This window comes from Pleurodeles waltl, chromosome 1_1, assembly GCF_031143425.1.
Source record: "Pleurodeles waltl isolate 20211129_DDA chromosome 1_1, aPleWal1.hap1.20221129, whole genome shotgun sequence".
Classification (NCBI taxonomy): domain Eukaryota; kingdom Metazoa; phylum Chordata; class Amphibia; order Caudata; family Salamandridae; genus Pleurodeles; species Pleurodeles waltl.
In genome coordinates this window covers 841,685,549-841,973,906 of record NC_090436.1, presented here as the reverse complement: position 1 = coordinate 841,973,906, position 288,358 = coordinate 841,685,549, and the positions used below count along the sequence as shown (strand labels likewise).

General features: G+C 44.8%; 1 protein-coding gene across 2 annotated transcripts; it reads right to left on the bottom strand.

Annotated features, from left to right (window-relative positions):
• Positions 1-66,796: 66,796 nt before the first annotated feature.
• On the bottom strand, positions 66,797-263,333 carry LOC138288004 (annexin A1-like). Of its 2 annotated transcripts, XM_069229103.1 has the most exons (14): positions 263,200-263,317; positions 258,496-258,557; positions 222,101-222,183; positions 220,272-220,362; positions 199,431-199,525; positions 149,333-149,446; positions 146,187-146,277; positions 131,634-131,713; positions 118,306-118,362; positions 105,239-105,332; positions 103,854-103,949; positions 75,172-75,230; positions 67,340-67,462; positions 66,797-67,017 (listed from the first exon to the last, which is right to left on the bottom strand). In XM_069229103.1, exons 3-14 carry the CDS (start codon positions 222,158-222,160, stop codon positions 66,961-66,963), a joined length of 1,017 nt encoding a protein of 338 aa, XP_069085204.1. In that variant the 5' UTR covers positions 222,161-222,183; positions 258,496-258,557; positions 263,200-263,317; the 3' UTR covers positions 66,797-66,960. The 2 variants fall into 2 exon arrangements, with proteins under 2 accessions (XP_069085204.1, XP_069085196.1); XM_069229095.1 differs by lacking the exon at positions 258,496-258,557 and having other exon boundaries at positions 263,200-263,333.
• Positions 263,334-288,358: the final 25,025 nt, after the last annotated feature.

The window sequence follows — 288,358 nt, the reverse complement described above, 5'->3', positions numbered from 1 at the left end:
GATACATTTTTCAAAATTCTTATTGTCCTTTTCCTTTTTACCTTTTTGTACACATGTGGTCAACCTAGCACATGTTAACTTGACTTGCTAATCTGTATGGTTCCTCTTGCCCCTGATAGCAAGGTTTAGATGACTTTTGAATTGCCTTAATGCTTAAAAGAATTGATTAGCACTTGTTTTCTGTACATCAGATTATCCTTCTGATGTGTTGTATTACTTTTGTTGAATGTTTACTCCTTTTTATGTTAGTTTGTTTGAATCTTTTCTGTCACCTTGGTCAACCAATGGTGATTCTGTATCTTTCTAACTTTTGAGAATTGTCTATATAACTGAGTCTGAGCTTGTAATAAAATCCTTAACCTTATTTCAGACTGGAGCTTTTCTTGTATGGCCCATTTGATCATATTGTCATTCTAAATTGATTTGTTGTGAAGTTTTGATGCTTTGTGTCTCCACGCCCTTCATGCTGGGAGAAAAGATTTATTAACCTCATTGTAAAACATAATCCTTAGTAGGTAAATGCTTCAGCAAATCTTGTAGCAGAGAAGTGGTTTATTACATAGTTAGACATGGTGTTAGAAAGCCCTAAAATTGTTGTCATGCGAACTGCCCACCCTGAAAACGTTTGTCCCATAATTTGTTACAAAGATTGTTGAAGTTCCAGAGTTGTTCCTGTGCAGTGGATGTGTAAGTATTAATAGTGTTTGCACTTGCTTTTCTTTGGCTAAGATTGCTGTTAAGTGTGATATTGTGAAATCTTTTGTGGTGTTTTTGCACTTGTGTCATTTTGGCGCTTAATGCTAAGAAGCAGTTGTTGTTCAACGGGTCTGCCATGACCTAAGATCCTGGGATAATGGCAAGTGTACAAGACACTTTGTTAATGTATTGTCTGTAGTAAGGTGTGTGTCATGAGGCACAGTCAACAGTGCCAATAGTATCCAAAGAGTGAATGTGGGTTGGTTGGTGCTAAGTGAGTCCTGGGTGCTCATGAAGGATCTGCATCAACCAGAGTGAGATTTGCTGATTGAGTCTCATTCATTATGTAACTGTGAAAACATCGTCGGAAAGTGTATCTATGTACTGATTTGAATTGTTTGATTATCCTATCCTCTAGTGAGCAGAGAAGTTGTTGATTTTTTGTCTCACAATATTTTGCATTGGCTTGTGTGAGAAGTGATTGTGTGAGAGACAATGGAGGGTGAGCTGCTGCAAGGAGTGAGAATTACATCATCTTGTGTTGCACTGGTATTGGTCAGTTGGTGTGAAGCCAGACTGGCATTGGTGGACAACATCACAAAGTGCTGCACTGCTACTGGTTGTTAATGTCAAGAAAAGAGAGTTGTGGGAACAGAATTGCTTCCTTAACGCACTAAAAGGAAATTTATTTATCCTGGTTAAAGAGGGAAAAGAGACCCCACCAGAAGGTACTCTTGGTCATTATGGGGGTGATTCTCACCCTGGCGGGCGGTGGAGGCCGCCCGCCAGAGTTCCCCCCTCCAAAATACCGCTCCGCGGTCGAAAGACCGCTGAGGGTATTTTGGGTTTTGCACTTGGCTGGCGGGCGACCGCCAAAAGGCCGCCCGCCAGCCCAGTGCAAAACACCCTTCCCACGAGGACGCCGGCTCAGAATTGAGCCGGCGGAGTGGGAAGGTGCGACGGGTGCAGTGGCACCCGTCGCGTATTTCAGTGTTTGCACAGCAGACACTGAAATACAAAGTGGGGCCCTCTTACGGGGGCCCCTGCAGTGCCCATGCCATTGGCATGGGCACTGCAGGGGCCCCCAGGGGCCCCACGACACCCCATACCGCCATCCTGTTCCTGGTGGGCGAACCGCCAGGAACAGGATGGCGGTATGGGGTGTCAGAATCCTCCATGGCGGCGCAGCGAGCTTCAACTTATTAGAGTAATTTGGATTATGAATTTATAAATCAGCTATTGTTAAATCATCTGCCTCCAAACAATTCTGAGCAGATAGATGTGTCAAATATCACACCAAGAGTTGTGACTTTTGATGTGCCTTCTGCACCAGTTTAACAGACCCCAAATCAGACAGTGCCAGTGTCTAATGTGAGTTCAGTCGGACAGACTTCTAAAGTAAATCAACCAGTTTCAAACTTTACCACAAATCATTCAGTTCAGAATTCTAATATGAATCAGCCAGTAAATAGTTTGAATTCGAATCCGCCTGTGCAAAGTTTCAGTTCAAATCAGCATGTACAAAGTTGGACCCCAAATCAACCAGGACAAGCTCCAGATGTTGGTTTGATAGGGCAAGATTGTAAGAATTGCAGTTTCAAAAAACCAGTGAATTATATGAACCCAGGTTCATTGACAGTTCCAGTGACAATAGGTTCATTTATTTCTATGTATGCTCCAGGCATCGCTAGGAATAATCCCCACACGTTATATGTCCTGAATGTTTAGAACTTTCAGAAAACCCTGTTGTTCCAAATGAGTTTGCAACAAACAGTATACAGGAATTTATGAGCCCAAGTCATTTAGAAATGGAGAAAATTAATTTTCTTCCGAGACCATTGACCCCTACACACATTTTAGATCCAATTTCACTAATAAGTCAGAGAGGATTTACCCCTAAAAGGAGGATTTCTCAGAGATACTCACCATATTTTGGTGGTCATTATGACATTGGTGAAAAACAATGCCCACCGCCGCGATAACTGCCTCCAAAATACTACCATCCATCCGTCCGTCATATTATGAGCACTGCCTGACTTCCGCCACAAGAAAGGTGGAAATCCGGCAGTGATCATGATGGTGGATGGTGGTAAGATGGCGCTGCTACCACCAGCAGCGCCATGTCAGTTGAATGCCGCAAGCCGTATTATGACAATTCATGCGGCCTGGTGGTGTGAGTGGAGAAGTGGGGGGTTGGCTGCAGCCAAGCTGACAATCTCATGATGTGGCGTTATGTACCACCAGCCTGTTGGCGGTCTAACACTCACCGTTGGGGTCATAATGATCCCCTTTGTGTCCAGATCACAACTTCCTAAGCAAATCAATAGTAGTGCCCTTAATAGAAGGTTACCATTTAACACTCCTTATGACATGGCTATTGCATGCACCCCAAATCAATTGATTGCAGATCATCCAAGAACAGAAATGTTACAGAATAATCCAATAGGTTTGCAAGACTTTACTGTCCAGCAATTAAATGAGTGACTGAATTATTTGAACCATGAAGGTGCAACAGGAGGAACAAATTGCAGTGTGTTAGAAATGGGGTTTCTGGTTTGCAGTCGGCTTACAATCTGTCCAAGCAGGGGCTCTCACTCTAGTCAGGGCACGGAAGTTACACTGATAAAAGACAACCCCTGCTCAACCCCTTAGTAGCTTGGCACAAGCAGTAAGAATCATCTCAAAGGCAATGTGTAAAGTATTTGTACCAACACACACAGTAACACAGTGAAAACTTGACAAATTGGACACAACCCACGTTTACAAAAATAGCCAACCTGCATCTAAATCAAACAAGACCAAAATGACAAAATCCAACATACACTCGCAAAGTTTTCAAATTAAAAAGAGTCTTACTCAATAGACAAGCATAGATGCGTTGAAGTTACACAAAGTACCTGGTTTGCGTAAAAAATAAAGCTGCATGGGTCAGTGTGTGTCAGAAAAATCATTGATGCGTCAATCCCTTACTCATAAGTGAGACCATGTGTTGTTTCTTCTCCAGTCGGGTAGGCGATGTGTCATTTTCCTCCCCCGCAGAGGAGCAATGCGTCGATTTCCACAACGGGCAACCTCGGGCCGCGTAGATTCACAATGACTTTAAGGCCCAGCGACAATACATGTGAAATTCGGCCACATGGTGGTGAGGAGCCAAGATGCGTGGGAGATGCATCGATTTTAGCAGTAACAAGCGGGTGTTATTTTGATTTTGCATCCACAATGCAGGTGGGGCATCATTTTTACAGCCGCTTTGCAGGTGGTGAGTTGATTTTTCTCCTGCTCAGCTCTGGTGCATGGATTTCAGCTTTGGTTCCTCCAGCTTCACCTTTCAAGGGCTCAGGGCCTGTAGTGTGCACCACTTGGCAGGATACGAGTCTCAGCAAGAGAGTCCAGGTGTTGGCAGAGGAAGCCTTTGATGGCCCTGAGACTTCCAAACAGGGGCAAGCTCAGTCCAAGCCCTTGGAGATACTTCACAAGTCGGAAAATACCACAAAGTCCAGTCTTTGTCCTCTTTCAGGCAGAAGGAGCAACTGCAGGCCAACCCAGCAAAACACACTCATAGGAAAAGGGTCAGTACTCCTCCTCCTGCTCTTCAGCTCTTTTCCTTGGCAGGGGTTCCTCTTGACTCCAGAAGTAATCTAAAAATCTGGGGGTTTGGGTCCACTATGTATACCTCTTTCTACCTTTGAAGTAGGCAAGCTTCAAAGGAAAGTCTCTGTTGTTTTCAAGATCCTGCCTTGCTCAGGCCTGGCCCTAGACACACCAGGGGTTGGAGAGTGAATTGTGTGAGGACAGGCATAGCCCTTTCAGGTGTAAGTGTCAGCTCCTCCCTCCCCACTCTAGCCCAGGAGACTCATCAGGACATGCAGGCTATATCCCAGCTCCCTTTCTGTCACTGTCTAGTGGGAATTCACAAAAGCCCAACTGCCAGTCTGACCCAGACGTGTAATACACAAGCAGGCAGAGGCACAGAATGGTTAAGCAAGAAAATGCCCACTTTCTAAAAATGGCATTTTCAAACTGACAATCTTAAAACCACCTTTACCAAAATATGCATGTTTTTAATTGTGAGTTCAGAGACCCCAAACTCCACATCTCTATCTGCTTCCAATGAAAAATGGCATTTAAAGGCAGTCCTTGTGTTAACCTATGAGACAGATAGGCCTTGCAATAGTGAAAAAAGGAATTTAGCAATATTTCAGAACATGTGAAATACATCAGTACATGTCCCACCTTTAGAATACACTTTGTCCTGCCCATGGGGCTATCTAGGGCCTACCATAGGAGTGTCTTACATGTACAAAAAGGGAACATTCGGGTCTGGCTTGTGCGTACACTTGCCAGGTTGAATTTGCAGTTTAAAACTGCACACACAGACACTGCAGTGGCAGGTCTGAGCCATGTTTACAGGGCTACTCATGTGAATAACACAATCAGTGCTGAAGGCCCACTAGTAGCATTTGATTTACAGGCCCTAGGCACCCCTACTTCACTTTACTAAGGACTTACTAGTAAGTCAAATATGCCATCATGGAAAAGCAAATTACACATACAATTTACACAGAGAGCACTTGCACTTTAGCACTAACATGGTACAAGAGCAGAAAACACCCCAGAGAAAGACTGACCATTACATATACCTAGATTAAAGTTAGAATTCATTGAGATGATATTGGGAAATGTAGGCACTGTTCTCTTAGAGATTTACACTGAACATGAATTTGTGTGCAGTGACATTACAAATCAGTAAAGCGTGTGACACACTAGCTGAATTAGCCCAGAGATATGATGTAGACAGGGAGGAATCAAAACCCTTGAAGAGAACTTACAGAGTAGACTTTACTGACAGGGATACATTGTGCATAAGACCTCCCCTAATGAGATTGCAGATTATTGAATTGATCAATTACAAACAGAAATTGGGAGCCTTAAACAAGTGGGAAGGAATATGGATGAAGAAATAGGATCAGCAGAAAATGAAAATAGATTTGCTTTGGCAGGATCAAGTCATGCTAAAGGAAATGTGAAGATGCTTCCCATAAGAGAAATTCCTGGTGGTGGATATGTTCATTTACCTTGTAAGAGAAGTGATATATTGTCTTTTCACCAATGACTATCCGAAATGGAGAGGAACCTGTTGAATGGAATAAGCAGACAGAATGATTTGTGAAGCTTTCAAAATGGCTGTGGAAGATTTGAAAACATTGTTTGTCTTTGCGGTTCTGAGGGATTTATGAACTGAGTGTAAGGTTGCTGTTGATTGGTCTGACACTGAGCCTCCAAGAGATCCAATGACAAATGCACCATCTGAAGAGGTTAGGAAAAGGATCAGAAAGTGATTGGCTTTTTAAAAAATAAGGTGTTCCCTAAAGACGTTGATTGGCTGAGGATTGACAGGATGACACAGGAATTTAAGAAGTCAAAACATTCGTTTTATGGGCAATTGTTGTAGGCGTTCAATCATTTCAGTGTACTGAAGCCATAGAACCTAAAGATATCAGTCATTTTGCTTTCAGATTTGTGCAGGGACTGAAGCCAGACATAAGGATCATGATTCAGCAGCATTTGATTTGTTTGTTGGCAGAACAAACCGATTGATGAGATCCTGAGGTCTGCAAAATACTGCAGTGATTGTTAGAAATGGGGTCTCTAGTTGGCAGTCGGTTTCACCCTTTCCAGGTAGGGATCCCCCACTCTAGTCAGGGTAAGGGAGATACCCGCTCAGATAACCCCTGCTCACCCCCTTGGTAGCTTGGCAACATCAGCCAGGTTTATCTCAGAAGCAATGTGAAAAGCATTTGCACATAACACACAGTAATACAGTGACAACACTACAAAAGGACACCACAACAGTTTTAGTAAATAGCCAATATTTATCTGTATAAAACAAGACCAAAATGAGAAAAAAACAACATACATTAATAAAGAAATGCATTTTGCAAGAAGTACTTAAAAATACAGTTCCTTCAAGTCGATAGCTCCACCTGGGGCTATCACAGTATCATGATCAACAAAACCAATAGTTCAGGCTGGCCCAGCATCACAGGTGTTGGACCTCGTGATCTTCACAATGATATCAGGAGAGCGGCATTGTTGGCATTGCAGTGTCGGTTCCGGAGTCAGTGCGGGAGCCCTTGAAGTCACATGCGTTGTGGATCAAACCCCAGGCTGATGAAGTTAGGAGCACTGGCATGGATGGTGTCAGGGCTACAGTTTGAAGCGGGACGGTGCGACGTGCGGGGCTCACAGGTCACATTGCAGGAAGCGGCTCGGTGACGGTCGTCCAGTGGCATTGGTGAGACCAGGGCTGCAGTGTGAAGTGGGGCGGTGCGACGTGGGGTGTCACCAGGTCACGTGCAGTCAGAGGTGGTGTCGTTGCGGGAGTGCTTTCCCCATTAGGCCCAAGTCGGTGGTGCGCCATGGGACAGGCTCTATGCGGCATTCACGGGTCACGGTGCAGACAGGGATGTCTGTTGATGACACCGGAGTCGATGGTGCTGGCATCGGTGGACCGGTGTTGCGGTGAGGGATGGGAGGGTGCTTTGTGTTCCACAGAAGCGGTGTCTACAAGCCAAGGTGAAGGCAGCGGCACCGATGTGAGCAGGAGTTGCGGCGGCGGGATGCCCAGGCTGTGGTGTGAGCAAGGCAATGCCGAGGTGCAGGGCCCACAGGTCATGATGCAAGCAGCGGCTAGGTAGTGGCGTAAAATGATGGCATCAGTGAGACCAGGGTCACAGTGCAGAGTGGGGCAGTGCGGCTCTGTGCGGTGTCGGCAGGTCACGGTGCAGGCCAGCTGCATAATTGACGGCATTGCAGTGGTTTTTCTTCTTAAACAGCACAAACCACACAGTTCCTAGTGATGTAGGCAGATGAAACTGAAGTCTTTGCTATCCCTGAGAAAACAGGAGGTCAGCTCTACTTCAAGCCCCTGGAGAACTCTCTCAAGCAGTATACACAGCAAAGTTCACCCCTTCCTGTATTTTAAGGCAGATGCAGCAACTGCAGGCCAGTCCAGCAAGCAAACACAGCAAAGGGGCAATACTCCTCCTCCAGCTCTTCTCCTTGGCAGCGTTTTTTTCTTGATTACAGAAAGATTCTAAAAATCCTGGGTTTTGAGACCACTACCTATACCCCATCCTGCCTTTGAAGTGGCCCAATTTCAAACAAAAGTCTCTGTTGTTGACATGATCCTGCCTTGCGGCCCAGGCCAGGCCCCGGACATACATCAGGGGGTTGGAGACTGCATTGTGTGAAGGCCGGCGCCCAGTCCTCTCAGGTGTAAGTGTCCACTCCTCCCTCCACTCTAGCCCAGATGTCTCATCAGGATATGCAGGCTGCACCCCAGCTCCATTTGTGTCACTGTCTAGAGAACAGATGTAAACAGTCCAACTGTCAAACTGACCCAGACAGGGAATCCACAATTAGGCAGAGACACAAAATGTCCGTAAAAGACGTATTTTTAAATTGTGAGTTCAGAGTTCCCCACCTCCACATTTCTATCTGCTTTCAAAGGGGATCTACAGTTAAAAGTTATTTAAAGGCAGCCCACATGTTAACCTATGAGAGAGATAGGCATTGCAACAGTGAAGACTGAATTTAGCAGTATTTCACTGTTAGGACATGTAACACACAGCAGTACATGTCCCACCTTTAACATACACTGCACCTGGCCCATGGGGATACCTAGGGCCTACCTTAGGGGTGCCTTACAGGTGTTAAAAGGGACGGTTTAGGCCTGAAAAGTGGAAGCACTTGCCAGGTTGAATTGGCAGTTTAAAACTGCACACACAGACACTGTAGTGGCAGGTCTGAGACCTATTTACAGGGCTACATATGTGGGTAGCACAATCAGTGCTGCAAGCCCACTAGTAGCATTTGATTTACATGCCCTTGGCACCTCCAGTGCACTTTACTAGGGACTTTCCAGCAAATCAAGTGTACCAATCATGGATGAACCTATCCACTGTACACTTTATAGAGGGAGCATTTGCACTTTGGCTCTGATTTGCACCGGTAAAGTGCACAGAGACAATAAGCCAGATAAAAAATAGTCCAGTATACCATAAAAAGAGGAAGGCAGAAGGCAAAAAGACAGGGGAAACACGACAAAAGCTACCAGCTCTAACAGTGATGAATTGGAATTAAAACAGAAAACGTTGAAGGAGAAGGTGATGATGATACAATTGAAAGTTGCACAGAAAGCTAGTCAGATTCATCAGTCTGCAGAGAATACATGTGAAATGCAGGGTACTCAGGTGATGCAAGACAATAATTTCCAGCAACAAGGTGGATAACATGGTGTTCTTGTAGATCAAAGTAGAGTTGTTGATATGAATGCATTAGAAAGAACTTATCCATGTCACAGTTGTGGCCCAGTGGGCCAATGGAGGAGGTAGCGTCCATTCAATGGTGCAAATAATAAGGTACAGAATAATGAAGTTGTACCAGTGCAAGGCAATAATCAGGTTCAAATGCAACGGTAAGAGACCCAAATAAAAAATTCAAATGTGTCCCAAAGACAGCAGATGCAAGTTCCTCAAGCCCCAGTGTCGCAGCAACAGACAAATATATCCAGACAGAATTTAACTAAGATTACAAAAGTGGATGTAAATCAGTTGGAACACAATTTCCTTTAAAGGGTCTGAGTTATTATGATTTTTCTGACATTTTTCAATTAAGTTGCCCCACAGAAGAAGAGGAATGCATACTAGGTGTCGCCTTAGAAGTGGATCAAAGTGTTCCATAAGTGGATGGTGATGTAATCAGTTACCATGTATCATTTCTAGTTGACACAGGAGCTACATGCTCTGCTGTAAGAACAGAAGAAGTACCAAACGTGCCCCTTTCAGAAAAGATAATTCAAATTGTAGGAGTTGTATACAAGCAATTGCCTAACCCAGTAGCAGAATCCATCCCTATAAAAATAGGTTCCTTTGAAGATGAGCATCAATTTGTTGTATGTGACTCAAGTACTGTAAATCTGCTTGGACGTGACTTGCTATGCAAACTGAATTGTTCCATCCGCTGCACACCACGTGGTATTGAGATTCACACAAATGATGAAGATGCAGCATTTAAAATCATGAATTAAACCCCAAGGATCACATTCTATCCAATGTTGACATGTAATGACTTACCAAGGACTTAAAAGACAATGGCCCTCAGTACAACCCTGGCTGTAAATGCCGCCTACCACCGTGCTGACGGCTACCAACATACCGTGACCGTGGCGGTATTCCGCCACGGGTATTATAACCCACACTGAGAAATCCGCCACTATACAGGCACCCACACAAGTCCACTAGACCAAAGGTCAGTGATAAACTGGTAGTACCAAAACCCACACCGTTACACCAACAGAAATACACACACAGCATCATGACACACAAATCACTGCTGCGGTCTTTTAACCGCAGTAAACCATTGGTGGTACACACCGCCGTGCTCAAAATACACACACACTCACAAAACTACATCACATTGGACAGTTCAAACTACACACACCTGACACAAATACACACACCACACCCACACCACTATAAAACACACACCCACATTAACCACAACCCCCTACAGCAAAAAAAAAGATAGCACGCAGAGAGAGACAAGCCTGGAGCATCCACTCAATAAGAGCCACAAAATACCATCACCCATACACCATCCACGCACCTCACACCACACACCCCAACACATCACCCCACACATCCTCACACATATCACTCACACCTCAGATTTTCAGAGGAGGAGCTAAGGGTCATGGTGGAGGAAATCATCCGGATAGAGCCACAGCTATTCGGATCACAGGTGCAGCAGACGTCCATTGCTAGGAAGATGGAGCTATGGCGGAGAATCGTGGACAGGGTCAACGCCATGGGACATCACCCCAGAACAAGGGATGACATCAGGAAGAGGTGGAACGACCTACATGGTTGCAAGACACCAGGTAGCAGTACAGAGGACTGGCGGTGGACCCCCCCTCCTCCCCCACAACTAACAACATGGGAGGAGCAAGTCTTGGCGATCATGCATCCCGAGGGCCTCGCCGGAGTAGCAGGAGGACTGGACTCTGGTAAGTCAAATCTTTACTACTATATACCCCACCCTACCTGCTTGCCATCACAAACTCCCACCCCTACCCTCACCCCATTACTCCACCACCGCACATATACCCCACTATCGCAACCCACACATCCCAATACCAAGCCCTGCATGCAACACCAATGCATGGACACCCATCACAGACCTGTATGGACACCCATCACCACAGCATGCACACTAGTGACAATCACTTAGGCAAAGCAAGCACAACTCACACAAGCCAAAGCTGCCTTGCTAATAACAACCATAGAGGGAAACATACCCATGCACAAGATGGCACACACAGACAAAATAACACAGCATTTGCATTCCCACATGACCCTACTCATTGTCACCGGAGAGGAGTTGCCATCAACATCCAGTTCACCCCCCAGAAGAGACCCACAGTGATGACAGCAGTTCTGCATGCCTGGATCAGGATGACCAACCTGGCCCATCAGGGACCTCCGGACAGTCAGTTACCCTGCCACAGTCCCATACCACCACAGATCCTCCCCCCTCAGGAAACACCAGCACAGTACCCACCCAGCGGGCCCATGCCACTGTCCCCAGGACAATCAGCAGTGTGTCCACCACTACAGGGACCCCAGGCAACCCCACAAACACAGGGCGATCAGGGACCTGGGGTCAGTGGCAGTGGGCACACAGTTCAGGGGACAGAGGCACAGGACAACAGGGAAGCTGGGAGGACTGCTGTGCGACAGAGGGAGGACAGACCCAGAGAACCCACTCTCCAGGAGGCACTCACAAACATCCTCGGAGTCTACCACCGTTCCCAGGAGACCATTGGCTAGATACTGGCCAAGTTGCAGGACACTCAGCGACTGCAGGAGGGACAGTACCTGGGGATCAGGGAGGACCTCAAACTCATCTACACCATCCTGGTCACCATTGCAGGGGTGCTGGGTGACATGGCCAACACCATGATGGAGGCAGTGGCACACCAACGGGCCCCTGACACTAGCCACACCGAAGAACAGCCCTCCACCTCCGCCGGTGCTAGTGGACAGGAGGCCCCTCCACAGGAACAACAGGCCACCCGCATCCCACCCCCTACAGAAGGAGAACCACCCCACAAACGATCCCTGTGATCCCGGCAGAAGCCAACGAACATTGCAAAGACCCCCGCCAGGAAATAAGACTCTCCTGATTGTCACCCTTGTGTCCTACTCTGTAACCCTGTCCACCTTGAACTGCCATTGCTCCACTACCTATACCCCCTTGGACAATGCACCTGTGATACCAAGAGACTGGACTCTAACTGGACATTCCTCCACCATCGCCCCAGCCCATTGTACATCCCCATCTACTTATGAGCACTTAAATAAACACCCTTGGAACAAACACAAATCTGGAGTCTGTCAATGTTTCAAATATATATTAGTACAACATTATCAAAGCATTGCAAGTCATATGTACAGTTAAATTTAATTGGAATGACCTTTAGTGGGCAGCAGTAAACACACCAGGAGCCAGAGTGGGCCACAGAGTTCTGAAAATAGAGATGCCAATGGGTACAGTAAGTGGCCATAGACATGGGAAATCAGGCTGCCATGTACAATGTCCAGCAGAAAACTGAAAAGTAAACTGAAGTTACAGTGTCTTACCTGTGTGTCACTGAAAGTACTGCTGTATTATATTACTTCTGTCGTCCACATCTTCTTCCTCTGCCTCCTCTTCCTCACTGTCCACAGGCTCCACCACTGCCACAAAACCAACTCCAGGCTCATCCCTCTGCAGAAAGGCACCTGGCGTTTCAAGGCCAGGTTGTGCAACATGCAACGATAATCTGGCACACCTTCTTGGGTGAGCAGTACAGGGATCCACTGGTCAGATGGAGACACCTGAACCTGGCCTTCAGAAGGCCAAAGGTTCTTTCAATTATCCTCCTTGTTCGCCCATGTACCTCATTGTAACGTCCCTCAGCCCTTGTCCTGGCATTCCTCACTGGGGTCAGTAGCCATGAGAGGTTGGGGTAACCAGAGTCACCTTCAAATATTCAAGGGATAACTGTTAGCCACACACTAATCCTTAGGGACAACCCCATACCCATACACCAATTTAGACTGGGTGGGGTCCTTGGGCTCACCTATTAGGCACACCCGGTGCCTCTGGAGTTGAGCCATCACATATCGGATGCTGCTATTCCTCAAGATAAAGGCATCATGCACAGAGCCAGGATACTTGGCATTCACATGGGAGATGCACTGGTCAGCCAAACACACCATCTGCACATTCTAGAGTGATAGCTTGTTCTATTCCTGAACACTTGTTTATTTCTCCTGGGGGGTACAAATGCCACATGTGTACCATCAATGGCACCAATGATGTTGGGGATATGTCCCAGGCAATAGAAGTCATCCTTCACTGTGGCCAAATCCGCCACCTGGGGGAATACGACGTAGCTACGCATGTGTTTCAGCAGGGCAGACAACACTCTGGCCAACACGTTTGAGAACATTGGCTGTGACATCCCTGATGCCATGGCCACTGTAGTTTGGAAGGAACAACTTGCCAGGAAATGGAACACTGACAGGACCTGCACCAGAAGGGGGATACCTGTGGGCTAGCGGAAAGCTGACCTCCGGTCTGGCTCCAATTGGGCACACAGTTCTTGGATTGTGACCGATCAAGTCTGTATGTAATGATAATGTGTCTGTCCTCCATTGTCGCAAGGTCCACCAGGGGTCTGTACACTGGAGGATGTCTCCATCTCATATTCATCCTCAGCGGTCGAAGCCTATGGAGGAAAACGGTGGGCAGAGGGTCATAATCACACATCTATTGCAGTAATGATGCATTTCTACATTTACAGAACCAGTATGTGAATCCAAGAGTCAGTTGCTGTGCCAATGTCTGTTGTGATGCAGTTAGGTGCCATGCCCTGTGCCCCTCTGAAATGACGGCTGCCTGACCTGTGAGGAAGGACAAGTGGAAATGAGGTAATTCCACTGGCGTTGTGCTCCGTTGCGGTAGGTGCACAACTTCGCATTGGTTATCATTAGTTCCTATGGGTTCCAGGAGCTAATGGCGATGTACGCCGGCAGTGACGGTACGCACCGCTATGCATGTGCCTGCCATTTTCTATCTATTCACTCACTTGCTACCTGACCTTCAACAGGAGAGGACCTACACTGCAAGTGCTGCTGTGACCTGTGTCTGGAACCGACCATGGCTCATGTGTCTGGGGAAGGGGCCCCTGCCTTCACTGCGGAGGAATTGGAGAAACTGGTGGATGGGGTCCTACCCCAGTACACGTTACTCTATGGTCCTCCAGACAAACAGGTGAGTACACTGCGAGCATGATGCGTGGGCCATGAATGTATGGAGTGCTATGTGTGGAAGCCACTTGTAGGGGGGCTGAGGCGTCCTGGCCAGTGTGCTGCATGTACGGTGGTCAATGTATGTGCGTCATGGGATGGGAAGGATCTGGTGGGACATGAGTGTGACGATCCAGACGGTTGACTAATTCCCTTTTCTGCTGTCTCTTCCATGCAGGTCAGCACCCACCAGAAAAAGGGTATTTGGCGTGCCATCGCCAAGGAGGTGCGGACCCTAGGGGACTTTGACAGGCAGAGCACCCAGTGCCGCAAACGGTGGGAGGAACTGCGCCACTGGGCAAGGAAGACGGCGGAGGCTGAGCTGGGGCTGGCCTCCCAACGAGGAAGGGGTGCCCGTCGTACCCTGACCCCCCTGATGTTCCACATCCTGGCGGTGGCCTATCCGGAGTTGGATGGGCACATGAAGGCATCACAGCAGCCACAAGGGGGTGAGTACAGATTCAGAATCATGACGTTGCGTGTGTTAAGGTTGTACCTGGGTGGGGAATGTAGGCTGTGGCCTAGGCCAGGGTGAACTGGCAGGGTAGGTCCCTTGTTGGGCAGGCTATGAAGCACTCCTACCCAATAGTGTTAGTGGGCATCTACTACTTTGCAGGGTCCTGTGGGTTTCAGGTGTGCAGCCAATGGCATTAGGCATTGTACCCCATGGGCTGATGACTATCTTAGTAACTGGTAGTGCATGGCCTAGCGCATAGAGCTGCTCCCTGTGTGTCGTGTACGCCAACGGTAGTGGTGTTTCTGGCATTGACCAAGTGTATCCTCTGTCTCTCCCCCCCTTTTTGTTTTGTCACACTGTCCTTGTGTGCATTAGCATCATCTGGAGGAGGAACAGAGGCACCAGCAATGAAGGGAGCTGCATCCCACATGGGCCTGGAGGCCGAATCCACCGACGGCGAGGGCACCAGTGGGACGGAGGGCGAGTGGAGCACCATGATGGGAACATGAGGGGAGACCTCAGACAGTGACTCCTCCTCCGATGGAAGCTCCCTGGCGGACACCTCTGTGCCCACCCCAACAACAGGAACAGCCGCTACCCCCTACCAGCACCATCCTCCCAGCAGCCCCTCAGCATGTTTCCCGTGCCAGCTCACCCAGGTGGGTGGGCATCTCCTTCGCCCCAGGCACCTCAGGCCCTGCCCCAGTCAGCCCTGCTGTCTTCAGTGAGGAGGCTAGTGACCTCCTGAGATCCCTCACTGTTGGGCAGTCAACCATTCTGAATGCCATCCAGGGTGTCGAGAGACATTTGCAACAAACAAATGCATACCTGGTGGGCATTCACTCTGGCCTGGAGGCCCAACAGAGAGCATTTCAGGCTCTGGCCTCTGCACTGATGGCAGCCCTTGTCCCTATCTCCAGCCTCTCCCCTCCAACTTCCTCTACCAAGTCCCAATCCCCTCAACCCCAGCCTATCCCAAGCACACCTTCATACCAGCATTCACCTAAATCAACACACAAAACTGGCTCAGGCAAACACAAGCACCACACTTCATCTCACATGCACTCACACAAACACCATCCACATGCAGACACACCAACATCCACTGTCTCCACTTTGTCCCCCTCCTCCTCGTCTTCCACCTCCCTCCAAGTAGCGTCTCCACTCACACCTGCATGCACTACATCCTCATCCACTACCCCCATCACCAGCACGCCCACCACAACACACCCCTTACTGGCAGTCACCACCCTCACATCCATGCACACGTCCTCCCCTGTGTTCTCTCCCAGTGTGTCCATGACCCCTACTCCCAAAGTCCACAAACGCAAGCACCCACCCACCTAACAGCCATCCACCTCACAACAGCATCCAGCCCATGCACCTGCACCCAAACTCAGCAGACCGACACCTCCTACAACCACTCCGTTTTCCTCCACTCCCAAACCCTCTTCCTGTTCCCGCCCCAGTGTCCCTAAGAAGCTTTTCCTGGCAAACTTTGACCTCTTCCCTCCCCCCGTCCTTCTTCTCGGGCCTGGGCGGCCAGAACCCAGCCCAGCACCACAGCCACCAAATCGTTGTCCGCTGTGATTCCTGCATTTATCAAAGGCAATAGGGGGCACCCGTCAGCCCAGCCAGTGTGCCACCAACCCCTGCCAAGGCCAAAACCATTCCCCCACCTGGCAAGGTGAAGAGGGGGACAGGATCCAACCAGGGGAAGGAATCACAACTACCCAGCAAGGCCACCTCAAAGACTCAAGCTGCCAGACCTAAGGTGACACCACCATCTGCCAAGGTGAGGAAGGGGCAGAAAACACCAGGCAAGGCACTTCAGACATCTGAAGCTGCAGGTGAAGGCCTTGTTGGCTACCAGCACAACCGCCAGCACCGCCACCTGCACCGTGGCCAGCACCGGCAGCAGCCCCCCGCAAGCACCACCACCTGCACCGCTGACAGTAGCACCACTGCCAGCAGCAGCAGCCCAAGTGGGCAGCCGTCCGAGGCTGCAGGAGATGGGCTGGAGCCTCCCTCCACCACTGGCAGCACCGGCATATGCACCACAGCCAGCATCGCCACCTTCACCGCCGCAAGCACCGTGACCTGCACCGCTGACAGTAGCACCACCACCAGCAGCAGCAGCCCAAGTGGGCAGCCGTCGTAGGCTGCAGGAGATGGGCTGGAGCCTCCCTCCACCACTGGCAGCACCCCTACCAGCACCAGCACTACCACCAGTTTGCAGCCGCTACCGGATGGAGTCTAGCCCTGCCTCCATGGACTATCATGCAACCTGGTCCCTGCAAATCTCGTGCCTCACACACCCAGGTGAGGGACTATGAACTGCCACACCCCAAGTGTTGCATCACAGGGCACATAGCCCCCTCCAGAACCAGCGGAGAAAGGCATCCACTCCCTCTATCCTTGGCAGGATGAAGCAGACTGGGCACAAAGCCCCCTCCAGAATCAGTGGAGAAAGGCATCCACTTACCCTATCCTTGGCAGGATGAAGCAGACTGGGTACAAAGCCCCCTCCAGAACCAGTGGAGAAGTCATCCACTTGAGAGACTGTGGCCGTGCACTCCCCAGAATCAAGCAGTGGGCAACCCACCCACTTGGGAGACTGTGGCTTTGCACTCCCCAGGATCAAGCAGTGGGCAACCCACCCACTTGAGAGACTGTGGCCTTGCACTCCCCAGGATATCGCTGTGGGAATGGAGCCCCCTCCAGGAGCAGTGGCGTTATTCCATCTCCCGGCTGAGATGCCCTTCTTCCCCTTCCCCCTGAGGTGCCTGTGTGTTTTCGACCTGATGCCTCCCGCAGTGTGCTCTCCGTTTTGAGGCAGGAGTCAAGTGTGGGCTTAGCCTTTGCATTTTGGGCCAGTGGCCCATGGACATTTTGAGTGGACAATGTACCGCCTTATGTACATATTTTATTTTTTTGTAAATACTGTTTTTCTAATTATTACATTTATCTGACTATTTCTGAAATATCACTGATTTGACTCAATTCCTTTTGTCCTTGCATTCTTACAGAGGGTTACGGGGTGCAAATGTAATGTTGATGCATGTGTTTGTGTGTATGGTGTTGTGGATGAGGGTGGGGGTGTTGTGTGTTGCATGTGTGTCACTCTCTTTTGCCTCCCCCTCTCCCCTGTGTTCTAGGTGCAGTACTCACCGTGGTCGTCACTGCCGGCGTTCGTACTCCTGGTAGATGAGGAGATAGACCAGCATGGGCAGCACCTGCAGCTCGGGCTCCATGGTGTCCTGGTTCTTCGTTGAGTGTAGAGAGGTGAGTGGTTTCCCTTCCAAATACTGTTTCCACCGTGCTTCTGATGGCGTTGGTACCATCCCGGAAAAGCTAGCGGATGGGCGGGATGTGATGGGGTGAGTCATTGTCTTCCGCCTGCCTGTTGGCGGTTACCGCCGCGGTATTTGTTGTTACCGACGTGGCGGTCAGAGTGTTAAAGTGTCTGTCTATGTTGGAGGTTCCCCTGTGGTCATGATCCTATTTTTTTACCGCCAGCCTGTTAGCGGTATTACCGCTGCTTTAACACCGACCGCCAGGGTTGTAATGAGGGCCGATGTATCCCCTGAAGTTTAGGATTTTTCAGGAAAGGAGATAGGACTCAATAAAGGAGTTGAGACTATCAAGATTACAGTGAAACTCAATGCAGTGTATCCAAGAACTCCCCCACATAGCATGACACCAGAAACAATTGTAGAAATCAACCCTATGATCAATTCACTGATAAAACAGGTACTTCTAAGAGAGATAATTGCAAGTCAATGTAACTCTCCCATTATGGAACTGCAGAAGCCAAATGGAAAATACTGCATAGTCTAGAACCTTAGAAAATTGAATGAGATAGTCATCCTATGTTGTCCGGTGGTACCTAAGTCAGCAGTAATTCTATTTCAAACTTCATGTGAAGCAGAGTGGTTCACAGTGGTTGATTTTTGCCAAGCACTGTTTTCCTACCATTGCATGAGAAGAGACAGTTTCTATTTGTTTCCCAGATTTGAAGACAATTTTTAGCATTCTACTTAGTTCCACAAGGGCATACTGAGAGTCCCTCAATTATTTACCAGATATTCAAAAAGAATCTGGAGTCCCTTAACATTCCTTACCAGTCTTAGTCCAGTACATTGATAACTTACTAGTGGCATCATGTACCCAAAAAGCCAGTGGGAGAGATACAATTGCCCTGTTGAACTACTTGATGAGAATGGGCATACAGTTTCCCTTTCTAAATTGCAGTACTGTAGGAAAGAAGTCTAGTTTTAGGTCATCACATTGAGAAAAGTGCAAGGAAGGTGTCACAAGAAAGATTCTCAACAACTCTGAAAGAAAATCCTCCAAAGATGCAAAAAGAAGCCGGACATTTTCTGGGAACTGTTGGCTACTGTCTCAAGTGGATTCCAAATGTATCCCTTTTTGCCAAGCCTTTACAGAGGCTGACACACAAAGATGTGTCTTATTCGGCACCATCGGATGACAACTGCAAATGTGCATTTACAGAGCTGAGTGAAAATCTCTCGTATGCCTCTGCTCTGGGAATGACTGATTACAATAAATGTTTTACTTTGTACTGCTGTGAGAGAGAGGGATGCACTCTCAGATTTGACTCAAATGCATGGAAATGCAAACAGACATGTGGCATATTTTTCTGCCACTCTTGATTCTGTGGCTTTGACTTTACCTGGCTGCCTTAAAGTCGTTGCTGCAGTCTGAGTCAGCATAGAACAGTGCAAAAGCATTGTTAGGGTCATGAAGTGAATGTTTTTGTGCCCCGTTCAGTGGAACTTTTATTAACCTGCACCAAACTCAGGATTTTACAAGTGCACGTCTTACCCGCTGTGAGCAGGTTATCCTCGCCACCCAGAATGTCAGTCTTGGACATTGTAACACCTTAAACTCTGCTACTCTTTTGGCGGCTCCTGTGAATGATAAATATGTAATAAATGATTGCACTGATGAAATTAAGCAGTATTGTCTAGATCATATTGAACTATGCACCAAGCCAAGACCTGACATCCAAGACATTCCCTTACCCGAAAATGATTATGGCGGTCATTCTGACCGCGGCGGGCGGCAGTAGCCGGCCGCCATGCGGTCACCGCCATTTGGCCGCTCCGCTGTCAAAAGACCGCGGAGGCCATTCTGGCTTTCCCGCTGGGCCGGCGGGCGCCCGCCAAAGGAGCGCCCGCCGGCCCAGCGGGAAAGGCCCTGCAACACAGAGGCCGGCTCCGAATGGAGCCGGCGGTGTTGCAGGGGTGCGACGGGTGCAGTTGCACCCGTCGCGATTTTCACTGTCTGCTATGCAGACAGTGAAAATCATGCTGGGGCCCTGTTAGGGGGCCCCACGACACCCGTTCCCGCCATCCTGTTCCTGGCGGTCAAAACCGCCAGAAACAGGCTTGCGGGAAGGGGGTCGGAATCCCCATGGCGGCGCTGCTTGCAGCGCCGCCATGGAGGTTCAGCCCTGCCAGGGGTATTCCGGCGGGAAACCGCCGGATCCCCTTTTCTGACCGCGGCTTTACCGCCGCGGTCAGAATGGGCAATGAAGCACCGCCAGCCTGTTGGCGGTGCTTCCGTTGCCCGCCAGGGTCAGAATGAGGGCCTATGTCTTGTTTGTTGATGGCTTCTGTTTAAGAGCTGGTTATGCAGTTTCCACTGGCTTCAAAGAGTCTTTTCTGCCCAAGTAGCTGAACTAGTTGCTTTTACAGAGCATGCTGTGTTTCTGAACAACTGAAAGTGACATTTTTCACTGATATTCAGATTGACTTTCATTTCGTTTTACGACTTTGGACAGTTGTGGTCCCAGTGAGGCTTTTCAACATCCACTGGCTCACCATTTCTTAATGGAGATAAGGTGTATAACCTGCTGAATGTTTTACAGTGAACTGCTCAAATTGTGGTTATGAAGTGCTCTGCAAAGTCACTGATTATGTACCTCTTGGCAACAACTATGCTGATGAGGTGGCTAGATACTGTGCCTTGAATTGTAATGCCTTTAATGGAGAATACCCCAATGAGTCAAATGATGAGATGAGTCACAATCTTCTGTTAACTGCTACAGATACCTGTGAGGAACTAAAGAGGTTGCAGGAACAAGTGTTAGAGAAAGAAGGGCAAGGTTGCGTTAGAGCAGGTTGTGTCATAAGAAATTAAAATGATGTTTGAGTTTTAAGTGATGAAAGAGTAGAGATGCCTAAAAGTTTACCACCACCTATGGGTAGGCATTACCATGGACTGGCTCATGTTGGTCATGATTCCATGATTAGGACAGACTTGGTTCAACCCCAGATTCAGATCGATGCAGAGCCCCTATGTAACCGATGTGTCATAGGTCAGCAGATGAATTTAGGTAAAAGTACCAGAGTTACACTAAGGGGGTCATTATGACCCCGGCGGTCGGTGTTAATGTGGCGGTAGTAGCACCAACAGGCTGGCGGTACATACCGCCACATTATTACATTGGCGGGTTAGCTGACTCCAACCCGCCAATATACCACACCGACTTCCGTGGAGGTAGCAGCCGCTGGGCCGGAGATAACAATCTCCAGCCTGACGGCCGCTAATGTACCGCCGGCAGCATTTTGACCCTGCCTACTGCCATGGTTTTCGTGGCGGTCGAAACGCCATGAAAACCATGGCGGTAGGCCCTACCAGTGACAGTGTCACTGGTAGGAGGCCCACCCACAACCCCTAACACTCCCCAGACACCCCCACCCCCCTCCATCCACGTTCCCCCCTTCCAATCCCCCACCCCCACACATGCACACTCGCCGACACGCAGCACACATTCACACACTCACTCACACAGACATACACGCATTCATACATGCATGCATCCATTCATTCTTGCACACATCCGTACACACATTCATACTGACACGCAAACATGCATTCACATTTCCATTCATACAAGCATTCTCACTCATGCAAACAACACTACACACACATTCACGCACACACTCACACATTCATGAACCCCCCCCACACACACAACACCCCTCAAGCCCCTCCCCTGTCGGAAACCAAACTTACCTGCCTCCAGGGGGTCTTCCGGCAGGGGACTGTGCGCTGCCACTGCCAGCAGCAGCCAATAGCAGGACACCACAAGGCTGTATTATTTTTCATAATACGGCTGTCGGCGGTCTACTGGCGTGGGGCTGGTGGTGGTAGCAGCACCATCTTAACACCACCTGCCAGTATGGCCGCAGCCGAATTTCTGCCTTTCTTGTGGTGGAAATCTGGCTGTGGTCATAATTTGGCAGACGGATGTTAGCCACAGCAACAGCCTTTTGGCAGCCATCACCATGGCGGTAGGCGGCCTTACTGCCAATATCAAAATGTGGGCCTAAGTTACATAGGCAGATCATGAGGACCTTTTAACAGGATGCAACTTTCCAGGTGCAACGGACTGAGATATATATCAGTTACTGTATGCCTTTTCTCTTCTTGGGTTGAGGCTTACCCAACCAAGAGAAATGACAGTCTTACAGTAGCAAAACTGTTACTTAAAAAACTGGTACCAAGGTTCAGCTTCCCACTTCTCTAGAGTCAGACCGAGGGACACACTTCAATAATGAGGTCCTAAAATTAATATGTGTGGCATTACAAAACTTGGAGGTCCAGATTGGCACAAGTATGTGCCTCCACCTGATTGAAATGGCCTGTGACATTGCCTCTTGTATTGATAAGTTTGCCCAGTACTCCAGAAAAAAAAGACTGGCATGTCCCCACATGAAATCATCATGGGGCGCTATGAGGTTGCCAGCTGTACTTCCAAATGTGCATGTGAACATCACATATGATTTGGTACTGGATTATTGCAAAGGACTAAAGGGCGTGCTTCATTCTGTGTCCCATCACGTTGCAGTAGCTACTGTTCAGCTGCAGCAGAAGTTTTGACATCACCTGTGCCCAGGAGGCATGTTAATGAGCAAGAAGCATATGAGGAAGTCCTGCTTAGAACCACATTGAAAGGGGCCCCACTAGGTCATCTTATTAACCACAGAGGCTGTGAAGTGTGCTGGTCTCTCCAACTGGGTACATACTAGACACACTCACAAAGTTCCAAGTCCCCTTGAAGATACAGTATTTGCCCCTGAAGGGTCAGTTACAGTGTATCTGAGAGATCAGGTTTATCAAGCTGTTGGGGCTGTGCAAGTGGCTGATACAGAACAATTGTCGTCTGAGTGAGATATGAGTGAGTCAACAGCTGTGGTTGATACAGAAGGGTCTAGAGGGAAAAAGTTGATTCCGCAAAGCTCAGATGTCGATGAAGCACCTAGTGCTGTAGCAAGCCAAGTTATACCCAGAGATGAATGGTCAAATGAGAAAGCTGTGCCAGTTGTTTAAGTGCCCTCAACAATACCAGAAGTAACAGAAGAATCTAATCAGAATGGCAGTGATACTAACAAACCAGTAGTTCAGAGATCAAAGAGAAAGAGAGTTCTTAGTCAGAAGTGCGCAGCACCTGAATGGATATACTTTGCAGCAAATTATTGGGAAGAGGAATTTACATAATTTTGGGGGTCATTATGACTTTGGCAGTCTCATGACCTCCATGTTGGCGGTGGGAGTTGGACCGCCAACAGGCTAGTGGAAAAGACAGTCAAATTATGACCATAGTGGTCTTTCCAACAAAATACAGCCTATCTACCACTGGCACCACCAGCACGGTCAGGCCGCACAGATGACTACAGCCACCTTCAGGCCAAGGGAGAGCATGTTCCCACCAGACACATTACGAGGCTGCACACCACCAAAGTTTCGGCCGTGGTCGCACCACCACCGAAACCCTGGCAAAAACCAACTCTATGAAAGGAGACACTCACCTTCAGGAATGCGTACCCATCTTGAGCCACCAGGGAACCTGAGCTACATGTCTTCCTGCTGCTCCTGGTCACCCAACAACTCCTAAACCAGTGACTATGATGACGGCGGCAACCATGAGTACACACACTTACCTGACACCTTTGCACAATGTCAATGTATATACAAAGCATACACATCCCGAATGGGTGGCGATGGCAACACACACACATAACCTCACACTGACACGCACATCCTACACACAACCACATACACACATGCACATGCATAGTACACACCCCACGACCAATACACACACACTTTCAAAACAAACACCAACACCCAGATACACAGCATCCGCACAGTCCAACACTAGAACACGCAACACAACCAAATGACACAAAACACCAGAATTGCAACACCTCAAAATCACTGTCATACATCCACAATACACACCTCCACTTGACAAATCATACATACAGAACAACCAAAAAACACCACAGGACCAACACACACAATCAAATATCCATACAACAAGCCATATGTCATATCCTGCCATCACACATCACAACGGATCAGACATAACAATCAACACACACACTCACATACACAGTACAACCACACAAGGGCACACAACACTCAAAATAACATGTCAACAAACTCGCTATGCACAATATCAACATTAAACCATGTCCCAAACTAATACATGCCCATCATACATTACACAGCCATCAGAGCAGGACAAATGCAATGCACACACCCACACATGCTGGCCACACACAACTGGTAGCACTATCATCACACACACAAAATGTACTCACACACAAACTGAAGCAGGAAAGGCCTAAACAGCCATAAAGAATGAATAGCAGGACAAAAATGTAACCTTGGAACCAACAACTGGTTGACCTAGATGTATAAGCAATAAACATAAAAACAAATACATAACTATGCACAAGATTAGTAGGCCATCGTCCGGTCCAATAAAATATGTGCATCATGCTCAAATGGCACATTTCAGTGCCCCTACTTGACTGCTGACTGCCATACAACCTCCACAGGTAGGGGCATCAAGGGGGCAAGTAGGCACCTCAGGGAATGGGGGTGTGTGGGGGTGGGTGGGTTTGGGAGGTGGATCCTTGGGCTTGGAGGGAGGAGGCTTAGGTTGAGGCTTAGGGGAGGGCTGGGAACTCATGAGAGGGATCAACTTATTGGCAGAGGGAGGGGCATGGGTACCTGAGGAGGGCCAGGGGAGGACTTGGAGGTGGAAGGGCTGGACATGAGGAGGGACACAGATCTCCGGAGGGTCACAGGGGTTGGGAAAGAAGTAGGGAAAAGGTTCAATTCTGAGAGGAAAAACTTCTTAGACATACTGGGACATCTGGGCAAAAGGGTTTGGGAGTGGAGGGAAAGGGAGTGGTTGTGAGAGGTGTCTTGGAGGATGTCATGGGTGAATGTGTGTGTGAGGTATGCATGTGTGTGCTGGGTGTCTGTTGGGTGGGTGAGTGTGGGCGTTTTTGTGTTTTGGAAGGAGGAGGGGTGGAGGTGCTGGCAGATCCCGTGGTGGATGGGTGGCTGTCTGTTGGGGTGGTGACTGCATTTATGGTGGAAGTGCTGCATGTAGTCATGTCTGTGGTTGTGGGGGCTGTAGATGTGGTGACTGGGGTGGATGTCTGAGGGTCTGCAATTGTGGTAACTGTGAGTAGGATAGGAGTTGTGGCTGTATCAGTGTATGTGGGTGTGGTGTCTACAGGTGTGTCCAGTGTCTGTGGTGGTGGGGGTGGTGAGGGAGTCAGTGCAGGTAGTGAGTGTTATTGTATCTGCAGGTGGGTGTTGTCTGTGTGCATGCCAGTGGTGGGTCTTGTGGTGATTGGGTTTGTCAGCATTACCCTTGGATGTTGAGGTGGATGCATGCTTGTCTGTCTGTGTGCTTTGGCTGGGATGGGGAAGAGGGTTTTGGGATTAGGAAGAAGAAGGTGAAGGGGGACAGAAGACAAAGGGTGACAGGCTGCTGTCAGTGTGGAGGCCAGAGCCTGAAAGGATCTCTGCAGGCCAGCCAGTGCACCGCGAATGCCCTCCAGGAACGCATTACTCTGCTGGGCTTCAGTTGCCAGGCCTTGGATGGCATTCATAATGGTCGACTGATCCACAGAGATCGACCTCAGGAAGTCAACAGATTCCTCACGGAGGGCAGAAGAGCAGGCATGGATAGAGGGGTCTGGAGCGAAGGAGATGCCCACCCTCCTGAGTGAGCGGGCATTGGCTACTGGGGAGGGCTACAGGGAGGGTGATGATTGTAAGGGGGGTGGTGGACAAAGATGGTGCTGGGGTGGTCCCAGAAGAGTCTGTCACTGCCAGGGAGTGTCCACTGGAGGAGTATTCTGAGGATGGTGAAATGGAAGATCCGTACTCCCCCGTGGCATGCCCCTCGTCCTCGGGCCACTGGGTCCCTCGCTATCAGTGGTATCAGTACTCTGGGTCCTGTGGTCAGCAGCATCCCCACTCACCTGTGCCCCGTCTCCTTCACCTGCTGATGCTGATGCATGCAAATAGAGCTAGAGGGAGAGACAGGTAGAGAGGGATAGAGAAGGTCATCACATTCTTCACATACATACATTAGAACAAGGACAACTGTAATTATACACCTCCTTGTTAGTCTACATCATCTAGTAGCCCACATACCCTCCATCATGTCCCAACATGTTATTCTTATCTACCCAATCATGGCTACCCTCTCAACCACATCATAATCCTAATGTGGTAGCATAGCTGGAGCATTCTAATAAATCACCTGAAAAGGTATGTTAGCATGCTTATCATGCTCTGGCAGAAGCAGACATTCCGCCGCCCGCCAATGTTCCCCCATGTGCCGCCAAAAGGCCGCCCGCCAGCCCAGGGCAAATCTACCTTCCCACGAGGACGCCGGCTCCGAAAGGAGCCGGCGTAGTGGGAAGGTGCGACGGGTGCAGTTGCACCCGTCGCGTATTTCAGTGTCTGCTTTGCAGACACTGAAATACTTTGTGGGGCCCTCTTACGGGGGCCCCTGCAGTGCCCATGCCATTGGCATGGGCACTGCAGGGGCCACCAGGGGCCCCGCGGCACCCCCTACCGCCATCCTGTTCCTGGCGGGAGACCCGCCAGGAACAGGATGGCGGTAGGGGGTGTCAGAATCCCCATGGCGGTGGAGCGCGCTCCGCCGCCATGGAGGATTCTGTAGGGCAGTGGTAAACCGGCGGGAGACCGCCGGTTTACCCTTTCTGGCCGCGGCTGAACCGCCGCGGTCAGAATGCCCGTGGGAACACCGCCAGCCTGTTGGCGGTGCTCCTGTGGTCGGTGACCCTGGCGGTCACCGGCCGCCAGGGTCAGAATGACCCCCTCAGTCCTAATCTGGATCATAAATCTCCATACTCCTATAATCTGTAGTTAATACAGTCTACTAATCACAACATAATATGCATTTATTGAATCTACATCTGACCAGTCCACGTCCATTAAGTATTGTCCCATGTGGGAAATAAACTCAATTCACAGACCACACAGCACATGCCATTCAAATTACATGCCTGACTGAACCCTCTGTACATATATGCCATTATGTGAACTATCACTGATATAGCCCCACCATGAGGCACTACCACACACAGGTGACATCTATTTTGTATAATATGTCTGGAGACCAGTCATGTGACCACATGCACCAAATTTCAGATGAACCTCTGCAGACACTGTACACAGATACATCATATCACTTCATACATGCACGTGCAGCTACAGTGGGCTACATAGCACACATGATACATCCACTGACAATCACTGAATGCAATGTAAGGACACCTAAACATTATCCAGGCACAAAAAATTAATACAGAACCTGACATGCCACCTGACATGCTATTACAGTTCCACCCCTTGACTATCTGATTGAAACATCACCATTCACACCTTTCCTGACATGTGATTAGCTGTACCTAAGTGCACACAACACACATATCCCACTGAGGACATATGAACACATGATGTACACATGGAATTACAGGACTGCTGTTGCACTGACAACATATCTCACGGCAAAACATGTATGAGGAATTGTAGTACAGCTAACCCATCATACAAATACACTTTAAGTCAATCTATGACAAATCCAGTCCAAACTGTCCACATAATCTAGGGAGAGGGTAGTAATGATTGACCCACTCTATTACATGTGACTCCAAGTAACCATTGAGACATGATATAGGCAGATAATACCATATGTGTCACTGTAATTGGTAGGACATTGGCACACATTGCATGGGCATTGCATATCGTGATAGGGTAGCACCGCTTAGCCACTTGTCACACAGGAAACAAAGCCTTTGGGCTAAATGTGATTTGCCCATATAGCAATGCATGGACATGCATGTAAAGGACAAATTGACAAAATCAGACTCCCACAGTTGAATAGCCTTCCCTTACTACCTTCTTATACCCCGTAGTTTGAAGACGATGGGACTACTGGTATACATTTACACACCCAGGTATATTGTTTTATCCTGGCCATATCTGTGCAGTGATGGAGAGGCCTGCCTCACATGGAGTCAATTCGTGTACCATGAGAAATGTTACATGGCCCCTGTACAAATTATGCCAGGCACCCAGTGGCTAAAACAGGCGATCAGGACAGATGGGAGTGATCAGACACCTTAGAGCTGCTAGAGCACGAATGCTCAAGGATGGACCAGGACATACTCTACGGGTAGGATGAAACTGCAGCTGACAACCATTAAATAGCTGGGTGAACTCACACATGTGGAATCGTCATCTGAGCATCTCACAAGCAGTCATAGATATCTCTTGACACAGGTGAAAGAAAGGTACACATTGCAAACCATGAATGCCAGATCTACATTTAATAGTCAGGCAATGTGGGTACTATGTATTCCCACTAATTTTACATACCGGTAGCACCTACTACATTGCCACAGCTGCAACAGTGTGACTGCAAACACCATAGAATCAGAGCCAAGTACAAGGATACAGTCAGTACTTACCCCCTTGTGTCTGCTGTGCTGCACTCAAATGTCCATCCACCTCAGGGTAGGCCACCATCAAGATGCAGGCCATTAGGGGGGTCAGGATCCGACGGGCACCCCTCCCTCGTTGGAGGACATCCCCAGCTGGGCTTCCATGATCTTCCGGGCCTAACGTCTCCGGTCCTCCCACCGCTTGGGACAATGGGTGCTCCGCCAGCTGTGGATCCCCAAGGTCCACACTTGCTTGGCAATGGCACACCATATCCCCTTAACACCTGTGTTTTCCAGCATGGATGACATGGACAAAAGGAGAAAGTCATGTATACATGCAACATGCCAATAAGATTGGTCACTACACATCTGTCACTGCAAGTAGGCACACAGACACATCCTCTCTGCTAAGACACCTTCACAACATGGCATTTGCATGCATCTACACACTCATTAGTTCACATGCCCGAATAAACATCACCCACAACACTTAGCACACATGGCTGGGCAATTATACTCACCTGTTCCTCTGGTGCCCCATATAGCTGGCCATAGAGGGAAAGGATCTCCTCCAATAGCTTTTCGTGCTCTTCGGGGGTGAAGGCAAGAGCCCTATCACGATGGCTCCCATAGGTAGTACACAGCAGCTCACATCATGGAGGTCTTGCTAGCAGCAGTGTCAGGAATCAGGTGAGCATAATTGCAGAAAATGGCAGTCACATCCGCCACGTACAGGACCATCACCTCTGGCGGTCATGCCCATTGGCCCCAGTCTGCCAAAGGCAATAATGTTAACCAATGACAAGTAGCACTGCGGTTGCAGCCAACTACCGCCATGACGACTTCTGCCAGTGGACTTAGGTTCATTCCAACTGTCCACTACAGTAGGTCAGACGCCTGCCATTTTGGCCACATGTAATCGTGGAAGCACAAAATAATCTGCATCACTCACTTACTCCCCCTATTTGTAGTGTAACCATATGTTGGTCCTTCATGATTTTGCAGCAAATTGTGACTAACTTTACACAAGGACATGTTCAGGCTGTCTATATGTGGAGAACAATGTAATGCGACTCTGTGGTACATAGACCACGGCTAGATGTGGGTAGATACTGAAATATATGTGTAATGGGTGCATGTTGTCAAAGTCACCGACACATGTTCAATGATATATGTTTCATAAGTACATTCCAATTTACATGTAAGGCAATTTGCAGCAATGAGGGTTACTGTGGTACATATCTGTGTTCTGCATTATATGTGTCAGCAGTCCTACGCCACCTCTACAGATGTTAGGTGTCAGGTAATATATAATGTGGTGGTAATGTGTGCATATTGCATAACTCATTGTACATTATCTCCTCTCAACATAGTTATCCTGCCACAAGGAGATTGAGACAACTACCAGTGTACTACCCGCTAGTTGACCTGGCAACCATGGAGGACAGGCATTTCATCCAGACATATCGGCTGAATCACCATACCATCCCTATTGCATACCTCCCATCGTTCAAGTCTTGTCAGAGCTCCACTTCCTGGCCACGGGGTCCTTTCAGAATACTGTGGCCTTAACATCAGGGATGTCTCAGCCCATGTTCAGTCTGGTGTTGAAGAATGTACTGTGTAAATTGTTGAAGCACCTGGGCAGCTATATCAGGTTCCCCCAAAGAGTGGATTTGGTGTTTGTGAATGCAGACTTTTTTGAGATGGGACACATTCCTCATGTGGTAGGAGCCATTGATGGCACCCATGTAGCCCTGGTTCCTCGCAGTACCAATGAACAGGTGTACAGGGACAGAAAGAACTACCACTCAATCAACATACAGGTGGTTTATCTTGCAGACCAGTACATCTCACAAGTCACAGCCAAGTTTCCTTGATCAGTGAATGATTCCTACATAATGCGGAACAGCAATGTCCCACATCTGATGGCACTACTACAAACAGAGATGGGCTGGTTTCTTGGTAGGTATGACTTGTATTGTGTGTTTCAGTGTTATGTCGCCTGTCGTCACATGATAAGCAGTCGTTGAAGCTATTTATGTTCTGTTCTACCATTGTGTTCATAGGTGACTCTGGCTATTCTAACCTTCCTTGGCTATTGACACCAGTGAGGTACCCAGCCACGCCAGGGGAACTCCGTTTCAATTATGCCTACAGGAGGACAAGGTGTGTAATTGAGCGAACTTTCCGGCTCCTGAAGGCAAGATTCAGGTGCCTGAGCCTATCTGGAGGAGCCCACACAAGGTATAACAAATAACTGTTGCCTACTGCATGCTCCACAATCTAGCCCTGAGATGTCAGATACCATTGATAGCAGATGAGGGGAAGGCAGCAGGACAAGAGGCTGGTAATGCTGATATGGCAAGTGCTGAAGAGCCAGAGGAAGAAGGAGCAGCTGACTCTAGGACAGTGCTCATCAATCAGTACTTCCACTGACATCCAGGTATGTAAAGTGGACTTTTACATGTGTTGTATGTGCACTTTGTGATGTGGATGGCTGCCATAACACCTCCTGACTAGATTCATCAGTTTTGGTGCAATGAGCTCCAATGCATATATGTGATTTGGTGAAGCTGACTGATAGATTGCAAGGTGGACAGTTATAAAACGTCAGCTCTGACATGTTTTGTTACATCTGATTCTAACATTCACTTCTTGAATAGACTATCCAGTATTGAGCTATGCTTCTTGCTTTCCCCTATCCTCCTCCCTTCCAGTCACTGAAACTGCATTTTCCTGTTTGCCTCTGCAACCTATGGTCATTGTCAATAGTCAATGTTAGTAGATGACAGACATGAGAGTTGTTGATGACAGATAACAGGTAATTTGGGTATAGTTACAGGGGGATGTGAACTTGTTTGTACTCCTTTCATACATGTGGACATGGGACTGCTTCTTCCTTTCCTAATACCAGTGGGGTTGAAGGGATGTGAAATGACATTGATCATGTCAGTTGAAGTATGTGGCACTTGTGTGAAGAATAGAACATGGCCTCTGGCTACACAGTGGGCGGAATAGTTTGTGATGGCTAAGGGGCCTAGCTGTGTTTGTATTCTGACCTTGTTGTACAAGGTGCAGATTACGGTAAGGTGAGAAAGCAATCAGAAGATTACTCCAGGTATATGCCCTATGTTTGTGAATGATCAATGCACTGGGTCCTCAGTGATGTCATATGTGTGTTGCATGGGATATGTGATCATGTAGCTATGTTATGTGTAAGTGATGAGTCTGTACCTGGTGATATATAGGCTGTTAGACCTGACAGCCTTAGGGTGGTCACCCCTAACTTTTTGCCTGCCCCCCTCCACTTTTTTAATTCTGTTTTTGCTGGTTTTAAGACTGCGCACTTTACCACTGCTAACTAGTGCTAAAGTGCATATGCTCTCTCCCTTTGAACATGGTAACATTGGATAATACCCAATTGGATTATTTAATTTACTTATACGTCCCTAGTAAAGTGCACTATGTTTGCCCAGGGCCTGTAGATTAAATGCTACTTGTGGGCCTGCAGCACTGATTGTGCCACCCACTTAAGTAGCCCCTTAACCTTGTCTCAGGCCTGCCATTGCAAGGCGGCATGTGTGTGCAGTTTCACTGCCAATTCAACTTGGCATTTAAAAGTACTTGCCAAGCCTAAAACTCCCCATTTTCTACACATGTCACCCCTAAGGTATGCCCTAGGTAACCCATAGGGCAGGGTGCTATGTAGGCAAGTGGCAGGACATGTACCTGTGTAGTTTACATGTCCTAGTAGTGTAAAACTCCTACATTTGTTTTTACACTGCTGTGAGGCCTGCTCCCTTCATAGGCTAACATTGGGGCTGCCCTCATATATTGTTTGAGTGGTGGCTGCTGATCTGAAAGGTGTAGTAAGGTCATGTTTAGTGTGGCCAGAATGGTAATACAAAATCCTGCTGACTGGTGAAGTTGGATCTAATATTACTATTTTTGAAATGCCACTTTTAGAAAGTGAGCATTTCTCTGCACTTAAAACCTTCTGTGCCTTACAATCCATGTCTTGCTAGGTTTAGTTGACAGCTCCCTTGTGCATTCAATCAGACACACCCACGACACAGGATACGCAGCCTCACCTCAATACATCTGCATTTTGAATGGGTCTTCCTGAACTGGGAGGGTGGAGGACCTGACACTTGCATATCAAAGGACAGTAGCCTTCCCTCACACAAAGGACTGCCACACCCCCTACTGGGACCTTGGCAGACAGGATTGAACTTAAAGGGGACCTTGTGCACTTCAACCACTATTTGAAGTCTCCCCCACTTCAAAGGCACATTTGGGTATTTAAAAAGGGCCTCTGCCCCTACCAACTCAGACACTTCCTGGAGAAAGAAACCTGAACCATAACCTGCATCCTGCCAAGAAGAACTGCCTGGCTGCCCAAAGGACTCACCTGTCTGCTTTCTGTGAAGGACTGCTGCCTTGCTGTTGCCCTGCTGCCTTGCTGCTCTCTACTGTGGTGAAGAAGTTCTCTCCAAGGGCTTTGATATAGCTTATATCCTGTTCCCTAAAGTCTCAGGACCAAAGAGACTTCATCTCAACAAGAAGGACTCCTTGTGCAGTAAAATTTGACACACAGCCTGCCAGAAATGGTGCACAGTCTGCACCGCAGTGAAAAATTCACTGCACCCGAACCGGAACTACACAGCCAGAATTTGCATCGAGAAGATCGACGAAGCACCAGCGTAGCGACTGGAAATTCGATGCACGGCCTGCAGGATCGACGCACAGCCCAGCTGGAATGACGCAGCCCGACTTCCAGAGAGGAATTGATGCAGCGCCTGCCGTACTGTAGAAATTTCGATGCAACACCCACTGAATCGACGCAGCTCCTTTGACTTCATCCTGCCAGCGCAGGAAATCCACGCATCATCCACAGGGTGTCCGACAACGCTGCAACCCGAAGAGGACCAACGACCGAGCATCGGAAATCGACACACAGCCGTCCCTGCGTGAAAACGAAATGACACAACGCTATGTGCGCCCATAGAAATCGACGCACACCCCTTTGTTTCCACGCATCTCCTCCTCTGCAGTTCTTTGCTGAGATTTTTCACATGAACCAGGTACCTTGTGCTTGAAAGAGACATGTATTGCTTTTAAAAGACTTAAGACACTTTGGCCCTTATTACAACCCTGGCGGTAAATCCCGCTTACCGTGTGCCCACGGCCGCCAACATACCATGTCCGCGGCAGAAATCCGCAACAGGTATTATGACCCACACTGAGAATTCTGCCACTATACAGACACCCACACAAGTCCGCCACACCAAAGGTCAGTGATAAACTGGCAATAGCAAAACCCATACCGTTACGCCAACAAGAATACGCCCACAGTATCATGACTCACGAATCAACACGGCAGTCTTACAACCGCGGTAAACCATTGGCGGTACACACCGCCGCGCTCAAAATACACACACACAAACAAAACTACACCACATTGGACATTTAAAAATACACACACCTGACACACATACACACACCACATCCACACACTCACACCACTATAAAACACACACCCACATTACCCACAAACCCCTACAGTAAAAACTTTTGAAGAAGCAGAGAGAGAGAAAAGCAAAGACAACACAATCATCCAGAGGCACAGAACACCATTACTCATACACCATCCATGCACCTCACTCCACACACCCCAACACATCATCCCACACATCACATCAACCATCACCTCACACATCACTCACACCACATCATAGCACCTCAAAGACACCTCAGGTTTTCTGAGGAGGAGCTCAGGGTCATGGTGGAGGAAATCATCCGGGTAGAGCCATAGCTATTCGGACCACAGGTGCATTAGTCATCCATTGCAAGGAAGATGGAGCTATGGCGGAGAATTGTGGACAGGGTCATTGCAGTGGGACAGCATCCAAGAACAAGGGATGACATTCAGGAAAAGGTGGAACGACCTACAGGGAAGGTACGTTCCGTGGTATCAAGACATCAGGTAGCCATACAGAGGACTGGCGGTGGACTCCCACCTCCTCCCCCACAACTAACAACATGGGATGAGCAAGTCTTGGCAATCATGCATCCTGAGGGCCTTGCAGGAGTAGCAGGAGGACTGGACTCTGGTAAGTCAAATCTTTACTACTCCCCCCCACCTGCATGCCATCACAAACTCCTATCCCTACCCTCACCCCCATCACTCCACCATCTCACATATTCCCCACCATCACAACCCATCCATCCCAATACCAAGCCCTGCATGCAACACCAATGCATGGACACCCATCACAGATCTGCATGGACACCCATCACCACAGCATACACACTAGTGAAAATCACTTAGCCAAACCAAGCGCAACTCATACAATCCAACGCTGCCTTGCTAATAACAACCATAGAGGGAAACATACCCATGCACAAGATGCACAAGCAGATAGGTGGACCCCGACCTCCTCCCTCACAACTAACAACATGGGAGGAGCAAGTCTTGGCGATCATGCATCTTGAGGGCCTCGTAGGAGTAGCAGGAGGGCTGGACTCTGGTAAGTTAAATCTTTACTACTATTCCCCCCCACCCTACCTGCATGCCATTACATAACCCCACCCATACCCTCACTCCCATGACTCTACCACCTCCCACACACCCCACCATCACAACCCACCATTCCCACAAACAAGCCCTGCATGCAACAACAATGCATGGGCACTCATCACAGACATGCATGGACACCCATCATCAAAGCATGTCCAATAGAGAGACTCACCCAGGGCACACAATCACCGCTCACACAAGGGCCAAGGCGATAGTGCAAGCACAGTAATAGAAGGAAACACACCCATTGCACAAGATGGCACACACAGATAAAATAACAATGCATTTACATCCCAACAGGACCCCTACCCAATGTCATCGGACAGGAGGTGCCAGCCATATCCAGTCCCCCCACAGAAGAGGCCCACAGTGATGACAGCATCTCTGCACGCCTGGATCAAGATGACCAGCCTGGCCCATCAGGGACCTCTAGACAGTCGGTTCTCCTGCCACAGTTCCAAGCCACCACAGTATCTCCCCCCTCAGGAAACACCATCACAGCACCCACCCAGCGGGCCCATGCTACTGTCCCCAGGACATGTCAATCAGCAGTGTGTCAACCACTACAGGGACACACTAACCCAGGATGATCAGGGACCTGGGGTCAGTTGCAGTGGGCACACGGTTCAGGGGACAGAGGCACAGGACAACAGGGAAGCTGGGAGGACTGCTGTGTGACGGGGGAGGACAGGCCCAGGGAACTGACCCTCCACGAGGCAATCTCAAACATCATGGAAGCATACCACCATTCTCAGGAGACCATGGACATGGTACTGGCCAAGATTCAGGAGTCCCAATGGCTGCAGGAGGGACAATACATGGGGATCAGGGAGGACCTCACCAACATATACACCATCCTGGTCACCATAGGAGGGGTGCTGGCTGACATAGGCAAGCCCATGAGGGAGGCAGTGGCACAACAAAGGGCCCCTGACACTAGCCAAATCGAGGAACAGCCCTCCACCTCTGCCGGCGCTAGTGGACAGGAGTCCCCAGCCCCTTGCGCCTACCCCTATATTCATTGACCCCTAAATAAACACCCTTTAATCACAAACCAATCTGGAGTCAGTCTGATCTTTCACAAATGTATTATTAAAACATTAGCAACAAATAGCAATGTAAATGTTCATTTGCTCATACCAATGTATGACAGTTGTTGGGCAGCCGTACATATAGCAGAAGGCATAATGAGGTACCCAGATCTGAAAAATGGAAATCCAAAGTGAACTGTCAGTGTCCATAGACAGAGGTTAAGAGGCTGACTTACACAATGTCCTACAGTATTCACAAATGTGAGGAGGAGTTACAGTCTCTTACATGGGTGTCACTGGAAGTACTGCATGATGATGTTGGTTCGGTTGTCAATATCTTCTTCCTCTGCCTCCTCTTCCTCACTGTCCCAATGCCAGGTTGTGCAACATTCAGCATGCCACGATTATCTGGCATACCTTCTTCGGTGAGTAGTATAGGGAGCCACCTGTTAGATGGAGGCACCGGAATCTGGCCTTCAGGAGGCCAAACGTCCTCTCAATAATACACCTAGTTCGCCCATGTGCCTCATTGTAGCGGTCCTCTGCCCTTGTCCTGGCATTCCTCACTGGGGTCAGTAGCCATGAGAGGTTGGGGTAACCAGAGTCACCTGCAAATGTCGAGGGATAACTGTTGGACACACACTAACCCTTAGGGACTACCCCATACCCAGACACCTAATCATACTGTGTGGGAACCTTGGGCTCACCTATTGGCCACACCTGGTGCCTCTGGAGTTGGCCCATCACATAAGGGATACTGCTATTCCTCAAAATGCAGGCGTCATGCACAGAGCCAGGATATTTGGCATTCACATGAGAGATGTACTGGTCCGCCAAACACACCATCTGCACATTCATCGAATGGTAGCTTTTTCTATTTCTGTACACTTGTTCATTTCTGCGGGGGGGACAAATTCCACATGTGTACCATCAATGGCACCAATGATTTTGGGGATATGTCCCAGGGCATAAAAGTCAGCCTTCACTCTGGGCAAATCCTCCACCTGCGGAAACACGATGTCACTGCGCATGTGTTTCAGCAGGGCAGGCAACACTCTGGTCAACACGTTAGAAAACATTGGCTGAAACATCCCTGATGCCATGGCCACTGTTGTTTGAAAGGAGCCATTTGCCAGGAAATGGAGCACTGACAGGACCTGCACTAGAGGAGGGATTCCTGTGGGATGGCGGATAGATGACATCAGGTCTGGCTCCAATTGGGCACACAGGTCTTGGATTGTGGCACGATCAAGTCTGTAGGTGATTATGATGTGTCTGTCTTCCATTGTCAACAGGTCCACTAGGGGGGTCTGTACACCGGAGGATGCCGCCATCTCATCATCTGCCCCAGCGGTTGTGGCCTATGGAGGAGAACGGTGAGCAGAGGGTCATGTACCACATAGGTTGCACAAGTGTGTCTACAGTAATGTGAGTAAATCTGTGTGTGGCGTAGTTAGTCCATATATGTGCCAAAATGTGCTGTGACTGAGTTAGGTGCCATGCCATATGCCCCCCTGAAATGGCGGCTGCCTGACTTGTGAGGAGGGACAAGGGGAAATGAGGTAACTGCGCTGTGGCGGTCGAAGACCACTGCGTAATTCAGCATTGGTTATCATTGGGCCCTATGGGTCCCAGGAGCCAATGGCGATGTACGCCGGCAGTGACGGTACGCACCGCCGTGGACGTGACCGCCATTTTCTATCTGTTCACTCACTTGATACCTGACCTTCAACAGGAGAGGACCTACACTGCAAGTGCTGCTGTGACCATAGTCAGGAAGCGACAATGGCTCGAGTGTCTGGGGAAAGGGCCTCTGCCTTCACCGCGGAGGAGTTGGACAAACTGGTGGATGGGGTCCTCCCCCAGTACACACTACTGTATGGTCCTCCAGACAAACAGTTGAGTACACTGTGAGCATGATGCGTTGGCAATGCCTGTTTGGAGTGGTGTGGATGGAATATACATGTGGAGGAGGGCTGAGGGCTGCATGTGAGGATGGTGAGTATATGTGCGTCAGGGCATGGTTGGGAACTGGTGGGCAATGAGTCTGACGGTCCAGACGGGTGAGTAATGTCCTTTCCTCCTGTACCTTTCCTCTAGGTCAGCACCCACCGGAATAAGGGTATTTGGCGTGCCATTGCCAAAGGAAGTGCGGATCCTGGGGGTCTATCATAGACGGAGCACCCAATGCCGCAAGAAATGGGAGGACCTGCGCCGCTGGAGCAAGAAGACTGTGGAGGCCCAGATGAGGCTGGCCTCCCAACGTGGAGGGGTGCCCGTCGCACCATGACCCCATGATGTTCTGCATCCTGGCGATGGCCTATCCGGAGTTGGATGGGCGCTTGAAGCCATCACAGCCGCCACAAGGGGGTGATTACAGTGTCATAAAGCTGACTTTGCGCAGTTTAGGAAATATCTGGGTGGAGGATGTGGGCTATGGGTGCCCCTAGGCCAGGGTGAACATGGCAGTGTAGGTCCCTTTTTCGGCAGGCTCTGAGGTACTCCAACCCTAATAGTGTTAGTGGGCATCTACTACTGGGCAGGCTCCTGTGGGTTTCAGGTGTGCAGCTAATGGTGTTAGGCATTGTACTCCATGGCCTGGTGACTTTCCTACTAACTGGTAGTGCATGGCCTAGTGCATAGGGCTGCTCCCTGTGTGTTGTGTCTGCCAACGGTAGTGTTGTTGATGGCATTGACCATGTGTGTTCTCTGTCTCCCCCCCCTTCTTGTTTTGTCACCCTGGCCTTGTGTGCATTAGCATCATCTGGCGGAGGATCAGAGGCACTGGCGACGGAGGGAGCTGCATCCCACATGGCCTAGGAGGGTGAATCCACGGAGGGTGAAGGTGCCAGTGGGACGGAGGGTGTGAGGAGCTCCACGATGGGGCAGGAGGGGATACCAGTGACAGCGACTCCTCCTCTGATGGAAGCTCCCTGGTGGTGACGGACACTTCTGTGCCCACCCAAACAACAGGTACAGCCGCCACCCCCGTACCAGCACCGCCCTCCCAGCAGCCCCTCAGCTTGTTTACCATGCCCGCTCACCCAGGAGGGTGGGCATCTCCTTCGTCCGGCACCTCAGGCCCTGCTCCAGTCAGCCCTACTGCCCTCAGTGAGGAGGATATTGACCTCCTGACATCCCTCACTGTTGGGCAGTCAACCATTCTGAATGCCATCAAGGGTGTCGAGAGGCATGTGACACAAACAAATGCATACCTGGAGGGCATTCATTCTGGCGTATCGGCCCTACAGAGAGCATTCCAGGCTCTGTCCTCTGCACTGATGGCAGCCATTGTCCCTGTCTCCAGCCTCCCCCTCTAACTTCCTCTACCCAGTCCCAATCCCCTCAACCCCAGTATATCCCAAGCACACCTTCAGACCAGCAATCACCCAAATCAACACACAGAAGTGGTTCAGGCAAACACAAGCACCACACTTCATCTCACAGGCATTCACACAAGCACCATCCACATGCAGACACTTCAACATCCACTGCCTCCACTGTGTCCCCCTCCTACTCGTCATCCACCTCCCTCCTAGTAGCATCTCCACTCATACCTGCATGCTCTACAACCTCATCCACTACCTTCATCACCAGCACGCCTATCACTACACGCCCCTCACTGGCAGTCACCACCCCCACATCCATGCACACGTCCCCTGTGTCCTCTCCCACTGTGTCTGTGACTCCTCCTCCCAAAGTACACAAACGCAAGCACACACCCACCCACCCAAAAGGCATCCACTTCACAACAGCATCCAGCCTGTGCACCTGCACCCAAACACAGCAGACCTCCAGGCCCATGTGGTATGCAGCCTCCTCCGTCGCCGGTGCCTCTGCTCCTCCGCCAGATTATGCTAATGCACACAAGGACAGGGTGACAAAACAAAAAGGAGGGGGAGATAGAGGATACACTTGGTCAATGCCAGCAACAACACTTCCGTTGGCGTACACAACACACAGGGAACAGCCCTGCGCACTAGACCATGCACTACCAGTTACAATGCTAGTCACCAGCCCTTGGGGTACAATGCCTCACACCATTAGCGGCACACCTGAAACTCACAGGACCCTGCCCAATAGTAGAAGCCCACTAACACTATTGGTGTTGGAGTGCTTCAGAGCCTGCCCAACATGGGACCTACCCTGCTATATTTGCCCTGGCCTAGGGGCACCCACATCCCCCACCCAGGTAAATCCTTAACGCACGCAAAGTCATGATTCAGAGTCTGTACCCACCTCCTTGTGGCTGCTGTGATGCCTTCAGGTGCCCATCCAACTCCGGATAGGCCACCGCCGGGATGCAGAACATCAGGGGGGTCAGGCTACGACGGGCACCCCTTCCTCGTTGGGAGGCTAGCCTCAGCTGGGCTTCTGCCATCTTCCTTGCCCATTGGCACAGGTCCTCCAAACGTTTGCAGTAGTGGGTGCTCCGCCTGTCAAAGACCCCCAGGGTTCGCATCTCCTTGGCGATGGCACACCAAATACCCTTTTTCTGATCGGCGTTGATCTGCAGGAAAATATGCATAGAAAAAGGTATGAGTCATACCGTCCGGCCTGTTACACTCATGGCCCACCATATACCTCCCATCCCCTTACTCACAGACATTGACCACCAGACATGCAACACTCTGCCCAGGACCCCTCAGCCACCACCCCCACACGAGGCTTACACACACAGCAATCCCTACATTCATGGCCCACGCATCATGCTCACAGTGTACTCACCTGTTTGGAGGACCATAAAGTAAAGTTACTGGGGTAGGACCCCATCCACCAGTCTCTCCAACTCCTCCAAAGTGAAGGCGGGGGCCCTTTCCCGAGACACTCGAGCCATTGTCACTTCCAGACATAGGTCACAGCAGCACTTGCAGTGTAGGTCCTCTCCTGTTGAAGGTCAGGTAGCAAGTGAGTGAACAGATACAAAATAGCGGTCACGTCAGAAGTGTGCGTACTGTCACCGCTGGCGTACATTGCCATTTGCTCCTTGAACCCATAGGGCCCAATGATAACCAATGAGAAGTTGCACGGCGGTCATCGACCTCCGACCGCAACGGCGCATAACGCCAGCGGAATTACCTCATTTCCACTTGTCTCTCCTCACAGGTCAGGCAGCCGCCATTTCAGGGGGGCACAGGCCATGGCATCTAACTGCGTCACAACAGACATTGGCACATCAACTGACTCTCGAGTTCACATACTGTTTCTGTAAAGGAAGAAATTCAAATATATTTTAAAATATGTGTGAATATGACCCCCTACTCACCGTTTTTCACTCTAGAGTTCAACCGCTGAAGATGAATAGGAGATGGAGACACCCCCCGTGTACAGACCCCTGGTGGACCTGGCGACAATGGAGGACAGGTACATTATCCTGACCTACAGACTTGATAGGGCCACAATCCAAGTGCTGTGTGCCCAATTGGAGCAAGAACTGATTTCAGCTATCCGCCACCCCACAGGTATCCCCTCTCTAGTACAGGTCCTGTCAATGCTCCATTTCCCGCAAGTGGTTCCTTCCAAGCGACAGTGGCCATGGCACCAGGGATGTCTAAGCCAATGTTCTCAAACATGCTGACCAGAGTGTTGTCTGCCCTGCTGAAACACATGAGCAGCTACATCGTATTCCCCCAGGTGGAGTATTTGGCCACAATGAAGGCTGACTTTTATGCCCTGGGACATATCCCCAACATCATTGGTGCCATTGATGGTACACATATTGCATTTGTCTCCCCCCCGGAGAAATGAACAAGTGTTCAGAAATAGAAAAAGCTTTCACTTTCTGAATCTGCAGATGGTGTGTTTGGTGGACCAGTACCTCGCCCATGTCAATGCCAAGTATCCTGGCTCTGTGCATGATATCTTACTCTTGAGGAATAGCAGCATTGCATATGTGATGTCTCAACTCCAGAGGCACCGGGTGTGGCTAATAGGTGAGCCCATGGTCCCCACCCAGTTGATGTAGGTATATGGATGTGGGTTTCGCCCTAAGGGTGAGTGTGTGGCTAACAGGTATCCCTCGATATTTACAGGTGACTCTGGTTACCCCAACCTCTCATGGCTACTGATCCCAGTGAGGAATGCCAGGACCAGGGCAGAGGAACTTTACAATGAGGCACATGGGCGAATAAGGAGGATCATTGAGAGAATGTTTGGCCTCCTGAAGGCCAGATTCCAGTGCCTTCAATTGACAGGTGGATCCCTGTACTACTCACCAAAGAAGGTGTGCCAGATCATCGTTGCATGTTGCACAACCTGGCCTTGAGACTGCAGGTGCCTTTTCTGCAGGAGGATGAGCCTGGAGATGGTCGTGTGGCAGCGGTAGAGCCTGTGGACAGTGACGAAGAGGAGGCAGAGAAAGAAGATGTGCACAACAGAAGTACACTCATTCAACAGTACTTCCAGTGACACACAGGTAAGACACTGTAACTTCACCTTCCATTGCAGTATTGTGTTTGACATTGAACATGGCATCCTGATTTCCCTATTTGTATGGCCTCTTACTATACCCTTTGGCATCTCCATTTTCAGATCTCTGTGCCCCACTCTGGCCATTGGTGTGTTTACTGCTGCCCACTAAAGGTCATACCTATGTAAATATTATGGTACATTTGAATTGAACTGATTACAGTTTGTTGGAATAATGCATATTTCAAATAATTGACAGACTCCATACTTGTAATAGTTTCAAGGGTGTTTATTTCAGTGCTGAAAGGTAAATGGGGATGTGCAATGGGCTGGGTTGATGATGGAGGAAAGTCCAGGATAGAATTCAGTCTATTTGTATCACAGGTGCATTGTCCAAGGGGCCATAGGAAGTGGAGCAATGGCAGTTCAAGGTGGACAGGGTGACAGAGTGGGACACAATGGTGACAATCAGGAGAGTCTTATTTCCTGGCAGGGGTCTTGGCAATGTTCTCTGGCTTCTGCCTGGATCGCAGGGACCGTTTGTAGGGTGGTTCTCCTTCTGCAGGAGGTGGGGTGCTGGTGGCCTGTTGGTCCTGTGGCGGGGCCTCCTATCCACTAGCGCCGGCAGAGGTGGAGGGCTGTTCACCAGTGTGGCTAGTGTCAGGGGCCCGTTGTTGTGCAACTGCCTCCTTCATGGTGTTGGCCATGTCTGCCAGCACCCCTGCAATGGTGAACAGGGTGGTGTGGATGTCTTTCAGGTCCTCCCTGATCCCCAGGTACTGTCGCTCCTGCAGCCGCTGGGTCTCCTGCAACTTGTACAGTATCTGGCCCATGCTCTCCTGGGAATGGTGGTATGCTCCCAGGATCCCTGCAAGTGCCTTGTGAAGAGTGGGTTCCCTGGGCCTGTCCTCCCCCTGTCGCACAGCAGTCGTCCCAGTTTCCCTGTAGTCCTGTGCCTCTGTCCCCTGAACCGTGTGCCCACTGCCACTGACCCCAGGTCCCTGATCCTGCTGTGTTTGTGGGGTTGCCTGGGGTCCCTGAATTGGTAGACACACTGCTGATTGACTAGTCCTGGGGACGGAGGTATGGGCCCGCTGGGTGGGTGCTGTGGTGGTGTTTTCTGAGGGGGGAGACTCTGTGCTGGGTTGGGACTGTGGCTGGGTAACATGATACAAGCGTGCAGAGCTGCTGTCATCACTGTGGGCCTCTTCTGGGGGGGGCTGGATGTTTCTGGCACCTCCTCACCGGTGACGTGGAGTGGGGGTCCTGTGGGGAGTCAATGCAGTGTTATAGTATCTGCTTGTGCCATCTTGTGCATGGGTATGTTACCCTCTATGGTTGTTATAAGCAAGGCAGCGTTGGCTTGTGTGAGCTGTGCTTGGTTTGGCTAAGTGATTTTCACTAGTGTGCATGCTTTGGTGATGGGTGTCCATGCATTGGTGTTGCATGCAGGGCTTGGTATTGGGATGGGTGGGTTGTGATGGTGGGGTATATGTGAGATGGTGGAGTGATGGGGTGAGGGTAGGGGTAGGAGTTTGTGATGACATGCAGGTGGGGGGGAGCAGTAAAGATTTGACTTACCAGAGTCCAGTCCTCCTGCTACTCCTGCGAGGCCCTCAGGATGCATGATTGCCAAGACTTGCTCGTCCCATGTTCTTAGTTGTGGGGAAGGAGGTGGGAGTCCACCCCCAGTTCTCTGTACAGCTACCTGGTGTCTTGCAACCACGGAACGCACCTTCCCCCGTAGGTCATTCCACCTCTTCCTGATGTCATCCCTTGTTCTTGGGTGCTGTCCCATGGTGTTGACCCTGTCCACGACTCTCCGCCATAGCTCCAGCTTCCTAGCAATGGACGTCTGCTGCACCTGTGATCCGAATAGCTGTGGCTCTACCCAGATGATTTCCTCCACCATGACCCTTAGCTCCTCCTCTGAGAACATGGGGTATCTTTGTGGTACCATGGGTGTAGTGTGAGTAGTATGTGTGAGGGTGTGGGGTGATGTGTTAGGGTGTGTGCTGTGAGGTGCGTCAAAGGTGTGTGGGTGATGGTGTTATGTGGCTCAGATTCAGTGGGTGCTCCTGGCTTGTCTCTCTCTCAGTTGGCTTTTTTTGTTGTTGTAAGGGGTTGTGGGTATTGTGGGTGTGTGTTTCATATTGAATTTGGTGTGTGGGTGTGGTGTGTGTATGTGTGTCAGGTGTGTGTAGTTTGAATTGTCCAATGTGGTGTAGTTTTGTTAGTGTGTGTGTATTTTGAGCGCTGCAGTATGTACCACCAATGGTTTACCATGGTTGAATGACCGCCACAGTGATTCGTGGGTCATGATGCTGTGGGCGTATTTCTGTTGGCGTAATGGTATGGGTTTTGGTACTGCTAGTTTATCACTGACCTTTGGGCTGGCGGACTTCTGTGGGTGTCTGTATAGTGGCGGATTTCTCTGTGTGGGTCATAATACCCGTAGCGGTATACCGCTGCAGTCAGGGTATGTTTGCGGCAATCAGCACAGCAGTAAGCAGCATTTACCGCCAATGTTGTAATGGGGGCCATAGTAATGTGTTTTATATGTCCTGACAGTAAAATATTGCTAAATTCGTTTTTAACTGTTGCAAAGCCTGTCCCTCTCATAGGTTAACAGGGGGGCTACCTTTAAATCTGATTAAAGTGTAGATTCCCTTTGGGAGAGGATGGACATGTGGAGTTTTGGATCTCTGAGCTCACAATTTAAAAATATATCTTTTAGTAAAGTTAATTTTAAGATTGTGTTTCTGAAAATGCCACTTTTAGAAAGTGAGCATTTTTTTGCTTATACCATTTCTGTGAATCTGCCTGTTTGTGGATTCCCTGTCTGGGTCAGTTTGACAGTTGGGATGGTTGCACCTCACACTAGGCAGTGTCACAAAGGGAGCTGGGGTGTAGTCTGCATTTCCTGATGAGCCATCTGTGCTAGGAGGGAGGGGAGAAGTGGTCACTTACATCTGAAAGGGCTGTGCCTGTTCTCACACAATGCAGTCTCCAACCCTATGGTGAGTGTTTGTGGCCTGGCCTGGGCAAGGCAGGATTTCACATTCAAAAGAGACTTTACTTTGAAGTAGGCCTACTTCAAAGGAGAAATTGGGTATAAGAAGGACACCTAAAACAATAGACTTCAGAACACTTCTGGAAACAAGAGGAACCTCTGCCTGAAGAAAAGCTGGAGAGCTGAGGAAAAAGAGCTGCCCTGCCTGTGACTGTTCTTTGTGGAGCTATCCTGCAGTTGCTGCTTCTGCCAGAGTAAGAGGGCAAAGACTGGACTTTGTGTGCCTTCTATCTTGAGAAGAAATCTCCAAGGGCTTGATTTAGATCTTGCCTCCTGTTGTTTGAAGTCTCAGGGACAGCAAAGACTTCTCTCTGCCAGCACCTGGAGTCTCTAGAGAGACTCCTACTCTGCTCTGTGGTGCCCATCCAGTTCCTGGGACCCTGAAAGGAGAAGCTGGCAGCCTAAGAGGAGGAAATCCACGCACAGAGTGCCGTGCGGAGATAAGATAGAAGCTACTCAGATCTGCGGCTGAAGAAACGACACGCGCATGCTCCGCGGCTGAAAATCAACGCTCGCTGGAAATGCGACTAAAGAATCGATGCACGGAGCTGGAGAAACGACATGCAGCATCCCTGACGGAGGCTGGGAGATCACAACCCACGCTGCGTGGTTTTTGGATCATCGTGTGGCTGGATTTCCAACGCAAACACCGCTGGGCATGTAAAAACAACGCAAGGCCTGCCCGGATACAAGAGTGCTGACTGGATCGATGCATTGCTCTCCTGCGGAGAGAAGAACCGACGAGCCCTGACCCAACGAAAGGAGAAAAGATGCAAGGTCCCGCTCGTGAGTGGAATCGACGCATCGCAAGCCCCTTTTTGATGCACACTTGCCCATGCGGGGTTAGTTTTGATGCACCCAAGGTACCTTTTCATGCTAACAGTTTTGGTGTGTGTTTTAAACTACATAAAGACTCTTTTTGCTTTTTAATTGATAACTTGACATGTATTGTGGATTTTTGTTGTTTTGGTCTTATTTGTTTAGAAAAATATTTCCTATTTTTCTAAACCTGTGTTGTGTCATTTTGTAGTGTTTTCATTAAGTTACTGTGTGTGTTGGTATAAATACTTTACACCTAGCGCTCTAAAGTTAAGCCTACTGCTCTGCCAAGCTACCAAGGGGGTAAGCAGGAGCTAGCTGCGGGTGATTCTCCTTTACCCTGACCCTTGCTTGAACAGGGTGTAACCTGACTGTCAACCAAATACCCCATTTCTAACACTATCCTATGAAAGGAGCAGGCCTCACAACAGTGTAAAACAAATTTAGGTGTTTTACACTACCAGGACATACAGAACACACATGTTCATGTCTTGCCTTTTACCTACATAACACCCTGCCTTATGGGCTACCTAGGGCCTACCTTAGAGGTGACTTATATGTAGAAATAGGGGAGTTTAAGGCTTGGCAAGTACTTTTAAATGCCAAGTCGAAGTTGCAGTGAAACTGCACACACAGGCACTGCAGTGGCAGGCCTGAGACACGGTTAGGGGGCTACTTATGTGGGTGGCACAACCAATCCTGAAGCCCACTAGTAGTATTTAATTTACAGGCCCTGGGCACATGTAGTGCACTTGACTAGGGACTTACAAGTAAATTAAATAAGTAAATTGGGTATGAGGCAATGTCACCATGTTTTAAGGAGAAAGCATATGCACTTTAGCACTGATTAGCAGTGGTAAAGGGTGCAGAGTCCTAAAGCCAGCAACAATGAGGTCAGAAAAAGAGAAGGAGGAAGGCAAAAGGTTTGGGGGTGACCCTGCGGAAAGGCCATTTTCAACAGTACACAACTACTACACTACCCCAGACAAATATCGAACAATACAGTGACAATAACAGTACACTGACTATACATAATGCAAGTTTTGAGACAATAATTATACAAAAGACACAGCACAATGTACACAACAAACACAGCAAACACTCCACCTAAACCACACAACTTCACACAGTCACAGAGAAACAGACTGAAAAGTGAAAGTGAACCTACACTCACTGTAACATGTCCTGGTACATCACTTCCTAGGCGTGTGCATCACTTTTTTAGTCATGCATCGTTTTTTTTACACATGAAGGTTATGCCTCGTATTTTCACCCCTTTAGCATGAAAAGGCTTGTGAACGTGTGATAGACGCACAGGGGCAATGCATCTATTAGCTTAGGGATATTGGGGGTCATTCCGACCCTGGCGGTAAAAACCGCCAGGGCCGGGGACCGGGGATGCATCGCCAACAGGCTGGCGGTGCATCCTTGGGCATTCTGACCGCGGCGGTACAGCCGCGGTCAGAAACGGGAAACCGGCGGTGTCCCGCCGGTTTCCCGCCGCCCTGGGGAATCCTCCATGGCATGGGGATTCCGACCCCCTTACCGCCAGCCGGGTTCTGGTGGTTTTGACCGCCAGAACCTGGCTGGCGGTAACGGGTGTCGTGGGGCCCCTGGGGGCCCCTGCAGTGCCCATGCCAATGGCATGGGCACTGCAGGGGCCCCCTAACAGGGCCCCACCAAGATTTTCAGTGTCAGCCAAGCAGACACTGAAAATCGCGACGGGTGCAACTGCACCCGTCGCACCCCTTCCACTCCGCCGGCTCCATTCGTAGCCGGCATCCTCATGGAAGAGGGTTTCCCGCTGGGCTGGCGGGCGGCCTTCTGGCGGTCGCCCGCCAGCCCAGCGGGAAAATCAGAATTACCGTGGCAGTCTTTTGACCGCGCAGCGGTATTCTGACGGCGGGACTTTGGCGGGCGGCCTCCGCCGCCCGCCAAAGTCAGAATGAGGCCCATTGTATGGTAAATGTGTATGAGTAAAAACATTTTCACGCATGATGACATTGCGTGGATTTTTGCACTGTGTACCTTGAGTGAACCCTGAGTGACTTCACATGTTACATGTGGTGTGCAACTATGGTGTATCTGTGGTATGGCAACATGTAGGTGTAAGTTCAGTACAGTGACAATGGTATGTTGGACCTATGGGTTCCTTTGTGAGTCTGCTGCATGCGATTACTCAATACCTTATTCACATGTGCATGTGTAGCTATACTGTGTCCACAGACATGTTGGCACATGTGTGTATACATGTGTACTTAAACTAATTTTGGCGTGGACTACATTGTTATGTCTGAGATACAGATGTACACATACCTACAACTCCAAACATGTTTGGTGGCCTATGTCCAACACATGGTAATGCATATGACAACCATGAAAATTTCTACACACAGTACTCAGTTGACTTGGATTGCACTAACATCACATCAACCCAGCCAATTTGCATGTGTATGTGTGTTCACTCTGTGGTGTGTTGTTGGAGTTCCCTTCATGTTGCTCTGCTACAAGTGTGCCATTTGTGCCCCTGTGCACCGTAGTTGCAGGAGATGTACACATGTGTTGTGGAAGTTTGGTATCTGCTGTGTGTGTGTGTGTATGGACATGTTTTTTGTGATTTCTGTCAAATATGACGACAGTGGTGTGTTCATGGGATGTGAAACCTCACATTACTATCTTCCTGCATGGACACATTTTGCAAATTGACAAATGCATGTGTTGTCACATCAGTGCCACCCATGTTTCCGTATGTCGGAAGACATGTGTAGCTCATTTCTGACAGTCACTGATCTAGTGATACCTATGCCCTACTTTTGTGCTAGGTTCCCTTTTGCTCTCAATCTTTACACATCTCCATGCCTCAGCCAATACAGTGGTACATGTATGCAGACATATGTGGCATATGTGTGCATGCCATCAACTAGACACCCATATTTGTCCACATCAGGTTAGTATTGACTGTCACAAACAATGGTATACCATTGTGTCACAGTGTTGCAATCTGGCATTGCTGCTAGCCTACTCATCATTAAAACAGTGTGAGCTCCAATAGCACCACAAACGTGTGGGTGCATTTGAAGAGGTAAGACAGTGGAGGCCCAGTTTAATCACACCTCTGTGCACATGCATCAGGCCCCTGACAATGTGATATGTTCATGTAGCTAGAGCAGTGATGTGTGGGTTCATTGAGCAACAACCTAGCCTCTTCATGTTTGCCCCTCAGCAGTACTATCCACACTCCCCAGCAGACAGACACATGCACAGTTGTGGTCATACAGTCCAGGATCTCCCATTTACCACTGCCATATTTGTTGTCAGCTTTCTCCTTTCACGTACAAAACTAAGGTCTTGCACATTTTGTACATGTGACATGTTTTTATGTCCTTAGCATTTCCGTTTGGCATGTTTTTCAGCTTGTATCTCTGTTGTGACTTCAACATTGGAAACGTGTCTGGAAGCAGTCCATCCAGTATGTCCATTGTACATCTGTTTGCATTTCTTCCAGCATGACACAGCCTAGGTAACTCATACCATGATTGACTGATATTGAGGTGTCACATCATCTGGAGAGTTAATTAGCCAATTGGAACATATATGGCTAGATCTACTCCCACTCTGTTTGGCTTTGTGTCTCAGACATATTTCAACAATTCTGGACAGAGTAGCACATCCCACACCTGATTGTGATGTTGGAGGCCACAACATGTATAGGACTATTTGTTAATGTCACTTGTTCTGTCATGTGTGTGACAATGGGTGAAGTGTATTGCTTTGTGCTGTGTGATGTAATTCTACACAGCTTACTAGATATACATGCTGACACATCAAGCATTGGTGATCCTGGTATAACCGTTGCTACCTAGAACATACATCAGTCTGCACATGTTTGCCTAGATTTGGGCTAGTCATGTGTCAGGACAGCAGATTTGTGTGACACGTGTGCACATTATGTTCATCATGAATATTTGCTACTCTGCCTACATTCAGTCCTGTTTAATATGTGGTGGTGCATTGTCCAAAAATGTCCATGGATGGTGACAATGGGTCATGTGTTTAAATAGTGATCCTGCACCCATAGCTGCTTATGTAGTCAAGGAAACCCATTGCACACTCCACAGCCACGATATGTGTGCCATATGTGAGGTACAGCCCACCATGTGCCCGGGTTGTGCACACTGGCAGTGCTGGGGCACAATCCCACGTATACACTGTGCAGGCTCAGCATTGAAGATTGGTTACAATCCCTGGGCTTTTACCAAGGGACCACAGTTCACAATGATGTACCACCCTTGTCACACATGTACCATGCATGCAATGCTTTGTCACCATGAGTTGTGACAGTGTTCTGCTCCTAGATAACTTGATATTCCTTTGTTGACAGCCCCTACCTCATGTGTGTCCCCCTTGAATTCACCCTGTTTTGCATGGTGTTGTTGTGGTGGATGGGCTGGGTACTGGCACCTTTCCCACTTGACCGGATGACATATGTGGTGGTGCATGGATCTAGACCTTCAGGATTCACATGCCTGAAAATTGCGTGTCACTGATATTTGAGATGGTGGCAGTAGACCCACTCATGTCACAAACGTAGGTGATACCATACTGGTCACCTTTGTGTTACCTACCTGCTTACTGAGGTTAGAGTCACATTCCAATGGTGTATGTAGTGGAGAATGAGTAGACCAAGGAGATTAGTGCTACTTATAAAGTGATTTTAAAGTATTGCAGTTATGTGTAGAAGTTCTCCACAATGTTTAGTCTCCTACAAACTCCTGCAGCAGTGTTCATTTGATCCCCCACCACATTATCTGCTCCATCGTCAGCCTCACCCTCGTTGGGAACATCATCCTGTTCATCCCAGGGGATATTTATCTGGACACAAATGTTATGCAGGATTGCACAGTCCAAGATGATCTTGCAAACAAGTGGTAGAGCATACATGAGGCTTCCTGCTGTCAGGGCCAGACACCTGAACCTGGAATTCAAGAAGCCAAATGTTCTCTCCACAACATTGCAGGTTTTCCTGTGTCCCTCATTGTAAGCCCGCTGTTCCTCCATTGTGGGATTGGCAAAAGAGGTCATCACCCACGGCTGAATGTCGTACCCTTGCTCAGCTGCAAAAGATAGAGAGGAGATATGTTGGTAAGTGTTGAAAGTGGTTTGGAACATCCCATGGGAGTTGTACTGTTTAGTTGGAGTTGTGACACAGACTTAATTGTGGAGTAGTGTATGTTCCCGTTCTTGTGAAATAGTTTATTTGGACTGTGTTGTTGGACATGACAAACCTTGGTAGTGGTTCAAGGGCCTAGGACGTTTTTATGTTGTTCCAAAAAGTGATGGTCAGGATTTGAGCAGGTGTTGTGTAGTCCATATTTGAAGCAGTGTTCTATTCTTACACTGCACATACCTATCTAGCAGCACAATGGAGTCAGATGTTGATACAGTATAGTTGCCCTACAAAGCCAGATTGTGCCGTCCATATCACCGCGTTGCACTATGCATGCAGTGTGACACTTAGGGGCATTTATAAGAGCCCCTAGCACCACCAGAGCATCACTTTTATTGAAGCTCCGGTGGAGCTATGCCCTGCCCTTTATTTTAAAGGTGGCGTTATGCCACTTTTTGTAGCTTGACGCCACCTCGTGAATACAGCACCTTCACACACAGCCCTCTGCGTGGAAGGGGCACGCAATGGGTGTTGCTTTGGACGTGCCACAGCGACACACATAGCATTTTCTCCTTGCATCAGAATTACGAGGTTTCATAAACCTGAGGCAGCACCAAAATCTAACCCCACCTCAGGAGTGAGGTTAGCAATGCACACCGTTGAGGAATATTTTTATTCCTCCTCATTTTTTGCTATTTTGATATGTGCTGCATACTGTTGCACACATAGAAAGAGCAAAATGTTTGGGGGTGACCCTGTGGAAAGTCGATTTCCAACATATCCCCCTTCCAGCCTAAAGCCAGGGTAGGCTAATCAACACTCTGATGGACTTCCTTGCTTAAGGCGATAGAACATGGAGAATGGCCCACTACTGCAGGGGCTATTGCCAGTTCTACTCCGTTCTGAACTCAGTGAGGCTCCTCTGTCTATACTCTCTGGGGCCACTGAACTGACCCATGGGGAACTCTTTTCCTCATTTGATGTCCCCATCTGTGAAGCTTCTAACTTTAATTTTCTCACAGATGCAGACAGTACCACTATGGCTAAAAAAGTGGTGTGGCCCGTTCACCCCTTGGGTCTGACTTCTGTCCCCAACACAGGGAAAACATTGTCCACAAGGACACTAACCAAAAGATGCCACTGATAGTGAGTGTCAAGAGCCAGGCCACAAACCATCCACTGCTAAGAGAAGGTCCTGAGTGGGGTCTTTGTATGAGCTTCTCCTCTAGCCGGGGGCTGGCAGGGAGCTCCCAAGGGGCTCTTGAGGCATTTCTGAATGGGGGGCAATAGCTCCAGGGGTCTTGCCCCCCTTTTCCATTCTCACCAGTTCAGGGGTGGGTCCCTCAGCCCAGGGTCTGTACCCTCAGGCTGAACAGGGGACAAGGGTGAGTCCTCCCTCACCTTGCCTCCACATCTGGGCTCAAGTACCCTCCTCTGGGAAGTGATACTGCCCGACAGCTGAACTGCCAGGGTGCCCTTAGGGGTCAACCCTCTCAGTTCTCCTGACACTAGGGGTAACTCATTCCCCAGAATGTAGTTAACGGCCAGCTGGAGACTAGCTATGACCCACCTCTGTTTCACCTCCCCACCCCACTACAAGTAGTGTATGTTCCCGTTCTTGTGAAATAGTTTATTTGGACTGTGTTGTTGGACATGACAAACCTTGGTAGTGGTTCAAGGGCCTAGGACGTTTTTATGTTGTTCCAAAAAGTGATGGTCATTATTTGAGCAGGTGTTGTGTAGTCCATATTTGAAGCAGTGTTCTATTCTTACACTGCATTTACCTATCTAGCAGCACAATTGAGTCAGATGTTGATACAGTATAGTTGCCCTACAAAGCCAGATTGTGCCGTCCATATCACCGCGTTGCACTATGCATGCAGTGTGACACTTAGGGGCATTTATAAGAGCCCCTAGCACCACCAGAGCATCACTTTTATTGAAGCTCCGGTGGAGCTATGCCCTGCCCTTTATTTTAAAGGTGGCGTTATGCCACTTTTTGTAGCTTGATGCCACCTCGTGAATACAGCACCTTCACACACAGCCCTCTGCGTGGAAGGGGCACGCAATGGGTGTTGCTTTGGACGTGCCACAGCGACACACATAGCATTTTCTCCCTGCATCAGAATTACGAGGTTTCATAAACCTGAGGCAGCACCAAAATCTAACCCCACCTCAGGGGTGAGGTTAGCAATGCACACCGTTGAGGAATATTTTTATTCCTCCTCATTTTTTGATATTTTGATATGTGCTGCATACTGTTGCACACATAGAAAGAGCAAAATGTTTGGGGGTGACCCTGTGGAAAGTCGATTTCCAACATATCCCCCTTCCAGCGTAAAGCCGGGGTAGGCTAATCAACACTCTGATGGACTTCCTTGCTTAAGGCGATAGAACATGGAGAATGGCCCACTACTACAGGGGCTATTGCCAGTTCCACTCCGTTCTGAACTCAGTGAGGCTCCTCTGTCTATACTCTCTGGGGCCACTGAACTGACCCATGGGGAACTCTTTTCCTCATTTGATGTCCCCATCTGTGAAGCTTCTAACTTTAATTTTCTCACAGATGCAGACAGTACCACTATGGCTAAAAAAGTGGTGTGGCACGTTCACCCCTTGGGTCGGACTTCTGTCCCCAACACAGGGAAAACATTGTCCACAAGGACACTAACCAAAATATGCCACTGATAGTGAGTGTCAAGAGCCAGGCCCCAAACCATCCACTGCTAAGAGAAGGGCCTGAGTGGGGTCTTTGTATGAGCTTCTCCTCTAGCCGGGGGCTGGCAGGGAGCTCCCATGGGGCTCTTGAGGCATCTCTGAATGGGGGGCAATAGCCCCAGGGGTCTTGCCCCCCTTTTCCATTCTCACCAGTTCAGGGGTGGGTCCCTCAGCCCAGGGTCTGTACCCTCAGGCTGAACAGGGGACAAGGGTGAGTCCTCCCTCACCTTGCCTCCACATCTGGGCTCAAGTACCCTCCTCTGGGAAGTGATACTGTCAGACAGCTGAACTGCCAGGGTGCCCTTAGAGGTCAACCCTCTCAGTTCTCCTGACACTAGGGGTAACTCATTCCCCAGAATGTAGTTAACGGCCAGCTGGAGACTAGCTATGACCCACCTCTGTTTCACCTCCCCACCCCACTCCAGGGACACCAGGGCCATGGGGCAGAAGAAGTCCTCCCCAATGGCTGGAGTCACCCTACACACCTGGCCGGTGTACTGCTGTGGTGAAACTAGTCTCTCCACCATCATGGTAAGACTAGCCCCTGAGTCCCGCAGAGCGGTGACTGTGACCCCATTCACTCCCACCTGGTGGAAGTGACGATTCCCACCCTCAGAGATCACCAGCTTGCCCTCTGAGTCCACCTCCCAACTAAAGGAGATGAAGGCATGGTCTATGACCTGCCCCTGGGGACTACATTCCCCTAAGGCCACATCAGCCACCCCTGTAGAGGTCCCACCAGTGGGTGATTTCCTTGGACTAAAATAGCCCCCTTTCCTGTGTCCTAGCTGGGAACACTCAAAGCAACGGGGTTGGAAATGGGATGCTTTGGGCCACCGCCCACCAGAACCACCACCCTGTTTCTCAGATGGGGCATGGGAACCCTTTCCTCCCCCCTTTACTCTGGGACTTGTCTGGGTCATCTCTAATCTGCGGCTCACTCTGTTGGGCGAAACCGGAACCACCCTTTTTAGGGTCACTCCCAGGTACCTTTTTGGACACTGTAGTGCTAGTCCAGAGGTCTGCCTCCTCAGCAAGCTTTCTAGGATCAGTCAACTTACAGTCAACCAGGTGCTGGTGCAACTCTGTAGAACAAATACTGAGCATATGACCTCTCAGAATTAAATTAAATAACCCTGTGTAATCATTTACTTTGCTGCCCCGCATCCATCCGTTCAGTGCCTTATTGGAGAAATCAAAACACTCTTTCCAAGTTTGTGTGGAGAGTTTTGTGCTGTCCCTGAACCTGACGGTATTTCACAGGAGTCAGCCCAAACTTGGCAAGTAAAGCGGCTTTCAAAGGTGCCCATACATTTTGATCTAATGTGAGAAGTGTGTCCCTCCCCACTACTGGTACATAAAACCACAAGGCCACCCCCCATTGCTCTTCAGAGACCCCATGATCCCTTAGCGCAACTTCATAAGCAGCCAGCCACCTATCAATGTCATCTCCCACCACATAACGTGGCACTATACATTTGAGTATGTGAACCTTCTTTTCTCCAACAGGACCTGCATGTATGCTGCCAACATCATTGCTGGACTCAGACTGTCTTGCTTTGATATCCAGCTCCTTGAGACTCAGTTCATGAGCCAACAAAAGTTTCTTTTCAGCCAAGGCTCTCTCATCTGCTTTGGCTTCTCTCTCTGCCCTCCTCTCCTCCTGTTGATCTTCAATTTTTAACCTTGCCATTTGTAATTAGAATTCTCTCTCCTCCCTCGTTTCCTCTGCGGTCAGGCCATGGTCAAAGACACTTCTCCCTGGTTTTGCAGAGGGCACAATCACAGAGGTAACATACTCCACTAACGGCAAAAAATCCTCTGAGGGGCCACCCTCTGGACCCTCCTCTTCAACATTCTCATCAGAATGGACTTCTGCCCAGGCCCTCAGCGCCATTTGGAATTCCTCTTTTCTGGAGGCCTTTTGGGTAAGTACTCCCATATCCCTGCAGATCCCCTTCAGCTGTTTATCAGAATATGTCTCCAGCATGGCTAGGTCAAAATCTTCATCTCCTGCTTGAGACCCAGCCAGAGACATGTTGAGTGATGATTTTAGCTAAAACTGTCAGGTAGAAAATGAATTTTTTAGAAAAAGAAAAAAATCAAGTTGGCCTTCAACTGTGGGTAGGCAGTGAACACTTTGCTATTCTATGTCATTGATCAAACACAAGCCCTATCCTCACCACTGATCACCAATGTTAGAAATGGGGTCTTTGGTTGGCAGTCAGGTTGCCCCCTGTCCAACCAAGGACCCTCACTCTAGTCAGGGTAAGTCACACACAATCCAAATTATCCTGTGCCCATCCTCTGGTAGCTGGGCACTGATCAGTCAGGCTTAACGTAGAAGGCAATGTGTAAAGAATTTGTGAAATAAATCATGCAATAACACTGTAGAACACCACAAAAATACACCACACATTGTTTATAAAAAGATATAATATTTATCTAATAAGATGCAGGTCAAAACGATTAAGATGCAATAAGTATATGTTGAGGTATCACTGTAAAAATCATATAAAGTGTCTTTAGTCTCTTAAAAGCAACAAATGTCTCTTGCAAGCACAAAGTACCTGGTTTGCATATAAAATCACTGCAAAGAACCACCAAGGAGGAGATGTGTTAAAAACAGGGAGGTGTGCGTCGATTTCTCTGACCTCACACGGCGATGCCTGGTTTATTTTTCACACAGGGAAGGCTTTGCATCGATTTCTGTCGCTCGGTTTTGGATCCTCTTTGGGTTGCGGGGTTTTTGGATGCCCCGGGGATGATGCATTTAAATCCGGCACTTGCAGGATGAAGTCACAGGGGCTGCGTCGATTTGGTGTGTGCTGCGTGGAAATTTCTACCGCACAGCAGGCGTTGCATTGATTCCTCTCAGGAAGTCAGGCTGCGTTGTGCTGGCTTGGCTTTGTGGCGATCCAGTGACCCATGCATTGTATTTCTGGTTGCTATGCTGGCGCTGCGTTGATCTTCTCTTTGCGAAATCGGGCTGCCTCGTTCTGATTTGGAGTGCAGTGAATTTTTCACCGCGATGCAGGCTGTACATCGTTTTCCGCAGGCTGTGCATCTATTTCCGCCGCACAAGGAGTTCTTCTTGCAGGAATGAAGTATTTTTGGTCCTGAGACTTCAGGGAACAGGAGGCAAGCTCTATCCAAGCCCTTGGAGAGCTCTTCTTCAGCACAGCCTGACAGCAGCAAGGCAGCAGGGCAACAGCAAGGCAGCAGTCCTTCTTAGAAAAGCAGTCAGGTGAGTCCTTTGCGAAGCCAGGCAGTCCTTCTTGGCAGGTTGCAGGTTCTGGTTCAGGTTCTTCTCCAGGAAGTGTCTGTGAAGTAGAAGTGTCTACCTCAGAAGTGTCTGAGTTGGTATGGTCAGAGACCCTTCTTAAATAGCCAAATGTGCCTTTGAAGTGGGGAAGACTTCAAAAAGTGGCTTAGAAGTGCACAGACTTCTTTCCCCTTTCAGTTCCATCCTGTCTGTCAGGGTCCCAGTAGGGGTTGTGGCAGTCCTTTGTGTGAGGGCAGGCTGCTGTCATTAGACATGTAAGTGGCAGGCCCGACACCCTCCCAGCCCAGGAAAACCCATTCAATATGCAGATGTATGCAAGTGTGACTGAGCATCCTGTGTTTGGGGTTGTCTGAGTGAATGCACAAGGGAGCTGTCAACTAAACCTGCATAGAAAAAACACCAAGGCACATCCCAAGAAGCTGTAATGTTCAGTTTTATTCCTCGTATTGTCTTTGAATAATAACAATGGCCTGTGGCCTAAACTGACATCTTGGAACCAGAATCAAAGATGGAAAAATGAATCCTTGTTCAAGTATACAAGTCCAAATAATATATAACAGCCGTGGACAGCAGTCCAAATGGTATACAAACAGCCAAGTCCAAATAATATATAACAGCCGTGGACAGCAGTCCAAATGGTGTACAAACAGCCAATTTTTGGAAAACATCAATTGAATTATCTGGTGGTAATAGTGGAGTGAATTTGGAGGAAGGTCTAAGACCACTGTCACAGGTTGCTGAGTGAGTCATGCCTAGGTCAGCCAAAATATCTTCACAGGTGGGTGTTGTGTTGATATGGCTGTTGCCCTCTAGGGAAAGAATGGTTTGTATGTCCTTAAGATTGCCAATGGATAAATCATAAGTCATGATGTTTGCCTCATCCTTACCCGTGTGTGTATGTTTAAGGTCGAAATGTTTCAAAAGTTTACACTTCCGCACAAATTTGAAAAGATCGATATGAATTTGCGTAAAGTCAGGAAAGGACATGGGTACAAAACCAAGACCCTTATTGAGAACACTCAATTGGTCGCTGTCAAGTGTGGTGTTGGACAAATTCATGACACAAAGATCTTCATTGTGAGTCCGGTCTACATCTAAGTCTTCTGATTGCGGGCTGATGATCTTGTGGTGACCCTGGTTATGTTGGTTGCCGGTTCGGGCACTCTTTCTTTGGCCCCTTCTGGTTCTCTTGTGTGTGTTGTAGAAGGTATTTTGTTGATTTTCTGTCCTCTGCGAAATCTTTCCATTTCCAACAAAAAAGTAGATTTATTGCTGGAAGTGGTTGCCTGTTGTGGTGGGACACTATTGCTGTCATCACTTGCGAGACTAGAGCAACTAGATAAATCAGTGTCGCTGGTGGTAACATTGGAAAAACCAGCTGAGGAGGTTGTAGTAGTCCTGTTATCTGATCTTTCACTATTGAGGTTGTCAAATTTGCGGGCATATGTGAAGACCCTGCCCTTGGAATAGTCATTTGCATCTCGTCTCAATTTATGTAATTTTTTCTCTTTTATGTATTCTTGATGTTTTTGAAGTACACTGCTTAAAATGTTGTAATTTTTGTCTATGGCCTCTATGAGATTGGTGTCCTGAATCTCCTTTTCTAAATTTTTTTGTCAACTAAACCTAACCAGACGAGGATTGGAAGGCACAGAAGGATTTAAGTGTAGAGAAATGCTCACTTTCTAAAAGTAGCATTTCTAAAGTAGTAATATAAAATCCAAGTTCACCATTAAGCAGGATTTTGTATCACCATTCAGGCATATTTTGCCCTTCCAGCACATAAACAATCACAGCCCTCAACGCAGAAGTCCTTGCATGATGGCGCAAGAATGCCTGCGTTGGTGCTGGTAGCTAATTTTTGCGCAAGGACAAGGGCATTACAGGGGTGTGCTGTAATCAATTAAATAAGGCGCAACCTTGTATTGTGTAAATGAAGGAGCGCGGCGCTGCCAATTTTGGTGCAATGTTGCACTCCGTCATTTTCCTTTAATTATGGGCCCTAGTGACCCTTTGTGGCATATTATGGTTGTGCAAACCATGAAGTGTACGGGAATGTGTGTCCCACATTGGTAGAATGTTGTAATTTGTTGCAGAATTATTTCTTAGCTTCTACTACATGATTTCTGACAGAAACTTTCTACACATGCACAGTGCAGGCTTTGGAAGGGGCCACAGCTATTTTTCACATGGGTCCCTTAGTATGGTGCATATAATGTCAGGTATCTCCACCATACACCCACCGCGTCTGACTATGTCATCCATGAATGTTAGTGTTTTTTCACAGACACAACACCATAGTGGACCATTTCTGGTAGTTCGTACAGACATGGTGTTCTTAGTGGGCACTAGGGGCGCATGTCAGGTGGCACTGGGGTAGGTACTGCCCCATTTCTCATGATTCAACCCCATGGTCTTCAACGGCAAAAAATGTTTTATACGCATGTGTGGGACACAATGCAGCAGGCAGGTGTATGTGAACACCACAGGTATGTCAGGTATGTGTAGCTGCTGTATACTTGGTTATGGCACCACTCGGGTGGCATGGGATTTAGGTTCTGCCCGAGGCTTGCACACCATGGTTTAATGGGACTGTGCCTATGTGTGACTTCCTCAACATGGCCATAGCCTATGCCATTGACATGCCTGTGTGTTTCTTTGTTTGGTGTAATGTGTGTGTGTGTGTTCCGTATTTAGTTGTGAACCTGTGGACACTTGTAGTCGTTTGTGAGCAGCTTCTGCATGCAAAGGAGACTTTGCGCCACCTGTTCACACGTGGTTTTACAGTCAAGGTATTGCTGTGTTATGTAGATTTTGGTGTATGTGTTTGTGACATGCAATGTGTGCAGTGTAGTGTGGCACCTGGCTTATGTTTTGTTGCCTATACATCTCTGTGGACCTGCCCATGTGTATTTATTGTTGTGTTTCTCTTCTTTGACCTTGATGGCTGGCGTGTTGTGTGTTATGATTGGTATGGTGAGTCGCCATTCTGGAACCGCTGGTTGATGGTGCAAAGGTGAAAGATCTATGCATCATGGATGCTGCCGGGATATTTCACCAGGATTTTGCTGAAGAGCCCATGGTGGTCCATGATGGCCTGCTCATTGATGGAATGGATGTGCTTGCAGATCCTGTAGAGGTGTTCTGTTGCTGCAGATGCACCAGATGGATATGGGTACAGTCCATTGCACCCAGCACATGTGGAAACCCAGCAATCTGAAAGAAACCTTGCTTGGTCTCCTGCGGCAGCTGCTGGGTGCTTGAGAAGCAGATGTGTTGTGGTGTGAGGCGTAGGATTGCATCCAGGACCTTTGTTAGGCAGACAGAGAAGGACGACTGGGAGATACCAGCCGCTAGATCACCCATTGTCTGGAATTATCCACTGCCATCATGTAGAGGACAGTGAGGAGTTTTGTTATGGGTGGAATGTTATGGGAAGGTTTCAGCCTTGCCATGGTGTGTGATGCTATCATGTGCAGCAGGCGTACAACAGACTCCCGGTTGAGTCTGTACATCCGGGCCACATTTTGTTCCCTCATTCCTAAGATGGTGATTTGTTGTCTAAAGATTCACTCTCTCATTCTGTGCTGCCTCTGTGGCTGTTGTAGTGGGGTTTGAGGTTGTTGTGGTGGTGGTGGTTGGATCTGCTGTCTTCTCACACATTTGCTGCATGTGCCAAGCTGGAGCAGTAGCACTTCCATGTTGTCCTGGCAGTTTCCAAGGCTCCTTCTGTGATTTTTTTCTTGAGTGGTGGTGTGTAAGCCTCTTTTTAACGCCTGGTCTGCCCAGGCATTAATTTTTGGCACTAATCAGAGTTTGCACCATTTTTTAAGTCTGCTTCCTTCGTTACCATTTTTTTTGCGTCAGGGGATATATATGGCGCTAGGGGGTTAGCATCGTGTTAAGGACGGGAACGCCTACCTTGCATCTTATTGACGCAAGGTGGTTTCGGGCATCCTAAATATGGCGCTAACTCCAATATTTTGATGCTAAACGGGTCTACCATCAAAATATAAATATGGAGATGGATATGTGCTGTTTTAGAGTCAAAAATTTTGATGCTAAAATGGTGCAAGACAAGTACAAAATTGTAGGGATCAGTGAATGAAGATATTTGTTTTTGTTTAAGAGTGTTTGAATGTTAATGTTAGCTGGAGAAGGTCCCCCATACCAGTTTTTTATTTCATGTGTGGGAAGAAAACATATTATAAGCTGCCTAAAGGATGGTATGGAACAGGGTGTCTAGGAGCAGTCTTTCCAAAGGTGGAGCATTTCAGTGATCCTGTTTGGGAGGAAATGTCAAATTCCTGAGACAAGAGAGGTGCCAGTGCTTCAGAGTTTGTAGGAGATACTTATGTTGCCATAACTCTATCCATGGGAGTGATCCCGAATGATCACAACGTAAGGACATTGACAACGATTGTAGATCAACAATTGTAGATCTACAGATGCTGCAGCCACCTTCTTGTTCGTAGATACAGAAATGGTTGCTGTAGGATCAATGGCTTTAAAAAATTGTCTTGTGCTAGACATTTTTCTAGCAAAAGAGGGTGGAGTTTGTAAAATGCTGCATGTTAAACAGTGCTACACTAACATACCAGACAATAGTAAGGAGCTGTGAAAGTATATGGCAAGTATGACAAGCCTGAAAAATGACCTGGAGGGGTTAGAAGCAACAGGGAAGTAATAGGTAGCAGTTTTTCAACAGCTGGAAAGTGGTGTGCCTTAGCTGCAGTTTGCCTTTACAAGTTATGCAAGAAGCTGAAAGCAATGAAAGCAAAGAGAGGGAACAGAAAGGAAGAAATTCAGATGGAGACTGGAAGGAGCACTTCTTATAGTGACATTAAGCAGTTAGAGGAGTCCAGAAGATCTTTCCTGGAACAACCTCAAAGATTTTAACCTGTCTTATTGAAAATGAGAGCTTGTAATTTGATATGATGCCTTGATTCGCCATCAGAGGGGGGAGTGATGTAGCAGAAATGTTATTGCTACCCCTGACATTACATAGGTCATTTATAAGTGACAATCTATGCATTTTGTTAATTGGTGTACCAATGGATTTGTTACGAAGTGGTTCCCTGAAGGCCTATATTAATGTGCATTCACTGAAGAATAGAGGACTAAAGTATGGTGTTGTAAGCCTGAAACCTCATGCATAGACAGTAGATTAAATTATATGTATTTCTCTGTGATGTCATTTCATAGTTTACACTAAAATGATAATTATGTTTAGGGCGGTAATGTTTAATATTTTACATGCAAAAGCTGAAGATTACATTTCTGTGGCATACTTAAAGGGGTCTATTAACAGAGTTATTTCATTTTAAATCTACTGTAACATGAACACTGACAAAGCTTATTAATGTTGGAATTGTAATTTTGGGAGTTATATGCACATTATTTTGCATAATTGAATGTGCCATTTTAATTTACTTTGCTTAGCCTAAGTGAGGCTTTCAAGGCCCTTGTTTCTTGACTGTCAGAAAATGTTTAGTCATTCTTGCTACTGTGAACGTTCTTTCAAATTTTGTTCCTGTGAAATACTAGCTCGGTAATTGAAGTTCTATTATTTTACCAATAGTGAGCCTGAGATAGTAACTTTGAGCCCAGTACATTTTAAAATAGGACAATGTTTACATTTGTTTCATCCCGCATGGTTGAGCTAAGAGGGATGCCTTTACATGTTGGTAATGAGAATATTCACTGATGCATTTATATGTCACAAGACTGACTATGATTAGACAGTTACACCTCCTGCGTCATATGGAGTTATGGATGAGTGAATCTTCTTGCACCAAGAACTTTAATATACTGTTCCCCAGCTGGATTTGCAGCAGTCTTTTTGCCCTTCCTTATAAAAGCAGACCACTTGGACTCTGAGAGGTACAGACCTTTCTACCCTAACCTTCATTCTAATACTTTGCTGAGACTTAAATCTTTTCCCCTAACCCCAAGAAGAGGACTATTGACTGAGTTTCTGACATTCTGACTCTTTCCCTTTTCACCTACTTTTTGCCAACTTTGGTTGGTTACCTTTTGCCCCAGATGCAGTTTTTCCAAATTATTGTTGTCCTTTTCCTTTTTACCTTTTTGTCCACATGAGTTCAGCTCAGCACATGTTAACTTGGCTTGCTAATCTGTAGGGATTTTCTTTGCCCTAGCTAGCTAAGCTTAGATTGCGTTTGATACGCTCTAATGCATAAAAGAACTGAACAGTGCTTGTTTTCTGTATAACAGATTATCCTTCTGATGTTTCACATTGCTTTTGTGTAGTCCTTTTAATGTTTGTTTGTTTGCATCCTTCCCATGACCTTGGTCAACAAATGGTGATTCTGGATTTGTTCTGAAGTTTTGAAGCCTTGTGTTACCACGCCCTTCATGCTGGGTGAAAAGATTTATTGACATTGTTGTAAAGGATAATCCTGAGTAGGAAAATCCTTCCACAAAATCATGGCTAATACAATCTTGTATTTTCTCTTTGGGATCCTTCAGGACTAGCACATGGAGGTAGGAACACCCAGAAATAATTCTTGGGTAGTTTTTGTTTAAGCACTTGCAGTGGACGTAGTGTTCTTTAGCAGGAGGTGCTTAGGTAGTTTTCCTTGTTCTTTTTTTCATTGAACATGTAGGAGCTAATCCATTCCCAATTTATTCCATTAATGCACTCAACCACGCATCCCCTTCCACAAACATCCACTACTCACACATCCACCAACTGTGAAAATCTACATATTCATTCAATCACTGATCTACAATCCTACTCACCCAGCCATCCCCTGTCCCTTCAAGTCACCTAATGATCTATCAGTCATCTGAAAACTGATCACAACTGGCACCTCCACATTTGTGGCTGACAATTCCACGATCTCCAGTGGCCCCTGGCACTACCACAGCCAGTTCAGGGTCAAAATAGAGATAAAGAAGTACTACAAATTTAAACAAGGATACAGATGTTCTCAGTTTATGTACCCTGAATTTGGACCTACCTCTCTGTATCCATAAAGACTATCTCAACCGTTTTCCAAATTAGAAAATAGCAGAAAGCACAGCTCATTAAATAAGCCTACACAACTAATTAACAGTGCACCGCCACTTTCAGAACCCCTGATGCTCCACGTTACTCATCAGTTGCATCTTTGCCTGTGACCCTGTGCAAGGTTCTTCTGCCTCTTGGCTAGGTTTCTTCTGTAAAATTACCACAGAAATACATCTTATATACATTACCTAACCTATGAAGTTTCTCACTCATCCATTTGTTTAAACTGATTGTGAAGACCCTTATCTTAAGGTCCGCTGAAATAGCCTGCTCAGTATGATTAAGGTTCTGCAGTGTCCTGTTGCACCCTTTTACTTTGAATAATTTTAGACATGGATTAACTTCATATCCTTTGTTTTGCTATACGTACCACTCACATGCACTTACGTCATACCCCTTTGTTACAAGTACAACTTGTAATGAGCAAAATGAAGTTTTATATGATCGAAATCTCTAAAGAAAAAATATATACCCATTTGCACATTTATGACAGTCGTTGCTGTTGTTCTGGAATGGTTGAAATACAAATCAAGTCAGCACCTCCCATGGTTTCTTCTCCCTCATCCATTCCTTCACACACACATTTATCCATCCACCTACTGATCCATACCCATGTATTTGTGCATTAATCGATCCACTATCCGCTCACTTTTTAGTTACTCATACCACTTACATGCCCCCAGCTGTTTTTCGACATCTCGGTCCACTCTCTCAACCAATCATTGACCTATTAACCACTCTTACATCTAGACTGTGAACTCTTGGGCCCATATTTATACTTTTTGACACAAATCTGCGCCAGCGCAGATTTGCATCTAAAAGTATAACGCCGGCTACCGCCATTCCAATGCGCCAACCGGGCGTCATATTTATGGAATGATGGTAGCCGGCGCTGCGGTGTGGTTAGAGTCAAAATAAAGGACTCTAACCGGGCAGCGGAGGCGTAGGGAAGACTGGGGGGATGTGCTCCAAAGAATGGTGCAAGTCAGGTTAGAATCCAAAATATTGACTCTAACCTGACTAGCGTCATTGTTGGACGCACAACCCCCATGGAAATGACTCCTGTCTCAGGAAAGACAGGAGTCATGCCCCCCATGCCCAGGGAACTTCTGTTCCCTGGGCATGGCCATTGGGCACAGTGGCATGTGGGGGGCCCAAGTTAGACCCCCTATGCCACTTCTACGTAAAAAAAAATACTTACCTCCATTTACCTCTACTTACTGTAGATAGGTCCCCCCATCCATGGGTGTCCTCCAGAGGGGGGCGAGGGTGGCAGGGGTGTCCCTGGGGGCAGGGAATGGCACCTGTGGACTGCTTCCATGGTCAGAGACCATGGAAATTAGCCCACAGGACCGTTAACGCCTGCCCTGACCCAGACGTTAAAAAATTACTCTAAACTGTTTTAGAGTCATTTTTTAAGGTCCTCCCCCTCCCGTTTGTGTATAAATAAGGTGCAAATGCCTTTGAGTCATTTTTTGCCCAGGAACGCCTACCTTGCATGCCATTGACGCAAGGTAGGTTTCCACGGTGAAAAAATTACTCTCACTCCAGAAATTTGGCAACAGACGGGTCTAGCACCAAAGTATAAATATGGAGTTAAGTTTGCGACAAATTTGCGTTAAAAACAAATTACGTAAATCCGGCGCAAACAGAGTATAAATGTGCCCCTTAGTCTTTTCATTCATTCTATTTTTTGCCCATCAGCCCACTTCACCATCCAACTGATTCGACCCTCACGAGCAATATTCGGGAAACATTTGCCCACCGGCCCATTCATTGGTTGACTAACTTTTCCATAAGTCAATTCACTCATCTATCAACCCATTCACGCAGCAGCATAACAATAAAAAAGGAGGCTCAAAAATAAACACATGCACTTAGAAAGAAAAACGATTTAGCTTTGTCAGTGCTGTTGTTTCTGGCTTGACTATGGTCGGTTGGGTCTCGATGCTTGTACCTTGCCATCACCTGCCTACATCAGCTATCTTCCCTTCTCAAAATCACCTTGTCCTATTAAGAAAATCAGTACGTACAGCATTTTATTACATCGTCTGTCCCTGCAACAAAGTGCCTCATTCTATCATTTAAGATATTCTTTTCGCATTTAGTTCAAGAAAGTGATAGAATAAAAGAGTAATCTGGTCCATGCAATCTACATAACATTCTGTATTATACAAACTGAGCACGAAATGTGTGGTATAACTATACATAGTTCCCCTTCATATTCAGACCATCTTCTAAGACTGGAAACTTGAACAATAGGATAGCAACAACAACTTGGTGACCTTGTAAAATATGCATCTTTATTGCAAATGAAGGTGTTTTTGGTAAGGAAAAAGAAATCACGCTAATCAAACAAATAAAAAAAACGGAAATACAGGTGGCTGACTAAATAGAATGTTTGAAAAAATGAGATGGGAAATTGGAGGAGAACTGGTGTAACTTCTAGTCATGTCCAACCAGACCAAGCAGGATTGTTCCGTAGTCACCTTTGAGCTCATCCTACAAACAAAAAAAATAAATTTCACATTAATTTCAGACATTGATATTAGTGCTATGAACTGAATGTGGTTACACACACATCCCATTATATTGCAGAAACATAAACTGCACGGTAAGGTAAGCGATAGTTGAAAAAATGGTCATTGTAATATTTGCGATCTTATGTCTACACTTACAGTTTCATTAATTTAAGAACGCAAACAATCATATGCTCGTACTCCAACACAGCCCTAGTTTTGTGGAATATTTTCTATGCAACTGCTTCTCCTTCTAATTTATTCATTTACACTAGAAGACATCTAGACGAGGAAGAATGTCATACCATAATTGCCTGGCGTAGACTTTTGCCGTAAAACCGCTTGAAGAGGGCTTGGATTTCCTTCATGTCAATTTCGCAGCGAGAGACCAGAATTCGAATCAGTACTTTGTCATTAGTTCCAGAGCCCTATGTAAGAAATTAGAAGAAAACAACGCCCATTTGTATGTAATTTATACACTCGATGTGTTTGTCAAGCCATGCTCAATGCTTAGCGTAACCTTGGACAAATCCTTGATCTGCCTTGTGTATCTGTCAACTATCAATATCTCTTCAAGAATCACCACTTCCCTAACATCACTAGTTACGAAGTAAACCGGCACTTCATCATAGGTACTAGTAAAGATGTATAATAAAACTGTGACTTTTCGTTAGGCCCAAGTTTTGGTTTTCTAGAGCACAGTTGTTAAACAGGCCTAATACATTTAGCAAGATTTTGAGTGCGGCCCTTCAATTTTTAGATTATTTCGACCAACCTCTTTCAGACTTTGTCCAACACATCTTGGCTCTGTTCAACAGGGTATTCATCTCCCACCTAATGCTATTGCCTGTTTGGCTATATACTTCCACTCATTCAACTGTTTCTACTGAACTGCAGGGAGGATACCTTTCCAACTGTATCCCTCTGTATTCCTCTGCTGGTTTCCTCCTTTGTGCTTCCCTCTATTTCCTGACCATATCCCTCCATCTCCTGTGAACATCTCATCAACTAATTTCCACTTGCCACCCGCTCATGTTCCTACCTCCCTTATTCCTCTTTTTTGTATATTTTGTGTTACTTCCATCTTCCCATCATCCTATGGGAATCATCTCTCTTCGGCCATGTGCTCTTCATCACCACCAAACCTTCCCACCGCCCTCTTAGCTTCCTCCTTCGACCTTGCCCTAAACTGGACCAGCTCATTTCGTCCTAGTAAAAGTATGGCTTGAAATCCCTTCTTTAGTCTTCAAAATTAGCAAATATATAGTAAAGGTAAAAGGTTGGTGTACATATATATATTATATATATATTTAATTCAGAACATGTTAGGCCCACTTCTCCAAATTAATATAAATAATTATATGGAACCATGATTGTTGACACAAATGTTCAAATAAAGTAACAAAAATATTTAGAAAAGATTGCAATATCGTAGATTGATGTAGAGAATATTTTTGTCTTGCCTTTAATTTTTTCATTAAAGTTTTCACAGAGGTCTGATTGTTATCAGTATGTTTATAAACTACTATTTTAATGACTGTATAGGCCGATGTGTTTCACCCCTTATCGCATGTGTTTAGGCCTTTCTCAAGGACTTTGCATTTGTCTATCAAGAAATAGTTTGTGTTGTGGCAAAATTGTTGCAGTCTGAGTTTCTGTCATCTCTTGTAGTTGCAGCGGCACAGAGGATTTTGTTCAAATGTGGTCTCAACTACCAAGTTAAAAAAGACAGTTAATTTAGAATAAAGGAACTATATAAACAGGCATGAAACAATAATTAGGGTGGCAAATGAAATACAGGACGACAACATAAAAGAATAACATTTAAAATGAAAATTATAAAACATTGCTACAAATCGTACATCTTAAAATGAGAAAATGTCTACAGCCACGTGTATCCAAAGTCAAGGCCCAATTATAAAGAATATATCGGTAGACAAATGCTTCAGATATTTATTCCATACCTAAAAAAAACATGATACAACAATAAAATATATTTGTTCGTCCAGTTGTCTTAGTGCCTAATTACAGTTAAAGATGGGGCAACATTTACAGCACGTTATAGAACTTCGTTAATGATCAAAATTCTTAAGAATAAAGCCAACTCGTTAGGCCACTTTGTTTGTTGCAAAAATATAATCAAAGGTTGATGGCACTGTTCTAACATTGCCTTCTTCGAAAAAAGGTGTTAAGCATTTCTTCAAGCGTCAGAGCATTAGGATCGAACAATAGAGTAGAAAATGTCAGATGTTAATGAAGACATCCTTATTTTACTCAACTTATATGACATCCCCATCCGAACTAACAAACGATGCCTAGGCATATAAATCGGGTGTTCGTGTTACTTTCCCCGACATACAAAAATACCATTCTGCTTTCATCTTGAAACAATCTGTTTAGTGGATTTCACTGCTTGCTAAACAATTTCCCGTATGACCACAGCTGGATAAGTCTCTCCTTTTCTATTTTTCTTTCTGTGAATATTTGGCTTTTTCTAGAATACTCCACGCTCTCTCTTCACCCATTTTCAAACATCTATGCATGTAACTGAAACTTCTATTGCCTCCTTCTCCTATTGATATTGCCTCTTTCCTCAATTTTACCATTTGGCACAATACCTCCATTTTACATGACAACAAACCCTTTTATTGGAAAGCCTGGAGAAAATTAGGATTAATCTCGATTCATCAACTCTTTGTTAATGATTCTTTACTCACCTTCTCTGAAGTCCAATCTCTTTTTAATCTTCAAGCTCTTTTAAAAAAAAAAAATCTGTCTCTTGAAATCTATTATGTTGGCCGCCCTTAACAAATTTAAATCCTGTCAGTTACAACTACCTGTGCCCCGCTCTACCCTAGCCACTCTTTTACACACTAATCCTAAAGCTTCTACCATCTACCATTTTCTGCATCAACCCTCCACTGACAGACTTAAATCAAACACAGAATTAGCATGGGAAAATGATTTGGGAATTACTTGGCCCATTTCCTTTTTAGAGACGAATTTGGAGAAAGTTATGATCGATCCCACGCTGCAAATACTACACAAGCATTATATTACATCTGTTACAGACTTCTCCTCTCTCCGCCCACTATTCACCACATATACCTGAATCTTCCCGAAAATTGTTCGTTGCGTCACTCGCAACAGGCAGATTTACATCACTTGCTCTTTACTTGTCCCCTCATACATACTTTCTGGACACAGATTGGGAATCAAATCAACGCTATCTTTCATACTGCAATGCCCTTCTATAATATTAAAATCCTCTTAGAAAGTTTATCCACCAGCTGGGAACATCTTTCATCCAACATGAAAATTGTAGGTCTATGTATAGCAATCACATATTAACACATAACAAAAAAATTGAAGGATTTTTCTCAACTGTCTTTCAAGCTTGGCGCTATGCAGTTTGTTATAGGCAAAGACATGATAAGGCTTACATTCACCATGTCTCTCTTGCAGTCAAATGTTCTACTCTATGAAGTTCTATCATAAACTTTATAGATATCCATGCCAAATACTCCTCTCACCGACAACCCACAATAGTTGAAGTTTATAAACCTTCTTGATGTTCATTTTTTCCTTCATAACTGACATAGTAATTTTATGACCTAATATTGCATATTTGTAATATTGATTTGCCAATATACGTTTGATAGCTATTACATTATTCTTGCTCTGAAACATGTATATTTCTATCATTAAAATGCTCTTTCCCCTCTTTACCTCGTTACCTACTCTACAACTCTGTAATACAGTTTTTAATTTTTAGTAATCTACTCTGTTTAACTCTAATAAAACTCTTTTAAACTAAAAAAATAACCTCCTGTTCAATTGATTTGTACTACAGGATATGCATTGTATTCTTTTGTGAAAGTTAGCAACAAGGAAGTGTCATTCCTCCAGAAAACTACAGGGTGATGGGTACACACCTAACTGGATTGTTTCTTACTAGGTCCTTCTGACCCGAAGGGAACTAAGGGCCAGATGTAGTAAGCTGTTCGCATGGTGCAAACTCCGAAAATCGCAGTTTGCGCCATGCAAACAGCCTTCTGTGATGCACATTCACAATTTGCGAGTTGGTACCGACTCGCAAATTGTGAATGTGACTCACAAATAGGAAGGGGTGTTCCCTTCCCATTTGCGACTCACATCGCAATGCAGAATTGGTTTGTGACCGCGAATGTGGTCGCAAAGCAATTCGCAGTTACCACCAGTGTCACACTGGTGGTAACTCATTCGCAAAAGGGAAGGGGTCCTCATGGGACCCCTTCCCCTTTGTGAATGTTTCCCAAAAGGTTTTTTCAGAGCAGGCAGTGGTCCAATGGACCACTGCCTACTCTGAAAAAACGAAACCAAATGGTTTAGTTATTTTTTTTATTTTGCAACTCGTTTTCCTTCAAGGAAAACGGGCTGCAAAATAAAATTAAAAAACTGCTTTATTTCAAAAGCAGTCACAGACATGGAGGTCTGCTGACTTCAGCAGGCCACCATCCCTGTGAGTGCAGGGACTCGCTATGGGGTCGCAAAATGCAACCCACCTCATTAATATTTATGAGGTGGGTCTTTGCGACACCATAGCGAGTCGCAGACGGTGTCTGAGACACCGTTCTGCATCTGCATTTGCGATTGGAAATTGCGAGTCGCACAGACTCGCAATTTCCGAATCGCAAATGCGGAAGTTGCTACATCTGGCCCTAAACCCTTTCAACCAATAAAGTAGGCAAAAAGGTGATAATTCCTAAACACGTCAGTTACCATCACATACAGCAATACAAAAAGCCTTTGTGAAAAATGTGTTTGCCAAATTCAGCGAGCTCAGGGCAAATCTCCATTAAACCTAATGGAATCGATTCCCAAAGAGTAGTATGGAGTGAATGCAAATGGCATCCTTGAACTGCAAAGGCTACTCATAAATGTATGTGTGCCTTTGTATGCGAAGACGTCTTTAGTATTGCCTCTATAGTATGGTATGTTTGTGTATATGTCGCCACTGCGCTCTTTCTCTGTCTACTAAAATCTGTCAGTTTTGTTGTTAATCTCTCCATGTGCTATAGGGAAGCCAGACCTGTTGTCAGCTTTGCTAATGTTTTTTCTTTCATTACTACTAGTAAAAGTTTAATATGAACACAACAACTGCATTTTAAGAGCAAGGTTTTGCTGAAAAAGTCCTACAAACCAGAACCACAATTCTGTGGAATAATCTGTGCCTATTATAAACAAACCACTGATTACTGGTATAAGTGAATATTGTATGTAGAATTGTATGTAAAGGCAGTATTTAATATGCGGAACATGGAAGTATGATCATGGATCACATTGTACGAAACTACCCTTGCTTCAGGAACATTTTAAAGGAATAAACGTGGAGAAAAACAGACAGGCAGTCAAAAAGTATGTTTTCATTTGGAAAAACATTCTGGTAGTTGTTCCCAGTATCCCTTCTTCCTTTGTGAAGTTAATAATTCTTCCAATGGAAAACGGACAGCAAAACACTTCTCCACTTCACAAACATGGTTCACAGGGTAACAGACCGAGGCAACTGTTATCAAAGGCGTTACGCTAAGAAAAATGATGGGGGCACACCAGCGTTGAACAGAATTAACAGAGTCCTCCATTTAAAAAGGGAAATATAAGCACTGTTATGCTAAAACAAACCACATGAATTTTTCATATGTGAATGGATTTGGAGTGGGCAACTTCCACTGTCATGTTTTTGCTTGACAAATATTTTGAAGACACAAGAGTTAACCGCTGTAATTCAAACATTACAATAGGCAAAATCAGATAAATGCAAAATGCACTCAAGATGACACACATTTTTGAGAAAAGCAGTTCGTCTGACCTTTGCCAGTAATGAAAGAAGTCAGTTGAAGGATTAAATAATCAAAAAAGAGGAAAAAGTGAGACAAGGTCTAAGGAGTGTCTTTCATTATGATTCCCACACATGTGCCAATGATAGTGATTTTAAATTCACACACTATTTGCGCTACACCTTCCTACAGGCTGCGATCCATTTCTTTTTAATCCATATTTGAGTCACTCAGTAGCTGACTAGTGCTCGGAAGACAGTATCAACCCTCAACCACTCATACACTACTCACGAATAATTGTTTGAATTTCAGTGACTAAACAATTAGGATACAACTAGGTGGATCACAGCCTTGATGCAGGTCAAGTGGGTTTACCTCTTTGGTGTTTGTGGAGTAAGGACTAGTTAGGCCTTTACATTGTCCTCTAGTGCACCAGTTGTGGTTGTAGGGAGCATTACATTTGCATTGTGATGGGTAGCAGGGATTAGGTGGCATTCAAATTAATTTTAAAACAAATAATACTGGAGCAAATTCAAGAATAAAGCAAAAATAGTAGGAAAGATCATTTGAATAGTTATGAGATGAACTTCAACTTTTCCAATTCCCAAGGAAAATAACTAACATAGAGAATGTCACAGGCACTCCTTTTTCTGATAAGTATGAAGATTTCTGGAGACCTTGATCAATCACCCATATCCCAGTTTGTGGAGCCACGATCAGCCTAACTTGCTGCTCCTGAAAACCAGGAGCCTTCCACTGCCTAAAATGTCTTTATCTTTCCTCATTTTCTTGAGTCTGGTGAACAAAACAGCATGACCTCATTGAGCACTCGTTAAACAGAGCTAGGGTATCCATATAGGAGAAAAGGCTTAAATGCACCCCATCATGTAGGCCCTAATTACAAGCAGGCAAGTGTTTTATAATCCCCGCTTAACCTCCTGTTTGTACAGGGGTTGAACTTACGAGTTTGTTGGTATTTACCACATTTCTAATTAGAGGATGCTTTAAATTTCTCACCCTTCCTTAGAGATCGGCAGGTCAAACCTGCCAGATATGAACAGGGTAAGAGTTACAGCATTCACTGTACCATGCAGATTTTGGTGAATTCAGCAGCAACATGTCAGTGCTATTCCATGAAAACTCGTAATATGTGCTGCTTATCGCAGAACTAACATACACTAGAGAATTATTTATCGGTTTGATGAAAAGCAGCTGGATTCTACAAACCAGGAATAATGGCACAGACCCTATGTATGTCTGTGTCTCTACAGGGCATATTTATAAGCCCCCAGTGCCACCTTGCACCACATTTGCGGCATTTATTTTAACTCAAATGTGGCATTAAGGTGGCATTTCCCATGCACCATATTTACAAAGTGGCACAATGCGTGTATTGCACCGCTTTGTAAACCCTTGTGCCACATTATGTCTGCACCAGGCATAATGTATGCAAGAGGGCGTTACCCCAATAGGGGGGCTGAAAAAATTACACAAGGAAACTTATGAGATTTCCTTGCGCCATTGTTTTGGCACTTTCAACACCTGGCCATAGCAGGCGTTAAAAGTAGGCATACCATTATTTAGAATGCGCCCTCAAGTACTCTGCTGGACTAGCGCCAACATTATGACACTACTCCTGCAGAGTACATCAATAGCGTCACATAAAATGATACTATTGCCCCCTACCCTGCACCATAGTGCACCGTATTTTAAGTACGCGCACACATGGTGGCAGTAGGGGGGTGCTAAGGGGCACAAGGAAAGTGGTGCTGCACTGGGTGCACCGCCACTTTCCTTCAATCTGCCCCTAAGTATATACTTTTTCGTTTACTTTTCATTTCTATTTAGATACATTCCTTAATTCTGGTATCCTGTAAATAGGGGTTATTTTATTCATGAATCCACTACCCTCATGCTAGAACCAATTTTTCCTCTGAAGAGTACCCTTTCAACTGAATAGTTGCAATTCACGCTGTATGTGGCAAAATAAAGCTGACATGACAAAACCACCGTTGACTGCTCCAAATGTGAGGATGCTACAAAGACATTGCACAGAGATATCTCTCTCGTAAACAGGATGTCTATTATTTTACCTTAGTGCAGAAATGTAACCTCTTCAATCCTAGTTTTGGGTAAATTATTTTTTAATATTTTTTAAAACAAACAGACGTGATCAAATGTTATCATGTAAACAATATACGCAGATGCGAAGATTAAAATAATCTATTTAGTGCCATTTTTGCGGAAGCAGAGGGATTGTCTAACATTGTTATTTCAATGTTTTTTCTAACATTATATTCAGTACGTTTGCTGTACTGTACCTTCATTGCGTTGAAAAGCTTTTCTGCAAAATAAGCAGGTTTGCTGGCAGCACACTTGACTGTAGAAAGAAAAGCATACAATTAGTAAATATCACCCACCAACTCATTAGATGATATATGTGGAATTATTATTGGCATTTGTTAAACACAATATGTCTAGATGGAATGAAAAAAGAGATCACCTGGACCCTTTTTTCCTACCCCTGAATGCCGCTAGGTGTTGACAAACGCGTTTATACTCACAATTGCCACGTTACCATTTACACATTCAGGAAAAGTGACATTTTTCTAAACGCAAATTGCATTTATGACATAGGATAGCCCACCATTATGTTTTAAGGTTGGAGTTGCAGCAAGCAATGGAAGTGGGTTACCACTGAAAAGTGGTTAATCTTAGGAAAGCTATTTTCCTGTATTTGTTCAGAAACATTTCCAAAGGAAAAACAGTTTTGACACTTCTTCAAAAATGCTTAGCGAAAGTGTGAATAAAGAGTTTGAAAAATCTCTAAGCAATCCCATATTTGGTGGAAGTGAAGATATGATATAGGTGTGCATTCGCTTTATGGATAAAGAAAAAACATTTATGGAAATTAATTCGGGTTGGCAATGGGTCTATGTGGGGTGGTGAAGCGCTTACCCTCAGGGATAGCAAGCTACACTGTGTAGGGTATGTGGTGGGGATGGTGTTTTTTAGTTTTGACCCTATATGGGAAGTGTTATCATGTCACGAATGAGGACCAATAAGGAGAGGTTATTGTGTTATGGGTTGGTGGTGTGTAAGGTAAGGGTATATGAAAGGTATACACATATATTATAGCAAGCATTGGTAAAGCCAATAGGTATTGCCTTTGAGAGCTGTTCGTATTGGCAATGTTTTGCAGCAATGATGTAGAGGAGCACAGCTGCTTTGCAGCATGACTAAAACTAATTTAATTAATATATATATATATATATATATATATATATATATATATATATATATATATATATGACTTGGCCAGGGCTAAGGCACCTTTTTTGTAAAAGGTGCATTAGCATCAGTCACATCATAGCGCTTTTTAAACATTATTTATAGCCATGCTGCTATGCAGCATGACTACAAATCTACGCCATAGTTGGCAATGCCCGTGCTGGACATCAGGAAAAAGCATTCTCAGAGCCAGGAGCTCCCAACGGCGAGAGCTATTGTCTTTGCCAATGCTTGTTTATGCTGGGAAACCAGCAGCCAGTGTGTCCATTCAACAGCAGGGCTTTGTTAGCATTTACAGTACCCAGCAGAATCTGTATCTCTCCTAGACACACTGAGGACAATCGTAGTAACTTGGGGATAGTCACATGTCACTGAGCATTGCATAGGAATCTTGGAAGCATAGATGTTAAAGTCGGGCACAGTGGAAGCTCCTCCCCTAGGGCAGGGGAGCATCACCCCACCACCCCCCACCAGTAGCAGCAGCTGTAAAACCTTTATAAGAAAACAATAATAAACTGTGTTTATTATCATTTTCCTGCAAAGGGGTGGGGCCACGGGCTATGAGGAGCACTGAGGGGAGGGCACAGCACTCCCCCTCAGTGCGCATGTGTGTTTTGCCGGCTGTCTAGGGACAGCCAAACACACATGCACAGAGGCTTCCAGCCCGGCACTGTGTTTCAAGCACCTGTGTCTGAATCAGGTGAGCAGCGTGGGGTGTTGGCAGCGGCAGCAGCGACGATCCAGGTAAGTATTTTTTTTTAAAAACTGTATTTAATGTTTATTCCCCCTACCCCCAGCGTGCTGCCCTGCCTCTTCTGGGCACTGCGAGCCACGACTGGTTGGGCCGTGAGCTCCGAATTCTGATACAGTGAAAGGCAGGTGCCATACCAAAGAGGTTGAAAAGTTACAGAAAACACTATAGGCAGTTGTGTGTATACTAACGTACTTTTGCTAGCTTGCCTACTGATCCTTTTAATGTGAAAGTTTGAAAATATTTTACAGCATCTGATAAAGTTCAACTTGATACAAAATGTAATCACATTCTCTGTTCAAAGGATATTGAACAGTTGGTAGCAGGATAGGCTCCTTTGATAGGTTTGGCGCCTACTCTAGGAATTTGTATGTGATCTAAATGTGCAGCTCGAAAAAACACAACTGTGCTCTGATTTGTGCCCCTCCACTACCCATTAACCTCCACTGAAGGAAGTGTACTAAAGGCTTCTGTGCCAAGTGTACTCAGGATGGATGTCGGATGCAGAAACTCTCAGATTCTCTGAGGACATGCACTTTATCTGTCCACTCCATAGTCCCTATAGCTGCAGTCACGTTATATCTCAGCCAAGGAGCTCTTACGTTCCTCAGATCCATGGATGAGTAGTTGATCCCATTCTAAAATTAGGAGTGCAAGTTCCAGAATACCAATAAATACATATACCGGATGAGCTACCCATGCATGAACCTGGGTAACTTCAGCCACTCTCACATCCCACTCGGTCTAACCTGCACCCTTTATAAACAAGCATTTACAACACCTACAATTTTATTAAATATACCCTTTGCAAACATCTTGAAACACTGTTTTACGGTCTACCCGAGCCCCGAGCACAGGTTTGTTGAACGCTGTCTCCTGCTGTTGCACAATCTAGTTCCACTTCCAGTCATTTCATAAAAAGAGTTCAGGATTCAAGCATTGTAGGAAGTTGGCTCTGTATGTGCTATTTCAAAGTAAGGAATAGCATGCACACAGTCCAAGGGTTCCCCTTAGAGGTGAAATAGTGGTAAAAATAGATAATACTAATGCTCTATTTTGTGGTAGTGTGGTCGAGCAGTAGGCTTATCCAAGGAGTAGTGTTAAGCATTTGTTGTACATACACATAGACAATAAATGAGGTACACACACTCAGAGACAAATCCAGCCAATAGGTTTTTGTATAGAAAAATATCTTTTCTTAGTTTATTTTAAGAACCACAGGTTCAAATTTTACATGTAATATCTCATTCGAAAGGTATTGCAGGTAAGTACTTTAGGAACTTCAAATCATCAAAATTGCATGTATACTTTTCAAGTTATTCACAAATAGCTGTTTTAAAAGTGGACACAGTGCAATTTTCACAGTTCCTAGGGGAGGTAAGTATTTGTTAGGTTAACCAGGTAAGTAAGACACTTACAGGGCTTAGTTCTTGGTCCAAGGTAGCCCACCGTTGGGGGTTCAGAGCAACCCCAAAGTCACCACACCAGCAGCTCAGGGCCGGTCAGGTGCAGAGTTCAAAGTGGTGCCCAAAACGCATAGGCTAGAATGGAGAGAAGGGGGTGCCCCGGTTCCGGTCTGCTTGCAGGTAAGTACCCGCGTCTTCGGAGGGCAGACCAGGGGGGTTTTGTAGGGCACCGGGGGGGGACACAAGTCCACACAGAAATTTCACCCTCAGCGGCGCGGGGGCGGCCGGGTGCAGTGTAGAAACAAGCGTCGGGTTCGCAATGTTAGTCTATGAGAGATCTCGGGATCTCTTCAGCGCTGCAGGCAGGCAAGGGGGGGATTCCTCGGGGAAACCTCCACTTGGGCAAGGGAGAGGGACTCCTGGGGGTCACTTCTCCAGTGAAAGTCCGGTCCTTCAGGTCCTGGGGGCTGCGGGTGCAGGGTCTCTCCCAGGCGTCGGGACTTTAGGTTCAAAGAGTCGCGGTCAGGGGAAGCCTCGGGATTCCCTCTGCAGGCGGCGCTGTGGGGGCTCAGGGGGGACAGGTTTTGGTACTCACAGTATCAGAGTAGTCCTGGGGTCCCTCCTGAGGTGTTGGATCGCCACCAGCCGAGTCGGGGTCGCCGGGTGCAGTGTTGCAAGTCTCACGCTTCTTGCGGGGAGCTTGCAGGGTTCTTTAAAGCTGCTGGAAACAAAGTTGCAGCTTTTCTTGGAGCAGGTCCGCTGTCCTCGGGAGTTTCTTATCTTTTCGAAGCAGGGGCAGTCCTCAGAGGATGTCGAGGTCGCTGGTCCCTTTGGAAGGCGTCGCTGGAGCAGGATCTTTGGAAGGCAGGAGACAGGCCGGTGAGTTTCTGGAGCCAAGGCAGTTGTCGTCTTCTGGTCTTCCGCTGCAGGGGTTTTCAGCTGGGCAGTCCTTCTTCTTGTAGTTGCAGGAATCTGATTTTCTAGGGTTCAGGGTAGCCCTTAAATACTAAATTTAAGGGCGTGTTTAGGTCTGGGGGGTTAGTAGCCAATGGCTACTAGCCCTGAGGGTGGGTACACCCTCTTTGTGCCTCCTCCCAAGGGGAGGGGGTCACAATCCTAACCCTATTGGGGGAATCCTCCATCTGCAAGATGGAGGATTTCTAAAAGTCAGAGTCACCTCAGCTCAGGACACCTTAGGGGCTGTCCTGACTGGCCAGTGACTCCTCCTTGTTTTTCTCATTATTTTCTCCGGCCTTGCCGCCAAAAGTGGGGCCTGGCCGGAGGGGGCGGGCAACTCCACTAGCTGGAGTGTCCTGCTGGGTTGGCACAAAGGAGGTGAGCCTTTGAGGCTCACCGCCAGGTGTGACAATTCCTGCCTGGGGGAGGTGTTAGCATCTCCACCCAGTGCAGGCTTTGTTACTGGCCTCAGAGTGACAAAGGCACTCTCCCCATGGGGCCAGCAACATGTCTCGGTTTGTGGCAGGCTGCTAAAACTAGTCAGCCTACACAGGTAGTCGGTTAACTTTCAGGGGGCACCTCTAAGGTGCCCTCTGGGGTGTATTTTACAATAAAATGTACACTGGCATCAGTGTGCATTTATTGTGCTGAGAAGTTTGATACCAAACTTCCCAGTTTTCAGTGTAGCCATTATGGTGCTGTGGAGTTCGTGTTTGACAGACTCCCAGACCATATACTCTTATGGCTACCCTGCACTTACAATGTCTAAGGTTTTGTTTAGACACTGTAGGGGTACCATGCTCATGCACTGGTACCCTCACCTATGGTATAGTGCACCCTGCCTTAGGGCTGTTAGGCCTGCTAGAGGGGTGTCTTACCTATACTGCATAGGCAGTGAGAGGCTGGCATGGCACCCTGAGGGGAGTGCCATGTCGACTTACTCATTTTGTTCTCACTAGCACACACAGGCTTGTAAGCAGTGTGTCTGTGCTGAGTGAGGGGTCTCTAGGGTGACATAAGACATGCTGCAGCCCTTAGAGACCTTCCTTGGCATCAGGGCCCTTGGTACTAGAAGTACCAGTTACAAGGGACTTATCTGAATGCCAGGGTGTGCCAATTGTGGATACAATGGTACATTTTAGGTGAAGGAACACTGGTGCTGGGGCCTGGTTAGCAGGGTCCCAGCACTCTTCTCAGTCAAGTCAGCATCAGTATCAGGCAAAAAGTGGGGGGTAACTGCAACAGGGAGCCATTTCTTTACACAAGCCCCCCCCAGCCCACAGGCCAGGAGACTCAGCCCAAGCTGGGAGAGTCTTCCTAGTCTGTCAGGCGAGGAAGAGTAGGAGAAATAGGCTGGTTAGTTGCAGGGCCTACTCTGCCTTACATCCTTCTGTTCAGGTCATTCCCTTTGGGGAACTGACCTACTTCCACAGTGATAGGACCTAGTCTGAATTGCCTCTTGTCTGCCTCTTCAATGTCTCCACCCATTCTTTCTATCTTGGTCTTAGAGGTATCCACCTCTGCTAACCTTATCTTGGCCAGGGTTACCCCTAGCTTACCCAGAGAGGTTACCCTGAGCTGGAGTAACCCCACCATGACCAATAGGGTCAGGGGGCCTAACTTGCTATTTGGCATGGGGTCAGACCACCATGCTAAGGATAGTGCAGCCATAAAGGCTAACACCCAGCAGAGGCCACTGACAGCTGTCAGTGCCCAGAACCACACCTTTAGCTCTTCACCTAAAAGGGAAGGGGCTAAGTTACAGGCTTCTTTGGGTTCAGGTTGCCTGTCTGCTGTATTGGAGTGGGGGGTTACCACATCTTGTAGTAAACACCCTTCTTCCACTCTTTCTTCTGTTAGCTGAGGAGCCACCCACTCAGGTTTAACAGTTGCCTGACTAGCCAGGACTTCTTGTGGGTCAGGTTGGACTTTATCAGGGCCATTTTTGGAGTTCTCCCCTACTGGAGCAGAATCTCCTTGGCTTGCTGTAACCTTGGCTAAAGGTTGTCCACCCTTCCTACTCTGTTTTCTTTTCTTCTTCTTCTGGGGCCTGCTTGCATTTACTGCAGAGGCAGGACTTCCAGAATCCTTGGGAGAGGACTGGCACTGGACCAGTTCCTCTCTTGAGCTCTGACTAACCTCTGGGTAGTCATTTCCAAGGAGACAATCAAGGGGGAGGTCTGTACTGACTACTACCCTTCTCCAGCTAAGAGTGCCACCCACTTCTATGGGCACTAAAGCCACAGGCCTCTTAGTGACCCTGTCTAGGCTAACTCTTACCCTGGCAGTCTCACCTGGGATGTACTGGTTTGAGAGCACCAGCCTGTCATGCACAATAGTGTGACTGGCACAAGTGTCTCTCAGGGCAGTGGTTGGGATTCCATTCACCAGTAGGTGGTGGAAGTGTCTACTTCCCTCTGGAATCTCCAACTCACCTGTTGGGCCCTGTTTCCAGTTGAAGGCTAGGAAGACCTCCTCATCTGAGGAGTCATCCCCCATGGCTACACTGGTTACCCCAGGAATTTTATTCTGGGGTTTGTTTTTGGGACAAGAAGTGTCCTTGGTGTGGTGCCCAGACTGTTTACAGTTGTGGCACCAGGCCTTAGTGGCATCCCAGTTCTTACCCTGGTACCCACCTTTGTTTTGGGTTGTGTCTTGGGGCCCACCCACCTGTTCTGGTTTTTGGGGGCCTACAGAGGACTCTTTTTCTTTGTTTCTAGTGTCACCCACTTTCTCCTGGGGAGTTTTTGTAACCCCTTTCTTTTGGTCACCCCCAGTGGAAGTTTTGGTTACCCTAGTCTTGACCCAGTGGTCTGCCTTCTTTCCCAATTCTTGGGGAGAAATTGGACCTAGGTCTACCAGATACTGATGCAACTTTTCATTGAAGCAGTTACTTAAAATGTGTTCTTTCATAAACAAATTATAAAGCCCAACATAGTCACACACTTCATTTCCAGTTAACCAACCATCTAGTGTTTTTACTGAGTAGTCTACAAAATCAACCCAGGTCTGGCTCGAGGATTTTTGAGCCCCCCTGAATCTAATTCTATACTCCTCAGTGGAGAATCCAAAGCCCTCAATCAGGGTACCCTTCATGAGGTCATAAGATTCTGCATCTTTTCCAGAGAGTGTGAGGAGTCTATCCCTACACTTTCCAGTGAACATTTCCCAAAGGAGAGCACCCCAGTGAGATCTGTTCACTTTTCTGGTTACACAAGCCCTCTCAAAAGCTGTGAACCATTTGGTGATGTCATCACCATCTTCATATTTTGTTACAATCCCTTTGGGGATTTTTAGGATGTCAGGAGAATCTCTGACCCTATTTAAGTTGCTGCCACCATTGATGGGACCTAGGCCCATCTCTTTTCTTTCCCTTTCTATGGCTAGGAGCTGCTTTTCCAAAGCCAATCTTTTGACCATCCTGGCTAACAGGGGGTCATCTTCACTGAGAGCATCCTCAGTGATTTCAGAAATGCTGGACCCTCCTGTGAGGGAAGCAACATTTCTGACTATCATTTTTGGAGACAGGGCTTGAGAGGCCCTGGTCTCCCTATTTAGGACTGGAAGGGGGGAATTGCCCTCCAAGTCACTAATTTCTTCCTCTGTGAAGTCATCCTCAGAGGGGTTAGCTTTTTCAAACTCTGCCAACAGCTCCTGGAGCTGAATTTTGGTAGGTCTGGAGCCAATGGTTATTTTCTTTATATTACAGAGAGACCTTAGCTCCCTCATCTTAAGATGGAGGTAAGGTGTGGTGTCGAGTTCCACCACCTGCATCTCTGTATCAGACATTATTCTGCTAAGAGTTGGAATACTTTTTTAAGAATCTAAAACTGTTTCTAGAATCTAATTCAAACTTTTAACAAACTTTTTAAACTCTAAAAGACAATGCTAAACAGGGACTTAACACACAAGGCCCTAGCAGGACTTTTAAGAATTTAGAAAAATTTCAAATTGCAAAAATGAATTTCTAATGACAATTTTGGAATTTGTCGTGTGATCAGGTATTGGCTGAGTAGTCCAGCAAATGCAAAGTCTTGTACCCCACCGCTGATCCACCAATGTAGGAAGTTGGCTCTGTATGTGCTATTTCAAAGTAAGGAATAGCATGCACAGAGTCCAAGGGTTCCCCTTAGAGGTAAAATAGTGGTAAAAATAGATAATACTAATGCTCTATTTTGTGGTAGTGTGGTCGAGCAGTAGGCTTATCCAAGGAGTAGTGTTAAGCATTTGTTGTACATACACATAGACAATAAATGAGGTACACACACTCAGAGACAAATCCAGCCAATAGGTTTTTGTATAGAAAAATATCTTTTCTTAGTTTATTTTAAGAACCACAGGTTCAAATTTTACATGTAATATCTAATTCGAAAGGTATTGCAGGTAAGTACTTTAGGAACTTCAAATCATCAAAATTGCATGTATACTTTTCAAGTTATTCACAAATAGCTGTTTTAAAAGTGGACACAGTGCAATTTTCACAGTTCCTAGGGGAGGTAAGTATTTGTTAGGTTAACCAGGTAAGTAAGACACTTACAGGGCTTAGTTCTTGGTCCAAGGTAGCCCACCGTTTGGGGTTCAGAGCAACCCCAAAGTCACCACACCAGCAGCTCAGGGCCGGTCAGGTGCAGAGTTCAAAGTGGTGCCCAAAACGCATAGGCTAGAATGGAGAGAAGGGGGTGCCCCGGTTCCGGTCTGCTTGCAGGTAAGTACCCGCGTCTTCGGAGGGCAGACCAGGGGGGTTTTGTAGGGCACCGGGGGGGACACAAGTCCACACAGAAATTTCACCCTCAGCGGCGCGGGGGCGGCCGGGTGCAGTGTAGAAACAAGCGTCGGGTTCGCAATGTTAGTCTATGAGAGATCTCGGGATCTCTTCAGCGCTGCAGGCAGGCAAGGGGGGGATTCCTCGGGGAAACCTCCACTTGGGCAAGGGAGAGGGACTCCTGGGGGTCACTTCTCCAGTGAAAGTCCGGTCCTTCAGGTCCTGGGGGCTGCGGGTGCAGGGTCTCTCCCAGGCGTCGGGACTTTAGGTTCAAAGAGTCGCGGTCAGGGGAAGCCTCGGGATTCCCTCTGCAGGCGGCGCTGTGGGGGCTCAGGGGGGACAGGTTTTGGTACTCACAGTATCAGAGTAGTCCTGGGGTCCCTCCTGAGGTGTTGGATCGCCACCAGCCGAGTCGGGGTCGCCGGGTGCAGTGTTGCAAGTCTCACGCTTCTTGCGGGGAGCTTGCAGGGTTCTTTAAAGCTGCTGGAAACAAAGTTGCAGCTTTTCTTGGAGCAGGTCCGCTGTCCTCGGGAGTTTCTTGTCTTTTCGAAGCAGGGGCAGTCCTCAGAGGATGTCGAGGTCGCTGGTCCCTTTGGAAGGCGTCGCTGGAGCAGGATCTTTGGAAGGCAGGAGACAGGCCGGTGAGTTTCTGGAGCCAAGGCAGTTGTCGTCTTCTGGTCTTCCGCTGCAGGGGTTTTCAGCTGGGCAGTCCTTCTTCTTGTAGTTGCAGGAATCTGATTTTCTAGGGTTCAGGGTAGCCCTTAAATACTAAATTTAAGGGCGTGTTTAGGTCTGGGGGGTTAGTAGCCAATGGCTACTAGCCCTGAGGGTGGGTACACCCTCTTTGTGCCTCCTCCCAAGGGGAGGGGGTCACAATCCTAACCCTATTGGGAGAATCCTCCATCTGCAAGATGGAGGATTTCTAAAAGTCAGAGTCACCTCAGCTCAGGACACCTTAGGGGCTGTCCTGACTGGCCAGTGACTCCTCCTTGTTTTTCTCATTATTTTCTCCGGCCTTGCCGCCAAAAGTGGGGCCTGGCCGGAGGGGGCGGGCAACTCCACTAGCTGGAGTGTCCTGCTGGGTTGGCACAAAGGAGGTGAGCCTTTGAGGCTCACCGCCAGGTGTGACAATTCCTGCCTGGGGGAGGTGTTAGCATCTCCACCCAGTGCAGGCTTTGTTACTGGCCTCAGAGTGACAAAGGCACTCTCCCCATGGGGCCAGCAACATGTCTCGGTTTGTGGCAGGCTGCTAAAACTAGTCAGCCTACACAGGTAGTCGGTTAACTTTCAGGGGGCACCTCTAAGGTGCCCTCTGGGGTGTATTTTACAATAAAATGTACACTGGCATCAGTGTGCATTTATTGTGCTGAGAAGTTTGATACCAAACTTCCCAGTTTTCAGTGTAGCCATTATGGTGCTGTGGAGTTCGTGTTTGACAGACTCCCAGACCATATACTCTTATGGCTACCCTGCACTTACAATGTCTAAGGTTTTGTTTAGACACTGTAGGGGTACCATGCTCATGCACTGGTACCCTCACCTATGGTATAGTGCACCCTGCCTTAGGGCTGTTAGGCCTGCTAGAGGGGTGTCTTACCTATACTGCATAGGCAGTGAGAGGCTGGCATGGCACCCTGAGGGGAGTGCCATGTCGACTTACTCATTTTGTTCTCACTAGCACACACAGGCTTGTAAGCAGTGTGTCTGTGCTGAGTGAGGGGTCTCTAGGGTGGCATAAGACATGCTGCAGCCCTTAGAGACCTTCCTTGGCATCAGGGCCCTTGGTACTAGAAGTACCAGTTACAAGGGACTTATCTGAATGCCAGGGTGTGCCAATTGTGGATACAATGGTACATTTTAGGTGAAGGAACACTGGTGCTGGGGCCTGGTTAGCAGGGTCCCAGCACTCTTCTCAGTCAAGTCAGCATCAGTATCAGGCAAAAAGTGGGGGGTAACTGCAACAGGGAGCCATTTCTTTACAAGCATGTTTATAATCTCATTCCTTTATAAACAAACTCAAAGTATATGTCACCCTTCAAGCTGCCCATGCCAACAGTCCAAAGTGCTGTGCTTAATGTTGTCAGGCATCGTCAGCTAAACTAGCTTGATCTTTAAGCTATAAAGTGGCTTCATGTCAAGTGTGTTACCTTGAGCCAGTTCTGGATTTTAGGCTGCAGCACATTGCATTCTGGGACTTCGGGTTTCAGTTTTAACATTTATAGCATGGGCTTAAAATGTTAGCATGTTAAGTGCTGGTAAAAGAACCAAGACTGTCTGACTTTAGACAGTGCAGGGCTGTAAGATATATGTGTGTGTTTTTTTTTTTAAATAGCATGGGTAGTGTTATGTAAAATCTTGTTTCTGGCACTGTATGATGATTTCTGACGTTAAAGAGCAAGGGGAACGAATGGGTGTGCTAATTGTCCTGCTAATTGCTCCCAGGTCTGGCTACTGAGAAGGCTTTGACTAACAAATTCTGTATGATGAGTGCATTTTCAAATTATGACTTCACATGATGCAGATGGCAAGGTTCTGAAGCAAGCTCAGTACTAGGCAACATCTCTTTTGTGGGCTTGATAAGATCATATCTTACATTGCAGGCTTTGAGGTGAAGTAAACTAACAGTAAAGGGGGTGCTCTGTCTACAAGACATGAATCCAGCCTGGGGAAGGATTCGGACAAAGCATCAATGGGCCTCAAAAGAATGTTAATTGCTCAAGACAGTAGTGTGCTCCCTTATGTTTCCGTTTTTCCCAATACAGGTTGAACCTAATCTGCATCAAATGCTGCCATTTTTATTATGAATTACAGTCCTATTTCACAGCCCTGTGTCGCTGCTATATAGATCAACATTAAGGTAAAGTGTGGGGCTTACAGAGGCACACAGTGCTGAGAACCATACTGAACATGGGAGCATGGAGGTGACAGAGTGCTTCACGAAAGAAAACAAAGTTCCTGAAAAGGAACTAAAACAAATAAAGCCACGAAATAGAAAGCAAGCAAAATTGAGTACCAAAACACAAAGCCAATGACAAGCAATGGGTGGAATGCATTCCTATGTCAACTTTCAGCATGTCCCCAATATGCCTTTGTAATTAGACAGCAAAGCATTCTGGTAGGCTTCAACCTAAAAAGGACTAGCCAGTTTAGCCATCGAAGTAGGTGGCTACCATGTGCTCATACACCAAAAAGGGGGAAATTAGGTAAAGTCTAGTAATCCATGCAGTGACATGCGCCAGATAGAGATGCTGTTGAATGAGTAAAACAATGCTAAAAGGGCAAGAATGGAAACTGGAGACAAAAGCAGCCACTATGCACCACGTTTTGAAATGTATTTATTTCATACTGTCTTCTGCTGACCGGACAAACCCCATGGAGGAGGAAGGGTGTGGAGGAACAATCAAGCCTGGCAACCTAAGAAAAACTATTCAAACTTTAAAAGGTCCACATTCCACTGACTTCTGCTAGGCTGAAGAAAGCCACATTTTGAGCAGGAGAATCACACTGTCTCCTGATGTTGCACACTCTATTTCCACTTCCAGTCAATTCATAAAAAGAGTTCAGGGTTTAAGCATGGTTATAATCTAATTCCTTTATAAACAAACTCAAAGTATATGTCACCCTTCAACCTCCCCACTACTTGGTAGATATTTTGGCTGTTTTCTGACCCCCTGGGGGTAGATCGGCCATTTTGTAGGCAAATCTGCCTCCAAGGGGGGCGGAAAACCACTAGGCATCAGGGATTTTATTGTTTTGGTGCAATCCGGCCAAAGGATGAGCTAACATCATGGAAAATTAAGTTAGCCAGGTGGGGGTTGGGGTGGCGGTATTGGAGAAGGGTGCTATGCACCAAAAAATGACGTTAAGCTGCTTAGAGTAAAAAATAAATGACTCTAGCCAGCCTAGCCTCATTTCTTGACACAAAACCATCCATACCACATGACTCCTGTCTTAGAAAAGACAGGAGTCATGCCCACCACCCCAATGGCCAGCACAAGGGTCCCCTGGGCATGGCCATTGCACCCGGTGCCATGGAGGGGGGCCCATTTCAGGCCCCCCAATGGCACTTTGAAATATAAAATTAAGATACTTACCTCTACTTACCTGGGATGGGGTCCCCCATCTTCCGGTGTCCCTCTGGTGGGGGTGGGGATGTTCCTGGGCTTTGGGAGGGTACCTGTGGGCTCTTTCCATGGTGTAGGACCACGGAAATAGGTCCACAGGTCCCCTAACGCCTGCCCTGACCCAGGCGTTAACTAATGGCGTTAAGCAGGCTTAGTGCCATTATTTAGGCCCGCCTCCCTCCCGTGCACCATTTTTGCACGGGAGGATAAATAAGGCGCTAGGGCCTTAGAGTAATTTTTGGGATGGGAATGCCCACCCTGCATCTCCTTGACGCAAAGTGGGGTCACGCATCCAAAAAATGACTTTAACTTAACTGGACGTTAGACTAGTCTAGCATCAAAATATAAATATGGAGTTAAGTTTGTGCTGAATTACTGTAAAAAACAAATGATGCTAATTTAGTGCAAACAGAGTATAAATCTGGGCTCAGGAATTTTATTTTATATGTTTATGCATGTTGGGGAATGGACCCTTGGGCAAGCATTGCTCCCCAATTTTGGAGACTTGATTTGGCTGCTTTCCGCACCTATCTTCTAGGGCAGATAAGACAATTTTTAGGCTGATCTGTCCCCTACGGGGGGACAACCACTAGACACCAGAGATTTTATTGTATATCTATGCTGAGGGAGTGCCCTCCCTAAGGAAGTTTCAGACTTTTCTTAGGCCTGCATGCCCATGGGTGGGGGTGGGAAATTAGGAAACCACTAGACACCAGGGAATACGTTTCTGTGTGAGTGTGTGAACTGGCATTTGGCTGGCTGTGTGCATGTACTGGTATTTGGCTGGTGGTGTGTGTGAACTGGCATGTGGCTGGTATTTGACTTATGGCATGTGTGGACTGGCTTCTGGCTGGCAATGTGTATGACAGGCATTCGGATAGTGTTGTGTGTGTGAAGTCGTATTTGACTTGTGTTCAGCTGGTGGCTTTGGTAAGGGTCACTCTCCTCTGGGTACTGATTTCTTGCCTTTGCTTTGTGCCCCCCTTGGGGGCAAATCAGATGTTTGTGATGCCGATCTGCCCCTAGGGGCAGAAATTATAATGTTTTATAATGTTAACTGTTGTATTTCTTGTTGTCATTTGCATTTGAGGTCTTGGTGTTTTATTTCTCCTTTTATTGTAGTGCAAAGCTTTTGATTTCCTTTGTGGTGACCCCAGTTTGCAGATTCATCACTTGTAGACCTGCAGTTTCAGGAGTTGCATGTGTTTGGTAAGGAATGTTATTTTAATGTTTACTTCAAATGCGTATGATTGCCCTGCTTAATTTTTTTTCTTTTTAATGGTTCTAATAATTGTAGCATATGTAGCTTATGATTTATTTTCAAATTCACATTTGGATCTGTATTTTGTTAACTTGTACATGTTTTTTTGTTCGTCCTTTCTAGTGGGATATCTTTGGTGCTTGCTTCGTCTGTTCAGAGTAGGTGCAGATGATCCTCAGTGTAGGTTTCTGAGGCAAGTGAGAGGTATCTTTTTAGAGTACCAAAATCATTGTGTGGATTGAATTGATAGTTTTTTCTAGATCATTATATTTCAAAAGTTATATTTACTGTTCAATACTGTTTGATACATCTGAGTTTGTTGAGTTCTAATTTGACACAGTGTTGTTTATTGTTGTCTTGTTTGTTGTGTTAATTTCATAAGTAATCATTATGGCAGCCTGTGAAGTGACCGCCAAGCAGGTTGTAGATTTGCTTTTTTAATCTGCCTCTGAATCTGTCTCTGAAACTGACTCTCCATCTGAGAATCGGAAGTTGAAGATTCTGCCAGTGGATTTTCTGTTTGAGAGGAATCATCTGATGAAGAATCCAGTGCTGATGAACTGTCTCTTTTAGAGGAGGCAAGTGATATGCCAGTAGTGGCCAGTAATGTAGCAAGATCAAGCTTGACTGCAGCCAGAGGCTGGAAGGCATCCCATTGAAAGTGTTGACCCCTGGATTAGTCCTAACACTGGTGTAGCCTGTTTTTCCTGCCTTTAGTGGTGTTTCAGGGTGCAGAATCAACACAGAGAACTTTTTGTCTATCATTTTTCTCTTGTTATTGATGATGTGCTTTTAGATGATATTATTATCTCCATGATGGATGCATTAAAGAAGCCATCACTGTCTTTAAATTGATCTTCTAGTCCTATGATGGCTACTGCTATATTTGCAGCAATAATGAGTTCAGATTTGCATTTGCTTCTTCAGTGGATGCTGCATTTTGTAGGTAATGCTACAGCTTTGCCACAAGACCAACCTGATACTGCCATTGGCCTTTTAGTAGATAGTTTCACAGTGATCTATGTTCCATGGAAAGAGATATCTGTGGATGCCTCTCTGTTCTTGTTCCAGGACTGTTTGATTTTCAAACAATAAATTCCCAGCAAGAGAGTATGATATGGTGTTAAGCTGTATATGCTCTGTGAAAGTACCACTGGATATGCGTATAATTTCAGGGCATAGACTGCTAGGGATATTTCAGTTGAACCCCCCCCCCCACAGTTACCCTTTCACTTTTGGATTCAGTAAACATAATGTGTGGGAACTTGCCAGGGGTCTTTTAATAAAGGTCATCATTTATATGTGGACAATTTCGACACAGGTGTACAATTGTTTTAAGGAATTATTTAAGGCGAACACTATGGTATGTGGCACAATCCATAAAGTTTACCCAAAAGAGTCTGTGGGTAAAAAAAACTTCAAAGGGGACAGAGCAATGCATGGCATAGTAATTAACTTTTTGCTTTGAAATTTTCAAAAAGAAGACATGCATTGATGAAAGCACTTCACCTGTGACTGTTTGGGGTCAGACAGCAGAAGTGCACCAACCTGTGTGCATTTTAGACTATAACAAGCACATGGGAGGTGGAGATAGAGTAAATCAAAGGTTGGAGCCTTTCAATGCTGCTCGAAAGTCATACATGTCATATTAAAAGTTGGCAGTCCATTGTTCTATTTGGCATCCTTCAATGCTTACATTGTTCTCAAAGATTGTTCTCCATGTTCCAAGATGAGTTTTGTACAGTTTCAGCAGTCTGTGGTAGGCAGTCTTGCTGCATTTAAGCAGGCAAGTGTTCCTAGAGTTGGAGTGGTGGAGAATGTGGCTAGATTGAAAGATGGTCACTTTTCTGAATACATTCCTCCAACATCTAAAAAAGACTATCCTTGTCGAAGATGTAGAGTTTGTGTTCAAAGAGGAGTACAAAAGGAGAGTTGTATGTGGTGTCACAAGTGTTCTTCTAATCCTGCCCTTTGTGAGTACCCACATTTTTTAAAGTGTACCATACACAACTCAATTATTAGGAGCAACCATGACAGTAAAAGGAAACTGACTGTGGTCTGTATTGCTATATATTTTCTGTTTAGATACCTTGTTTGCAGTAGTTTGATGTGCTTAGTTACAACTGTTGTATATGCAGTCAGTTAGTATTCCATCTCTTCCAAAAGGTTGGTTCTTTCTATTTGAAAATAAATGCTGTTTTTATCTGAATGTTTTATATTTTCATGTCTGTGCTTTCTGTGTGTGTAATCTGTTCATTGTGGCAGAGTTTTAGAAATAGAAGTGATGTGGAGCTTCATCAGGATATCTGTGTGGCTTTTTGCTGGCAGTATGTGTGGCTGGCGCTATGTGTGGGCTATCGTTTGCCTGCCAGTTCGTGTGTAGTGACTAGTAGCAAGGCACTACACACAAACCACCACCGAAATGCCAGTCCTCACATTTCTCCAGTTTACAGGGGGTGTGATTGGTGTGTCCGAACTGCCATCCGGCATGTGATGTGTATGGTTGGCACCCAGCTGATGGTGTGTGTGAGGTGGCTTTTGGCTGGCAGTGTATGTGTGTAGTGACTTGCTGCTGGTCACTGTGCATACATTGACAGCCAAAACGCAAGTCCACAAACTCCGTCAGCTGCCAGGCATTGAAATTGATGTATCACTCCTGTGGGACTATGAAAGTGATGGGCCCTTGGATGGAACTGCTTGTTGATGTGAGTACTGTAATGTGCTGGACCAGTGGCAGGCGGTGTGAATGGTTTTGTGCGTACAACACATGAAGTATGTGTGAATGGCCTGTAAAGCGGTTGGTGTCTTGTCGTGCCTTTACAGTTCACGAACTTTGAGTCAGTGGTTCAGTATTATATAATTATCTAATTAACAGTGATTTCTATGCTTTCATATTTTCATGAAAGCTTTTGTTAATAAAATTTACATTTTGAACTTTTCACTAACCCTTGTGCCGAATCCAACTAGTATGTGTGAGTACTTAAGTAGTATATGCTTCTTTGCCAGGGCGTACATTGTCTCTAGGCAAAATCTGTAGATCTGTTTGCAAGCTAGACACCAGGGGGACTCTAGGGTGGCTTGCGTGGATCCCAGAAGGTTTTCATACCCAAAAGCCCTCGTAATCCTCAAACATAGGCTGAAAACAGACCTTTCTCCATATTTCTGTGACTGAAAGTAATTGAATCTGTGTGTAACCACAAATTTCCCACCACCCAGAGCTCCCACACGTCTCCTGATAAAAATGATACCTCACCTGTATGGATGGGCCTAGAGCCCACAAAAGGGAGGGGTCCAAGACACAATGTGGCAACACTGACAAAAGGGGTAGGTGAAGTTTTTGGGTCTGGGTTCGGTGGCCACCCAGGAAAACCTACCACCCCAAGGCATTTCTGAAAACTAGACACCCATGGGAGTAAAGATTGGTGTGCCACTTGTGGGTCCCCCAAGGATTTCTTACCAACAATGCCCTCCAAACCTATAAAATGTCCTAAAATTGCACATTTCCTTGCATTTATGTGATGTATTCTTCCAGATTCAGAAGGAATCCACACAATTCCTGCCACCCAACATCCCCCTCTTATCCCAACAAAAATGCTACCACACTTATGTAGCAGGGCCTAGTGCCCGCAACAGGATCGGATCAAACTAACATCAATAGGAGTCCTCACAAAGGGGCACTCATTGACAGTCACTGCCAAACAATCATCCTTCTCTCCGTGAATGTTGAGAAGGCATTTGATAAAGTAGACTGGGCATACTTGTCAAAGGTCTTAGACTAGGCACATCTGGGCCCAAAAATCAATGCCTTTATACATGCCAACTACAAAAAGCCATTTGCCAAGCCAACATTCCTTTAATGAGGGGTAAAAGACAGAGCTGCCCCCTGTCCATTTTCGTCTTTGCCTTGGCCCTGGAACAATTGGTAGCTAATATTCAGAACAATCCTGCAATCCACGGTATGGTGGTGGCGGGAAGGGAGCACAAACTGTCACTTTTTTGCTCATAATTCAGCCTGCCACACCTATTCTGGCATTACTGGAGAAGTTGAACCGCTTTTCCTGAGTGTCGGGCTTTAAAATCAATTGCTCCAAGTCCCAGGGACACAAGTGGTCACCCTCTGAGTACCCTTCACAATCCAATCCAACAAGGAGGTTTTGCATGGGCATAGTCTTCTATTGCATACCTGGGGATTAATTTCCTGATTCGAAAGAGTGCCCTTTACTACTACAAAATCCCTCCATTGCTCACAACCTTATTCAAGGACCTCTACCACTAGGGCAAGCTGGAAATATCTTGCCTGAATCGACTAAGTAGCCTCAAAATGATTTTCATGCCTCAACTCATATACCTCTTAAAAACTCTCCCTCTTCTAATCCCTAAACCAACACTGTCTCTGATCCATAGTCAAATGCTTCATTTTTTGTGGGATGGCAAATCCCAGAGGGTGGCAAAGTCTTCCTTACCCCGCCCCATGGCTGAGGGGGCCTGGGTTTCCCAGACATTGCAACATATGCTCTGGTGGCCCAGATATATCCTTCCCTTGACTGGTACCATGATCCAGAGGGCAAATCTTGGTGACAGGTGGAACAAGCTTTCTTGCCGTCCCCCTGGAAGAAATTCTGCAGCTTCCAAAATCAGCCAGGGCAGGCTTCCCACCTCCCCTACCACTAATGGCCAAATTGCTGACTCACTGGTGAATTGTTTGATAAAGGTATGAATTCCCAGCGATCCCATTCTGCTTGACCCCCCCCTGGTGAAAAACCCCAACTTCCCTCCAGACAAATCAGACCCTGGTCCCTCTTTTTGGGACCGGGCCAGTCACCTGCTTTAAAGGACTTCTACAATGATGGGGACCTGGAGACAAGGGAGGAACTCACTGAGAAATATGCATTGACCTGATGAGACACCTATAGTGTTACACAGGTACTGCAATGGGTGGGGACGGATATCGCTCGTAGAGCATCACAGAGGGATGAAACATGAATAGAAACCATATACACAATAATATTCGATGTAAGGGGATACCCTGGCTCTGCTGATATATTTTAGATTTTGCTCCCACCGGGGAACATACCTATGTGGCATAGTGGGAAAGGGACTTGGCTATAGACATCACTGAGGAAACCTGAGAGGCTCTCTGCCACATGTCTTTCAAATCCTCTATTTGCCACGACAACCCTAAGGGTAAGCTATTCTATCAATTTCTACTGGCCACACACCTAAGTGTGGCCCAGCAGGGGAAACAGCTGCAGGTACCTTCTCTTAACATGTGATGGGAAAAACTGTGGTTGATTAATCCAGTGGAAAAACACACAGTAATTGTTAGTAATAGAGTTACAAAGTTTGACACTACCTGCACCCCTTAACTAAATGTATGAAGAGACAACAAGACACCAGAGGACTACTGGTGAGAATGTCTAAGAGTCTGTGAGTTTCCGGGGAGTGCAGATGCCTTCTTTCTCAGCGGCAGGGTGCCAATTGCCTCCAGGATATTCGGACAAGAGGTCAACATGTTGTACTGTGGGGTGGTTCTTTTTGTGTGCCAATGAAGGGGAAGAGGATGCCTTGGATGGCAACTTCCATATGCTTGAGAGTAAAGCTGTCTACATGTATGAAACACTGAACCCTTGAAATATCTGCCAATGTAAGTAGACATTCAATGTATACCTTAATGCCAAAATATGTCTTTAATTTCTCAAAACTTAAAAGAAACTTGTTAAAAAGCATACATGTATATATATATAAATTAGATTGTGTTGTTTTTAATTACTTAAATTTACTGCCCAAAAAGCATTTTTTATTTTTATATGTAATATTAGCAATGAAATTTCAAAACAGTTAATAAATTACTAAACAAATAAAATTTAAAATAAAAACAATAAAAAACATTTACGAGATATCATAAAAGTTTAGAGACACAAATATATGAAAATACTATCAAATTAAAATTATAAACAAATATTAATAAACAATATTAGTAAATTTATTTAAGTCTGGGAATAATATAAACACTATTCGTACTCCAGTTTATGCAACAGTGGAGAAAGCGTTGGACATCAGAGGTGTAAAATTTGCTATTCTCACTTCAGTCTAAGCAACAGTAGGAAAAACATTGAACTACGCAGGAGAAAGATTTATTATTCCTTCGATCTAAACTACTTCACTTCAAACACATTAAATATTTGCATACCCACATTAATTTAGAGAAAAAAATAAAAAGTGTTGCTTTACGTAATATATATATATATATATATATATATATATACACACACACATATCTGAGAAAAAATAAAAACAATTAAATAATTTACAAAATCACTAAACAATGTAATAATTACATTTTTACTTTAAAAATAATGGTTATTTAATTATTTCTTAATTAACGTGCCTTTTTATATCCCTACATGCCTAGCAACCCAAAACTTAAATAAATAAGTATAACACAATTTACATAATTGATAAACAATAAATAACAAATATTAATTAATTATTAATTATTTGTAAATTAATACTTGCTTAATTAACTTCCTACCTATCAACCCTACAAGCCCACATCTAAAACTATCATATATATATATATATATATATATATATATATATATATATATATATATATTAATACATTATTATTAATTATTAATAAATGAAATATTTGAATATAGAATGACAATTATTATACATTGAATTTACATAACTACATAACTAATAACGAATTAAATAATTAATAATAACTTACAAATGAATTGCTAATTATGTATCACCAAATTAACTTCCCAGCCTATACCCCTACAAAGCCAGCCACCTGCTCCTTAAATGTAATTAAAATAAATGATTATTACATATTTTACATAATAATAATAATAATTAATAATCACTTAAATAATTAATAATAAATTGAAAATGAATTGCTAGTTAATTGTTTCCTAATTAACTTCCCACCCTATACCTCAGCAAACATAGCACCCCATGGCTAAAATAGAATTAAGTAAATCAGTATTACATAATATGCATCATTAATACCAATCACATAGTTACTCAAAAAGTATTAATTCATTATTACTTAATTAGTTTCCCATGCTATCCCCCTACAAATCCAACAACCCACTACAACACTATAAATTACTATTAGCAATTACATTAAAAATTCTAAATAACCTAAAATTACAAACTATATTTAAAAAACAAATAACTATTTTACAAACATCAATAGCACCTAAAATTAATATATGAACTAAAACACAATAACGTAATTAAAAAAGATATTCTTTACAACTATATTATTGAAAACAATATTAACAAGAACAAATTTCTTGTTAATGATATTTCTATCTTGAAAAAATGATATTCCTGATAACAATATTTCTGCTTCACAATATTTCTGAATCATTACATTTTTTCCAAGATTTCTGTGTTCTGATATTAGCAATTAAATATTTTGTTCAAAAACCAAAATAAAGGGTGAATGTTCATGACAGTCTGTCAGATCAACATTAACGCAATATTTGTGATTCTGCTGCCTCGGTTGTGCTACACTGAGCCTGCAAGATCAACCAGAATACAAAATGTGGAGGCAGCTCCAATAATATGATGCTTGACATTGTTCTTGCTTCTAATGATAGTCAATTTTAGGCATTCCAATTCAATATGAGCATTGCCATGCAGTGGAGGGCAGCAAATAAGTCTATCTTGCCGCAACTTGAGGGAGTTAGGCTTAGTTCTTGAATATGTATGTTTTCCTGTCAGCCATCTTGCTCTCATAGAAGTAAGAAGACCCCACGAGTCCTGCTGGAGCTCACAATCTAATTGGCTAGCTGCAACATGAGGAGAAATGTTGCACCTGCCCTTTCAGGATGCTGTCCTTGTGCCCCTGTGTCCTGAAAATTAAAAAGAAAAATTAAGGGGGCATGGTAGGGGTATTCTGACCCTGTGGACCAGAGCCTGAGGGCCAAATTCATTTTTTATGTGATTGCTGTGATGCCACTAGACTCTCACAGGAGTCAGAGAGGTCACCCTTCTCTCACAGGAGTTCCATGGGAGCACTGGGGCTACATTGACTCAGGAGAGCATCCTGTGAGATCAGAGAACATTTCAAAAAGGGTGTGAGTGTGTATGGTGAGGGGTTTGGCTGTCTGCAGGAGGTTAACTGCCCACCTGTGATTGGACGCAGGGCCTGGTCATGCATGGCAGGGGGGAGGGATTATGATTGTTCTGTATGGAAATATGTTAGCTAGGTATGGCAAAAATTTCTTACTTTGCATTAAAAAAAACTCAGAAATTTACTGTAAATAACAAAGTTTAAACTGACGTTACATTTAGGTGGAAATGTCATTTTAAACATAACATTTTAAACTAGAATTACACTGAAATTCTCCAGTTATATTTAGTTGAAGTACACATGTCCTCAACATGCAATGCTTATGACTTCAAATATTGCAATGTTCTCTGACATTATTGATAACATCACTGATGAAAATAGAACTGACATCATTGATGACAATACTGTGCATGACTAGGGAGTGAGTTTAAACTACTTGGAATCATCCAGTCTTTGCTATGATGTTTCAAATACTGTTTGGCTACAGCATATGATTAATTCCTGTTGATGACAGCTCTTGTGTGTCCCATAATTATTTTGTGTAGTGGACCTGTAATGCTTCTCACATATTTCAAGTAACATTTGAGTTCCAAGTGGTTCATTCATTAATTGTGACCTTATCAAATTTTTCCTTGGTATTCTTAGCAATCATACATGCTTTGCAAGCATGGCATTTTACGAAACCACTCTTATAGGCATAAAGCCAATTTTACCTTTTCTTAATGTTCTGAAAATGGCTTTTGACCAGACAGGCTTTCAGAACAGGTGCTTTTTAAAAAGTGATTGAACACAGTGAAGAGGACATGGCCGAGCCAAAGCAAAGGGATGAGGAAATAAGGACAAGTCACAGAAGCAAGAACATATCCCCTGGAAGGTTCGAAAAAGCAAGCCGCAACCAAGACTCGAATGTCTGCTACATATTGTTTCACTAATGCCGTCACATTATATCTCTGTTGACGTTAGGCACATCTATTGAACAACACGTAGTGCAGAAAATAATTGAAAGATGCTGATGACAACGATTTGCCTGGCTAAATAGAGAAATACTGTTAGACTTGGCATCCTTGGCGTGACCTCCCCTAACTTTCTGCCTCTGTTTCCCAGGTTCTTCATGTGTGATGGACTCTGTTTTTGCTGTTTTAGTTACTGTGGGCACTTTACCACTGCTAATCAATGCTAAAGTGCAAGTGCTCCCATACAAAATGTGTATGTAATTGGTTCATCCATGATTTGCATATTTGATGTACTGGTAAGTCCCTAGTACAGTGACTAGAGGTGCCCAGGGCCTGTACATCCAATGCTACTAGTGGGCCAGCAGCACTGGTTGTGCCACCCACAATAGTAGCTCTGTAAACATGGCTCAGACCTGCCACTGCAGTGTCTGTGTGTGAAGTTTCTAACTGCAAATTCGATTTGCCAAGTGTACCCACTTGCCAGTCCTAAACCTTCCCTTTTATTACATGTAAGACACCCCTAAGGTAGGCCCTAGTTAGCCCCCTGGGCAGGGTGCAATGTATGTTTAAGGTAGGACATACACTAATGTGTTTTTTATGTCCTAACAGTGAAATACTGCTAAATTTGGTTTTCACTGTTGCAAGGCCTATCCCTCTCATAGGTTAACATGGGGGCTACCTTTAAATATGACTAAAGTGTAGATTCCCTTTGGGAGCGCATAGACATGTGGAGTTTGGGGTCTATGAGTTCACAACTTAAAAATACATCTTTTAGTGAAGTTGATTTTAAGATTGTGTGTTTGAAAATGCCACTTTTAGAAAGTGAGCATTTTCTTGCTTAAACCATTCTGTGAGTCTACCTGTTTGTGGATTCCCTGTCTGGGTCAGTTTGACAGTTGGGCTGTTTGTACCTCTCTAGACAGTGACACAAAGGGAGCTGGTGTGTAGCCTGCACATCCTGATGAGCCATCTGTGCTAGGAGAGAGGGGAGGAGTGATCACTCACACCTGAAAGGGCTGTGCTTGCCCTCAAGCAATGCAGTCTCCAACCCTCCTGGTGTGCGTCTGGGGCCTGTCCTGGGCAATGTAGGATTTCTCAAACAACATAGACTTTTCTTTGAAGTAAGCATACTTCAAAGGGCAAAATGGGTATAAGAAGGGCACCCAAAACCACAGACTTCAGATCACTTCTGGACATCAAGAGGAACCTCTGCCTGGAGAAGAGCTAAAGAGCTGAGGAGAAGTGTTAACCTGCCTGTGACTGTGCTTTGTGGAGCTATCCTTCAGTTGCTGCTTCTGCCTGCTGAAAGGGGACAAAGACTGGACTTTGTTGTGCATTCCTGCTTGTGAAGAAATCTCCAAGGGCTTGTCCTAAGCTTGCCTCCTGTTGTTAAAGTCTCAGGGCCATCAAAGACTTCCCCTGCCAGCACCTGGACTCTCTGCTGAGACTCCTGCTCTGCCAAGTGGTTCCCTATCCAGTTCCTGGGGCCTTGACAGGTGAAGCTAACAGACCAAGATCGAAAATCCATGCACCGACCGCTGTGCGGGGAAATTTCCGTTGCAACCTCCGAGATGCAGCTGAAGAAACAATGCTCCACCGGCTCCGCGGCTGAAACGACGTGCTGCATAGCTAACGGAGGCTGGTAACATCGCAACCCACACAACACGGTTTTGCTAATGCCGTGAGGCAGAATTTTCGACGCCAAAATTACTGGGCACGGAAAAATGACGCAACGCCTGCCCAGACCCGAGTGCTGCCCAGATCAACGCATCGCTCTCCTGCGGAGAGGAAAACCAACGCACACCGACCCGACCGGAGAAGGGGAAACGACTCACGATCTCTCTTGCGGATGAGAAATCGACCCACTGCTTACCTTTTTCGACACACACTCGTCTGTGCATGTTATTTCGACACTACCCAGGTACTTTTCAATGCTACCAGTGTTTTACCTGTTTACCAAAGGATTTAAGACTCTTTTACTTTTAAATGTAATATCTTGACTTGTGTAAGTTGGATGTTTGTCGCTTTTGTCTTGTTTTGTTTAAATAAATATTTCCTATTTTTCTAAATCTGTGTTGTGTCATTTTGTAGTGTTTTCACTGAGTTACTGTGTGTGTTGGTACAAATACTTTACACATAGAACGCTGAAGTTAAGCCTGCCTGCTCGTGCCAAGCTACCAAGGGGGTGAGTGGGGGTTAGTGGAGGGTGATTCTTCTTTACCCTGACTACAGTAGAGTGAGGGTCCTTGCTCGGACAGGGGGTAACCTAACTGCCAACCAAAGACCCCATTTCTAACAAACACTCACAGCTAATGTCATCACACACAGTTTGACGGCATTTGTGGAACAGCATATCACAGACAGATGTGTAAAGATAAACAAGGTCAAACAAATTTGATGTCAGGGACTTTGACTAACCTATATACCAATAAAGTCATGAAGACGTTACTGATTCATTGAACAAAATGTTTTGGCTTTGTTTTGAGAATTAAATAAAGAACTATTTTAAGAAATTCAGAAGGTGTGGATGGACTAAATTATCTGATTTTTATATCATGATAACCAGAACTTTACTTCTGCCACTGAATTTGGTACACCAATATGCGTGCATGACACTTCATACCGTGCCTCTCTCAATTACCTCATCAGGAGTAGTAAGAGCTATACAAATAAAACTTATTGCATTATTATTATAACAACATAGTGTTCACATTCGAGAATGGTATGACAGTTGACCCAGAGCACCAATGCTATGTAAATAACTAAGTATGACTAGTTTATGCGGTTCACATTACCACAACCGTCTTTCTTGTACTAAGTGACAGGTTCTAAAATGAGCAGTGAGTTTTCCTTTTTGTGAGATGTGAAGTGAAAACGCGAAAAGCACAGTTTTCACTATGCTATTGACTGACATGGTAATTGAGGAGAAATGCATAAGGTATCTGCCAATATGTTTACATATATATATATATATATATATATATATATATATATATATTCAATGAAGCAGCTGCACTGCAATCCAGGTTCATGAGTTCTTAACACTAAGGGCCTTATTACAAGCCTGGCGATCACCCGACCGCCAGACTCACGGTGGCGGTCAGGACCGCTGCTGCAATGGTTGTCCGACTGCCACATTATGACCCTGGCAGTTAGACCACCAGGGTTCCACCATTTTCGCCAGGATCGGTGATCCTAATAGGTTGACGGTGGGTGCAGGTCAGGATCAGCCAAAGTGGCGATACATGCAGCACCGCCCTGCTGATTACTACCAGTTTCTCCCCCAGCATTTTCATGGCTGCCGTGAAAAGGCTGGCACAGAACAGGTGCAGCGGGCCACAATGGGGCCCCTGCATTACCCAAGCATTTGACATGGGCAGTGCAGGGGCCCCCCTACCTAGCACCCTTGTAATGCTCACTGTCTGCTGTGCAGACTGTTGGCATTGCGAGGGTGCTGGTGCACCCTGCAGCGGCAGCATTGCAGCAGGATGGATTATGAGCCCACGACAATGCTGCTGCCGCTTTGCAGCTGGGCTGACGGGTGGGAACCTTGGTTTCGGCCCATCAGCACAGCGTGAAAGTTGTAATGGGCCCGGCAGGGAAGTAGCCAAAATGGCGGCAATCTCCCCTTTGGGAGTCTGATGGATGGGTTTTCCCATCTGCCTAACTCATAATCAGGCCCTAATGCACAAAGAAAAACTACTAACACATACCTTGCCGCGACTCAGGCAATCCCGAGATGCAGGAGTCAGGGGTTATATGGAAGGCAGCTGAAAACAACAGCTCTTTTCCCATCGGAACAACACCACCGACCTACCTGAGCCACTCAAAGTCTCCCTCTCCACAATAATAGCAGTGTTTAACGCATCGCAGCTCGCCTCTGCAAATGATGATGACTGCCAAGCTACTCTCTGGATAAGGTCCCAGGTATATCACGTGCAAGTAGGACCATTTGTTATAGGAGCCAAAGGCCTGCAGAGGAAGTGTCCACTGCCAACCAGCACCCTCCTCACGTACACGTGCAGCAGAGTTTTAAGTGGAGCTGCTTTACGATTTAATTTATTCTGTTACAACCATCTACTTTAAGAAAAAAAACAGTTCAGCTCTCCGCATTACAGGCGCAGCCCACCTAGGCCTCTTACTTTTGGCTGCTGCCCCTGTCTTGGCCGCCTGTCGCTTAAGGTACCACAAAAAAAAAAAGCACAAAAAAAAGAAAATCTGATTTGACATCTTTGTAAAATAATTGCATACGATAAAGAACAGGTTGTTGCCCGAGCGTCCGCTCAGGGCCCTGGTGCCGTTGCACCAGCTGCATTCTGAAAGCTACGCCCTTAAGCCCAGGAATCAAAGCCCCAGGCTCCGGCGTGTTAATTTAATTACAGAAGAGTTCGAGTCCGAGATGATTGCTCCTAAGCAAAGGCACAGGTTTGAAGACCTTGCTATGAAATCTAATAGTATATTAAAATACTCAAAACGTATTCTGCGGCGGGCTTCCACGGTGTCTATTCATTCTTCCAAAAAACAAAATGCCAATCCCGGCATCTCTTTTCATTAATGCGGAAAAATTGAAGCACCATCCTGACTAGGGTTCTTTGTCATGCTTCTTTCTTTTCCATTTTAATTTAAAGTGTTGCACAATAAGGCCCATAGTCATTCTTTTTTAGCCTGGCATTTGCCTCATTTTGTGACGCAAAAGCAGCCCAAACTTACAAAATGCAATTATATTTTGGGTTTGCGCCGCTTTTGCGTCAAAAAATGACGCAAATGCGGCCCTAAAAAAGTATAAATATGGGCCTAACATTTTTGTGACGTCTCCAGTGACTTTTAAGCAAGCAATAGAAAAAGCCGAAACGTCTGGCTAATACGTGAAAGTACTAGTCAGACATACTTGCTTAGCCGGTGCTTATTATTTTCATCTGGCCTTCACTAGGGCCAGACGTGTCACACTGTAATCTGATGGAACAGACTGCTCATTAATGGCAGGCACCCCTTAGTGACTTATGGAATAACTTCTATCGTTTAATACAACAGCGAAGTTACCGCTGAAATATAGGGAGTAAAAAAACAATGAATAAGGGAAGCAAACATCTGAATATCACAATACATTTTAGGAAAACCCAGAACATGGGGCGCTGAGAAATAGCAGAGAAGTACCATTTATAGTCTGCTAGGAAACTCTAAAATAAGTAAATAACATAGTACACCAGCCGACATTTCTTTATACTCCAGAGGCAGAGTAAGTAACAGAGTTTAATAGAATACAAAAAAAAATCAAACGTCTCAGCCAGTCAACAACGCTGCTTCACAGTCCAAAAATAGAAACGTAATCATATTTTCTAAAACAAAAAACATCATAGCAATTAATTCTTTAACAATTTAGGAACAGAAATTGCAGATACATACGGATTTCGACCAGGCAGGTTTCAATGTCTCCTTTCATCTCCAGAGTCAACGCCTTGTGAACATCAGCCTTACTGTATTTTGGATACATCTGAAATACTAAATAAATAAGCAGTTTTATTAAAGCAGAAACTACCGGTTCTGCTTACTTTCTTTACAATCATGAAATATGTAAGACACACAACAATTAAACAATAAGCCTGTTTTAACACAAATTAGTGCTTCATATACAACTTTAACTTCATATGTAATGAAACAGCCTGTTGTTATTGAGCAATATAAGGGGCATGTTTATAATTGTTTTGTGCTGATTTTGTGTAATTTTTTTTAACGCAAATTCGGTATAAAACTAACTCCATATTTATACTTTAGTTATGGAGTTAAAGTCATTTTTTGGATGTGGAAACCCACCTTGCTTCAATGAGATGCAAGGTAGGAGTTCCCACGCAAAAAATGACTCTGGTCTTAGCGCCATATTTATCCCGGTGCTAAAATCACACACGGGGGGAGAAGGGGTCAAATAATGGTGCAAAGCTTGCTATACACCATTATTTAATGCCTGGGTCAGGGCAGGCATTAGGGTACATGTGGGCCTGTTTCCATGGGGGAACACCATGGAATAAGCTCACAGATGCCCTCCTCAGGCTCCAGGGACACCCCACCCACACCAGAGGGACAGCGGAGGACGGGGCACCCCATCCCAGGTAAGTATAGGTAAGTACAGGTAAATATTTTATTTTATCTTTTAAAATGCCATTGGGGCCCTGAAATGGGCCTCCCTACATGGTAATGGGTGAAATGGCCATGGCATACTCTAACCTGCCTAATGTCATTTTTTGGTGCAAAGTCCCCCTCTCCCATACCACAAACCCCACCCGGCTAATGTCATTTTTTTAACGCTAGCCCACCCTTTGCACCGGCTTGCACCATTCCATAAATATGGTGGCCGGCTGGCGCTCAGGAATGGTGCAAGCCAGTGCAAAACTTTTTGATGCAAAACTGAGTTAGTGCAGTTTTGCACCAAAAAGTATCAATATGCCCCTAAGTATCCTACGGAAGGGGAATGTGATCGGGTGCAGATGATGCTGACAAATGAACCGTAAATTAAAAAATAAAATAAAAAGAAAGACCTTTATTAGAATATCAGAATGGTTGGTCTCATGCTAAAGAGTGTGATGTGAGGGAATGAGATTCTATTAGAAATCTTTTTATTTGATTTGATTTGTTTTCTTGCTGCACGTGCTAATCGGTTCACGACTTCGCACATCTCTCTTTACAGTACATGCTAGTTATTACTCAGTTCTTTGTGTCACCTCAAAGACAAATTCATAAATTTGTTTTTACTTATATTAGTGTTTAAGTTTAAATTTGCTACAAAAGTACCCTACCTCTGTTAAGTTGTCCCAAACTCCTTGAAGTAAAAATGTTTATGAACACATCCACGTTTGCTGATTTAATCTTCTCTCCAGCTTCATATAATGCCTAATTAACAGAACACAAATTATATACATATGCTGATGTTGATTTCATAAAGGAAGCGAATAACTGTCATATTTCTTGAGTCTATTCTGAAAGAAATCACTTGTCTAATAAGTTTACAGCTGGTGGTTATAAAATAGCACACAATGTCAGTTTCAAACAAATTATATTCTGTCAAACTATTAGGTTAAAAACACATTTTTGTACAAAATATCATTGATGAATATTACACCACCTAAAAGACAGTATACGTACATTAGCTTTTCCAGTTAAATATTCTTACGGACATCTCAATGAAGTGTAAGCCCATATAAAGACAGTAGGCTTCAGTGATGTGAACCTCAAAGGTAGAATGATCAGAATTTAGATGCTGCACAAAGTGATTTGGTTGTGAGCAGGAGGCCACACCAAGAAGAATTACATGTAATATCAAAGGCACATATGCCACAAATGGTTCATTAAAAGAAGTTGTCAGTAAAACAGCATCCAACAAAAACTTGCAAATGTCCTCTTCAGCCAAACTCTCAAATTCCCTGCCTCTTTGAGATGTTGAAGGATAGCGGATTTTCAGATGGTTGTGTTAATGAGTACTCCGCTGTTAGGATCACCTCTTTTACTGGCAGCTTACAATGGCTGTGGCATCAGAAAGTGCACCCTATTTATTTGGTATGTCTTTGTGCAATAGCAGCCTGTCCCTAAGGGTGGATGTGCTCCATCTTCTAAATTTTTGCAGACATGAAGAGTGTCTGTCCTGACAAACAGTATTCACGTTCAGGTCAGGCAGCCAGGTGCTGTACATGTGCTAAATGCTCAGACACCAGACTGTCTGAGCTGAACTTTGCAGGCTGAAGATTTCACAGCCCTCCGGGCGGGACCACCTCAAACTGACAAAGTGCTTTGAGGTCTACCCCTCATGATGATGGGCATGTCACAAATAGACTCTGATATGAGAACTTCAGTTTTAAGCCCTGATATGCCCAGGACTGACTGTCCATCAGTGATGCCTCATCACAGAGTGGGGCAGGGTGGGGCCTGCAATGTCACTAACCCCAAACCACTCTGTGACAATTAAGGAACTGCTGTCTCCTCCCATTGGCTGAGCTTGTTGTGGTTAGGCATAACACAGGAGGCAGCAGTCCCCATATTCCAGAAACCACTGAGGCTTCCCTCACCCTTCTGAGAGCACCACTCCAGCCTGGTAAGTTTTTAAAAAAATATTTAATGTTTGGTGCATGCATGTGTGTATGTATGAATAAATCTGTATTTGTTCGTACATGCAGTGAATGGGTGTGTGCATGTGTATGTGCTTGTGTAGCTGCGTATGATGAGTGTATGTGTGTGTGCTTGGGATGGATGAATATAAATGAGTGTGCATGCAGATGGATGAACATGAGTATATGTGGTTGTATGGCCTGCCTATCCCCTGTCTGAAGTATCAGCTATCACTGTCTTTGACCAAAAAAAAGTGAAAGCAGAAAATGCCTGTGTTGAGATGAACCATGAGTGTGCTTTCTATTATATCATTGTTTTTTGTCTTTGCCATTACGGAACATGACAAACCCTTTACATAGCCCATTCTCTAGTAGCTGTCAATGTTGTGTACAAGTTTAGTTATGAATGGCCAACCTTGTCAGGACTTCTTTTAGGTTAGGTCTAAAGTCCCACAACTTTATGTCATGTCAAAATCCAAGAAAGATAAATACACATTTTCTGTAGACATCCCATCCTTAATCATAGATCATGCTTTGCCTTGGAAAGGGTCAGAGAAAATATTCAGACACCCCCCCCACTCCTTCATTCATTGAGGAAAAGCATTCCCCCTCACTATGGATGTACTAAGAATGAAGTTCTGCTGTTGTTCAATGATTATCTAAATTAGCTACCATTCACAAACGGCACCTTGGATTGTGCACTAGCCCAGATTAAAAAAAGCATCAGAAACCACAGACATGTTCTCAGCTTCAACCAGACTGTCATTCCTTCCACAGTGAACACTGAAAAAGTGTGCATGTCTACGACTGACAAATTCAGAAAAAGACATGTCTTGAATCACAAAACTGGCCTGTCTGATTCTTGGTGTTGCTATGCCTGCGCCCCTGCAATGGCATGCATACATCCTCCAAACAGTGCTTCTGACATAACCTTCCTAGCACAGGACTGTGCAGAGGTGTTAATCTCATCTGAGGTTTGTGGATCTCAGAGTACAAAATGTCCACATTGCAGACCATATATGGGCTAATAGTGAAATAAATAGTGATTATAACACAGCATTGCAGGTGCCCCAAAGGATACTGGCCTTGCAGCCACAACATATATAAAACTGTTCTGGCACTGCATCTCATCTCATCTAACAGCCTGATATCCAAAGATAATAACAGGATACGTTCAGCATCCATAAATAAGTAAAAATAGAGATGTTGTACAAACACTTGGACCCCAGCGCGTTGGAATACACGTTGCTGGGAATACATTGGCTGATGAAGCCGCAAAGTCAGCAGTGGCTGCTGTTGCTGCAGTAACTCGTTTGAGTTCAAAACCGGACGCAGACATATGGGCTGCTGTGACAGCTACGGAGGATGGTACGCCCTATCCAAAAGGATTTCCTGACAAATATTCCTACCGAATGGGAGGTATGCTGAATGCTAAGGTTAAGATACCAGGCATAGGGGTACAAGATATTCCCAACAGAGATATAAGATCACAATTGATTAAAGCAGCGCATGAAGGGGTGGCATCTGCCCATGCTGGCATGGCGGCTACAATCTCAGTCTTACAAATCTGCTATTGGTGGCCAGGCCTCTACAAAGAGACCAAGCAGTATGTCCTTTCCTGTGACATCTGCCTACAAATTAAAGTTTCCACTGCCAATCGCCCTCCGCAGACACCCCTCTTGATTTCAAATAAACCATTGCAATGTGTGTTCTTGGAGCATTGGGTCCCATAATACCGGATAGTGCATACAAATATATATTAGTCGCTGTTGATTCTTGCTCCAGATTTTTATCGGTGTGGGCACAACGCTCAGCTGACGCTCAGACTGTTATTAAAGATTTGCGAGTCTTTATCGGTGCATATGCGGTTGCAGCTTTCCATTCGGACAAGGGCCCTGCTTTCGCCTCAAGGGCCTTCAGGGAGACCATGGCTTAGTTAGGGGTCCAACTCCAGTACTATTCTCCATTTCCTCCAGAGGGAAATAGTGTCATGAAGCGATTTAACTGTCATTTAAAGCAATCCTTAAAAGCCAGAGTCTTAGGTACGGGTCGTAGTTGGCTTAATCACCTGTATGGAGTTCAGAGAGCACTTATCAATCTGCCTAGAATGTCCCTGGGGGTTCATACTGTATATGAGTGCCTGTTCGGAACTCAAATGTATGTTCCTGATCTTGATGGCCCTAGCTTGGAAGAGGCAGAAACACCTTTTGACATAAATGAACGTGTCATTGTCTTACAGGAATTGCAACAGTTCCGTGATGACAATTCTTCTATCAGTGCTGCCTCCACAGGAATCAAGGATGTACCTGTAAAGCCTACCGGCTGGATTCCTAGAGTAGGGGACCTAGTACATGAAAGGGTTGCTGTGAAAAAGGAATTTGGTCCTTCCTATCTAGCACCAGTCCCAGTCTTGGGAATACACGGTACCAGAAGTGTAATTCTACCGCCGCTGACAGGTGCCAAAGAAAATCGTTTTGCCTCCATCGACAATGTCAAATTACACCATGTGGCCGATCCTACACAGCAGACCAAGAGGAACACCCGGTAGTTCCCGAATCCCTCTCACTACTGGTCAAGAAGTTCCTCCACAAGTTCTAAGCTGCAACATTGACACTTCTGCGACCATGGGGAGGGTGGAAAATGATCTTGCATTGCTTCCACTAAAATCAAATGATACAGAAATAGTTGACCGCTTTGATACAGCTTCAACACAAACAGATGGTGAGATTTATTCTGTGCCACCGCGAGAAACACCAACTCCACCAATGAACACAACTCCAGCTTTTACACAAACTGCTTCTGGATATTTTGCAGACATCAATGATGACGTCTCAGACTCATTCGCCTCTTTGGCACCTGAACTGTCAAACACACGGATGAGGTTGTAATTGGATGACCGCAACATGACTAGAAAGTTGCCAAGTTGTGAGTGCCATTTCATTTCACTGATAAGGTCCCAGGGGTTGAAAATTCCAATTGAAAGTGGCATAAGGGGTTAGGATGAAGGTATCCTGATCCAAGGGGTGTGATATAGGAGTGTTATAGTGGCGAATAAGTTTAATATAATTTTGCATCATGGCACGCAATATTGATGAAAATTTGTAAATTTTGTTTCCATGAATTGTTTGCGATTATGGAAAAATTTGAAAAAAAACACAGACTCATTCATACACTAATTCATTTACTCATACGTGCACTCAGGGGCTCAGGTGCCCACTCACACTCAGACATCGATGCACCCACTCAGATCCACTCATAGACTCACACACCCACTTTCAGACCCACTCAGACATTCACACACTCACTCACACATCCACTGACCGAGACAAGCATTGTGGCCAACCAGAGCTGCGCACAGCCGAATGCTATGTGCGACGTGGGGTTGGGTGGTTATAAGGGCTTGGCTGCATGGCAGGGTTTGGAATAACATGTAGTGATTACAATTACTTTGCATTAAAAAATTCACAAAAAAAGACAAAGCTTACAGGGACGTTATAGTTAGACGCTGAATTTACTCATACAAACCCATAGAAATTCAGCAGTTACACTTAGAGGTCTTTCAGGTAACTATAACTCACTCCCTAAGGTAACTCTAACTCGCACCTTCGCCATGCACAGCTAATTACTCCACATATTATTTGATTGATGAGATCTTGTATGGCATCTTTGACATCACTGCAATGTTTGCAAAAACATTATTGATAGGAAAACTGCAAGGGCGCAAGTTATAGTTACCTTAGGGCGCGAGTTATATTTACTTGAAAGACTTCTAACTATAACTGCTGAATTTCTATGGTTTTGTACGAGTAAATTCAGAACTTAACTATAATGTCCCTGTAACCTTTGTTTTTTACAGTATATGCATACATGCATGTTTATATAAATATATATACTTATACATATATATATTAATTACCTAGTGGTAGTTATAGTTAGGACCTAGTTTCTATAGAAAAGGCGTTTGTTGTTTTGCTAACAAGTTTAGTGCCTTTTGATGAATCTTCAAGAAATTTTTCAAAAAACAATGGATGTTACTTCACTTCCTGTTTGGAAAGGTTTGGGGTGGTCCGTCAAGCAGGGGCTGAGAAAAAAGTGGGCCCCAAAACATGTTATCCCCATTCATTTTTCCATAGGGATTTTGAATGGCGATAGCGCCAAAACCACTCAACGGAATTACGCCAAATATGGCAAAAAGGTAGCGCTTGGTCCAGAAAAAGGCCTTTTTGTTATTTGGTGTAAATCTGTTCAATAGTTTTAAAGAAATTAAGGGAAATTTTAATTTGTATATATAGGGTCATAAAGGATTCGCAACCCCTCTCGATTCTGTGTTGAGATGTGATTGGCTGACAACATTTCAACAAGGATGTGTTGTCAGCCATGTTGGGACTCGGCTTCAGCTGAGTCTCACAAAAAAGGTTAAAAATAAAGAAAAGGGGCCAGGGTAGAGTCCCCCTAACTCCTTAGCTCTGGTGGTGGGATCCCAGAGGGAATGCCTCAGGGCTAAAAAGCATTTTTTTTTTTTTTTGCTGCAAAATCGCGATGAGGTCACAAAACCGTGGCAAACATTATAAAAAAAACAAAGCAATGGTTCCTGTGCTTTGTAATGTTAAAGCCCCTGGTGTGGCCTAGTCCTGGAGGCATTATTTGAGTGAGGGGGGCATCTGGCCACCTCTGGCTGCTCCACGGACTGCCACAACCCTGGGGCATTAATCAAAGTTAATGTGGGGGGGTTGATTGGCCCTCCCACAGCCCCGGGGACCACCACCTCCCCAGGGCATTTTTTTAAATGTGTGCGGGGAGGTCATGTGGCCCTCCACAGCCCCAAGGACCATCATCTCCCTGGGGTGTTGATCTAATTTTGTTCAGGAGGCTGTGTGCCCCCCTCCACCTCAGCCCCAGGGACCAACACCTCCCAGGGCATATGTTAAAAGAATAGAAAGAGGGTCCGTTTTGGACCTCCTGCAGTCCCGGGACCCACCACCTCTCTGGGGCTATTCTCATTGGAGGTGGGCTGAGCAGCCCCCCTTGCAGAGCCATGGATGGCCCTGGGGACCGCCACCCCCCCCCAGGGCCAACTCCTGCAATTTTCCTAGGTGTCCACATAGCTGTTTGTCGTGGCTTGGCTGCCGCTGTCAAAGCCACAGCAAACACTCTGCTTTCTGACAAAGGGCCTGTCAAACAGGTCCCGCTGTCAAAAAGCAGGGTTATAATATCTTTTCTCTGCACACAGCTATGGATGAAAGGTTTGCTCCAGCAACCACAGAGCTGCTACTTAAAGCGCCTCCTTGGTTACTGGAGCAATGGGACCATGCGGGAGCCTCAAGGCCCAGATAGCCCATAAAGGGCATATGGTCAAACACATTTTTTTTAAATCAGCGGGGAAGCAAAGGCAAAACAAAATTATTAAAAAAGAAAAATCAATAGCACATGTGTGAAGGTCACAAACCTTCACACTGAGAGTTGAGGGTTCAAGTCCGAGTGTATCCCTGGTCATTTCCCTCCTTTTTTTTTTTTAAATGGAAATGTTTAAGGCTCGTGCTGAAAGGTGATCTTACTCTCTTTAAATGACAAGTACATTTTTATTTTCAAATTGTCCAGACATATCTCATTCTAAGTTTATCAGACATTAAAGCCTAACAAACTCACTCTCTCTCTCTCTCTCTCTCTCTCTCTCTCTCTCAGTCTCTTCCTCTCTCTCTCACTTTCAATCTCTTTCTCCCACTAATGTACCCACTCAGACTCTTGTGCACCCACTCACAGCCCCAGTCAGACCCTCATGCACCCACTCACAGACCCACTCAGACAGTTATGCACCAACTCATAAACCCACTCAGATTCTCACACACTCACTCACATACCCAATGACACTCTCATGCACCCACTCACAGACACACACACTGACGCACCCACTAAAGCACTGATGTACGCACTCTCACACCCAGACGGACACTCTCACAGCCACTCTCACCCCCAGATACACCCTGTCACAACTATTCTCACACCCAGAGAGGTCGTGCCCAACTCCCACTATGCACAGCTTAAGGGCTGTGTGCAGCATGGGGTTGGGTGGCTAGGGGGAGTTGGTCACAGAGTTTGGCTGCAGGCCAGGTCTTGCGTGCAACCTCTGCTGTGTACAAGCGAAGGCTGTGCATGGTGCACAGTTAGGTGCTTAGGGGGTTTGGCCTCAGAGTCTGACTGCAGACCAGGCCCTGTGGCCAACAGCCACTGCCCACGACCAAAGGCTGTGTACAGCAGTCTTTGGATTAATGTATTGTAAAAAAAATTACTATATGTTAAAAAAAAAACATGGAAATTCACTGAAAATAACAAAGGTTACAGGGACATTATAGTTAGGAAATAGAATTTTTTTTAAAATAGAAATTCACTGAAAAAACCGAAGGTTGCAGAGACGTTATAGTTAGGAAATAGAATTTAAAAAAACATAGAAATTCACTTAAAAAATCATAGGTTACATGGACGTTATAGTTAGACTCACATTTTAAACATACAAAACCATTGAAATTCACCAGTTATAGCTAGAGTTACCTCAAGTAACTATAACTCGTGCCCTAAGGTTAACTATAACTCTCGCCCTCACCATGCACTGCTAAGTACTCCACAAATAACGGCACTCTTGGATCTTTGATAACATCGATGATAATATCAATGTAATATTTGCAGAAACATTTTTGACACAAAAACTGTCCATGGCGGGAGCGCAAGTAATAGTTACAATAGGGCATGAGTTATAATTACTTGAGTTTTACTGATGAATTTCTATGGTTTTGTAGGTTAAAATATGAGCCTAACTATAACATATATATATAGTCAGTAATAGCATTTTCCTCTGGTGCCCAAAGACCTCAGATAAGACTACAGTACACTGGGCACGTTTGTACCTTTGTATTCTTGACTCTCCATTGAAAGTAGTAGTGATGCAAAGTTGCAAAGCCTCATTGCTCACAAGCTCACAACTATACACAATTCTTTTAAAACTGTGATTAGCTATGCAAAAACACAGCTTTACCATATTTAAAACAAACTGATGGCTATCTCAGAAAAACTGGGCAACTGGCACCAGTAATAATCTTTTCTCCTTGTCCTGTGATGACCACCTCATAACCATACACTTCAAGTCCTTACTACCTGCCCAAATGTACACCGATCCATCCAATTTACTTCACACTCTTCATGAAACTCAGCACCTAATTCAACAGTATTAATTTACAGCTTGCCACCCACCAGTCATGGAATAATAGATGTTTTCCTCCTAATCCCAGACTGACACCCGAGGGGCCCCTCAGACTATTTTAGCTATCCTCTTTATCATCTACTGATGATGTCACATCAGTAGTTGTATCCAGAGTCCTCATCTCTTGTTTCCATCACCTGATTCATTTGGTTACATCCTGTAACAAAAAGTGGCCAAGAAATGTTGAGTGAAGAGGTATGACTTAATTTTACCCATCGACTATTTTCTGCTCAATGACCAAATAAAGCAGGAGTTGATGACTTCAGGCAACACCAGCATATCTTGAGAAGTGAATCTGGGAGATTTTTAATAATGTGTTTTGCAACTGCACTAAAACTATGAAACTCCATTTACTTTTGGCAACAAATTGATGATTTTCTGTAAAGAGTCCTGCACAGTTAAACATTGTGCATTCCACAAGTGGAGCCGGGACAGCTTGCTACAGGAGGCAGTGGGGATTTAAAACTCACATATCTAGATGGTTTGAGTCTTACTTACCTGGTGATGAAAGTAATTGTATTTTGTACAATATGGGGTACGTTTACAGAACATTCCAGGGAGAAGGTGTCACAGAAACATCTACTAAGATGTGGCAAAGCTGCTCTCTTGTCCCGCTGAGTCGGACAAAAATACTGCCTAGTGGCATGCCGTGCCTTTGCATCATAGTGCAAAGATGTGTTTGTGACATCCACATAGGATTTATATGGTAAGTGTGCACTTCCAGTAGAAAAACTTTGCTTAGACTAACTTTAAAACTTTTCACACATTGGATGTGTGTTGTACAGTGCAGCACACAAGCAATATATGAAAAGGCGGAAGAAATCAAAACATTTCCCTGTTTTAAGAGCCTGCCACTAGAAGTGGTTATTTTGTTGCAAAGTCCTGTCTATTAATCTTAGTAGTTAGGGTGATGCATCAGAAACTATAGAAGGTAGCATGCAAATGCCGATCATCAAGGTACATGCAGAGTTAGGTATAGAAAATATGTACCTATTTACCTTTTAATATTTTGCCCTTTGATATTGTGTGCACAGTATGTGGTGCCATCATGATTTCTACCTTGATATTCCAGAGCTAAGCCAACTAGAGGACGGGGTAAAGTAAAATGTTCCATAAGGTAGCAGATTCCCAATTGCCTTATTTAATGTGCCTAAGGTGGCAGAAATGCTGCCAGTGGAGGTTTCTCTCACTCATTGGCTCAAGGAGAGTTCAGAGTTAACTCACATGAGAAAGTGTGAAAGACTTACACTAAGGGTAAGTCTTGTGGCAGTGACATTATAGAGGATATATTCCTAAGTTATAGGGCTATATGGACTCTCACAATACATGCACACCTTCAATGTATTTTAAGGGTCATCTCCTCTTTGCTGGTTACCTAGATTGGTTCCAGTCAGGGACCTAATATGTGAAAAATGTAATGCATGCTGGTTGGTTTAGTGTTCATTTGTTTCTATTTAACTAACTAGACAAACACATCTGAAAAAGAAAATCAAAGGTTTTGGTCTAAATAGTCCATATTTTCCTGGGGTGAGGTGGTTACCATAAATACATTTTCACTAACTATTATTGGTGACAAAAATTATTCTAGCATGGATGGGATTCGGTTGATCACCCACTAGAGAGGGTTCCCCAAAGTGGACAAAGTGGATAGTCTCACTTTGATGGAGAAACCTCCGCCAACATTGCACAATACTTTAAATATTGAAATATTTACAGTTGCCATGACATGGGGAAGCATATGCTACTGTTACAGCTATAAATGCCCCTGTCCTAACTCTCAATTTAGTCCTAGGTCTTTTAGGTATAGATATGAATGATGGACACTTTGAAATATGAATATTGCAAAGAAAAGGTTATTCTAACATCTTCTATTGCAAACTTTTGGACATTTATGGTGTTTACACAACAGCGGTGCTATACTTAAATCAAAATGGGCCACATAGCCAATCATCTGCTGTACAGGGAAAGGTTCAAGTGTATCTTGCAGTCTCTGTTAAGTCTCAGGCTTATTATGGCATGTGTTTATTGTGGCTACTCATTGCAGCAGAGGTGCAATGGAGAATACCGAAATGTATCAAGTGGGCTATGACAAATCTGGCCTATCCTGCCGTTTTCCCAGCAACCCTGTATGCAAGCCTGGATGTTGAGAGTCAATTACATGGTGCATAAATGCAAGTAAATTAAAATCCTGCATTTAAAAAATAACAGTGATCACACCAAGGGGGTTATTCTAACTTTGGAGGAGTGTTAATCCGTCCCAAAAGTGACGGTAAAGTGACGGATATACCACCAGCCGTATTACGAGTTCCATAGGATATAATGGACTCGTAATACGGCTGGTGGTAAATCTGTCACTTTTCCGTCACTTTTGGGACGGATTAACACCTCCTCCAAAGTTAGAATAACCCCCCAAGTGTCCTAAGTGAACGTTTAGAGTTCAAATATGCCATATCCTATAATCTACTTGTCCAGCTAACAAGGCTAGCCTGGGCCTAACATTTGAGCTACACACTGAAGCAATGTACTGGGATAGAGCAGATTTCTTTATTCTGGTCTCACTGTCACAGATTAACACGGGAGGAATTGCTCATGCTACAGTAGTGCGAGGCTGATTACCCCCTACTGATAGTCTGGAGCCTGGGCTGGGATGAAAGGGGGGCCTGTGGACTTCAAGGAGCTGCTTCGAAGTCATCCACACTTCAGAGGCAGTTTTGGAATCAGTACTGGGACTCTAACCCTAGCAAATCAAATCAGTTGTGGACTGGGGAAGAACACTGCTGAAGTAAACTGGTGTGCTAAAGAAATTGTCACTTTGCCTGGACTGACTGCTTCAAGGAACTGCTTCTCTGTTTTGCTGAGCTGCCCAGCTGCCTGCTGATCTCTGCCCTGCTGAGGACAAGGAATGGACCCATCTTGCTGACTAGAGTGACACCAAGGGAGTGCAGGCTTGCCCCTGTTCATCTGCAGTCTCAGCAACATCTAAGACTTCGTGGAGCTGTCCAGGTGCTGCTGTACCCTGCCATCTGTGAGTCCTGGGCCTCACAATTGGGTTCTGCAGCTGAGTTCTGTAAAAAACAATGCATCATCCTGAGTGCATGAGAATGTCCGCTGCACCGATACAAAGGCTGTTCAATGTCGGCAGATTCACAGCCTGCGCAACCCGATACAATTCTCTATGCATTTCACTGACATTGCATCCCATTCACTTCAACAGAGTTTGATGCTGACGTGGGACCCGACTGCTACGATCAGAACTGATTAATCGTGCACTAAATGTTGACACTTGGCTCCATCAAAAGTACTGTTTCAGCAGAACCTGAATGGGCACTGTAGTCAGCTTACCCTCCATCTTAGTTAGCCTGAACTTTTAACTTGTGACCTCGTGACCTCAAGTAGACCTTTGACCAATAGTGACTTCTAAGCATCATTTTTCATTTAGACTTTAAAAAATTAAATATCGACTTCTACTGGTTAGATTTGTGTTGTATTGGTCTTGTTTTACTCAGATAAATAGTCTCTATTGTTCTAAACTGTGTGGAGTAATTTTGTGGTGTTTTCATTGTGTTACATTGCTTCTTAAGTTAAGCCTGACTGCTTTGTGCCAAGCTACTAGAGGGTGAGCACAGGTTAATAGAGGGTGTATAACTGGCTTACCCTGACTAGGATTGTGGTCCCTACTTGGACAGGGTCCATACCTCTGTCAACTAGAGATCTAATGTCTAACACATATCTTGAACCTACCTGACAAATTCAAAGTTATCAGTTTGTGGACAACTCTCTGGGACTACATACAACCACTAGATCTATACCCATTGGCAGCATGTACATTGCTATTTTAACTGGAATGGATAAAGACAACCTGAAGAAGAACCATCACATGGTGCTGGCACTCAGTAAATCTTCAATGTAACCCCCACTATACAGCCTACACATAATGCCCCATTCACACTACACATTACTCAGTGCACTGAGTTTAGTAAAGCGTAAATCTCATCAATGGGCAATGGCATGGATTCTCAAGAGTGGCTGCTAGGCCTCCTTCTTTACATGGGCACCAGCAATAGATCTGGGCCCCCTGATTTACAACAAATTGTCACCAGCATTAGTCTGTTCTTAGCCAAGCATAAGCTTGTAGTAGTCAACTTCTTCTAAGGTAGAGGTTACACCTTGAGAGCACCACGTTCCCATCAGAGCTTAGGACTGTGATGTCAAACATTAAAAAACCTGATGGAGCTCCTCCAGTGGGCTTACAGCTGGTATAGAGGGGAGAGAGACAGAACAGCGCCAGGGTGGAAGAGCTTTCACTTCTCAGCCAAGCGGACTTTCACCCTTCTTTCCTTTTTGCAGCGTTCTCCTCTCACACTTCCCGCGCTGTGAGCTAGGGATGCTTGTTGAAATTGCAAATTGAAAGCTAGATAACAAAACAGTTGAACTCACTCCATAACATAATTTCAATCTGAGAACAGCGGTCATTTTCTTAAAGAATTCGACAGATTAGGTAGCACATTCTTACTTTTGCATCTCTGTCTGCAAGCGCTTCATCTACACGGTTGTCCTCATTTCGATCGCCCTATAAAGAATATATAGCGTATCACATTAACCAATATTATTACATGTTTTCACGATTTGTTTTTTTAAAAGAACAAGGAAAAAATAATAACACATGCTTGCATTTAGTTTCCACGAAATAGAGATCTAATATACACGTGTAACAATTTATTCAAAATAAAAAAATATATATTGTGTTTCACATGTGCAAAGTATCCCATATTTGGGTTTTGATTTAGCTGTGTTGAGTCTGGCAATCCTTCAATAACTGTGTGATATTATCGATTCAAGAAACATCAGCTCATCTTGAACGAGCAGTAAACCATAAGGTAAAATGTTAAAAATGCAATTTTTCGGTGCTAGAAAGGTTGAGCTCAAAGAATCCATAGCGAAGTAAAGCTACCCTGCTAAATTTCACACAGAGTTAGATCTTATGGAAAAGGCGGTCGGGAGGAAGTGGTTAAATGAAAATATTTTATTGAATCATCTTCAAATGTCTCATTGAAAATCACTTTAATGTAGCAAACATTAAAGCAACAACACATAATTTAAGAGCATCTCAATCTATGAAATAACCGTTATGCATTGTGCACTATTCGAATATATACAATATTCAACGGCGAATGTTCCTTGTTAAAAGTCACGGGCGATGGTCCCAAACGTACTGTGAATTTCCATGTGTCTACAACTACAGAAGTTGCGAGCCAAGTACTTGCAATTCTCTTTCTAGTGCCATAAATTGTGTTTCTGTTAAACTTTGAATATGTCTTTATGAGGAGGTTAATTTGGCCCGCTCAGTGCAACTTTTCATCTCTCTGTATAGTTGGACATTCCAGTTCAGGAAGAATGGGTTTCATGTTTCTACCTTATTTGGTCAGTGACAGAACTGTCGAAAATGCAATACATATAAGTAACAAAGTAAGTTAAAGTCTTTATTGGCATTTTTAATCAATATTTAAAAACATTTGAATAAAGCACACATTACAATACAATTTAGCAACCTGTCAGCTTCAACTAAGTCCCATTTTTTTGCTTGATTTTACATTAAAGTTGAAAACAGAAGAGGAAGGATAAAAGTTATAGCATTTGGGAAATATTCATTATTATACATTTTGTCTTAAATACTACTTATGGCAAAATGCTACTTAAAAAACAAACAACTGACATATATGGATGCTTTAAAAAAATATATAAATAATGCATAGAAAACATTCAAATTAGAACTTTTGGAAAGTTAATTATTGGTAAGGGCAGGGAAGTACCTCCACTTAGCAATAGGCCACTAACCCCCACTAGATTAAGTTAGGTCTCAAAAAATTTATCTCAGCTCAACCCTTCTTAGTTTAGCAACAAACAGTTAGGCTTAATTTAGGAGAGAGGTGTGTAAAGAAATTAAAGATCACAAAACAGTGAATAAGTAAAACGTAAAACACAATATAAATAAAGCTCCAATTTATAAAAATAGATTATATTTTTATCTTTAATATCGTACTAAAATTACAAAAATCCAAAAAAGGAAACCAGAGATATGAATTTTAAAAGATTAAAAGTAATTTTAGCACTTCGAAGTAAATAGCACTCAAAGGGTTAAAAAATGTCACACTTGATAGGGACAAAGTTCAGAGTTCAGGCCACCCACGATGTAATACTGTTACACTTACTTTCAGAAGTGTTTCTTGATACAGGAAAGTGGTCCACAGCACCAGCCAAGGGTTCAGAGGCTCTGGTTTGCCTCTTGGGGTCTGGGACTACAACTCCCACAATGCACCACTTCCACTCATGGAGCTGTTTCCAACAGTTGCTCTAAATGTCTCCAAACTTCTGGATCTTCTTCCAGAGGTCCTTTTTGGGTCCTTGAAGTCTCCACAACTTTATTCAAGGTTCCAAAAGATCGGAGTTGCTTCTTGCGAGTTGGGACTACAATTCCCAGAATGCACCTGGTCAGAATGCTTAAATGGCCACTGGACGCTGGTCAGCTGGGCTGTTCTTGCGGGACTTGATGCGGGGGACTCTGGGCAGCTCCTTTGTACTTATAGCTTACAAGGAGTCCCTTCTTGAAGCAGTTGAAGACAGACAAAGCCCTTTTAGTGTCGAAGCCTGTGTGCAGCTGGAGCAGTCCTTCAGATTGCAGATTCCAAGTGCAGTTCAGGGGTCCAGCAGGGCAGTCCTCCCTCTTCTTTTTCTTGTTCCTTTTAGAGATCTGAGGTGTGGGTGCAGCTTTGCCATATTTATCCTTGCTTCTGGGAATGAAAGCGGTGGGGGGCCACTGCCAATCACAGGCAGGCCATCACTCTCTTGGATGACCACTTCCTGTGAAGTATGACAAAAATCAATCCCAGGAGCAACATTCTTTAAAAATCCAAAATGGCAGAATCTGAATTTTGGGGGTTAGGTCTGGCTGTGTCCACACACTGGTGAGACTACAATTCCTTAACACACCCCTTTCCTGCCCTCTCCTAATCTAATGAAGGGGGCACCTGGTTTCCTGCGTTTGCAGGGAATGGGGGAGGTCCTGAGCTGCTCCAAATGTCCTTCCCTCCTTTGAAGACCAGTTTGGCTGCTCCCCCCCCATCCTGTTTCACCATCTGCTGAGGCAGATCTCCTCCTCTAGGCACTTCCTTTGTCTTCAGCCCAGGCCACTTCACACCTCATCAAGGCAGTCTGGCCAGGGCACTACAGGGCTGAAGTTGGCAACTTTCAGGTAGGGGTTCTAAACCTCTTTTCCTGAACTATTTATATTACATTTAATGGCAAGTTGTTGGATTTGTTATAACAATCAGTTTGGTAGGAAACTTGAAATATTTAGCTCCTTTTGAGACTATATTAACTTACAATAAGATCTCCCCATTTTAGCCTATGGAGCCCATTCACTACAATGAAAGAAAAAACAAATTTGGCTATTTTTCCTCACTGGGGCTTATAAAACATCTTTTATATGTTCCCTGCTTATAGTTACATTGAACCCACCCAATAGGGCCTTATATGTCAAAATAAGGTAGTTTGAGACTTTGGAAGTACTTTTAATTCCTGAGTCAAATTTGCAGGCCTGCCCTTAAATTGACACTGGGCACCTCAGCAGTACCCCTATGGAGGTACTATCTATGCTGGGGTCCCTAATCTTACATGCCCAACCATATACTAGGGACACATATGTAGGTTGGCATAGTCAATTATAATTGCCCTAGTTTGCATACTCATTTTAATCAGAGCACAGGCCCTGGGACTGGTAAGCAGTGCGCAGGGCACCATCAGTCAGAAAAACACCAGAATAAGTGAAAAATGGGGGGGGGGGGGGCATTAGGGGGCTTCTGCAGTCAACCCAGTTTTCAAGGAGGTGTAGGAACCTCCTCATTACAACTATGTGTAAGTAACAGTGACAGGCCTATCTGTTTAGGAAATATGTTAATGGTATCCACAGTAATTCTCTTTTAATAGCCAAACTAGGAAGGATTACATATGCTTTGTCTATTCTTTCTAGTATGAAGTATTTAAGCATAAAGTTCAAAATACTCTGTACTCTCGGAGAAGACGCCTAGACAACTAGCTGGCCTATAGATGAGTGCTGGAAACATTTTAGTTTTGTTAAATTCATGTCATTCTTGACTGCAATCTGCAGTTGTTGCTCATAAAGCACCAGACTCTAATGCGCTTTGCAAGTAATAAATAGTAATAATAACTTTCATCACTTTCACCAAGTCCTAAAAAAAGGCAAAAAATTGACATAAAGGGCAAGGTAGGGATGCCGTAACCAAACGTAAATAATGTATCACTCTCCTAAATTTTTAGAACGTCAGCTCAATCCAAAAGGACAGAGACTGAAATCAGACTGATTTCTTCTTTATTCACAATCACAGTTTGTTCCAAATCTGTAAATATCTTCAAAATTATATATATTGTATTTTCAACATACATCAATAACCCCCCCTTGGCCAATGAACTAGTAGCAAAACAAACAAACATGACAAGGACAATTCACAATGACACATATCACAAACAACAATATCATTGCATCAAATGACAATGAAAATCACAAATATTAATCCATATATATCTACAACTCATGACTGAATGTAATCAAAATGGTCTCCCTTTAGTGCTGGTAATCCACCTTCGGGTGTTCACTAACACTGCTCAATCTAGTCCATCATAGGGGTATCATCCACTTGGATATCCGTCATTCAATTCAATCACGTGCCAAACAAAACGGCTTTTGAGATATAGGTCGTTTCAATATCTATTGTTCAAATTATATGGTGTCAGGCTTGCCAATCACGTGCCATCGAACTGGCCCTCGAAATATGGTTCGTATCAATGTAATTTGCTAAATTCCATCTTGTGCCATCACATTTGCCCACTGTCGATCCATGCAATCATGTACCAACAAACTTGCCGATGCACTTTTCGGTGGACTTACAAGTAGAGTCAATACCCCTTACTCACAGCCACCTTCTTCAGGGCAATCAATCCTTAATGGTACACAAAATCTTCTCTTTTGTTCTATATCTAAACCAAAATCAAATACAATAATCAATTTCAAATACCTAAAATAAGCAATGGAACATATTCTGCGAACATATTCAGACATGCACCCAACCGGAATCCGTGAAAGTGACAAACCTCACTACCACTAGTGCAAGTGACCATACTCCAAAAATAAAAACGTTTTGAAACACCATGTAAAGAAAATAAATAAAAAAGCCCAAATACCAACACAGACGTGCCAAACGAAGCTGCTTACCAAATTGCGCATATCACAAAACATTTATCGCCTATTTGATCAAATAGGGCTGCCGCTTCTGCCTAGGGGAAATGCAGACACACTATGAGCCCCCCGGACATGTATATGCTGTGGCTCATTAAACATCACCCGCGCCGTACACAATTAAAGCCAAAATCCCTCTTACCTGGATCTCATAGAAACGGGGACTGGCCAGATAACCCAAATCGTCTCAGCTATGATAGTCTAAAGCATGCGGCGCTCTGCGTTCTTCAGTGATTTCAAACGGTCGAGATTGCGTGGCAGACTAAAATGTAATAAACATAGAAAAGGGGATGTTCGAATGACATCCGACTTTTCCACTTCAGTGGTGGCCATCTTAGGACAGCAAAAATACATAGTTACCACAAAAAGGTATGTGGTTCACCAGTGATGTGGAGCTATGTTTACGAGAGATTATCCGTGGGCTCCTAGACCTTGCTGGGTGTAGAAAGTGCGCAGTGTGGGTGCTGTGTAGGGTGAGTGAGGGAAGGGGGGATTTCCTTTTACGGACTAGGTGGTCTCACTCACTATATAGTGTCATGCTTCATCATCTGACCACATAGCCCCACCCAGGTAGGATAGTACCACCTGGGCGTACTCAACCTCACCGTTAAAAGAACGGGAGGGAGTGCGTAAATATATTTTATCTGGAGATAATGGGATCCAGCTAAACTAAGGGAATATGAAAACACCTAGGCAGATACCTGTGTGTGGTCTACACTTTTAATAGTGATATCTGCTGGTGTAACTGAAAACAAGGGCGGGACACCTCGGTGAGAATGAGGACTCACTGGGTCACCTCTCTAAGAACTGGCCGACATGTTTCTGCCCTCTATTATGAGCCATGGAAGGTCTGGGGGCATTCTTTAGGGCCTAGGATCCCTAACCATCATGCAAGGTGCAGATAGATGAGCCACCCCTCATAAAAGGGGGGGGAAATTTGATATAATGGGCCTACCTTAGCAAGGGACTACCTCGCGGAGGCCTGTGGGAGAAGAAAATGAGGGTGACGTTAACCTAATAATACGACACAGCAAACCACACTATGGGCCTGATTCTAACTTTGGAGGACGGTCTTAAACCGTCCCAAAAGTGGCGGATATACCACCTACCGTATTACGAGTTCCATAGGATATAATGGACTCGTAATACGGTAGGTGGTATATCCGCCACTTTTGGGACGGTTTAACACCGTCCTCCAAAGTTAGAATCAGGCCCTATATGATATAATATTAGATAAAAAGGGGTGCCACAGCAAGCCAAAGTCATGCAGAGCCCGCAGTGAACACAGTTCTGTTGAATAATAGAAATAAAAGTAACCTTACCCTAATATCTAAGGCAACTGGCCTCAGATTCCAGGAGGGGGGAGTGTTCCCTTATAGTCACACTCTAGGGGGGGGGGGGGAAATAGACATAGACAGCATGTATCAGGAGATAAAAATTAAAAATTAAAAATTAACAGTCCGTGGGAGAGGCTTGATTCCCCTCACAAAGGGGTTAATGGAGATCATGCGGCGGATGTGCCCTAGATGCTAACGAATAGAGTGGGGGGGATCCAGCCCTAATGGGAAGCTGGGGGCTGAGGAGATACCTCTGGTAAAGTATCGAAAACAAAACAACTAGTTTGCAGTAGTAGTAGCCAGAACACATTAAATACAACAAAGTTGTTGAGTTCAACTGCCCAAACTATTAAAAACTATTAAGAAGCCACACACACTACACCACACATCATCACTCTGATGCAAACAACCAGGCATTTAGTCTTATCTGTGGTGTAGCTGGAGGTCCAGAAAGGAGGAAGAGTCGCCGCAGAGTAAGTGCTGCTGCACTTACTACATCAAAGGAGGCGCTCGCTGTGCGCCTAGACCGACCCCTCGCTGGACCGCTTGAGGTATGTGGTCCAGCGCGGGGGCGGCATATGTACCAGCAACTTAAATGAGCGCACCTGGGTGTTGTTAATAGAACCGGCTGAAGCCGGTATCGATGTCCTGGGCGCCGGTGGAGTGACACAGATGGCGTTCCAGGATACTGGGAAACAGTGTTCTCAGCGTCCGGAGATAGCGCGCATGCGCGTCCGCACTATGGAGTCTGGGGAACGTGATCCCCGGGCTCAGGAAGTTGTGGAGGAGCGTTGTGAGATAGCGCGCATGCGCGTCCACGCTATGGAGTCTGGGGAATGTGGTCCTCAGGCTCAGGAAGTAGTGGAGGAGCGTCGCATGGTGCGATGCCTAGCCTCCGCTAGGAGGCTGAGTCCCTAGTTACAGGCGGTTAAATGGAGCGAACTGGCCCTAACTGAGCTCCAGCCCCGGAATAAGGGAAGGGGGGGGGCGGGTAACAGACAAACAACCGGAGAGGGGACAGAGGAATGGAAGAATAAAAACAATAATAATAGAGTGAAAATAATAATAAATACATAAATAAAATAAGAAGAATTAAAGAGATAAAAAACAGAGTGAAAGGAAAGATAAGAAAACTATAGGGAGGAGAGAAAACAAAGCACTGAGGGAGGAAAGACGATAATAAGAAGTTAATTAAATAAAAAGACCTACAATGAGAAAGAACAATAAGAAAAGTGAGAGAAACACAAGTGAGAAAGACACCACTGGGAAATGAAGAAACACAATAAGCAAGGACATCACCCAAATCAAAAAAGAAAAAGAACAAGAAGAAAGGGGGACAGCCTGCAAGAGAGACCAAGAAATAAGGGTAGTGGTGGGAGCGGGGGAGGGGGAGCGAGGACCTAATCAGTAGAGAAGGTAAGGGAGGAGTAGAAGGAGTAGTGGGGAACAGGGGAAGGTCGATATGAGAGAAACAAGAGGCAAGGGAGCGAAGACAAACACAAAAGGGAGAGGGAGTGGGGCAAGGTGGAGGAAGTGGGGCTGGATAGGGAGAGGTCACTTGTTGAGTGTGGCCCATGGGATGTCATCATTCAAACCACTGGTGTCTGTGTGTAATCTCCAGACCCAGCGTTGCTCATAATAGAGTAGCTTCTGTGGCATATTCTTGGTTGTGGGTGGCAGTTGTTCTAACACAGTCCATCTCATGTCATCTGGGGAATGGTTTTTGGCGACATAGTGGCTTGTTAGTTTAGTAGCGTCCCGTTTGCATCTTATCGTACTCCTGTGTTCACATATGCGGGTGCTGATCTTTCTTGTTGTCATCCCGATGTACTTGAGTTCACATGGGCATTCGATCATGTACACCACATTTTTGCTGTTGCAGTTTGTGAGTGCCTTTAATCGCCATGGTGTCTGTAGACATAGTTCTACAGTGGTGGACTTCCGTGTGAATCTACACACACTGCAGTTACCACACAGGTGGTAGCCGGCTGGTGGTGGTAACTGCCAGAGGGTGGTTTGTCTAGTAGGGAGTTTATGCAAGGGCCTGGTATGGACTACCATGTCCCGTATGTTGGTGGCTCTTTTGAATGCGTGTAGTGGTTGTTGGAAAGGGAGACCACCTGATGTCAGGATCTCCCAACCTTCTCTGCTGATCTTTTGGATTTTATTGGATAGTGGATTGAATGTAGTCACGCACACTATCTGCTCCGTCTTGGGTTTGTTGATCCTGGGTAGCAGTAGCTGGTCTATATTGTTATTACGTGCTCTTTTATAAGCTCTTCTAATCAGGTGGTTAGGGTACTCTCTTTCTAGTAGTTTTGTAGACAAGACACTTGCATGTTTATGATAGTCTGAAATATTTGAGCAGTTGCGTCCTAGTCGTAGAAATTGCCCTACGGGTAGATTCTCCCTCAGAGATCTCGGGTGAAAACTCCTAAATTGTAGTAGATTATTTCGGTCTGTGGGTTTGTGGTAGACCTCAGTGGCCAGCAGACCGTTGCTTTCATGGATTAAGAGATCCAAGAATGGCAGTTGGTCATTGCCTATGGTCATTGTAAATTTCAAAAAAGGATTTGCCAAAATGAGGGAGTTTATAAAAGTGTGTGCTTCTTCTCTGGATCCTGCCCAGATGAGCAGGATATTGTCAATGTACCGTTTCCACAATTTGATCTGCTCCAGGTATGGATTATCTTCGTGGAGTACTACCTGTCTTTCGAAATTGTCTACGTATACACAGGCCAAACTCGGGGCAAAGGTGCTCCCTATGGAAGTCCCCTGTATCTGGAGGAAGACGTGTTTTTCAAATTCAAAGTAGTTCCTTGCAATGCCAAGTGAGCTAAGTCCAGGTGGTGTTCTTGAGCCACTCAATTTTTTTTCTAAAAGCTCTCATATAATCCCCAGGGTTGTTTCCTGGGGGATATTGGTGTAGAGAGCCTCCACATCCAATGTGATTAGAAGTTCAGTATTTTTGTCGAAAGAAATAGAGTCCAGGAGGACCAAGGCATCCGTGGTCTTTCAGGTAGGTAGGGATCTGCTTCACTAGTGGTTGAAGGTACACATCGCAAAATTGGGAAAGAGGTTTGAGGATCGAGCCTATCCCGGATCCGATAGGTCTCCTGGGAGGGGGGATCTTCCCTTTGTGTCTCTTGGGAAGTATGTAAAAGTATGGTATCTTCTGGTTGGGTTGTATCAGGAATGCTGCCTCATGTTTAATGATCCAATCGTTTTCGATTCCTCTATTGACCAAGAAGGAAATTTCTTCCTGAATTTCAGGGGTCGGGTCTCGGGATAGGCATTTATAATGATGTGCATTACTCAGCAGGCGCCTGCATTCGTCTTTGTACATAGTTGCTGGTAGAATTACCATGGCCCCACCTTTATCAGCTGGTTTAATGACGATTGAGGGGTCTGCAGTAAGACGTTTTAATGCTGTGAGTTTGTCTGAGCTTATGTTTTGGAAGGTGTCGTTCACTGAACCTAAAAGTCCGTTGATTTTGCGAGACACTGATTTCTCGAAGGCTATGATAGTCTGAAGCACACGGAGCTCCACGTTCTTCAGTGATTTCAAACTGCCGAGATCGCGCGGCAGACTAAAATGTAATAAACATAGAAAAGGGGATGTTCGAATGACATCCGACTTTTCCACTCCAGTGGCGGCCATCTTAAGACGGCAAAAATACATAAACATGAGTACACAGGTCTGCTGTCAAAAGTCCAAAAGAATATACAAAAATATATGCAAAAATCTTCATCTACAAAAATAAACAAACAAAAACACTCTGCCTGTAAATAAAGAAAAAAAAAACACATCACTTACAACAAGAGAACATGAAAGTCCTTGTCTACTCCATTTTTAACACAGAATCCTCAATCAGTGCTTCCAATTATATAACCACAGATAATTTCACAGCCTAACAAAAGAGAAAGAAAATATACCGACAGTTAAGTAAAACATTTTTTGAGAGAATGTTATCACAGATCAGCACCTCTAAAACAGGTAATGACCAACTATTTAAAGAAAACAGCCTGAATATCTACACAAACATAGTAGACTCAATCAGAGATAGCCAACTGAACTGTGTCTGAAGAGTGATCACACAAATGAGCCAGGAAATTAACGCCACAGAGATCTCATATGGCATTATACCAAGGAATATCCTCATTCAGTCCACTCTTATGTGTCCCTAATAAAAAGATCCAAAACACTTCTTTATTTTTTCTTAATTGCTCAGGACCTGTATCATTTCTGGTATCTACCTTCTCCAAAATCGCCCATTTCAACTCATCCTCATAGTGGTTGAGAGCCACCCAATGGGCCACTAAAGGAGCATTTGGTTTCCGAGTTCTAATCGAGGATTTACGTTCCGACAAACAAATCCTGAATTCTCTGGAAGTCTCTCCGACATATCCAAGATTACATGGGCAAACAATAAGATAAATCACTTTCTTGGATCTGCAATTCGTCAACCCAGTAAGAACAATCTTCTTCACATTGTATGTAATATCACAGGTTCCCATGCTGATTCCCAGGCATGGCAGTTACCACATTTGAAATTACCCTTTAACTGATCCACTCCAGTGATAGATCTTTGAACCAGGTCAACAGGGTGCCTTACCGCAGACTTGACCAAGATGTTTCGCAAATGTTTGTTTCTTTTAAATGCAAATTATGGTTTCTCTAGACGTACGGAATCTACATTAGTATTTAAAATATGGCAATCAGAATTAATGATCCTTCTAATCCTGTCATTTAAAATAGAACGATGTACTACACACGCTAACCTGTCGCTGTTACTCTGTTTTTTACCATGAAACAGGGAATCACGGTTGTAGTACTTAGCTCTTTTGAACGAGTCACTGATCACTTTCTTCAGATAACCTCTCTGTTTTATTTATCCAAAAGATCTTCAGCATGTTTCAAAAAATCTTTTATTTCTGTACAATTCCTTCTCAATCGTAGGAACTGTGAAAACGGGATTGCCTGTCCCTGACTCCTAGGATGGAAACTGTCAAAGTGCAGTAGAGTGTTCCTAGCAGTAGGTTTAGTGAACAAAGTCATTGCAAGGTGTCCATCAAGATGTTTAATATAGACATCCAAAAACTCCTCCTGCTCATGATGGTGTTTAATAGTAAACTTCAAATTGCTATCAGAGAGATTCAGCCATAGAAAGAACTCATGTAGCTCCTGCTCCTCTCCTCTCCAAATAAAAAAAACGTCATCTATGTATCTACACCATAAATGCACATTCTCAAAAAAAGGAGCAACCTCATTATAGATGTGTTTCTCCTCGAAGGCTCCAACGTATAAATTAGCTACACTAGGAGCACATGCCGCTCCCATGCTTACGCCCTTGATTTGTTGGTAGGTTGTCCCATTGAAATCAAAATTATTATTAAACAGAATGATTTCAAGACAATTCAAAATAAATACATGTAGGGGATCCTCACCCAAACCATCAAGATAAGATGCAACACAGTCTAGGGCCTGTTGCTGTGGTATATTCGTGTAAAGTGCCTCCAAATCCATAGTAACTAATATTTCTTGTTCTGGATTATATTGTAAACCTTCAAGTTTAGATATAAAGTGGCTAGTATCACGGACATATGAGGAGAGCTGTGAGACCAAAGGTTTAAAAAATGTATTCACATATTTAGACAGTGGTTCAAGAGCCAATCATAGATACTATAAGGCATAGAGGAGGATCCCTCACATCTTTATGGACTTTGGGCAGTCCATATATGATGAGAAATTTCGTGTGGATAGGTGTCAAAAATTAATATTCCTTCTGACAAATCAGTCTAGATTCTAAGGCAGTAATATTGAGCTCTTTAATGCGTCTCTTAATCTTGACCTCCGGGTTGCCTGGTGTGATCCTGTAGAATTCAGGATATTGAAGCATATTTGACATTTTCTCCTTATATACTGCAGTGTCCAAAATCACAGGGGTTTACTGTAATTTTACTGTTGTCTCTCAAATTGCCTAGAGCCATATTCTCCTCTTTATCAAGATTGTAATTAGATTTAGGTTTAGGAATATGTCTAAGCATGTCGTCAAACTTCTGTACTACCGTTTTTTCAAAAATGGCCACTTCTGGCCCTACGGCTTCTAGACTAGGAGTGAAGGACGACGGAGGTTTCAAGCATGATCTATTTGCGACAGGCATCGGGGGGGAGGAAGAAGAAGAGTAATATTTATTAAGCCTGATTCATCTAAAAAAGGCTTGTAGATTTCTCATAAGTTCAAATGTATTAATGTCTGTGTCTGTTAACTCCCAAGGCCTAGTAATGGGATATATATATATATATATTTTTCATTGCTGCAAGTTCACAACGGACCTGCAAATCAATGGCAAAACTTTTTTTTTTTTTAAGTGCAGGCTTCAGCTCTTTTGAAAAATCCCTACGTGGCCTAGCACGTAGGGGCGGTGCTAACTATATTTTTATAGGAGAGTGGTGAGTAGGCACCCTCCGAGAGCCTCTGGGAGACCCCCGGGAATCCCATTGGGCTGATGAGTAAACAAGGAGAGGGGGGACATGCAGCCCACCTCCCTGAGCTGTAATAGGCCTCAGAGACCCTTTCCTTCTAGGCCAAATTCTTTATTAAAAGGGAAAGGGGCCATGCCCCGTCTCCCTGAGCCTTATTAGGCCCCTAGGACTCCATCCTCTGGAGTCAAATTCTATGGAAGCGTGGAAGTGGACTCTCCATCCTAGCCTGCAGGAATGCATACAGGGAAGGCCTATCTGCTCTCACTTGGCAGGAGCTTTTGAACACTTCTGTTTCTCTGTCCGTGTTAAATGACACAAAAAAACGAATACCCTTTATACACACTGTACTAGATGTTCTAATACTAGGTAAACTAAGGCAGATGAATGGAAATCTGAGCACGTATCTTCTGATTTATATTAAATTATGCAAAGATGCTGGTAGCAGCATTTATCTCTATGAATCACGTTAGGGATGCACAAAGGGCCACATTTATATAGTACACGTGAGTAACTGAGATGGAGATGTCATTAATTACATAAAAGAGCAAAACAAAATTGACAGTAAGGCAGCATTTATACCTCACTCATATGGACAGTAAAGTAATCTATAGGCTAGCATTAGGATATTGGGATTTCTGTATTAGTTTATCACAATATGCAATAGCACTGCAGAGTGCAGCTTAAAAGAACAGAGCAGAACATCATACCTTGCAAATTGCAACTAAAATCTTTTGAAAATCTCCAGATGTTTCAGAAGCAATATCATTTGCTAGTTCAGTTTTATATTCTGCAAGAAAAGGAAAAAGAACAAAGGATACATTATAAACATGTTTCTATGTCTATATTTTAATTAATACTACTACGTTTTCAGTGTGCATGAGGGAATCTCACAAGTACTGTTAAGCTAAAATAATGTGTTCAATAATGCAAGATCAGGCAGAGTGGTCTGAAAGTCTGTTATTAGCAAGCTTTCACCATGCCATACCATAAACGTTTCAAGATATAGGCGAATGTACAAACCATACACTCAGACAAAACATAACAAAACAAGTTTTTAACACAAGGTGAGCACTGAAAGTAAAACCACCTCTTTGTTTAAGCCTATACTTAACTTTTTCAAATTAACTCCTTGAGTGCCCAGGACGAGGTGGTCTCGTCCTCGGCCGTGGTGCTCAGGCACCAGGGACGTAGCCAACTCGTCCTGGTACTGGCCCTCGGGGAAAGCGCAAGCACACCCCCGACGGCCTCGCAACCCCCTCCCATGGGCAGGGATGGAAGGATATCACTTTCCCTTCCACCCACAATCCACCAACCCCACCACTGAAGTCTGATGACGTCAGCACGCAATTGCGCACTGACCTCATCAGAGGCACCCCTAGCCGCACTGGAAGCTTAGCTTTCAGCGCAGATCAGAAGAGAAATGCTTTGGATTTCTCTTCCGATCAGGGGCTGGGGGCAGGCAGAGGCATCAAAGGAGAGGAAAGGCCTTTCCTTTCCTTTGATGTCTCTTTGAGCATTTCAGCAGCCCGATCATGAAGCGATTGGGATGCAGAAATGCCCACTAGACACCAGGGATGTGTTTTTTTTTATGTTTATGATGAAGGGGAGCGACCCCTTGAGCAAAGGTCGCTCCCCAGGGGGGCATTATTTTTTTAAGGCCTTTTCTGCCCAAGGGGGCCAGAAACCACTAGACACCAGGGATTTTTTTTTATGTCAGTTACACGCAAGGGGAGTGACCCCTTTGGCAAGGGACTCTCTCCTGGGGGGCACATTTAATTTTAGGCCATTTCTGCCTCCCATGGGGGCAGATCCGCCTATTTTAATTAGGCCAATCTGCCCTCAAGGGGGGCAGAAACCAATAGGCACAAGGAATTTTTAATTTTATTATTTTTTTACTAATGGGTAGTGTAGGAAAGTACCATCTTGCCTGGCATGTTACCCCCATTCTTCACTGTATATATGTTGTTTTAGTTGTATCTGTCACTGGGACCCTGCCAGCCAGGGCCCCAGTGCTCATAAGTGTGCCTGAAAGTGTTACCTGTGTTATGACTAACTGTCTCACTGAGGCTCTGCTATCCAGAACCTCAGTGGTTATGCTCTCTCATTTCTTTCCAAATTGTCACTAACAGGCTAGTGACCAATTTCACCAATTCACATTGGCATACTGGAACACCCTTATAATTCCCTAGTATATGGTACTGAGGTACCCAGGGTATTGGGGTTCCAGGAGATCCCTATGGGCTGCAGCATTTCTTTTGCCACCCATAGGGAGCTCTGACAAATACTACACAGGCCTGCCACTGCAGCCTGAGTGAAATAACGTCCACGTTATTTCACAGCCATTTACCACTGCACTTAAGTAACTTATAAGTCACCTATATGTCTAACCTTTACCTGGTAAAGGTTAGGTGCAAAGTTACTTAGTGTGAGGGCACCCTGGCACTAGCCAAGGTGCCCCCACATTGTTCATGGCAAATTCCCCGGACTTTGTGAGTGCGGGACACCATTACACACGTGCACTACACATAGGTCACTACCTATGTGTAGCTTCACAATGGTAACTCCGAATATGGCCATGTAACATGTCTATGATCGCGGAATTGCCCCCTCTATGCCATCCTGGCATAGTTGGCACAATCCCATGATCCCAGTGGTCTGTAGCACAGACCCTGGTACTGCCAAACTGCCTTTTCAGGGGTTTCACTGCAGCTGCTGCTGCTGCCAACCCCTCAGACAGGTTTCTGCCCTCCTGGGGTCCAGCCAGGCCTGGCCCAGGATGGCAGAACTAAGGACTTCCTCAGAGAGAGGGTGTTACACCCTCTCCCTTTGGAAAATGGTGTGAAGGCAGGGGAGGAGTAGCCTCCCCCAGCCTCTGGAAATCCTTTCATGGGCACAGATGGTGCCCATTTCTGCATAAGCCAGTCTACACCGGTTCAGGGACCCCTCAGCCCTGCTCTGGCGCGAAACTGGACAAAGGAAAGGGGAGTGACCACTCCCCTGACCTGCACCTCCCCTGGGAGGTGCCCAGAGCTCCTCCAGTGTGCTCCAGACCTCTGCCATCTTGGAAACAGAGGTGCTGCTGGCACACTGACTGCTCTGAGTGGCCAGGGCCAGCAGGTGACGTCAGAGACTCCTTCTGATAGGCTCCTTCAGGTGTTGCTAGCCTATCCTCTCTCCTAAGTAGCCAAACCCTCTTTTCTGGCTATTTAGGGTCTCTGCTTTGGGGATTTCCTTAGATAACGAATGCAAGAGCTCATCAGAGTTCCTCTGCATCTCTCTCTTCACCTTCTGCCAAGGAATCGACTGCTGACCGGGCTGGAAGCCTGCAAAACTGCAACAAAGTAGCAAAGACGACTACTGCAACTCTGTAATGCTGATCCTGCCGCCTTCTCGACTGTTTTCCTGGTGGTGCATGCTGTGGGGGTAGTCTGCCTCTCTGCACTAGAAGCTCCGAAGAAATCTCCCGTGGGTCGACTGAATCTTCCCCCTGCAACCGCAGGCACCAAAGAACTGCATTACCGGTCCCTTGGTTCTCCTCTCAGCACGACGAGCGAGGTCCCTTGAATCCAGCGACTCTGTCCAAGTGACTCCCACAGTCCAGTGACTCTTCAGTCCAAGTTTGGTGGAGGTAAGTCCTTGCCTCCCCACGCCAGACTGCATTGCTGGGAACCGTGACTTTTGCAGCTACTCCGGCCTCTGTGCACTTCCGGCGGAAATCCTTTGTGCACAGCCAAGCCTAGGTCCACGGCACTCTAACCTGCATTGCACGACTTTCTAAGTTGTCCTCCGGCGGCGTGGGACTCCTTTGTGCAACTTCGGGTGAGCACCGTTTCACTCTTCTTCGTAGTGCCTGTTATGGCACTTCTGCGGGTGCTGCCTGCTTCTGAGAGGGCTCCTTGTCTTGCTCGACGCCCCCTCTGTCCCCAGACACAATTGGCGACATCCTGGTCCTTCCTGGGACACAGCAGCATCCAAAAGCCCTAACCGCACGATTTTCAGCTAGCAAGGCTTGTTGGCGGTCTTTCGGCGGGAAAACACTTCTGCACGACTCTTCACGACGTGAGACGTCCATCCTCCAAAGGGGAAGTTCCTAGCCCTTGTTGCTCCTGCAGAATCCTCAGCTTCTACTGTCCAGTAGCAGCTTCTTTGCACCCACAGCTGGCATTTCCTGGGCATCTGCCCATCTCCGACTTGCTTGTGACTTTTAGACTTGGTCCCCTTGTTCCACAGGTACCCTTGACTGGAAATCCATCGTTGTTGCATTGCTGGTTTGTGTCTTTCCTGCAGAATTCCCCTATCAAGACTTCTATGTCCTTTGGGGAACTTTAGTGCACTTTACACTCACTTTTCAGGGTCTTGGGGTGGGCTATTTTTCTAACCCTTACTATTATCTAATAGTCCCAGCGACCCTCTACAAGGTCACATAGGTTTGGGGTCCATTCGTGGTTCGCATTCCACTTTTGGAGTATATGGTTTGGGTTACCCCTATCCCTATGTGTCCCCATTGCATCCTATTGTAACTATACATTGTTTGCACTGTTTTCTAAGACTATACTGCATATTTTTGGTATTGTGTACATATATCTTGTGTATATTTGCTATCCTTATACTGAGGGTACACTCTGAGATACTTTGGCATATTGTCATAAAAATAAAGTACCTTTATTTTTAGTATATCTGTGTATTGTGTTTTCTTATGATATTGTGCAAGTGACACTAGTGGTACTGTAGGAGCTTCACTCGTCTCCTAGTTCAGCCTAAGCTGCTCTGCTAGGCTACCATTATCTATCAGCCTAAGCTGCTAGACACCCTATACACTAATAAGGGATACCTGGGCCTGGTGCAAGGTGTAAGTACCCCTTGGTACTCACTACAAGCCAGTCCAGCCTCCTACAGGGAGCAACCCCTTAGGTAAGGGTCGCTCCCCTGGGGGGGTAATTTTTTTTAGGCAATTTATGCCCCCATTGGGGGAAAGATCAGCCTAATTTTGTTAGGCAAATCTGCCCCAAAAGGGCAGGAAACCACTAGACACCAGGGATTTTTGTTTTGCGCCAATTTCACACAAGGGTCTCAACCCCTTAGGCAAAGGGTCACTCCACTGGGGAGCAAATTTATTTTAGGCCATTTCTGGACCCTTTGGGGTCAGATTGGTGTATTACTATGAGGCCAACCACTTAGGCACCAAGGATTGGTGTGTGTGTGTTTTGTTTGGGGGGCAGCCCCTTGGGCAAGGGTTGCTCCCCATGAAGGCACGTTACTGTTGGCCATTTCTGCCCCCTTAGGGGCAGATCAGCCTATTTTGGAAGGCCCATGTGCCCCATGGGGGGGGCAGAAAGCCCACCAGAGACCAGGGAAGATTTGTTTAAAAATAAAAGAGGGTCATACCCCCACCCCAAATAAATGGGGACATATTTGTTCTGCCCACCGGTGGGCAGATGGAGCAATTACCCCCGGTCCATTCCCAGGGGGTCAGAAAGCCTACTAGATGCCAGGGAATAAAAACAAAATAGTGGGGTTGTAGCTACCAAACAGTATGGGCATGGCTATGCCCCCTCCCCAACTGAAGGGGGTAACAGTCTTTCAGCTCTCCCCTGCACACTAAAATATCTTATCCTACGGCAAGCAAGAGGACATTTGATTATTTTGGGTTTTGGTTTTACATTTGGGCCATGAGAGCTTGTCTAACTCTCAAAATCACCCCATTTGGAATAGTAAGGGCTGAACTTTTTGGACTTTGGGATGCTGCCATGTAGAAAAATCTGCGAGACCTAGACACATCGGAGAACTAAACATCTGGGTGAGTCCAGGGTGGTGTGCTTTCACATGTGCTCAGCACCATTTTCTTACTCACAATGCCCTGCAAACCTCCAACTTTGCTTCAAATCACACATTGTTCCCACATTTTTGTGATGGAACCTTCTGGAATCTGCAGGAATCCACAAAATTCCTACCACCCAGCATTGTTGCGTCTATAGCTATAAAAATTCTGCCCCACTTCCCAGCCTAAACTTTCAAACTGCCCTTAAGAACCCGCTTTGGTTCCCCCTCATTTTCGACATATTTTTGGCTCCTCCCTGTCACAGGCACTTGGCCCACATACACAAGTGAAGTATCATTTTTACAGGGAGGCTGAGGGGAATGTTGGGTGGTAGGAAATTTGAGCCGGTGGCCTGATCCCACACATAAATGTGGCAAAAATATATTTTTTTAGCTAAATTTGAGGTTTGCTGAGGATTCTGAGTAAGAAAACACTGGCGGATCCATGCACATCCACCTCCCTGGACTCCCTAAGGTGTCTAGTTTTCAGAAAGGTTTGGATTTGGTAGGTTTCTCTAGATGGCTGCTGAGCCCAGGACCAAAAAAAGCAGGTGTCCACCCCATAAAAACAGGTAGTTTTGTATTTGATAATTTTGATGTGTCTACATAGTGTTTTGGGGCATTTCCTGTTGTGGACAGTAGGCCTACCCACACAAGTGAGGAACAATTTTTATCGGAAGACCTGGGGAAACGCTGGATAGAAGGAAGTTTGTGACTCCCCTCAGATTCCAGAACTTTGCAGCACCAAAATGTGAGGAAAAAGTGTTTTTGTTTTTTTTGTGCCAAATTTTAAGGTTTGCTAAGGATTCTGGATAACAGAACCTGGTGAGAGCACCACAAGTTACCTCATTCTGGGTTCCCCTAGGTGTCTAGTTTTCGGAAATGTCCAGGTTTGCTAGGCTTTCCTAGGTGCTGCATGAGCTAAAGGCCAAAATCCACAGCTACGCACTTTGCAAAAAACAGGTCAGTTTTCTTTGGGACAATGTGATGCATCCATGTTGTGCTTTGGGGCATTTCCTGTGGCAAGCACTAGGCCTACCCACACAAGTGAGGTACCATTTGTATCAGGAGGCTTAGGGGAATGCTGGGTGGGAGGAAATGTATGGCTCCTCTCAGATTCCAGAACTTTCTATCACCGAAATGTGACAAATAAGTGTTTTTTGCCACATTTTGAGGTTTGCTAAGGATCCTGGGTACTAGAACCTGGAGAGAGCCCCACAGGTTACCCCATCTTGGGTTTCCCGAGGTGTCTAGTTTTAAAAAATGTATAGGTTTGTTAGGCTTCCCTAGGTGCCGGCTGAGCTAGAGGCCAAAATCCACAGCTAGGCACTTGTGATGTGTCTCTGTTGTGTTTTGGGGCATTTCCTGCTGCGGGCACTAGGCGTACCCACACAAGTGAGGTACCATTCTTATTGGAAGACTTGGGGGAATGCTGTGTGGAAGGAAATTCGTGGCTCCTCTCAGATTCCAGAACTTTCTATCACCGAAATGTGAGAAAAAGTGATTTTGTCCACATTTTGAGGTTTCCTAATGATTCTGGGTAACAGACCCTGTTGAGAGCACCACAAGGTACCCCATACTGGCTTCCCCTATGTGTCTAGTTTAAAAAAATGTATATATTTGCTACTTTTCCCTAGGTGCCGGCTGAGCTAGAGACCAAAATCCACAGCTAGGCACTGTGCAAAAAACAGGTCTGTTTTCTTTGGGAAAATGTGTTGTGTCTATGTTGTGTTTTGGGGCATTTCCTGTTGCGGGCACTAGGCCTACCCACACAAGTGAGGTACCATTTTTATCGGGAGACTGGGGGGAATGCTGTGTGGAAGGAAATTTGTTGCTCCTCTTAGATTTCAGAACTTTCTAACTCTAAAATTTGAGGAAAAAGTGTTTTTTTTTGCCAAATGTGGAGGTTTGCAAAGGATTCTGGGAAACAGAACCTGGTGAGAGCCCCACAAGTCACCTCATCTTGGATTCTCCTAGGTGTCTAGTTTTAAAAAATGCACAGATTTACTAGGTTTCCCTAGGTGCCAGCTGAGCTAAAGGCCAAAATCCACAGCTAGGCACTTTCCAAAAAACATGTCAGATTTCAATGTAAAAATGTGATGTGTCCATGTTGCGCTTCCTGTCGCGGGCATTAGGCCTACCCATGCAAGTGAGGTACCATTTGTATCAGGAGACTTGGAGGAACACAGAATAGAAGAACAAGTGTTATTGCTCCTTGTCTTTCTCTACATTTTTTCCTTACAAATGTAAGACAGTGTGTAAAAAAGGCGTCTATTTGAGAAATGCCCTGTAATTCACATGCTAGTATGGGTACACCGGAATTCAGAGATGTGCAAATAACCACTGCTTCTCAACACTTTATCCTGTGCCCATTTTGGAAATACAAAGGTGTCCTTGATACCTATTTTTCACTCTTTATATTTCAGTAAATGAATTGCTGTATACCCGGTATACAATGAAAACTCATTGAAAGGTGCAGCTCTTTATTGGCTCTGGGTACCTAGGGGTCTTGATGAACCTACAGGCCCTATATATCCCCACAACCAGAAGGGTCCAGCAGACGTAACAGTATATTGCTTTTGAAAATCTGACATTGCAGGAAAAAGAGAGTAAAATGTGTAGATAAACTGCTGTTTTTTTCACCTCAATATCAATATTTTTTTTATTTCAGCTGTTATTTTCTGTAGGAAAACCTTGTAGGATCTACACAAATTATCCCTTGCTGAATTCAGAATTTTGTCTACTTTTCAGAAATGTTTAGCTGTCCGGGATCCAGCATAGGTTTCACACCCATTTCTGTCACTAACTGGAAGGAGGCTAAAAGCACAAAAAATAGTAAAAATGGGGTATGTCCCAGTAAAATGCCGACATTGTGTTCAAAAATGTGTTTTTTTGATTCAAGTCTGCCTGCTCTTGAAATCTGGGAAGGTGGTGAATTTGATGCCATTTCAGGGAACAAAAACACAAGCTTTCTTCTGCAGACCTTTTTTCCCATTTGTTTTGTAAAAAAAACAAAATGTTTGCTGTATTTTGACTAATTTCTTGGTCTCCTCCAGGGGAACCCTCAAACTCTGGGTACCTCTAGACTCCCTAGAATGTTGGAAAACAAATTCGCAAATTTGGCATGGGTAGCTTATGTGTACAAAAAGTTATGAGGGCCTAAGCACGAACTGCCCCAAATAGTCTCAAAAAGGCCTGGCACCTGAGGGGGTTAAAACATCATTCGGTCAATATATTGCAGCCAAGTTGTAAAATGACCTTGAGATGCCCACTTATCCAGATATATGAGTAGTGCATCACAAAGAGTCCAATGACAGTAATGTTACCAAAAGTGTGGTGACCATGGTTAGCTAATTAATATTCAATTTACTAATCATTCTAATAGAGTCAAAATGCTGCCACCCTAAGATAAACATTCACTCCTCGATTTCTTATCTTCCAGCATCTTTTACATATGAAGCCGACTTTAAGGAGAACTGATTGCACCTCAGCTATGATATGTTTACATAGCCACCTCACCAGGTTACTTCAGTATCAGACTGAGCCTCTCTATCCAAATATTACTGTAGCGAAGTCCAAATGTCTCTAGGCTTGATGCGGCTTGATTGCAGCATCACAAAACAGTCAGCTGATTTGAATCCATGCTACGGTCTTGGGCAGAGGAGCCTTCAGCCACGCCATAGCCACCCTTTGCTACATATTCTAATAAAACAATCATAAGGGATAGTCCAGAGCTGAGGGATTATCACAGGGTGACAGTGCCTGCATGTGTAGCAGGGAACATGGTTGCATCCAGTTATGTAGCACTATGAAGCCAGGCAGGTGGAGCACAAGGGTACTCACACAGTGGCAACAACCACCCAAAATAGTGAGCATAAATGTCAAGCTTCAATGTCCAGTAGCCATTGCATTCGGGCAGACCCAACAAACTCAGTTCAGGAGAAGTGATGAAACACCCAAGGCCAGAAAAGTAGGACATGCCACAAGACCTGTACTTCTGTGCTGCCAACAGAAGCGTATCATTGCAAAGCAAGGCTGCCAACATAATTTCCAAAGTGGTGGTAGCTCTCCTGGTTAATATGTGTCCTTCAAGCCTGGGAGGCACAATGGCAGCAGTACAGCTGCTCTGCAAATCCAGCACCCTCAGGCAGATCTGAGCTCGAAGTGCAGCCCAAACCAGTCAAGGCTGCTAAAGCCAAATGAGGTTCCACCATCGGCAACTCACCTTTGAATTCTGGTCTTCAGTGCAGTGTATCACTGTGATTTCAGGCACCAGAAGCATGGTTGGGGGATTATAGGTGCAGATGGATCGAGGAACCCTCTCTAGTTCTGAACTTTTGAAGTATACATCCAAACAAAGTTCGACGTTTTTGAACCATTGTGAGTGGTAACATGCATCCTGAGGGTATGGACCCATACAAAGGCTCCAAAAGCATGCATTGGTAGAGATTCTCTGTAAACTTTAGCAGCTCATATGGCCTGCTGGTTACCATTTGCTTTGGCATTTTCTTTTATAGTTCAGTATATAGGGGCAATGTTGCACATCTTGTGCTAGTGAGTGGGACAAAACACTTGTAGCCTCAGTGAGCCAAGAAAAAACCTTTGGTGTTATTAAAATGAGCAATGGGAGAAAAGCGGACCCTCACTAATGGGATTAGTTTATTATTTGAATTCAGCATCAGAAGACAGTCTACACACTAGGCATACTTGGGTGCAAAAAAAATAAAGACAACATTGCCAACATAGAAAGATTCACATAAGTGTATCCTGGCATCAGATTACATTTTTACAGTTGATTCATAGTGAACTCAGCTTTTTTCCTTGCACCAGGTCCATGGACTCAAACTCGGGTCCACAGATTCAACATGTCTAGCAATCAGGGCTGGACTTCCTCTAATTCCTCAGACCTGTGGCAGAATATGCTGATGTTTGACTTTTTAAAGGGCAATTGGCGCTGGTAGCATCTGCTGGTAATAAACTCCAAACAATGCAGACAATACTCAGAAGGACCTGCAGGTCCATATTTTACACCTGGGTCTGCATTTGACAAACAAGTGATCTGTACTGGGGAGATAGAGAAGCCTGAGAAAAGCATAAGGGATTGCATTGTTTTTCAATTGTTTCTGCATCCATCAAGTAAGAAGAACTTGAATGTCAGGGCAGTTACCTGCAACCTTTGTGACCAGGAAAGATACCAATCACTCAATAAAACCGGACGTCGAAGCATGAGAGGGAGAACATGAGATGCAGGTGGCAGCGATCAACTACTGAAGCAGAGGAGGATGAAACTCTGCCAAGTGTTCCTGCAGCGGTCCTGAAGCATGGAAAAACAGAGAACAATATGCACCTCAAAAAGACCTAACTGTACTGCTTAGAATGCAAGAACAACAGATGGTGCAGAGAACAAAACTAAAATATTGGGAACAAAAAATGAAAAAACATTATAAAGAGTTGCATCAGGGAAAAACTTCGAAGCGATGGTTGCCACAAAAGGTCCAAACTTAAGTTAAAAAACAACCTAAAAACACAACAACACAATATCACCCCAAAAACACCAAAGAGTTTCCTTTGAGAACTACTAACAACAATCAAATAAACAACTTTTCTCTATTATATCTTAGGCCCTGCACAGTTGACCAAGGCTGCCCTTTGCAGCCCTGTGGAGCAAGAGTTGTCCTGTCCTATCTTTTAATGTGTAGCGCTCTCTGCCCCAACCGCGGCGCCACCACAGTCATACATGAAATTACTATTTGAAAATTAAACTTAGTTTGTGAATTCCATCAAGATAGTAAATGTACACAACGGTGTAAGTTTACATTTGTTACTCAGGCCCTGGGTATGTTTAATCTTATCTGATATAATTGCTGGGTGACAAAAAATCAAGAAAACAGATAAACACCGTCAGTTTTGTGATGGAACATTGGAGCACATCATTTTGGACTTACTCAAGTTAGTAAATATTAGAGACCAAATTATTACTCTTTTGATTGCTTGACTAAAATTTAAAGATGAGTGGGAGCAGCCTGGAGTTCAGGCTAATTTACTGAAGTTAAATTTTAGGAATGACTCAGCAGTAGACATTCGTTCTTTTAATTTGGCTTTGTCAAGGTATTAGAAGACAGCAATAGGACTACGAAGAAGTGAACTATTTAAAAGAAAGGTTAACTATGTTTTGACATAAAGTATGACTGTATAATTGTACTATTGGATGTGTTTAACACTGCAGATGTGGATAACCTTTAATGTAAAACATTCATGTTACTACCATGTGATTGTTTCCATATTTTGTTTAAAAAAAACTGAGTATAAAAAATTAAAATGATCATAAAACAAAATACTGTAACTAGTTTCTAGCTTGCCACGGGTGTTTTTCCTACTCTCACAATGTGCATTCTGACAGCTTAATGCTGTTGTAAATCTTGGAACTATATGTAAACAGTCAATTAATGTGTATTTTTCATATGGGGCAAAGTAGACACTGGCGTCATGACATTACTTGAAACCTAACGGATTCCTCCACAGTGTGAGCAACAGCCCTGACAACCTAGACAACACCTTCACAAAGTGAACTGTTTCCTCAGAGTAAGAAGAAGACTTTTATTCGGTATGAAAAAATTCATCCATTACAACAAATAAACACCAATACAATTGTTAATATAACAGTAAAACCATATATAGTAAAAACATCCATCAAAAATATAAACATCTAAAACCTAATTCATAGAAAACAGTAAGATCATTGAAAAAACTCTACATTGTTACGCCAAGTAATAGCTCCCTTCAGGAATGATCCCAGGCCCTTCCACACCAATACATCAGAGGCCATTTGCAACCACATAAAAGCAGGACGATATTGCACGAAACCCTTGGGCCTTAGGAGAGGTAATAGAAATTGAGTTCTAAACAGTGCATAAAAACACAAAACAATGTAAAATGGGACAGGGTCTGTTGGGACAACCCATCACAGGGGCAAGGTCTAATAGATTTTTCCCCTTACTGACCTAGCGGGAAGCACAGATTACTTCTAATGATCCCCAAACGGAATCGAGTTATAAGAGACCTTTCCCTCACATCCTTTATCTCTAAGAGATAGCGCTCAGGACCCACACACATCTTCAACATGATAAAATCCCTGATCAATTTTTTCCCTAAGGCCTCCCCCTCCCTCTTGGTCTCCTGGATTCTCAAAATATTGTCCTTAGCCCATTTCTTATCACAACTAGTCAGGCCCTCAGGGTAGTCAAACAAATCAGGCCGCCCCAGATCATGAGCCATCTTCCTTATGTGCGTCAACCAGGGAATATTATTTGCATTGTCGCAAGCCAAACAATCCCTTAAGATATCCCTATTAAGAGTGGCATGTTCGTTACTCCAGATTGAGATCCATAGCAGAAGGGGAGCCAACTGGATAGTGTCCTGCACACACTCAAGATCCAGTTCCAGATGAAGGCAAAAACCAGGGATACTTTTTCCAACTCCCAAAAGCCTTCTACAGAACCGATTTTCTTCCACCGTAAGGGCTCGGGTATCCCTATACCCCACAGTGCCGCACCATACAGCAGGTCAGGGAGGCATTTCCACCTATAGATTTCAAGCAAAGGCTTGATAGGTTTACTACCTACCCTTACAGCAAAGTCAAAAGTCGCACCAACTGTTGCATGAAAAAGCACACCCCTTCTGGCAATACAGGGTTTCCAAGATCCTTTCTCATCAAAAATGACTCCTAAGTATGGAAACTCATGGACCCTGCTGATAATTTGATCTTCCACCCTTAGCTCCCCCACCCTGCTTAGGGGTCTTCCACAAACCATAAAATGTGATTTCTTAAAATTGACCTCTAAACCCAAAGCTGACATAAAGGAGGCATAAGCTCTAACTATTTCACGGAGACCATTCATTGTGCGGGCCATAAGGACCGCATCATCAGCGTACGTCAGCACAGGGATATCAATACCATTCACCTTTGGGACATCCCTACAATGTTCCATCAAAAATCCAGACAGTCCATTTGTATGTAGGAGGAACAAAGTAGGAGCCAGAACACACCCCTGGCGAACACCCCTTGAAAGCTTAAAAGCCTCTGAGCATTCCCCATTAGGCCCCACCCTCACATTTGGAATCGTCCCAGAATGGAGATATCGGAGCAGCTCTACAATATTAGGATCCAACCCTAACTGATTTAACCTCTCCCTCAGAGTAAGAGCATCATTGGCTTTTTTGAGCATCAGTAACCATTACTCAGTGTTTGGGATTTTGTGAAGTATTCTATTATACTTGGGCCGCACCCGCAGCAGACTGACATGCACATAACGGGCACATATATTTTCTGGACTCTTTCACTCTATAGCATGACCAATTCTAAAATAAAATATTTCAATCCTTCCTTTTAAGAACAGCCTATAAATACTACATCTTTCTTTCCCACTCTGCACTCTCGGCTGATGTGAAACTTTTTGCCAACGCTTTATGAACCCCCATTATGAAATGACTATTTAATCTGTGTAAAACGCTCCCAACATAATAGAATCTTATCTGAAAAAATAAATACTTGCCAGTTTTTTAAAATATTTGTAAATATGATTTACGGTAACATTGCTCGTTTCACAATTTTTTTGGCTGAAGGTTTTCATAACATTTCTAAAGGCTGTATGATCTTGAACAAATATATACGCATGAAGGGCTATTAACACGTGTTCACCTTATAAGGCACTCAAAAGGTATCCCATACAGATATACCATAGCATTACTGTCAGCCATTTCACCAAGCGACTGGAGGGGTTGGATCACAAAACTTTTATGAATGGTGCTCTTTCATGTCTTTTGTGGTAACTTGAGGCAGTCATTTGTGCAAATACCTTTTATTAACGTAGTGCGACAGGGACCTTTGTGCACATTTGTGAGGTGGGAGTTTGTTATGGATGTGTTTTGTTGTGCTGCATCACTTGAGTTCGATGTTATGTTTTTACTGTTTTATTGTGCGCTGTTGTGTTTTGTGTTATGTTGGTTTGTGTGTTATTGTTTTATGACCTGTCATTTACTGTAACTATGTCAACAAATGCAGCTACATTTCCAGCCCTAAACAGCAACTACCTTTAAAGCTCCTGTCACAAGCAATCATGTAACACTGCCTTATGTGGTAAAATAGCACTGCTCCAGCTCTTAAACTATTAAAGACACATCTCAGTCCAAATATGTGGCATTGAATGGGTGTTAAATTAGTTCTTGTAGTGTTCACTGTAGGTGGCATGGCCCTAGTGTTTTTTTATATACATCTATTTATGGTTATTTTCAATTTCACTCCCAGATATTTACTGGTATGATTACAAATAAGTACAGCCATTAACTTGGAAACATATTTTTCAAGTAATGTTATTTTGATCTCCAACATACTTGTTTAGGTAGTCCACTTGGGTAATTTTTTCAAAGATTGAACATTACTTTACCTTCTTTGTAGGCAGCATTAATTTGTTTAATCTCTCTGTTGGTCTTTGGCACCAGGACTTCAATCAGAGTATTTTCGTCTGTTCCTAAACCCTAAAGAAAATGAAATGGCGACAGTTAATTTATCAGACACTTCATACAACAGTCTCAAAAAAGAGTTAGGGCCTCATTTATTTAGATTTAAGTGCATGGCGTTATTCCTCCAAAAATGTGATGGATAGTCTATCTGCCATAATACAATCCCATTATAGCCTACGGAGATTGTAACCCGGTAGACAGGATATCAGTCATATTTGTGACGGAGTTACCCATCTTCCAAACTCTAAATCCGGCCCTAAGTTAGAACACCTGAACATAACTGCAAAAGGAAATATAACTGCAGAAGGAAAAGCTAAAACAACCTTGGACCTCTGTAGGTCCTCATCCTAAGTAAATCAGAGGATGACCACTGGTCTCAATACCGCTCCTCTCAACTGCAAAATGTACCATGTTCAGGAACATGCCAACAAGATTCTAGGGACCAAATGACCTTAAACATGCCAACCAGATTCTAGGGACTAAATGGCCTTTATGACATTGAGGTATAGACAAAAACAAAACGCGGTAGAATGAAATGTGATTCCATGGACTTATACTCCTGTTTATGGCAGGAGAAAAATGAGTGTGGAATTACAAACTACATGTGGTGTTGTTTCTGTTAAATGTCGGATCCCCTCTTGTTATTGCAGAGACACAGTTCATGATACAGGCAGTGTCTCTCCCAGAGATTAAATCTAATGCTCTTTGCAGACAGAACTCCTGTTTCTTTTCTCTCAAACTAGCCAATGTGATATGTAGGTCTAACGTTACCAAAGACCTTTTCATTTTACTAAAATTAGATGTATAATATACTGACTTAAAGGGGCTTTCATTCAGCTCTCTGCACACATTGGTCCGTTGCGCCAGTCCCATTTTACTTCAACCCACGACAGTATACTGAGTGGGGCAATGGGTCAGCCTACTTAAGCAACTGATTAACTTTACTTGCTCTTTCACAACGTGCACATTCACATAGTAGGTAGTTCCTTTAGTGCCAGTGTTTTTGATTTTACTTTATAATTATTTTAGTGTTGCCTTTGTGTTTCCAGCCTGATGTGATAGCAGGATGCTTTTGATGTACCCAAGGCACGTTCCAGCCTTATAAGTTCCTGTCTCTTTCCAATGGTCTCGTAAATTGCTTTTGGAATACTTTTTGTTTATTGTACTACTGCTGTTTCACAGCATTACAGATCATGCCCGTTTGAAATTGTTCTGCCTTCTTTCTTGCTGTCTTTCTTTCATGCCCTTTTTCTCAACCAAAGGCAAGAGGCTATCAGCCAATGCCAAACCAATTAGCTTTTATTAGGTTAGTGCTAGCCAAGACCTTTTGTTTTTTACTAACATTATGTATATAAATAATTACTTATAGAGGTTTTCAGCCAGACTTCATCCATTGGCCTGTGGTTGTTAAATCATATTTGCCAAGGGGAAATGCATCAGCCATCTTCAGCCATTGACTGACTTTACTACAAGTGTAGCATATTGCCCTTTCACAGGAAGCAAATCCACACACAAGACGATCCCTTCAGTGCCATGGAGTTCTACGCTAATGTGTGCCTTTTTGGTATCTAAAACAATGTTTTCCTTCAATCAGTGTTTTATCTTACATCAATAAGAGCCTAGTAGCTTTCTGAACAATAATGTTGTGCTAAAACCATGACAAAACAAAACAAAATAAAACCTGCCAAAGGGCTAGTTTATAAATGGAGGTGAAGAATGGGTGAGCTTTCATGGCCTGTTTTGTTGTTTTTTTGTGCTGCACCACTCAAGTGAAATGTTACGTTTTGACTGTTTTATTGTATCCTGTTCTGTTTTTTGTTATGTTGTTTTGCGTGTTATAGTTTAGACATGTTATTACTGTAAATATGTCAACAAATTCAGCTACATTTCCAGCCATAAACTGCAACTACCTTTCTTGTTTCTGTGACAAGCAATAATGCAACACTGCCTTAGGTGATAAAATAGCCCTGCTCCAGATCTTCAACTATTAAAGAAACACCTCAGGCCAAATATATGGTATTGCATGCGTGTTAAATTAGTGCTTTCACTCTAGCGGGCATGGCCCCCAGTGTTGCTATATTCATCTATTTATGGTTATTTTCCATTTCTGCTCCAGATATTTACTGGTATGGTTCGAATAAGTTCAAAAATTAGTTTAGAAACATTATAATTTTCAATGAATGTTATTTTAATCTGTTATCTGTTTGGGTAATCCACTTGGGTAATTTTCCAAAGATTGAGCATTACTTTACCTTCCTTGCAGGCAGTGTTAATTTGTTTAATCTCTCTGTTGATTTTTGGCACCGAGACTTCGATTAGATTATTATCCTCACATTGCCCCCTCACTACCCATATTTTCTCTAAAACGTTAACACACTTCTAGTTTCACTTTCCTGGGGCACTTCTGCATTCAACCTTTGGCTGATATTGCTTTTGTTTGTTTCAGTACAGGAGGGGCAGTTACTTGCCCTGGTCTGCTCAGGCCTCCAGACAAGCTGCAGGTCCAGAGGCCTGAATGGTCACAATGTGTTTGCCTACCACGTAAACTGCTACTGTTCTTAAGAATGCCCTAGTAACGTGAAGTTATTAAATAGGAATGGACCATGGACGTTCATTATGAAATTAATAGCGTATTTAATTTCAGAGCACTGGGCATGGACATGATCTGCAATAATGCATTCAAGGTACCTTCCAATTGGTGGCCTTTGCATCTCCTTCTTTCTCTTGCACTGTGTGTGTTTTCCCTTGTGTCTTTTCCTCAGACATATGTATCCTGATCAATAAAGTTCCAGTGCAAACAGTGATACATTATTCGTTTGCATAATTCACAATTTAAGGCTAAAGACTGCTGCACTTAATTATTCTGCTAGACATCATGCCACTCATACACTGAACAAAAGGTATCACAACACTTTAACTTTTGTTTTTAGGAATCAACATTTTCACTGCAGCTCACAGACTGTTCATTCCTAAAGTGTTTATTGAAGGGATTAGCATTATCACGTAGCGCCATTGATAACCATATCAAGATATTTTGTGGGTCTGAAATCGTTGGACTGTCTTTCCTTACCTTCATGGCATTCCTAAGCTCTTGAGCATCAAACTGCGCTGGTGTTTTCAACAATGCCAGGACAACCGTTTCAAAATTGCCAGAAAGGGCACTCTTCAAAGAATCTTCCAGTACCTGTGGGGAAAGACCATGACAGTTTCAACAGGAACCTAAAGCTTTAACACACAGCGAGCGCAGCTCTAATCAGTGGGTTTATCAGAATCCTGCAACCCCTCGGATGTAGTGGGAAAATCTGGTAATGGGGGCCCACTTTGTATTCATTCCGCAGGATCATAACTCAGGCGTCATTGAAATTGAGGGCCCTGGATAGTGGCAACAAAAACAGACAGCCACTATCATTAAAATTGATGGTTATTCTGGTGTCAGATACTAGGGTTACCACTCTTTCTTTGCCATCAGAAACCACATGCTACTTTCTAGGTTTTACAAACTTTAGTTTTGATGTGTGTTAGTCTAGTAGGTTCAACTGGATGAACAAAGAATATAACTCTAGTTTGAATTATCCTAAGTGGGCCTTTACTATGTAAGCTATTTGCGACTCCTGTCACCACCCAAAGAGCGTCGACTTTCCCTATCAATTGAGAGGCAAACACGTTTTACAGGAAAGGAAAGTCTATTTAATTTAAATTTGGCAACAAAACTTTCAGACAAATAATAGTCATTATTGTCAGCATTTTAAGCAAATGTAATATTCTAGTTTTTATGAAAACATATTTGAGATTATTTCACCTAATCATACATTCAGCCAAAGCGTTGCCTGTCACATCTCTTGTAAAAAGTTAAAATTCCCAAAATATAGACAAGCATCAGAAAAGCAAATAGATCTGTCGGTTACTGATGCAATAGCATGTATGTAAATGCAAGCATCTGCATCAAAAAGCATTCACAGAGATATTCGCTTTACTAGTGATGTTTATTAAACTAACAAGTCTTTCCTTTTGACGTATATTTCATTATTATTATTGGTGAATGTGAATAAATGTCACCAAACATAACTGTCAAATTGCAGACAGCTACAAGGTTGCATTGTCATTCAAACACTTTATTCAAAGAAAAGAGAAACATAATCACCATCTAATTGGGAACCAAAAGTGTGTGCAAAATATATGGTAGATACATAAAGGTAATTTGAAATAAAGCATAGCTTCAAACAGCTTTGTAGCTGAAAAAAGTGACTCTTTTTAGTCAGATTTGCAGTTGCTCAAAGTGAAGCGATCTAGAGGATAAATTGTTGTGACCCCCTGCCCCATTGTGTATGATGCAAAGAGTCAGAAGCAAAATGTGAATGTGAACCACAATTTCTTTCAAGGTTATGTCACAGGCAAACCACAAATTAACCTGTGCTTAGCTCACTGGTAGCTTGGCACAAAAGCAGTCAGGTTTACTTTAGAGCCAATGTGCAAAGTATTTATGCAGCACTTCAAACAGTAATAAAGTGATAACAATTTGAAAACTAAAGTTACATTTAATAAAGTATTTGAGACCAATACAACCAAAATCCAATAAGTAGACCCGGAGATATGTAATGTAAATGAAAATAGTGCCTAGAAGCACAAAGCGCCAACTGTGGTTATTTTGTCGCACCGGCCAAGGACAAAGTCACAACTCTGGGGGTCCTGGGATCAAGATGCAGGTCCAGTTTTTTCACTCAGGCAGCAGGGCAGCAGGGCAACAGAGAAACGGTCCTTCTTGCAGAGAAGAACATACGCCCTTCTGAGTCTTAAACAGTTTCGGGACTGTAGTGAAGAGCTAGGTCTGAGGGTCCACTAATTATACTTATTATCCTCTTTGGAGTACAGGAAGGTTCTAGAGGTTTCCAGCCTGAGGTGTCTGAGATTTTCTGCCTCCCTGCCCTGACCCCAGCTTGTCTGAGGGCACAAAAGACCAGTGTCAAAACCCCTTGTGAGTGTGATAGGCAGAGCCTTTGTGATGTGCAAGTGTGTTAAATGATGGCTCCTCATCAAGTCAAGTGAGAAATGGCCCATCCTGCCAACACCTATTCCCGATTTGTCTCGCTGTCTTTGAGCAAAACAAAAAGACCAACAGCCACACCTAGACCCGGGATACAGGCTGCAGGCACCAAGTGGTTGAGACAATAAAATGGCAACTTTCAAAAAGTGGTATTTGCAGAATTATTACTTAAAATCCAACTTTACCATTAAAGAGGTTTTTAAAGCACACACCTTTAGACGCCGAACTTGAGATTTTCATGTTCTCCCAACAGAAAGTTATCACTTATTAAAAGTAATTAGTTAACTCAATATCATCCTATGGGAAAGGCAGGCCTTGTAGTAGGAAAAATGAATTAAAGAGTGTTTCACTACTAGAACAGGCAAACATTAAAAGTACATGTCCAACTTTTTAAATACACTGCACCCTGCCCTATGGGCTGGTGAAGGCCTACCTTAGGGGTCACTGATGTATTAAATTGGAAGGGTTAGGACTGGCAAAAGGTTTATTTTATCAAGTGAAATGGCAGTGAAATGTGGTCACCCAGGCTGCAATGGCAGGTCTGAGGCATGTTTAAGAGGTTACTTGAGTGGATGGTACCATCAGTGCTGCAGGCCCACTAGTAGCATTTAATTTGCAAGCCATATGCATAGGTAGTACCACATTGCAAGGGTCTTACTAGTGAATTATATATGCTAAATGGGTGTAAGCCAATTTCACCATGTTTAAAGGAGAGAAAACAAGTACTTTAGCACAGACTAACAGTGAAAAAGTGTGCAGAGTCCTAAGGCCAACAAATATAAGATCAGCAAAAATGGAGGAATAAGGCAAACATTTTGGGGAAGACTGCCCTAAAGCTGACAGGTTTAACAGTAAATAACAATTTAACAGACCAATGGATTGAGCCCTTCACAGTGTTTATCTTATATATATTTTTTTTTTAGAAAAACAATAGTCTTGTTTGACCAGTAAAGCTTTCTGAACAGCCAGACCTAATGCTAGCCCCCAACATGTGTGTGAGCACTGTTGGGATGGGATGCATTTTCTAGGCATGCTGCTGGTCTGGACAATCATTTAGATGGAAATGTTGGTTGCTTTCATTGACTGACTGTTTGTGGTTAATACTTCCATTCTACCAGCTTGTCAAAGCTGAACTATATGTGTGAAGACAACAGACCCCAGGGGAGTCATTTTGAGTTTGGCGGTACCAGGACTGCCATGTTGGTGGCGGCGGGAGTACCCCAAATGGGCCGTCGGAGAAGACCACCAAATTATGACCATGGCAGTTTTTCCAACAGAAGGCAGCCAAACCACCACCAATACCGCCAGTGTGGTCATGCCACCACGGACGGCGGTGGCCACCTTCAGGCCAGCAGACATATTACAAGGCTGCTCACCGCCAAGGATTCAGCTGCGGTCGCACCACCACGGAAACCCTGGCGGAAACCAACTCTATAAAAGGAGACATACCTTCTGGAAAACATGCCTGTCTGGAGCTGCCATGGAACCAGAACTGGATGTCCTCCCACTGCTCCTGCTCGCACATCGACTCCGGAACCAGTGACAACAACAACAACCATAAGTACACACACCTACCTGACACTGTAGTGAAAGACCAGAGTACACACACACACACAACATCCACATCCGGGGTGGCTGACGACGGTGACACACACACATAACCATACACCCATATGCACATACACCCACATACATAGACTCACATCCATACTACACACACCACGGCCAACACACATGTACAATACACACACCAACCCGCAGACACACAGCACCAGCAAAGTTCAACACAACAATACACAACACCACCGATTCACACAACTACACCACAACCGCAGCAACACAAACGCTTAGGCAAGCGAACACATTCCATACCTCCACACGACACCACATACATACAACATGTAACAACACCTCACAACCAATATACACAATCACACAGCCACACAGCAAAGCATACGTCATACCATGCTAACACTACACACATTGCTTCTGACATACCCATTACCACACACATGCACCCACGCACAACAACCACAGAAGGGCACACAACATCACCATTACACATGTCAACACAAATAACACACAAATTATCAATATACATGCATGTACCAAACACAAACAAATCCCACACACAATACACGGCCATCACAGAGGGACAAATGACAGGGCCACACCCACACAGGCTGCCCAGACACAATAGCTAGCACAACCAACACACACACACATGGCACACACACAAACCAAAGCAGCCAAAAAGAAAACTGCCATGTGGAAAGAAAGGCAGGACAAGTATGTTACCATCGAACCAACGACTGGTTGGCCCATATATATTAAAAATATAGATATGGCAATAAATAAATAAATATGTACAAAGAGAAGGCCATTGGCCAATTGAAAGTTCAAAGTGCTAAAGTCACAAATGGCACTTCTGTGTTCCCGTACATGACTCCTGACTGCTTTATGTCCTCCACAGGGTAGGGACATCAAGGGGGCAGGAAGGCATCTAAGAGATTGGGAGGAGGGTTGGCTTGGGTTTGGGAGGGGGGTCTTTGAGCTTAGGCTTGGGAGGGGGGCTTAGGGCAAGCTTTAGGGGAGGGCTGGCAACACTTGGGAGGGGTAGACCTCTTGATGGGGAGGGGCAAGGGTACTAGCAGGGGGGCAGAGGAGGACTTGGAGGTAGAAGGGATGGACTTGGGGAGGGACACATGGGGTGGGAGAGGAGTAGGAAACAGGGAAAACACAGAGAGGAACACCTTCTTAGACACATGGGGAGGTCATGGCAAAAAGGTTTGGGAGTGAAGGCAGAGGAAGTGGTTGTAGGAGGTGTCTTGGTGGATGTCTTGGGTGGATGTCTTGGGTGCTGAGTGTCTGTTGGATGGATGAGTGTGGATGTTTATGTGCCTTGGGAGGAGGGGGGAGGAGGTGCTGTGAGATGCCATGTTGGAAGGTGACTGTCTGTTGGGGTGGTGTCTGCAGGTATGGAATATGTTCTGTATGTGGGTATGCCGGTGGTTGTGGTGTTTGCGGATGTGGTGACTGGGGTGCATGTCTGCGGGTCTGATATTGTGCTGACTCTGGGTAAGATAGGAGTTGTGGCTGGATCAGTGAACATTGGTGTGGTAGCTCCAGGTGTGTCTGGTGTAGTGTCTGTGAAGGTGAGGGTGGTGGGGGAGTCTGTGCAGGTAGTGGATGTTGGTGTGTCTGCAGGTGGGTGTTTGTGTGCACGCCAGTGGTGGGTCTTGTGGTGCTTGTGTCTGTGTGTGCTACCCTTGGATGTTGAGGTAGATGCATGCTTGTCTGTCTGTGTGCTTTGGCTAGGTTTGGGAAGAGGGGTTTGGAAAGAGGTGGGTGGAGGGGAGACGGTAGACAATGGGTGACTGGCTGCCATCAGTGTGGAAGCCAGAGCCTGAAAAGGTCTCTGTAGGCCAGCCAGTGCACCGTAAATGCCCTCCAGGAACACATTGCTCTGCTGGACTTGAGCTGTCAGTCCCTGTATGGCATTCAGGATAGTCAACTGACTCACAGAGATCAACCTCAGGAGGTCAATATTCTCCTCACTGAGGGCAGCAGGGCTAACTGGGACAGGGGCAGAGGTGCCTTTGGAGAAGGAGACGTCCACCCTCTTGGGTGAGTGGGCATGGGCAACTTGTTGGGGAGCTGCATGGAGGGCAGTGGTAGTATGGGGGTGGTGGACTGAGGTGGTGCTGGAGAGGTCCCAAAAGGGTCTGCCACCACCAGGGTGTATCCACGGGAGGAGGATTCCAAAGATAATGTTGCAGATCTGGTTTCCCCTGTGGCACTCCCCTTGCCATCGTTGCCACTGGGTCTCTCGCTGTCACTGGTAGCAGCACTCCAGGTCCCATGGCCAACAGCATCCCCACTCACCTATGCCCTTTCGCCTTCACCTGCCAATGCTAATGACCACAAATAGAGAGAGAGAGGGAGGGAGAGAGAGATAGGGAGAAAGAGGGTTGACATATACCTCACATGCACACATGTAAGTATGCACATCTGTGACAATACACATCCTGACTAGGCTATCTCAGGTGTCAATACAAATTTCCTACCTCATGTCACAACTACCCACCCGTGTTTGCCAACCCTCACACTTACATCTAAATCCAAGTAAGTTAGCACGACTGGAGTCATCCACAGGATCACCACCAAAGCCATGTCTGCATGTGCATCATGCCCTGGATGAAGAATAAATGAGACCCTGATTTCACATCAGATCTCTCCATACTCCTATCACCTATTGGAAGCCCAGTTGACTGAAAAAAACACCTCAGGCCTGTACAGTTACAACAGCTGATTAGTCCATGTTCTTAGTTCAATATCCATGACAGTGAAGACTACTCCACTCACACACCACACGGCATCTGCCTATCACATTACATGGCTGACCTAACACTCTGTATAGTAATGCCAATATAGATCTAATAACTGATTTGGCCACTACAAGTTAGACACCCATACTGGTGACAACTGATGTGTACAATACAAGATTGGGGTACAGGCATGTGATTAGTCTGACCCAATCACGGAGGAAGATCTGCAGACACCAAACGCATATATATCACAACTACTTACACATCTAAGTGCATCTACAATGGCCCATATTGCACAGATTCAATCACTCAGTGCAGTGTCACAACTGATTAACTTCAGGAACCCACATTTGATATCATGGTCCACATACAATACCGACACACATGCAGATTCACCAGTATTACTTCACAACATGCTAACACCACCATCACTCACACAATACCTGACATGTGAATACATGTGCCAAGGTCTTGACAACACACATGTCAGACGGAAAACATATGTAAGCTTTATGCACACATAGCCCAACATGACTGCCATAGCACTGACTACAGATCCGACTACTACATAGAGCTGCTGCATGAAAGAAAAAACAACTAATATTTCACATCAACATCTCATAAGTCAAACAATACGGAATTCTGTCCAATTCATCACCTTCAGCTAGGCCCAGGGTACCAGCCATTGTTCTACTCCATCAGATGTGCCCGAAGTATTCATTGAGAAATGATGTAGGGTGCAACTAAGCTATGTTGCACTGTAAGTGCTAGGGAATTGGAATACAATGCATTTACATTTCATCCTGTCAATGTCAAGGTCTGCCTAGGCACTTACCACCTCTAGTACTATCCCATTGGTTTCGAAGTTACATCCCCACAAGTCTAGCACAATGAAATGTAGGATGATTGCAATCATACCAAATCAAACACCCAATTCAACTTAGCCATAGGTCAAGTCCCATGCAGCCCATATCAGTGCTGGAAATGTAATGGCTGCCACACATGGAGTCAATACCAGTATTAGTACTTGATGTCCACAGTCCCTGTGAATAAACGTGTGTCATCTAGTTGCAAGTACAGCAGCGCAATACAGATGGTGGTGGACTGATACCTTAGAGCAACTAATGTCCAAATCTAGATGGATGGACCAGGTCATATGCAAGGGGTAGGGTAAAACACAGGCTCACATCCATAGAAAGTTCAGGATGGAGTCACACATGGGCCATTATCATGTGACTATCTCCACATGCTGACATGGAAATGTCTTGATATAGGAGATGTACATCCACTGACAGCAAACCATGGAAACACATCTATAACCAATACTCAGGCCGGGTGGATACTACCGATGGTCACTAGGCTACATACATGTTTCACTGAGTACATTGTCACATTAGTTACAATGAGGCAGCTAACACAACACAACAAGAGCCAAGTCCTAGGATTCAGTCAGTACTCACCACCTTGTGGCGCTGTGCTACCGTCAAACGCCCATCCACCTCAGAGTAGGCCACTGCCAAAATGCAGGCCATTAGGGGGCTCAGGGGCTGATGGGCACCCCTCCCTCGCTGGGAGGACATCCCCAGCTGGGCCTCCACGGTCTTCCTGGCCCAGTGTCTCAGGTCCTCCCACTGCTTGTGACAATGGGTTCTCCGCTGGCTGGGTCCCCCCAGGGGCCGCACTTGCTTGCTGATGGCACGCCAGATGCCTTGTGGGATGTGTGTCAGGTGTGGGGTATTCAAACTGTCCAATGTGGGATTGTATTCTGACCACCAGTGGTTTTCCGCCATGGAAGAACCGCTGAGCTGATTTCTGGTGGGTGGAATGTTGTCGGCATGGCGATGCTGGTGGTGGAACTGCGTCTTTCCCACCCTCCTGTGTCCTGGCAGTGTCAGGTTTTAGGCTGCTTTCACAGGGTGGTTAGCAATAAGGCTGTCAAAATACCCCTAATATGACGGTCTTTTTGTGGCTGCCACCTCGGCGGTCTTGCCAAAAGACCGCCAAACTTGTAATGATGCCCTATGTATTGTGAAATCTGTTTTTTCAGAAGCTACAAAATGATGTGATTGTGAATGATTCATGCTTTCAATAAAACATTAGAAAAGATACACACTTTGAGCACACTGCAGTTGAATTATGCAGTGTCCAAAACGCCCTAATCCATGTAAAGGATATGAGAAATTTTAAAAAAAAACTTGGAACGTAGCTGTGACATTGATAATGGGCATAAATCTAGCCATGGTATCATCTGCTGGTTGACAAAGGACACCAGCTAATTTTATGAATATTAGAACATATGCAGGTTGGATGTTTTCCATGAGCAAACATTCAAGTTTCTAGTTTTTCTGTAAAGAAACTAAATGCAGGCTTCGGTTTTTGCTACAGTAAGCCAGAAGAGATTAAAATAGCGCTACCCCCATGGATTTTCCAGCACTGTGCAAATGATGAAAGACGAAAACAATCTTACAGGACAGCATATCTATTAAGCCCGCTGGTGTGATACAGGTGGATATAAAATGGTAGAAATGTATTGTGTAGCACCTATTAAGAGTTTGCATAATGTATAGTGAATTTTTTGATTTGCAAAGACACCATTCCATGCAACATTTGCAAAACATAATGACTAACGACTAAAGAATACGCTTTTTTGACTTGATAAGGTATAGAAGAGTTGTGTGAGTTACCAAGAAATTTGCATCCTTTGCAACAGTTGATGATATTTGAGACATAATACTCCTTACCTCTTGCTACGGGTAGGCGATTCGGTGTAATCTAAGTAGACCAATATCCTTTTGCTCTTGAAGTGAGTGCCCGCAAGAATAAAAAGCCCTAAACCCATTAAGAGATGGAATTTTCAGTTTCAGGCCTGGTGTGGCATGATACATCAGGTTATTTTGACACACACAAACATGTATCATGTGAAAGATTATGTTGCATTGTTGGTAACATGGTAATGTTAGAAATAGGGTCTCTAGTTGGCAGTCAGTTTACACCCTGTCTACGTAGGGACCCTCACTCTAGTCAGGATAAGGGAGTCACACTTCTTAGATAACCCCTGCTCCCCCCTTGGTAGCTTGGTACAATTGTAATTGTAATTGTAATAATATTTATATAGCACTTACTACCCCTGATGAGGTGTCGAAGCGCTTATAGCCGAGTAGCACGCTACTCCGGAACCCAAGAGGAATTAGTGGTGGATTAGTATAGGGAAATATGAGAACAGTTTTAGTATTATTATGAGTTAATTTGAGCAGAGGATATGTGAGTTTGTTAGTTGGATTGACTAGATTAATGGGGGGTAGAGGAGGGACGTTTATAGAAATAGGATGAAGCTTGGGATGAGTGAAGGAGAGATGGAGGGGGGAAGAGTCTGTGGAAAGGGGTGGGAAGATCATAGTAGCAGGAGGGGTTTTGGATGAGATAAAGGTGAGATAAATGGAGGAGAATGTAGTAGGGTTATTTGGGAGATCATAGTAGTAAACTCAGGTTTGGGTGAGCTAGATGTGGAAGAGGAGGGAAGAGCTTAAGCAAGGTTATTTTGGAGATGAAGGTAGTAGAATGGGCTTAGGATGAGTCAGAGTGGGGATGGAGGATAGATTGATAGAGGCATGCCATATCATGGTGATAGGTAGACAAAGTAAGGCTTACAAGAGAGTACATTTATATTATTTCTATTATATATATTGTTTATCATTATTTTTATTATTTTTCTTGAATTTATTTATTCATTATTTTTTTTTTTAATTTAGTTATTTGCAATTTTAATTTTATTTTATTTATTTTTATTTATTTGTTCTCTAGTACAGTAGAACTAGGGTAATAAATGAATAGATATGTACATACAAAGTAAGGGAATATATGTTCAAGGAATATAATAATGGGTATAATAATATGAGAAGAGAAGTAGTATTGTATAAACACAGACTTTCAAGGTTTGTAATATTTGAAGTTAATTAATAAGTGTACACATACATACACACATCCATACACACACATATACACATATCTACATATATATGCACATATACACACATTTACATATAATATATATATTTATATATATCTATACATATATATATTTATATATAGACATCCACATACACATACATATTAAATAGGTTTAAAGAATATGTGTGTAATTTATTGTTATGACGTAGTAGCAATACATATTTCCTAAAGAACTATACATATCTAGAATATACACATAATCAGATTACAAATATTCATCAACACAGGCATATGAAGACCTTTGCTGTTTGAATATTGTGGTTGTGAAGTAAAGAGCCAACTCTTAGGTAGTCTTCTGAAGACAAGATAGTTAACTGTGGATCTCATATATGGGGATAATGAACTCCGTAGTTTGGCTGCTTGAACGGAGAAGGATGTACCACCTACAGTCTTTTTCTTGTATGGTGCTGTTCTAAGGCAGGGTGCCAATCTTGAGCGGAGGTTTCTTTGTTGAATGTATTTGGTTATTTTGTTTCTTATAAAAAGCGGTCCTTGTTCTGTGTATAGCTTTGTGGGTGATACAAAGCAGCTTGAAGGTGGGTCTTCTGGCAATGGGTAACCAGTGTAGTGCTCTCAAGGCAGGGGAGATGTGGGCTTGTGGCTTTACATGTAATAGTAGCCTGGCAGCGAAGTTCTGAATACGTTGTAGTTTTTTCATACTAGATAGAGCTGATCCATGGTAGAGGCCATTGGCATATCAGGTTTGGATAGCACAAGAGAGACAGTAGCCTGCAACTTGTGTGGAAATCCGAGGTGAGGGAAGATGTGTCACAGAGCCTTAAAAGTGATGAAGCTTATTTGTGCTAATTTGTCCACTAGGGCATTCATTGTTAACTTCGAGTCCATGGCAATTCCAAGGTTTTTAACTTCCTCGGATAATTGAGGAGGTGGTCCGAGATCGTCAGGCACAGAGTGTGTCATAATTTTTCCAGTCACCACATATGAGTATTTCTGTTTTGGAGGAATTTAGGGCCTGATTTATACTTTTTTAGAGCCGCATTTACATCATTTTTTGACTCAAAAATGGTGCAAACTTACAAAATATAATTGAATTTTGTAAGTTTGCACCGCTTTTGCATCAAACAATGATGCAAATGTGGCGCAAAAAAAGTATAAATCAGGCCCTTAGTTTGAAATGGCTCCAAGTCATCCACTGATCAACTGCTCTGAGGCAACTAAAGATTTGTGAGTTTCAATGTCATTGGGGTATTCCAATTTAAGTACTATTTGTGTGACATCTGCATAGTTGTAGCATGTGATTTGAAAATTATTGATCAGTTCTGGTAATGATATCATGTAGATGTTGAAAAGCAGAGGTGAGAGGATTGATCCTTGGGGGACCCCTGCTTTTGTGAGGTACGGTTTGGATGAGAATGGGGGAGAATAGATAATATTAGTTCTGTTTTGAAGGTAGGATGCAATCCAGTCGAGCGCAGTCCTTCTATGCTAATTAAGGTGTCATGGTCAACCGTGTCAAAGGCAGCCTAGAGGCCCAAGAGAAGTAGTGCAGCAACTCCATTGCGGTCAACTGTGTTTTTAAGATCATCCCAGATTGCTATGAATGCTGATTCAGCGCCTCTTCCTGGGCGGAATCCAGTTTGGTAGTCTGAAAGTATGGAATTGTCTTCAATGAATTGTGAGATCTCGGTGAATGCTGCTCTTTCTATCAGTTTGCCCAGGAAAGGTCCATTTGTGATTGGTCTATAGTTGTTGGGGTCCTGTGGGTCTAGGTTTGTTTTCTTTGATAATGGACGTATGTATGCCTTTTTCAGTTCTTCAGGAAAGGTTCCTGTAGTTAAAAAGTTGTTGTTGATTCTTCTTACAGGTGTAGCAGCAGAAGTAGATAAAAGAATGTTCTTGAAGATGTGTGGTGGACAAGGGTCAGAAGGGCAACCGGAAGGCCTGCTTGCTTTGACCAAATCCATAAATTCACCTTGTGATATTTGTTTGAAGGACTGTAAAGGCTGGGTTGGTTTATTCTTAGAGGGGATTTTAGGAAAGGGGTTGGTGCTGATGGTTTTCTTCTGTTTTAAATAAGAGTCCAATGTGTCTGCCTTAGTTGTGTAATGAGTTGCCAGTTTGTTTGTGAAATCTTGAGTAGTTTGATGACTTCCTTCCAAGCATTTAGGTTTTCAAAATTTATTGAGAATTTTATAAAATTCTTTAGTTGCAGATTTAGCGTTTTGAATTCTGTCTGAGTAGTACCGTTTTTTAGCTTTTTAGATTAATGATTTGTATCTTCTGTTATGTCTGTGTAGCTGCAATTTGTTTTCATGTTGTTTGTTTTGAGCCATTTGTTGCTTTATCTTTTTAAGTTCTGTGTTTCTCCAAGGTGTTTGTTTTCTTGTGTCCTGTTTAGTTTTTCTGAGTGGTATTGGGATATCAAAAGCTTCCTGTAGCCACTCATAAAGTTTTGGAACAGAATTAATTTTATCTAGTGTTTAGCCTGTGTTGGCTGTTAGGTGTGTTCCTATGTCATCAAAATTGAGTTTGCTCCATGGTCGATAGGTGCATGTATGTGGGGTGTGTTGATTTGTGGTGTTTTATGTTGGAACGTTATCAAATGGTGGTCTGACCATGTGATTGGCGTGATGCTATTAACTGTAACTTGTTCAGGCTTAGGATGTGTCCAGCGATGTGTGTGGGATTGTGTACAATCTGATATAGGTTCAATGCGACTAGGCCATTGGCAAGCAGTCAGGATTTTCTAAGAGGCAATGTGTTAAGTACTTGTACCTACATACACAGTAACACAGTGAAAACATTACAAATGGACTTCACACCAGTTTAGAAAAATACCCAATATTTATCTAAGTATAACAAGAGCAAAAACCCAACACACACAAGCAAAGATATGATTTTTTGAAGATTAAATATAAAAAAACTGCTTAGAAACACAATAGCTCCAACTGGTGCTATCACAGCATCGTGACAAAGTCATTCCCAAAAGTCTGACGTCACTCAAGAGGGAGTGTGGTGCCGGTCACAGAGTCGTACAGACACCAGGTACATTACCTTAGAAATGAGGCAAAGTAAAAGACATGACACACAGTCTGGGAGGTGGGGTGTCCCTGGAGCTGGTGCGGCATCTGCTCCGTACTACTATGCAGGAGGTGAGGCGTTGGTTCCTTACTGCTGCACAGGAAAGGTGAGGCATCAGTTCCATACATAGGTAGCAGAGGTGAGGTGGCGTAGGCGGTGAGGTGTCAGTTCCTTACAATCCAGCGGGGTCAATGAGTCCAGCGGGTCAAGACACGATGGGGCAACTTTGCAGTGTTGCAGTCACACCATGAGGCCACAGGTGCCGGGGCAGAGCCAGGTGTCACGAACATCGGTGACGTGGCACTTGGGACTCACAATGTTGTGGGACTTCAGAGGTGCTGCGCCGGCGTCAGGCCTGTGGTGTCGGTCGTGGTCGTCACACTTCAGTGGGGACCATGGCTTCAGGTGCAGGCAGCGATGCAAAGTCAGGCATCATTGCCTGTTCTAGAGTTGTGCGGAGTCGATGTGCCTGTTTCAAATTGTTTTTTGCAAGACTTCTCTCCCAAAGGCCCAGAAACTGGAGGGGGTACCTCTTGGCAAGTCAGGGTCCTCAAAAAGAGAACCCAGGGGCAGGCAGGTGAAGACTTTGATGTCCCTGAGACTTCTTAACAAGAGGCAAGCTCAGTCCAAGCCTTTGGAGAAACTTCACAAGCAGGATACATAGAAAACTCTGTAGTTTTGGGTCCAATAATTATGCTCATTTCTGACTTTGAAGTAGGGTCACTCTAGGGGGTTGAAGACTGTATTGTGAAAGGGCAGGCACAGCCCTATTCAGGTGCAAGTTTCAACTCCTCCCACCACTCTAGCCCAGGAAGACAGTCAGGATATGCAGGGCACACCTCAGCTCTCACTGTTTGACTCTCTAGAGTGAATTCACAATAAGCCCAACTATCATCCTGACCCAGTCGTGTATTCCACAGCCAGGCAGAGGCACAGTATGGTTAAACAAGAAAATCCCCATTTCCTGGCATGGTAGGCATAATAAATGATGGATTAAACCCATGTGACTGGGGGTGAATATTTGCATTGTTCAGCATTCTGTCCATCATATGTCCTTTTTTCTTCTGTTGCCATAAGTGGGAAGGGAAAGCCCAGACATGGGTCCCATGCTCACTACACCAGAGGATTCAAGCTAGTCTGCTGATGAGGGGTGATACCCCAAAACCTGTCCTAGGATGCTTATTTCCTGTCCAGGGAGGACCTGGTTTGGCAGTTTGGCTGGACTGTTCCTGTGGGGAACAGCATCAAGACGGATTTGGGTCCAAACTGGGGTGGTGTGGTGGGCAATCAAACAATGGATTGAACCCAGATCCTTGTGACTGAGGGTGAATGTTTGCATTGTTCCGCATTTTGTCCAACTTATGTTCTTTTTGCTTTTGTCACCCTAAGTGGTGAGGGTATGCCCAGAAGTGGGTCCCGGGTTCATAATGCCACAGGATTCAAGCCAGTCAGGCTGATGAGGGGTGATACCCCAGAACTAGTTTTATGATGCTTGTTTACTGTCCAGGGAGGACCTGGCTTGGCAGTTTGGGCTGGACTATGCCCATGGGGAACAGGATCAAGACTGATTTGCATATGATTGGGTCCAAACTTGGGTGGCAGGCTGGGTAGCAAAATGATGGATTAAACCCTGATCTTTGTGACTAGGGAAGAATGTTTGCATTGTTCAGTGATGAGGGGAGATATCCTGAAACCGGTCCTAGGATGCTTGTTTCCTATCCAGGAAGGACCTGGCTTGACAATTTAGGCTGGACTGTTCACCTGGGGAACAGGATCAAGACATATTTGCATATGGCTGGGTGCAAACTGAGGTGGCATGGTGGGCAAAAAAATGGTGGATTAAACCTGGATGTTTGTGACTGGGGGTGAATGTTTACATTGTTCAGCCTTCAGTCCATCATATGTTCTTTTTGCTTTTGTCGCCCTAAGTGTGATGGGTATGCCCAGACATGGGTCCCGTGCTCACTGCGCCACAGTATTCAAGCTAGTATGGCTGATGTGAAGTGATACCCCGAAATTGGTCCTAGGATGTTTGTTTCCTGTCCATGGAGGACCTGGTTTGGCAGTTCAGGCTGGACTGTCCACATGGGGAACAGGTTCAAGACTGATTTGCATATGGCTGTGTCCAAACTGGGGTGGTGTGGTGGTCAAAAAAATGATGGATTAAACCCAGAGCTTTGTGAGCTGGGGTGAATGTTTGCATTGTTCAGTATTCTGTCCATCATGTTTTTTTTTTCTTTTATACTTTTTATAAGTTACATTTTCAAACATGCAATTTAAAAAACACGTTCACTTAAATAATGTATTTAAAATTGTGAGCTCAAAGGCCCCAAGCTCCACATCTCTATCTGCTCCGAATCTGAAATTACTCTTAAGAGATATTTCAAGGAAATCCCCATGTTGGACTATGAGAGAGATAGGCCTTTCAATAGTGAAAAACTAATTTGGCAGTATTTCACTATCATGTAAAACACACTAGTACATGTCCAAACATTTAAATACACAGCACTATTCCCATGGGGCTACATTAGGGGTGCCTTACATGAAGTGAAAGGAAAGGTTTGGGCCTAGCAAGTGAGGTGACATGGCAGTTTAAAACTGCACACACAGGCAATGCAATGGCAGGTCTGAGACATGTTTACAGGGCAACTCATGTGGATGGCACAATCAGTGCTGCAGGCCCACTAGTTGCATTTATTTTACAGACACAGGGCACATGTGGTGTGCCATACTAGAGACTTACTAGTAAATCAAATATGGCAATCATGGATAACCAGTCATAATCACAATATACATAGGGAGCACTTGCACTTCACCACTGATTAGCGCTGGTAAAGTGCCCAGAGTACCAAAACCAGCAAAAACTAAATCCAGCACACAGTCAAAAATACTGTAGGCAGAGGCAAAAAGACAGAGGAAACCATGCCAAGGATGCCAGGTCTAACAGTGTATAAAAATCTGACATTAACCTCACCATTCACCTCAGAATGATACACCTTGACCGTATGAATGACAGTTAGAGCCCAACATAGTGGTAATGCTTTACTGATTGCCAAGATACATGTGATAGCAAAATGTGTAAGTTTATTTTGCTCACTAGGTTCATCCTGGCTGGTGTGGCTAACGTGCCTTGCAAAGTTAGCCTGGCTAGTCTAATGCAGCCTGAGAATGACGGTGCTGAGTATTGCATGCCAGCTTCATAATAGGAGAAAAAATAAAGTAAAAGTGGAGAAAATGCATTTCCCCTGGTCAGATTAAACCGCGGGAAGAGATTGAACAAGCAATATACCTCTCAAATGGGCTGGGCAGTTTGAGTCTGAGGTTGTGAGGAGCTGAACTCAGAAGGACTATAGTATGTGATGTGATGTGCTGCTCAATAAAGCCAGTCATTGAAAGTGAACAGTAGTTGCTGGAGTAAGCTTGGTTTCAGGATATCTTCCTGTAAGTTTGCTCTCAACCAGCGTGCATTCTAACCCACTGTTATTATATGTATTAAGGACTTGAAATTATGTACTTGTCAGACAAGCATGCATAATACCCTGAACCCACACGTTACATGCATTCTAGGAAGCAAAGGTTGGCGTTGCACTCAAAAAACTTATGTGGCTTGGCGAACGGCTTCCTGTCTCTGGATCAATCACTATGCATAGGCGCTTGAGCTCAGAAATAGATGGAAAGTAAGTTTCTTTAAATGTATCTTGTTTTCCATCAAGGAAACTAGTGCAGGTTTGCGTCAAAAAGTTTAACGCCAGATACCGCCATTACCAACACACCAGCCGGGCATCATATTTAATGAATGATGGTAGCCGGCGCTGCGGCCTGGTTAGCGTCAAAATAATTGACGCTAACCGGGCAGCGGAGGGGTGGGGAAGACTGGGGATTGTGCATCAAAGAATGGTGCAAGTCAGGTTAGAGTAAAAAATATTGACTCTAACCTGACTAGCCTCATTTTTTGATGCACAACCCCCATGGAAATAACTCCTGTCTTAGCAAAGACAGGAGTCATGCCCCCCTGCCCTATGGCCCTGCCCTATGGCCATGCCCATTGGGCACAGTGGCATGTAGGGGGGCCCAAGTTAGTCTCCCCATGCCACTTAAAAAAATAAAATATTTACCTCTACTTACCTGTACTTACCGTAAATGGGTCCCCCCATCCATGGTTGTACTCCAGGGGTGGGCGAGGGTGGCAGGGGGTGTCCCTGGGTGCAAGGAAGGGCACCTGTGGACAGCTTCCATGGTCAGAGACCATGGAGATGAGCCCACAGGTCCTCTAACGCCTGCCCTGACCCAGGCGTTAAAAAAATGACTCTAAACAGGCTTGGAGACATTTTTTGAGGCCCTCCTCCTCTTGTGCGTCATTTTTGCATGGGTGAATAAATAAGGCGCAAATGCCTTTGAGTCATTTTTTGCCCGGGAACGCCTACCTTGCATCTCATTGATGCAAGATAGGTTTCCACAGTGAAAAAATTACTCTAAATCCACAAATTTGGCCAACGTATAAATATGGAGTTAGGTTTGCACCGGATTTGCGTCAAAAGAAATTATGCAAATCCAGCACAAACAGAGTGGAAACATGGGCCTATGTGTGAAGGGTCGTATTTACACGGTGGCGGTAAGCCACAAAAAGTGGCTTAACATCACCTTGTAAATATGGTGCAGTGCATAGCACCACCGAAGCGTCACTAAAAGTGATAATCCGGTGGCACTAGGGGCTCTTAAATATGCCCCTCAGTGTCTCTGTTTTTTATCTTATTCCATACATAACTATTCATTGCTCCCATTGGATACAAAATTCTGATTATTTTATCCTTACCTCCACGTATTGTTTCACATATGAGCTGTTATTGTGCAATTTAAATATTGCTCTTTATTTACATTTCTACCCACTGTTGTAAATTTGCGTCAAAGGATTGATCTACTTTATAAATCATGGTAGTAGTTTCAATTAGAAGCATAAAAATGTATTGTATTTTCCATATTAGACATTTCTTTAAAAAAAATTGAACAGCTGAGATACTATCCAGGCCAGACTTTTTACTACAAAAATCTACTTGCTCTAGTGGGATAGTATTATTTTCCTTCACCCATGTTTATAGATGCTGCATTCAATAAGCATAACAGCTGCCCAAGAGGGTGTGACAGCACTGTATACAAGAGGCAAAACCCAAACTGCTGGATTAGATGGAACAAAATAGCCACATTTTCAGTTGATTTAATAACATGATATGAGATGATTGTGAAGGGGACAGTGAGTATTTCTGTCCGTTGAATACTTAGGGCCTTTCTTATGGAAGGCTATGAACATCAACATCAGACATTTAGACAAAATCCATTTGCATACTGGGAGTCTCTGAAGTGTTCCCAGGTACAAGGTGGTTGTTTGCTGCCAGGAAGGATTAAGAAGCAATCCAGCAACCTCATTCTGAACGATCTGGACCCTATGGCTCAAGTAGTAATGTAAACCAAATTATATGTAATTTGCATACTGTAACAGCAAGGTGATCATGCAATGGACAATCATCTTACAAGTGTTTTCAGGCACAATTTTAGGATTTTCTCCAAAGACCAGAGCAGAGAAAAACATTCACTGGTCACCATCATCACATGAAGTCAAAATGAAAGACCTTTATCAAATTGAATTCTCAGGTTCCTCACCGAGTCCACCAGGGATTGAGACACTAGACAATATAGATGTAGAACAGCCGAAAAACTAATGTTCACTTTTGTCCGAATTCAGTTTCACACACTTAGCCTTCATACACACTAGTTATACTGGTGAGGCAGGTCTTGAAGGCATCCTGGAGCTCACCCGTGGGCTTCTGAAAGGAAAGCATGAGCTATGTATCATCAGTAAAGGACACTACTCTAAAGCCAATTGGTTGGATTTCAGCAAGAATAGATATATAAATGTTAGGTACCATTGTGGGGACACTCATTGGCTTAATAGATGAAGCGAAATGTGGAAGATGGACTCTGGCAGAGGACTGATAGAAACAACTTGAGCCTGAGCTATGCTGAGCCACATATTCCACCATTGGCCAGGTGCTCTTATAAAATTTGGGTAGAAACTGTGTCAAAACAGCTGAGAAATCTAATCAAACTAAAACTGCAGAGTGTTCTTGATCCAAACTTAGCTGTATAAATTCAGATACCTCTGAAAGAGCTGATCCTATTCTTTAGTATAGCTTGATCTAAAGCCTGATCCGGTGTTGAGCAGTAAATCATGTGTGTCCAGGTATTAGACAAGATAAGCATCAATCCTTTTCTCTAGCATTTTGTAAATGGCTGGCAGTAAGGAGATAGTTCTAAAGCTTGCAATAATTGTACGATCTGCAGTTGGCATTTTTAGTAAAGGATCTTCCTTGAGCTTGTTTCCTGTACTATAGGACCATAGTTAATCTAAAAGATTGATTGACAAATGTTTTCAGAATTGGATTCACTATCAGCAAGCCTTTAGCCACAAAATGAGGAGAACAGCAGTTTTGCAGTAAGCCCAACCAGCAATTAATGATTTCTAGGGCATATTCTTCCAAAGTGATGTTATTAAAGTGATTCAAAGATGGCTTGCTGAGGGGATAGCTTTTAGGGTAGAATTATTTATTCTATATTAGCCTCCTGAGACTTAAATTCAACATATTTTTCGAAATTCAATTTTGTTTTGGAAAAATAAAGACAATATATTTATATGGATCGGCTCATGGAATGATCAGAAAATTACAGGCGCTAGGAGTAATTAAATTTGCATAATTTAAAAAAATCTCCATCGGCATTAGTAGCAGATAAAATCGAAGAGGACTAATTTGGTTAATAGCAGTGAGGAAAGTGGAAACACTATTTTGTTTCATATCTCCTACTTGAATTGGCCTAGAGGAGGCAAGATGTGATGAAAGGTTTTGCTCATTGACGTTGTGCCAAGAGCTGAAGAGACTATGGTGGTCATTATGACCCTGGCGGTATTTTGACCGCTGCTGTTAATGTGGCGGTATTACTGCCAACAGGCTGGCAGTGATTACCACCAAATAATGACCATGGCGGTGCACCCTCTCATAGACAGCCAATGTACAACTCCAGCCGCCAGTGCGTTCACACCACCGAACATGGCGGTAGCCACCTGCAGCCAGGTGCAAGACAAGGTTCCGCCCACCATATTATGAAATTGGATTCCGCTGGGATTTCCGGGGCATTAGCAACGCCACCAAAAGCCTGGGGGAAACACATCATATAAAAGGAGACACTCACCTCCAGGGACAGAGAGGACTCCACAGCTGCCATGGAACCTGAACTCCAAGTCTTCCTGATGCTGTACCACGCCATGGCCATCCTGGAGCACTAACGCCGATGAAGATGTCGACTGTGAGTACAGCCACCTAGCACACTTTGGATGGAGAGAGGGAGGGGAGAGTGACACACACATACACACACAACACACACCATACAGACACACCCAGAAACAGCTGCAGAGTTAATCGACAGTAACAGAACCCAGGAGCAAAGAAAGCCAGGACACATACCTCTTTTCCAACCACTGTAATAAGGTGATAACAGCGACCTCATAATAAAAATGCAAAGCTATATACATTAAATGTACAGAAAGGGCCTTTGGCCAGTACAAAGTTCAAAATGGGCACATGGCCACAGGGCAACGTCCAAGGCCCAACTTGACTCTGACATCATGTGGACTCCACTGTCCAGGGGCATCATGTTGGAAATGGGCAGGCACCTCAGGGGGGAGAGGTGTGGGGTGGGTTGGTGGGGCTTCACATCTGGAGGGGGCTTCTTGCCCACTGTCCCTGGAGTGGGCTTCTTGCCCACTGGTTCTGGAGGAGTCTTCTTGCCCACTGTCCCTGGAGGGAGCTTCTTGCCCACTGGTTCTGGAAGGGGCTTCCTGCCCACATTCTCTGGAGGTGGCTCCTTGCCCACTGTCCCTGGAGAGGATGCTTCTTGCACACTGGTTCTGGAGGAGGTTCCTTGCCCACTGTCCCTGGAGGGGTCTTCTGGCCCACTGGTTCTGGAGGGGGCTTCCTGCCCACAGTCTCTGGAGGGGGCTCCTTGCCCCCATGTCCTTGGAGGGGGCTTCTTGCCCACTTTTTCTGGTGGGGGCTCCTTGCCCACTGTCCTTGGAGGGGGCTCCTTGCCCACTGTCACTGGAGGTGGCTTCTTGCCCACAGAGGCTCCTTGCCCTCTGGTTGTTGAGGGTGTCCCTTGCCCTGTTGTGTTGGAGGGGGCTCCTTGCCCTCTGGTGGTGGAGAGGCCTCCTTGCCCTCAGATTGGGGATGGGCCTCCTTGACCTCACGTTTGTGAGGGGCCTCCTTGGCCTTACTTTTGTGAGGGGCACTCTAGGCTTTTGTCCTGGGAGTGGTCTCCTTGACCCTAGGTTTTTCGAGGTGCCTCCACGGACTTGCTTATCTGTTTGGGAGGGGCGGCCCTTTAGGCCTCTGTTTTGGGGGCGGAGGAGTGTCCTTGGTGGGGGAAGCCAGCGTCCCACTCATGTGCCCCTTAGTGGCAGCAAAAGTGGTGATGGTGGTGACTGAGCATGTGGTGTGTGGGGTGCATGCCTGCGGTCTGCTGTTGTGGTGACTGTGGGCAAGGCTGTGCAGGTGGCTGGTTCTGGGACTGTTGATGCAGTGCATGCAGGTGTGAGTGCGGATGTCACTGTGAGGGAGGAGGGGGATACAGTGGAGGCAGTGGATGATGTTGTGTGTGCATCTGTGTGTTGTCTGTGTGAGGGCTTGTGGACTGAAGTGTGCCGCCTGTGTTTGTCTGTGCAAGTCTTGTGTTATGTTTTGTGTGCATGCTTGTCTGAATGTGTGCGTGGGATGTGTTCGGGGTGAGGAGACTGGGACTGGGAAGTGATAGTTGGAGGGAGGAAGGAAGAAACAAGAACATTGGCTGCTGTCAGTGGAGAGGCCAGAACCTGAAATAATCTCTGTAGGGCCGCCAAGCCACTGTTAATGCACTCCAGGAAGGCATTGCATTCACTATGATTGACTGCCCTACAGAGATGGATCTCAGGAGGTCAATAGCCTCCTCACAGAGGGCAGCAGGGCTCACTGGGGCAGGGCCTGAGGTGCCTGGGGCAAGGAGATGCCCATCCTCCTAGGTGAACACGCACTGGCAACTGGGTGAGGGGCTCCTGGGAGGGTGGTGCTGGTACAGGGGTGGAGGTAGAACCTGTAGCTGGGGGGGCCCCAGAGGGCTCTGCCACCACCAGGAAGCTCCCATCGGAGGAGGTATCAGAGTCAGTGGCATGAGCTCCTGCCCCCACCATGGTGCTCCCCTCGCCCTCAATCCCACTTGTCCCCTCAGCGTTGGTGGACTCTGTTTCGGGGGTCCCATGGGCTGCAGCTCCCTCACTCGCCTGTGCCCCAGCTCCTTCACCAGATGATGCTAATGCACACATGGACAGGATGCCAAAAGAAGAGGGGGGTGGAAAGGAAGGGAGCACAGAGTAAATCACAGCACCAACACCACAGATAGCATACACATCACTGTCACACACTGAGACAGAACGGCCAGTATTGCCCACACTGGCATACCATTGGCTAAGTACCACAACAGATAGGAGCCAAGCACTGCCATCTGCACACCTTCTGGGACCAACTAAGCCCTGTCTGACATGGAAAGCCAGCTACCTAGCTATCAGAAACAAGCAATTCACCCAATTAACCTAAACTGAACCATGCAGCAATGTCTAAGCTGGCATAATGGAGCATCCACTGTCTGGTATCCTCCACCCATATCCCATGCCAGCCAACAGAGATGGGTGTCAAACACACTGTACTCACCTCCTTGTGGCTGCTGTGATGCCCTCAAGCGCCCATCCAGCTCTGGATAGGCCACCACCAGTACGTGGACCAACAGGGGGTTCAGGTTCCAACGGGCACCCCTCCCTCATTGGAAGGCTGTCCCCAGCTGGGCCTTCACGGTCTTCTGGGCCTGCGTCTATAGTTCTCCCACCGTTTCCTGCAGTGGGTGCTCCGCCGGCTATAAACCCCCATGGTCCGATCGTCCTTGGCGATGGCATGCCACAATCTCTTTTTCTGATGGGCGCTGACCTTCAGAGAAAACACAAACAGAGGGACACCATGAACCAGACAATCCAGCCTTTCACACAAATGGCCTACAAACTGCATTTGCCCCTCATCAGACACACACATGACCCATACCTCTGCATTAACACTGCCACCAGCCATACCCCCCACATGACACACTGCCAGCACACACACACATCTCCATGCAGCCATGTTGCATGCAATACACCCATGGTGTACTCACCTGTTGGTCTGGAGGCCCATATAGCTGCTCATACAGGGGTAAGACCCCATCCACTAGGAGCTCCAACTCCTCCGAAGTGAAGGCTGGGGCCCTGTCGCACGGGCTATGGCAGGTCCCAGACAAAGGTCACAGCAGCACACGCAGTGGAGGTGTTGTCCTGTGGAAAGTCAGGGATCAAGTGAAGTGATAATCAGAAAATGTTTGTCACGTCCACGGCGGTGTACACCGTCACCGCCAGCGGTGATCCTCATTGGTTACTGTACTCCATAGAGCCCCATGTTAGCCAATGAGGAATTGCACAGCAGTGTAGACCGCCTTCCGCCATCACACCTAACGCCCCAGAGTGAGGCCACTTTCACCTGTCCCTGCAAACAGTACAGGCGATTGCCATTTTATATTGCTAGTACACAAGTACTGGATAAAAACTGTGTCATTGGTGTAAAATGTACACACCTAGGCATTTCCAGTGTCCAACATACAAACATGCTCTTTATACACATAATTGGTGGGTACATATTTCCAGTTGTCACTCCCTTCTTACTTTTCGGTCTCTTAGGTACCAACCACTGCAGAGTAATAGGAGGAGGAGGCAAGCCCCTGTGTACAGACCCCTTGTGGACTTGGCTTCACTGAAGGATAGGCACATCATACTCACCTATCAACTAGACAGGGCCACAATCACAGACCTGGGTGCACAATTGGAGCCTGATATGATACCTGCTATCTGTTACATCACAGTAATCCCCCTCTTGTGTAGGTCCTATCAGTGCTCCATTTCCTGCCAACAGGATCTTTACAAGTGACAGTGGGCTTGGCTGCAGCAATGCCACAGCCAATGTTCTCTATTGTGCTGGCAAGGGTTTTGGCAGCCTTGCTCAAACACATGTGCAGCTACATCGCATTCTGCCAAGTAGATGATTTGCCCACTGTGAAGGGTGGATTTTATGCTAAGGGACATATTCCACATGTTATTGGGGCCATTGACGGGACCCATATTGCCTTAGTCCCCCCGGACCAATGAATAGGTGTACAGGAATAGGAAGAGTTTCCACTCACTCAGGCCCATATTTATACTTTTATAGCATCGCATTTGCGCCGCTTTTTGATGCAAAAGCGGCACAAACTTACAAAATACAATTGTATTTTGTAAGTTTGCCCCTCTTTTGCGTCAAAACATTACGCAGATGCAGCACTAAAAAAGTATAAATATGGGCCTCAATATCCAGGTGGTGTGCCTTGCTGACCATTACATCTCCCACATCACTGCCAAGTATCCTGGGTGGGTGCATGATGCCTTTGTCCTGAGGAATAGCAGCGTCCCACAGCTGATGGCACAACTACAGGGGCACAGAGTGTGGCTTATAGGTGAGCCTGAGACCCCACCCAATGTATGTCAATGTATGCCTTCAAGAGTCATACCTCATGCCAATCTGCAGTGTTAATGTGTGTACCCCACTTCTTGCAGGTGACTCCGGCTAGCCAAACATGTCCTGGCTTTTGACCCCTGTAAGGAATCAGAGTACAGGGACTGAGAATAGGTACAATGATGCTCATGGGCATACCAGGAGGATTGTTGAAAGGACCTTCGGTCTCCTGAAGGCAAGGTTCAGGTGCCTCCATCTGACATTTGGATACCTATGCTACCCCCCTGAGAAGGTCTGCCAGATTGTTGTTGCGCGCTGCATGTTGCTCAACTTGGCCCTCAGATGGCATGTGCCCTATCTGCAGGAGGAGGGGGATGACAATGCACCTGTGTCAGCAGTGGACACTGAGACAGTAAGGAGGAGGAGGAGGAGGAGGAACAGGTCACTAGTGATACAGCAGTACTTCCAATGGCATTCAGGTAAGACTGTTGAAGTAACCTTTTCTCCATTTCAATGTTGTGCTGTGTGGCTGTAGCATGATGCCAGTCACTACCTAAGCATCCTAACTGACTGTCACCTATTCCTTCCCATTTTGCAGATGTTGGTGTGGTCACAACTGTGTACTGATGTAATGACTACAGACTGCTTAAAGCCATTTGTTGGATGGATTCACACATTACAGGACATTTGCACAGGACGTTACAGTTCAATACATTGCACATTTCTGTCTGATAAAGCACTATTATTCCAGTTGTGTTCAAGGGTGTTTTTTCAAGTGAAAACATGAAGGGATAGTGCAATGGAGTGGGGTGATGTTTGAGAAAAGTCCAGTTTAGTGGGCCAGTCTGTTTGTTGCACAGGTCCAGTGTCCAAGGTGCCATAGGAAGGGGAGCAATGGCAGTTCAAAGTGGACAAGGTGATGCAGTGGAAGACTAGGGGGAACATCCCAGTGGGGCTCATTTCTTGTCAGAGGTCTTGGTCTTGGCAAGTGTCACTGGTGTCTGTCTGGGTCGCAGGGAACGTTTGTGGGGTGGTTCACCTTCTGCAGGGGGAGGGGTGCTGGTGGCCTGTGGGTTCTCTGGCAGGTCCTCCTGTCCATTAGCTGCAGCTGATGTTGATGGCTGCTGGGTGGGGTGGCTAGTGGAAGTGGCCTTCTGATTTGCTCTGTCCTCCCGCAAGGTGTTGGCCATGTCACCCAGCATCCCTACAATGGAGGCCATGTTGGCATTTAGGCCCTGCAACTGCTGCATGACTTCCTGGTGGTGTGCCTCAGGCAGCCGCTGTTTTTCCTGCATGATGTTGATCACCTGGGCCATCATGTCCTGGGATTGTTGGTAAGCCCCCAGGACATTAGCGAATGTCTCCTGGGCAATCGGTTGCCTGGGCCTGTCCTCCCCCTGGCGCACAGCTGACCTCCGGCTTTCCCTGGCCTCCCAGGCCTGTGTCCCCTGGACAGTGTCCATTCCCACTGACACCAGGACCCCCTGAGAGGGGGGCTCTGTGGTGGCCTGGCTGTGGGATGGTGTAGCCGACTGACCAGTGGTCCCAGATGGCCCAGGGAGTTGATCCAGATCCAGAGCTCTAGAGTTGCTGTCATCACTGGGAGCATCTTCAGGGGGGCAGGGCAGCTGTGGCACCTCCTCACCTCTGACATTGGCTGGGGCACCTGTGGGGATGTAAGTGTTGAAATATGCTACATGCCTGTGAAATATTCCGCATTACTATCTTTCCCAATGTTATTGGTGTTGTCCTGCCCCCTTTGGTTGTGTATGGAGATGGATTGTGGGATTGTTAGTTCTCCATGCTGTGCATGCATTGGTGGTGGATGTGCATGCAGGGCTGTAAGGGATGTGCATGTAGTGGGTATGGTATGCAGGGGTTGTCATTTGGGTGTGGTAATTGGGGTGGTGCACTGTGTGGGATGGTATGGGGTGATGGGGGTGAGGAGTAGGAGTGGCATTCAGGTATGGGGGTTGATAGGTAGTAAATGTTGACTCACCAGTGTCCAGTCCTCCGGCTACTCCGGTGAGAAGCTCAGGATGCAGTGTTGCCAAGACTTGCTCCTCCTATGCTGTCAGCTGTGGGGGAGGAGGTGGGGGTCCACTGTCAGTCCTGCTGATGGCGATCTGGTGCCTTGCAGCAATGGAACTCACCTTTCCCATAGGTCGTTCCACCTCTTTCGGATGTCGTCCCTTGTGTGTGGATATGGTCCCATGGTGTTCACCCTGTCCACGATCCTCCGTCATAGCTCCATCTTCCTGGCAATGGATATCTGTTGTAGCTGTGCACCAAACAGCTGTAGCTCTACCCTGAGAATTTGCTCCACCATGACCCGCAACTCCTCATCGGTGAACCGGGGGTGCCTTTGTGGGTACATGGCTGTTGTGTGGAGTGTGTTGTGCAGTGGGTGATGTGTGCAGTGTTGGGGGGTGTTGCGTGAGGGATGTGTAGGTAGATGTGGTGTGTATGGGTAGTTCTGTGTATGAGTGGCACAGCAAAGTGTATCGGTCTTCAGGTGTTTGCAAAGGATTGTGGGCGTTGTGGGTGTGTGTTTTGTAGTGCTGTTGGTGGGTGTGGGGGCTGTGTGTATTAGTGTCAGGTGTTTGTTTTTGGTTCTGGCCAATGTTGTGTTGTTTTGTATTTGGGTGGCCATTTCTGCCGCAGTATGTTGGTGGGAGTCACCGCAGCGTAAGCGGTATTTACCACCAATGTCATAATGAGGGCCTATGTTCCTCAAAGCTAGACATAGGATTTGAGTGACACTTGAAAGAAAAAAACAACCAACATTAAGAACCAAGGAAGCAAACAGTTTACCCTCTGTGTCTAAGGGTGCTACTTGATGACGGTTTGTAGAGTGATGACAGTTGCTCTTTTTATTGATTAGGGAGCAGAACCCATCCTTTCCATGAATTGGGGACATTTCCTCTCTTATAGCAAGCAGCAAAAGTGGTTGTACAAAACCTCCCCTAAACTTCTGTACTCTGTTGTATCACAGAAATCGGAAACAGATCAGGACCCTGAGCCTTTGACACTTTCCTAGACAGAATATCCATTTGAGTGGGGAAGAACAAGAATACCCATATGGAAGATTTACCAGTTCTGACTTAATTTTGGTTGAAACCCTATTCTTGGTGTAAATAGAAATGAGATAGTTTATCCAAGTCCCTTAGAAGATAGATCTTTTGGATTCTTGAGTTTGAGAAGAATTCCATTAATCTATAGATATGGGCATTACATTGGAGGTATCCTCAGATAATAAGAACCAAGACTTTGCATGTTTACTGGTTCCTTGTTATTACAGTGGACAGACCAAATTTTAGTTCACAATCTATTGAATAACAATCAAATGATTGTTTTTAGAATTCAAATATTGGCCATGAATCACCTTATTATGATCTATCCTCAACAGTTTTATTCTGAAACAAATGAGTAGCACAAACCATTTAATCTAGATCTTGCTTTGACTGATGAATTATGAACATGTGAAGGGTTAACTAATTTTTCCCAGAGAAGCTCAAAGAGCAAAATAGTATTACGTTTCTCTATAAAACCATAGGCATTCATTAGTATGTCATATAAACCACATGAATTATTTATTGATTCAAAATCTGAATTGGGAGAAAGAATGAGCCAAAGAAGGTGAGCCACTCAACAGGAGAGAATCCTAGGAATGAGTCCTGACGACCCAGGCCAGAACAGTGTACAATAGGCCCACCATGCCTCAGCAACGACGTAGATTCAAAGTGATAAAGTACAGCAAGGATCGAACAAGAGAAGGGTAAAGCAAATTACAATTGCATTTTCAAAGATCTTTGATAAGAATAGCACCTGTAATCTGCAAGCTATCCCAGGCAGTATTGAGGTATGACTTACTTTCTTTTGGAAACATCTCTGAGAGACAGCACTGGAGATAGCAATAATGAAGGACTAGGGAGCAAGAAAAGGGTGGTTTGGCAGAGCAAGACCTTTATCTGTCGTTCACTCTGGCGCTGCAGCTTGTCTGTGACTCAGCTGGTCTGGAATTTGACTGCAGGGTGGTGCACTGGTGTCAGACTAAGTGGCCATCAACAGGACTATATCCACTTATAAACAATGTTATCACTCTGAATATTTTTGAACAAGAGGAAGTTAAAGAAAATGTTGAGAAAGGTTTTAACGCTAACACATCACTGCAGACAACTTTGTCCCGCAAAGAGTACTGTGAAATTCAGGGTCATGCATTTAAAAAGACAACTTAAAGAAACTGAACTGTTTACTTATTGGACATCTGAAAAGTATTAAATGAAAAATGAAGCTAGTCATTTTATTAAATCAAAGCTAGAAGCCCTCAGGAATCAACAATAATGTAACACATTGAGGGTGTTTAGCATCAGGGAAGAGCAGAGGGACCAGACCCAGTCAGGTGTATTTTGAGTTTGCTATTCAAAGTTCTATCCGATTAAAAATCTTGGATCTTTCGAAAGGAAAGTCAGATCGATCATGGATTCCATTTCAACCCTATATAGGATAACATAGGGTAACATCAGGGCTCATCACTGCTGTAAGAAATTGCGTTATTAGTTGAGGGTGGTGACTACCCACCCCAAGTAATAAGCACAATCCGTGTCAGGTTGAACCATCAAAGTCACTAAATTAACCTGAACTCAAACCCCTAGTAACTATGGCACAGAGGAGAGTGACTTAACTTAGGGGAATGTGTAAGGTATTTGTGCAGTACCAGCACAGTAATAAAGTCAAAATACAACATAGTGAAAATGATTAAAGTGTAATAAATAAAATTACACCAAAACGAAAAAAGTCTAATAATGAGAACCATACATATGATTTTTTTTAAATGTAAATAAAAATAGTCCCAAAAAGCGTTGAGCACCAATCATGGTCAACTGGTGGCAGTAAAATGGGATGCAAACTGCAATGGAGCAAGGGTAGACTACAGTGGCTCGATTTGGCCGTCGGGGGTTTCACCTTGGTACTCAGTCTCAAAATGAGTATTTTAAACTTTAAAAAGGCATTGAAATACTGAAGTTATAGTTAATTGAAGTAACTATAACACACTTCTATGACATGCACTGCTTACGACCTCACATTACACAAATCATAGGTTCTATGACGTCATTGATAACATCACTGATGACATCTGAAACAACATCATTGAGAAAACACAGTGAATGGTGTGGGAGTGAGTTTAGTTACTTCAGTTAAATATAATTGTTCAATTTCTGATTTTCTAGCTTAACAAGTTTAAACTGACATTTTCACCTAATTGTAACATCACATTAACTGTTGTTTTTTTGCAGTGAATGTCGAAGATTTTTAAATGTAAAGTAAGTAAGATATTATTGCTGTACCTACCATATGTATGTGTGTCTATATGCACTGAAATAAACAAAGGTTACATGGACTTTATAGTTAGGTTCTGAATTTACTCGTACAAAACCATTGAAATTCAGCAGTTAGAGTTATTTCAAATAACTAGAACTCGTGCCCTAAGGTAACTATAACTCGCGCCCTTGCTATGCAAAGTTTCTTATCAATAATTGTATTACAAATGTTGCAGTGATACTATCAAAGATGCCATAGGAGATGTCATCAATGATATAATATATGTAGTAATTAGCTGTGCATGGCAAAGGAACGAGTTATATATATATTCACTATCAAATCAAGGGTTACAGGGACGTTATAATTAGATTCAGATTTTACACACACAAAAACATAGAAATTCAGATGTTCGGTATTTAAAAACATATCTCAAGAAACTATAGGAAAATATACCTCTTGCCCCCCAACATGCACAGTTTTCTCATCAATATTTTTAATTAAAATGTTACATTGATATTGTCAATGATGTCATAGAAGGTGTCATGACTGATGTGAGATAATTAGCGGTGCCTGGTGAAGGCACAAGTTATAGTTTACCTTAGGGCACGAGTTATAGCTTCTTGGACAAGTATAACCATAATTGCTGAATTTCTATAGCTGTGTGTGTGTGTGTGTGTGTAAAATCAGAACCTAAATTTAATGCCCGTGTAACCTTTGTTTTATTTTCAGTGAATTCCTAAGGTTTTTATTAAATTCTATTTCCTAATTATAATGTCCTTGTAACCTTTGTTTTTTTAGTGAATTTCTAGATTATTATTTTTAAAATGTAAAGTAATATTTAATAATCATGTGTTAATCCAACCACCAATGCACATGGCTGAAGGTTTGCAGCCAACCACCCTCATGCAGCCAACCCCAAACCATGGAGGGCTTCGGCCGTGCATGGCCAGAAGTTGGAAAGCTTGGCCCTGTGGTCAACTCCCCAAAGGCAGCCAACCCAATAGGGTGCAAGCTGATATCAGCCCCAGGGACCCCCATCTCCCAGGGCTTGCCACATTTTTTTAAAGGTGGGTGGGACTAGGCTCACCTCCCCTGGCCATTTTTGTTAATAGGCACCCCATCCCCCAAGCCCACTGCTGGATGTATGGGGTAGGGGAGCATGCAGTCCTCCTCCCTCAGCCAATGTTAGCCTGAGGACTGCATCTCCCAGGGCCAGACCATATTATAAAGGGAGGGGGCATGCAGACCCCCTCCCTAGGCCAATTTGGCCACTGGGGACCCAATCACTTGGGGCCCTCCACCTTTTTAAATAGGGAGGTGGGCACACAGGCCCCTCCCTGGCTAAATGGAGCCTTGGGGACCCCATCACCCTGGGCCGCACTAATTACTCAAGGGGGAGGGATTTGCACAACCCCCTCCCTGGGCCAATTCCACCCCAGGACCCCATTTACCAAGGCCTGGCCAATAAAAGGTGGGTGTACAGGAGCCCACCCAGGGCACCCACCATAGTGTTGTTGGGGGCTGTGAGGGGAGCACCAAGGCCCCTGAGGCCCCAGCCAGCTGCCCGCCTCCAGCAGGGACTGGCATTGCTCCCACCCACAGGGAGCAGCTAAGAATGTTCCTCCCTGAAGGCTGGAGCAATATTTTAATCTGTTTCCCTGTTCATTGTGTGGAATCAGGATGCAGTGATGGTGCTAATTTGCCTGGTCAGATGAAACAGATGAAAAGTCACCTCCCAGTGGGTGGGAGTATATTTCATGCTCCCATCTGCCGGGATCCACCTTAGGGCCTTAATATGACCTTGACAGGGGCTTCTCCATCACAAATGTGACGGATATCCCATCTGCTGTATTGCGATGTCCATTTATTATATCGGGATCACAACACAACGGTCGGGTGATCCGCCACATTTGTGATGGAGAAAACCCCTCCGTCAAGGTTGTAATTGGCAGAAGCTTTGAAAATGGTCCCGCCTTAGGACATAGCAGGAGCCAGCCTGGGGGATGAAGTTCCCAGGGCCATTATTAGTTACAGGAGGAAGGCCACACAGCAACCTCACCATTTAATACAAGGCCGGGCCCTGGAGTCTGGAGTTCCCAGGGTCAAACAGGGCCTGGGTGGGGGAGGGGAAGTGGCCCCTACTTCCCATTTTTACTAAAGCCATGCCCCAGGAGATGGGGTCACCGGGCTGCAATCAGCCAATGAGGGGTACCATGTGGCCCCCTCCCCATTTTCTTCATCAGCAGGGCCCAAGGGGATGGGGTCCTCGGGCCAAAATCAGCCTGGGAGTTGGGACATACAGCCCCCCGTAGTAACATTATTATCTCCCCCAATGCCTGGCCCACCTGGGGAGGGCAAAAAAACAAGTGTGGTTAACAGGATATGTGACAAAAAAATTATAAAAAACATTTTTAACCCCTGTCAGGGTCCTTGTTGGTCCCCCAACACCAGTCCTGAGGGTCAGGATGTTCCTACTCTACCCCTTGTATTGTTTTTTCAATTCACCTGATTCTGAGTCTCAAGATGGCTGCCACCTCTTCCTGGTTAAAGTGGTGGCAGCTTTTTGAGATCTGTCAGATTTGTGGACCCTCTGCATCTCTAGGTATACATAATTATTTTTTCTTTAATTTAATAACTCCAAAACTACTTAAATGATTTACACCAAATTATATAAATCACTGTTTGTGGACCAAGATCTAACTTTCTGCCAAATTTGGTTTAATTATGTTCAGCCATTTTGGGCTGTAGTCATATCTAAAATTAGAATTGGAAATTGCATAAGGAAAAATGTGTTTTGGGACCCCCCCTAATTTCTGAGCCCCCGCTTGACAAATCACCCCAAAACTTTCAATGCAGTTGCTGAAGTTTGCTTCAAAGTAGTTTTGAAAATTTCATGAAGGTTCATTAAACGGTGCCAAAGTTATTAGCAAAAGAAAAAATGCTTTTCCTATAGAAATATGTCCTAACTTTCATTATCTAATGGCTAACGCCACTAGTTAATATATATATCTATCTATATAATAGATCAACCACTATAGAACAGCACCAAAATATTGTAACTCGATTGGCCATACATCTGGGAATGAATAAAAGGTGTTGTTGCAATCAATTTTAAATCAATGTCTAAAACAAGTGCCAGCAGGTAGTATGTATATATTTATATATATATATGTATGTGTGTGTATATATATATATATATATATATACATATATATATATATATATATAGATATAGATAGATATAGATATAGATATATATCACACACACCAACATTACTGCTGCTCCAAGGCTCTTCATAGCTGTACAAGCACGGGTCCGTCTAGCCGTTCATAAACTAAAGTATAAACCACACAGTATCTGAAACAATGTAGATACACCCCGAACCAGCATAGGTTGGAAAAGTGTTTATTGACGACTTACTCCCAATGGGTTTCGGCCCAGCCGGGCCTTGATCGGGGTAAAATAGCAATCAGCCTTCCTGTCCATAAAAGTGCAAGATAAATAAACATAGATGAAGGAGAATCAAAAATTCTCCCTAGGCATAACCGAGAGTCACTGGGCGACATCCTAGTGTGTAACAAAGATTACTGTAACATCACTATTTGCTTATTGATTAGTAGTGATACATCTGAGAATGCCCCAAAGCACAACAAGAGCTAAGTCACAAAAGTGGGTTCTAACACCTTTTCAAATCATCTTTTCTTTAGAAAGAGATCCCCACACTTTTGTCTTTGGTGGTGGGTTTCCTGAAGCATGAGAATGTGGGCTTCACTCTCTTTTAAGTATTGTAAAATAAGACACTGCCTTTTTCTCACATGCAAGCCGTTAACATTCCAGCAGAGGATAGGAAGGATCTGGGACCTAGCTGGAAGTACAGTCCCCTTATCTAACAACATACCTATGGCAAGCTGAGTATGGTTGTCTAGAGTTTTGCTGTATCCCCTGTGATACACTGAGGACTTATTTATTTTTTCTTTTTTTCCCTATGCTCCCCACCACTTGTGCTCTCTCCTGTGGGAACCCTGCCATCTCCCAAAATAGGCATAACATGCCTGATTTAAGCTCATCCCCCAGGGAGGTATCAGCTAATACAGCAAATCTTCTCCATTACCTCCCCCACGATTTGCTACTCTACTCATTTATCTGGACTCTCCTCTCTTTTGTTTGTGTCAGAATAAAGTTATCAACCTCTTCTGGGTCTAAAAAGTTATGAAATGTATTATGCCACATGACTTTCAGAACTGAAATCTAAGTTGGACAGTGGTGCCTAGCTTCCTCAGCCCTTCCATTCTGCTACCTACTTCCCACTGCCTATCCGCTGTCTCTCTGGAGATTTCAGACCTAATCTTGAAGGTAACCCCCATTGCTTGCAGTGACTTCTCCTGGAGGGATAGACTCAAAATCTTCTCCTTAACAGAGTAAGTCAAAAAGTTGACCAGTAATTTCCGTGTTTTTTTCCTCTCTGGGTTCAATTTAAAGGGATTCCTGTGAACCCACTGAATCTCTGAGTTAAGATTGACTGGGGTGACCTCAGGCGTGGAGATACTTTCTAACAAACTTAGCATAAAAGCTATAATGGTTCCCCCTCCACACCCTCTGTCACTCCTAGGATTTTGATGTTGTTCCTCCTAGCATTATTCTCTAACCTTTCAAGCTTCTCAGACAGAGCCTTTTTTTTTCTTCAGATGTCACACCTCCTGAGAGTTCTCTTAGACAGATAAGTGAAGGTCCTGCATTTTATTCACTAATTCCTGCATCCACTGGGCTAGGCTCTCAATCTTCCCTTCTAGACTAAAACAAGTCCCCTGGATCTCCCACTGATTGGCCTCAGAGATGGAAAAGCGTTCCTTGGTTTCTTGTGCTAATTGGAACAACATTTTTTGGACTGGTTCTCATCTCCTTGGGTTACTTCCCACAGACTTAACATTCTTGTGGTTGGCGGCCTGATTTTGCATTTTTGCTCTTGTATCCCCCACCTTGTTGCCCCTGGGGTGACCAGCCCCTCCATTGCCAAGCAGGAAAATGTGTTTTGCAGTGTGATTGCTGAATACACAACCAGGGCTATCGAAGAAACTAATGGGATTTCACCACCCAGGTCCTGGCCCCTTGCCCTCCTCATTCATCTGGTCCACTTGGTCAGCGATAGATTCATCACCCCCTCCACCGAACCCCTCCAGGTCAACCTTTGCCTTTAAATAAGATCTTATAACCGGGTAATTTTGGAGGTAACAAACACAAAACTTGACTGATTTCTGTTTGAATAATCTTTAATTGGTGGCAACGTGACTGTTTCAAAGGTACTCTAGTAGGTGACAGAGGTGTAATTCTCTTGTTTTAAAGTCTACCGTCACCCAGAACACAAGGTGGTTTCTTGGATCTTAGTGTGTACCAGTTGCCAGGCTCAAGAGAATATACCCTGCTGCCCTCTTCTTTGTCTTAGGGTAGGGTTGTCTCCCAAATCTCTGACCCCTGTGTCCAGACTGAGAGGAAGAGGTAGAAGAGATAGAAGTAGACTAGTTACCTGGGACAACGGCGTTCTTATCCCCAACAAGACCCTCGCAGAAGCTTCTATCCATTGAGGCAGAGTCCCATGCAGGATTGTGAAGATACCTTCTGCAACTGCCTCCGTTCCCTGGAGACACAGAATTCCCCCATAATTCTGGCAACCTAGCAGCAAGCCTTTGCTGTCTCTGCTTCTGATGCCAAGACCGCCCCCACTGCAGCCTCACAGAACGCGATGAGCGCCACGGAGCTACCAGAGTACTTCTGCCTCTGCATACCAGAGCAGTGTTCTCCACTCAACCATGGTATTCGCCCCAGCCCAACCACCTGAAATCACTGCTTCACTGCTGCCTGTAAGGACTTCGTGCCCCCCAATAAGAACCCCCATCCTGAACTGTACTAAGTGGAGGTAAACGCCTGCATTAATAGAGCGACTGACACTTCATCAACGGATGTGATCACTATCGACTGCCTAAGCTGACCGCCATGTTCCCGCCAACCTTAGCAACAGACCAGTCACACTGTACAAAAAGGTATAGCCATTATACTCGAGGTAAAATCGGGTGCAGAGTTTTTTTTAAATTTGTTTTTGTTGTTTGCAGTGTAACTAAACCATACGATACTGAACACATAATGTTGGAGAGCGTTAATACAGTAAGTAGGAAGAAATACAAAAAAAGAGTGGGACAGGGAAGGGAGTCCAGTAATACAAGGATCGCCAAAACAGCATACTGTAAACAAATAATATCATTAACATGAGCAGCTGCAACAGATCTGAGATTTCACACAGATTTTCTCTATTACAACAAAAGACATATGTATTGCTGCAGAGGCCCTAGAGCAGTGTTGGATGGAGGAGTAGTGATATGATATCCACAGGAATGGGCCTTTGTTACAGAAGGTAATGAGCCAGTTAACTGGTAAGCTTAATCCAAGGAATGCCATTCGTGTAAAGGACTATGCCTTTTTGCGCTTTAGTGAGGAAGGGGCTCCTGAGGGGAAAGCTGTGGATGCGGCTCACTAGGGGACAATGTTAGTGAGAAACTGGGAGCTGCGCTAGTACACGCTGTCACTGCTCGGGGGTCATTTCTGGCTATGATTTTAATTATAAGGGCATCCCAAGTCTTTCAGCCTCCCAGAGCCAGTCCCTTATCCCTCAAGGTGCGGAGTCAGCTCTGGCCTACCTTAACACTGCATTGAGCCACACTTCTACATCTGGGGTGGAAGGCACCTTCCACTGCATAGCTATAAGTTGTTTGAGTAAGATACAAGCCAGGTAAATGAACCTGTGTAAGTGTTTGTCCCCTTTAGGTCTAGTGCAGATGTCTAATAAACAGGATGGGGGAGAGCTCCCCATTTATTGTGATGATTTCATGCCAAGTGTGCTGTGTAGAAGGGAAGTCCCATACCATGTGATAAAAGGTGGCATCCCGTTCTCTGCAGCATGGGCAGATAAGTACACCTGGTGTAAATAATCAAACTGGGTGAAATTAAATCGTGGACTGCGGAAACATTTTTTACGAGTTGGAGCACCATAGACTGTGATGTTTGGGGTATTGGGGTGGTTAGGACTGCATCCCATTTGGCCCATGCTTCTGTCTGGCCAGTGTCAGCACATGTGATAAAGGTTTGGTACAGTAAGGTTATAGCTTTTGTAGGACCCAATCCCGACAATAATATGTGAAGAATAGGCAATGTTGGGGATTCTACTCCACCCATCTGCAAAGTGTTGTGTATTAGCTGTCTTGTTGTGCAATATGTTAAGAACCGTCCTTGACCAATATGGTAAGTGTCAGTAATGTCATTGTACAACAGTAGAGAATAATCCCTAAAGAAGTCCCCCACATTTGTTAATCCTGCTGCTGTCCATGGTGTCAGATCATGGTGTGTATAGAGGTCCCTCGCTCTCTGAATGCTAAATATTGGGATTCTGGGACAGTAGGATGGTGTATGGTTCCTGCAGTGTATGAGCCTGTGCCAACAGGCCCGCGCAGGGTCCATTAGGTTGGTACCATGTTGTGGAGGACATTTGTTATCTGCTAGCCAGGTCAACACATCATGCGGACCCAATCTATCAAGTACCATTGTTCTCTCTGCTGTGGGGGAGTTTGTAACTAGTGAAGCGGCCATTGCAGCTGTGCAGCTGCAACATTCAGTTCAAAGTTGGGCATACCTAGGCCTCCTGTATTGAGCGAGTGGTGCGTGGTAATTACGGCAACTTGCCGTCAGTCATTCCTCCATAGTAGTTCCAGCATCAGGCCATGTAGTGAGTGGAAGAATGATCTGAGCAAGACTAACAGTAGTGCAATAAAAAAAAATTTGCAGCCTGGGGAGTATGAACATCTTGGTGATCGCCACACGCCCCAAGTGCGATAGGGGTAAGGAACACCAGAAAGCGAGAGATCCTCAAACCTCGTGGACTGCTCAGTCCAGGTTGCCCTCTCTGAGGTCCGTAGCGGTGTAATACATTTGTATGCCAAGGTATTTGAAATGGACATGGCTTCAAGGCAATCGATGTACCAGAAGAGTGGCCCATAGTTGCTCTGGGATGAGAGTTAAGGAGAGCAGGCAGGACTTTGTCCAGATAACCCACAGATCAGATAGATCCCAGAAAGACTCTAATAATTGCATGACTCTTGGTAGGGAGGATGTGCTTCTGCGCAATTATATTAGTGCATTGTCAGCATAGAGGGATACAATATGAAATGTATCCAAATCTGGGATTCCCCATTGCTTCAGCCGAAGGTGCAGTTGGGAAGCTACGGGCTCGATCGTTGCCGGGAATAACAGCTGCGAGAGAGGGCAGCCTCGCCTAGTGCCGCTGCAAATGGGGAAGCTATTGGAGACAATAGAACCTGTTTTGTCCCTGGCTATGGGATTAGAGCAGAATATACCTATCCAGGACAGAAACCCTGACCCAAAGCCCATGCTGTGCAGTGTCTCCTTAAGGGAGGACCATTCTAGAGTATTGAAGACCTTTTCTGTGTCCAAAGATACTGCTACTCTATCATGGTCCCCACTGAGGGCTCCGCTCATCAGACGCAGGAGGCGTCTGATGTAAAAAAAGGTATTGCATCCTGGGATAAAGCCTGATTGATCCTTGTGGAATAGCTGACTAATACATGGGAGTAACCTGTTGGAGAGAACTTTGCCCAAGAGTTTGCAGTCTAAGTTAAGTAGTGACAGAGGCCTATAAGACTGCACATCTTGGGGATCGCTCACAGATTTAGGCAAAACCACTATAAGCGCCTTGTGCTGGTAGTCAGAGAGATGGCCCTGGAATTTTGCTTCATGTAGCACTTCCAAGAATGGTTGAGTGAGTTGCGCAGAGAATATGAGAATATAGAATAGTACTGTGCTAGTAGCCCATCTATGCATGTTTTTTTGTTTCTGGCTAACTGGCACAATGCAGTCCGGACCTCATCGAGGCTGATGGGTTAATTGAGGTCCCATCTCTGGAGTCGAGTGATCTGGGTCATGGGGAGGTTGTCCATGAAAGAAGCTAGTTGTGCAGGAGAGGGTTTGGGGCCTGCTGCACAGATCTTGCGATAATAGTCCTGAAAAAGGCATGGCTAATGGAGGTTTGAGTGTATTGTATTGTATTATATAGGCTCGACATGTGTGTCCGGTAGGTGGTGTGCTGTATCTATGGTGAACAGTGGAGTCTGTGCCCTCCCATCCTTTATACCCCAGTTCTCTCAGTCAACAGTGTGTCTGTAATAATAGCCACCCATACAGTCCCCCCGGCTGACGGACAATGGGCTCGTAGCCAATAATTGCCATGTAACCATTCTAACAGCTAAAACAGTTATGGGGTAAACTTTGTCCATTCGGAAAGCTGAAGTGGGGGCGTGAATGTTCAGGCAGGATATACTCAGTTGTCCCAGCCCAGTACTGGAACAGTCTTACCCACACCGGACCTCCAGTAATCAAGGGTCTTTGTACATTCGTTGTTTGGCTACTGGAGTCCCGGGATGCTGGTACATCACAGATTCGCAATAAAATCTGGCACAGTCACAGTTCAAATCATGATTTTGAGGGTGTGATATAAATTCAGAGGTTGTCTGCCATGTGTGGGGTAAACTCAGGTCCTTCCATGGATTTTAAATTTGGAAGCATTGCACCACTTTGTAACACCTTGCGCCACATTATGCCTGCACCAGGCATAATGTATGCAAGGGGGTCATTCCCCCATTAGAGGGGCCGGAAAAAGGGTGCAAAGAAATCTAAAAGAACATCAATTAAATATGATCAGCATGCTATATTTTTTTATACTGATTTACAGTCTTGTAAATTATTACATAAAATATTAAAAGGTTGATTTACAAAGTGAACTGGGTTACGTTCTCTATGATACCCTAGCAATAAAACTGGTTATATTATATCAAGAGTAGATCAACGGAAGGCAGGAATAATGTTAATATATGTAAAATGGCTCAATAAATTATACATATAAATTCTTTAAAGCTGCAGCTAGAGACTTATTTTGGCCATACATATACCAATTAAATTCCAATGGGAAAGCATAAAGTGGACAGAGATGACGAATGGTAGCAACATATATATAACAAATAACAAAAAACACCCTTAAGGCAGAATGCTAAAAAACTAGAAAAAACCTTCTGGAATTCAGAGTAGTTTTGTGGCTTATTCATGATCAGAATCACAAGTCTTTCAAATGAATTAACACATTCTACTCTATACTACACCAACAATAATAGAGTATTGCTTGTGTTTTTCTCACTGCTACAGATTACTATTTTATGCAGTTTTGACTTTGCTCTACAGTATTGTTTTGATCATTCTATAGTAATTATATTTTAGACAAATTCAGGGTTCCCTATGACTCACCAATCTTAAATCTTTCACTGTATTCGTTACTCCCCACAGATTTTGTTTGCTTCCTTCAAATGGAAGTTGTTAAACGCACTCCTATCAATACTAGATCTGTTTTATCCACTAAGATATGGGATACATTTAGGTTCGTTTTGCACAGGTATTACACAGTCTTTTTGTAGCAGGGCTTTTAAAATTAACCATTTAGAAAAGAACAATTTTTGACCAATGATGCAGGAGTTGGAACACGTTTATGCTGCTGTAGATTGGAACCAGTGCGGTGGTGAACTTAACATTAAACCTAATTTAAATGCCATTCAAGGGTGACTAACAATGCTCCTGGCAGCCAAGGGTGTCAAACATGTCCTATGCAAAAGGTAAAGGTGTCTGAGAGGTCAGAATACTTTCTTGCTCTTATGACAAATCATGACGAGACCAGTGATTTGATTCAAGCACGGTTATTGTAAGACCTTTCAGCCTTATGGTGGTCTACCCTAAAATGTTGTACCTCATCCTTTCCTTTTTCGCTTGTTTCTTGAGTTGTGTCTGCACTTTATTACTGTTAAGAGTAGCATTAATACTTTACACATTGCCTCTAAGTTAAGCCTGACTAATTTTGAGCAAAGCTACCAGAAGGTTAATCACAGATTGATTTACGGGCAGATTTTTGAAAAGTGGCGCTTCACCTAGTGCAGCGCCACTTTTCTTGCGCCCCTTAGTGCCCCCTCTAACAGCACCATGTGAGTGCCGTATTTAAAATGGCGCACCATGGCGGTAGTCAGGGGTACTAGTGTCATAATTTATGGTGCTAGTTCGCCACTTTGCAGGATTAGCGTCAGAAATTATAACACTAATACTGCAAAGCACCCAGAGGCCCATTGAACACAATGGCGTGGAGTTTTTGGCCTTCCAACGCCACATTAGCGTAAACAAATGGCGCTAATGTGGTGTTGGAATGGCGCTAGGCCCACATAAGTCTGGGCCTAAGTGTCTTTCAGTGGTTTGCCCTGACAAGGATTGTGGCTGTTGCTTGAGAAGGGCTCAAACCCCTCAACCAACATCCCGATTTCTCACAGTTATCTTTAGGTAAACTGTTTCTGGCACATTTAGAAAATCCAGACATTTCATTGAATTCATGCAGATCTGTACTGAAAGAGCGAAATGCATCTACCCTTAAATAACGTTAGCCAATAAAGTCTTCAATCTATTAATATAATAATGACAATGAAAAACAGAGCTAACAACTAGCTCACTCTAACAGTGTTTTTTTAAAGTATTAAGCACCTGGAATCTGGGATGGATGTAGCGCCGGATCTTTGCCTGGAGAAGTCGATACATCATTAGCTGCTTGAAATCACCCCTGTTTTTAACAGTGATTAATCAATTAATTTCAAAGTGCATGCCCTCATGTGTTTTGCTCAAAGTGTATAAACATCCGCGTGATTGCAAATCAGTTAGTCCAATCTTGTTGCTCAAGGCTGAATCAAACATTTTTGGCAGCAATAGGTCTAAATGTCTAGTTGGTATAATTGAGAAACCTCCCACTATTTATTCAGAATGGATTAAATCCATGCAAGGGCACTATACCCCAAACTAATTTAGCCATGAGTGTGACTATCTGTGCTTAAACACTTCACAACCTGATGTCTATATATCACTATATTATATACTGAGAAGGGATTCAATTGGGTTTTGTGGCAGCACTTGTGGGACTTAATAAGAGCGGTTCAACTATCGTTTTCCAACCCTTGAGCTGCAGTTTTTATTAATGGTTGTACCTCAACTATTACCGCAAATAAACAGGCCTCGACAATCCCCTTTCCTCCTTACTGGTTGCAACTTACATCGAAACATTTAGGGGGTCATTACAACCTCGGCGGTCTGCGAGGTTGCGGGAGCCAGAATACCGCCAGTGCTGGCGGTATGGCTGGCTCTGTATTTTGACTTTTCCGCTGGGCCAGTGAACGGTAACAGAGTTACCGTCCGCTGGCCCAGCGGAAAAGTCACATCAACATTGCCGCCGGCTCGTAATTGAGCCGGCGGCAATGCTGATGTGCAGCGGGTGCAGTAGCAGCCGTTGCGCATTTCAGTGCCCGAAATTCGGGCAGTGAAATGCGCGACGGGGCTCTGCCTGGGGGCCCCTGCACTGCCCATGCCAAGTGCAGGGGCCCCCAGGTGCCCCCTGAGTCACCTTACTGCCAGCCTCTTCCTGGCGGTGCAAACCGCCAGAAACAGGCTGGCGGTAGGGGAGTCATAATCCCCAGGGCAGCGCCGCTTGCAGCGCTGCCCTAGCGGACTATCACCGCCGGGGCTAAAATGGTGGAATACCGCCGCCCTGGCGGTGCGACCATGGGTTTTCGTACTGCCAGCCTGTTGGCGGTACGAACGCCACTTTAAGCCTGGCGGTCACCGACCACCAGGGTTGTAATGACCCCCTTAATGTAAAATTTCCTTAATTCAATTCTTCCTTTAACCCGTTATAAAATTCAGTTTGGCTACTGATTAAACTGACGACATGGCAGATTACACTCCTCATCTTGATGACTTTCCTGTAGTTATTGTTCAGTTGGCAACTGAAATGGACTCTTCTTAAGGGTATAAGACTAGGCCCACATTTACAAAAGTTTTGTTTTGGGTTTTTGTTACTTTTTTAATGCATAACCAGTGCAAAATCCTTTATGGTATTTACAAAGCAACACAAATTAATATTTACATTGCCTTGGTGCTCCCTTGCATTACTTTGTGTCTGGGCGGCATTCCATGGATGTTGCAGGGGTTCCTGATCACCAACCCATGATTTCTTTTAATGAAAATCCATATCTACAAAGACTTGTGAACATGGATTTGCACCAAAATCCTGTCCTTCATGAGGCTGGTGCAAGGAGGAGAAATATCTTTATTTCTCCTCTTCATGTCCTCTTTCATGTTTGCTACATTCTGCATCACATATACTGAAAGGAAATAGCATTAAAGTTTATTTTCAGTTCAGGAAGGGACCACTTCCTATACAAAAACTATACTGACCCTAATGCTGACACCCTTGCCTTGTGGTGCAAGAGTGCCTTAACTGGCCCTAGGCAGCAAAACGTGCATCAGCACTTGGAGAGAGTAGAACTGCACCATTTCTTTGATGATATGACGCAGTTCTGCTATCTTGAAGTCGCACAGCACAGAGCATCACAGCAACTTTTCTTGCTGCATTTAGCCATTTCTTTGTGAATCTGGCCCCCTGTCACATGAAAACCCAAATCATATTAGCATTAGCTATACTGGTTGCTTGATACAAGATAAGGTAACTTTTGAATTATTGCATAAAGCAACTGGAGAGATCTCTGAATTTCATTAATTGAAGGTAATAAAATCACGACGATCATAGGAAGATTTTAATAACACTTTGATCACTTTCTCTTTGCAGTCTAATTAATTTCTCCAGAAAATTAAATTCAATCATTGTTACATGCTACTTAAGGAAGTTAACCCCATTTCATCGCTACCCTTTGTCACTGGTGTAAGGAAACTTGAGGGAGCCCCATGCAAATTACATGGAGGGCACCCCCCTACGGAATCACTAAGAGCTCTTGGGCGAGAGTACTGTGCTGAGAGGGCCCTTGAAGCTCAGACCTCCACCCCCCACACTGCGGGGTCTGTGGAGTCTTTGTTACACAACTGCCTTTTTTTCACATTTAACGAAATACTGGTATTTTATGCTATGGTTCCAGTCCAATTCTTAATAGCAAAGAATTACAAAGTGGTGGAGTTAAATTATGACACACATTTGCTTGAATGCAAGTTTGCTAAATCTCTATGAATTTTTACAACATTGCGGCAAATGTGGGTGTAATTTAAGAATTATGTATAAGTAATTAAACATATGTACTTCAGAGCTAATTTTTTTTTTTTTTATAAGACATTTTGTTTCATCTTATTTACTTTTGAATGTTTCTGACATGTATGCTTATAACTAAATCTAAAATGCTTTATAAATTCTGTTTTCAAGATGAAGGTACCCATGTAACTTATGTGACATATGAATACATATCCCAATAACTCACTGTAAATTGCTAGTGGCAACATAACCTAATTGCATACTGTTAGAAATTGGGTCTCTAGTTGGCAGAGGCTTGCACCCTGTCCAAGTAGGCACAACCATCCTTATCAGAGTAAGTCAGTTGCACTCAACCTGTGCTTACCACCTGGTAGCTTGGCACAGAGCAGTCAGGCTTAACTTAAGAGGTAATGTGTAAAGTATTTTTGCAACACTAAGTTACAGTAGCACAGTGAAAGACACCACAAAAAGACTCCACATAACCTGTTGGAAAAATCGATGATATTTATCTGATTAAAACAAGACCAAAACAACAAACATTCAAAGAGTAGAAGTTGAGATATTAATTTTTAAAGATTACATGTGAAAACAGTGCTTAGAAATGTATAGCGGTAAAATGTTTAGTTGAGGTCGCGAGGGACCAATGCAAATCCAAAATCCAGACTGACCGCTATGGAGGGGAAGCCGGTTACAGAACACACACTGGGTCCATTAAACAGTACCTTTGTTGGAGCAAGGCGTCAACAGCAAGGACACGATGCATCAATTTTTCTGCTGCACTTGGAGTGATGAGATGCTTTTTGAAGTTTGTAGCTGCAGAACCCACTTCTGAGGCCCAGGGCTTGAGAGAGACACCTCAGGCAAAGATAGGACTCACAAGTGACAGAGTCCAGCAGCACCAGGAGAGTTAGAAGCAGTCTTTGATGTCCTTGAGACTGAAGAAGAATAGGGGGCAAACCCAACACCCTTGCAGAATCTTGGATTTAAGGATGTATAGAGAAAGTCCAGTTTCTCTCACTGAAGGGCAGAAGCAGCAGGCAGCAGGCCAACTTGGAGAGAAAACAGCATAGTGGTAGTCCCTCCAACAGCACAGAACACAGCAGCAATAGGCCAACACCGCAATGCAGTTGCAGAGTGGCAGGCCTTCCTGGCAGCACAACAGTCCTTCTTCCTGGCAGAGTGTCATTGGTTCCAGTCAAAGATCTGAGTTGGTGAAGTTTGGGCTCCAGTATTTATACTTTGGTGCCCTGGTTTTGGAAGGTGGGAGGAACCTCCAGGCCTTCCTTTGAAGCCCACAAGGTCTCTGTGCTGCTCTTCCTGGCTCCAAACATGCTACAGGGGTTTATGCAGCACTTTGTGTGAGGAGAGGCACAGCCCTATTCTTGTGTAAGTGAGGCAGTGCTAACGTCCATTCCCATCAAGCCAGTTAATGGGTCATTAAGGCCCATTAAGTCACACCTATGCTCTCATTGTGTGACTGTCTATAGCAAATGAAAAAAGCCCAGCTGTCATCTGCCCCAGACATGTATTCAGAGACAAGGAGAGGCACAGAATGGCTAAAGTAAGAAAATACCAACTTTCTAAAAGTGGCATTTTCAGACTTACAATTTAAGCCTGATTTTACAATAAGTTGTGATTTTAAATTGAGAGTCCAGGGACACCAAACTCCATATTTCTATCTTTTCCCATTTGGAAGGTACACTTTAAAGATATTTTAAGGTAATCCCAATGCTATAGTATGTGAAAGATAGAACATGCATTAGTGAAAAAATGATTTTAAGAGTTTTTCACTATCTGGACATGTTAAACTTAAAAGTACATATCCAACATTTAAAATACACTGTACCCTGCCTTTGGGGCTATGTAGGGCCTACCTTAGGGTTGACATACATGTAATAAAGAGGAAGGTTTGGGCCTGGCAAGTTGGTACACTTGCTAGGTCGAAATAGCAGTTTACAACTGCACACAAAGGCTCTGCATTGGCATGCCTGAGACATGTTTGAAAGGCTACTGTAGTGGGTGGCACAATCAGTGCTGCAGACCTACTAGTATCATTTAATTTACAGGTCCTGGGCACATACAGTGCACTTTCCTTGGGACTTACAAGTAAACTAAATATGCCTATGGTGGAATAGCCAATGTTACAATGTTTAGTGTACAATGCACGTGCACTTTTGCACTGGTTAGCAGTGGTAAAGTACCCAAAATCCAAAAGACAGCAAAAATGAGGCAGAAAAACAGGCAGAAAATGCAAAAGGTTTGGGGGTGACCCTGCAGTAAGGGCCATTTCCAACACATACTGTGAACTAGCAGAAAATGGCCTAATGCATCATGTTTACAAATTTCATTTGCACTAGTATTGATCTTTATTTCTGCTGCATCTGTCAATGTAGTTTGTCTCCCTGTTCAATAGTTTTTTAATTAAAATGTATTTCTCTTTTTATATAGAGTGGAGATAAAGTGTGAGCTACACAAGCAGACTGCCATTTGAAAGTTGGAACCATCAATAAAGGTTCAAAGATTTTGTAATAATCAGGGTCTTGTTAAAGGTTACATTTGTTTATATTTCTTCTTTAATACAAGTTTCAGAACAGCATGAGCAAGCAGAATAAGCAATTATAATTAAGCATTTTAGAATTTTAGTGTACAACAATACTAACTCCATAATGTTTCATTACAGTCTCTTTCTCACTCTCAACAGAAAGAAGAATAAATTAAGCTTGGACCTGAGAAACATGTATTGTTTGGCAATGGGCCAAATTAGTCACTGGAACTAATCACTGAAAAAATATAAATATGAGCTCAGTTAAGAAAACAGAGAGTCTTAAACAGATAAATACAACAAAGTGTGAGTGACTCATACAAATAACAAAAGCAGCAAATGAGAAATAGCATCATGCATGAAAAATTGGGAGTTGAGCAGCCAGTCAGAATGATCCCTTTAAAGATTATATCTACTGTTGTAGGTTTGTGTAAGGAGCATTTTTAGCTTACAGCTCCCAATGCCCCTCAGGTGTCCTATGGTCTGTGTGAGCACTGCAGAACCAGGAGATTTCACTTACCTGAAATTTCCCCATCTACATTATCAATGTCTAGCTACTGTGACCATGCAACACCCAAATTCCTCCTACCTAGAACATATCCTGCTCCCATCACCTACTCAAGAAATTTCATCTGTCCGGTCTCCCATTCCCCTTCCCATTTCCTTCTGCACCACTCTTGAGTTAGTTCTCCACATGCACGCCTCTTATGCCTCACCTGCACTTCTGTACAGATCCCCTTTCCCAGAAGTAAAACATAAATGAAGGGCACAAGAGACAAGAGATTCTATAAAGCTACATGCGCAAAATGGAAAAAACATTGCTCAGATAAATTTGGGGAATGCCAGAGAGGACAAATGATGATTTTAATCAGTGGTGATGACAACAAGTATTTGAGAAAAACACCCAATTTACTCTTACCATGATACTTCTTGTATATGACCAATCTTTTGATGGGGTGGTTAAGTGAGGCGTTTTTTTCTTTTTTTCACTGGCCATAGCTTACCTCCTTATCATAATGGCATGGAAAAATGTTGAGCCTCCTAAAACTCACCTTTGGATTGGGTGCTTATTGGCCACTTACAATCGGGAAAGATCTTTATACAGTTGTAAGGGAAAATGAGCTATGAGCCGTGGAAAATCGGTCTGGCTTGCCCTGGCTAGATGGCTATTCAATAAACCATGGCATGAAGACTTGTTTGTAGCTTAACAAGAATTAGATCAAAGGGGTGTTGATATGGTTTTATTGTGCTATGTATTATTAATTATCTTCATCTACATTTATATACCAAGTAATGAACGTATTGTATTTATTTGAGCTTTGCTGTTTACTGCGTCTAGATTTTGCTTGCTGCTGAATTATTAATTTGGGATATATTAATGAAAAAAATCATTGTATACTTGTGAAAATGGTATTAGTAGAAATATGTAAAAATGCTGAAACTGCTACTGGGTTTTCACTTTATAGTACTGCCATCATTCAGTCCATTTTTATTATCCCATCAAAATTCCTATTTTGGTAATGTTACAGTCTGTGTTTTTAATAGTTTATTATTTCATGTCGCTTATTCATAAAATGTAACACATGGGTGTCATGCATTGTCCCTTTCTTCTTGTATATTTATATGATTATCAGTGTAATTATTTGTACTAGCACCAATAGTCAATTGGAAGCTCATACATAGAAGCAAGTTGGTTTGTATTGCGCGCCTATGAAATAAATAAGCAAAAACATAAACGGTGATTAAAAAGCGCATTAAACTTTCCAAGCAAACAAGGAATGTCTTTAAAGATGCCTTATTGTGTCCTGGTGCCATTAAAACTTATTATTCTTCAACTTGTCCTTGCCATAAAAGAAAGGTCTTCTCTCGAGGATTTTTCAACTATACGCAGAAGACTAACATAGTGGTCATTATAACCCTGGTGGTCTTTTGACTGCCAGGGTAAATGTGGCGGTCCCACCACCAACAGGCTGGCGGTGTAGACCGCCACATTATGAGTGTGGTGGGTTGGCCTCAGTCCACGACATCTCCACTCATACAGCCATGGTGGTCGGAACCGCTGGGCTGGAGATGATCATCTCCGACCGAGCGGTCCACAGAAGACCGCCGGCTGTATTATGAGCCGGCTTTCCATCAAGGTTTCTGCTGCAGTAGCACCGCTACAAAAACCATGGCGGAAAGCCTACCAGTGACAGGGAATTTCTTCCATGTCACTGGCAAATGGCTCCCTCACTCCCCCCAGCAGCTCCTCCCACCCCCCTTCAGCCACAGCACCCCCTCCTCCACCCGCCTTCAGCCACAGCGCCCCATCCCTGTCCCCGCATACATGCACAGACACCCACACGAACTACGCATACACCCATTCACCTACACTTACATACATGCATTCACTCACATGCATCCATACACGCATTCACAACAACATTCATACACACATTCACAACAACATTCATACACGCATTCAGGCACTCATACTCACACCCATTCAAACACACATACTCACTTACATGCACTCACTTCCTCATTCAGACATGCATACAACCACGCATACACACATTCATGCACACATGCAGACAACACACACTCACATATGCACACACTACACCCTCCAATCCTTCCACCACCTCCCTTGTCGGATTATCGCCTTACCTCCTCCAGAGAGAAGTTTGTCCAGCAGGGAACGGGAAGGGGAGCATCCACCACTGGCAGTGCCCTGCCAGCAGGACACTGTCAGGCCGTATTATGGCCCATAATAAGGCAGGCGGTGTCATACTGGTTGGGTGGGGCCGGTGGTGGAACAGCCAGAGCGCCTCCACCCACCAGCATGAAAAAGTGTGGTGGAAATCCAGCAGTACCCGCAATATTGTGGGCGGGAGACCGCCAGCTCTGGCGGTCTTCCTGGAAGACCACCAAAGTCATAATGAGGGCCTTCATGCTTTCGAAGCTAGGCACTCATATTGCAAAAAGGACAAAGCATTGTGCATGATTCATGTATGCAGTGAAAAAGATGTGGGTGATTTGCGTTTTTAAGAAAATACTTTCAAGTATATATTTTTGCAAATAAGTGCTAGCATGACTTACCTTCCCTGTTGCTTGTTTGTATGCTACTTTGATTTGCTGCCTTTGCGCATTACTTCTACTGGTTAGAATGTCAATAATGTCTCTTTCATTCACACCTGAAAAAAAGAAAAATATTGTGTAAAACTGCTGCAGTGCTACACATAAGGCAACATGTATTGTCTTCTTTGTCTGGTTTTCTGTTAAATAATCAAATGCATATATTTCAAAATGCCAAATATAATTTACTTAACATGGGCAGGTAGAATGTGTAGAAGATTAGTAGCCATAAATAAGTAGAGATTTTCTATTTTTAACACCACATCTACATACTATATATATATCTATACTATTTCAAACACTGCCTCCAGGGAAGTTTTTTTTTCCAGCATAATTTAAAAATTCCACATATTGAATTTGTTCTAAAAGATTGGCAACATTCAAGTGATTTGAGACTGAATTTTGTGCTGCTTTCTTGTGATTTAAATACAATGGCAGAGCATAGGTTTCTATGGGAACAAGCAGCAGCTGAACTATTTGATGAAACCGGGGAGGCCAATGTACCTCATGGTACCTGTAGTCGTACAACATCAAACATTATTCACGAGCTGGAAAAAGCTTGTATTTCAGAACTAAAAAAATGGTTGGAGATGACCTCACTAACAAAATATATATACAAATGGCAGGGTACCACGAGGTTTACATATTTTGATATTACCAACCCTCGGTGATATGGACTCGGATTTGTTAGAACAGTGGAGGATCCATACAGCGGACTGCTCCCTTAAACTCATGGGCACTTTGATTACCCAAGCCAAAATACGCATGGATGAACAGATTAAAATCAATGAACAAAGAATTAGAAAGAGCAGCCAACCAGCAAGAAGTACAACATCTATTAATGAAAGTGGAGGAACGAATTAAGAAAAAAGAAGATGAGATCAAAACACGCAAGGCACACAAGTTCAATAGAGACAAAATGGATTATGAACATGGGAGGATCTATACCTTTGCACGCAAATATGATACATTAAGATTGAAAGAAAGATGAATAACGGAGGAGATGTGAATGCAGAATGCAGAAAAAGTATAATTATAGAGATGAGAGTTCTGATCTGGGCTCCTCGGCGGATGAGGCGCCACTCAATAAATTGGATTTTTGAGGGGAAATGCATTTTATGCAAATGGCCACGCTGCAATCAGGCAAAAGCATAGGACGAGGTTGGGGAGGCACAAGGCGAGGTGGGGGAAGAGACGACAAACACAAGGAATAGATATTGAGACCGATTTGAACAATGTTACCACCATTGTAAATATCTCTAAAATCAGTTTGACCCCTAATCAAGAATGCATCCTCAATATAGGACTCAGTTTTTGTCCAACTATCCATTGGGATTATGTGAAGACACGTATTGAATTATACAAATTTGTTCGCAAATTGCGTTTGATGAAACACTTTTCTAGCAAAACCCCGGTTTCGCATTCTAACAGTGAATCCGGTGAGGTAAATTTTTCTGGATTCAACATCGGTGATACTTCTGAATTGGTTCTGATTAATGATCTAACAAATGAAGTGGCAACAGGTGAACAACAGATAACTGAGAATGCATACACAGATATTTTTACATTAAAGAGGATGGGTTTTATAACTAATTGTCATGCTACCAGTTCCCTAAAACATTTTAACAAGTTTAATCCTCAGCTACCAAGTGGAAATTTGATTGACACCTTCCACGAATTGGTAGCTGCGGATATTGACAAAATTTGCACGAACTTTCAATCTAAGAAGTCTAGGTTAACAAATTTCTCTGTGAAGGATTGGAAAGATTTGAACTCCCTTAAATCCAATGCCACCATTATCATTAAGCCCTCTGATAAGAGTGGTGACATTGTTATCATGGATTTACAAAACTATGTCAAAGAAGCCAATCGACAACTAACTAATGTTGATCATTATGACAAATTATGTATCAATCCCACGGCCCAATACCATCAAATTTGCCGGGAGATGTTAGATGGTTGGCTCACAGAACGTCTCATTGATTGTGATGAGTATCTATACTTAAAAATCTATTTTTCAAAAATTCCATGCATTTATTTTCTACTCAAAATTCATAAGAACAAATCTAATCCTCCAGGTAGACCCATTGTTAGCATGAATCAATCCCTGTTGGAAAACACTTGGATCTTTTCTTATGCACTTATGTCACTGAATTACCATCCTATTTATGTGATACCAATGATTTTTTATCCAAAATACACACTATTCCGTCGCACAAAAACTATCTGTTGGTTACCATGGATGCAGCATCTTTGTATACATAGATTAAGCATCAATATGGGATGGAAGCTTGCCAATACTTTTTAAGAACACGACCTATTGAGTTCTCTCAACATACAAATATGCTCATGTCTATGCTACTGTTTTGTCTGTTTTGTCTTACACACAATGTTTTTCTTTTTGATAATGATTATTATCTTCAAAAACAGGGTACAGCTATGGGGGCATCCTTTGCTCTGACCTATGCGAATCTCGATATGGGATGGTGGGAGAAAGAAATAGCTTGGTCTGAGGCCCACAATATCTATATTGATAAAGTAGTACTATGGGTGCGATATATTGATGATCTCTTTCTTATATGGGATGGTCATGAACAGTCCATGTTGGAATATATTAGTGTGTTAAATAATAATGAGCTAAATATCTATCTTGAATTAGTATATAGCAGACACACTATTGAAATCCTGGATGTCCTGTTGGAAATCAAGAATGATAAGCTGGAGACCACAGTATACTGCAAACCCACTGCATGCAATTCTATATTGCATGGAAATAGTGGGCATCCTAAGGCATTGAAATGGAGCATACCTTATAGTCAATTACTGCGGGCTCGCAAGATATGTTCAGATTATGATGAGTTTGAAGCAGAAATTATGGCAATGACCCAAAGATTCTTGAAGAGGGGATATCCTCTTAAAAGTTTGATTGATGCACAGAAGAGGGTCAAGAGCAAAACTAGAGAAGAATTGCTTTTTAAGAACTCACCCAGTGAGGATAATTTGAACATCAAAAAATCTCCTCCTTGACAATTTTTTTAATTTAATTAACAACATGTGGCACTTAAAAACATTTTACAGCGCAATTGGCACATCTTGCAAGAAGATCCTCATATCAAGGAAAGTATTGGTCAACATCCCCAAATTACCTACCGTAAGGCTCACTTATTAGGAGATCATTTGAGTAATAGCCTTTTTTCTATAATGGACAGTACATCATGGCTAACAAAAAGAAGTTTAGGTTTTGGGAAATGTCTTCATTGCAAAGCATGTAAATATGCACACAATACACAGAATTACCAAACATTTGATGGCAAGAATTGTGAGATCAAAGATCAGATTACTTTTGAAACTGAATATGTTGTGTATGTCATTGAATGTGGCTGCCAGAAGAAATATGTAGGCAGCGCCATTCATAAACTTAAGATCAGATTTTTACAACATTTTAGGGCAATCAAAAATCATGATAGATTTTACCCTTTAGCTGAACATTTCTGGGATGCAGGAGATTGTGGTACTTTGACCTTTTATGGAATTAATCGATCAAACTGAGTCCGAGGGGAGGTGATAGAACATTGAAGTTGAGACAGATGGAATCCAAGTTGATCCTATTGCTCGGCTCAGAAAACTCATGGGGACCTAATCTTGATGCAGAACTACAGCAATTTTTCAGCCATGAATCAGGAGTTGAGTAAAATTTTCCAGTGCAGCACAGTAAGGTGTGGATTTTCTCTTTTAAGTGAAGTATTTGATGGCCTTGATACTTCTTACCAGAAGACAAGATGACATGCCCTTGGCAATCACTTGTGGTGGGAAGACAAAGGGGGTCATTCTGACCCCTGCTGGCGGCGGAAGCCGCCCGCCTGGCGGGAACCGCCAGAAGACCGTACCGCGGTCAAAAGACCGCGGCGGTCATTCTGACTTTCCCGCTGGGCTGGAGGGCGACCGCCAAAAGGCCGCCCGCCCGCCCAGCGGGAAAGCCCCAGCAACGAGGAGGCCGGCTCCGAATGGAGCTGGCGGAGTTGCTGGTGTGCGATGGGTGCAGTTGCACCCGTCGCGATTTTCAGTGTCTGCCAAGCAGACACTGAAAATCTTAATGGGGCCCTGTTAGGGGGCCCCTGCAGTGCCTATGCCCATGCCCAGGGGCCCAACGACTCCCGTTCCCGCCATCCGGTTTCTGGCAGTGAAAACCGCCAGAAACAGGATGGCGGGAAGGGGGTCGGAATCCCCATGGCGGCGCTGCTTGCAGCGCCGCCGTGGAGGATTCCCTGGGGCAGTGGGAAACCGGCAGGAAACCGGCGGGAAACCGCCGGTTTCCCTTTTCTGACCGCGGCTTTACCGCCGCGGTCAGAATGGCCCCAGAAGCACCGCCAGCCTGTTGACGGTGCTTCCTCTGTCCCCTACCCTGGCGGTCCATGACCGCCAGGGTAGGAATCACCCCCAAAGTCCTTCCAGGAGTGTCAGGGAGCAGCAGGCAGCAGGGCAAAAAGCAGGAAAGCAGTCCTTGCAGAAAAGCAGTCCAGTTGAGTCCTTTGGGCAGCACTGCCGTCCTTCTGACAGAGTCCAATTTTAAATCCAGAAGTGTCTGATTTTAGAGGGTCACAGACCCAGTACATACCCAAATGTGCCTTTGAAGTGGAGAAGAATTCCAAGAGTGGTATTGAAGTGCACCAGTTCCCCTTTCAACCCAGCACTGTCTGCCAGGAGATCTGTGGGGGGTATTAGTCTTTTGTGTAGGGTCCAGCCACTACCTTTTGAAGTGTAAGTGAGGGCCCATCCACCTTTCCTGCCCAGGAAGCTCCATCAGCCTGCACATGAATGCAGATGCTGTTGAGTGTCCTGTGTTTATGGCTGTCTGGAAATGCACAAGAGGAGCTGTCAACCAGCACAGACCAGATGTGGATTGGAGACAGGCTGTAAAGTACAGAAAGCAGTAAGTGAAGGGCAATGCCTACTTTCTCAAAGTAGCATTCCTAAAATAGTAATGGTAAATCCAGCTTCATCTGTAAGAAGGATTTCTCACTACCATTCTAACTATACAAAACCTGACAGTGCCACTCCTTTCAGATCAGAAGTCACCACTTAAAAGTATATACGGGAATTTCTAATGCTCGCATATGAGAGGAGCAGGCTTCACAGTAGTGACAAACAACTTTCAGACTTTTTCACTACCAGGACATGTAAAACTTACAAGTACATGTCCTGCCTTTTACTTACATAGCACCCTGTCATATGGGCTACCTAGGGCCTTCCTTGGGGGTGACGTATATGTAATAAACAGGGAGTTTAAGTCTTGGCAAGTAGTTTTAAATGGCAAGTCAAAATGGAAGTGATAGTGTACACACAGGCCAGGCAAAGGCAGGCTTGAGACATGATTAAGAGGCTACTTATGTGGGTGGGACAATCACTACTGCAGGCCCACTAGTAGTACTTAATTTACAGGACCTTGCCACATATAGTGTGCTTTACTAATAACTTATAGGTAAATAACTATGCAAATTGGGCATGGGCCAATGTTACCATGTGTTAAGGAGAGAGCACATGCACTTTAGCAGTGGTAAGTGCCAGAGTCCTAAAGCCAGCCACTCCTAAAGCCAGCAAAAATTAATTTGGAACTGAGGGGGTGAAATTCTAATTGCACTGCAAGGAAAGTTATTTTTAAACTTTTAAAAGATTTAATTGATGGCTTGCTAATTTTGCCCGTTGGCTGTGTCCTTGCCTGTCAGAGCGTGACCTCCATTTTTGTTAGCAGTCTAGTCATTGGTTGAGGAAGAGTATAAACATATGGACTGGTGCAACTGCACAGTGAGACTATTTTGGAATTGATGGGATTGGAATTCTGATTGCACTGCATAGAAATTGATTTTTAAACTTTTAAAAGATTTTATTGGGCGTTTGCACATTTTGCATGTTGGCTGAGTCCTCGCCTGTCAGACCGGGACTGCCATTTTTGTTAGCAGTCTAGTTGCTGATTGGGGAAGAGTACAAATAGATGGGCTGGAGTGACCGCACAGCGGGTGTGTACAGTGGGTGCGCCGAAGGCACATCAAAGGCAAGCCCATCTGCACTCCTTCATGCTCAGACCACACTCAGTGCCAGCCATGCTGCCAATGGTGCCCCAGGTATGGATGAGGCAACTGGGACTTGTATTGATACTAGGATTACTTACACTAAGGACCAACTGCTAAGACTGGGTAAGCCCCTGCTTGACATTTCCTCTTTATTTAATATTAGTGAAACAATGTCCATGTCACGATCATTAGAGGAGATTAGCAAGCATGTGTCACCCGACTATCTCTTATCAAACAGTGATGAAATAGAGCTTGTGAGAGAACAGGGCTGATTGCAGAGGCCCCCTAACTTTTTGCCCCCATTTTCCACTTTTAGCTGGTGGTTTCCTGACTCTGATGGTGCCCGGGGTACTGCTAACCAGTCTCAGGGTCTGTGCTCTGTGTGAAATCAGTATGCAAATTAGGCTAATTATAATTGGCTCAGTCAACCTACCTATAAGTCCCTAGTATATGGTAGGGCATGGAGGTTTAGGGACCCCTGCATAGGTAGTGCCCCCATCGGTGCACTGCTGAGGTGCCCAGTGTCATTTTAAAGGCAGGCCTGCCTTGCTGGCTGCTTTTAAGTTAAAGTTATATGCAAAATCGACTTTGGAATTAAAATTAGTTCCAAAGTCTTAAACTACCTTATTTTTAAATATAAGTCACCCCTAAGGTGTGCCCTATGTGCCCCTAGGGCTGGGTGCCATGTAACTATAAGCAGGGACCTTATAAAAATAGTTTTTTAAGCCCTGGTAAGGTAAAACAGCCAAATTTGTTTTTCCCTCATTGTAGTGAATGGCCTCCATAGGCTAGAATGGGGAGACTTTATTTTAATTTTAAAAGTCCCCTTAAGTAACAGATACCAGACATTTGGTATCCAATTAATTGTTATAATAAATCCCACAACTTCCAGTTGTTAGATTTAATATAACTTGTTCAGGTAAAGAATTTTAAACTTTACCTGAAAAGTTGCCAACTTCAGCCCTGCAGTGTTTTTGCTGCTGTGCTCTGGTTGGCTAGCCTCTGGCAGCCTGGCCAGGCTGCCTTGATAAGGTGTGAAGTGGCCTGGCTCCACACAAAGAGATGTGCCTTTGGGAGGAGATCTCCCCTCAGCAGATGGTGAGGCAGGAAGGGGGAGGGATGCCAAACTGGTCTTCAAAGGCAGAGAAGGACATTTGGAGCAACCCAGCAACATCCCCACATCCTGCAAACCTAGACAGTTAGGTGCCCCCTTGATTAGATTAGGAGAGGGCAGGAGAGGGGTGTGTTTAGGATTTTTAGCTACACCAGTCAGTGGGCTCAGTCAGATGTAACCTCCAAAAATCACTTTCAGCCATGATGGATTTTTGAGGAATGTTGCTCCCTGGGATTTATTTGTGCCACACTTCCCAGGAAGTGGTCATCACAGGAGGAAGGACCCTGCACCTGATTGGAGAACCAGGACCCCCTGTATTTCACCCAGAAGCAGGGATAAAACTGGCAGACCTGCACCCAGACCTCAGTTCCCTACCAGATCCCTACCAGGAAGAACTACAGGAGAAGAAGGACTGCCCTGCTGGACCCCTGGCCTGCACCTGGACCCTGCACTCTGAAGGACTGCACCAGCTGCACACTGGGGCTTCACCACAATAAGGGCTTTGCCTGGCTTCAACTGGTTCAAGGAAGGACTCCCTATTTGCTACAGGTGAAAAATTGCTAACCAGAGTCCCCTGCACCAACTCCTGAAGAAACCAACCAGCTGACCACTGCCCAGTGGCCAAAAAGAAGTTTGCACCAGGTGCATTTTGGGAGTTGTAGTCCACACCCCAAGGATCATCTCAGAGCTTCTGGAACCTTGGGGTGAGCTGTGGACCCCAAAAGAACCTTAAAGGAACATCTGGAAGAAGATCCAGAAGTTTGGGGAACTTTGGAGAACTTTTGGAAAACAGCCCAATAGATGGACCGACCCACAGCGGCAACACTAGCCAGCTTGCCTCAACCGCGACCCGGCCTGACTTGCAGGTTTGTCCCAGTGAAGAAAATCCCCCAAAAAGAGACCAAGTCGGAACGTAGGGAAGTTGACCGGGACCTCCCAGCCAGCATATCCGAGGAGGGCTCCAAGGACGTCGGATCAAGATCCAGGTTTGCCCCGGTCGAAGGATTTTCACCTTGAAAAAACGATTACGTCCGAAGGGAAAAATCTCCACCGAGGGCTCCCGCGACGGGTATCTGAAGAAGAGTTCCAGGAGGTCGGATTGGACTGGCAGGTTTGTCCCGCTAAAGAAAATCTTCAGAAAAACGACTAAGTCCTAAGGTAAACTTTTGACCGAGGCCTCCCGCGGGCTGTAGCCGAGTCGGGCTCCATCGCGGTCGACCTTAAACTTTGACTTTGCCCCGGTCGAGGTGCGACCAGATGACCAGATTGGCACATTTTGTTTCTAGGCGCTAGAAAACAATAATTCTTTAAGAATTCATATTTCCGGTTCCCCTTATCCGATTTTATTCGTTTTTGTGTAATTTTAAAGATAAAAATATAGTCTATTTTCATAAATTGATTTTGGATTTTTTAACTGTTTCCTGTGTTTTATTTAATTACTGTTTTGTGATATTTGAATGCTTTACACTCTGTCTCCTAAGTTAAGCCTTCTTGCTCGTTTCCAAGCTACCAAAGGTTGAGCTGGGTTAAATTTACTGAGACCTAACTGGACCTAAGTGGAGGTTAGTGGCCTATTGATAAGTGTAGGTACTTACCTGCCCTTACCAATAACCCATTTTCCAACAGAGCTTATGTCACAGGTGCTAGAGATCGAAAAGTTTGACTTGCTGGGAAATTCTAGTAACCTTGACTTATCTATTTTATACTTTACACTGTTAAACCAACACCCATGTTACAGCCATTAGTAGGAAGTGGGAAGCTTGGCTCCCCAGATTCTTCTGGTGTAAGTAGTAGGCAGGCTCCAATGAAATGTGGCTTGGTCAATGCTAGATCATTGGTAAAACATGCTGTAGAAATCAGCCTACTACTGGATTCAGAAAAATGAGATGCCCTGTTCATCACTGAGACTTGGACCACAACAGAGTCAATGGTGGATTTAGGGATTGCCTGGTGGACTTCAAACCAATGCATAGACCTCGTTGTATTTAGAAGGTAGGCTGAGTGAGCATATTTTTTATCATCAAAAGTGGGATTTTCATGCGATTACCGTAGATGACATAGAAAGTATAGAAGTAATATGATTCTCCCTTAGATCAAAGAGAGGATATGCCTTCGCCAGGGCGTTATGTTACAGGCCCCCTGACTCACCGACCTCACAACTCCATAATTTTATAGCGGCACTCTCCAATTTGACCTTGACTCATGCCAATTTTGTTGTGCTAGGTGATTTTAACCTTTGGGCCCACAAGGAGATGCATGCCTTGGGGAAAGAATTATGGACTGTCTGTGAGATTGAAGGTCTCCAGCAACTTGTCCATGGCCCCACTCATCAATGGGGCCATACACCTGACCTTATTTTTGCTACAGAAAGTTTAATTGTGATTAATAATATCTCTCCATTATGTTGGACCAACCATGTGCTAATTTCTTTCCACCTCACTACGCAGGAATTATGGTAACAGCCTATCCAACTTGAGCATTTTAAACCGAGTTTGGCATAAACCAGGATCAGTAGTTGATCTAACCAACATTTTTTACCCTAAGAATTCTATTGAAACAAATTACAAGCGATGCAACAAATAAATCACTGCCAAATTAGTTGAATGTATCCCCTTTTCTCATCATAAACCTAGGACGCATCCATCTGCACTGTGGTATAATGAGTCGTTAAGAGCTGCTAATCTGGTATGTAGACAATTGGAAAGACAATGGTACAGACATTATGCAGATATGGATAAGCAAGAGCTGAAGACAGCCCTGAGTAAATATAAAAAAAGAGATTAGGGAGGCAAAGGCAGAGTATTATACAAATTCCATCTTAGCAGCCTCCAATAATGCTAAAAAGGTATTTAAAACTCTCCATGAATTAGCTTATCCCCAATGCTTGAAAAATAACATTGTTCCCTCACAGAAATTGTGTGATGATTTAGTGATCCTATTTGAGAATAAGATAACAAAAACTATCGAGATTATTGACTTTAAGTCTGGCGAGGAACAGCTATTACAAACAAGGTGAATCATGTCTGGTAACGTCACTTGTGTTGAAGATATTGTAGTAAATCCTAGTTTCTTTTAATGGGATACAGAAGTTAGCTTAGCCTGAGGCTTGCAGACTCGTACCCAGTGACTTTTTCCCTACTTAGCTTGCTCTGTTTTAGCACATTTATTGAATTAAATCTTTTTAAGATGGCTTCCTTGTTTTGAGTTAGGCCCATGTTTTAGTTTGCGTTATCAGTGCCACTGCGCTCAGGCGTCAAGATCAAGTGACAAAGACAAACAAACTGCAGGTGTTCACTTTAGGTACATTCCCTCTTCATGCATTCAAGTGGATTGTTTATATTAATTGCAGTCCCAAGCATGCCTTGTTATCTATTGTTTGGGAATAAACCAACATCAGGGGTCCAAGTAGATCTGTATAAATACTCCTCACTTTAACAGATAGTCAGAGGGATTCCGACCAGATGCCATCGCTGCTATCAATGCTCCACGTCACCTTGACGCTGACTCAGCCTTCGTGTTCCTACGCAGTCTGAGCTAGAGACCTCATTCCAAGGTAACGAGGGCTGGGGGCTCTGCTCACGGACATGGCATTGGCAGATTGAGGTTTAACATACCTAGGTCTCTTCTAGGTTAGAGGTTAGGCCTATCATGCTAGGGTATTAGGACATATCACACACTTCATGTTATTTCATGATATTGAAAGATGGTGGGGGACTTTGTATTAATGACTTTACTATTCTGTTTCTTGCACTGTTCATTATCCTAATCATTGCAGCCCATGCAATTTATCGCAGATTGCAATTTTGCTAAAATAAAACCTATTGAAACTACTGCATCTTATTAATTGCCTGTGTGTGATTGAGACATGTTGTTAATGTGAGAAAGGGGTAATCTCCATTTAACCACAACACTCCTGAGATGTCATACTCTTCAGTCCATGCGTAAAGGCTGCCACAAATCACCTTTTACTGTTTTGTGTTTTTGGTGAGGTACTGCTTGAAGTGTTAAAACAAATACAGAATGAGCACGGGGCTGCACCAGCTGTAGATTTGGGGATGAAATGAATGGTTAACTTTGACACAGTCTCCTCAACCACACTCAGTAACGTTAAAGGGGAAGCAGTAGCACTGGCTATACACCAGCATCTCCGAAAGATTCCACATTTGGACCAGGAGAAAGAGCTACCTGCATAAAGGCTGCCACAAATCACCTTTTACTGTTTTGGGTTTTTGGTGAGGTACTGCTTGTGAGCTGGAAGGGTTGGGACGACAGTTGTATTTTTTTGTAGGACTGGCACAGTCGTCTACAAACATAAGTACTGTCATCCTTAAGTCAGCAGTCTTGGCTACAGCAAGAGTCCAGCTACGACAATATAGGGTTACTGTGGCTGAAGGATACAGCAGTGAGTATCAATTATCAACTGGACTGTTTTGCACCACTTTCAAGGAAAAGTTCCTTGACATGTCATTGGCCACTATGTTGTGATCCCTGTTAGATCCATTAACAGTCAGACAGTGGAAAAATGGCCTGGAGAACTTTTCCCACCCTTGAGGGCACTCTGTAATCTGTCACTGAGTCGAGGAGAAGTTTCCCATATCCGAAAAAGGCCATGATCTCTCCTCTACTAAACAAAACTAAGCTGACCCAGTCATGTTGAGTAATTATAGGCCTATTTCTCTCCTCCCATATCCAGTAAAGATCCTAGAATGATATGTTATCAGACTTCCATCATTTTATTTGGAAGACCAATCTATGCTAGAGGGAGAACAATCTGGCTTTGGGTCCGGTCATGGTCCCGAGACAGCTTTAGTGAGTGCAATGGATGACCTATGAAGGAGGGCAGATAATGGTCAGGCCGTTATGTTGGTGCTGCTTGACTTGTCAGCTGCTTTTGATATATCAACCATAAGATTCTGCTGACTAGGCTAGAATCCTGTGGTCTGGATGGAACCATACTAAAAGGGATGCAATCCTATTTACAGGACCGGAGTCAGGCGGTGACTTTGCCCCCATACTGCTCGGAATTTGGAAGTATCCAACATGGGTTATCGCAAGGGTCGCACTAATCCAATCATATTCAATGTTCCTATGAAGCCACTAATTACCTTAATAAAAAGCCATAACATCTTAGTTATAATTTATACTGATGACACACAATAGATTTTGTCACTTAATCAACAGGTTGAGATATCTTTCTTTCAATCATGTATGATTGACATTGTAAAAAAGGATGGATGCAACCTCCCTGGAAGGGGATAAGGCGGATTTTCTTTGTTGTGCTCCAAACAAAGGCCCAATTCTTGGCCTCTAACCACGGAAACCGAAATGTGCTCCGCTGAGGCTGTACATAATCTGGGAGTTATTTTCAATGCTTATTTCTCACTCGAGAAGCAAGTGAATAAGGTGGCTGATGCATATTCTGCCTTATTGTGTAGCCTTCGAAAGTTGTTTCCAGTATCACCGATGCAAGCTAAGACGCTAGTTACCAGGAGTGTAATACTCAGTCGGCTTGACTATAACAATGCCATACTTCTTGGTGCACCAGACATTTTGATTAAGGCACTACACAGAGTCCAATCAGCTGCTGTCAAACTGGCCTTGAACAGACCTCGCAAATCCCCTGCTTCTAGTGCTTTTAAGGAATTGCACTGGCTCCCCATAGAACAAAGCATTCTGTTCAAAGCTATGTGTATTGTGTTTAGGGCACTACAGGGGAAAGGCCCAGTACTTCTTCAATGCCAACTGCAAAGATTTGTTTCTTCAAGAGCCTTGCGCATTGCAACTGACAAAATGGTGCATTTACTCAGATATTTAAGAGCTCACCTGGGGGGGGTTGTAAGCCTTCTCTTTCAAAGCTGCTCAGCAATGGAATGTGCTTCTTAGTCACTTTGAGAGTGTTCTCTGAACTATTGAAATTTAGGAAAGTCCTGAAGACTTGGCTGTTTCCTAATTAAGACACCATCTTCAGGTTGTGGTTCCTCCATGCTCTGGCTTTTTTCCTCTCCTCCCTGCTAAATAATTGCTGTACCACCAGAACACTAGTCTTGGTCACAGTGCGCTCTATAGGTATCATAAATAAATTATGAATTAAAAAAATGAGGTCAGAAAAAGAGGAGGAGGAAGGCAAAACATTTGGGGTGATCCTTCAGAGAGGGCCATTTTCCAACAACAGCCACTACAGAAGATATTGAGCTCCGAAAGAGCACCAATTCATTCACCTCCATCATAGATTTCAGATAATTTTTCAAGGTGGAACTGCACAGTAAACACACTTGCTTTGTCTTGCCCAAGAGCAAGAAGTAAGGCTGATTTGTACTTTATGGAAGCAGAGCTTCAACTGGCGCATCTGCTTTATTTTTAAGTGTAAATGCTTCCCCTTGTAATTTACTTTCTGTGAAATGAGCATTGGTGTCACAATGCATTCTGACTTGCTTATTTAACCAAAAGAGGCCACAGTTCTGTGCAAAATGTTATCCAAAATGCAGTACTTTCTACTGGATAATTAGTAAGTGTTACCTTGTTGGGTAAATGTATACTGCATATTCAACACAACTGCTGAGTAAAGAAGCCCAAGGTAATGTCTCTAGTGAGTTTGTGTGTCTGTAATTTTGGCACTGTGATTGTTGCTCGAGCGTCTTCACTGATAACATGAATACCCATGTGGAGAAGACAACAAGAGTACAAACAGTTACCTCTCCATCAAACAAGGGTACTTCATGTTATTTGGTGGAGATGTTCAACGCATCTCCTGAGGACAGTGGGGGGAGCCTCAAGGCTCCAGCAGCCCTGCTTGCTCCCCACCTCCAGCAGGAGCCGGACTTGCTCCTGCATGCAGGGAGCAGTTAAAAATGCTGCTCCCTGCATGAGGCAGCAGTCCTTTTACCTGTTTTCCTGCTCAATTGACAGCGGGCAGGAAAATAGAAGAAAAGTCCACTTTCACAGAGCGAGAGAAGTTTTCCTGCTCCCTCAGCTGGGAGAGGACTTACAGTTTGCTTTCCCTTGGGGCAGGTGTCAAAGATCCCGCCCAGAGACAACAAACTGCTATCTCCCCAGAATGGTCCTCCCAGGAGATAGAGGGCCAGCCCTGGTGAGTGGCGATCCCCAAGGCCATTAATGGCTCTACAAAGGGGACACATGTCCCCTCTCCTTTTGTTTGAATGGGACGGCTACAAGGAAATGGTGGTCCCTGTGGCTGCATATGGCCGCTCCCTGTTTAAATTGTATTACAGGTCCTGGGAGGTGCTGGTCCCTAGGGCTCCAAAGAGTCACAGGATAGGGGTCCGTTTCCCCCCCCCATAATAATAATAAAGCCCTGTGGAGGTGGTGGTCCCTGAGGTTCATGAGAGCCTAGTGGAGGGGGGTCAGCACGGCCCTCCCTTAAATATGTTCAAAAAGCCCTGAGGAGGTGGTAGTCCCTGGAGTTCAAAAGAGCCTTAGGAGGGGTCCCCGTGCATCCCCCTACTTTTTTTAATTTTTAGTGCTCCATGAACCCGGGTCCTGGCCTACCCAGGGGCTATATTGTAAACAACTGCAGAAGACTGTGCTTGTTGTTTTTTAAAATTTTCACCAGATTTGTGGATCTGCTACAAATTATAGCTCAAATTTTAAAAAATGCTTTTTGCCCTGACAGGGTTCCAGGGGTCCCTCAGCACCTGAGCTTGGAGTCAGGGTATTCCTACCCTGCCCCCTTTTCTTTTTGTTATACTATTTTTTGGGACTCGACTGAGTCCGACTCACAAAATGGCTGCCAACACTTCCTGGTTTAAGTGTTGGCAGCCTATCAATTCTCAGCATAAGATCTCTGTGACCCACAGATTCTCTGTGTCTCTAGATATACAAATGTGGATTTCCTTTAATATCTCTAAAAGTACTGAATAGATTATACCAAATCACGAAAAGGGTAATTTCTGGACCAAGAGCTACCTTTCTGCCAAATTTGGTGTAATCGTGCCCAGCGGTTCGGCCTGTAGTTGTGTCTAAAAATCCCTATGGAAATTGCATGGGGAAAGAGTGTTTTGGGACCACCCTTTTTCTTGGCCCCTGTCTGGTGAGGAGCTGATGTGTGTGGCAAACTAGTTTTGAACATTTTGTGAAGATTTGTCAATTGGCACCAAAGTTATTGGTAACACAAAGAAACACTTTTCCTATGGAAACGAGGTCCTAATTATAACTACCTACTGGCAACTGCCAGTAGGTAACATGCATACATGTATAAAATGTCAAAGTTTCAGTTCACATTTATGAAGGTCTTCTATAAATGATGAAGAATAATTCCTTTAAACAGACTTCACATTCCTTAATTTATGTTTATTTGAACTGCAGGTAGTTAAATTTGTTCATGCACTGCTATTGATTGAATGCTTATAGATGCATAAAACAATCTTTAGAAATATTTGACTGGTTCTTTGCTTTATGATGAAAATATATTGCAGTTACAGTGAAACCTGAAGGCCAGTGGCACTAGTCAAATACTAGAAAAACCAAAAACATAGCTTACACCCCCATCATGTGCTCCTCAAGACTTCACACAACACATCACTGCTGACATCTCAAAGGACAGCACTGATGACACCACTGATCAGATAGACATCAGTGTAGGGACAATGATCATGTGTGAATCAGAGTGTTTGAAAAATTAAAACACACAAGAAATTACTGAAGGTCGATTTCTATGCCTCTAATGAACTAAACAAGATGCAATGTTATATGGACTGGATCCTGGTGGAAAAAAGAAACCACAGGAGGAAATGTGGCCTCATAATCAGAGCTGCAGATTTTCACGCTGGGCAATCAGGATTAATTGCTGGTGTCAGCTCAGCATTCTGATATTCTGAAAAAAATCACTTAATATCACTATACCTAAAAAACAAATTAAAAACCCTGACCGTGTGTAATGTAATCTGCTGTTCGTGTAAAGCACTCTGGTGCCTTCGGGCTCAGTTTGCACTACACAAAAAATGCAAAAAAATGTGAGACCAAAAAAAACATTGCACTTGAACTGTGAATAAGATGTGGCCTTTGGCATCCACTGCACATAAACCCTTTCCTCTATAAACAACTATGCATGGGCTTTGGCCAAGTGCAGCTTGTATATGATGTACATTTTCTTTGTGTGTACTGTCTAATCTATGTCGAAGTTATAGAGATGGGTCAAAAAGTATATATTTGCTAATGGGTTTGGCTTCACTTGACAAATATGTTTGTAAATTGGCAGGCAGCTAGCCCATTAAGCCTAATTCTGACATCTGATGTTTCATGCTGATCTGCTAATGGTGATAAGGTTATCAGCCTGTCAAATGTATTATGATCTCTTTCCTTCATACTTTAATTAATCCAGCCGCATCTTAAGAAATATACATACATTGGAGATGCCAGAGCCAAATGTCATGCAGTTTGTTGAAAGGCCCCAAAGTTTTTCGGAAATGAACACATTCTCTCCTTTACTCTGGCCCTCTCCGCCCAAACATGTAAAGAGTAAGAGAGTAAGCTTAACATACTGTCTGCAAAATTTCATGTAGTCTCATCAAATGGTGCAAAAACAATTTTAAAAATGTCACTTCAATGTAAACTGCACCATAACCCTAACATTTGCATAAAGATAGCTATAGGTTTAAACTTTTCGAGTCTGCTCAAATACATTTTGCAATGCTTGTATCTTAAACACTACTCAATGGATGTTCATCAAACCCCAAAAAACAGTCTGTTCTGGTTAAAACTTTAGTTTCATGCCAATGTAAATTTTATTCCATTCACCAGTGTGTTTTAGCTGTATAGGAGAGAAAAGACTCCAAGAAGAGCTAAAATGGTAAATACTCCTTTCCTTAGCTGATTGTACAAACTAGACACTAATATTCATACATTAGACAAGTGGTTCTTAACCTGTGGACCGGAAACCCTGGAGGTCTGTAAAGCCTATGTAGGGGGTCCATGAACCATTGGAAAATTAAATGACATTACCAGATTAATAAATTGTGTACAAACGAAGAAACAAAATGTGCAATCTCAAATTGTACTGTGTTCTGTAAATGTGAAGGAATCTGAAATTGGAGGCTAAAAATTAAATTAGTTACCTCAGATTGATTTGTGGGAGCAGTGCAAGTGCATCAAACAGAATATAGTATGGAGCTTGAGTGGCCTTAATTGTGTTTAGAAATGATCCAAGCTTTCTATTAATATTAAACTTTTGATTTTTTAACTTGTGTTTGTGAATTAAAAGCAATATTTATTCCGGCAGATGAATGTTTGTTTCTGTATATTGTTTGCATTGTTTTGAGGTTCAAATCATTGAAAATGCTCAAGGCTGGAGAACCTGGCTTCCAGTAATGACTCAGTGAGGGGCCTCCAGAATGATTCATTAGGGTTTCTCATTGGATTTGCCACTCACATAGAAATGTATAAAGTGCTATGTGAACTGGGAAGCACATTCTCCTGGAACACTAAAGGAAAACATGTTTTCTTATGTAGCAAATCAGCTGAAAAATACTGGTTTAAAGTTAGTGATTCGTATCTATATTATTGATCAATAGTGCTGGGGATAAAATGATTCAACCACGTATACGTGTTAATTACTTTTGGCAACTGAAGTTAGGCACCTCTGACTTTCAGGCACATTCATACATTACTGATCCCAGCCCAGTTTCTATGATCTGTGGTATTTCAATTGCGTACTCATTGTTTGAATAAGAGGTACACACACTTCCATTGTGCTTTCTTAACAGTTCTTCTCCAATCTCATTGTAAAATTCAGTTTCACTGTATTAAGAAAGCCACATTCATAAATCCTATGTAAGACAGAAGAGAATGTCACCTAACAAGTCAACCATTTGTTTCTTCGTGTTAGTGTTTGCACCAACTAACAAATCTACTTTTCTCTGCCAGTTGATAGTGCACACACAGCCCAGACTAGGTATTACTCAGACATGAAACACAGGCCATTTTTTTACTCGTTTAAAGTATTTCATTTTCCATGGACTGCAGTACAATACATTTATTTTTTCAATTTACGCTACAATATATTAGGGCGCATTTTATATGCTTCATCGCCAATCGTACAATTGTATGGGTAAAACCTCCGGGAGATTTGATGGTAGAATCTGATAGTAGGAGGGTTAGACGATCACATTTCCTGCCTCTACGACATTGCTGAATGCACAGTATGAATGGGAGTGGAGGCAGGACCAATGGCATTTAAAAGTATGACTAATGGGCCTATTCAATGGTGAAAGCTACAGCATCAATAGACATTATGTAGGACTCAGGAAGGTCAAGGGGTGGAAAGAAGGTACATTTGGTGGTGATTCTCTGTCGCATGATTGGGGCTCCACACCACCTGCTCATGTGTTCATTATTGTGTACTTAAATATACATAAAATCAGCCACATGCGTTTCACACTCTTTTGTGCACTTTAGCAAGGCTGTTAATAAACGAGAATTATCAAGCAGAGTACAAAATCTAAAGACATTGTTTCGGGTTGAATTGTCAAAGAAGCTGTATTAATCTCCTGATCGAGGTTGGGCCTATCTCATGCACCCTCTTCTCTTCCACAGACACCTCTCGTTTTCTTGCATATTTCCCTTCTCTATCTCCCCATCCTATCGTCCCACATATACTTCAATTTCCCCCTTGCCATCTTCTTCCTGCTCATGTAATTAAAATGCACTGATACAAGCTATCTTAACTGAGTCATCTATCTTTCATACTCTTCTTGCACTCACACAACTTCTCTCTCACATTCCCTAAAATATCCTCTGTTCTCCTACTTCTGAATTTATCCCAGCTTCTACTGTCACCTACGCTCTCCTCGCTCCATTTTCTGCATCACAGATTACTATCTACCCTATGTACCTTTCTTGCACAACCTCCTCACCTTCTGTCACAACCTCCATATGCCTTTTTACTTCTCCCTTTTCCGCAATCTTTTCACTTTTAATAACCTGCCTTGCACAATGTAACCGATTTGTCACTCTACTCGCATTCTTTCACACCTGTATTTCACAACCTCTTTTCTCATAGTGTCCTCTCTCTCCAACTCGTTGGCACGTTCTTTTAAAATCTTATCTCACGCATCCTCTACTACACACCCTTCCTCTGCATGGACTGCGTGAGTCGTGAAAAAAGGAAGGAGATGTTGATTTTCTCTTCTGGAACGACACAAGAAGAGTGAGAGAGGTAGGGGCCACTGAGTCTTCTTCACGTGACTCAAGCTGTCACTGCATAATAGGGACAGTGTGACGTACAGAGTGCAAGAGGAAAACATCCCTTGACAACAGCCTCTGTTTCCACTACGTCCTTTCTAGAATCCCAATATTCAGAGGAGAGTTAGAGGTACAGGGAACAACCCTGTGTGTGGATGTGATTCCTGTGAAAGGGCGGAAGGTCAGTTACTCATAGTAAAGTTAGCCATTGTCTGAAAAGGGCTGACCCATTGGTCTATTCTGTATGCTGTAATGAATGTAAGAAGAAAGTGAAAAATACAATAAAAGCCCAATAGATGAAAAGGGCGGATTGAAACCTCCTATGAGCATCTATACCATTCATCTAGTTATATTGCAAAGTAACTCAGTAAGGTTGCAAACTCTCTGGCACCAATAGTGTTCCACAGCTCATGACACATCACATTTTCACGGTATCTAGGTTGAGCAAGAAACATTTTAAACAATAGACTCAGTTCACACTTACAGTCATAAACTACATCCTGCAAGTTTTTGAAGTGTCCAGTATCTTTATGAAGTAAGTTAGATTAGGTAAATGTGACATTCATATTTGGATTTCCTTTTTGTTTCCTTCAGGTAATATATTTGCTTTCAAAGTCTTCTCTTACCATACACGCCCTGCAAAAACAAATAATGCAAGCTTTCCTTGTCCCCGTTTCTGTTTCTGCTTGGATTATTCAAGTATAATTTTAAGTTAAGATTCGTGTGGTAAATGTGTTTGAAAGTGTGTGTAAGTGTATGAATGGATAGGTTGTGTTCAACTCTTTGGCCAATGAATATCTTTCACCACTCCTTTGACCCTCTTTTGTGAATAGCCACCATTAGAAATCCACTTGGAAGTTATTGTGGAATAATAGCACATTCTCTTCACACAGATGTCACCTCCTAAGGGAATCTTATGGTTCCTACTCTCTGAGTTGTCAGTAAGTCATGCAGGCACTTGTTACTGTTTAAAGCCTCATTAATGCCTTGAGAAAATGTTCTACCACAATAGTGAACTTTTAGCGCTGTCTTGTATGTATATCGACTTAACAATATCGACTATCAAAATATTGGCACATTAAGTAGTTGTGAGTTAAAAATAATGTAGCCATGCTTCCCTATATATGCTTACGTTTACAGTATGTTGGTAATTGATATAGTGGATTCGATATATGTCCAGGTCATGATTATTGACCTTGAGATTGTGAATACAACCCGGCAGAATAGTGTGCAAATACTTCTGTACTGCCTTCTTTTTAGGGTGGCACTTTCCAATGATCCTGGATCTCAACATAGATAGTTACAACGTTTGAACTTCTCAAAATCTTAGCAACAGTAGGTTCTCAGTTTTGCAACACTCTGGCATCTTAAGGGTAGAAGAATCAAATGACAAAATGCTCTAGCACTGGTCTGCTGGGGCTACAGTACCTTTCTCCATCAGCGCCTTGTTGAGGGCAGCCGCATCTGCAGCAGCATTAAAGTTGGGATGATCTTGAACAACGGGTCCATGGAACTCAGGCTGTGAAATAAAATATGTACAAATGAATTGAGGAGCATGGTTATACCACCCCGATACCGTTTGACTTGGCTACTATGAGAACCTATCATTTGGCTGTATTCCAACAGAAAACTCACGCTTCTTTTGTGGCTATTGAAAAGCTACTTCAGTCAGGTTAGGTCGAGCAAGATCTATATCAGGAAGGTTCAAGTTTCTCTACTGCAGTTTGGAAATCTCACAAATGAGGGCCTAGGTTTCCTTCTTACGGTTTCTGAGTTGTGCTGTCTGAAGTTAATGCACTAAGAGGAATCGTGGTTTGAATACTTTCACCTTACACACTGCAGATGCAGAAAAACAGATACTAAGCTCTGCACTGAGTGACCACACCTTTTGATGATATGGCCCAGTGAGTTGAGAATCAAAGATAGTTCAGATTATAATGAAACTACAGAACCGAAATCCAGTCAGATTTATATTAAGATAAAATATCTGGTGCTTAGTGCAAAAACAGGCAATACCTAACGGTAAATGATAAAGCTATTGTCGAAAAATGTTCAGGAAATAAGGGTAAGGGGAACACAGATACGGCTGAGCTGGAGGTCTCGCTCACATTCAAAGAGTGGAGCACTCTCATATAAAGAGTGTAAAACATAGTTGTTGCTAAAAGAGACAACTATTTTAGCAGGGGAAAAAGGAATATGTTAAAAAACACCAGGCATACAGTATTTAAATCTAATGTAACACAGTTAACTCCAATTCAAACCATTACTCTCAGTAAAAGTAGCGTGAAATGAGAGTTATGGAACAGAAAAGTGTAGCAGGTGTGACAAGTGCATAGGTTCTGATGACTATTTGAGTTGGAAGAAATGAAGATTACAATGAAAAAGTAAGCTAATGAAGCAGAAGAACTGTTGCCCAGCAAGCACAGACTCCACTGAGAAACAGACAAAGAAGAGATAAAGGGAAAGAGCTTCAAGGGGAAGACCAGCTGAGCTGCTAAGGTGATTAGAAGAAGATGTCAGAGACGACTGTATTGTACTTCTATACGCTAGAAGGGAAGGAGGGAAGGAAGGAAGGAAGGAAGGAAGGAAAAAGGAAAAAAGTCAGTAAAGAAAGTCATCGTGAAAATAGACAATAGTCTTAGTCAAGTGACGGTATAAAGTGAGCGGTGGGCGCTCTAACAAACTCAAGCAGAAATTAAAGGGAGTTGAGCCAGAGTAAAACAAGGTGATCAGCAGGAGAACATCAAAAATAATTATACTTGTAAAAAAAATACACTGAATACTCTAGATCGAATTCCTTTCTGGGATAAAGTCACAAAAACTATGGCCATCATGCCCGTATTTGTATATGCAATTTTCCTGTTTTAGGCATATGCTTTTAAGCTCAAATAGGAGATTTAAGCACGAGGAAAGATTATAAGAAACGGGTTTAACGTTTAGTGCCACAAAATTAACTGCAATTAAATTGAAAAATATGCATTCTATGAATTGAGAAACACAAAATTGCCTCATATTTTGTACTGATGACGTGTTCTACTTTTTGTTATTGTGCATTTATATATTATAATAATAATAAGAGGGGCTGACATGGCCGTGATAGCTGTGAGAACAAATGGCTGACTGCAAAATGTGTGCCAGGTAGAGTAGTCTGCTGTAACTGTTTTTTTAGGAGAAAGAAATTAGCACATGAACATCTTTTTCAAATGGGACAACGTGCACACATATTTATAAGTCTGTGAATAGATATTAGATCTTACTTGGGTCCGCCTCTGGTGAGACTCTAGAGCCATCAGCATTTGTTGAACAATTCCTGACATTTTTCGTACTTAGGGTCGAAGTCCTGGAAGGCAAGAGATAAAAAAAAAGATAGAGACAGAGAGGAGTAATTGAGCAGTGGTATTAATCTCATTCAGGTTTGTTTCTATGTTGCTTTAACTAGTCTTGAAGAAAGGTAATTACTACCTCCAACTCTCCTCATACAGAATGTTGTTGTTTGGCTAGTTAGCTTGTACTTCCCAAAATTCTAAGGGACTCAAGTTGACTGCAATTGGACATTGTCTATGCAAGCAGCTCTCAAGTAGGAAAGTACAGCATGAAAACTGATGGACTGTGAACGAATGAAGCTTTTGAACTCTTTACCAAGAATACATAAAATATTTATACATTGAAGCAAACGTGGCAAAGCGGCACTGCCACATGCGTAAATTACTAGATGTACTTTGCAGACGCCATGCATGGACATTGTCACATCATCTTGGCAATGTATGGCACTTACAGGAATACTATAACTGGTGAACTGCTTGTCCGCACTTCAAAGTCAAGCTGGGCGCCAAATTTGCATCATTTTGTTATGCAAATTCAGTGCAAAACTAACTTCATATTTATATTTCGGCACTAGACCCGTCTAGCACCACATTTATGGAGTTAAAGTCATTTTTTGGATGTGGAAGCCTACTTTGCGTCAATGAGATGCAAAGTAGGTGTTCCAGCGCAAAAAATAACTCTATGGCCGTAGCACCATATTTATCCCCCTGTGCTAAAATGACGCACGGGGAAGAGCGTTCAAATAATGGTGCAAAGTTTGCTTTGCACCATTATTTAACGCCTGGGTCACGGCAGGCGTTAGAGGACCTGTGGGCCTATTTCCATAGCGAAACACCATGGAATAAGCCCACAGGTGCTCTCCCAAGAACCCAGGGACACCCACAACAGAGGGACAGTGGAGGATGGGGGGCCCCATCCCAGGTAAGTATAGGTAAGCACAGGTAAGCATTTTATTTTTAAGTGCCATTGGGGGCCCTGAAGTGGGCCCCCCTACCTGGCACTGGGTGCAACGGCCATGCCCAGGTGATCCTGGTCCTCCGTGCTGACCATTGGGGTAGTGGGCATGACTCCTGTTTTTTCTAAGACAGGAGTCATGTGGTATGGATGGTTTTGTGTCATAAAATGACGCTAGGCTGGTTAGAGTCATTTTCTTTTACTCTAACCTGCCTAGTGTCATTTATTGGTGTAAAACTCCCTTCTTCCACACCGGCAGCCCCACCCGGCTAACGTCATTTCTTTTTTTTCGCTAGCCTACCCTTTGCACCGGCTTGCACCATTCCATAAATATGGTGCTCGGCTGGTGCTCAGAAATGGTGCAAGCTGGTGCTAAATGTTTTGGTGCAAAACTGCATTTGTGCAGTTTTGCACCTAAAAGTATAAATCAGGGTCTTAGTCTTCCTTATGGACACCAGTAAGGCAGCATGGCAAGAACTGGGTGGCATGCATTGCTTGCTGCAATTAATGAGAATATTCCTAGAGCCATTTAAGGAGGATTATTTCTGCACAACTCAAAAAGGATAACACACCCTCTAAGGATACCATATCATCTATGTTCAAGAGGGGATCCCAAATACAATGGGTCGCATTTTAAAAACAACAAATCATCATGGCAAACAATGCAATTTTCTCACAATTCATTTGCTTGAAATGATCATTGACGCATTATGAAAATGAATAATGTATCATATGTCATCATATTACAGGTTTGAGGCAAATAACATATCTTCATTAAATAACAATTAATTCACAGACAAGACCATAAAGTAGCCCCATAACAGAGGAATACACAGCAAGCACCCAGAGTTCAATTCACAAAGCTGCTTAAACACCTAAGCTGAACTTAGTTGTGAAAAATTCTTAGGGACATACTTAGACCTGTTTTTCGCCGAATTTGCATCATTTTTTAATGCACATTTGGTGCAAAACTAACTCCATATTTATGTTGCTAAGCTTGAGCAAAACAAATTTGAATAGGGTCCCTATTTTAAAGATTTGTTTGCAATCGCTACATATTTCACTTTGGAGCGAGCATTGGAAAAGCCAATTGGTTTGATTAGTTTATAAGTGAAAGTGCGTCTTCCATGGTTGGTGAGTTTGAGAGTAATGGGTCAACAGTTGGATTGGTGACGGAGTACATTGAAAAAGGAGTAAGTGACAATGCTTGGATATTTAATGGATGAATGTCTGAATAAAGGAATGCATGAATATGTGGATGGCTGGTTGAATTGGTGAGTGGCTAAATGGTTGAGTGAGCGACTGGATGGATGTGGACAGGTCATGCTAATTGTGTTTCTTGATGGGCAAGGCTTCAGAGAATTGATGTACTCACTCATCCATCCAACTGCTGATTTGAGATCGTACTCATAGAACTTCATATTGTTTCTGCACGTGAAAAGGACACAACGAGGAGCAATTAAAAAAAACACTGCCAAACCCAACATGCCTGGCATATAACCCTTTTTATATTATGGTTTTGCAGTTTTGTTTGGCTCTGTGGGTTGGTGAATAAGAGTTTAACAAAGAATGGAAGATGTCACATGGTGGTGGTGCACCAAGTAGCAAGAGTAGCATTGGATATTAATAAAGCTGCATCCACTAAATCAAACATTGCAGGGTAAGTATTGTTAAGAATCTGTGGAGGTAAGAATAGTAAATACATGCTTACTGTTCTAAGTAGTGGTTAGGTAAATGCAGTGAATGCATTATTCGTGTATTTTAATATTGTAAACCTTGATACAGTGGCATTCAACTTGTCACATTCCTTTGGAATGACAGTGTGAATAGCTCGTGAGGGTTCTAAGGTCTGATGTACAACAGCAGTATACTTCATCATGGAACACTAGCATTGAGTGAAGCACTTTTTAAGTGGGGCATGGCAAATATGGCAAAGGCTTTTCATCTATTGAACCACATAAAAAAACCTGAACCTTCAGTGACAGAAAATTAAAACAATCAGTTGAAGCGATCATCAAGTTAGACAATGAACGGCGCAGGGGTGAGACTACTGCCAATAAGAGAAGCAAAGAAAACATAAAAAAAGAATGCTGTAGCATACATAGTGGAAGGGATACTCGTACAAAGAAAAAGAAAAAGGACAGATGGGCGGGTGGGGCTGACAGGAAAAAAGTGAAGGATATGGGGTATTTTTAATACTGGGCTAAATGAGGAAAGAGACGATAGTAGAGAGAATGAGGACAGATGGAAAGAAAAAGGGACAGGGGAAAGGAAATAGAAGGGGAAGATAGAGAACACTGGAAGATAAAAAGATAAGATGGAAGAGGAGAGTACAATAATAGGCACAAAGTAAAATAAAGGAGAAGGATCAGAAGAGAGAGAGAAGACAGAACGGTGACAGAAGGTAGAACACTGCAAGAGTATAGACCATAGAGCGAGGATAAAACTAATGGAAAAGACAAAAGTATGAATGAGGAATACATGAGAAAACAGATAAAGAGGTGTGGAGGAGGCAAGATGAAATATTACAAGAAATATGACAGCGAGGAAAGACTGAAGAGATGGATGTGAGTGAGAAGAGAATAAGGACAAAAGAGAAATGTGATGAGGAGACAATACACAGTGATTAAAGGGAAAAGGTCAGAAGGAAAGAGATTGAGAAAAGAATAGTGAAAGAATCATAGGTAAGAGAAGATACAAAGACAGGAAAAAGTGGTAGATATGAATGGGTGCATTGGAAAGGTTGGTGAGAAAAGGGACAAATGAGAGTAGGGCTGGTGGAAAGATAGGATTGAGACAATGAGGAAAATGAGGAAATTACAATGGTGTTATACCTGGCATACCTGGTATGGTTTAGCTCCTAACTTCGTGCCTTCAACCCTCCTATTGCTGACATTGTGTTTGCTGGTTTTAGGACTCTAGGCACCTTAACACTGCTAACCAGTGCCAAAGTGTTTTCACTCTCTGCTTAAAACATGTTAGATTGGCTTATACCCAATTGGCATATTTAGTTTACTTGTAAGCCCCCAGTAAAGTGCCACTACTTGTGCCCAGGGCCTGTAAATTAAATTCTACTAGTGGGCCTGCGGCACTGACTGTGCCACCCACTTAAGAATCCCTTTATATATGTCTCAGGCCTGCTTTGCAGCCTGTGCATTTAAAGTTTTAAACTGCCATTTCGATCTGGCAAAGTAAACCTTTTGCCAGACCTAAACCAGACCTAAGCCTTAATTTTTAATACCCACCAGTCACCCCTAGGGTAGACCCTGAACCGGTTCAAAGTATTCAAGAATTAAGTTTTACATGTACTGGTATTGAAAACCTGTTAAATAAGTTTTCACTACTGCAAGGCCTACTTCTCCAACAGGATAACATTGGAGTTACCTTATTACATTTAACAAGCATAATATCCGAATGAAAATAGGTAACCAGTTCAAGTTTGTTGTCTTTGGCATTGCAATGAAAAATCCTGACAGATGGCGAGGTCAGATTTTAAATTACAGTTCTGTTAGTGCCACTATTAGAAAGTTGGCATTTTCCTACCTTGGCCATTTGGTGCCTGCAATCTGTTTCTGGATCACATGACTGGGTGTAGCTGACCGTTGGGCTTTGTACATCCCTCCTACACAATATGACACAATGGGCAGCTTAGGTGTGACTTCTAAAAAGACTGTTACTCTGCTGGACTGCTGATCAAAAGGACTGCTGCCCTGCTATGATAATTTCCTGCCCTCTTTCCCAGATGAGAAGACGTAAACCTGCATCTCTTGAACCCAGAGTGACTCTAAGGCCTAGTTGGCTGGCCTTCTGATCTGAAGCCTCAGGGACATAACAGGCTTCCAGCAACCTTGCACCTGTAACTGGACTCTGCCACCTGTGAGTCTACCCCTCCAAGTGGATCCATCCAAGTCCTGGACCCTTGGAAGTGGCATGAACGTGCTCTGCCAGCCTCTCTGATCCAGAAGATCCTCTGCTGCATGCCTTAAACCAGAGCAGAACTAATGCATCACCACTACTGCATGAATTCAACCCTTCGCAAACACATGCATCGCATTGCAGCCCATTGGAACTGGCGCTGTGCGATGCATCCTTCGCACAGGTCCTTGCATCCCTCCTCCTCAACTGTGCGATGCATCCTAAATGGCGGGCTTCGCATCGCACGCCCTCATTGACAAAATCTTCAATGACGACACAGGGCCTTGGACTGCAGCCTTGCCACATCTCAGAACCTACACATCGATAAGACTGCACAAGACATCTTCAACATGAATGTTTGCAATGCTCTACAAACCAGGATTTCAGGTACGATGTTCAGTGGTCTTAACTGGATGCCTGTTGCCAGCCTGCACTCCATCTCACTGGGCCTGAACTTGTGATTTTTTCTCAGTCTGGCATGACCAGATATCCAGATTTGGTGCTTTGCATTTCTGGCAGATATTTCACTAAAACCTTTAAAATTGTATATCTCTGGTTATACTGATTAGATTCTGTTGATTTGATCTTGCTTTATTTATTAAATAATGTTCTATTTTTCTAACTGGTGTGGAATTATTTTTTGTGTGGTATTTTCACATTATTTCCTTTTGAAGTGATGCACAAATACTTTGCACGCTGCCTCTAGGTTAAGCCCGACTACTCCATGCCAAGCTACCAGAGGGTTCAGCACAGGTTAATTTAGGGTTGGCTTGTGCATCACTCTGAGAAGGATTGTGGTTGCCGCTTGATCAGGGTTCACACCCCAGCTAGCCAACAACCCAATTTCTTACAAATGGTGAAATGGGTATCGAAGTTGGGGAAAAGAAAGTGAAAAGAGAAGATAAAAGAAGGTAAGAGGTCTTACGATAATTGAGGACATAGACATCAGCAGAGGAAGGAAGATGAAGAAAGGAGACTGTATGGAAAAAAGTGAAACTGCCTGAAGGGAACAGAGATTAAAAGGAACAATGAAGAAAACAGGAGCTAGAGAAAGGGGACCAGAATGAGTAGAGGAACAGAACAAGAGACAATATTTAAGAAGAGAAGAGACCGAAGAGGGCAAATATAAATAACTGGTAGGGGGTTGATGAAAATGATAAAGAACAGAGCCTAGAAAAATAAAGTAGGATGAAAAGAGAGAAGAAGAAGAGAAAATGGACATTATGGCTTGAAATGCAGAGCACACAGAGAGAAAAAACCTGGACAAAAAATAAAGTGTAAGGAAAGCAGAGAGAGGCAAGAAAAAGTGGCCTCGTAACAAAAAAGGAAAAGTGTACAAGAAGAGAATTGGCAATAGACAAGGGATTTAAAAAAAGAGAACCATGAAAAAGAAGATAGTGGAAAGTAGAGGAAAGAATTAGAAAACATCAGAGGCAAAGGACAGAAAGGAAATAAAGAGGTAGTAAAAGGGCAAAGAGGCAGTGACAAGGACACAGTGGGAGGGGAAATGACAGAATGGGAGGGAAAAAGAGAGAATGAGAGGGAGGACAGTTATGGTATTTATCCTGAAGTTGCTCATTTGTGACAAAGCACGTGTGGTAAATGGGAAATTGTGCTCTTTTTGTTACATGCAAGAAAAGGTTATTTAGTTTTATTTCCGATTTGGTGAGTTAAAATTGTTTTCCCCCTTAATGCAATTAATATTGACCTGTGCCACAGCTTTTGACATATGACTCTACAAGCTCTAGTGCATTAGCTTTTCCTTTAATCAAGTTGTCTTTTTGTTAAATTTATTTACAGAGCATGGCAAACACTTAGGGGGAAATAAAATTGTGTTTTGTTAGTTTGCGCCGCTTTTGCTTTACAAAAGCGGCGCAAATGCGGCGCTAAAAAAGTATAAATATGGCCTGAGTGTGCACATCACCAGGACAACATTTTTCTCTCCTTTCCCACTTTGAAACAACAGAAATGTGAGGCAGATGTGTGCTTTAACCTGCAAGAGCGGTGGTGGAAATCCTCAGTGTGTGTTTCTTCTTAGGCTTTAAAGACAGAGATGGGACAGTGAAAGTGCAAGACGTTTACAATAGTCATTTGATATTTTCTTTGTAATTCTATGTATGTGTACAGTTTTTTATTTAACATGTTAGCCCAGCTGCCTGGGCTGACTTTTCAAGTAATGGAGCATAGACTTGTGACTAATTAACTCACATTCGTTCTGATCTTGTACACGGACTACAGAAATAAGTTTTTATAAAGTATTTTTTAAATTAAGGAAACATTGTCCCTCCAGCCCAAGAAATATCTATACAGTATAGCTGATGCACGCATTCTGCAAAAGTAAAATGCTGTCATTTACAGGAAGGGAAGCGAGTGACTGGAGGAGGCTCTCCTGTTGAAGCATACTCCATGTAGTGGTAGGTAGAAGTGGTGGGCAGAAGCAAAGTGTGAATGGTGGTTTAGCAGACCAATGGATAAAGACCATTAGTCAAAATCCCCTGTCTGTAAGTGTAATATATATGTGTGTGGATGTATACACTCTAGCTCAGCACGGAGGGCACTGTGCTAATCCTATGCTTAACAACTTTGCTGGGAAAAAACAGACATTTGAGGTGAGCTGATTCAGAGTGTCACTGGTGCTGAGGGTGCTCCATACAGGAGCTGCTCTCCACTTAAACTTGAAAGGTAATTGTTAGAAATGGGGTTTCTGGTTGGCTAGAGTATGCACCTCAGCCAAGCAGAACCCACCCACTCTAGTCAGGGCAAGGGAATTACATGTCCAAGATAACCCCTGCTCACCCCCTTGGTAGTTTGGCATGAGCAGTCAGGCCTACCCCGAGGCAATGTGTAAAGCATTTGCACAACACACACAACACATGTGACACACTATCCCCACCACAAAGGAAACACAAGACCAGGTTATATGAAAATATACCGTATTGTATACAACGCAATTATTAGACCAAACATCACATGTCAGTAGGATCCTGCTACCTTAGCAGTTGTCAGAACGTTACACATTAGTTACTCTGCAAAATAGAAGTAGTCACATATAACACACAGGTTACTCAGTATTCTGCAACATAAGCAGTAGTCAGGAAACACGTTATTACACTAAAGCACTTGTCATAAGAATATCATAAACGCCCATATGAGGAACATTATAAAACGTATGGCAAGTCAGAAAAACATATTAGCATGCTATGCCCATAAAAGGAACATTTGCATAGACATATGAAAACCTTATCAAACAGATAGGCAACATATAAATCAAGGAAGTCTTTAAAAAGAACTTATGTCATATGTAAATCCTGCAGAAAGTACCTGTTTGAGATGAAGGCACCTCTAGTGCCTGTAGAATGAAAAATGGGGCCCCTGGTGCTCCTCTGCACAAAACGGGGGCCTCCTGAACACGCACCCCTTCTGTATTCCTGATGGGCCCCTCTGGGGACCCAAGATCACTTGGGCCCCCGTGGCCTCCACCGGCCCTCACGAGGGGGGGCCAAAGTCAGCCAGTAGTTTTAGAACAGGAGGGGGCACCACGCACCACCTCTGTGTAATAACAGCCCCCTCCTGGGGCCCACGATCACGAGGGCCCCCCTGAGGGCCTCCACTGGCCCTTCCACAAAGGGGGGCACCACAAAGGGGTTCAGAGCACCAACGCGAGGCCCGGCGGTGCGGGGAGCCTCCCCGCCCTGCCGATTATGTTGACCGGGCTCCTCCTGGGGCCCGCGATTGGGACGCGGGCCACACGAGGGCTCTGGTGGGACAGGGGAGCCTTGGACTACGCCTCTTTCCCTGCCCGTTTCTGTTAGAAATGGGGTTTTTGGTTGGCAGATAGGTTGCCCTCTGTCCAAGCAAGAACCCTCACTCTAGTCAGGGTAAGTCACACACAATCCAAAATCAGCCTGTGCTCACCCTCCGGTAGCTTGGCACGAGCAGTCAGGCTTAACTTAGAAGGCAATGTGTAAAGCATTTGTGCAATAAATCATACAACACCATAGTATAACACCACAAAAATACACCACACAGTGTTTAGAAAAATATAGAATATTTATCTGGATAATTGTAGGTAAAAACGATCAAAGTTGCAATACGAATTTATAAAGATATCACTGAAAAGTGATATTAAGAGTCTTTAAGTCTTTAAAAAGCAATAAAGTGTCTTTCAAGCACAGAGTACCTGGTTTCTGGTGGGAAATCTCCTCAGAGGGCCACAGGAGAAGAGATGCGTGGAAAAAGGGGTGTGTGCGTCGTTTTCCGCTCAGCACACACAGACTTGCGTCGTTCTTTTCCACGCGGGGAAGTCGGGCGTCGTTTTCCGGCGCGCAGACAGTCTCTTTTTGTGGATCGCGAGGATTACCAGATGTCCCGGGTCTGTGCGTGGATTCTCCTGCTTATTTTCCGGCTGCGCGTCGTTCTGCGGGGCTGCGCGTCGAAGTTTCGATCTCACGGTAGGCGTCGTGTCGATTTCTCCTTGGAAGTCGGGCGGCGTTGTCCTTGCGAGGCCGTGCGTCGAAATTTTGGTCTCACGGCAGGCGTCGCGTCGATTTCTCCTTGGAAGTCGGGCGGCGTTGTCCTTGCGAGGCCGTGCGTCAAAGTTTCGCACTCATGGTAGGCGTCGCGTCGATTTCTCCTTGGAAGTCGGGCGGCTTTGTCCTTGCGAGGTTGTGCGTCGAAGTCTCGATCGTCCCGAGGGCGTCGCGTTGATCAGCGTCGGTGTGCGGCGTTTTTCTCGCCGCGAAACAAGCTGTGCGTCGAAATTTTCGGCGCACGGAGCGTCCACGTGAAAGGAAGAAGTCTTTTTGGTCCTGAGACTTCAAGGAACAGGAGGCAAGCTCTATCCAAGCCCTTGGAGAGCACTTTCACAGCCAGACAAGAGTTCAGCAAGGCAGCAGGGCAACAGCAAGACAGCAGTCCTTTGGAGAAAGCAGACAGGTGAGTCCTTTGAGCAGCCAGGCAGTTCTTCTTGGCAGGATGTAGTTTCTGGTTCAGGTTTCTTCTCCAGCAAGTGTCTGATGAGGTAGGGCAGAGGCCCTGTTTTATACTAAGTTGTGCCTTTGAAGTGGGGGTGACTTCAAAGAGTCTCTAAGAAATGCACCAAGTTCCCTTTCAGCTCAATCCTGTCTGCCAGAGTCCCAGTAGGGGGTGTGGCAGTCCTTTGTGTGAGGGCAGGCCCTCCACCCTCCCAGCCCAGGAAGACCCATTCAAAATGCAGATGTATGCAAGTGAGGCTGAGTACCCTGTGTTTGGGGTGTGTCTGAGTGAATGCACAAGGAGCTGTCAACTAAACCTAGCCAGACGTGGATTGAAGGGCACCACAAGATTTTAGGGCAAAGAAATGCTCACTTTCTAAAAGTGGCATTTCTAGAATAGTAATATTAAATCCGACTTCACCAGTCAGCAGGATTTTGTATTACCATTCTGGCCATACTAAATATGACCTCCCTGCTCCTTTCAGATCAGCAGCTGCCACTTCAACAGTGTAGGAGGGCAGCCCCAATGTTAGCCTATGAAGGGAGCAGGCCTCACAGTAGTGTAAAAACGAATTTAGGAGTTTTACACTACCAGGACATATAACTACACAGGTACATGTCCTGCCTTTTACCTACACAGCACCCTGCTCTAGGGGATACCTAGGGCACACATTAGGGATGACTTATATGTAGAAAAAGGGGAGTTCTAGGCTTGGCAAGTACTTTTAAAGGCCAAGTCGAAGTGGCAGTGAAACTGCACACACAGGCCTTGCAATGGCAGGCCTGAGACAAGGTTAAGGGGCTACTGAGGTGGGTGGCACAACCAGTGCTGCAGGCCCACTAGTAGCATTTAATCTACATGCCCTAGGCACATGTAGTGCACTCTAATAGGGACTTACAGGTAAATTAAATAGTCAATCATGGATAAACCAATCAATAGTACAATTTACACAGAGAGCATATGCACTTTAGCACTGGTTAGCAGTGGTAAAGTGCTCAGAGGTCAAAAGCCAACAACAACAGGTCAGAAAAAATAGGAGGAAGGAGGCAAAAAGTTTGGGGATGTCCCTGTCAAAAAGCCAGGTCCAACATGACCCCCCACCAGCCTAAAGCCAGGGGAGAACAATCACTATCCTGATGTACTTCCCTGTTTGAGGCGACAGAACAAGGACCCAGGCCCACAACAGCAGGGGCATGCTCCAGTTCTTCGCCTTCCTGACTCCAATTGGATCCCTCTGTCCATACTCTCAGGGCCCACTAAGCCCATCCATGGGGAACCTTTCTCCTTTCCTGCGGATCCCATCTGTGCAGCACCTAACCTTACTTTGCTCACAGATGTATCCCAGGAGCAGGATAGTACCACTATGACCAACATAGTGGGGTTGCCCACTCTACCCCTGGGGTGTGACACTTGTCCCCTCCCCAGGGATAACTCTGTCCACCCGGACAGCAAGCCACAGTGATTACTGACAGCTGCCAGGGATGAGAGCCAGGCCCCAGGCCTCTCAAAGCTCTCCAACCACTGTGGCTGTGGAGAGTGGGGGGCGGTAGCCCCAGGTGCTGGGCACCCTTTAACCACTCTCCCTTCCACCAGGTCAGGGATGACAGCCTGAACCTGGTCCTCCCCTCTGGGGTTTTGTACCCTCCCTCCTGGAGCGGTACCCCCAGAGTCCAACTTGGTCAGGGTGCTTACAGAAGTCACCCTGTACCATTCTTCCACCAGTGCAGGGCTGTTAACCTGCCACTGGCCCTCCAACCTGGGGCCTGTACCTTCAGGTTGGACTAGGGCCCGGGGTGAGGCTTCCCTCCCCCTGCCCTCCCTTCTGGGGTCCAGCACCCTCCAACTAGGAGTGGCCTCCTCAGAAGACAACATGGTAGGGGCACTGTTATCAGTAGCCCCTCCCTCCAGGTCCGGGGGGACACCCTGAACCTGGTCTTCCAGCCCAGGGTCTGTACCCTCAGACTGGATCACCGCCTGGCAAACCAGGACTTCCTGGGAGGCACACCTACCCCCCACCAGGTCAGAGTTTAACCTATGCACCTGCCCATTCAACTCAGAGTCACCACCCTGAAGTTGAACAATTGCCTGGCACGCCAGGACTTCCTGGAGGGCACACTGACCCTCCACCAGGTCAGAGTTTAACCTCTGCACCTGACCATTCAACTCAGAGTCACCACCCTGAAGTTGAACAATTGCCTGGCGCACCAGGACTTTCTGGGAGGCACACCTACCTCCCACCAGGTCAGAGTTTAACCTCTGAGCCTGGTTCCCCAACCCAGGGTCACCACCCTGAGGTTGGGCAATTGCCTGGCACGCCAGGACTTTCTGGGGGGCACACCTACCTGTAGGAGGCTGGACTGGCTTGTAGTGAGTACCAAGGGGTACTTGCACCTTGCACCAGGCCCAGTTATCCCTTATTAGTGTATAGGGTGTCTAGCAGCTTAGGCTGATAGATAATGGTAGCTTAGCAAAGCAGCTTAGGCTGAACTAGGAGACGTGTGAAGTTACCACAGTACCACTTAGTGTCATATGCACAATATCATAAGAAAACACAATACACAGTTATACTAAAAATAAAGGTACTTTATTTTTATGACAATATGCCAAAGTATCTTAGAGTGTACCCTCAGTAAGAGGATAGGAAATATACACAAGATATATATACACAATAGCAAAAATATGCAGTATAGTCTTAGAAAACAGTGCAAACAATGTATAATTACAATAGGATGCAATGGGGAAACATAGGGATAGGGGCAACACAAACCATATACTCCAAAAGTGGAATGTGAACCACGAATGGACCCCAAACCTATGTGACCTTGTAGAGGGTCGCTGGGACTATTAGAAAATAGTGAGAGTTAGAAAAATAACCCTCCCCAAGACCCTGAAAAGTGAGTGCAAAGTGCACCAAAGTTCCCCTAAGGACAAAATAGTCGTGTTAGAGGGAGAATGCAAGGAAAACACAAATCAGCAATGCAACAACGATGGATTCCTGTCTGAAGGTACCTGTGGAACAAGGGGACCAAGTCCAAAAGTCACAAGCAGCTCGGAGATGGGCAGATGCCCAAGAAATGCCAGCGGTTGGTGCAAAGAAGCTCTTACTAGGCTGAAGAACTGTGAATACTGCAGGAACGACAAGGGTTAGAGACTTCCCCTTTGGAGGATGGATCCCCCACGCCTTGGAGAGTCGTGCAGAAGTGTTTTCCCGCCGGATGGACGCCAACAAGCCTTGCTACACGCAAATCGTGCGTTTGGCGTTTTTGGACGCTGCTGGGGCCCAGGAGGGACCAGGAGGTCGCAAATTGGACCTGCAGAGAGAGGGGACGTCGAGCAAGACAAGGAGCCCTCACTGAAGCAGGTAGCACCCGGAGAAGTGCCAGAAACAGGCACTACGAGGATGCGTGAAACGGTGCTCGCCGAAGTTGCACAAAGGAGTCCCACGTCGCCGGAGACCAACTTAGAAAGTCGTGCAATGCAGGTTAGAGTGCCGTGGACCCAGGCTTGGCTGTGCACAAAGGATTTCCGCCGGAAGTGCACAGGGGCCGGAGAAGCTTGCAAAGTCGCGGTTCCCAGCAATGCAGCCCAGCGAGGTGAGGCAAGGACTTACCTCCACCAAACTTGGGCTGAAGAGTCACTGGACTGTGGGGGTCACTTGGACGGTGTCGCTGGATTCGAGGGACCTCGCTCGTCGTGCTGAGAGGAGACCCAAGGGACCGGAGATGCAGCTTTTTGGTGCCTGCGGTTGCAGGGGGAAGATTCCGTCGACCCACGGGAGATTTCTTCGGAGCTTCTGGTGCAGAGAGGAGGCAGACTACCCCCACAGCATGCACAAGCAGGAAAACAGTCGAGAAGGCGGCAGGATCAGCGTTACAGAGTTGCAGTAGTCGTCTTTGCTACTATGTTGCAGGTTTGCAGGCTTCCAGCGCGGTCAGCGGTCGATTCCTTATCAGAAGGTGAAGAGGGAGATGCAGAGGAACTCGGCTGAGCTCATGCATTCGTTATCTAAAGTTTCCCCAGAGACAGAGACCCTAAATAGCCAGAAAAGAGGGTTTGGCTACCTAGGAGAGAGGAAAGGCTACTAACACCTGAAGGAGCCTATCACAAGGAGTCTCTGACGTCACCTGGTGGCACTGGCCACTCAGAGCAGTCCAGTGTGCCAGCAGCACCTCTGTTTCCAAGATGGCAGAGGTCTGGAGCACACTGGAGGAGCTCTGGACACCTCCCAGGGGAGGTGCAGGTCAGGGGAGTGGTCACTCCCCTTTCCTTTGTCCAGTTTCGCGCCAGAGCAGGGGCTAAGGGGTCCCTGAACCGGTGTAGACTGGCTTATGCAGAATTGGGCACCTCTGTGCCCAACAAAGCATTTCCAGAGGCTGGGGGAGGCTACTCCTCCCCTGCCTTCACACCATTTTCCAAAGGGAGAGGGTGTCACACCCACTCTCAGAGGAAGTTCTTTGTTCTGCCATCCTGGGCCAGGCCTGGCTGGACCCCAGGAGGGCAGATGCCTGTCTGAGGGGTTGGCAGCAGCAGCAGCTGCAGAGAAACCCCAGGAAGGGCAGTCTGGCAGTACCAGGGTCTGTGCTACAGACCACTGGGATTATGGAATTGTACCAACAATGCCAGGATGGCATAGAGGGGGCAATTCCATGATCATAGACATGTTACATGGCCATATTCGGAGTTACCATGGTGAAGCTACATATAGGTAGTGACCTATATGTAGTGCACGCGTGTAATGGTGTCCCCGTACTCACAAAGTTCAGTGAATTGGCTCTGAACAATGTGGGGGCACCTTGGCTAGTGCCAGGGTGCCCTCACACTAAGTAACTTTGCACCTAACCTTTACCAGGTAAAGGTTAGACATATAGGTGACTTATAAGTTACTTAAGTGCAGTGTAAAATGGCTGTGAAATAACGTGGACGTTATTTCACTCAGGCTGCAGTGGCAGGCCTGTGTAAGAATTGTCAGAGCTCCCTATGGGTGGCAAAAGAAATGCTGCAGCCCATAGGGATCTCCTGGAACCCCAATACCCTGGGTACCTCAGTACCATATACTAGGGGATTATAAGGGTGTTCCAGTAAGCCAATGTAAATTGGTAAAAATGGTCACTAGCCTGTCAGTGACAATTTGGAAAGAAATGAGAGAGCATAACCACTGAGGTTCTGATTAGCAGAGCCTCAGTGAGACAGTTAGTCACTACACAGGTAACACATACAGGCACACTTATGAGCACTGGGGCCCTGGGTTACCAGGGTCCCAGTGACACATACAACTAAAACAACATATATACAGTGAAAAATGGGGGTAACATGCCAGGCAAGATGGTACTTTCCTACACAACCCCCCCCCAAACGAAGGACAATAAGACTAGCCATTACCTGATGAGTCTTCATTGTCTAAGTGGAAATATCTGGAGAGTCCATCTGCATTGGAGTGGCTACTCCCAGGTCTATGTTCCACTGTATAGTCCATTCCCTGTAGGGATATGGACCACCTCAACAATTTAGGATTTTCACCTTTCATTTGTTTTAGCCAAAGTAGAGGTTTGTGGTCTGTCTGAACAATGAAGTGAGTGCCAAACAGGTATGGCCTCAACTTCTTCAGAGCCCAGACCACAGCAAAGGCCTCCCTCTCAATGGCAGACCAACGCTTTTCTCTAGGGGTCAACCTTCTACTAATAAAAGCAACAGGTTGATCCTGGCCCTCAGAATTAAGTTGTGATAGGACTGCCCCTACTCCTAATTCAGATGCATCAGTTTGGACATAGAATTTTTTAGAGTAACAAGGGCTTTTCAGGACAGGTGCAGAGCACATGGCCTGCTTCAGCTCCTCAAAAGCTTTCTGACAGTTTGCTGTCCATAATACCTTTTTAGGCATTTTCTTGGATGTGAGGTCATTAAGAGGGGCTGCAATGGAGCCATAGTTCTTAATGAACCTCCTGTAATACCCAGTGAGGCCTAGGAAGGCTCTCACCTGAGTCTGAGTGGTAGGGGGAATCCAATCAATAATAGTTTGGATTTTCCCCTGAAGTGGTGCAATCTGTTCCCCACCAACAAGGTGTCCCAGATAAACCACCTTACCCTGCCCTATCTGGCACTTTGAAGCCTTGATAGTGAGGCCTGCCTTTTGCAGGGCCTCCAAAACTTTCCAAAGGTGGACCAGGTGATCATCCCAGCTGGAGCTAAAGACAGCTATATCATCCAAATATGCTGCACTGAAAGCTTCCAGCCCTTGCAGGACTGTGTTCACCAACCTCTGAAAAGTGGCAGGTGCATTTTTCAAACCAAAAGGCATTACAGTAAACTGGTAATGTCCTCCAATGGTAGAAAATGCAGTCTTAGGTTTAGCATCTTCTGACATTTTGATCTGCCAATACCCTGCAGTCAAATCAAAAGTGCTTAGATACTTGGCAGATGCCAGTGTATCTATTAGCTCATCTGCCCTGGGTATAGGGTGAGCATCTGTTTTGGTTACCAAGTTGAGACCTCTATAGTCTACACAAAACCTCATTTCCTTCTTTCCATCTTTAGAATTGGGTTTTGGTACCAGTACCACAGGAGAAGCCCATGGACTGTCAGAGTGCTCAACCACTCCTAGTTCCAACATCTTCTGAACTTCTTGCTTTATGCAGTCCCTGACATGGTCAGGCTGCCTATAGATCTTACTTTTGACAGGTAAACTGTCTCCAGTATCTATAGTGTGCTCACACCAAGAAGTGGTGCCTGGCACAATGGAGAAGAGTTCTGAAAATTGTCCTAGGAGATTTATGCAATTATCTTTCTGCTCAGCAGTAAGACAATCAGCCAAAACTACCCCTTCCACAAGAGCATCTTGTTCTGTGGAAGAGAAGAGATCAGGTAGAGGATCACTGTCTTCTTCCTGTCCCTCATCTGTTGCCATGAGCAGGGTGAGATCAGCCCTGTCATAGTAGGGTTTCAGGCGGTTGACATGGAGCACCCTAAGGGGACTCCTGGCAGTGCCTAAGTCAACCAAGTAGGTGACTTCACCCTTCTTTTCAACAATTGTGTGTGGACCACTCCATTTATCTTGGAGTGCTCTTGGGGCCACAGGCTCCAAGACCCACACTTTCTGCCCTGGTTGGTACTGAACCAAAACAGCCTTCTGATCATGCCATTGCTTCTGGAGCTCTTGGCTGGCCTGAAGGTTTTTACTGGCCTTTTTCATGTACTCAGCCATCCTTGATCTGAGGCCAAGTACATAGTCCACAATATCCTGCTTAGGAGCTTTTAAAGGTTGTTCCCAACCCTCCTTTACAAGTGTGAGTGGACCCCTAACAGGGTGTCCAAAAAGAAGTTCAAAGGGGCTGAAGCCCACTCCTTTCTGGGGTACCTCCCTGTAGGCAAAAAGGAGGCATGGTAGAAGGATATCCCATCTCCTGCGGAGTTTTTCAGGGAGTCCCATAATCATGCCTTTGAGAGTTTTATTAAATCTCTCCACCAGTCCATTTGTTTGTGGATGATAGGGTGTTGTGAACTTGTAAGTTACACCACACTCCTTCCACATGGCCTTTAAGTATGCAGACATGAAATTGCTTCCTCTGTCTGATACTACTTCCTTTGGGAAGCCCACCCTGGAAAATATTCCCAGGAGGGCCTTTGCCACTGCAGGAGCTGTAGTGGTCCTTAAAGGAATTGCTTCAGGATACCTTGTGGCATGGTCCACTACCACTAAGATAAACCTATTGCCTGAAGCAGTAGGAGGGTCAAGGGGGCCAACTATGTCAACCCCTACCCTTTCAAAGGGAACCCCAACCACAGGCAGTGGGATAAGGGGTGCCTTTGGAGTGCCACCTGTCTTGCCACTGGCTTGACAGGTTTCACAGGACTTACAAAATTCTTTTGTGTCCTCAGACATCCTAGGCCAATGAAACAGTGGTACCAATCTGTCCCAAGTTTTCATTTGACCCAGGTGCCCAGCTAAGGGAATGTCATGTGCCAGTGTTAGGAGGAACTTTCTGTACTCCTGAGGAATCACTAATCTCCTGGCAGCTCCAGGTTTAGGATCCCTATGCTCAGTGTACAAGAGGTTGTCCTCCCAGTAAACTCTGTGTGAGTCACTGACATCCCCATTAGCCTGTTTGACAGCTTGCTGTCTGAGACCCTCTAATGTGGGACAGGTTTGCTGTGCCACACTCAGCTCCTCTCTGGCAGGCCCCCCTTCACCCAAAAGCTCAGCAGTGTCTGCTTCCAGCTCCTCTGGTGTAGGTTCTGCACAGGGAGGGAATTCTTCTTCCTCAGAATTAGAATCCACTGTAGAGGGAGGGATAGTAGGAAGTGGTTTGCTTCTACTAGCCCTAGCTTTAGGGAGCACTTGGTCCATTGTTCCAGGATCCAAGCTTCCCTGTCCTTTTTGCTTTTTGGCCTGAGCCCTTGTCAAAGCAAAAATATGCCCTGGGATGCCCAGCATTGCTGCATGGGCCTCCAACTCCACATCTGACCAAGCTGATGTCTCCAAATCGTTCCCTAATAGACAGTCTACAGGTAAATCTGAAGCTACCACAACTTTCTTTGGACCAGATACCCCCCCCCAGTTGAGATTTACAACAGCCATGGGGTGGCTTTGTGTTATGTTGTGAGCATCGGTTACTTGGTACTGGTGTCCAAGTATGTGTTGTTCAGGGTGCACCAGTTTCTCAATCACCATTGTGACACTGGCACCTGTGTCCCTGTAGGCCTGGACCTCAACACCATTTATTAGGGTTAGTTGCTTGTACTTCTCCAAGTTATGGGGGCAAGCAACCAAAGTGGCTAAGTCAATAGCCCCTTCAGAGACTAAAGTAGCCTCTGTGGTCTCCCTAATCAGACCAACCCCAACTAAATTACCAAAAGTGAGCCCAGCTACTCCCTTGGATTGGCTATTAGTAGGTTTGCTCCCACCACCACTGCTATTAGTAGGGACACTAGGTGTAGCAGTAGGGGTTGTAGTGGTAGGAGCTGTGGTGCCTTTCTTTGGACAACTGGGATCTGTTGTCCAATGGCCTTTTATCTTACATAAATAGCACCATGGTTTCTTTTCCTTGTTCTGATTAGAGGAGGGTTTGGGCCCACCACCCCCACCAGAGTGTTTTTGTGGGCCTGATGAAGACTCATTTTTAGATTTGTCCCCACCCTTGTCAGAAGACTTACCATCCTTCTTTTTGTTGCCATCTTTGTCACCCCCTGTATGAACTTTTCTGTTCACTCTTGTTCTGACCCATTTGTCTGCCTTCTTTCCCAATTCTTGGGGAGAGGTCAGATCAGAGTCCACCAAGTACTGGTGCAACAAATCAGACACACAATTATTAAGAATATGCTCTCTCAGGATTAAGTTATACAGGCTGTCATAATCAGTAACTTTACTGCCATGTAACCACCCCTCCAAGGCCTTCACTGCCTGGTCAATGAAATCAACCCAGTCTTGTGAAGACTCCTTTTTGGTATCTCTGAACTTGATCCTGTACTGTTCAGTGGTTAAGCCATAACCATCCAGGAGTGCATTCTTAAGAACTTGGAAATTGTTAGCATCATTTTCTTTTACAGTAAGGAGCCTATCCCTACCTTTTCCAGTAAATGATAGCCATAGGATAGCAGCCCACTGCCTTTGAGGGACATCCTGTACAGCACAGGCCCTCTCAAGTGCAGCAAACCACTTGTTAATGTCATCCCCCTCCTTGTAAGGGGGAACTATCTTATGCAGATTCCTGGAATCATGCTCTTTTGCAGGATGACTATGGGGAATACTGCTGCTGCCACCATGGGTATCTAAACCCATTTTCTGTCTTTCCCTCTCTATTTCTAAAGACTGTCTATCCAAATCCAGCTGTTGCTTCTTGAGCTTCAGTCTGGTTTGCTCCACTCTCAATCTATTGAGCTCCCTTTCCAACAATCTGTCATCAGGGTGGGTGGGAGGGACATTTCTAGATACAGAGGTATGATGGGAATGAACAGAAGGAGACCTGTCCCTTACAGAGGGCACCCTAACAGCTTGGCTACCAGTATAATGTGAGAGCACATCATCAGTATGATGTGATTCAACCTCTGTACCAACTATGCTAGACTGTCTAGTAATGGGCAGGCTGAGAAGTTTCTTTCCTGAACCTTTTCCTGGGGGAGTCCCTGGATCAGATTGAGAACCATTAGCAACTTTTTCTACAGATTGGGCACTTATGGCCTTATCCTGTACTCTAAGCATATTAATTAACAGTTCTAAAGAAGGATTCTTCCCTACACTCAAACCTCTCTCTATGCAGAGACTCCTTGCTCCTTTCCAGCTAAGGTGATCATATGCAAGTTTGGACAGTTCAACTTTTTGGCCTGTGCCAGACATTTTTTTAGAGAGAGTTAAAGTGATAGACAAAGAGAAAAAAGTTTTCAGAACTTTTTGGAAAGACAGAAAAAAAACTTTTTAAACTTTTAAGAACTTTTTGAAAGTTTAGAAGTACTTTTCAGCACTTAGAAAAGAGTGAAAAGAGGAAATGCAAAACTTTTTGGCTATGTGTATATACACTGACCTTGTTTTGTATATTTTTCTCTTATGAAAAGTACAATGACAAGAGTGGTAAGTAGTCTCAAAGCACTTATCCCACCACTGCACAACCAATGTAGGAGGCTGGACTGGCTTGTAGTGAGTACCAAGGGGTACTTGCACCTTGCACCAGGCCCAGTTATCCCTTATTAGTGTATAGGGTGTCTAGCAGCTTAGGCTGATAGATAATGGTAGCTTAGCAAAGCAGCTTAGGCTGAACTAGGAGACGTGTGAAGTTACCACAGTACCACTTAGTGTCATATGCACAATATCATAAGAAAACACAATACACAGTTATACTAAAAATAAAGGTACTTTATTTTTATGACAATATGCCAAAGTATCTTAGAGTGTACCCTCAGTAAGAGGATAGGAAATATACACAAGATATATATACACAATAGCAAAAATATGCAGTATAGTCTTAGAAAACAGTGCAAACAATGTATAATTACAATAGGATGCAATGGGGAAACATAGGGATAGGGGCAACACAAACCATATACTCCAAAAGTGGAATGTGAACCACGAATGGACCCCAAACCTATGTGACCTTGTAGAGGGTCGCTGGGACTATTAGAAAATAGTGAGAGTTAGAAAAATAACCCTCCCCAAGACCCTGAAAAGTGAGTGCAAAGTGCACCAAAGTTCCCCTAAGGACAAAATAGTCGTGTTAGAGGGAGAATGCAAGGAAAACACAAATCAGCAATGCAACAACGATGGATTCCTGTCTGAAGGTACCTGTGGAACAAGGGGACCAAGTCCAAAAGTCACAAGCAGCTCGGAGATGGGCAGATGCCCAAGAAATGCCAGCGGTTGGTGCAAAGAAGCTCTTACTAGGCTGAAGAACTGTGAATACTGCAGGAACGACAAGGGTTAGAGACTTCCCCTTTGGAGGATGGATCCCCCACGCCTTGGAGAGTCGTGCAGAAGTGTTTTCCCGCCGGATGGACGCCAACAAGCCTTGCTACACGCAAATCGTGCGTTTGGCGTTTTTGGACGCTGCTGGGGCCCAGGAGGGACCAGGAGGTCGCAAATTGGACCTGCAGAGAGAGGGGACGTCGAGCAAGACAAGGAGCCCTCACTGAAGCAGGTAGCACCCGGAGAAGTGCCAGAAACAGGCACTACGAGGATGCGTGAAACGGTGCTCGCCGAAGTTGCACAAAGGAGTCCCACGTCGCCGGAGACCAACTTAGAAAGTCGTGCAATGCAGGTTAGAGTGCCGTGGACCCAGGCTTGGCTGTGCACAAAGGATTTCCGCCGGAAGTGCACAGGGGCCGGAGAAGCTTGCAAAGTCGCGGTTCCCAGCAATGCAGCCCAGCGAGGTGAGGCAAGGACTTACCTCCACCAAACTTGGGCTGAAGAGTCACTGGACTGTGGGGGTCACTTGGACGGTGTCGCTGGATTCGAGGGACCTCGCTCGTCGTGCTGAGAGGAGACCCAAGGGACCGGAGATGCAGCTTTTTGGTGCCTGCGGTTGCAGGGGGAAGATTCCGTCGACCCACGGGAGATTTCTTCGGAGCTTCTGGTGCAGAGAGGAGGCAGACTACCCCCACAGCATGCACAAGCAGGAAAACAGTCGAGAAGGCGGCAGGATCAGCGTTACAGAGTTGCAGTAGTCGTCTTTGCTACTATGTTGCAGGTTTGCAGGCTTCCAGCGCGGTCAGCGGTCGATTCCTTATCAGAAGGTGAAGAGGGAGATGCAGAGGAACTCGGCTGAGCTCATGCATTCGTTATCTAAAGTTTCCCCAGAGACAGAGACCCTAAATAGCCAGAAAAGAGGGTTTGGCTACCTAGGAGAGAGGAAAGGCTACTAACACCTGAAGGAGCCTATCACAAGGAGTCTCTGACGTCACCTGGTGGCACTGGCCACTCAGAGCAGTCCAGTGTGCCAGCAGCACCTCTGTTTCCAAGATGGCAGAGGTCTGGAGCACACTGGAGGAGCTCTGGACACCTCCCAGGGGAGGTGCAGGTCAGGGGAGTGGTCACTCCCCTTTCCTTTGTCCAGTTTCGCGCCAGAGCAGGGGCTAAGGGGTCCCTGAACCGGTGTAGACTGGCTTATGCAGAATTGGGCACCTCTGTGCCCAACAAAGCATTTCCAGAGGCTGGGGGAGGCTACTCCTCCCCTGCCTTCACACCATTTTCCAAAGGGAGAGGGTGTCACACCCTCTCTCAGAGGAAGTTCTTTGTTCTGCCATCCTGGGCCAGGCCTGGCTGGACCCCAGGAGGGCAGATGCCTGTCTGAGGGGTTGGCAGCAGCAGCAGCTGCAGAGAAACCCCAGGAAGGGCAGTCTGGCAGTACCAGGGTCTGTGCTACAGACCACTGGGATTATGGAATTGTACCAACAATGCCAAGATGGCATAGAGGGGGCAATTCCATGATCATAGACATGTTACATGGCCATATTCGGAGTTACCATGGTGAAGCTACATATAGGTAGTGACCTATATGTAGTGCACGCGTGTAATGGTGTCCCCGTACTCACAAAGTTCAGTGAATTGGCTCTGAACAATGTGGGGGCACCTTGGCTAGTGCCAGGGTGCCCTCACACTAAGTAACTTTGCACCTAACCTTTACCAGGTAAAGGTTAGACATATAGGTGACTTATAAGTTACTTAAGTGCAGTGTAAAATGGCTGTGAAATAACGTGGACGTTATTTCACTCAGGCTGCAGTGGCAGGCCTGTGTAAGAATTGTCAGAGCTCCCTATGGGTGGCAAAAGAAATGCTGCAGCCCATAGGGATCTCCTGGAACCCCAATACCCTGGGTACCTCAGTACCATATACTAGGGGATTATAAGGGTGTTCCAGTAAGCCAATGTAAATTGGTAAAAATGGTCACTAGCCTGTCAGTGACAATTTGGAAAGAAATGAGAGAGCATAACCACTGAGGTTCTGATTAGCAGAGCCTCAGTGAGACAGTTAGTCACTACACAGGTAACACATACAGGCACACTTATGAGCACTGGGGCCCTGGGTTACCAGGGTCCCAGTGACACATACAACTAAAACAACATATATACAGTGAAAAATGGGGGTAACATGCCAGGCAAGATGGTACTTTCCTACACTACCCCCCACCAGGTCAGAGTTTAACCTCTGAACCTGGTCATCCAACCCAGAGTCAACACCCTGAGGTTGGACAATTGCCTGGCACAGCAGGGCTTCTTGGGAGGCACACCTACCTCCCACCAGGTCAGAGTTTAACCTCTGAACCTGGTTATCCAACCCAGAGTCACCGCCCTGAGGTTGAACAATTGCCTGGCACGCCAGGACTTTCTGGGGGGCACACCTACCCCCCACCAGGTCAGAGTTTAACCTCTGAACCCGGTTATCCAACCCAGAGTCAGCACTCTGAGGTTGAACAATTGCCTGGCACGCCAGGACTTTCTGGAGGGCACCCTGACCCTCCACCAGGTCAGAGTTTAACCTCTGAACTGGGCCATTCAACTCAGAGTCACCACCCTGAAGTTGAACAATCGCCTGGCATGCCAGGACTTCCTGGAGGGCACACTGACCCTCCACCAGGTCAGAGTTTAACCTCTGAACCTGGTTCTCCAACCTAGGGTCACCATCCTGAGGTTGGACAACTGCCTGGTACACCAGGGCTTTCTGGGGGGCACACCTACCCCCCACCAGGTCAGAGGTTAACCTCTGAACCGGGATATCCAACCCAGAGTCACCACCCTGAGGTTGAACCATTGCCTGGCAGGCCAGGACTTTCAGGGAGGCACACCTACCTCCCACCAGGTCAGAGTTTAACCTCTGAGCCTGGTTCTCCAACCCAGGGTCACCACCCTGAGGTTGAACCATTGCCTGGTATACCAGGACTTTCTGGGGGGCACACCTACCCCCCACCAGGTCAGAGTTTGACCTCTTCACCTGGTAAGCCAACCCAGAGTCACCACCCTGAGGTTGAGCCATTGCCTGGCATTCCAGGACTTTCTGGGGGGCACATCTACCCCCCACCAGGTCAAAGTTTAACCTCTGAACCCGGTTATCCAACCCAGAGTCACCACCCTGAGGTTGAATCTTTGCCTGGCATGCCAGGACTTCCTGGGGGGCACTCTCACCCCCCACAAGGGACACGCCGTCCCCAAGGGCCACACAAGAGTCTGGTTGGCGCAGGTCTCCCGACCTCTGCCCATCCGGCAGAGTCTGGGTTTCCCCCAAACCAGAAACGGTCTCACCTGGGTCATTCCTGGGGGGCTCTGCTCTCAGAGCTGACCCCTGACTTTCAAGATCCTCCACTGGGGTCTGCCACCCCCTCTCAACCCTATGTCTGGACTTCTGCACCCCCTCACTAGGAGTGGTACTGCCAGACACCAGAACTGTTGGGATGCTGTCTACAGTCATCCCCCCAAGTTCTTCTGACACTGCGGGGCTTCCCTCAAAAGGTGGCCCTACGGTACAGGTTAGGCTCTGAGACCTACCTGGGACACTACAATCCTCTCCCACCACACTTGGTCGGGAACCACCTAGACCACTCCCTTCAGGAGCACCCCCAATTGCCTCTTCAGACTCTCTGGTACTCACCCAAAAGTCTGCCTCCACTGTAAGTTCCCTGGGGTCAGAGAACTCACACTCCACCTGGTGTTGGCGTAGCTCTGGAAAATAAGGACCAGACATATGCTCTCCAGCAATTACATCACTCTGCCCTTCACATGTATTAACCACAGTACCCTTCACCCAACCACCCAGTAACTCAACCTTGGAAAAGCACTCTACTTCACCCTCCTGAGACTGGTGAGACAGTATCTGTCTGTCCCTGACACTCAACCCAAACTCTTCTGGGATGTCTCTACACTCTATATCCAGGACGTCCACCAGGGGGGAACCCTTTTCTCTGTCACTCTCTGCTAGAGTCAGTAAAGTGTCCCTCCCCCCAGTAGGAATATGACTCCCTGTGCCAGTTCCCCAATCCTTCTCAGGGACCCTGTGCATAACGGGAACTACCTCATACCCTTGAACCGCCTGGGGTGTGTCAACTCTCTTCTTCAAGTTGGGTACCACATCTCTGGGCTTGTGCCCTTCTTCAGCAGTACTAGATGCAAGATTTTTGCTGCCACCATCTGAACTGGACTCAGCCCTTCCGGCCTCCAGTTTCAGCCCTTTACAGCTCAGCTCTTGAGCTGCAATCTTTTCTTCTTCCAGGGCTAAGAGACTTGCTGCCTCAGCCCTTTCAATAAACTCATCTAGCTCTTCCATCCACCGTGCTTGAGCCATGAGCCATTCTTTTTTCACTGGGTCTCTTTCCTCATCTGAGTCGTCCTCCTCCTCCTCTGAGGGGTACTTAGTCATTTGGTTTCTTGCTGCCTCTCTCTCTGCCCATCTGTCTTCCTCCCAGACTATGTAGGCATGTAGCATCTCTGCTTTAGTAGATCTCTTTGCTACAGGAAGGCCACATTCTCTGCAAAGCTTCCTTAGGTCAGCCTTAGTGAGGTGGTCAGTAGGCAAAAAGAATAAGTAGGTAAGCGATCCCATTCTGATAGGATCTTACCAGCAAAAACCAAAATCCAAAGTCCAAAATATCAATAGTATATCCAGGAGGACATCAGAGACCAAAAGTCAAAAAAGAGATAAAAAATCAAGTTGACCTTCAACTGTGGGTAGGTAGTGAAATACTTAGCTACTGTATGTCACTGCACAAACACAAGTCCTATCCTCACCGCTGATCACCAATGTTAGAAATGGGGTTTTTGGTTGGCAGATAGGTTGCCCTCTGTCCAAGCAAGAACCCTCACTCTAGTCAGGGTAAGTCACACACAATCCAAAATCAGCCTGTGCTCACCCTCCGGTAGCTTGGCACGAGCAGTCAGGCTTAACTTAGAAGGCAATGTGTAAAGCATTTGTGCAATAAATCATACAACACCATAGTATAACACCACAAAAATACACCACACAGTGTTTAGAAAAATATAGAATATTTATCTGGATAATTGTAGGTAAAAACGATCAAAGTTGCAATTCGAATTTATAAAGATATCACTGAAAAGTGATATTAAGAGTCTTTAAGTCTTTAAAAAGCAATAAAGTGTCTTTCAAGCACAGAGTACCTGGTTTCTGGTGGGAAATCTCCTCAGAGGGCCACAGGAGAAGAGATGCGTGGAAAAAGGGGTGTGTGCGTCGTTTTCCGCTCAGCACACACAGACTTGCGTCGTTCTTTTCCACGCGGGGAAGTCGGGCGTCGTTTTCCGGCGCGCAGACAGTCTCTTTTTGTGGATCGCGAGGATTACCAGATGTCCCGGGTCTGTGCGTGGATTCTCCTGCTTATTTTCCGGCTGCGCGTCGTTCTGCGGGGCTGCGCGTCGAAGTTTCGATCTCACGGTAGGCGTCGTGTCGATTTCTCCTTGGAAGTCGGGCGGCGTTGTCCTTGCGAGGCCGTGCGTCGAAATTTTGGTCTCACGGCAGGCGTCGCGTCGATTTCTCCTTGGAAGTCGGGCGGCGTTGTCCTTGCGAGGCCGTGCGTCAAAGTTTCGCACTCATGGTAGGCGTCGCGTCGATTTCTCCTTGGAAGTCGGGCGGCTTTGTCCTTGCGAGGTTGTGCGTCGAAGTCTCGATCGTCCCGAGGGCGTCGCGTTGATCAGCGTCGGTGTGCGGCGTTTTTCTCGCCGCGAAACAAGCTGTGCGTCGAAATTTTCGGCGCACGGAGCGTCCACGTGAAAGGAAGAAGTCTTTTTGGTCCTGAGACTTCAAGGAACAGGAGGCAAGCTCTATCCAAGCCCTTGGAGAGCACTTTCACAGCCAGACAAGAGTTCAGCAAGGCAGCAGGGCAACAGCAAGACAGCAGTCCTTTGGAGAAAGCAGACAGGTGAGTCCTTTGAGCAGCCAGGCAGTTCTTCTTGGCAGGATGTAGTTTCTGGTTCAGGTTTCTTCTCCAGCAAGTGTCTGATGAGGTAGGGCAGAGGCCCTGTTTTATACTAAGTTGTGCCTTTGAAGTGGGGGTGACTTCAAAGAGTCTCTAAGAAATGCACCAAGTTCCCTTTCAGCTCAATCCTGTCTGCCAGAGTCCCAGTAGGGGGTGTGGCAGTCCTTTGTGTGAGGGCAGGCCCTCCACCCTCCCAGCCCAGGAAGACCCATTCAAAATGCAGATGTATGCAAGTGAGGCTGAGTACCCTGTGTTTGGGGTGTGTCTGAGTGAATGCACAAGGAGCTGTCAACTAAACCTAGCCAGACGTGGATTGAAGGGCACCACAAGATTTTAGGGCAAAGAAATGCTCACTTTCTAAAAGTGGCATTTCTAGAATAGTAATATTAAATCCGACTTCACCAGTCAGCAGGATTTTGTATTACCATTCTGGCCATACTAAATATGACCTCCCTGCTCCTTTCAGATCAGCAGCTGCCACTTCAACAGTGTAGGAGGGCAGCCCCAATGTTAGCCTATGAAGGGAGCAGGCCTCACAGTAGTGTAAAAACGAATTTAGGAGTTTTACACTACCAGGACATATAACTACACAGGTACATGTCCTGCCTTTTACCTACACAGCACCCTGCTCTAGGGGATACCTAGGGCACACATTAGGGATGACTTATATGTAGAAAAAGGGGAGTTCTAGGCTTGGCAAGTACTTTTAAAGGCCAAGTCGAAGTGGCAGTGAAACTGCACACACAGGCCTTGCAATGGCAGGCCTGAGACAAGGTTAAGGGGCTACTGAGGTGGGTGGCACAACCAGTGCTGCAGGCCCACTAGTAGCATTTAATCTACATGCCCTAGGCACATGTAGTGCACTCTAATAGGGACTTACAGGTAAATTAAATAGTCAATCATGGATAAACCAATCAATAGTACAATTTACACAGAGAGCATATGCACTTTAGCACTGGTTAGCAGTGGTAAAGTGCTCAGAGGTCAAAAGCCAACAACAACAGGTCAGAAAAAATAGGAGGAAGGAGGCAAAAAGTTTGGGGATGTCCCTGTCAAAAAGCCAGGTCCAACAGTTTCAAAATAGCACGGAGCGGCCCACCCAGGCTACATCCGATGGCAGGCACCCTAGTAGGTGCCTGCTTGTGCCCCGGGGGCGCTCCCTAGAGCGTAGCTTGCCCCTGGGGCATACTAGGAGCGTGCTCGCTCCGTTCTTCTTCCTGAAGGTGCCCCAGAGGCACAAGTTGCAACGCATCCCCGACGTGCTCGGAATTTCAGTGAAGCCCAGGTTGTGGCGGTGAATCTTCACATGACAACACGCCCTGCAACACGCCGGGCCACTCACAGACCCCGGGTCACGCCAGTGATGCTCCTACAGTTGTTGAGCGCTTCCAAGTGCTGTAGGAACAACAGGGAAGTGTTTCAAAGCAGACACAGCAGAGCGCCCCTCCTGGTGCACAGCACAATTTTAGTGAAGAGCCTTCAAGGAGCTATGAAGCAAAAATCAAGCACTCCTTGTCCTTCCCGTAGTTGCAGGGGTCAGGGGCCACAGCACCCTGCCCCTGGGGAACAAAGCTTCAGAGAAAAGGCCCACAGGTGGAAAGGGTCCAAAAATAGGCCAGCGCAAAGAGGATGCAAGCAAGTGGTAGTCATTTACAGTGACCAAGCAGGCCACAGGTCAGCACAGCAGCAGCAGTCCATGGCGGTCCCTGGTGAGTCATTCCAGCGTTCTGTGTCCGGTTCCAAGATGATTCAAAGAGTCTCCAAATTGTGGGGAAAATTCCCCTGTACTCATACTCAGTCCTTACAGTGTTTTACAATGGTGGGGAGAGGAGGTTCCAAGCAGTTACAACTGGTTCTGTGAGTGCCCCCTCTCTCCTCCAGCACAGGCTCCAAACATCAGTGGGGGGTAAACGACCCTGTTGTGTGAGGCCAGGGCACAGCTTTTACAAATGTAGGTGTGCCCGCCTCTCCCTTCTCTCAGCCCAGGAAGACTATTCAGTATGCAGATGCACCTCTGTGACAACTCAACCTCCCTGTGTACAGGCTGTCTGAAAAGTATGCACACAGCCTCAACTGTCACTCTGCCCAGGCATGGATTGGAGTCAAGCTGCAAAACAAAGAAATGGGAACTTCTAGAAGTGGCATTTCTGTATTAGTAATAAAAAATACACCCACGCCAGTAAGCAGCATTTATTATCACCATCAAAACCATACCAAACATGCCTATGTTACCCATCATAAATCAGACACATAAGGCAGGGCATTTCTAATGCAATCCTATGAGAAGGCAGCACTCACATCAGTGAGACACCAAGTTAGGCTGTTTGTCACTACCAGGACAGGCACGCAACCTGGCAGATGTCCTGCCTTTACACACATGGCACCCTGCCCATAGGGTTAGCTAGGGCCTCCCTTAGTGGTGACTTGCATGTAGTAAAAGGGGAGTTCTGGGGCTAGCAAGTAAATTTAGATGCCATGTCCCTGTGGCAGAAAACTGCGCACACAGGCCCTGCGCTAGCAGGCCTGATACAGGTTTGAAAGTCTACTTCAGTGGGTGGCGCAAGCAGCGCTGCAGGCCTACTAGTAGCGTTTAATTTACAGGCCCTGGGTATAGAGATACCACTGTACAAGGGACGTAAAGGTAAATTAAATTTGCCAATTAGGTATAAGCCAATCATACCAACTTTAGATGGGAGAGCACCTGCACTTTAGCACTGGTCAGCAGTGATAAAGTGCTCTGGGTCCTACAGCCAACAGCGATATGTCAGAAAAAATAGGACGCAGGAGGCAAAAAGACTGGGGATGACCCTGCATAAAAAAAAAAAACAACAGGTATTGTTCTGGCTTATATTTTGTGTTCTCTTGTTTCTGAGTAATCCTCTCTAAAGCGCTATAATGACAGTGAAACACATGCCAGGGGTTGCTTTTGTTCATTCCAGGTTGGCTTGGATGGTATTTTACTAAAGCTATAACACTGCGCATATAGTGTTAAAATGCTTCGCACTGTCATAATTAGATGCTTAAAGCCTTTGTTAAGAGACATTTGTGCTCAACCTAAGTTTGGGAACTTCCCAGAGTTCTCTGTTTCTTTTTTTCATAATTTATGCAGCACTTTAAGCCTGAATGGGTGTTGTTTTGACTTGTACTGTGTGCTCCTTTGTGTCTGGACAAAGCTAAACCACTCAGAAGAGCTATAATGATAACAAAACACAAAACAGGGTTTGCTTTTATTCATTCTAGGTTGGCTTGGATAATATTTTATCAATCCAAAGCTGTAATACTGTGCGCAGAGTGTCAAAAGGTTTTTGTCATTTTACTGCTTAGCATGGATAGCATCATACAAATTCTATGCTTAAAGTCTTTGCTGTAGAAGTGGCAAAATACTTTGTCCCTTTCTAGCTCAGTGTAGGTGGCTATGTGCTAAACCTCTGCTTACAAACTGCTAGAAAAACAGACATTTAGGGTGAGCAGATTCAGAGTGTTGCTGGTGTTGAGGGTGCTCTATATAGGAGCTGCTCTCCACCTAAACTTGGGAACTGTCCAGAGTCCTTGGCTTCTTTTTTGCATAATATGTGCAGCACTAAAAGACTGTAAGGGTATTGTTTTGACTTGTACTAAGTGCTCCTTTGTCCCTAGACAAAATAAACACTCTGAATAGCTAAAATGATAGCAAAGCATGTGTCAGGGGTTGCTTTTATTCATTTCAGGTTGGCTTGGATGGTATTTTATCAATCCAAAGCTAGAATACTGTGCCTGGAGTGGTTAAAGGCTTTGGTCATTCTGGGCCGTATTTATACTCCGTTTGCGCCGAATTTGCGTCGTTTTTTTCGACGCAAATTCGACGCTAAACTAACGCCAACTAACGCCATATTTATACTATGGCGTTAGAGGCGTATAGCGCCAAAGTTCCCGGAATGTGCGTCATTTTTTAGCGTGAACCCCTTCCTTGCGTTAATGATATGCAAGGGAGGCGTTCCCGTCTAAAAAATGACTCCCAGGCCTTTACGTGGTATTTATACTCCCGGGCAAAAGAGACGCCCGGGAGTGGGCGTGGCTAAAAACGGCGCATTTGCGCCGCTTTTTAACGCCTGGGTCAGGCATGGCGTTAAGGGACAAGTGGGCTCAAAATGAGCCCAGAGTGCCCTCCCCTGCCCCCAGGGACCCCCCCTGCCACCCTTGCCCACCCCAGGAGGACACCCAAGGCTGGAGGGACCCACCCCAGGGACATTCAGGTAAGTTCAGGTAAGTATTTTTTTATTTTTTTTTAATAATTTTTTTTGGCATAGGGGGGCCTGATTTGTGCCCCCCCTACATGCCACTATGCCCAATGACCATGCCCAGGGGACAGAAGTCCCCTGGGCATGGCCATTGGGCAAGGGGGCATGACTCCTATCTTTACAATGATAGGAGTCATGTTGATGGGGGATGGGCGTCGTTAAAAAATGGCGCAAGTCGGGTTAAGACGATTTTTTTGCCTCAACCTGACTTGCCCCATTTTAAGACGCCCTAACGTCATTTTTGACCAACGCCGGCGCTGCCTGGTCTACGTGTTTTTTTTCCACGCACACCAGGCAGCGCCGGTCTGCTTGCGCCGGCTAACGCCATTCCATAAATACGGCGCCCGCATGGCGCTTCAGAATGGCGTTAGACGGCGCAAAATTTTTTGACGCTAAACTGCGTTAGCGCAGTTTAGCGTCAAAAAGTATAAATATGGGCCTCTGCATCTTGGTGTGGCTTGCACTGTGCTAATCCTATGCTGAAAGACTTTGCTTTGGAAATGGCAAAATACTTTGTCCCTTTCTAGTTCAGTGTGGATGACACTGTGCTAAATCTGTACTTAAAAACTTTGCTAGAAAGCAGACTGTAGGAGCGTTCTATTCATTGGGTAATGTTGTGATGTAATGTGGAATGGAGAGGAATAAAAGTTCCAGAGGTTGGTTGTTGTTATGTTGTCAGTCAGCTGGAGGTAATAATTGTTCACTTAATAAAAAAGATTTAACTCACTTGCCATTGTGAGTTACTACACAGGCATTTGAGGCAAGCAGTTTTAGAGTGTCGCTGATGCTGAGGGTGTTCCATACAGGAGCTGCTCTTCACCTAAACTCAGGAACTACCCATAGTTCCCTGCTTCTTTTTTTGCATAATTTGTGCAGCACTTTAAACTTGAAAGGGTATTGTTATGACTTATACTAGGTACTCCCTTACGTCTGGACAAAGCTAAACCTCCCTGAAGAGCTATAATGATAGCAAAACATGTGTGTGGGTTGATTTATTCATTCCAGGTTGGAGTGGGTGGTATTTTACCAATCTACAGCTGTAATACTGTGACTGGGGTGTTAAAAGGTTTTTGTCATTTCACAGCTCAGCACAGATAGCACTGTGCTAATCCTATGCTTAAAGATTTTTTGTGGTAGAAATGCCAAAATACTTTGGCCCTCATTCTGACCTTGGCGGGCGGCGGAGGCCGCCCGCCAAAGTCCCGCCGTCAGGTTACCGTTCCGCGGTCGAAAGACCGCGGCGGTAATTCTGACTTTCCCGCTGGGCTGGCGGGCGGTCTCCTTCAGACCGCCAGCCAGCCCAGCGGGAAAGAGGCTTCCACGATGAAGCCGGCTCGGAATCGAGCCGGCGGAGTGGAAGCTGTGCGACGGGTGCAGTTGCACCCGTCGCGTATTTCACTGTCTGCGCAGCAGACAGTGAAATACATGTAGGGGCCCTCTTACGGGGGCCCCTGCAATGCCCATGCCAGTGGCATGGGCACTGCAGGGGCCCCAAGGGGCCCCGTGACCCCCCCTACCGCCATCCGGATCTCGGCGGTCCGACCGCCGGGATCTGGATGGCGGTAGGGGGGGTCAGAATCCCCGCGGCGGTGCAGCAAGCTGCGCCGCCGCGGAGGATTCAATGGGGCCGCGGTACACTGGCGGGACCCCGCCAGTGGTGCCGGTCCGACCGCGGCTTTACCGCCGCGGTCGGAATCCCCATTGAAGCACCGCCGGCTTGTCGGCGGTGCTCCCGCGGTCCTCCGCCCTGGCGGTCAAAGACCGCCAGGGTCAGAATGAGGGCCTTTGTCTCTTTCTAACTTGTTGTGGATGGCACTGTTCTAATCCTATGCTTAAAAACTGTGCTAGTAAGACAGATATTTGAAGTGTTGCTAGTGTTGAGGGTGCTTTATACATGAGCTGCTCTCCACCTTAACACTGGGAACTACTCAGAGTTCACTACTTCTTTTTTGCATAATTTATGTGGCACTTTACCCCTTAAAGGGTATTGTTTTCCCTTGTACTGGGCACTCCTTGTGGCTGGACAAAGAAAACCTCTCTGTTGAGTTGCATTGATAGTAAAACATGTGTCAGGGGTTGCTTTTATTCCTTCTAGATTGGCTTGGATGGGATTTTACAAATCCAAAAATGCATTATTGTGCCTGGAGTGGTAAACGGCCTTTGCCATTTTACACCTTGGTTTGGATAGCACTCTGATAATTCTATGCTTACAGACTTTGCTGTAGAGATGGCAAAAGACTTTGGGGCATACTTATAAGAGGTTTGGGTAGCAGCTGCACAACACAATGTGGTACATGCATGTCGTAAACCTCTAAGACAGATTTATGAACCTATGCAAAGCCTCTTTGTGTGGCTCTGAGTGACATCATAAATGTGGAATAGCTCAACGCAGCGTAAATGTCTGCATTGCACTATTTTGCAAGTAGGCATTCCATGGTCATTGCGGTGATGTTTCCCACACAACACACATGAATTTTTACACATTCACAGACTTACAAGAACTTGTAAACCTAGGAATGCACCAAAATCTTATGCCTCCCCATGAGAGGCATAATGAAGAGAAATCTCTTTATTTTTCTTCTTTCTATGTGTGCTACAATCCGCAGCACACATAAAAAGAGAAAACACCTCTCAGAGTTGTTTTGGTGCAGGAAGGTTCCACTTTCTGCACAAAAATAATCCTGTATGAAACACAGGCACCTTTGCACCACAATACAAATGTGCCTGCATGGGTACCAGACAGCCCATAGTATGCCAGTTCAGGAGACAGGAATGAACCGTATTTCTTTCTATATGGTGCATTTCTACCCTTTCTTAATCGTGCTGTGCAACACACTGAAATGAACTACCTGGTACTGCTTTGACATATATATGCCACTTTGCCCCTTTCTAGCTCAGTGTGAATGGCACTGTGCTAAACCTATGCTTTAAAACTTTACTAGAAAAACAGACATTTAAGGTGAGCAAGTTTAGAGTGTTGCTGGTGATGTGGGTGCTCTATACAGGAGCTGTTCTCCACCTAAACTTTGGAACTACCCAGAGTTCTCTGCTTCTTTTTTGCATAATTTATGCAACACTGTAAGCTTTAAATGGTGTTCTTTTGACTTATATTGGGTGCCCCCTTGTGTCTGAACCAAGCTCTCTGAAAAGCTATAATGATAGCGAAACATGGGCCCTTGGACTGAACAGAAATGTGAATAAAAGATGAAGGGTGCAACTGATCACCCTCATGCACAACAGAAAAAAAATAAAACTGAGTTTGCTTGTACACTCTCTTGAAACCTTTACAACTGCGGGCCAGTCTAAAATTTCATAAACAGGCAAAACGTGTCATTGACTGGCACTTTCACCACCAAATGTTCCTCCTGCAGGATGTTTCAAAACATGACTTGCACCGTCACCCATTCAATGGATAAAAAAGCCTGGCCCAATGCTCCTTTCTCTAAATATTCTGTATTGTTTGGTTCTTAATTTGTGTTTATTCTTTTTTATATTTGTGAAAGGCATGTGGTAAGCTAACATTTATGGTTAGTAAAGCTAGATTATTAGGTGAGTAAAGAAGTTGTCAATGGCGTAGTGCCTGATCTGTACTCAATGCTACAAAGGGGGATGACGCTTTGAAATGAAAAATATAGAACATAACTCTTTAATGAGCATGCAAGTAATGTCACGAGTGTGTATTGGCTCCTCGTTGGGAAATGTGAGGTAGCTTTTCGAGGCCTGAAACTTTTTTAAGGTCTAAAACCCTGCCTACAGTAGCATTCTAAATCATCTCCAGTCAGTGCGGAGGAAGGCAGAGACGTTAAAGCAACCTGAGCTCATTACACAAGTCAACCTGAAAACAGCAGGATATTATTTGTCTCGTCTTGTCTTTGCAGGCGTGGGTGCAACTGACAATTTTCAATAGTTTCCTGTGACTCAGACAGGGTGGGGCACATATGTTCAGTCTACAGTTTTTTGAGCTATTGTATTTCAATGTGACCGATCTAACTTCACCGCATTGTTCAGTGGGTGTGATCTTCAGAATATCAAAAACAGGAGTGTTTCCTTTCAATCCCTGCGCGAACATATGTCTCTTCTGGTTCACAGTCTGAGCACTGACTATGATTATTTGCTTAAAAATTATGGCAATTGAATACTTTTAAGCATGAGATTGTGAGCTGCCTAGCCTCGTCACAGCGATTGATCATGCTTAAAGAAATAATATTATCTATAACCAATGCATCATATATAAACAGAAGCCCACATCGAAAAACAAAGGGCCTAGGTAGCAAGTTATTTTCAATTATAAGTTACTCTTACCATAAACAATAGCAGGTTTAACAGCCTCTAAGCGTTGGTCTAGCAGATGTAAATCCATTTACTTGCACCCCCTCCACCAGCCTTTTCCTGGCTGGATAGGCTGGCGGGAAATGAAACATAATCCGAAGGGTAGCGCAGCTACCCTGGCGGATGGTGTTTCAACCCGCCGCCAGGCTGCCTGACGGCGGGAGCCTGGAGGTGGGTGACGGCTGCCACTGGCGGCCGTCACCATGTCCATAATATGGCAGTTTGGCCTGCCATGCCGGCTGGCGGCTTCAGACGCCACTGCCGGCGTGGCGGGCCGAACCGCCATGTTCAAAATGAGGGCCTATGTCTTCCCTTAGTCTGCTAAATTGAGAGTTCATCAGAGACATTTTCTGCTGCATTACAAGAATGATAAGGACTAAAAATTAACAGCCATCCTTGGTGATTTCTAGAGGAAACATGAAAACAAAGCTTACGGTCTCTCATATTTGTCAATGCCTTTTAACTACAGAGTAAAGAGTCTTTGACCTTAAAGTAGATCCCAAGTTGTCTGGAGCATGAGAAAGATTTGGTCCAGATTGTCTTCGCCCCTAGAAAATAAGATTTAATGTTTTTTTATTTATTATTTCCATACTTTGTGTACATTTATATCCATCTGGTGAAATTACCAAACTTTGGAGAAGCCATTTTTACCTAAAGCAAAGTAATGTGAATTATTACAAGAATGATTAATAGCAGATTTGAATTTGTACCCGCCTCTTCATTCTGGGCCAGTTTATGGTCTTTCATTGAGTCAGAATCTAATGTTAGGAAGAAAAGAGTTTGCTTTACTGTAAAATTAAACTATGACATTGTGAACCTTCTCCGTGTTATCCCTTGTTGTAGTAAATCGACTCGACCGGTTATTTTTCTATGCATTCTATTATTTCTTGTTGTAAGCACTTCTAAACTTCAAAGCAAATTCAAAACATCCAGACGTAATACAGATCAGTGTGATTCAATAAGTTTACAGAAGTGCAAGAGTTAAGCTTCATGCGAATGAAAACATCATAGCATTGCTATACTCTCTGCAAATGAACCCTAGAGTTAAATTAGGCAGCAGTTGCTTTAAAGCAATACATTAACCAAGACCAAATCATTTTGTTTGGAAACACTTTTTTGTCACAGGTTCATTTAAAAGAGGTTTGAATTAACTAACAGTTGATTCAAGGGAGGTGGCCTCAAAGTGCAAACAGAGGCCTACTACGTGCGTGCATACTCTTTATAACTCACGAACAACCATCCCTGAGAAGTAGGGAAGCGTTTTTACCCCAGAAGTGATGTCCATCGCATCCTTCGAGGAAAATAAGTAATTTGAAGATAAAAATTTAACAACTTTCCTAGTAAAGGAAAAAACACCACGATCCTGTCTGATCTAATGTTGCAATGCCTATAAAATGGTCACCAATCCCATTGCGGTAGGGCAATTACATCTATGTGAAACTGTGCTCACATTCAGCATTTTCTCCGGAAGCACATTGACACTTTAAGGAATATAGGCTTTACATTCTCATGGTTAGATGCCATCAGTGATCCATAATCTGCAGGATGGCTGCTACAACTATATCTTCTGCTATTGCCTTTTGTTGCCAAGAACAAAGAAGGTGAAGGTTCATAAATTTAGCATATCCATCCAATCTCAGCATGGCTGCCTGACTGTTGGTACCTTCCATCTCCAGGAGAATGTGAGTCCTGAAGAAGGGCAACTTAACAAAGTATAAATGTTTGGTATCTATAGATCATGAACTTGTAAATCACAATAAACCATGAAATTGTTAGAATGAGATCACTCATTTGGAAGCAATTGTGATTTATAAGTTGGTTGTAAGTATAATTAAGTGATTCAACACTTAAGTTTATCTAAACTGTGCAGAATGAGACACAGATTGCTGATTGTGCTTGCTCCACTGATTGACAGCACAGGGAACATAGAACACAGATGCTTGGAAATGTAATTGAATTCTTTGGGTATAACATACATAAACAAACCAAATGGGCTTAACTTTTGTATAATGCATGCACACAACGTCTCACATTATACTTGTACATATGAGCACACACAGCATGTTTCTACTGATGTCTATTTCCCCAATGTCCGCCGGACGCATACATGCTCCTGCACTTACAGACCAAAAATGTATGAGCATCAATGGACACAGACCAAACTATAAATAACCCTTAGCAGCTATTGGATGGAATGTTCTGTTTTCAAAATTGTTAGGAATAATCTTGGTTTAGAGTTTTCTTTGTGGCAGGTTTCTGATTGACTTGTATGAGCCTGTGACTATGCTGTAAAATTTTAATTTATTGCATGTCTTTAGCTACTGCACTCGGCTTATATTTAACTGTTGATCAGTGAGCACACATTATTTTGCGAAGCCAGCTCAGGGTGATGTACTTTGTGGACACAGGGTGATGATCTGCACCTGGGCACCACAATATCATGTGCAGTACGGGAGCAGTAATAATGCACCTCCAGGCAGCACTGTATGCTGCACCTCAGGGATATCTGAATAATGTGCCTCATGACAAAATAATTTACTTCAGAGGAGCATGAATCACTTGCCTCGGAGGAGTACTGAGAGATGTGCCTCAGAGCACTGAATGCTGTGCACCAGGGGAACAGTAGGAGTTGTACATCAGGGAAGCATTGCATGATGTACAGATTAGGGCCACCATTGTGCTTGCATTATAGAGGGTCGAAGCAAAGCACAATGGAGGCATTGAATGATGTACATTTGGGGCATGAGAAATGCACAACAGGATACACACTGATGTGCAGTAAGTAGGCACAAGATGATGCTCACATGTTGTCAAAGTCCTGTGTGAGAAGGAAGCATCTTAGCCAAGCCTACATCTTTCTATGCATTCTGAGATTTGTAGAGTATCCCCTTCCAAATGCTGCACTATACATTTGAGAACACAAACCCAGGAATATCAAGGATTATTAATCTATCGCACCTAGCTTTTTAAGGAGGCAATGAGCCACATTTCCACTGCTTTTCGTGGTGTATTTGAGTGATTAGTATAGCAAATCCTGATGTAATTTGTGATAAATATATATTCACAATACCCTTTTTTGTATAGACACCCATGTACACTGATAACACATAGGACCACACCTACCGATTTACACAACTCACACACTAGCAATCCACTTCTAATGGGTGGTCCAATATCACAGCCAATGTTATGTGGCTGAAGGAGTCACATATGACTTGGGTCATTTGGCAGCGAGGCGCATAGATGTGTGAAAGAAATGTGTAAAACAACATGCATTTCCTCCTTATGGTACTGAACGATTGACTTGTTTTTGGTTAGCTGCTTAAACATTTTCTCTGCATGGTCAGTGTTTGCATCTCAATATCCATTCTATGTTTTCAAGTTCACATTTCACTTATTATTATGATCACATACAGTGTACCTTTGTACCTTTGTAAGATGTGCAAAGTAGTTGTGAATCAGTTTTGGTGAATAATATCACAGACATAAGAAACCTGGAACCTAGAGTGGTTATTTAGATCCAAGCTCAACTCTTTTTATAATTTGGTTGGCGCTATGTACACTTTGAATCCATAAGTGTATGCAGTTTTACTGTGTCACAGATCACAAATCAGATAAAATGACAAAAGATATGTTAGCAAAAAGCTCTGGTGGTAAATGTGCAGATAGAAATACAAAAATCGTGCAACCCAAATACCATGTGGTAGGCACTCTATCAAATCTTTGGAGAGACAATCCACAAGTAAGACCCCATGCTAATGTTGTGTCTATGGTCTGGTTTTACCTCAGAATTTTCCACTGAGGTTTAATAAGTGCAGTCTGTGATATTACAGCTTGGGTTAGTTTACCGGTTATCTGGATGTCGGCTGTGAGTCCATCGAACAGCTAGAGCTGTCCTGTTAGTGGTATAAACACTAATGTGCTTAGATTATTTACAGTTCAATCATGTATATTGAGTTGCGACCCTGCTCTTCCCTTATGTCATGCGAGGACCTGGCCAGTCTCCAAATTTGCTCAGAGAATACACGGAGGGGGTTCAGTCCTTTCAAACTACTGTGGCCCTTACATGACAGAGCTGTCTACCTATCTTGCAGGGGAGCCGCACTACGATGCTGTCCCCTCTATGTCACCCTGCAGATGACGTGGCCAGCTGAAGTATCCGCCTGCCCGCAATATCTATTTGTGCATCTCTGTAACTTGTTTTTTAGAAGCCAAAAAAACTGCAATCCAAAACAACACATTGCTTTATGATCACAGCCTGGCCCAGATTTCTTTTAACAAGTATGCTGTCCTGACAAGTCGGAAAAAAAGCATACTGTTTAGCACATCTTTCCACAACAACAATGTGAAGAAACCATCTTAATGATGATCGTGGCGCAATGCGATGATAGAAAAGTTAGACTATCTTTTCTGACATCCAAAGGGAACAAAATGAAATAGTATTACTATTACAACGACCGCAAACATCAGGCGAGTTTATTTTATAAGAAAATGTGCCCTAAAATGGCATTGGTTCCCTAGTGAGCCTTGTGCTAACAAAAATAGTAGGTACAGCAGCAAACGCATCACATTTTTTATAATAAAGGCATGAAAAACAGTTGGATTCATTGCATGTTTGAGCGTTTCAGGCATTACAACTACCAAGTTATAACAGAAATACACTGCAAGGTCACTGGTCTCTTCAAATGCAAACGACTAAGTCTTTGAACAAAATATCAAGTCCAAACTATTGTGCGGATAAAACACTGTGTCAAGAATCTGGAGGACAAGAATGTCGTAAAGGTACATTTCTATGGGAAAGCAAATATTTACTATACTTAACTCAACATATAAGTACTTTGACTATATATATATATATATATATATATATATATATATATATATATATATATATTTCGTCAAGGTATGTAGATGTGGAGTTAAGACTAGTAAATGTATACTTACCTATTTGCACTTACCTTCTCGATATTTTGATCCGCGATATTTTTGACATAATATTCTGTCAAACAATATTTTTGTCATTAAAATTCTGTCCGTTATTAGAACAACTGCACATTCACCGAGAGGATGTCGAGAGTGTGACTAAAAGCGTATTGTATTGTAAAACGTAGTACTGTGTGTGTTTTTTGTTTTAAATCGGGGTAAAAACTATATTAATTAATTAAAAGATAGCCAATAAATAAAACTTACCGCTGGTCTATGGAAATGCAAAATCGTGCAGTGCACACTGGAAGCCGCCAAACAGGAAAAGAATGCTCTAGGCTTGCATCTTTATAGTGTTATTGAGCAGCCACACCTAGGGCTGGAACAAAATGCGTTCCACTGTACCCGTCTGACGGCACTTGTCAGGCAGGGATCATAAACCACTCCTTGCAGGAGGCTGGGAGTTCAAGGGCTCACTATTCTAAAACAATATTAGTTCAGTTCTCAATGCTGAATCGATCCATCTGGGTTTCAGAAAACTCCTGAAACCCGATCTGTTCTTTCCCAAAAATAGATTCCCTGTCAGGGACACCATATGAAGGATACTCAATATAATTTTTTGGAATCCTGTTAGACTCAAACTACCTTTTCGTAGAGACTGGTAGTTTTATTTATTTATTTACTATTTACATAGTTATACCCATACCAAAATATCATTAAAACAACTTAAAACCAAACAATGGGGTGACCCTTAGAAAGGGAATATCAACAGAGGTATTCACTGGGCAGCTATTCATAACCTGGTAAAAACAAAAGATAAGGAAAGTCATCCTTTTTGATATTTTAAAAATAATCGATTCTCGCTTGAAAGGAGTACTGCTACTGACCTCATACATTTACAAAGCTATAGAGGAGTGCTGTGTATTCTTTCTGCACTCAACCAGTATTATGGGGCATATAGAAATAATTTGTGCAGAAAGCTTAAATTTATAGCCTTAGTCCCTATACTCTTGCCCCAGCGGTTACCTCCCAACTCAGGAGTTATTTATGAATGTAGGCATGCATGTATTTATGTTTGCATACTTGATCAAAAACAGGCATAAAGTAAACAAATAATAGGAGCGGTAACTACTTTGTGGATGGTTGTTTGATGTATTGTTATGTAAAATTTTAAATGGTAAATCTTCAACTTTTTCTTAAATTGCACCAACATTTGGACGGTCCCAATGGACACTGGGATGCTATTCTAGATCCCAGGTGCCTAGATGTAAAAGGACTTTTTTATATTTTACATTTCACAATCTGCTGTCTGATGGTGTCCTGGCTGTGGATGTGCTGAAATCCACCAGAGATGGTGAGCTTGTTTGAAGGATAAGTGGGAGAGTTGATTATTATGGCTGCGTAAATGTTGCATCTGGTTTTGAAGATGATACAGGCCAGCAAGTGGAGCCAATGGAGGTCCATAAAGATGGGGGTGATGTGATCATAGTTGTTCCAGCCCTGGATGAAACGCACTGCATCCTATAGGATGACCTTAAGAGAGGAAGTACAAATGTCCTTTCGATTCAGAATTAAGCCATAGTGCAACCTTATGAATGTTGTCTACAGCAATGATGAATAACAGTCATCAAAAACAATTATGTCTTGGCAAGTAAATCTCCAGAGATAAAATATGGCCTATTACAAATTGCATTCTGCCCCATCAAAAACAATTATGTCTTGGCAAGTAAATCTCCAGAGATAAAATATGGCCTATTACAAATTGCATTCTGCCCCATGTTACCATCTACTGAAGTTCCCAGGAAAGGTTTCAAGGTTTTAAGTAAGGAACACAAAAATGGTTTCCTTGCTATGCTAATATGGGAATAACAGAGGACTAGTAATTTGTGAATGAGAGCCAACATATAGTGCAATTAAATGAGTTTGCCCTATTTTTGAACTGGGCATCATGTTGCTTGTATTCAAACTTTTCCTCCAAATCTACTTCCAGATAGTAGTAGTGTGGGACCCTTTCTATGCTATTGTTACTTAGATAGCAAGATCCCTTGCTCAGTTACTTTCACCCAATGACCACTACTTTTGCCAATTTTGGATTAATTTCCATACAGCACTGATGAAAATATCCTGTTGCATCGCCAGTAATCATTGTAAGCTAAATGGACATTATTATCCACTTGTTTTAACACAGTAATTTCTGCATAACCTACCTTGGGGGAAAGTAATGGACTGACTCCAGTAACTTGCCCAGGTCTGCCTCATAGAGATCAAATAACATTAGCGCTAGGACTCTCCATTGGTTTAATTCATGGATTGCTCAAATCCATAAAGAAGGTTCTCTTTTGAGCCCCAGTTTAATTCTTACCTATGTGTAATGTAAAAGCAGTACCAGATAGTGACTGCTCACAACAACATCTTTGTCATTTTTCATTCTGTAAGCTTCTGTGGTATCCTTCTCATGTCCACACTATCAGAATTTAACCTAAAATAAATGAAACATGCATTAAGTGGAGTCCGAGGGTGGCAGGGTGTGGCAGAGTGCTTTCTGAAGAAAGATAAGATGTTATCAAGTATACTAAAACCAGGTTTGAAACCTGCTTGGCAATAGAAGATCAAACTGCCTTTAATTGTGCAGTTTTCCAGTTGTTTTTACAGATACCTAGTATAATGTCTTGAATCTATTCCTATCGGGCCTATTATTTGATAATTTGCCAGGTCCGTGTAATCCTTTTTGTACAACTACAGCATTATCAAACCTCTACATGTTTCTGATAAAATATTAAAACCTGGCAGTCACAGTAATAGAATGGAACTAATTGGTCCAATATTTTAGGCACATTTACTAACACTGTACACTGGTTTGCATCACAAAACTGATGCATACTGCCTCAAAGTGTTGTTTTGGGATTTACCTTCCAGTGCAAATCCTGATTTACACAATAATGGAACTATCAATGAGCTACTTTGCATCAAGCAGGGAGTTCCATGGGTAGTATGTGGGTGTTCCCATGCAACCACCTATGGATTTGGATGCAAAGCCCTAACTTCTAAAAAAGGTAGAAAAGGCGAAACACCAAAATGTAACACCTCCTCAAGGTAGGCTTAGAGTTTGCAAAACCTTTCAAACTTTGCTTTGTGCTGCATTGACCAGCAAGAAGAGTGACAAAAGTGTTAAACAATGGGGCATATTTAGAAGAAAGTGGCACACCATAGATGATGCACCACTTTTCTTGTGTCCCAGCACCTAACAACACCATGATTGCACCGTATTTACAATACGGCGCACCATGGCAGCCATTAGCACAATAGTGTTAACATTTTTGATGCTATTGTGGTGCTTTGCTACACTAGCGTCAACAAGTTTGAGGCTAGTGCAGCAAAGCACAGGGATGCCCATTGAATTTGAGGGGGGTGTCATTTTTGTCATTTTAACACCTCCTCTGAGCAGGCGTTAAAAAATGACGGAAAAAAATAGCACAATGAAATGTTGTAAATTTTACTGCACCATTTTGGTTTCGGGTCTCCCTGCACCAGAAAGCCTCTCTTGCATACATAATGCCTGATGCTGGCATATTGTGGCACAGGAGGTTGCAAAGTGGCGCAACAAAAGCATTGCGCCACTTTGTAAATATGGCCCAGCAGAAAAGCCCCCTAAGCACGGCCTTATCATCAAAAAAGTGATGCAGTGGTGGCGCTAAGGTGGTGCACGGGGCTTGTAAATATGCCCAATGTCTAAGCATAATATTTTGCACTGAAAGCTATCTTAAATTGCCTTACTTCCCTAGTCAATACCCTTTTCTCATCACTTTAGGCCATTGTAAAACATTGCTAGTTCTGGAGATCAAAGGAAAGGAAAATGCTTGTCCTCACACCCAAAAGGATATCATCAGCAATCACCAACAATAAGGTTTACAGAATGTACTTTTTGCTGATGATGTTGTTTTGCATTGTAAGACTGTGCCATCATTTCCAAGACGAGCCATTTAAGGAACCAGGATCTCACATATGCTCCATGGGAAAACATGTAGGTCGGAGCACTGCCTTTTTTCCCAAGCTATGATAATTTGATCTGGAAGTGACACACCTAGTGCAGTTAATTGTATCTTAGCCATCAGTAAATCTTTGCAGGTGGGTATCTTCCCTTCACATCGCGTTGATCTCTTGTTGACATTATTAGCCACGACTATTTGGAAAACAGACAAGCTGAATTGCTGGTTTTATTTAACTGAATTTGATGGCTACATTCCATATTTTTCAGAATATAAAACTCATGGACGCTCGAACCAATTCCAAAGAGGTGAACATAGAAATCCAAAGTTTCATGCCTTCAAGGCGAGGAGTGAGAGAATGGTTTTGGGATATCCAAAAAAAACTGCCATTTAAGGCAGAGAACTCAAAGGTATGGAGGAAATTAAGCACCTCTGAGCAATTTGTCATGTTTCTGCATCAGGATGCTATTCTCTGGAATTTTAGAATGGTCATGTAGCCCATTAAGAATATATTTGTCATTTGCAGTAATTAGAGCTGAAAATAAAGTCCCTGGAAAGAATTGAAAGAACCTCACGGAATTACAACTTATGAATGTTCATCAAACTAACCTTTCAGCCATGGGTTTCTTTCCTGCTATTGCAGAATTAGATAGTTGACCAGCATTAATTCTAAAGTCAATGATTTTAAGCTCCATCTCCCTACCAAGAGTTCCAGAGCAAAAGGAACCCAAAGATCTAAGGGCTATAGTTATCAGAGAGTTGCGTCACTTTTGCATCACACAACGAGCAGCAAGAGTGGAGCAACTCTTAAGGCATATTTATGAAGCTAGGCAAGGCCATCTTGCGTGGTCTTGCCTGGCTTCATAAATCTAGAGCAATGCAATGCAGCACAAACTGCTGTGTTGCATCACTCTGCCATGGGAAGGTGCTACATGGGTGGAGCGTGGATGTTCCCTTGCATCCACGCATGGATTGTGGTGCATTCCCAGATTAACCACAACTAGTAGACCAGAAAATGCATCAAAACCTACGCCTCCCCAGGTGAGATGTAGAGAGGAGAAGTGTCTTCATTTCTCTTCTTCACTTCCTCTTTCTGTGTGTGCTGCATTCTGCAGCACACACAGAAAGAGGATTATGCTTCAGGAGATTATTTTTGTGCAGGAAGGTGTCTCTTCCTACACAAAAACAATGCAGCTTAAAACGCAGGCACATTGAGTGCCAGTACAGGGAAAAGCCAGGAATGTGATGTACAATGTTAAGTACAGGGCATTCCTGCCCTTTCCCTATCATGCAACACAGCAAGGTGACTTGCTGCCCTGTGCGGTATAATAATAAATATGCTTCTGATTGTTTAGTTTTGCAAATTGTGGAAGTAGATAAGCACCTAAAGCATTCCTTCTGTTAAATACTTTTATGGCAGACATTGAAAATTCCATGAAACCAAAGAGGTGAAAATCACTAATATTCCAGTTTTCTTGAAAAATAAAAGATATGGTCTGTTTTAAATTTCTGCTGCTGGGTTACTTTGTCACAACGGTGATGGATATCCCGTTGGACAAAATCTAAATCCAAAAGGAAACAATGGGATTTAGATTTCGGTGGGTGGGATATCCATCACCGTTGTGACGTTAACCTCTCCACTAAAATCTCAGTGAGGCCCATAATGTTTTATCAAAAAAGATAGGGTATCTACATCCTGTGCCAATAAAGAAACACCCCAAACATTCAAATAAAAACATTTCTGTTTGTGAATGTTGGAAATAGGGTCTTTGGTTGGCAGTCAGGTTGCCCCCTGTCCAAGCAAGGACCCTCACCCTAGTCAGGCTAAAGGAGAATCACCCTCAGCTAACCCCCACCCTCCACCTTGGTAGCTTGGCACAAGCAGGCAGGCTTAACTTCAAAGTGCTAGGTGTAAAGTATTGTACCAACACACAGAGTAACTTAATGAAAATACAACACAGGTTTAGAAAAATAGAAAATATTTATTTAAACAAAACAAAAAGAGTCCTCATGTTCTTTTAAGCACAACGCTAACGCTGTTAGCGTGAAAATGTACCTGGGTCGTGTCAAAATAACACGCACAGGCAAGTGTGCGTCGAAAAAGGTAAGCAGTGCGTCGATTTCTAACCCGCAAGCGAGCTTGTGTGTCATTAACCCTTCTCCAGTTGTGTCGGCGTGCGTCGCTTTAGCTCCCCGCAGGGGAGCAATGCTTCGATCTGGGCAGCACTCAGGTCCGGGCAGGAGTTGCGTTGTTTTTCTGCACCCAGCAAGGTTTGCGTCGAAAATCCTGCCGCCCGGTCTCAGCAAAACTGCGCAGTGTGGGTTGCGATGTTAACAGCCCCGTCAGTGGGGGTGCGTGGCGTTCTTCCCGCTCCATGCGTCGATCTTCCAGCTGCGATGCCGGAGGAGTGTGGATTTTGGCTGCGAAGCCGGCGGTGCGTCGTTTTTCAGGTGCATCACATTTTTCCCTGCACGGCGGTCTGTGCTTGGATTTTCAGTCTTGGTCTGCCAGCTTCACCTTCCAAGGCTCCAGAAACTGGATAGGGCACTACTTGGCAGGGCAGGATTCTCAGCAGAGAGTCAAAATGCTGGCAGAAGAAGTTTTTGATGGCCCTGAAACTTCAACAACAGGAGGCTAGCTCAGGACAAGCCCTTGGAGGTTTCTTCACAAGCAGGAAGGCACTCAAAGTCCAGTCTTTGTCCTCTTGCACAGGCAGAAGCAGCAACTGCAGGATAGCTCCACAAAACACAGTCTCAGACAGGGTAGCACTTCTCCTCAGCTCTTCACTCTTCTCCAGACAGAGGTTCCTCTTGATGTACAGAAGTAATCTAAGGTCTGTGGTTTTGGGTGCCATTCTTATACCCATGTTGCCCTTTGAAGTGGGCTTACTTCAAAGGAAAGTCTCTCTTGTTTGTGAAATCCTGCCTTTCCCAGACCAGGCCCCAGGCACACACCAGGGGGTTGGAGACTGCATTGTGTGAGGGCAGGCACAGCCCTTTCAGGTGTAAGTCACTACTCCTCCCCACCCTCCTAGCACAGACGGCTCATTAGGATATGCAGGCTACACCCCAGCCCCCTTTGTGTCACTGTCTAGAGAGAGGTGCAAACAGCCCAACTCTCAAACTGATCCAGACAGGGAATCCACAAACAGGCAGAGTCACAGAAATGGTTTAAGCAGGAAAATGCCCACTTTCTAAAAGTGGCGTTTTCAAACACACAGGCCCTCATTACAACCCTGGCGGTAAATCCCGCTTACCGCCGTGCAGAAGACCGCCAACACATCGCTGCGGCGGCGGAATTCCGCTACAGCTATTACAACCCACAGCTCGGAATCCACCATATTCCAGACACCCACACAAGTCCGCCACACCAAAGGTCAGTGATAAACTGGCGATAACAAAACCAACACCGTCACGCCAACAAGAATACGCCCACACTATCACGACCCACGAATCCACGAGGCAGTCTTTCAACCGCGGTGTTCCATTGGCGGTACATACCGCCGCGCTCAAAATACACACACATCTACAAAACACAACCACATTGGACAATTCGAAATACACACACCTGATACACATACACACACCACATACCCAATCCAATATAAAGCACACACCCACATCACCCACAAACCTTTACAACCAAAATTCTGAAAGAAGGCCAGAGAGAGAGACTACCTAACACAACACCAGCACCCACAGACACACAACATCATCACTCACACAACATTCATGCACCTCAAACAACACACAACACATCCCCTCACACATCACAACACACACTACCTAACACATCACCCACACCACATCATGGCACCTCAACAACACCCCAGGTTCTCTGAGGAGGAGCTCAGGGTCATGATGGAGGAAATCGTCCGGGTAGAGCCACAGCTATTCGGATCACAGGTGCAGCACACCTCCATTGCTAGGAAGATGGAGCTATGGCGCAGAATCGTCGACAGGGTCAACGCAGTGGGACAGCATCCAAGAACTAGGGATGACATTTGGAAGAGGTGGAACGACCTACGGGGGAAGGTGCGTTCCGTGGTCTCCAGACACCAGATTGCTGTACAGAGGACTGGCGGTGGACCTCCACCTCCTCCCCCACAACTAACAACATGGGAGGAGCAAGTCTTGGCAATACTGCATCCTGAGGGCCTCGCAGGAATAGGAGGAGGACTGGACTCTGGTAAGGCAAATCTTCACTACCTTATCCCCCTAACCCCACCTGCATGCCATCACATACTCCCACTCTTACCCTCACACCCATCACTCCAACAACCCACAGATACCCCACCAACACAACCCACACAAGCCCTGCATGTAACACCAATGCATGGACACCCATCACCCAAGCATGTCCACTACATACCCACACAGACCCCAAACCAATTATCACACAAGGACCCAGACAAGAATGCAAGCACTGGAGTACAGGGTCACTCACCCATTGCACACAATGGCACACACAGATGCAATAATCATGCTTTTACACCCCTGCAGGACCCCTACCCAACGTCACCGGACAGGAGGTACCAGACATATCCAGTGCCCCCACAGAAGAGACCCACAGTGATGACAGCAGCTCTGCACAACTGGATCAAGATGACCAGCCCAGCTCATCAGGGACCTCGGGACAGTCGGTTCCCCTGACACTGGCACAAGCCAACACAGAGCCTCCCCCCTCAGGAAACACCAGCACAGCACAGCACCCACCCAGCGGGCCCATCCCTCTGTCCCCAGTACACGTCAATGAGCAGTGTGTCCACCACTACAGGGAACCCAGGCAAACCCATCAACCCAAGGGACCTGGGGGCAGTGGCAGTGGGCACTCGGTTCAGGGGACAGAGGAACAGGAAAACAGGGGAACTGGGAGGACTGCTGTGCGACAGGGGGAGGACAGGCCCAGGGAATCCACTCTCCACGAGGCCCTCTCCAACATCATGGGAGTGTACCATCATTCCCAGGAGACAATGGCAACGGTACTGGCCAAGTTTCAGGAGACCCAGCGGCTGCAGGAGGAACACTATCTGGGGATCAGGGAGGAGCACCCCACCCCCTGCAGATAGAGAGCCCCCCGCAAACGGTCTCTGAGATCCAGGAATAAGACAGAGAACATTGCCAAGACCCCTGCCAGGAAATGAGACCCCCCTGAATGTCACCCTTCTGTCCCACTTTGTCACCCTGTCCATCCATCAACTGCCCTTGCTCCACTTCCTATGCCCCTTTGGACAATGCACCTGTGAAACAAATAGACTGGACTCTGCCATGGACATTCCTCCACCATCACCCCTGCCCATTTTACAACCCCCTCCACTTATTTGCACAGAAATAAACACACTTCAGTCACAAAACAATCTGGAGTCAGTCTGTGCTTTCACAAATGTGTAATTGCAGTAACTATGGAATATAGCAATGTCAATTTAATTGTTCACATACAGATGAAACACAGCTGTAGGGCTGAAGGAAATATAGCAGAGGGCACAAAGTGGGACCCACATCTGATAAATGGAAAGGCAAAGTGACAAGTCAGGGACAATACACTGAGTGAAAATGACAGACTTATGCTAGCTCCAACAATAGTATGAGATGTGTGAGGCAGTGACATCTTACCTGTGTCTCACTGGAAGTATTGCTAGATAATGTTGTTTCTGTTGTCGATATCCTCTTCTTCTGCCTCCTCTTCTTCACTGTCCACAGGCTCCACACCTGCCACAAGACCACCAGCTGGACCATCCTCCTGCAGAAAAGGCACCTGCCGTCGCAAAGCCAGGTTGTGCAGCACACAGCAGGCCACGATGATCTGGCACACCTTCTTTGGTGAGTAGTAGAGAGAACCACCTGTCATATGGAGGCACTGGAACCTGGCCTTCAGGAGGCCGAAGGTCCGTTCAATCACCCTCCTAGTTCGCCCATGTGCCTTATTGTAGAGCTCCTCTGCCCTTGTCCTGGGACTTCTCACTGGGGTGAGTAGCCATGACAGGCTGGGGTAACCAGAGTCACCTGCAAATGTCGAGGGACAACTGTTAGACACACACTAACCCGTAGGGACAAACCCAGACCCAGACAACTATTCACACTGTATAGGGTCCTTGTCCTCACCTATTAGCCAAACACGGTGCCTCTGGAGTTGCCCCATCACATAAGGGATGCTGCTATTCCTCAGAATGTAAGCCTCATGCACTGAGCCAGGAAATTTGGCATTCACATGGGAGATGTACTGGTCAGCCAAACACATCATCTGCACATTCATCGAATGGTAGCTCTTCCGGTTTCTGTACACCTGTTCACTCCTGCAGGGGGGTACGAAGGCCACATATGGTATATGTCCCAGGGCATAGAAGTCACCTTTCACTGTGGGCAAATCCTCCACCTGAGGGAACACGATGTAGCTACGCATGTGTTTCAGCAGGGCAGACAACACTCTGGGCAACACGTTAGAGAATATTGGCTGGGACATCCCTGATGCAATGGCCACTGTTGTTTGAAAGGAACCACTTGCCAGGAAATGGAGTACTGACAGGACCTGCACTAGAGGGGGTATCCCTGTGGGATGGTGGATAGCTGACATCAGGTCTGGCTCCAACTGGGCACACAGTACATGGATTGTTGCACGATCTAGTCTGTAGGTGACTATTACGTGTCTCTCTCCCATTGTCGACAGGTCCACCAGCGGTATGTACACCAGTGGATGCCACCATCTCATCACCTGCCCCAGCGGACGTGCCCTATGGACGAGAACATCGAGCACAGAGTCAACCAACACTGAGGTATCACACAATGTCATTTGCACACATTAATTAATCCGCAATGTGCTTGTTACTGTGTGTATGCACGGCCTACATTGGTGTGACACAGTTAGAATTAATGCCATGTGGCCCCCTGAAATGGCGGCTGCCTGACCTGTAAGGTGGGACAAGGGGTTATGAGGTACCTGCGCTGGCGTTGTACACCGTTGCGGTAGGCAATCGAAGACCGCGGTGCAATCCTATGGGTCCCAGGAGCCAATGACGATGTACGCTGGTGGTGACGGTATGCACCGCCGCGGACGTAACCGCCATATTCTGTCTGTTCCCTCACTTGATACCTGACCTTCAACAGGAGAGGGCCTACACTGCAAGTGCTGCTGTGACCTCAGTCTGGAAGCAACGATGGCTCATACTGTATGTCTGGGGAAAGGGCCCCTGCCTTCACTTTGGAGGAGTTGGAGAAACTAGTGGATGGGGTCCTCCCCCAGTACACACAACAGTACGGTCCTCCAGACAAACAGGTGAGTACACTGTGAGAATGCTGCATTGGCAATGCCTGTTTGGAGTGGTATGGATGGAAGAAAAATGGGGGGGGGACTGAGGCCTGCATGTGCGGACGGTGAGTGTATGTGCATCAGGGCAAGGATGGGAACGTGGGCCAAAGAGGATGATGGTCCAGACGGGTAAAGATTTTCCTTTTACCCTGTACTATTCCTCTAGGTCAGCGCCCACCAGTAGAAGGATATTTGGCGTGCCATTGCCAAGGACGTCCAGACCCTGGGTGTCCACCACAGATGGAGCACCAACTGCCGAAAAAGATGGGAGGACCTTTGCCGCTCGAGCAAGAAGACGGCGGAGACTTAGCTGCGGATGGCCTCCCAATGTGGGAGGGGTGCCCGTCGCACCATGACCCCCCTGATATTCCGGATCCTGGTGGTGGCGTATCTGGAGTTGGATGGGCGCTTGAGGGCATCACAGCAGCCACAAGGGGGTGAGTACACTATCATTCTGCTGACTTTGCACGCATTACAAGGTGTCTGGGCGGGGGAGGTGGGCAGTGGGTTCCCCTAGGCCAGGGCGAGCTTTGTAGGCAAGGTCCCTTGTGATGCAGGCTCTGTGGCACCCCAACCCCACTAGTGGTTAGTGCCATCTACACATAGTCCGGCCCCTGTGACTTCCAGGTGTGCAGCAATCCGGCTTAGGCCTTGTACCCCATGGGCATGTGGTAAATCTAGGAACTATAAGTGCATGGCGTAGTGCAGAGGGCTGCTGTGTCTGTTGTGTCTGGCAACGGTAGTGGTGTTGCATGCACTGAACATGTCTTTCTTCTGTCTCTCCCCCTTTTTGTGGTCTCCCTGTTCTTGTGTGCAATAGCATCATCAGGCGGAGGAGCAGTGGCACCGGAGCAGGAGGGAGCTGCATCCCACTTGGCCCTGGAGGGCGAAACAACGGAGTCTGAAGCCACCAGTGGGACGGAGGGTGAGGGGAGCTCCACGGCGGGGACAGGAGCAGACTGAAGTGACAGCGACCCCTCCTCTGATGGGAGCTCCGTTGCGGTGGCGGGCCCCTCTGTGCCCCCCGCATCAACAGGTACAGCCGCCACCCCCCTCCCAGCACTGCCCTCCCAGCAGCCCCTCAGCGTGTGTCCCGTGCCCGCTCACTAAGGAGGGTGGGCATCTCCTTTGCCCCAGGCACCTCAGGTCCTGCCCCAATCAGCACTGCTGCCCTCAGTGAGGAGGCTATTGACCTCCTGAGATCCCTCACTGTTGGGCACAGTCTACCATTCTGAATGCCATCCAGGGTGTTGAGAGGCATTTGCAACAAACAAATGCATACCTGGAGGGCATTCATTCTGGCCAGGCAGCCCAACAGAGAGCATTTCAGGCTCTGGCCTCAGCACTGATGACAGCCATTGTCCCTGTGTCCATCCTCCCCCCTCCAACTTCCTCCATACAGACCCAATCCCCTGTACCTCAGCCTATCCCAAGCACACCATCAGACCAGCATGCACACATCTCAACACACAAGGGTGGCTCAGGCAAACATAAGCACCACACATCCCACATGCACTCACACAAGCATCATACCCATGCACAAATACCAACATCCACTGCCTCCACTGTGTCCCCCTCCTCTTCGTCTCCCTCCTCCCTCTTCCCTCCCAGTCTCATCTCCACTTACCATCATCTAATCCCTTTCAAAACCACATTAAATTGTGGCGACGATATATTGATGACATCCTGATTATTTGGCAAGGGTCCTTGTCTGCCACTAACGATTTTGTATCTTGGATCAATACTATTGATCCCTTTTTGAAATTCACCTCAACAGTTTCTTCCACTCATTTACCATTTTTAGACCTCCTGTTGACTATTAACAATGGTAAAATATCTACCTCTGTTTACCATAAACCTACTGATCGTAACAGCCTTTTGTTATATGAGAGCCATCACCCGAAACCCCTACAGGACAACCTACCAGTAGGTCAATTTTTGCGACTAAGAGGAAACTGTAATACATCCTGTGAATTTGACCGCCAGGCTGACAATTTACAATCCAAACTTTTCGATCGACCTTACCCTCCATGAATCATAGATCAAGCACGTAAACGAGCCAGAAACAACCACCGCGGTGCTCTGTTAGCAACCTTTGAAAAACCTCCTCTAACTAGATTAACCTGTGTATCCACGTATACCCCTATGTCTAATTTGATAAAAAAACTGATCAATAAAAGATGGTAAATTTTGACCAGTGGAGGTTCCCAGATACAAAGACCGGTATTTGCCTTTAAACGTACAGCTAATATTAAAGATATGGTAGTCTATACTCGCCCTTGAACTAAACAGATTACTTCAACACAGACAACATTATGGGATCTTCCGCCGGTCACCGGTCATCATCCTTGTGGCCTTTGTAATGTGTGTTCCCTAACTAGGCATCTGACGACATTGAATTTAGAACCTATTGGCGTGTGGCAACTGAGAAGACATACTAATTGCAATACAAAAAATTGTATCTATATGATCACTTGCCCTTGTGAGCTGCGATACATTGGCATGACATCGCGCCCAGTGAAGATACGCATCAATGAGCATAGGAGTAACATCAGATGCAAAAGGATCACAACAAAACTCGGTGCACATTTTCTTGACAATTCCCATGCTCCAGATGATTTATGGTGAACTATTTTGGAAGCTCCACGAGCACGATCTGAGGACCCTACTTCCTTATTCAGACTTGAACAGAGATGGGTGTTCAAACTAAAGACTCATGTACAGGGTTTAAATGATGATATACCCTGGACTTTGTTGACCTGATATTCATTCCTTTCATAATCTCTTTATCTGGGTTTCAGTAATTCTGCTTCCCCCCCTTTTCCCTCCTTTTTCCAAGGTGGTTTATTTTAACCTGCCTTGTATTCCCATTTTTTATTGCTTTGAATCTCCACCTGTAATTTCTATAAGGTTCTTCTTTTATATTTGCCTTTATATTTGCCTCCCTTTTATTTGTTTTTGCAATTTGCTTTTCACTTTAATCGAGTCCCTAGTCCTTCCTTTATTTTTATGACTTCTTCCACACCAAATTATGGTCCTTTTTCTATGGCCTTGACCCCTCTTTCCACTGTGAAATATTGAGTCCTTTTTCTATCTTTCGAGCTTTCCTTCTCAACATTTGTCCTCTCTTTGTGTCCTCGACGCGAATACCGGAAGTAGTTTACTTCCGTCCCCTCGAAACGTTTATAACGTTTGATTCCGGTTGCACTCCCTGTCATTCGACAGGGAAGCGCTCCAGAAGGTAGGTTCCCGGCTGAGGACCACGCCCAGAGAAGTAAGAGTTCTCCGTTATATTGTGCCTGTGACTGTTTCTGCCTACCGCGCTCCTTATCTGGTGTAGATCGCGTCAGGTTTTCCCTGCTTTTCGGTTATCTGACACTATTAGTTATCCACAACTACTAATTTTGGGAGCTACAGCTTAGTAATTTTCGGCAGTGGTTTCAATCCGTGCCCTCCACAGATACCACCTGCCCAATCCATTTCTTAAGACGTCCTAGTACTCTAAGTCTGGTTGTAATTTTGGCTATTTGGTTATTATGACTTATGGCTTTTAAAACCACTGATATGAGTACAATCACTTTCAAGCGTACTTTTTTAGAATTCTTGGTGTATTTAATTTTTGTTATGCTTCTCCTGACTGTATGTTAGTATATCCTCCTTCCCTTGGTTTTTGAGGAGTTCTATTATTTTTGGTACATGGTAACCAGTAATGTAGGTACTTACATTATTTATTGCTGATTCCTGGCTCCTGCAATTTGGAGACTATCTTCTCTTCCCCTCTTTCATTTGAATATTTATAGTATTTGTGCAGTCCTTGGGTTCGCGCTTCCTATGGAGCTATCCCCCCTAATTGGGGACGGTAAGCATTTTTTTTCACACTTTTCTCAGTCATGATGATCACCCAGTTGAATTAACACGCACATTTTGGCTCTTATTTCTGGTGTCTGTGTTTGGTTTCTAGGGTACCCTTTGTAGATGTCACTTTACAAATGATTAAATGCAAGTGATTTATTTTCTATATGTGAATTGGAGAAGCATTGCTCTGGTTCTGAAGAAGCGTCATCGGATCCATCTGGACCAACAGACGCAAAACATGTCGACCTTTTGATTGAGGTACCACACTGTTTGGGATCCTCTAAGTCTTTTTTTTTAAAGCTATTGAGCATTATACTCAACTTCTGCTTTCCTTTTGTGTATTTTTAATCTTGGGCGTCACTTCTGTTTTCTGATTAAAATTATGATGGAGGTTGGAAGTTGGAAGTGATAAACCAATTTTAACCTATTTTTCTTTTTTGCTCTCCTGTTTTTGGTCTGGTGGTTAGTTTCTTCCATCAGCCTTTACACCAACAATCACGGCTGACAGCTCCCTTCTTGGGAACACGTTAGGCATTGCAGTGCCGGCCTGACGTTGAGCAATTCCCGATGATGATGCCTGTCATCCAATGTGATGCATGAGGGCTTTGCTCTAGAACATCATGGCTGTCCAGAACATTTTTTAGGAACAGTGTACTCTTTATGTGGTTATGTCATCTCCACTCACACCTGCATGCACTACATCCTCAGCCACTACCTCCATCACCAGCACCCCCATCACCACACACCACTCATGTGCACTCACCACCTCACTACCATTCACACATCCCCAGTGTCCTCTCCCAGTGTGTCTGTGAGCCCTCCTCCCAAAGTACACAAACGCAGGCACACACCCACCCAACAGCCATCCACCTCACAACAGCCTCCAACCCATGCACCTTCACCCAAATTCAGCAGACGTACACCTCCTACAACCACTACCTCTACCTCCACTCCCAAACCCCCTCCATCTACCCGTCCCAGTGTGTCTAAAAAACTTTTCCTGGCTAACATTGACCTCTTCCCTACACCTTCCCCCCCCGTCCTGCCCCTAGGGCCAGGCTTTCCAGGTCCCAGTCCAGCACCTCATCCACCACATCCGCAGGCACAGTGGTGCTAGCATCTGCGGGGTCATGGAGTGCGCCAACCATCAGGGCTGCCAGTGTGCCACGAAGCGAGGGCAAGGACATTCCGCCACCTGCCAAGGTGAAAAAGGTACCCACATCCCGGAGGAAGAAGCCGAAAACACCTGCCACCAAGGGGTCAGGGAAAACAAAAGGGGATAGTGGCAAGACAGCTGCGCCACCATCAAAGGTGGGGAAGGGCCAGAAACTGAAGGGCAGGTCAGGAGAGGGCTTGGTGGTACCGACTGAGGGACCAGTGTCACACCTTCTGTCCACGTCGACGCCAACCTGTACGGTGGAGAAGACCACCACCTGCACCGCCACAGAGCCTGCCACCAGCACTGTTGCCACAGAGCCCGGCGCCAGCACTGCTGCCACAGAGCCCGCCACCAGCACCGCTGCCACATTGCCCGCCGCAAGCACCGCTGCCACAGACCCCACAGCCAGCACCGCCACGACTGACACCGCCGCCAGCACCGCCAGCAGCCCCGTGACATCCTGAGCCAGTGGCACCTCCGCAGACATGGCTGCCATCCCCAGTGGTCAGTCGTCCGAGGCTGGTGGTAAGTTCCAGGAGCCTGGGCAGCTTCCATGAAGCATCACTGTCATCACAGTTGTCACCTGCATATGGATTGCAAAGCCGCAGCTGTGTGGGGTATGTCTCTGCCTCCATATTTATCAACCTACCTGTACCTCGGCAATCTTGTAGCACACACACCCAGGCAAGTGTATTGTTGGAGCACTCTGGGCACCAAGCCCCCTCCAGAACCAGTGGAGTATCTCATCCACTACCTCAGTCTTGGCAGGATGAAGCACTCTGGGCACAAAGCCCCCTCCAGAACCAGTGGAGTATCACATCCGCAACCGCAGTCCTTGGCAGGATGAAGCACTCTGGGCACAAAGACCCCTCCAGAACCAGTGGAGACTGTTATCCACTTGAGAGACTGTGGCTTTGCACTCCCCAGGATGAAGCAGTGGGCAAACCACCCACTGGAGAGACTTGAGAGACTGTGGCTTTGCACTCCCCAGGACCAAGCAGTGGGCAAACCACCCACTGGAGAGACTTGAGAGACTGTGGCTTTGCACTCCCCAGGATAAAGCAGTGGGCAAATCACCCACTGGAGAGACTTGAGAGACTGTGGCTTTGCACTCCCCTGTCAGGATATATAAAACCCATTAGTATATGTCCTACCTTAAAAATACACTGTACCCTGCCCATGGGGCTACCTAGAGCCTACCTTAGGGGTGTCTTATATGGAGGAAAAGGGAAGGTTTAGGCCTGGCAGGTGGTACACTTGCCAAGTCGAATTGGCAGTTTAATAATACACACACAGACACTGCAGTGGCAGGTCTGAGACATGATTACAAGGCTACTAATGTGGGTAGCACAACCAGTGATGCAGGCCCTCTAGTAGCATTTGATTTACAGGCCCTGGGCACCTCTAGTGCACTTTACTAGGGACTTACTTGTAAATCAAATATGCCAATCATGGATAAGCAATTACATACACATTTTGTACAGGATCACTTGCACTTTAGCACTGGATAGCAGTGGTAAAGTGCCCAGAGGAACATAAACAGCAAAAACAGAGTCCAGCACACATCAACAACCTGGGAAACAGATGCAAAAAGTTAGGGGAAAACACACCAAGGATGAAAACTCTAACCGTGAAGTTGAAGCCAAGGTGTTGCTTCCTGAAGTAGAGAGTACCATCTTATGGGTAGGAACCATTTTTCAGTTAAGTACTCCAGCACAAAACCTCAATAAGTCTGTAACACTTGAGTGTACACACATCCAGAAATTCTGCATTACTTCTTGCCCTAAGGGCCTGTTCTTGTGCGTTTTGATATTGAGAGCAAGGATCGAGGGATAACCTATATGTTCTACCTGGGTAACATTAATTGCTTGCCTTCTAAAAAAAATCCTCGCGCCCATGCACATAGTTATATAATTCCACTGCAGATCAAACAAACATTCTGTTATTTATCAGTTGTTTAAGAGGAGGTCTGCAATAAGTTGAAACTGTACTTTTACTCTGAATTTAAAAGGCTGAATTTCCAATGTTATAAAGGATCTACAGCTGCTCCTTGATAACCTTGTTAAGGTTGTCCATCCTTTCCTTTGATATATATGCTAGGTAAAAGCCAATATGCTTCCAGTTAAAGCACTCTACTTTTTTGTGAATTATGGATTGCTTTTGCATTGGTATCCAAAGCTTACTTAAAAGCGTTTTTTAAGATAATAGCTGTTGCTTCAGATGAGATACTCAGCACTTTCTTGCAGAACCTTCTGTTGTGAACCAGTTAGACCCTCCCTGATGACATTAATTAGTTTTGAAGCTCTTGTAAGCAGTGAACTGTGGTAGCCTTTGCCTGTGCTAGCAAATATTTAGCCTGTTCTACCTTTAACTCAAAACTGTTGCAGCCCTGGAAAACTGTTGCAACCTAACAACATATGCATGTTACAAACTGTAAATAAATAAATATCACATAGCAAATAAGTGTGCTGTTTGTTGAGGTAGATAACTGTGATTTCAATATATCTCACACAGTGGCTTTCTTCACTGTGTAGTTAAAGTTAGGTCAGAGTTTTTTTTGTTTCCCTAATAATTTTGTGTGCTAATTGACAAACCTTCTGAAACCTTTCCAAACAAGTTGATCCACCTCTTCTTCTTCCTGGACAGTTTCAAAGTGATCCATCAAGAGGGGGACAAAAAAAATGGGAGGTTTCAAAATGTTATTTTCGCATAGCTAATTTTGGATAGCAATGCAAAAAAATAGGTGAATGGAATAACACTAAATTTGGCAAAAATTTAGAAGTTTATGAACGGCTGGTCCCGCAGGAGACCTGTGTTATTGTACATTTTTAACATAAAGGCATCTGATAGGGCGAGAGAGCTTTCTCTCCTGCAATCCTTTTCAGTAGAATTGGACCAGTGCAATCTGATTTGCTGGACACAACTTGGTGAAAAATGTTGTGGTTGCCATTACAGAACAGAAGTTGTCTATTCATGTGTTTTGAATTTGTTAAAAAAAATTTATAAGGGGCAGAGTAGGGCTACCTCAGATCCTTTAGCACTTGTTGGGTATAGGGGTCTAGAGGGAACCCCTGTGGAAAAATTAAAAATAACAGTCACTCAAGCTTCTCCTTCATGGTACAGAGGAACTGTGCAAACTTCATTGGATGACACTCACATGGTCCTACTAAGCCATGGATGTGAAGATTGAAGTGCGGTATCGTGGGAGTACTCCTGTACTGCAATAAAGTAAAAACATAAATGACAGCCATTGCTTGATTGCCCTCCTCGACACTGACGCAAAAATATTTGCAGAGTCCCTGCTTGTGGAAATAAGAGGCTGGGCTTCTAGACAGAACCTAATCCCATTGAACCAAACAGGTTTCCATTCCTCATCAAGTACCACTGACAACTTGGTAATACTGCCAGAAAAGTACATAAAAAAGAAAATGACCTTGTACACCTGCTTTTTTGACCTCTCCAAAGCTTGTGACTCTGTGGAACAGCACAGATTATGGAAAGAATTTGCAGATCTCAGTATTCCACTGAACGTGCTAAAGGAATACATCTTTTACATTCTGACAACTGGGCTAGAGTAAAAGTTGACTGCAATGGAAGAGTCTCTGCAAAATTTCTGGTAGGAAGAGGTGTAAGCAAGGCTGCGTCCAGGCCCCAGTGCTTTTCAATCTGTATCTTGCAGACCTGTGTGCACATTTGAACTCTGCCGGTTCCCATCCCCCCAAATTAGGCTCCCAACTTCTAACTGCACTTCTCTATGCAGACAACATTATCCTGTTGAATCTATCAGGCATGGGACTGCAAAAACTGCTAAACAGCCTGGATCAGTATTGCAAATCCAACATGTTGCCGGTAAACCCAGAGAAAAACAAGGTAGTCATCTTCAGCAAGCGCATTGTAAAGAAAAAGCAGTGGCTATGTAGAAACCAGCTTGTGGTCAGAAGTAACAAATATTTGGAAAGTCTGGTTACAGGAAAGGTGGTCTCACCGCCTGCATTTATACTCCCTGAAAGCCAGAGTGGCAGCACCACTAGCAGCCCTATAAAAACTATCTACGAATCTGCAAAGTCCTACCTGGAGGCCACTCCTCACTGTGATCAGAGCAAAGCTTCTGCCTTCCCTGATATACAGCTTAGAAAGTTATCCTGGCAAGTTTAATGATTTCCTGAACATTGTTCAGAGTAAAGTTTTCCGACTTCTCTTCCGGATACCACACAGCTCCTCACCAGCACAAATCAGTCTGGAATTCGGGCTACAAGATCAAGCCCTGGTACAGAACAGAGCCATCCTTAAATATGCCTCCCTCTTAAGACAAGCGCCACCATACACACTAAAAGCACTAAATAGGGAGGAATCAGGCCGGAACTTGCAGGTCGACTCAAATTCTTGGACTGACAAAATCACCTTAGCAATCGCACAACTTCAGGCAGAAGAGCTGTGGCAAAGTCCTTACCGCATAATACCTTTAAGAAGCTAATAAACAAGCAAATCAAATAGCTATTGTGGAGCAAGGACAAAGGCAAATTCAGGTCACGTTCCCACTCATGGATGACTATGAATAACGTATAAGGCACCGACAGCACAGGAAGACAGAGGAGAAACACTAAACCAATTCCTGCAATTAAAGTTGCTGCACGCCAGACTAGGAATCCTCCCCTCTCCGAACATGGTCCCAAAATGGCTCAATTCATCACAAACCAGGAAATGCAGGCTATGTGCATGTCATCAGGAAGATTTTCTACACCTTCTATGCATACGCCCTGCCCTGGCACCTGGGCGCAAACTATACCTCAAAAACATATTCAACGCAAACAGCATTCGATCATGCCGACAAGCCATCCTATTTTGCCTCAAAGGACTGACACCTCAGCACATGGCTTGCATAGCAAAATTCATATTAAAAGCAGAACTCCTGTTAAAACACGCGCCAACAGTCGCTGAAAGCTGACAAAGATATTCAGCCCATGACTAAACAAGCTGCGTTTAATTACTCTCTCGCTAAGCCCAGATGCAGAACATTACAGACAGTATGGAGGGCGATCATCACCCCTGACGAAACAGGCATCCTTTTAAATAGACACCCTATAACTGGCGAGGGACCATTGTTTTTACTCACTGTAATCTAGAAATCCCACGTGTTGTCTGGCCTATTAATTGCATAATTTATGTATATTTCTGACTGCAAAGATTTTTATCAATTGTGCAACAAAGGTATATTTATCTTAAAAAAGCATTGATGGGGATAATCTAAAGTAGTTCACTTATTATACCTCTTAAATTCAATGCTGCTGTATAGCAGTAGACTCCAATATGTGCTAAATATATATTTTTTTAAAACACTTTCAATTAGCAGTGTGATTTTACATATATTTTGCCTCAGTACGACATGCACATCAAATTCAAGTTAGTGAATAGACCATGATTCATTAGGAGTGTATTGATATTATTTAAATGCATTCAGGAGTCTCCAATTCTTCCCTATGTTCTTCCTAGTGGCCATAGGCTATGAACTCTATGCGCTTTGACGATCATGGTGGGAATATAACTTCAGGCTTTTTATGATGATTATGAGAGTAAATGTTGTCAGGATTCTGAATATATTGAGAATTAGGTACCTTAGCATTTAACATCTTCTGATTTGAGCTTCGGTTTTATGGTGACATGTTTACTATAGGAACAAATGTTTGCACTTCATATCATGTTATAGCTCTGAAGATAAATGTTTTTTTTTATATTTGAACAATGAACAATATTTTCAAAATGGTATTTTTTAAGTTTCAATGCAGCCACAAATGTTCTGTTCATCTGTATTGTAATTATTTTTATGAATCAAACAATAAAGCTATTCTCTCTCTCTCTCTCTCTCTCAAAAAAATAAAATATTTTAAATGTGTGGAGGGTCTGTGCAGGGTTGGTGAGGGTACCAAAGGGGGGGGAGGGGGTTGGATCCCCACATGGGGTTGGGCACAATGACCATTGAACACAATGAAGGCCCTGCTGCCCTGCTGCCAAGTCAAAGTGCACAGTGGTAGGTTGACTGCCGGCACAGGATTGGGTCCTGCATTTAAACCAACGCTGCGCACAACCAAAGCATGCGTGCTGTGGGCAATGGCTGCTAGGGGCTTGTGTGCAGGGACAACACTATGCACAGCTAAAGGCTGTGCACAGAGGGGTTGTCCGTCCAATGAGTTTGGGTGCACAGCCTGTTCAAAGGGGGTTTGTGTGCCCCAGGGCCTGTGGCCAATCCTTCTTTAACATTGATAGACAGACATGGCAAACAAAATTTTTCCAGCTTTTAACTAGGAGTGGTTGTTAACAAGAACTTTAGTTTTGTTTTTTTAAAGTTTCTGAATGTTTTTGTATGTTTGAAATTGTTTTGGGTTTCAACTAAAGGGCATCAAAACTTAGGGGCATATTTAAGAACAGTAGTGATGCACATTGTACAGCGCCACTTTTCTTGCACCTCAGCGCCCCCCTAATGCCACCATGTGTGTACTGTGTTTAAAATACAGCGCACCTTGGCGGTACTTAGGGGACTAGCATCAACATTTTTGGCCCTAGTCTGGCACTTTTCAGAATTAACATCAAAAATGTTGACGCGAAATCTGCAAAGCACCCAGAGGCCCATTGGAACCAATGGAAGCTCTGAGCAGGTGTTAAAAGTGCCGAAAAAAAATGGTGCAAGGAAATATTTTAGATCCTTGTGCCTTTTTTTGGCCCTCCTAAGTGTGGAGCGTCCCCTCTCCATACATTATGCCTGGCGCAGGTATAATGTAGCGCAAAGGGTTGCAAAGTGGTGCAATACATGCATTGCACCACTTTGTAAACATAGCGTGGTGTTTTTAGCCTTCTAACACCACATTAACGTGAAAAGATGACGCTAATGTGGCATTGGATTCACGCTAAGTGCTCTTAAATATGCCCCTTAGATTGAAAAACTATTTTTTAAGACTTGCAGGTGATCGTTAAGGAGCTGGACTTAGCTTTGGGGTTTTCCAGCAGAGACAAATCTATCACAATCCATGCAGTACAATGCAATTCTACTGAACAAGGGATTATGTTGTAGGTCAGGTTAACTACAAGTTCAGCAGGAGCAGTGTCATCAGGCTGCCCACTGCACAGTAGATCACTTGATATGGAGACTACTTCATCATCAACGGTTCCCCTCCACAGCAATGAGCTGCCAGAGGCCCAAAAAGTATATCTTTTTCCAGTACCTTTGGAAAAGTGGCGATCACACAGGGTGCATGTAATCACCTTTGCTGAGGCTTTTTTCTCCTGGTGGACTTTTGAAGAAGGCCGTGATGATTAATTGGGATGTGGTATGCAAGTCTTTCTGCTGCTCCTCTTGTTCTGCTAAGTGTGCCCCTACACTCCCCCCCAGATGCCATTGTTTTTGGCCAATCTAAAAAAAATACAAAATAAGAAAAAAACAGCAGGGGCTGAAGAGGGTGTGTGCACCCAGAAGTGAAACTCCCTAATAATAGTAAGAAGGTGGGAATTTCCTGTGACTATATCGAACAAATGAAACTAGCCAATAAGATTATGATTCTTTGTCAGTCACAGGTACCACAGTCCCATTTTCTGATATTTAAAAATGCAGAACATTCACTAAAAGCGTGAAGACATCTTCTCTAATTGGGTCTGTGAAGAAACATCTAGGCTCAAAGTTTACATACAAGTAGCCCATTATTGTGAACACAGCATATTTTTTCAAAACAAGGTGAAACTGCACTCCCTTGTTGTCCCTACGGCCCGCAAGAGTACTGTGGTACCTTATAGGAGATCCATAAAACTGAAAGGAAAGCAACCATTTAATTAGCTACAAGGTTAACAGTAGTTAAGACACACCCATACACTTTAGAAAAAAACAGGATGAAACTTCCTTAATACCATTCGCCATTGGTGTTTCAGAGAGTGAGGTGGAAAAAACGTATATCCACATCCATAATGACTTCTCTCTAAATTGGGGAGAAAAAGTCATCGAACAGAGGACGCACCAGGTGTAACTAAACAATCTTTTGTGTGACAGTTTTTTACGCTTCCTCCAGGGCAAAATATATCAATGCCTAAAATGTTACATGCACACTCTGCAATCAAGTAGGCCCTACTCTGTGGGCACTTCCAGAATGTGGAAGCATTTTCGATCAATGCACCCAGAGAAGATTGCCCTATCTGAGTACCCGAGGGAACATGCAGGAGGTGATGAAGTATAAAGAAAAGCAACACTGCTACATGCAGTATTTCACATATTACTTCAGTGAATCAGGCAGTCTCTTTAGGTGAGACTAACAAGAGAGTTGTCACCGAAGTGATGAACAGACACTTCAAAGAACACCACAGAATTTGTGCAAAAAACGTAAGGTACAAAATTAAAAAGTTGCATTATTATACAACAAAACATTGTATTAAAAAAACATTAACAAATTACAAAGAAATCTTTGAAAAACAACAAAGATGTATTGCCTCTGCTTCTGCCTCTCTCTCTCTGCCCTCCTTTGTGTGTCTGCGTGTATCTGCGATCTCTTGCTTGCCCTCTGCGGTCAGCTAGTGCCCCTCTGCCTGCTCCTCTCCCTCCTGTCCTCTGTTATCTGTATAGATTCCCACGCTGTTGATTCTTAGCCCTTTGTGATCTATTGCGTTGCAAGTACACATGATGCACACCTTTCCTTGCCCCTCTCTCCCTAAACTTTATGCTTCATGTACTTGCTCATGACCCTATTTCCTGCCCTCTGTACTTTGTTTAATTGCCACTGCCCTTACTTCTTCTTGTCCCTGTCCAGGTTGCTGCCCCTGCTAATACCCCTTCTGTCTCTAGCTTGCTCTATATGTGTTTGAGATCATGCCACCTGTCTTTTACTGTCTTTGGTCTGTTGTGCTATCATTGCCTCTGATGGCTGCCCTTTATGGTCACTGTTCTGCTCCTTTGTTTGCCTCCCTATCCTCTACCCTTTGTTCTGTGTGTCAACGCGCCTGCCTTGGCCCTCCTGTCCTACTTGGTCTGCTGTGATACCACTGCGCTTGCTGTCTTCGGTCCCTGCTTAGCTCTTTGCCGCTGCATCCCTGTATTATATTCCCTGTTCTCCAAGTGTATATTCCTGCTCTCTGTGATGCTTTTTGTTGGTA

Bases quoted from the DNA above. Each gene is read 5' to 3' on its own strand.
- LOC138288004 (XM_069229095.1), bottom strand. From the start codon at position 222,160: ATGTCAGGAATTGTTCAACAAATGCTGATGGCTCTAGAGTCTCACCAG. The intron at 220,363-222,100 runs GTAAGATCTAAT...TTTATTTCACAG, and splicing joins CTCACCAGAGGCGGACCCAA to CCTGAGTTCCATGGACCCGT. The intron at 67,463-75,171 runs GTACAGTACAGC...TTTCTTACATAG, and splicing joins AGCTTTTCAACGCAATGAAG to GGCTCTGGAACTAATGACAA.